At 45.3% G+C, this 278382-nt stretch overlaps 17 protein-coding genes, 1 non-coding gene and 1 pseudogene across 27 annotated transcripts in view; 9 read left to right on the forward strand and 10 right to left on the reverse strand.

The window, feature by feature from the left end:
• Positions 1–10809, reverse strand: part of jph2 (junctophilin 2) — an 11375-nt gene extending 566 nt beyond the window's left edge. Inside the window, exons 1-6 of the mRNA XM_029505782.1 lie at positions 10095–10809; positions 7593–8406; positions 2633–2751; positions 435–1357; positions 236–336; positions 1–40 (exon numbers count right to left, since the gene is read on the reverse strand). The exon at positions 1–40 is cut by the window's left edge and continues 566 nt beyond it. Coding sequence (XP_029361642.1) covers positions 256–336; positions 435–1357; positions 2633–2751; positions 7593–8406; positions 10095–10473 — 2316 coding nt within the window. The 5' untranslated portion in view covers positions 10474–10809 and the 3' untranslated portion in view covers positions 1–40; positions 236–255. The remainder of the gene's footprint in view (positions 41–235; positions 337–434; positions 1358–2632; positions 2752–7592; positions 8407–10094) is intronic.
• Positions 10810–12549: 1740 nt separating this feature from the next.
• Positions 12550–15679, forward strand: LOC115045867 (ras-related protein Rab-7L1). Of its 2 annotated transcripts, XM_029505803.1 has the most exons (6): positions 12550–12738; positions 12868–13052; positions 13569–13640; positions 13714–13895; positions 14075–14196; positions 14333–15674. In XM_029505803.1, the coding sequence occupies exons 2-6, from the start codon at positions 12935–12937 to the stop codon at positions 14448–14450; spliced, it is 612 nt and encodes a 203-aa protein (XP_029361663.1). In that variant the 5' UTR covers positions 12550–12738; positions 12868–12934; the 3' UTR covers positions 14451–15674. The 2 variants fall into 2 exon arrangements, with proteins under 2 accessions (XP_029361663.1, XP_029361664.1); XM_029505804.1 differs by lacking the exon at positions 12550–12738 and having other exon boundaries at positions 12873–13052; positions 14333–15679.
• Positions 15680–17838: 2159 nt separating this feature from the next.
• Positions 17839–37538, forward strand: cry3a (cryptochrome circadian regulator 3a). Of its 4 annotated transcripts, none has more exons than XM_029505784.1 (15): positions 17839–18041; positions 22460–22623; positions 27990–28098; positions 28222–28364; positions 29083–29267; positions 30394–30482; positions 30579–30719; positions 31044–31355; positions 31433–31584; positions 34204–34406; positions 34687–34800; positions 34891–35076; positions 35805–35930; positions 36481–36605; positions 37231–37538. In XM_029505784.1, the coding sequence occupies exons 2-15, from the start codon at positions 22466–22468 to the stop codon at positions 37237–37239; spliced, it is 2052 nt and encodes a 683-aa protein (XP_029361644.1). In that variant the 5' UTR covers positions 17839–18041; positions 22460–22465; the 3' UTR covers positions 37240–37538. The 4 variants fall into 4 exon arrangements, with proteins under 4 accessions (XP_029361644.1, XP_029361643.1, XP_029361646.1 ...); XM_029505783.1 differs by lacking the exon at positions 37231–37538 and adding an exon at positions 36706–37224; XM_029505786.1 differs by lacking the exon at positions 37231–37538 and adding an exon at positions 36706–37223 and having other exon boundaries at positions 35805–35885.
• Positions 37539–45228: 7690 nt separating this feature from the next.
• LOC115045870 (interleukin-17F-like) lies at positions 45229–47411 on the forward strand. The gene is made up of 3 exons (XM_029505809.1): positions 45229–45324; positions 45711–45856; positions 46475–47411. Exons 1-3 carry the CDS (start codon positions 45304–45306, stop codon positions 46677–46679), a joined length of 372 nt encoding a protein of 123 aa, XP_029361669.1. The 5' UTR covers positions 45229–45303; the 3' UTR covers positions 46680–47411.
• Positions 47412–48095: 684 nt separating this feature from the next.
• rps21 (ribosomal protein S21) lies at positions 48096–51004 on the forward strand. Its single transcript, XM_029505810.1, has 6 exons — positions 48096–48126; positions 48598–48675; positions 49384–49447; positions 50137–50208; positions 50665–50720; positions 50941–51004. Exons 2-6 carry the CDS (start codon positions 48626–48628, stop codon positions 50948–50950), a joined length of 252 nt encoding a protein of 83 aa, XP_029361670.1. The 5' UTR covers positions 48096–48126; positions 48598–48625; the 3' UTR covers positions 50951–51004.
• A 7256-nt stretch (positions 51005–58260) lies between these two features.
• Positions 58261–111472, forward strand: lama5 (laminin, alpha 5). The gene is made up of 80 exons (XM_029505779.1): positions 58261–58662; positions 62540–62692; positions 76931–77048; positions 78478–78596; positions 79011–79181; positions 79898–79995; positions 85100–85215; positions 86436–86554; positions 86633–86723; positions 86809–86943; positions 87020–87082; positions 87156–87296; positions 87811–87948; positions 88184–88318; positions 89323–89457; positions 89705–89842; positions 89996–90048; positions 90217–90316; positions 90425–90477; positions 90574–90679; positions 90770–90869; positions 91059–91215; positions 92471–92600; positions 92713–92855; positions 93021–93124; positions 93387–93540; positions 93633–93796; positions 94235–94343; positions 94514–94611; positions 94691–94904; positions 95015–95141; positions 95229–95368; positions 95515–95630; positions 95719–95930; positions 96140–96341; positions 96939–97083; positions 97163–97303; positions 97565–97726; positions 98028–98135; positions 98220–98303; positions 98560–98790; positions 98862–98975; positions 99060–99190; positions 99469–99549; positions 99804–100018; positions 100102–100202; positions 100349–100532; positions 100639–100782; positions 100872–101023; positions 101103–101213; positions 101527–101638; positions 101872–102045; positions 102374–102570; positions 102652–102768; positions 103112–103266; positions 103348–103477; positions 103575–103677; positions 103748–103861; positions 103954–104136; positions 104419–104561; positions 104666–104845; positions 104950–105089; positions 105295–105454; positions 105542–105675; positions 105782–105947; positions 106345–106479; positions 106562–106713; positions 106799–106931; positions 107023–107166; positions 107256–107386; positions 107457–107621; positions 107814–107946; positions 108053–108207; positions 108321–108513; positions 108598–108735; positions 109807–109966; positions 110044–110174; positions 110270–110363; positions 110435–110554; positions 110934–111472. Exons 1-80 carry the CDS (start codon positions 58420–58422, stop codon positions 111080–111082), a joined length of 11040 nt encoding a protein of 3679 aa, XP_029361639.1. The 5' UTR covers positions 58261–58419; the 3' UTR covers positions 111083–111472.
• A 496-nt stretch (positions 111473–111968) lies between these two features.
• Positions 111969–118074, reverse strand: adrm1 (ADRM1 26S proteasome ubiquitin receptor). 2 transcript variants are annotated; one of them, XM_029505799.1, is made up of 10 exons: positions 117788–118074; positions 116726–116966; positions 115423–115539; positions 114699–114909; positions 114440–114521; positions 114166–114302; positions 113647–113778; positions 113329–113486; positions 112880–112982; positions 111969–112466 (listed from the first exon to the last, which is right to left on the reverse strand). In XM_029505799.1, exons 2-10 carry the CDS (start codon positions 116933–116935, stop codon positions 112378–112380), a joined length of 1239 nt encoding a protein of 412 aa, XP_029361659.1. In that variant the 5' UTR covers positions 116936–116966; positions 117788–118074; the 3' UTR covers positions 111969–112377. The 2 variants fall into 2 exon arrangements, with proteins under 2 accessions (XP_029361659.1, XP_029361660.1); XM_029505800.1 differs by lacking the exon at positions 117788–118074 and having other exon boundaries at positions 114708–114909; positions 116726–116935.
• On the forward strand, positions 117932–131361 carry LOC115045868 (dnaJ homolog subfamily C member 5-like). Of its 2 annotated transcripts, none has more exons than XM_029505807.1 (5): positions 117932–118175; positions 127634–127772; positions 128251–128464; positions 128560–128731; positions 128815–131361. In XM_029505807.1, exons 2-5 carry the CDS (start codon positions 127666–127668, stop codon positions 128910–128912), a joined length of 591 nt encoding a protein of 196 aa, XP_029361667.1. In that variant the 5' UTR covers positions 117932–118175; positions 127634–127665; the 3' UTR covers positions 128913–131361. The 2 variants fall into 2 exon arrangements, with proteins under 2 accessions (XP_029361667.1, XP_029361665.1); XM_029505805.1 differs by having other exon boundaries at positions 117932–118169.
• A 940-nt stretch (positions 131362–132301) lies between these two features.
• On the forward strand, positions 132302–142353 carry LOC115045860 (tripartite motif-containing protein 54-like; annotated as a pseudogene).
• On the reverse strand, positions 142287–175665 carry itpr3 (inositol 1,4,5-trisphosphate receptor, type 3). Its single transcript, XM_029505780.1, has 60 exons — positions 175574–175665; positions 166368–166438; positions 163740–163861; positions 163558–163644; positions 161936–162094; positions 161616–161714; positions 160931–161014; positions 160129–160275; positions 159892–159987; positions 159381–159425; positions 159012–159154; positions 158840–158939; positions 158567–158727; positions 158323–158464; positions 158074–158238; positions 157812–157984; positions 157599–157718; positions 157225–157306; positions 156798–156913; positions 156452–156703; positions 156148–156292; positions 155903–156047; positions 155422–155624; positions 155012–155132; positions 154563–154617; positions 154294–154459; positions 153685–153852; positions 152831–152905; positions 152291–152410; positions 152021–152143; positions 151736–151936; positions 151535–151650; positions 151320–151455; positions 151043–151168; positions 150833–150958; positions 150620–150740; positions 150360–150541; positions 150132–150280; positions 149941–150049; positions 149773–149866; positions 149491–149666; positions 148882–149077; positions 148554–148663; positions 147514–147714; positions 147324–147434; positions 147099–147194; positions 146918–147019; positions 146730–146832; positions 146550–146608; positions 146075–146267; positions 145842–145961; positions 145561–145736; positions 145238–145402; positions 144956–145150; positions 144763–144850; positions 144571–144689; positions 144168–144333; positions 143931–144091; positions 143698–143859; positions 142287–143606 (listed from the first exon to the last, which is right to left on the reverse strand). The coding sequence occupies exons 1-60, from the start codon at positions 175663–175665 to the stop codon at positions 143490–143492; spliced, it is 7953 nt and encodes a 2650-aa protein (XP_029361640.1). The 3' UTR covers positions 142287–143489.
• trnar-ucu (transfer RNA arginine (anticodon UCU)) lies at positions 164144–164216 on the forward strand. The gene has a single exon. It is a non-coding gene; the product is annotated as a tRNA-Arg (tRNA).
• A 5428-nt stretch (positions 175666–181093) lies between the features above and the next one.
• On the forward strand, positions 181094–185549 carry gpr37l1b (G protein-coupled receptor 37 like 1b). Its single transcript, XM_029505789.1, has 4 exons — positions 181094–182027; positions 183328–183636; positions 183999–184370; positions 185199–185549. Exons 1-4 carry the CDS (start codon positions 181389–181391, stop codon positions 185370–185372), a joined length of 1494 nt encoding a protein of 497 aa, XP_029361649.1. The 5' UTR covers positions 181094–181388; the 3' UTR covers positions 185373–185549.
• A 9464-nt stretch (positions 185550–195013) lies between these two features.
• On the reverse strand, positions 195014–200418 carry LOC115045869 (ADP-ribosylation factor-like protein 8A). The gene is made up of 7 exons (XM_029505808.1): positions 199990–200418; positions 198688–198768; positions 198239–198312; positions 197608–197701; positions 197379–197446; positions 197171–197241; positions 195014–197086 (listed from the first exon to the last, which is right to left on the reverse strand). The coding sequence occupies exons 1-7, from the start codon at positions 200110–200112 to the stop codon at positions 197034–197036; spliced, it is 564 nt and encodes a 187-aa protein (XP_029361668.1). The 5' UTR covers positions 200113–200418; the 3' UTR covers positions 195014–197033.
• Positions 200419–201709: 1291 nt separating this feature from the next.
• On the reverse strand, positions 201710–213357 carry LOC115045862 (tyrosine-protein phosphatase non-receptor type 7). Of its 4 annotated transcripts, none has more exons than XM_029505795.1 (12): positions 213246–213357; positions 209994–210071; positions 207633–207784; positions 207305–207485; positions 207130–207214; positions 206965–207044; positions 205182–205319; positions 204916–205086; positions 203579–203772; positions 202747–202860; positions 202565–202649; positions 201710–202159 (listed from the first exon to the last, which is right to left on the reverse strand). In XM_029505795.1, exons 3-12 carry the CDS (start codon positions 207737–207739, stop codon positions 202046–202048), a joined length of 1269 nt encoding a protein of 422 aa, XP_029361655.1. In that variant the 5' UTR covers positions 207740–207784; positions 209994–210071; positions 213246–213357; the 3' UTR covers positions 201710–202045. The 4 variants fall into 4 exon arrangements, with proteins under 4 accessions (XP_029361655.1, XP_029361657.1, XP_029361656.1 ...); XM_029505797.1 differs by having other exon boundaries at positions 213159–213287; XM_029505796.1 differs by lacking the exon at positions 213246–213357 and having other exon boundaries at positions 209994–210528.
• Positions 213358–216272: 2915 nt separating this feature from the next.
• Positions 216273–218667, reverse strand: LOC115045864 (uncharacterized). The gene is made up of 4 exons (XM_029505801.1): positions 218080–218667; positions 217248–217526; positions 216827–216910; positions 216273–216755 (listed from the first exon to the last, which is right to left on the reverse strand). Exons 1-4 carry the CDS (start codon positions 218542–218544, stop codon positions 216702–216704), a joined length of 882 nt encoding a protein of 293 aa, XP_029361661.1. The 5' UTR covers positions 218545–218667; the 3' UTR covers positions 216273–216701.
• A 2688-nt stretch (positions 218668–221355) lies between these two features.
• On the reverse strand, positions 221356–222961 carry LOC115046815 (uncharacterized). Its single transcript, XM_029507437.1, has 5 exons — positions 222827–222961; positions 222497–222745; positions 221900–222178; positions 221481–221564; positions 221356–221409 (listed from the first exon to the last, which is right to left on the reverse strand). The coding sequence occupies exons 1-5, from the start codon at positions 222959–222961 to the stop codon at positions 221356–221358; spliced, it is 801 nt and encodes a 266-aa protein (XP_029363297.1).
• A 6414-nt stretch (positions 222962–229375) lies between these two features.
• On the reverse strand, positions 229376–238387 carry LOC115045853 (suppressor of tumorigenicity 14 protein homolog). The gene is made up of 19 exons (XM_029505781.1): positions 238008–238387; positions 236207–236369; positions 235763–235893; positions 235590–235660; positions 235179–235369; positions 235060–235095; positions 234649–234874; positions 234297–234433; positions 234119–234216; positions 233925–234025; positions 233227–233360; positions 232992–233096; positions 232657–232764; positions 232438–232554; positions 232106–232231; positions 231836–232019; positions 231488–231759; positions 230994–231130; positions 229376–230793 (listed from the first exon to the last, which is right to left on the reverse strand). The coding sequence occupies exons 1-19, from the start codon at positions 238047–238049 to the stop codon at positions 230632–230634; spliced, it is 2541 nt and encodes an 846-aa protein (XP_029361641.1). The 5' UTR covers positions 238050–238387; the 3' UTR covers positions 229376–230631.
• A 607-nt stretch (positions 238388–238994) lies between these two features.
• On the reverse strand, positions 238995–242837 carry LOC115045866 (uncharacterized). Its single transcript, XM_029505802.1, has 3 exons — positions 242364–242837; positions 240180–240506; positions 238995–240081 (listed from the first exon to the last, which is right to left on the reverse strand). The coding sequence occupies exons 1-3, from the start codon at positions 242808–242810 to the stop codon at positions 240070–240072; spliced, it is 786 nt and encodes a 261-aa protein (XP_029361662.1). The 5' UTR covers positions 242811–242837; the 3' UTR covers positions 238995–240069.
• A 5530-nt stretch (positions 242838–248367) lies between these two features.
• On the reverse strand, positions 248368–276352 carry kcnd1 (potassium voltage-gated channel, Shal-related subfamily, member 1). The gene is made up of 8 exons (XM_029505788.1): positions 275495–276352; positions 274005–274250; positions 272780–273492; positions 254438–254600; positions 253592–253675; positions 252281–252376; positions 251263–251513; positions 248368–250778 (listed from the first exon to the last, which is right to left on the reverse strand). Exons 1-8 carry the CDS (start codon positions 275648–275650, stop codon positions 250571–250573), a joined length of 1917 nt encoding a protein of 638 aa, XP_029361648.1. The 5' UTR covers positions 275651–276352; the 3' UTR covers positions 248368–250570.
• Positions 276353–278382: the final 2030 nt, after the last annotated feature.

Below are 278382 nucleotides of genomic sequence, written 5' to 3' on the forward strand. Positions count from 1 at the left end.
AGGAGGACGGACTCCATCTCTGTCCAACGCTGCTGGTGACCTGCAGCAAACCCACAGTTTGATTTTAAATTGGACCGAATGAACCAGACTGCTGCTTCAGTGAAAATAATTTAAAAACAAATATTCCATCTGATGGAGAATCAACAACTAATGAAAACAGCACGCAGCCACAAACTATTCCGAGGGTCAGGAACCGTAAACTGGAGGTTTGGATTTTGCAGACTGATTTGTTTACCTGAGGTTGGGGAAGACGTCTCATGACAAAATGTGTACGAAGAGGATGGCCAGGCCGATGTTGAGCAGGATGACCATGCAGATCATGATGGTGTTCGGGCCCTTTAAAATAGAACAGAAATACACGTGTGGGCTGAAAACAGGGAATTCATGTTCTTCTCTTTCTATTTCTGACAGACATGATGTGTTCACCGCCCCACCTCCTGCTCCAGAGACTCGGCGGACACCAATTTATTTGGGCTCAACGCCTCGGCCTTCGGTCGGGCCTCTGCTTTGGGCTCCACCTTCGGGGCTGGTTTGGCAGCGATGACTTTGACTTCCGCTGGCTTTGGAACGGGTTTAGGTTCTAGTTTGGGTGCAGGTTTCGGGGACGGAGCCGGGCTCGGTTGCCGTTTTGGTGCTGGTTTTGTTTCTGCTTTGCTGGACGGCCTGCTCGCCTCCCTGGACTCCACCTTGGTCTCCAGGACGACAGGAACTCGTTGGTGGGCTGACGGAGCTGTTTCAGGTTTGAGCTCTGCCGGTCTGGGTTCAGGGGTGGTGGCCTTGGGCCCTTTGGAGGTCGGACGTGTTGTATCTTCACCTCGAGAGATGAGGCTCTTCCTTACGGGGGGGATGGGGACGGCGGCGGCGGTGGCAGGAGTGACATCTGGAGCTTTGGCCTCAGAGTCGTACTTCTGCAGGGGCTTGATCTCCAGATCGGACCCCTGCCCATTCTTATTGCTCTGGCGGCTGGGCGTCCGCGAGGGGCCACGGCTGCTAGGGCCCCCTCCTCCTTCGGGGTTTGTTGAGGTGGGAGCAGGGGGGGTGGTGGGCCGGCTGCTGGGCCTGCTGTTGGGTTTACTGCTGCCCTTACTGCCTCCACCTCTGTTGGGTTTGTCTTCGTTCCAGCCTCCGGGGCCAAGAAGGCTGGGGTCCTCCTTCATGATGATGCCGGGGCTGGGGGAGGGGGTGCGGCCCGGGGAGGAGCTGGGCATCAGGCTGTCCAGTTCATTCATGAAGGGGCTTTCAGGCGGGGTGGGCACCGGCTCCTCCTCGGCCAGAAGGGACTCGTGCATGACGGGGTCTGTGTTTTCGCTGCCATCCACGACTTCCTGCAGAGCTCTCTTCTTCAGATACTCCGGACCTGAATCGGACCGGGCAGAGTGTCACACATTCATCTGTAAAAATGTGTTATTTATAAAAGAAGACAATTTACAGGAGGGAACAACCACAAGAGGACATTTTACCCCACACTTTCTCTTCACTGGCTGCTTTCAAATGAATCACAATCAAAAGAGGACACAGCACTCAAACAGGTGTTTTATTTTTCCTCCTCTGCTGATCTCAGTGTACTTTTTGACTGTGGCCTTCTCACAGAAGGATCGTGGATCTGGACTCACCTGTCCGTGTTACCTGCCTGTCTGCCTGGTGTCCTGACCCCACCGGCTCTATATTTGTATCTTATTTTATTTTATTATTTAACTAAGCTCCTTTTCCTCCTTTCTTTTTTTGCACACATGCTAAGTTGTTGCTAACAGGCTAAAAACAGCAAAGAGGTGCCGCAGCTCTCTTCTGGTCACATGACAGCCCATTTTCTCATTCTGGCAGATGTAGTTTCCAAATACTTTAATTCTAATATGTTTACAAAATAATAGTATTAATTGGACATTGCTGTAGATACGAGTGACCAAAATCTGAAAAAAAACTTTGTAGAAATTGATAATCAGGTGTTATAATAGAGTACTTTAGATTCTGATAATAAATGTCACTCAGCTCCGGCATTAATCTGATTATTTTTTCCTAAATAAGATCCATAACAGATGGATGGTAAAGTTACTGTGGATTAATACACATTTGTAGCTGTGCTGTGCATTCTGGCAGCCGGACAGATTATTTCAGATTAAATCCAGATACCTGTCCACATACGTTCATGTATGTGTGAGTTCTTTAAAGCGTTTTTAATCTCATGATGATTAAAAAGAATATCAGGCTTTTCAAGACATCTTTTGAATTTAAGAAAATGACATCTCCTCCTGATGGTTTACTGTAACTGTGAGGTGGAAACGCTGACGCTCTGTCTGTGTTATTATCTCCTCAGTGGAAGAATTCGAGGCCAGGCAGCCTCTCAGGAAGCAGACTGATCGACGTCAACTCACCAGGAAACGGGACTGAACTGCAAGAGGCTCCAAAATGGCTGCCGTGCTTTTGTGTGACTGTGTCGGTGTGTGTTGGCAGACTTTTTTAGCCATTCAGCTGTGGTGAGCCTCGGCTGGAGTCTGAGTGCTTTGTAATTGTCATGAAGTAAATAAAATGAATAAATGTGCTGTTCAATTGCTGCTGTTGTGTTCTTCACTTCTAGTGGAACAAAAAATGGAAACTGAAGGGTGTTTTAGGTTAAAACAGGTTCCTGTCCACTCACCTGGCTGGTAGAAGGACGGGGAAAGCTCTTTGGCCACCAGTCTGGCGATGCTGGATTCGCTGTTGGAGGCCTGAGCTGCATTAGCGGCACCGTCTGCTTTGGCTTTGGCATGGGTCGTCCTGCAGAGGAGCACAACGCAGCATTTATTTCCCTCTCACTGTTTGTTCTCAAGAGATTTTAAGGGCCTTTGAGCAGTTTGACATTCATCAGCGTGAATGAGAGGATGGTTTGGTCTGATATCAATAAAGGCAAAGATATTTAGCTGAGCACAAACACTGAAAGCAGCAGGGCTAACATTATGAAATATTATTTAGTCCCATATATGTTTTACAGCGTGTTTTCTAAATTGTGTCTCCCACATTAAGTTACTCTTGAGTTAATATCAGTACATCATATAATGAGATTAGAATTTTCTGCTTGTGTGCCTGAAGAACAAGTCACAGAACTAAATATTGCACTCCAAACCAAAAATTCCTGTAATTTTCATCATTTCCATAATATCCACTGAATCGTAAACGAGTGCTTCAGCACTTTTACAGTCACGGTTCATCCTCAGGTGAGCATTTTACCAAAAGTCCCCCGGCCCAGAAAAAAAGTCCACCCCTCCTGGCAACAGAGGAAACATCAGTGGATGAAGTCAGAGGGGTTCATCCTGTGGGGACACTGCTGTTCGTCCCACATTAACGGCAGAGTTACTGATTGTGATTACTCTGTAGATACTTAACATACTGTAACTTTACACTGAGCCGGAAATAACCTGCCGGTCTGCCTGAAGACTCGGAGGGGACGCTGCTTCCCACTGGAACAATTAAAGACTCTGTCCACTGACTGTGGACAGGTGGAGACAGGTGGGCGGTGTCCTTTTCCAGGTACCCTGTTCTCTCCACCTCAGACAGACAGTTACACTGAAAACATCGAGCTTTTGGTTCGATATCTGAGCCAACATTCACACATTTGTCCTCTTCAGCCTGTAAATCCTGAACCATCAAACCACAACTCCGCTGTTTTGGAACCAAAACAAACTCCATGTGTGATTCTGATCCTGATTCTGATCCCGATCCTGATCCTGATCCTGATCCTAATCCTGAACCTGATCCTGATCCTGATGCTGATCCTGATTCTGATCCCGATCCTGATCCTGATCCTGGACCTGATCCTGATCCTAATCCCGAACCTGATCCTGATCCTGATGCTGATCCTGATTCTGATCCTGATCCTCGACCTGATCCTGATCCTAATCCTGAACCTGATCCTGATCCTGATGCTGATCCTGATTCTGATCCTGATCCTGATCCTGATCCTGATCCTGATCCTGATCCTGGACCTGATTCTGATTCTGATTCTGGACCTGATCCTGGACCTGATCCTGGACCTGATCCTGATCCTGGACCTGATCCTGGACCTGATCCTGGACCTGAACCTGATCCTGGACCTGATCCTGGACCTGATCCTGATCCTGGACCTGATGTATTTGGTCTTATCCAACATGGAGGGAAGCAGCAGTGAAACATCAACAGTAGCAGCTTCAGTGTCTCAGCACCATAAATGTGCAGAAACCTCAGACCTGAGGAGAGCCGATCATCACCCCCCCCCCCCCCCACCACCACACACACCCTGTACGAGGAAAACACACATTTAACCCCCCAATAACCAGACCCAGCCAGATGGTCCCAAAGAGGGCTAAGAGCTGCTCGCTGACTGGACGTGGCTCCAGATGCTAACAGTGACATCATCATCAGCTACAGTTAAACAGAAGAAATAAAACTTTGGTCCCCAAAATGTAACATCATTAACTTTAATATGAAGGATAAATAAACTGTCACCAGTTCATTATAACACAACTGAGACTGAAACGCTCATGAACTTAACTGTTGGGTTAAATCAGTAGTGGTGCACTGCAAGAAGGTTCCAGGTTTGAATCCCTCTTTCCCACAGTCCACAGCGGTCCAGGTGAACCCTGCCCCCCCGACCCAGCATGGACCAACAGTACCGATCATGAACCAGTCGGTTAATGTTACTGAAGGAGTCCTGGATGGTTTGTGACTGAGCGCCTCCTTTCACATGTGATCCATTTATAAAAAAAACATCCTCGTGTTGTGCGACACTTTTAAAACAACAAACCGTTCAGTTTAGATAGTTATCAGTTTGTCTGCTGAAGTTGTAAATCTGCAGCAGTTTGTGTTGCTCTCCGAGTCCTTCTTTGCAACCAAACATGACATTTGACACCATGACCTAAATACCCTTTACGCTTTTAAGGAGACGCTGCGTACAGTCCGAGGATTCATGAGGCATCGGCTGCAGAGAGACACTCAGCTGTGTCCTCAACACCCGCAGCCGTGACCTCACAGAACAACCACACCGTAAATCTGTGCGAAGTCTGTGCTGCTCACTTCAAACATACGACTGTTTTCTGTCAGAGATATTCTGTCATCCTGGCATGTGCTGCTGGATCTCTGTGGAGGGTCCTGTTGGACTCTGGGAGTGTGGGAGAGCGATTTAGTTTCTATAAAAAGACGACTAAATGTTTCAGCCTGAAATTATATCACTTTGCCAAAACACGCGTTCATGAAGTGCTAATTGAAATGTCGTTATTACCACGTTGGGAGGAGGTCACACAAAGAGCAGCAGAGATCATGACCTTTTCAACACAGACACACACAGCGTGAGCTGAACTTTGTTTACAAATGTTAGGACGGGCACAAAGTGCTCGTCTCAGCAGGACAGTGTGTAATCCAAGCTGCACAACTAAAGCTAGGTGTGGTGCATTTATACTCTTTATACCAGCCACACTCGCTTATGAGCTGTGTCATATTTATATCCGTGGAAACATCTGACACCGCTGCTGACGCAAGGTGGACCGAGATCTGTGATCTCTGACTGCAGCTGAAGCTTACAGTAGGTGACGAGACCAAGTCGGGAACAAGTTGTGATCTGCTGAAACTAGAAAAGAGTGAGCAGACTAAAAGTCTGGATTGGACATGTAGACAAACAGAAGAGTGAGGATAAGAAGAGTGTGTGACGAGGCAGGCGGTCTGAACGCAGGGGGAGGGGGATAATCAGCTGTTGCATTCCCCTGCGATTGTGATACAGCAGGAGTGAGCGTGTCCATATTTAGTCAGGGCTCCTCAGCGACCACTGGGCCCCCGAGTGTGCGTCATTTACACCCCGTCCCGCCACACCGGTCCTCCTCCAGACGCCTCCTGATGCCGGCTCATGAAGCAGAACAATGTCCACAGAGCGTCCGAACGCCGGCGAGCCCAAAGCTGACTGGACCTGCAGGGGCCCCGTCTGGACCCCCATTCAGTCCAGAGGTTGGACGGGTATTTTTAACCCTGCGCTTCTCTGCCAAAGGATCACAGAGGGAGGAATGAGCTGCCAGGAACAGATGTGTCACTTCTCCACCGCAAGTTAGTTTGGTTTGGTCCTCTCCTTACGATTCAGATCTGTCCCCTCAGTGAAAACACCGATACAACCATGTTCTGACACACAAGTACGAATAAAAGTCCATAAAATCCAAATTTCAAATAAAAGTTTGAAATCAGAACTGTATTTATGTGCAGCACACGAGGAAACGTGCTCTGTTGCATTCTGGTCTTCCTGCAGAGATGTATTTATGGGTTTGCACCGTAGAAGTCAAAATAAAAACTAGTTTAGTTAAAATAGAATTACCTTCCTCACTTCCCTCTAAATTTAATTCATGTAACATGAGTCCACACCAGGAAACCGGCTGTCGGCTCTGTGAACTCTCAACAGATGATCATTTATTTTCTGCTGTTAAATGTGATTCATTTTTCTGATACTGAGGCTAAAATGGGAAGGCTAACGCGAACCCAAGCCATTCAGTGAGTCCAGATTCACTGGACTGGATTCTCTGTATGTTCGGTCTGTAAAGGCCACCGAGGTGTTTGAGGACCGTCCGACATAAATGGGACATCCCGGCGCTGATGGATTTGCTGCGTTAAAGTTGATTTCCCCGACACGCTGCTTCTCCTCACGGCTCAGTATTTAGATTTGAGTGTGTTTGGAGTCTGTGGTTCATCAGCTGTAAACACTGAGCTTATTTCAGGTGCTGAGACGTCTGAGGACACAAACGGCAGCTCCTTCTATGGTCAAAGACAAACTGAAGGTGGATGAGATACTGATTGTTTGAGGACTTCATTCAGAGACTTTAATGTAAAACCTTCCACTGAAACAGATAAAATGATAATTATCAGTTTTTTTGTACGTGTTTTCCGCTATCAAACATTTTTAAGCAACTTATAAACATGTTAATAACAGAATAAAAAATGTGTAGAACTCTGATGTAGTTGGGAAACACACAGTGTGATTATTTATTCATTTATTACATGTTTGTTGTTTGCTTATAAGAGCTAACTATCCTGTTAAAGAGTGAGTTTATTTATCGATAAAGATGACATAAATTCGGAAGCTGTGAGGGACACGAACCCCCCCAACAGTTTATGATGATTGGCCTGTAATATTACACTGTGGACGCCCTGTAACGCTGATCACATCTTCACAGCGAACCCGACGGCGAATCGTTTCTGTCGAGGCCAACCTGAGAGCAGATTCAGCTCGGATCCAGAAAACCTGACAGCACATTCTGCTAGATCAGGACCTCTGCGGACAAGGCACCAAGAGATGGCAAACAAAGACACACAAAGGTCAAAGGTCACTCCTCCTCCATGTTGACCACCTGTCGGATCCAACAGGAGCCTCTATCAGTCAAACACATTTTCAGGATGTGAACTCCAGTTTCTTTAAGAAGAAACCCAACAACAGCTCGGAGGACCAGCGGCCTTATTCTTCAGACCAGAGCACGTCTCTGAAAAAGGTTCCCTGACTGAACACAGCTAAGTAACGAGCCAGGTGAGCCATCTTTGTTTGGACTGAACAAACACAATGTTAGGAAGAGGTTCAATTAGGGTCAGTGACGAAGCTCTGATGTGACTCTTCTTACCTGGAAGCGGCGATCTCGGCCTTCTGCTTGGCGATGGCTGCCGCCCTCTGAGCTCCCTCCACCGCTCTCTCCACCTTATGCTTGATCTTGGTTCCCTTCAGCTGGATCACTCTCTTCTTCATGGCCTTCACCAGCATGTTGTTCATGTACTTGCCTTCCTCTTTCCCGCCCTCGGCGAAAGTGGTGCAGCCGTAGCCGTGTCTCTGGTTGTTCAACCACTCGCCCTCATACTTCAGCCCGCTGGACCGTTCGCTTATTCCATATCCGGACCGCTTGTCGTTCTTCCACTCACCCATGTAAACCTCTGTGGTGGTGGCGTCGATGTCGGCCTCCACGGGCGGGAAATCCTCGGCTCCGGCCAGGCTCTCGTCCATGCTGATGGTGGAGTTGGTGTCGCTGGCGTTGGAGCTGAGAGCTGATTCCGTCCTCAGGAAGCTGATCTTGCTCTTCTGGCTGGCCAGCGAGGTGCTCGAGTCGGACTTCTTCAGCTTGCCCAGCAGAGAGCTCCGGGATAACAGACCTTTCTTCTTGTGCTTCACCGCGTCAGGGTCCACCTGGAGGGTGAGGGCGAAGCCACCGCGGGATGGTCCCAGCTGGCTCGGGGTGGCGACGGGCGTCTCCTCACCTGAGGCGTTGGTGGTGGTGATGATGGGGATGTCCTGGTGTAAGACGGTGCCGTTACTGTGTTCGCTGCGAAGGGAGGTCAAGGATGTACGAAGAGGGGACCGCACAACGGCGGCCATCCCATAGGGGACGCTCTGACGGACGCCATAGCCGTGCCGCATCCCGCCAGTGAACTGACCCTGGAAAGTTCCTGCAAACACCAGAAGAAGAACAGAAGAACATGTCGAATTACACAGAATTCTTTTCTATATGCAGCAGAGATGAAGCCTCGGGCTGTTTTTAGCGGCGCAGCGGCGCTCTATAGATGGCAGCATCAGTATGTCTGTCATTTGTTCCAGACTGAAATATCTCAACAACCACTGGAAGGATCGCCAGGAAATTCTCCCATACATTAGAGCTCCTCAGAGGATAAATATTACTTGACTTTGACTTTGGTGAACCCACGACGGACTCCTGAGCTCCACTGACTTCGATGAGGAACTATTTCATGTATTGGGGTGGAATTTGTTGGAGACATTCGTGGTGCTGAGAAGACTTCAATAGTTCTTTTATCCTCCATCTCCTGAAGAGAATCAGTGTTCCTGTTGAACATGAGCATGTATCTGTGGTTACGTTAGCATTTACCTCAAGTCGTTTCACACTGCCTGTCTGTCAGCTGTCTGACGAGTCAAACTTTTATTTTTTGCCTGAATGTGTTGGGTATCTTTAGTGTCATTAATGGCCTCGCTGACAAATCCACTTGGGGTTTGGCCTCGTGCTAAAATTAACATGTGTGTGGATTATAGTGCCGGCTAGACCTCTGCCCGTGAGGCCAGGAGAGCAGGGGGCTGCTGGGCTATTCTGGTGCCAACTTCCACCGGACTGGGCTTCAAGCTGATGAGTCAGGAGGGAAGCCGCCGCTTTAGAAATGTCATGTTATTTCTCCAACTTCTCAAGTTTCCTCCACAGAGTAAAACACACGAAGCCACAGGGAGATAAGATTATTATCCGATTAGCTACCGACTCTTGTTAAATGGTTGAAAATAACAAAGAATATTCCGTCCAGAATGGGATTATTTTATAGTTACGTTAGTGTTTTTTTTATTTGATGCTACTTTTATTCATTGATTCTCAGAAGGAAGTGTTTTTTTGTAAAAGTGCCATGTTTTATGGTGACAATGTGTTTAGATGCTAAAAGAATGTTAACATTAGCTTCACCTGCAGCAGCCATGACGTGATTTTCATCATGTCTGGTAACATAACATAAATTATGCTGCTTAAACCATTTTTTCATGCACAGCACTTTTTAAATAAAGCATAAAGTACTTAGAAGCTTATTTAAGTAAAAGAATATTTTTTACACACTAATATTTGAATTATTAAAGTTCATTCTGAGTTCATGAAAATGGAGCTTGAATTCCAACCTGACACAGTCAGAATATATAATTTATACTTGCTGACAATACCAGAGAAGTTCTACATGCATCAGACTGTTTGATTTATTAGATAAGACTGTCGTGACTTTATTTAAATACATATGTCAGAGTGTTGGACTCATCATTGGTGTAACGAGCTCTTTTCCCTTCAGTCTAATAGAAATACATATTTTCTGCCTTCTTTATGGATTTAACTGCCCAAAGAAGTTTAAATAAGCTTCATCTCAAACTGTGGTTCAGTAAAAATAATAATCTATATTTGGAAACAAAAGTGAGATTTTTCAGTGCAGAAACGTGACTTGAAGAGTTTGTGGCATTTTGAATCCAGCTGCTGTTTTATCACACATCCACTCGATGATCCGTTTTCAGGAGTGTTTTTCTCCACAAACAGTGAAAATGTGAATGCAGTCAGAAAAACATTCAGCTCATGCTTCATCAGTTTTCCTCTGAATGGAAGCCTCACCTCCATCAGCGTAAGTCTCTGTTCCGTATCCGTCCTGAAGCCCGTTATTCCAGGTGCCTTCGTACTTGGCACCGCTGCCGACACTGATCCGGACCCCGTAGCGGCCCTTGAAGCCGTGGGTCCACTCTCCTCTGTAAGTCCAGTGTCCTTTGGTCTCCACTCCCAGGCCGTGGCGCTTCCCCTGAGACCAGTACCCCTCGTAGGTGTTCCCGCTGGGCCAGGTGTAGACCCCCACCACCTCGAAGCCGTAGTTCCAGGATCCGGAGAACTCGCCCTGGCCTTTGGGTCCGGTGCAGATGCCATGCCCGTGGGCTTTGCCCCCCTCCCAGCCCCCGCAGTAAGCGCCTCCGTCGTCGAACTCGAAGCGGCCGCCGCTCATGACGCACCGCCGCGCAAAGACGCACCGATCCGAAGGAAGCCGCAGCTGGGCCGGACCCTCAGACCTGGACTCTGGCTGTCCTGCCGGATCTGGTCTGGAGGTCTCTCAGCGGGTCCATGAAGCTCCAGAGCGCAGCTTTATTTCTTCTGGGAGTGTGTCGGTAAGCCGGGGGGGTCTTCTCGGCTTCTTCAGGTGCCCCTCGCCCCCTGATCTGCCCCCCAGCTCAGTCTGCCGGTCCTGCTGCTGGACTCCAGCAGACCTAACAAGGCGACCAATCCACAGACAGACTTCCAAAAATACGCTCCAATCCTCAGCTGCGGGGAGTCCTGCCAGAGTCCGGACTCAGGATTCTGGTCTCTCCATCTGTCCCTTCAGACAGTGAAACGACAGTTAAAGGTTTCATGCCTTTAAATGGAATACATCTGTAATTTCTGACAGCAATATGCTGTGTTTTATTCACCAACAGTACAGATTCCCTCATTAATAGAAGTAAAATGTGTCGCAAAAGTCAGGAGCTGAATTGAAACAGATCTCATAACTCATCACTTTAAAACTTTCATTTGTTTTTATTGTGTTTCACTCCTTTTGCTCCCTCTGCTGGAAAATGTTGGGAACTGAATCACATTTCAATTTCCCTAAATTTTATTTTATGACTAAATAAAAAATAAAATATAAAAGTATATTAAGTTGCATTGATACAAAGAATAGTCCATAATAACTAAAAGGAATTTTTTCATTACATCCAAATGCTGCTCGAGTTATTTTTAACTACTCTGAGTATTTTCCTTCCAAAAGGTCACAACAGGAGTGTCAGGGGTCATGGAGATCACTGGAGGCCAAAAGGAAAGGCTGCTGATCTTTGAATGTTATCAATCAGCATCATTGACTGATGGATTGATTGATGGACTGATCAGCGGATCAGCAGTTTAAATCCAATTAATGAGCAAACACTTATTTGACCGACAGGATCTGACCTCTGACCGGGTCGTTCTTCTTCTTGTCTCCGATCAGCCTTCTGCTCGTCATCGTGTTGAACAGCTGATGTTGAAGGTGTCACGCAGACACTGACGGGAGAGAATCAGTGAGCTGACATTAAGACCATTTTACACAAACAGCACGTTAAAACGACAAACCTCCAGTGTGTCACCTTTAACAGCAGAGCCCAGGTCAGTGTGACTGAATGTGACCTTTGACAAATCACTACGTGCAACAATTTAATGCACAACCTTGTTGCTGCTTTCTGTGTTTTTGTGTTTTTATTTAGCTGTCAAAGTTTGTAATGTTTGTAATTTTGCAGTTTAGGGTTATTTGAACGATTCACTTCTCTGTAATTTTGTAAATTTCTGTTTGTTCATGGACATTAAAATTTCCGATATGTCAGAAGATGTTATTGTTTTGTTTTGTTTTTTGCATTGGCAGTAAAGATCCTGATTATTTTTTTAATCTTGACTGTGGGTGAGACGTCCCTCCCCGTCCTCGTCCTCTCCCTGCAGGAACATGGAGGACGCAGTGAGTAACTCAGCTCCAGCTCATTTACTTGTTGCTGTTTGTTTGATTAGAGCGTAATATTTTCATTGAACTCACAAATAAACGATTCTTTTCTGTTCTGAAACGTTCAGGTTTGGTCTCATCCTCGAGTTCAACTGAAAATGCCTGCAGGAAAAAAAACCCTGTTTGGATTTCTGGATAAACAGGATCTGTAATAACACTGATATCTGGAAAAGGACCAAACCAGAAATACACATGAAGCCTCAGGAAGCTGAGTCAGCAGTAACGGTGGCCTAATTGGCAAACTGGTTGGAGGCTAAGTTTGGTCAGGCTGAAGGGGGCAGATGGACAGAAGGCTGTGATGGAGGAGGAAGAATGAGCCACACTGAGTCAGTGATGCCACCTGTGGGCTTGGAACCAGACGAAACCAGATTTGGAGGTTTCATTTTGTTGATTGGAATGCTCCATCTCTGATTCCCTGAAAGTCTGAAGACGAGCAAAGGTCGGCCGAAGTCTGCAGACTGATTGACAGCTTCCTGATGCCCGGGGGCGGGGTTTCTGTGGCTGAACTATGTTTAGCTTTTGGGCAACTTCCTTTCAGAAAGCAAAACTTGTAACTGACAGGTCTGAGGTCGGCAGGCAGGAGGACACTTTGTGGACTAACTGTTGGGAGAATATGATTTTGTTCAGATTTTTCAGGAGTTTTGTCCTAGAAAGACGTGAACATGAAGATTTCGGCAGTTTGTGGTTTTAGAGATTCAAATGAAGACATTTAAGGTCAGAGCAGAGTCACAGCATCCATTAAATGAAATGTTCTCTGCACAGGAAGCGTGAGGGAAAGTAAAGTCCAGGTGTGTTCAGATTCAGCCACAGGAAGTGGTTTTTCATGCTTTCCTTGTAAATCAGGTTTCCTGACTGTGAGCTTCGACCTTTGAGCCTATTTAAGCTGTCGCAGTCCAACAAAGGAGAAACGATGGCCGAGCACCTGCTGAAAATACTCATCATTGGAGACGGGAATGTTGGGAAATCCTCTTTCGTGCATCGTTATGTCAACGGACAGTTCAACAAGATGTACAAGATGACGGTGGGAGGTACGACAGCTGAAGGAAAAATGTGGCTGTTCAGGATCCAGGTCTGGTTCTTTTCTGTGTGGCAAAGATTACGTGGTTAGACAGTGATGCTTCACAGTACATGGAATATTTAAAACACGGCTGATATTTAATGCTGAGACTGAAATCTGATCCTGTCTGAACTCTGAGTTTGGTGCTTGGCACCATATATTTAATCTGAATCTAATGTAAAATCTAACTTTACTGTCAGTCACACAGTAGCCCCGCCCTCTAACCCCTCCCCTTTCCCTCCAAATGGAGCATCGTTAAAAAAATCATGTTGTGTTGAAGACTGAAACCATAAAGCCATCAGGGAGGAGGAGGGACATTTTCCCATAGACTTCAATATAAGGGAGGAGGAGGGACATTTAACCTGGTTTATCTGTTAATGTTGTATTTGGATTTCATCATATTTGACTTCTGTTGAATTTCTCACTTCTCATATTCTCCCTCCTCACTTCCTCTCTGTTCCCAAATGAACCTCCTTGGTCGGCTCAGTGGATTTCTCCGTGAAGCTTCTTCAGTGGACGGATAAGGAGAAGGTCCGGCTGCAGCTTTGGGATGTCGCAGGTACACAACGTAAAGGAAAAAATGGAAAAGTGGATGGAGGGATGGAGGGATGAACTGTGTGTCCTCCACTCAGGCCAGGAGCGCTTCATATCCATGACCAGGATCTATTATAAAGGCGCGCTGGGCTGCGTGATGATGTTCGACGTCGGCAGCTTGTCCAGCTTCCTCAGCTGTCGCCTCTGGAAACAGGATCTGGACAACAAGGCCATGCTGCCCAACGGAGCCTCCATCCCCTGCATCCTGCTGGCCAACAAGGTTGTCCATAAAAATATATTATGATATTCGAGTGTTGAGCACATTCTGAACCGGTTTGAATCGGCTTTGACCAAGTTGAACCAGTTTGAACTTGAGTTTTCTGGTTATATTTTTTAAACTGAACTGTTTCCCGTTGTGCTGCAGTGTTAAATTTACCTGACAGATCTCTCCCTGCTCAGGCCGACCTCGCTGAGCGGGCCGTGTCCTCAGAAAACATCGACAGCTTCAGTCGAGCCAACGGCTTCGTTACCTGGATGGAGACGTCAGTCAAAGAAAACAGAAATGTTGGAGAATCCATGAGGTGGGGGGCGTTAAATAAATAATACATTTAGATCATAACCAGACAATCAGATGTCTTTCTGGGTGTTCCGATCTTTATTGGCGTAACTTCCTTCCCATCGGGGATTTACTGGTGTTGGTTGTCTGCTGTGTCTCAGGAGGCTGGTCCAGGAGATCCTGATGGTGAAGTCCAGCCTGGATTTGGACCAACCTGGACCTGAAGACACCGTTCATCCTCACCAGGACTCTGACAGCACCGCCAGGAGCTGCTGCTGAAGACAGTCACTTCTTCAAATAAACCGGACGCTGGAGAACCTGAACCCAGATTCTGTCCCCGCTGCCGTCCATCTCCAGAAGATCCCAGGACCTCATCATCATCATCATCATCGTGACAGCCATTTTGTCGGGCCGTTCTTTGCTGTGTACCTGCAGCTCTTTTGTTTTTCATATCACAGAAACAAAACGGCTTCCTGAAGAATTTCGTGACGTAACTGATGCAAAAAGAATGTTGTCTTTCACTTTGTTTTAATACTGACGTAACAGTGACCATGAAGGAGATGTGGACATCTGTTTAATCTAGCAAATTCAGTCCAATTTACACACAGAAAATGATAAAACAGAAATAAAAGAAAGACCAGAAACACTTTAAAAATTTTAAATAAACAGTCCAATCAATAAAAATTCAACTAAAATCCAGAATGTTGACTTTGTGGCCTTTTGCCAGTCTGACCGGCTGTTGAGGTCACTGTACAGTGATGATGTCATGGCGCCTGATCCTCGTGGCGGCCCTGAGTGGCCTGATCAGGTTGTGATGTGTCACATGTGGATGGGCAGGTACAGCCTCAGCGACAAACTGTGCATGGCTTCATAAAAAGAATAACATACAACAAAAGAAACCCTACAGTAGGAAATAAAATAAAGTGTACCTAAAATACAACAAAAATATAAAACAGGTGTAGTTTACATGAAGGAGGAGCGAGAATGGTGTGTGGGGGCTCGAAAGTTCAGTGTCCTGATCGCTCTTCCTCAGCCTCTGTGATCAGGAAAGGAAAAGCCTGAACTCTGATCAGCTCTGATGGAGGATGATCAGCGCGTGACGTCTGCTTCAGCTCCATCCAGCCAACGGTGCAGCGTGGGCGGCCTCCCACCAGCTCTTCTGAAACTGCGTCCTGTGTCCGGATAGCATCGTCCTCCTCAACCACGCTGTCTTCACTTCATCCACTATTCATTGATTCTTCTTACAGAGAGCACGTTTCCTCGCCAACAGAAAAACTAATTCATCAAACACTCACCAGCTCAGAGTGTTTAAAGGAGCTGAAATAAGTTTATAAAGGCAAAATAAGATATGAAATATGCAAGCTGCTGAGTGGCTGATTCCTTAAAGGAGTCCAGGCTTTTAAACATTCTGTTCAGAAAGTAGAACTGAATGTTTTAGCAATAAAAAACAACACATTCTTCAGTTTATTGAATTGCTCTGTTGATGTGTTTCTTTGGTGCCACCTGCCTGTTGGATGGACCAACAGACAACTGATTATTAAACAAACTGCACTCAAACACTAAACACAGTAGACGAATAATTCAATACGTGAATTTATAAATTTATGATATCATCTGTGCTTCAGTCTGACCTTTACTGAAGCTGATGCCTTGCAGGTGGAGGTGAAGGATCCTCAGTCATCCATGCTGACGAAAGTATTTACTGATTTTGCAGAGTTAACGTCAAAACTCAGCGAGGCCTTGAGACCAGACGTCAGCACCTCGATGGTGGAAGGGGCTCAAGGAAGGAAGGTATTCCTGCTCTCCACGTCGACTATCCGTGGAAGAACGTAAACAAGCAGACAAAGACATCACAGCCCACGCTTGATATTTTCAGTGACAGTGACTCGGAGAACGAGGAAGTCCTGCAGGAAACGCTTTATCCTTTATCTGGGTCAACCGCAGCTGTGCTCCGATGAAGGTCACGTGACTGAAGGTTCATTCTCCCAATGAAAGTGAAATTAAAAAATGAGGTCAAATTCTGGTGTGTTCATTTTCTGCAGGCCGACCGGTTTTACGGCTCTGCATCAGTTTTAATCCTGTCATTTCCTCACTGACTCATGGAGATCAAACCTTTGTTGTACAACATGAGACACGAGTGTTAAAGACAACTGTTTCCTTTCTTTGTGGGTGGAGAATAATGTGCCCCTTGTGACCGATCAATCAATCAATGTGACTGTTAGAAGATAAAGACATAGTGATAAAGATAAAACGATGAGTAGGAAAAAAAAACTGAAACAACTTACAGTTCAAAATAGAAAAGATAAAATACTGAAAGACAGAAGAGAGTAAAACCAGAAATAAGAACTGAAGACAGAGTCCTTGATTTCATTTTAATGGATAACAGAGCAGCGGAGACCAGGAGAACCAGATTTAAAGGAAAAAGAGTAAGAAGTGAAGCAGAGAAACGCTGTGACGACAGAAGTGACAATAAATAAATGAGTGAAGCCAAGAACAAATGAAGGAGGTGTTATCATCCCCTTCGCTTGGATCTTACACTTATATCACTAATCCACAGTGACTCCAACGCTCAGATAGTCAGAAAATCAGCCCTGAACAGTTTGGATTATTTATGGATTCATTAAATTGGAGCACAGATTTTTCCTGTTTCATGTGTCGGGTGGTGGAGCTTTTGTTTCGCTTTAAAAAAGCCTTGAAAAGGCAAAAATGGTGTTTGTTGTTCTCAGTAAATAAGGAGCCGCTGACATCAATCTGACAGTGTGTGTGTCGAAGTCTTTAATATTCATTAACATTCTAACATCCATCAGCAGATTACCACGTTAACAGCTACGTTGTCTGCTTGCGTGCTATTTCAAATTATGACCGATCCACGTCTGCAGGTTTTACATTATGATTTTAAAGAAAACACAGCAATAAGAAAATAAAACGGCATGTTATATACCACCCTAGGCCCCATTTTAACTTCAACTATCTTTCAGAAAAGATATGTCTTGAATGTGGCTCCACATTTATTCTTTTTTTTTGTTTATTCATTCAGTTAATTGCTGCTCATTGTGTGATACATTCCTGTCTTTTGACGTGTTTAAATAATTTAAATAAGTAAATGAAGTTCACTTGACAGAAACCGGTTTTTTGATCCAGCTCATTTGGGGGTTTTTCTCTGGAATATGGACTTCCGCATTTCCATGCCTCTCAAACGTGACTCGGCATCAGACACGTGACGGCCAGCTGACCAATGGGAGCGCGTCACCGTTCACGCTCAACAGGGGCCGCTGCTGCGTTCGTGGACTGTGGGTGAGCGGAGAACTCTGGACTTCCTTTCCCCTAAAGGTGCGTTTATGGGCTGGATTTCAGGTGGGAAATTAGAAGACAGGAACTTCTGTTAGATTCACAGACTCTGACATCAGCGACAGCTGAAAAAAAACCCACCTTAAATTTCACAGATTTTTCTAAAACAAACGGAACAGGTTTGTTAGAATGATTTATATATTTTTTTAGACAAATATGCTCTCAGACACACGGCTGTGTAGTTTTCTGTGGTTTCCTTACCAAACTGCTCCGTCTGTCGGCCTCTCTGTTGTGTCGTGCTGTGTTGTGTTGTGTTTGGTGTTTTTTCCGCTGTGCTCCTGAACGCAGCGGCTGACCGGGTGCTCTGAGGGCGGAGCATGCGCAGTGGGTGAAACTGTTATGAAACTAAGTAGTGCGGCGGCTGCAGAATCAGGTTCAGGACACCAGGACCGGGACCAGGACCAGGACCGGGACTGGGACCAGGAGCTGCAGCTCAGACCGGCTGCCCTCACAGCTCGTCCCCGGGAGGAGATGCTTCTCCCCCCGGGCCTGACTTAGACTTCTCCCCGGAGCCAGCAGCAGGTGAGGCGGCTGCAGCTTACATAAGCATCCCTCCTTTGACCCCGTTTTATATTTGGGAGCTCTCTTTGTGTTGTTCCTCAAATTCAGCTCGTTTTTATCTTCGTGGAGACGTTCACACACCAAACTGTGACACGTTTTCTTTTTCTCTGCTCTTCGTTGAAGCAGTTGAATTCTCAGCTGAGGTTCGGATCAGGCTCTGTGACCTAATTTCCATTTGGAGCCATCTCTGTGATTTGACACTTATTCAGCTGCAGATCACTGCCAACATGAACTTACAGCCAGTTAATCTGCATCTTTACATTCAATCCTGTTCCTTTTGGATCCTAATTCTCAATTATCTTCATCCTCTCTCCATCACACATCAAATGATGCTTCAGTATTATCTTTATCACTGGCTGTGAAAATTTAGATTTCTCAAATAAAAATAAATCATTGGGTCAGTTGTCAGAAGATGAAAATAGTGTTTCTATTTGTGTCCAAAGATGATAGAGGAAAGAATCTGAACTGAACGTGGAGTCACAGAAGCTTGATAATCGATCAGCAGTTTGTTCTCCTCATGTGAACTTCTCAGAAATATCTGTCCAAGAAATCACAAAGCAGGAGTTTGGCTGTCTTTTCACATTCATAAACATGGTAGCGTGAAAGTATAAACATAGAAAAAACTAAACTTCAGGTAACAGATTGAAAATGTCACAGGTATAACAAATCTCTTTGCTGTATTAAACCTGCAATTGACAAAATGTTCATGTCAAGTTTGAATAAGTTGAGTAATATGATAATATAGAATCCATTAAATTATGTCTTGCTGTAGAAGTCAGCGTAAAGTCAATTTGATGAACTTTATTCAAACCTGTTAAACTGATGTGATTAACATTTTCTTTCCACAAAGAGCTGAAGTAAAATCTACACGATGCCGTTCAGCGTAGAATAAGAACTACTCCTGAACATGTGAGAGGACTCAGCAGTTGTTCCAGTTCACTCAGTTTCTCTTCCACATGTTTTCTTTGGTTCTTAAGTTATTTTATGGCTTCAAAATTTGATAGGACAGCAGGACAGAGAGACAGGGAGAAGGACAGAAGGACAAGGAGAAGGACAGAGAGACAGGGAGAAGGACAGAGAGACAGGGAGAAGGACAGAGGGACAGGGAGAAGGACAGAGAGACAGGGAGAAGGACAGAAGGACAGGGAGAAGGACAGAGAGACAGGGAGAAGGACAGAGAGACAGGGAGAAGGACAGAGGGACAGGGAGACAGGAAGAAGGACAGAGGGACAGGGAGAAGGACAGAGGGACAGGGAGAAGGACAGAGAGACAGGGAGAAGGACAGAGAGACAGGGAGAAGGACAGAGGGACAGGGAGAAGGACAGAGAGACAGGGAGAAGGACAGAGAGACAGGGAGAAGGACAGAGGGACAGGGAGAAGGACAGAGAGACAGGGAGAAGGACAGAAGGACAGGGAGAAGGACAGAGAGACAGGGAGAAGGACAGAAGGACAGGGAGACAGGAAGAAGGACAGAGGGACAGGGAGAAGGACAGAAGGACAAGGAGACAGGGAGAAGGACAGAGAGAAGGACAGAGAGACAGGGAGAAGGACAGAGGGACAGGGAGAAGGACAGAAGGACAAGGAGACAGGGAGAAGGACAGAGAGACAGGGAGAAGGACAGAAGGACAGGGAGACAGGAAGAAGGACAGAGGGACAGGGAGAAGGACAGAGGGACAGGGAGAAGGACAGAAGGACAGGGAGAAGGACAGAGAGACAGGGAGAAGGACAGAAGGACAGGGAGACAGGAAGAAGGACAGAGGGACAGGGAGAAGGACAGAGGGACAGGGAGAAGGACAGAAGGACAGGGAGAAGGACAGAGAGACAGGGAGAAGGACAGAAGGACAGGGAGACAGGAAGAAGGACAGAGGGACAGGGAGAAGGACAGAGGGACAGGGAGAAGGACAGAAGGACAGAAGGACAAGGAGACAGGGAGAAGGACAGAGAGACAGGGAGAAGGACAGAAGGACAGGGAGAAGGACAGAGAGACAGGAAGAAGGACAGAAGGACAGGGAGACAGAGCGACAGGAAGAAGAACAGAAGGACAGAGCGACAGGAAGAAGGACAGAGAGACAGAGAGACAGGAAGAAGGACAGAAGGACAGGGAGACAGAGCGACAGGAAGGAGGACAGAAGGACATTGCGACAGGAAGAAGGACAGAGAGACAGGGAGAAGGACAGAAGGACAGAGAGACAGGAAGAAGGACAGAAGGACAGGGAGACAGAGCGACAGGAAGAAGGACAGAAGGACAGAGCGACAGGAAGAAGGACAGAGAGACAGAGAGACAGGAAGAAGGACAGAAGGACAGGGAGACAGAGCGACAGGAAGGAGGACAGAAGGACAGAGCGACAGGAAGAAGGACAGAGAGACAGGGAGAAGAACAGGGAGAATGACAGGGAGACAGGAAGAAGGACAGGGAGAAGGACAGAAGGACAGAGCGACAGGGAGAAGGACAGAAGGACAGAGAGACAGGGAGAAGGACAGGGAGAAGGACAGAAGGACAAGGAGACAGGAAGAAGGACAGAGAGACAGGGAGAAGGACAGAAGGACAGAGCGACAGGGAGAAGGACAGAAGGACAGAGAGACAGGGAGAAGGACAGGGAGAAGGACAGAAGGACAAGGAGACAGGAAGAAGGACAGAGAGACAGGGAGAAGGACAGAGGGACAGAAGGACAGGGAGAAGGACAGATCCATGGACTCCTGTTCAGAGTCTTTCCACAGTTTGACAGAAATCTGGGGATGTCAGATGGTCTTCATCAGAATGTGACGTTTCCTCCTTGGAGGTCATGTGATCTAAACAGGTGGTTGTGTTTGGAATGAGGAGCCGCACTATGAGGCTGATCTCAGTCCATCTTTGGTATTAATCTGAATAACCGTCATCATTTTTGCTCTTTCTCAAAATCAAAAACTGGAAAGTAGAAGTTTTCTGTCGCAGCTTGAACCGTCACTCATCATCTAAATGTGACACTCAGTGCAGTTTGATGGCCGTCCTTTCACTGCGGACAGAAATGGGAGATGAAATTGAGTCTCTGTTTGAATGGAGCGCGTCAGGCAACAGAAACTCACTTTGACTCTGAATCACCAACCAACCAGCCAGCCAAGTCTGAATTAGCCTGCGGACGAGCCAAAAGCCAGCTAATTAGCGCCGTCCCATCTGTTTTCCTTCCGTCAGCTGCCGGTCCTGCCGGTCAGGACACGCCGTCATTTGAAATTAAAATTAGTTTCCTCTTTGGAAGGTAACTCCCTGATCATCACCAGCCGCTCTCACTGCTCGACACACCTCGAAGAAAAATTCATCCCTCAAGTTTTGATGTGTTAAAAAAAATGATGGGTAATCAATAATGAATTAGTCTTCATTGGCTTCTATTGTAATTGTAATGAAAATTATGGCAAAAGGCCAAAAGTGTTCTCGGCCTGAACACGTTACCTGTTCTTTGTTTAGAAGATATTTTTTTCCTTTAAACTATAGAAAGACAGGAAGAAGGTGGAGAGCTGCATCATCATGTTCTTCTTATTTGCTATTTAATTTTTTAGGAATGTTTTTGGGAATAATGTCCGCTCAGTGGGAGAAGCTGCAGTAACGGGAAGGTCACGCTCTGTTTCATTATTTTTCAACATAAAACTTTTAAAGAATCAGCCATTCACGGTTCACCAAGTGCTGAGTGACGCCTGAAGGATGCAGCAAATCTAAACGGACAGAAGTCCTTTTGACTGAATCAGCCATGTTTGAACGTTTTATGGGGCTGAATGACATTAAGGCTTGTTGACCTCTGACCTTCAGCTCCCTCTCTCCTGTACCCTGTCTCTGGTTTTCCCTTCAAATTAAAATATAATAAATCATAAAGTAAAAACTTTCAGCCGTCACAGATTCTGTCATATTGTTCATCTTGTATATTTTTGTGTCTGACACAATTAATCAACTAACACTTACTTGTTGGGCCGCTGTCTATTTAAATCATTGTGATGATTTGTGATGTGATGAATGATTTCGTTCTGGAAATCTTACTAAATGAGTTGAATGAATTGAGTAATCATTCCAAAATAAAATATCTAAGACAGTTTATTTTGTGCTGCGTGATGCTGAAAGTGGACTTTTTTTGCGTTTTTCTCCATTTCATCGAATGCCAAGTCTAAAATAGTTTCTGCTGACATTAGAGAGCAGAAAAGGTGTTCCTGCCCAGATTGTTCTGTTCCTGGAGCGTCCCACGCTGTTGGCAGTTGATTCTGCTCGGACGCCTCCGTTATCTCTCCTGACATTCGGTGTCATGGCACCCGACGGTGAAAATTTGCTGACGGTGTCATGTTCAGTTAAGCTGACATTTCGCCGCTTCAGTCTGCTCCTCATAGATCCATCTGACCATCATCTTCTCCTTCTCCTTCAGAACAAGATGGCCCCAAATTCCATCCACTGGTTCCGGAAAGGCCTCCGTCTCCATGACAACCCAGCTCTACGGGAGGCGGTGCGGGGGGCGGACACTGTGCGCTGCGTCTACTTCCTGGACCCGTGGTTCGCCGGCTCCTCCAACGTCGGAGTCAGCAGGTGGAGGTGAGTGTGTCATGTGGTCAGGTCACTGAAACGAAGCCTGTGATTGGTCACAGCTGCAGGTTAGGACGATGACACGGGCGGTGATGTCACAGCCAATCAGAGTCTCTGGATCAGTCCTGTATGTTTCTGAGTTTACTGTGAGCTGATTTTTCATCATTACTGAGCAGAACTCCTGATCAGATAAAGACAGAAACGACCCAAACACAGGAGAGGAACCTTTCTGTGGAGAAGGAGGAAACATCAGAGTGAGCTTTCTCTGAAACTGATTCATATCGTGAGGAGACTTTAGGTCATTTTTAATAATGAAACATAAAAGCCTGGATGAGGCTGTGAAGGGTTAAGAAGGTCGTCTTTCCTGAGGTGAGGTTTGGTCTGTGCAGACTGGTCTAACAGTCCCGTCAGGACAGAGGACGCAAACGAGCTGAGAGATGGAGGGAATCAGAATCAGAGCTGCAGTGCTTCAACACACAACTCGATGTCAGCATTTCTCTTATTTTGAAATTCTCCTTGTATCTGAGGGTATTATATTTTGAAATGACCAGAGAAAGAGTTCCTGGTTGTCGGACTTTGGTCTTTTCCTTTCTCCAGATTTCTTCTTCTTTATGTCTTCTTTCTGGCTGCTGGTTTGGATGAACGGCTGAAATAAATGAGGCTCCACACAAGGTGTCCTGTTTTCAACCTCTGCTCACATAATCTTCGTTATAGAGGTCAGTCAGCCGGCCGACTTGGCGGCTGAATGAATGAGCTGCGGCGGGAGTTGGCCCCTTCCTTCGAAGGAGGGGATTAGAATCAGTGTTCCCAGGATAAATGGATGTAAATAGGCTCTGTGTGGGGGGGTCAGGCCAGAAAACGTGAGCTCAGGTGAGTGCTAAGTTTGTAAACCATCAGATGTTCCCGGGGGGTCCTCAAAACGGGATCAGTGGATACTGAGGTGAGCGAGTTCCAGCTGATGTGTTGGTCTGATAATGTAAACAAACTCACATCAAGACAGGAAGTACAAATCAGACACACAACTTCACAGTCCCAGTTTGCTGCTGAAGCAGAAGCACATCTTTTATTTTTGTTGGCCTCTTAACGTAAAAATAAAGATGTTGCACAAGAGTTGTGTTGACAGGAAGTTTGGTGATGCTTTTCCAGTTTAAAGGAAGAATCAACACAGTCCAGCTTCCTGAAAGATTGTTGTTTATGAATTTATTATGTTTGCTTTGCAGCAGTGAACGTTGAACTGTGAAAACAAGATGAGACACTTAAGACATAAAAGTAAATAAGAAGATGGATTAAAAGGTTACTTGGAATTTTTTCATTGAAAAAGAATTAAGGAAATGAATTGGCTTAAAATAAAATGTTGTGTAGTTATATCTCCCCTCCTTTTGAGTTTGTGCAGGTTCAGGATTTAAAACCTCTTGAGGCAATTTGAAGTGACTCAGACTTTCGTGAGGGGAAGAACATCATGACTCATTTGTATTTTATAGCTGAGTGCGCTTAAAACAAGTGTTGATTTCATGGTGTTGAAGTTGTTGGTGTGATTATTGAGTCCCCTGAGAGGAAAACTGGGCACCTTCAAATTTTTGAATGAAGCGGGCAGAAAATTGTGTGTCCTACTTATCATTGCATTGACGCACAACAAACACACACAGTGGTGTCAGAGTCAAGGCCACGAAAACCATTCCTTCATTTCTTTTTCTTCACTAAAAATAAACATCACAGATCACAAGACGGTCCGTGGAGGTCAAACAAAAATGAGGTTGCTGATCTGACACCGTGTGAGAAAATAGCTTTTTAAGATGGTTTAGAATCGCAGAAGTCGTGTCCCAAATACACAGACAGAGCAGGTGAGGCGACTCCAGCTGCACCGACATCTGCAGGTCTATCTGTGGGAGGCATCATCCAATTAACGGTCTGTCGTCCAGGCCGATCCTGGCGATGTGTAACTCTTACTCATTCATTCTCTCTGCTCAGTAAATAAAGCTCACAGGTGTCGTTGATATTGGCGTGGATCCACACGGGAGGATTTAAAATTAGCCTGGGTTTATGGGACTTGCTCTAGTTTTCACCGCCCATTAACAGATCTGGTTGCTGTTTTTTTTCCTCCAACAGCTGCTGAGTCAGGACGGACGCCGCAGTAATGATCTGTTATACAGTGTGTATAAATATTACAATCTGATTTCATATTTTCATTTATTATCATCATCTTTGTTGGCTTCACAAACAACCTTTGGGTGAAACTTGAGTCATCCTTCTTCATCACTTCTTATATACTGTGTTCTGCTTTTGGCTCTGTCTTAAATGTATGTGAAAAAATGAACGAGGTAAGTGAGACTTTTCATCTCAGGATGGCAGCGTGAGGTCCAAACGAGCGACCAGGAATGTTTTACAGTTCAAAAAGGACCTGAATGTGTTCCAGGAATATACGTGTGTCAGTAATAAGAAATGATAAATGAAAGGCTCGCTGTGTGACGCTGCAGGAAGAGCTCTGAGGAAGAAAACTTTCAAATCAATAGTTTTTCTGTCCAAAGGAAAATAGTTTGAAGATGTGGGTTAGTGTGCCGGCACATGAAACCTGGGAGCAGTTACGTGATCCTGACCCAGCTGTGTGAACAGTTTCCTGTGTGGCCCTTCGCCAGAAAGACAAATAACACAATTTACTGCTAAAAACAAAGTGACAACCATTATCACCAGCTGCTGCAGGGTTTATGAGGTCATTAAAAACAGGACGCCACCTCAAAGGTCCAGGTCCAGGGTTATGGACGGTCCAGGTCCAGGTCCAGGGTTATGGACGGTTCAGGTCCAGTTTTATGGATGGTCCAGGTCCAGGGTTATGGACGGTTCAGGTCCAGGTCCGGGGTTATGGACGGTTCAGGTCCAGTTTTATGGATGGTCCAGGTCCAGGGTTATGGACAGTTCAGGTCCAGGTCCAGTTTTATGGACGGTCCAGGTCAAGGTCCAGTTTAATGGACGGTCCAGGTCCAGGTCCAGGGTTATGGATGGTCCAGGTCCAGTTTTATGGACGGTCCAGGTCCGGGGTTATGGACGGTCCAGGTCCAGGTCCAGGGTTATGGACGGTTCAGGTCCAGGTCCGGGGTTATGGACGGTTCAGGTCCAGTTTTATGGACGGTCCAGGTCCAGGTCCAGGGTTATGGACGGTTCAGGTCCAGGTCCGGGGTTATGGACGGTTCAGGTCCAGTTTTATGGATGGTCCAGGTCCAGGGTTATGGACAGTTCAGGTCCAGGTCCAGTTTTATGGACGGTCCTGGTCTGGAGACTTAAGTTAAACTTGTTTAAAAACTGGTGTGTTTCGGAGGAGCTATTTGACATAAAGGGTGTCAAAGGACGTAAACAACAACAAGAAAACAGGAAACGGGAGATTTTACTAAAATACCTGGAAACACAACAAAACAAAAGTTGATGTCCTGACGAATGAAGTCAGATCTCAGATGGTTTTTACTGTTCCGTCAACTCATAACTGGAACTGCTGGAATGAGTTCAAACACAAACGAACTTTGTATGAAGAAGTAAAATAATACAGAAGTGAAATCATCGAAACTAGAAAAACCACTTTTCATTCAGACTCACTTCAGTTGTTGTTTTGTCGACTCTCCGACAGCGTGAGAGAGAAATAAAGAAAGAATAAGTTGTGTGTTTGTTGTGAACAGGCAGGAATGAGGTCACTGGGATAAGGAATTATGTTGTGGTGCGGTGGAGTGTGTGTGTGTGTGTGTGTGTATGCTGACAGATGTAGGGCAGAACAGTTATATAAGGAGAAATGTGCGACGAGGCAGACAAAACGCACACACACAGGGGCAGCCACATCAGGAGGATGCGGGTAACCCAGCAACACAAACACACAAACATACAGGCTCAAATGAGGAAATGTACCTCCAACACACTTAACAGCGTACACACACACACACGCACGTCCATCTGCTGCATGTGTGACCTCATGTGCACGTGCACGTGCACGTAACTGTCCCACCAGCTGATGTCACTTTAATGCTGTCTGTGCTGAGACGAGACGTCCAGACTGAGGAAACGCACAGAAGCTCTCGTCCTGCTCGTTTTGCCGTTACCATGGCGATGCGTCTCTTCTTCACGGTCCATCAGGAAGCCAAGTCTCTGTCGCTACATGTTGAGACTCTTTTGGTTTTTAAATTTCAATGACAAAGATGAAGTTACAACATTTAAAGAGGCAGATTTGGGAGTTTCTCTCTCGTTTATGAGTCATGCTTGCTTCATGGCTGCCTCCGCCTGAGATGACTCAGACCATCGATGGCGTCTGAGCCGTTGGATGTGGTGTCGGGTTCAGGTCTGTGACTGGACTCCGTCTGACAGCTAATGTGGACGCTCAGGCGTGAGACGCCACGTGCCTGAAGGGAGCGACCTTCCCGCTCAGCTCAGTCTGTGTGCGGATTGAGAGCAAACGGAGCTTTGCTGAGATCGAGCCCTCCCTTTGGGTTAACGATCAGACCGGCGGGGTCAGACGGGAGGGAACGGGCTGCTCAGTCTGTGTTCTGCTAATGATCGCATGTTGCACACAAACACACTGTCTCTGTCTCGGCAGCTGGCGCTCGACAGTTTGACCTCTGGTGACACCGTAACTCTGCTGTTTTCCTGTTGAAACTCTAAAATTCAGATTCTCTACTTGAAGAAAATAAAAACATTGACATCAGCCAGAGAACTAGAATAAATTCCCTTAAAATAACTCAGATTCTCTCAAATTAAAGCACGACTTTTTTAGAATAACTAGATTTTTGAACAATGATCTGGGTTTTTTGGTTGTGATTCAGTATTTATCTGTCTCGCAGTGTAAATGTTTCCTCCACGTAGCTGCTTTTGTTTGAAGAAGTAAAATAAGTGAACCTTTAAAAAGCAGAAAAAGGATTTTCAGGGAGCTGATTTAGGATTTATACGGTCCAAACAAAGCTGAAGTGTGACCCAGTCGGGGGTGGACATTCAAACACGTTGGCCCCCATCAGTCTTCTGTTTCTAATGGGCCTTTTTCACGTCCACGTTCGTCACGATTCATTTAAAAGACAACACTTTGGTTCTGTAGGCAGCTTCCGTGTCCACGCACTTTACAGGTAACTGATGGTGACCTCGCTGAGGGGGCGCCGCACATCGAGGGCTGTTTATTTTCTGATGTTCTTTTGACACCTGTTGATGCATTTCATTTGCAAACATGTGTGACAGTGATGGAAATCTGCTGAATGGGAGGTCGCATGCTTTCCCAAACATCCCCACACACTCAGCGGTTATTGTTCAAGCACTCTACTCCTACAGTTCCCATTCAAACCAAAAACACCACCTCTGCAACAAACGTGCAGTAAAACTGAAAGTCAGTTGTAAATATTCTGTCTGCTTGTCCACAGATTTCTCCTCCAGTGTCTGGAGGACCTGGACGCCAACCTTCGCAAGCTCAACTCTCGCCTTTTTGTCATCAGGGGCCAACCGGCCAATGTGTTCCCACGGCTCTTTAAGGTCAGAACCCCCCCCCCCCCCCCCCAAAATAATTGAAAAAATCACAATAATCAGATTAAGAAAGAGCAAAAGAGCAGTTTGATCTGAGTGGAGACCAACAGCCTGTGACTTGTTCTGTCTCAGGAGTGGAAGATCTCCAGACTGACCTTTGAGTACGACTCCGAGCCGTACGGGAAGGAAAGAGACGCCGCCATCAAGAAGCTCGCCATGGAGGCAGGAGTGGAGGTCATCGTCAAGATATCGCACACACTCTACGACCTGGACAGGTGAGCAAAACACAAACACGCACAGCAGGAAATACACAGTGCATCATGGAGGCCTACATCTTTAGTCGGTTCAGTTTACATTATTATTTGTAGAGAAAATGACAAAACAATTAATAGATGTGAAATATATGAATAAAACGAGCAGCAATAATTACAGTCATATGAAAATAAGAGTGATAAATGTGGGGAGGTGTTGTGTAAGAGTTTAACTCTGAGATTAATGAACTTTTATTCTTCTTGTATGAAAGTTCATACAACAATTGTTCTTTGGCAAACAGGAAAATTCATTTGACTACCGCAAAATGTTATTAAAAGGTGATTTAAAGAAGAGTGAATAAAAAAGGACCAATGAAACATCGGGAGGGGGATCCCGAGGCGTTCCCAGGCCAGAGTGGAGAGATCATCTCTCCCTCCTCCCAGCTGGACGTGCCCAGGAGGCGTCCTGACCAGATGCCCAAACCACCTCAGCTGCTCCTCTCAGTGCAGAGGGTTCGATGTAATCCCTGAAATGGTGTAAAGTTGACATTAGACTTTGTGAGCTGAGAGGCAGCAGCGCCATCCAGAGTCCAGAATGAGGCAGAATCAGATAGCAGTGGGAACTGATCTTTATTCCATCTATTAAAGGACGATCTTTTCACTCACAACGGGTGGAACTCAAGAATTGAGCAGATGTTTTATTCCTTAATGGTGAAAAAGTGTGACGTCTGTCCGTCTTCAGGATCATAGAGCTGAACGGTGGGCAGCCTCCTCTCACCTACAAGCGTTTCCAGACCCTGATCAGTCGGCTGGATCCTCCTGAGATGCCCGTGGAGACGCTGTCGGACACCCTGATGGGCCGCTGCGTCACCCCCATCTCTGAGGACCACGGAGACAAGTACGGGGTCCCGTCCCTGGAGGAACTGGGTGAGAAAACAAGAAGTCTGCTGAATGTGAGAAACTGCAGACCTGGACTGACTTTAGAGAAGGCAGCTGGACAGCATGTCAGCTCGGGGCCACCTGGTCTACAGGTAGACCTCCATCTGGTCTTTGAGTCTAAATCAGGTCCAGTGAAAGTCTCAGAGGTTCAGTCTGGATTCAGAAACTGAACCTTAAACCTTAAAACCTGGACCCAACGTCCAACGTTCAGCAGTTTCTTTAAACATGAGCTATATTTCTTTACCTACAACAAGAGCACCTTTAAAATTCAGATCTCGTCCTCCATTACAACATTAAACCCACGATTGCAGCACATAGTCCAGAAACAGCCCAAACTGTAAAAATAAAATGAAAAAAACTAAATTAATAACTACTTTTCTGCTGAATTCCTTTAAAATGCCGCTGATGTTTTTTGTTTTAGGATTAAGGAGAAAGTTAATAAGTCCTCCTTAATGCTCATTTCTGGATTCGTCTGTTTCTGTCTGGGTTCCTTCTTTTCCATTCACAGAAGGTTCCGGTCCATTCATACGATTAGCTGCTCTGAAGCCTTCTGCTGCTACAGTCAGACAGATATTTAAGGTGCTGACCAGATGTCTGCTTTCTCTGATCCCACATTATCTGCCGTTCATCCCCTAAATTAACCAGCGCCATACTGAGCTGCCCGTCAGTCCAGCTAAAGCTGCTGCTCAGACCTGGACCTGCCAAAACCCGACCCATTAAAGAGTCTAATCCAACAGGACGGTGAAGATACAGACTGATTAAAGATTTATCGTTTCTTAAATGATACACAATCAGCCACCATCAGGATGTTCACAGAAAGTTGCTAAAAGCTGGCTAATTATCAGCAGTTTCTGATGAAGTCAAATTCAGACTTCAAAATCAACAGTTGTGTTGATTTTCTGTCGAGATTGCTGAAGGAAAATCTTTTGGTGTTTTATTTTGAAGGGTTGTTGTCAGCTTAGCTGAGTGTAACTGTAGCCATAAAGTCAGGTTGTCTGATTTAGGGAAGACAATGAAAGGGAGTGTTATTCAGTTTGTTGAGACGTGAACAGTCACCCATTTTTAGAGGTCATATTTTTGTGTGTGACGAGGCGGTTCATGTGGATGTTTTCAGGATTTGACACTGAAGGCCTGCCGTCGGCGGTGTGGCCGGGAGGAGAAACCAAAGCTCTGACCAGGATAGAGCGCCACCTGGAGAGAAAGGTCAGTCCAGCAGTTTGAGTGTGTTTGATCATCTTCTTGAAAAAGACTTTTGATTGGAATTTGTGTAATCCTTCCTGTTTGATTCTGCGTTTTCAGGCATGGGTGGCGAATTTCGAGCGGCCCAGGATGAACGCCAACTCGCTGCTGGCGAGCCCGACAGGCCTCAGCCCCTACCTGCGCTTCGGCTGCCTCTCCTGCCGCCTTTTCTACTTCAAGCTCACCGACCTCTACCGCAAGGTCAGCGTGGGAATGTTTTTCCAAGGAGGCTCACTGTCTCCGCTCAGCTTTAAATCTTTATCAAGCCAGAAGTCTTTCCAGATTCAGCACTAAAGTCAGCGTACAGATCCAGCAGGACCTGAAGACGTGTTAATAACAGATCAACGTACTTATATAATTATGAAGCATTCATGGAATGACGGGGAGAATAATGTGAATACCGTGATTGTTATCCTGATTTTAGAAAGCTAAAACACTGTCTGCACCTTTTTGCTGACTGTTTCTTCTAGCAGTTAACATGAAAAACTTCAGATTTGTATTTCCTGTTGTGTTTGTGTGTCCCAGGTGAAGAAGAACAGCTCCCCTCCTCTCTCTCTGTATGGCCAGTTACTGTGGCGCGAGTTCTTCTACACCGCGGCGACCAACAACCCACGCTTCGACAAGATGGAGGGCAACCCCATCTGTGTCCGAATCCCCTGGGACAAGAATCCGGAGGCGCTGGCCAAGTGGGCCGAGGGCAAGACGGGCTTTCCCTGGATAGACGCCATCATGACTCAGCTGAGGCAGGAGGGCTGGATCCATCACCTGGCCAGGCACGCCGTGGCCTGCTTCCTCACCAGGGGCGACCTGTGGATCAGCTGGGAGGAAGGGATGAAGGTGAGGCCCGCGATCTCGGGGAACAACGTGAGGGCTCCAGGAGGAGCTGATGTTGGTGTCCCTCTCTGCCGCCGCAGGTCTTCGAGGAGCTGCTCCTGGATGCCGACTGGAGCGTGAACGCCGGCAGCTGGATGTGGTTGTCCTGCAGCTCGTTCTTCCAGCAGTTTTTCCACTGCTACTGCCCCGTGGGCTTCGGCCGGCGCACCGACCCCAACGGGGACTTCATCAGGTGGGTGCCTTTCCTGGCATCGCCCCATTGGTTGGTGCCAACAAATCCCCTCCCACTCTCCCCCCTCCCTCACATCTAAATGGCGCTCCAGAAACTGAGCTTCAGGAGATTTCAGGCAGCACATCACTTCAAGTCCTGATTATTTAAGTATTTTAGCCATCGGTTCAGACACACAGATAGACAGCAGCAGGATTAATTAAGCAGACAGAGATGGAGGGACACATGAAACCTCCATTTCTTTGGGTAAGTGAGCGATCAGAGGACTAACATCCTTTCCTCCTCTCCTCTTATTTTTACCCGTCAGTCCATTTTTCCTCTTCTTCAGCACTTTAGTTTTAAAATCAGGCCTGTTTTCTGTTCTGATCTTAGTGTACTTCTTTGCGTGCCTTTTTAATTGTGAATTTCTGTTTGGTGATTTGTGTTCACGAGCGTTTCTTTAGTTCATATATTTCTTGCCACCAGATGAGTTCTTGTTTTGTTGTTGTTTTTTAACTGCACAGACGTAGATGCCTTCTTTCTCTCTTTCTCTGGATGTAGCTCTGTGTTGTGGCTCATCTTTTTTCTGGGGGGGGGACTGGGGGAAAAGTTCAGCTATCCCTCTCCCCCTTGGAGATCGTTGCTGATCGCTTTTAAGATGCCCGGCCGTTCTCGGGCTTCCAGCCGGGGGGGGCCTCCTCGGATGGAACCCGGGAGCCGAGCTGAGACATCAGAGGCCGTTATGTTGTGTTCTGTCTTTTATTGCTTCCCTGTTCGGCCCCGAGGGGCGGGACTTTGCTTGCGCCCCAGCAGCACCCTCCGGGCGGGTTTGTGACTCGGTAGCGTCTCATTTCGTCAAATGGGATTCTGACCACTTGGTAGGGAAATGCGAACGCCTCGCCTGCATTCGTTGGGTAGAGGACTATGAGGCATTCCCCAGAGGGTAGTGAGGAGAGGCGTTGGGCCAGCTGCAGCTCTGCCATCACGCTGACGCACGGTTGGCGGCGGTACTCGTTACTGGCGCCGTGTCCAGACGCTGGGCAAAGCCCCTCATCCGACCCTTTGTGAAATGTTCAGTGGTGCTCTGCTCGTGTGAATGCAGCCCTGCCGCTTCAGGCGGACCTGGAGCAGAGGCGGGTCGATCCGGATCCACCAACACAGAAACACACACACTCACCTCTCCTCCCACATTGGTGCTTTAGGGACCAATAAACAACAAAATCTACACACACACACACGCACACGCACACGCACACGCACACTCACCTCTCCTCCCACATTGGTGCTTTAGGGACCAATAAACAACAAAATCTACACACACACACACACGCACGCACGCACACACACACACACACACGCACGCACACGCACACGCACGCACGCACGCACGCACGCACGCACGCACGCACACACACACACACACACACACACACACACACCTGAGATACCACCCCCTGTCCTCTATTGGGCCGCCTGCTGCTGGCAGGTTGCGTGTCTTCCTGGCAAAAGGGTTGTGGTCCCTTTTGGTGAAATGAGGGGGCCCCCTAGTGGGCCAGTCCAGACTGTGCTGCTGTGGCGGGGGGGGTATGAGCTCTTTTCTCAGTCCACCACTGTCTGATCATTGGGGGGGGGTGTATGATGGAAGACTTCTGCCATCAACCAGGACTGTAGCTTTTTTTTTTTTTTTGCAGACTGACACACAGAGGCCGAGCTGAGTTTGTTCTCTTTAATCCGGATTAGAAAACTAATAATCTGATTAGAGATCTCTGAATGGCAGAACTTTTCCACCATACACCTGCTCAGGTCAGGGGTGGGGGGTCAATACACTCTGCTTTCTAACGGCGTGTTACAGTAGACGTCTCCTAGCATCATCCACCCGATCGGCGGCAGTGTCTCTAGAGACGGTGGGGGGCGAGCTCCGTAAGCGACCGGCCCCCGCCCACAGCCCTCTCTCTCCGCCCGTCAGCGCCGCACTGTGCCGCCTCCCACAGTTCCACAGTTCCACTCGCCCCCCCCTCCTCTGTCCTGTCCGCCTCCCCTCCTCGGACTCGGTAAGGTCGGACCAAGCGCAGTAGGTAGGTTGCCTCTCTTTGTCACACGGAGCACGACAGCCCAAAGGAAAACAAAGAAACAAAGCAACAGACAAACAAAAGAAGAAGAAGTAAACTTCATCTGTTGGATCTGCTGTGTTGTGTCCTGGAGGAGGACCACACTTTGTGTGTCTGTGTGCGAACAGTAACAGGTTGTTGTTGTTGCACTGTCGCGCTAACTCAGCTCAGTGCAGAGTCTCCAAAGTTCCAGTGGCCGTACAGGCTGTGCAGTGTTGTGGTTGATTTTGTCTCAACTATTTTCCATAATACTTGTAAGCATAAAGTGCTGAAGACCAGCATGCTGTTCTCAGTTCTAAAACACACACGGGCTGGAAAAACAAAACTAACATCATGAATAATGTGAAAGACAAACCATTTCAAACTGGTACCCAGTGTAAGTCACACTTTCACATTTGTTTTTTGCAGAATGACCATTTGCATTCCTGCATCACTCCCGCCCTTCCTCCTCCCCGATTTATTCCACCTGTAACGCTGAAACCTTCCACGTGCTGATGACACAAGCTGCCGTATCTAATGTCTCCTGTGCTTGCAGACGATACTTACCTGTCCTCCGAGGTTTCCCCGCTAAGTATATCTACGACCCGTGGAACGCCCCGGAGTCCGTGCAGGCGGCCGCCAAGTGCATCATCGGCGTCCATTATCCGAAGCCCATGGTGCATCACGCGGAGGCGAGCCGACTCAACATCGAGAGGATGAAGCAGATCTACCAGCAGCTCAGCCGATACAGAGGACTGGGTGAGACATGTGCTGATCACCTGTAGCCCCGCCCCCTAATCCATCCCCTGCTTCCTGTTCTTTTTTCCTCTGAATGGGAGCATCGTTTAAAAAATGAGTTTAGTTTTCCCGTTCCCCAGCATCTTCCAGCATTTGTTTCTCCTCTGGGGGGAGACATATTTCTAAATGTTTTTACATTTTTTAAATGAAATTAAATCTGAAGGAATCAGACTCAGAAAAGATTCAGAACGACTGCACCGAGTCGTCACCTGTCCAATTTGTCTCTGACTCTGCCATCCAGGCCTGCTGGCGTCGGTGCCGTCCACCAACGGGAACGGGAACGGCGGGATGATCGCCTACTCTCCTGGAGAGCAGCAGCAGTCAGGGACCAACAACAACACCAACAACTCACACTGTAGGAACCACTTTGTCCAGATGACATCCGGAGGGTCGTCTTCTGGGACGAAGACGGTTTCATGTCTTCTTTCCCACTCTGGTTTTGCAGTGCCTGGAGTGTCCGGGAGCGCCGTCGCAACGGGTAACGGCAGCGGGAGCATCCTCCTTAACTTTGACAGCGAGGAGCAGACGGCACCGAGCAGCATCGGACAGCAGCAACAACGTCTGCAACCGCTGCCACAACAACAGCAACAACAACAACAACAACAACAACAACAACAACAACAACAACATGGTTGGTCAGCTGGCCTTCTGCTCATTTGTTCGGATTCTGGAGATGTTTTCTGTTTTGGAGATGTGTAACTTTTAGTAGATGACAAAATAACAGCAGGGATGGCTGGTGGGGAAAAATCACATAAATCTCTTCAGAGACGGCTTCAGGGTCAGTTTGAGCTGAAAGATGAATCCATTTTCATCGAAATTGCAATATTCAGTTTTCATGGAGAAAGCTCTCCAGTTAGAACATAAAAGTATTACGATCGGACGTCATAACTGGAGGACCCAACAAATTTCTTAAAAAAGAGCAAATTTAATTCATAAATCAAAAAATTGCAATTAGATATTTTCCCCAAATCACCCAGATATACAGTTGTGCTCCTACGTTTACTTACCCTGTCAGAATTTATGATTCATTTTTTTGGTCATTTCTCAGAGAATATGAACAATAACACAAACGTTTCTGTTCTCATGGTTAGTGGTTGGATGAAGCCATTTACCATTTTACTCTCTTTAAATCATAATGACAACAGAAAGTGCCCAAATGACCCTGAGTCTCCACAGTCCATACTGTGGAGACTTTGGCCTGACAACATGCGCACAAATTGGCTACTAAAGGTACGCATCCTAGAAAAGGTCAGGGGGAACGTGTCTGCAGCTAAATACACCGCTAACGTGACGTTAGCTTTACGAAGAAACCAGGATCGAATGGATTAGATTAACGACGTGTCTCTGTTTGTTCTGCAGGATACCACTCAGTGCCAGACGCCAACCAGACCATCACCAGCAGCCAGCTCTTCCACGAGTTCGCTGTGCCTCAACACCCGGGTAGCTACCAGACCGCGCCTGAGCCCAGGCCGCATCGGTCCTCAGGTCATATGGTCAGATTCTTCTTTCAGACAACAGTGTAAGGTTTTGTGTTTGACCACATGTTTCAGCTGTGCCTGCAGTCTGACGTGTGATGGACGCCAGGTCGGCTGTGACCATCCCTGGTCTCTGGTCTCTGGAGGGAATCCCTGGTGTGGGCCCTCGTCACGGTTGATGGTGTTGCTCGCCCGTTTCCTGATTTCGATGGCCTCTTTGATCCAGCGCAGGCTGTTTCAAAGAGGCCATCGAAATCAGCCGACAGCTGACCAGACGTTCTGAGGAAGACTGCAGGCACAGCCGAAACACGTTGTCTGAAAGAAGAATCTAACCACATAACTACAAATAGAATTTCTATACAGCAGCAGAATTTCTGATCTGACCCAACCGAAACGACTGTAGTTGGAACAGCCGTACAGTTATTATATCAGAGAGCGAGAGAGCTGCAGTGATTTCAGGAAGCTTATGTAACGTCACTGGGCCCAACGGAGAGGAAACAGCTGCAGTCCTAAAGGGGACAGAGCTGAATGGCATCAAACCCTCTACTCTGCCCCCTCAGGACTCCTCCTGCACACCAGAGGAAGCATCACTGGAAAGCGGGAACGCGAGTTGGACCGAGAAGGCTCGGGCGAGGAGGACCCGGCGTCCTGCTGCATGCATAAGATGCAGAAACAAAGTGCAGAGGTCAGCACACACGTTGGCGCTTCACCTCAGACAGATTCAAATCTTTCTCCACCTACTGACAGGTTTTTACAGTAACCTGGTATATTGTGCTCATTTACAGGTATCCACGTGTACCCAGTTATAATCTGTCCCGCCGGTGGCTGTTGTTGTCAGGGCTGCTTGTTGTCCAATACCAATATTAGGTTGTAGAATAGTAGTGTGACGCTGCAGAGGTTTTATTTAGAGAGGGGGAGGAGCCAGAGACAAACCCAGAGACGTCATGGCTCCCTGCTGTGTTGGAGACAAAAGGGACACTCAGAGTTTACCCTTTGTGCTCCGTAATAAATTATTAAGGGCATTATTTCAGTCGATGAGTTTTAAATCGAAACACGACATGGGACAACAAATCTACGCCTAAAACAGACAGAAGGTTCTCAGACTACGGAAATATTTTTCATCGTCATCACAGCTGTCAGAGTGACCTGTTCAAATGTCAGTCTGTCATAAAGCTGACACGCTCATAATAAAAAACACAAAGCATCGACTCTGGGATATGCAAAAACAATGGTGGCCAGAGAACGCTGGAAAGTATGAAATGGCATCAAGTAGATTCACTGTCCTCTTTCTCTTTCTGCCCCTCCTCCAGACAACCTAGAGCAGTCGGAATCCATATTAGTCACGATCCAGGCAACAAAGAGAGGAACTCCTGAAGGTGCCACGCATCCTCCAAAACAAGGGCCTGCAGACACGAGCTCATCCTCCTCTCTCTGTTTTAACGAGCAGACCACCTCACAAAAACAACCTCGGGTGCAAACATGAAGGTGAAAATGTGATTTTTGGCCCGACACGCTGTCATTTGGCTCCTATTTATGACCTCTGACCTCTCATAGTCTCGCTGACGGGTGGAACAGTTCAGTGAATTATTTGTAAAAAAAAAAAAAAAAAAAAAAAAAAGCCATAAAAATATCAAATCTACGTTTTTGGCTTAAAATCGCTGCTTTCAGTCGGTTTTCTCCTGAAGCAGCTACTGATGCCAGTTACGAACCAACTCGTCACGTCACCGAACGACCGAGCTAATTGTGCGTCTGTTTACACAAAATATTTTGTACTTTAACTGCAGCTGTGTGTGATTTTCATCCCACAGCGTTAAACCAGGAAAACACAAACGGACCAGTTCATTTTCATAACTTCTCACATAAACAAACAAAAAACAAACTGTTTATACTGACGCTGTTGTTGAGAAGAAACGTTTGTACATAGTTTTGATTTTCCCAGCGAGATGAGTCTTATTAAAATAGAAAATGAAGGATGAGTTTTAATAATCGTGTTTCTGTCATCAGCTCTGATTTGTAGCAGGAAGTCTCTTCTCCGTCAGTTTTCACCTGAATATAAAAAGTTCTTCAGGTTTCGGCGCAGTTTCACTTGATTTGTCTCGGCAGCTACACGCAGATTGTCGGTCAGTGTCAGAGAGCATCTCAGAGTTGTGTTTTTTATCGATGCGTTTAGATTGTGACGGACAGCCGAAGTCGTCCGTGAGTTCACACATTGTAGAACTTCTCTCTGGGGAGCCGCCACGTGTCGAATTTCAGGAACTGGAAGTGGAGCTTGAGCAGGATCTGCTCTGTACAGTCGTTGGAGATTTCAGTTTTTGCAGTTTCATTCCTTTGAATGAGTGAAGATGTTATTATTATTATTATTATTCACCTTCAAAAGTCACATTTTCACCTCTCTGTTTCCCTCCAAACCAAACAGACACACGTCTTCTTTGAGGTTTTCTGTTTTCTTTTGCTGCAACAACCAAAAACTGATTTCAGTCACCTCGGGAGAGGAAGCAGAGACGAGGACTCTCAGGCAGTTTGATCCCGTGTTGCATTTTCTTTTCTTTTCTTTTTTCTAAGATTTCTAATAAAACAAAAACAAAAAGAAGAAAAAGTTGCTAAGAAAACTGGAAGGAAGACACTTTCTGAAAAACAGCACGTGTGAGTGAACACAATCAGCGACTGGAGACAGCGTCCGATCCAAGCGAGCTTTCGAACTGTCAGTGAAACAAAAAGACGACATTCCAACAAAGTATTTTTACTGTACAGGAAGTTTCCCTTTGTGTAGATGATAGGCGACAGCTGGCGACATTATATCCGGCCCCCCCCACAAAACATGGAGGTGCCAGATGGTCTCTAATGACATTGATTCCTCAAATGGACACCATGATACTTCATCAAGGCGCCACACTGAACCGGAGAACAGCAACCCGCCCCAAAACACAGAGTCCATCACTTCCTGTTGGCTGGAGGCCTTTAAGTGTGAACCAGTGATGACAAACGGTTAACACAACAATTTGGAGAAGATCAGAAAACAGAGCCGTCTTCTTGATTAAAAATGAGAAATACACACACACAGGTCTGTTAGGAGCCCTAATCTGTCATCCATCACTTCACTGATGAGCTGATAATTGATTATTGATCAATAATCTGAACCTCTTCATCACTAAATGGACCCTGTGTGTCAAAATAAAAGTCAGGGTGTCGTGTGTGTATTTTCATAAATGGAAAAGTTCAAATCCAGCGGACGGGGGCCGCAGAGGTCCGTCCTGGTTCATCTGTGGCCAAACTGCCCTGGGGGGGGCTAAATTATTCTAGTCTCTGTATTCTGTGATTCTGTATCTTCTCACCAGGATTGAAACATCGATAGTTTTATCCTTTTTGTAGCTTTTGTCACAGATGAAAGTTTTTATTTTTGTTTTTCTTTTTTCGTCTCGTTTTATTTTGTTTTCCCTTTTGAGGGTGAAAACTGGCGCCATCTATCATCTCTGTAATATTGTTATTGCTCTTTCTGTCTACTTGTGTTGTGAAAGGCTTTTCTTGTGCTCGATCAAGTTCATGACAGGAAATAAAAATTGTTACAACTCAACATTTCATCATTTTTTCATTTCTTCTGACGTAATTAATTAACTTATAATTAGTTGGCTGTTAATTGAACTTGATGTCTCTACGCTGTAGCTGGAAACTGGATTTATAATAATGTTAATAATAGTGATATTTATTATTGTCAGTTTGCATGTGAGCTTTATACCGGGATGAGAAGTTCAGTTTGACTTCACATACAAAAAAATTAAAATGATGTTAGAGAAAAAATATGAGGTAGTGGAAGGAAGAAAAGGTTATTGACCAGCTGAAACCAAAATCCTCCACCTGTGACTTTATAGTGCAGGTTTTGTAAGATAAATTTTCAAGACCCGACATGTTGAGACTCAGCTTTTTGTTTTACACTAACCGCCTGCTGATCTGCTGGTTTCAGCTTCACGTCACACATTGTTGGCATCCAGCTACCAATGCTTTTGTCTAAATGTAATCTGTGCACAAATATCTGAGGTGTGGTTTATATACCTGCTCATCTTGTTTGGGGCTTTATTGGGGTCTAAATATTTATTCAGCTGTTTATTCATGCTTGGTCTCCTGGCTCGTTGCAAACTGCAAAAACAGTTTCCAACTGTAGCTCGCCGGTCTGGATTTGCATGAGACCGGTGAGTCCAGTTCCAGGTCCTGGCCCCCGTGTGCAGGAACCAGAGTCCCAGCTGACCGTGACCGGGTCGGGAAACACTCTGACATTCATGGACGTCCAGTCTGTTTGGGTCAGACCTCAGGACACAAACATCTCCAGGGCCAGTCCTGGTCATCGCTCCCCACCCCCTCCCACACAAACAGAGGTGATTAAAATGGATCAAACAAGCTGAAAACCTGTTTACTGTTCCTTTGAAGTGGTGACACCCCACTTATATATATACAACCGGCAGTATCTCCCGGTGGAGCGTAACACAAACACACCCAGCCTGCTGCAATGCAACTCTGCTTATGAGTCAACAGATGCAAATTCTGCCGAAGCATTGACTTGTGAAACCATAAGAGATGTGGGTTAAATTTAGATCAACCCTACCTCATCACCTGTTGCCCTTTCACAACACCCACCGCCATGTGAGGCAACAGCAGAATTACACCTTTACATGTGATCTGAGACCAAATTAATGATGCAACTGATCAAGTGTGAAAGGAGGGAAGCTGAAAAATAGGGAGGAAAGAGACTTTAGTTTACAGAAGCTGAGTTAGAAAGTGCACAAAAAAAACTCAGGAGCTGTGGAATGTTTCTTTCAATCCACTTTTTGAAGATCACATTTGCATTTTGTAGAACAATGACTGTTAATGCAGTTGTTTGGTTTCAACTATGACCTGAGGAAAAAAAAAACAGATCCACACATTGCGGCTTTTTCCTTTTTCATCAGAAATGCTATCTTTTTTTAAATATCTCCTCATATTCAGAGTCAGCTGAATCTTTCTGACTCAGTGAAATTTGCTCGCTATAATCAGACCAAAGAAAAGTTGAACATGGAAAGTTCCTCTGGGTAAAAGGGTGTTTCTCTATCTTATTCTCCTCCACACGGCTCCGTCAGGCTGATTTCAGTTGTGTTCCACTGCAGGTACAGAGGAAATGAGTTATCTTTTTACACATATGCTCAGTAGATGGTCCCTCAGAGTCTGACTCAGCTGCTGAGCTCTCTCAAAGTGACCCAATCATTTATTTATTTTCTTCAGCTTAAATTCACTGATAGAGGATGACTCAAGAAATGTAATTCCAGTGATACTCAATAATAATCCTCTATAAATTACTACTTTTACTTTACTTTACTTTAAATATCTCCTCATATTCAGAGTCAGCTGAATTTTTCTGACTCAGTGAAATTTGCTCGCTATAATCAGACCAAAGAAAAGTTGAACATGGAAAGTTCCTCACATGTCTTTGTGTTCTTCTGCTGATCAGAATCAATAACAGATCTGCTGTCCATCTGTGAGATGTGGTGAAGGGTGCGTCGGACGCAAACTAAAGTTGAAGTGATGTTAAAATTTCGCTGCAGAATTTTGGGCCATTTGAGGAAAAAGTATCTAAAACTAAAAATAACAGCAACCAGCATGCCAGTGGAATGTGACTATTTTGGTGTTTCTTCTTTTGAAGATGGCTCAGGCTCAGGGTAAAAGGGTGTTTCTCTATCTTATTCTCCTCCACACGGCTCCGTCAGGCTGATTTCAGTTGTGTTCCACTGCAGGTACAGAGGAAATGAGTTATCTTTTTACACATTTGCTCAGTAGATGGTCCCTCAGAGTCTGACTCAGCTGCTGAGCTCACTCAAAGTGACCCAATCATTTATTTATTTTCTTCAGCTTAAATTCACTGATAGAGGATGACTCAAGAAATGTAATTCCAGTGATACTCAATAATAATCCTCTATAAATTACTATAAATGAACTATAGATACAGATATAAACATTAATTTAAGACGGTTTGCAAAAGAGTCCACTGTGGATTTATCTAACTCATGATGGATTAAATACTTAAATCTTTTTTCTTTGAAAAGCAGCAATTGCACCAAAATAGTCATATGCAAATAAAAAACGCTGCATCATTCCATATTATATGTGCAGTTAATTCCTTACTGTAGTTGGTAAAGGTGATTAAAAACTTCACAGTGTTGGTTTACATAATGAATAATAAAACAGTCATAAATCTATTTGTTATGATCTATAGATGTCTCTCTCTATCTGCTTGTGTTTATAGATTTTATAGATCATTTCTAATAGTTTTTTAAAGCTCTCTCTTCATATTTCACTTTCACTTCAGAGGCCCGATGGTCCAGTGAAATGTGTTATGGTAACATGTTTATATTGCACAGCTCAGCTCAGATGAATCATTTTAATTATTTATGGCTCTTTATTTAAATGATTTTTCACTGTTCTCTGTGACACAAAGACCAATACAACATTTCTATCTCCAAGTGACCAAACAACAACAACACTGCGTTTTGTTTTCCATGTGTGTGGGTCTGTGAGGCGTTCCCCGAGTGTGTTCATTATTGTATACTGATAAGAGCCACAATAACACACCTGCAGGAGTGTGGGGTCATTTTCATGCTTTGTGTGCTGTGCACTTCCTCCTCCTTGGGCTTCCCCCGGCATTTGCAACCAGTTCAAATATCTCTGACCAGCTGGTATATCCTGAAAATGACATGAACGTGTGAATGATTATTCGAAACATTGTGACAAAGCAGCAACATGCCTGAGCCGGTCGCTGCAATACCTACGTGTGATGTGAGAGGAGGAGGAATGCCTGACTCATTGAACTCCAACAAAGTCTTCGATTGGCCTGTCAGACATGTCGCGATGTCCTCTGTGATGATGAGGATGTTGCATCATTAGAGAAAGTTTCCCCTTTTCTTCAGTGAGATATCAGAGGTATGGGTCGGTCCAGGCCCACAGTGAAACCCTTCTGAAATATTAAAGTTGGAGCAAACAAGACAGGACATGTAGAGCTTCCTACGTCTTCATGCTGAATTAGATCGAGTCCAGTGATACTGATTTGTGTCCTTCAACAAATTCAGTCCGTAGTTCGAACCCAACGAGGCCTCAGAAATGTTGGTTTTCGTAGAACTAAAACACATCAGCTGTGCCGAAACAACCCGCTGCTGCCGCTCGGTGTCTGAGACTGCCGGCCTGTTCAGGCTTCAGGCTCCACATCTGGACCGGCTGCTGGAGGTCTCAGTGGAGGCTATCCAGATGTGGATGAGCTGTAAATCCAGCTCAATGCCAAACAAAAGAAAGATGCTCTGCTGCTAGAAATGGTGCTTTTATTTGATAAATGGTCCGCCGTGAAGGGAGCACCGGTTCCCAGGTCCAGCTCCGAAGTGCAGTCAGAGGAAAAATACCAGCTGTCTGTCTGTCAGACTATCACTGATGACACATACAGATACTATGACAAGTTGAGAAAAAAGAGTTCACATCATTACATAAACTCCTCACCCCACATCCGACACAGCAAATGATGAAATTATATCTGACTGAAGTCATTGACCGTCAATAACAAAACTGACAGCGATGGATGAGGTCATCTGAATCCAGGACAGTCTCCACAGCTTCTGAATGCAAATCAGTAATATTAGAAAGAATCCCAAAATGTAGAAGTACATTTGTTTTTGCAAGGTCATATAAATAATAAATCAAATTCAGCAGAAAAAACTAGTGAATTCATCATTTTGTTGGTGAAATGATCTATCACCTCCTGGCTGACCTCCTGACACTTTTCAGTTTCTTTTGCTTTTCTCTAAAGCGCCTGGCGGTGACCAAAGCAGAGTGAAAAACAAAACATTTATCAGATGGTGAAAATCCCACCAAGTGGCAGATGATGATATTTTCTTTGGTAGCGACGTCCATTCCAAACGTTAATTTGGACAGAAACGCAGCAGCACAAACGTTTCATGAAGTTAATGTTGAATTACCTTCATCCATCTTCTTCCTCTGATCTGTTTCCGGGTCACGGGGGGGTTCTGGAGGGCGGAGTCACCCTGGACAGACCAACAACCGCTCAGACCTACGGACGGTTTAGCGGCACCAATGGACCCAAACAGGACGTCTGCGGAGGCCTCAGGACCTTCAGAGAGAGCCGCTGTGACACGGTGCTGTCCACACCGTTTTCCTTTCCAACCAGAATCACCTGACTTTACTTTTTCATCTGCCTGAGTGTTATAATGGTTAAGCTTTTTTTAATCTTCTATTTATCGATAATTTGTATGTTTAGATGGTGAAAGCATACTTTTTCAAAGCTGCCATGCTTGTTTATTCTTGTCTCATCATTGATTTCTTCATGGTGAGCTTTGCCTTGAGCTTCCCTCCCACAACACCCACTTCCCTGAGAGAAAGAGGGAAAGTTGTGTGATGACTTTAGCTGGGAACAACCTGTATGACACATCGTCATGCAGCAGGCGGATCCTAACAGCGTGGCGGGGGGGTCTAACATGTGGGCGGTTTGTTTAGGCTTTCCCTGCGCTCAGTTCAGAGGAAGCTGAGGTGTGGTGCAAAGACAGCGTCCCCCACCACGCCTCCACTGGACTCAACCCCTGGTTGTCTAAAACAGCTCTAACTGATGAACATGCAGCAAACATACTCTTGTTTTGTCTTTTTTTCTGGTTCTGTTTGTCTTGACTCACTCTGGCTGTTTTATCAGATAGATTTTATAGATTGGCTTTTCTATAAAAAATTAAATAGAAGTCTTGTCCTGATCTGATGTATATCTGAAGAACCTTTAAGGAGAGCATTAGAAATAAATTTGATTTGATTTGGAACCTGAAAATTAGTCAAATATTGGAAAAATATAGTTATTGCTATATATCCAACAGGCCATTAGATTAATACACATCCACATATTAAATACTGCAGTGAAGTAATTGCATGTGTGTAAAATAAAAACATTGATTTTGTGTTGAAAGTAAGAAATAATAATAAAAACAACTGCACTTTACTCATTTGAATGATTTTCTAATCTTGGTCTTTGCTATCTTCAGACTAAATCAAGCCATGACAGAAGAATGAAACAGCGAAAAAAAAGAAAAAAGAAAAAGAGAACACACGCAACAGAGAAGTCATTAACTGAGTTGAAATGGGGATGACATTGTGTTTGTTGGCAGCGGTCCCAATGTCCGCCTCCGTTTTTTTTTTTTTTCCTGTCATGTAAATGAGCTCGGTCATCACCGCTGCAACAGGATAAAAAAGGAAAGGTGGACTGAGAGAGGAGTAGAGATCAGCCAACAGCCGGCAGACAGAGAGGATAGACCCAGCAGCATCATCTCCAGCATCACCACCACCTCACTGAAGTTTCACTCATTTCCAGCAGGCTCACCATCATCATGTTCTTCTTTGCTCTCATGGTGAGTACTCAAACTCTTTCCATCTCGGCTGCAAAAACTTGATGGAGATATTTCAGATGTCTGAGGGGTAAATCTAAGAAAGGCTTTTATTGTTCATGCCTGCAGATACTTGTAGCCCAAAAAATGCTGATCTGTGAAATATGATCCTGATCAGGCTCCGACCTGAGAACTCTGTTACAGCCAGCCAAGACCTTTGAAAGAGCATATCGACTCCAAGATTCAATTTTCACTGCAAACTCTTTCAATACAACAAACAGAATTTGCAGAAAAGATTTTGATCAACAGTGAGACAGAAACTGGCAGCGACGACGAGCGATCAGGTGGATACTTGGCTGCTGTTGGTGAAAGTGACGTGTGATGTGTTCCTGTGTTTGTTGTGTTTACAGCTCCCGTTGGCCCTGGGAGCGACAACAAGCAGACCATCCATCTGTGCACCCGACTGTGAACATGTCATCACCAACACAACGAATCTGTCACTGTTCCGTCATGTGTCAGAACTGGACAACTCCTCTGTCGCTCCTTGGACCTTAAAGTGAGTTTTCAGAATACAGCCCATCTCAATCTGGGCCCGCTGGACCGGTTCCACCTTTCATACATGAGTCTTCTTTCTCGAGTTCTTGAGATTCAAAGTCTTCTGGTCCAGCTGGCCCAGATATTACTGTCTCTGAGGTTTGACCCAGAATCTTTACAGAAATCTAACAGTGTTTGAGTTTTTCAGCACTAATTTTCATGCTGACTAAATATCCACGAAGCACCCGTGCTTGATGAAACCTTCTCCAGCAGAAGGACTTAGATGGAGCTCGAGCCTCTCGGCTTCTTAGATTTAAAATAGGAGCACAATGCTCCCGAGGTGGAAGGGAGCTGGTTAGAAGTTTGAGAAAGTGCATCTCTTTTGAGTCTCTAGTCTGAGTGTTTCTCACAGACGAAGATGAGGATAAAAGAAAACCTTTGTCAGAATCAGGGGACGGATTCAGAGCTCATCTCTCTGACAGTCATCCTGTTCCACTGAGCTTCAACTCAAGCAGGCCAAGCAGGCGTTTATGAATATCTGCTCATCCAACAAAGCTTTGTAGACCAGAACTCAAACATACCAGAGTCATCAGTGTCTCTGCTGCCGTTTATTCATGGACATTTTTCTGCTTCTCTTCAGCGTCACCACAGACAACCAGCGGTTCCCCGCTTCCATCAGATCTGCTGTGTGCCGGAACTGCCTCTTGGACGGAATGGTCTCCAAGCCCATCATGCTGGAGATCTACATCTACAAGATGGTGGATCAGCGCTTGAACAGCTGGTGTCAGTGTCCACTACAGATCGCTGTCGGATGTACGTGTGTCCAAGCGAGTCTTCGCGGATGATGCGCCTGATGCGTCAGCAGAATGACTAGTTAGTTCTAATTTGTGCCTTCGGGAACTCTTAGCAACTTTCTCAGCAAAATACATTTTTAACGCTTTGGTCTATTTTTTGGTGAAGCTCTTGAAAATACCTCTATATGTATCCAAGTCATATATGCTACTCAACAGGAGTCGTGCATGCGTCTATCTTATTTATTTATTTATAGATTTTAATTAACAGTGTAGCTACAGACGGGTGACCAGTTCCACAGCACAGCTCCACGCTGCAGGCTGACCCAAAGTGCCATCCAGCCTCAGAGCTCCTTAACGCAGAGTCTCACAATATTCCAGCATGACTGCGCTGGAATCTCTCCTGCCCACCCGCCTGTATCTAAACTGGAACCTTTAAAATGGGATTAATATGATTTCTTTGTGGAAACAGCCATTTCTTTAATTGTTGACTATGTATGTCAGTGACATGAATTAACTCCAGTACATGTTTTTGTTACATGGGGAAAAAGTAAAAGATCTGATAGCTTTCTGCATTTTTGGCAGTCTCACAGATTTCAGGGTGACGTATTTTCATGGGGAGCATCCAGTTTTCAACATGCTTTTTCAGATGTGATATACAACCTGAGAATATCATGGATTAGTTACATGTATCATGTGATCTTCAATAACAGCATTGTAATACGCTCAGGATATTTGTGTTCAATACAAATGTGAAAATGATTATGCATTATGTGCATTCTAAAGTGGTTTCATGCCTGTGTTTACTATTCCTTTACTAAACTTTTAATAAACTCAGATTAAGTCAAGATTGTTTGGGCTTTTCGTAGCAATATGTTGTTTACTTGTTGGTCTGGGAGTGTTTATGTTCAGTGAAATGGCTTTGATTCACATTGCAAACACAAACACAGAGTAAAGCTTTCCTGTGTTAATGTGGAAGAGCTTGCAGCTCTGACATCAGCCATCTGGGATGAACTGCAACACTAACTATGAGTCAGTTCTTATTGCATAATTCTTAGAGATTATCTGGTTTTTGTTGGTCTACAAATTATGAAACGATCATTTATAACAGAGGCCAATAGACGATCTACTTTTATGCCCTAATAGACTTTTACAAAACAATAAATATTTTGTTTTTTTCCCATAGCGACAAAACAGAACAATTAAATATTATTAATTAACCCACTATTCAGCTAATTTGATGATAATTAGTTGTAATTATCGTATTTTATGTTTTTAAATGTGGTATATAAATAAAGTTAATATAAGTTAATAAGTTAATATGAAGACAGAAAGTATTAAATATTTAACTAACCGCTAGTTTAGCTGCAGAGTTGAAGTTCAAAAATAAAATTTTCTTCAAGTTGACCTGAAAACGGCCTTTTGGCTCGTTTTCTGTCGGACGTACGTTTACTTCCGGGTCGACGTCACTTCCTTTCCCGTCGGCCATTTGTCGAACACGGTGGGTTTCCGTCGAGCTCTTGTCTCAAAACATTTAAAATGCCCTTTTATTTCTGCTTTTAGCCACAGCTTTGTTCTGGATTGTCGGAGGTAATGTGTCCGTGCATCTGAGAGCTGTGTGTCTTCGGGGTTTACCGCAGAAAATGTGCGTTAATAGCGGACATTTGTCGGGCAGCGTGAGCAGCCACATGCGGCCGAGCTCCGGGCTACACATGCTAACAGATGCTAGCCGGCTAACAGCGTCAAGACAGATTTGGAGACTTAAAAATAATTAATATTGATGTTTTCTTGTGTTAGGTGTTTGATTTTAATGGAAACGCATAGCCATAAAAATATGTTTAATTTGTGGACTTATTTAGGTTTTAGCGGACTCGCTATCTAGCTAGCTGGTGAGCCCTAACGGTTAGCTCGTTAGCTCGTTTGCAGCAGAGCCAACGTTCTGCTCCTCCATGAGCTCTTCTGTCTCCCGCAGATTTGTTCGCCTGGACAACCTGACAAACATGCAGAACGACGCCGGTGAGTTCGTGGATCTCTACGTCCCACGAAAATGGTGAGTGTCCGCAGTAATGAGGGCTTCAGGGGCAGTTGGGGGGTTTTTATCCCGATGGAGCCGGAGGAAAGCCGCCTATCGTGTGTGCTGTGACAGTACCAATAAAACTTAGGGTTTATTCTTGAACTAAATCAAACACTTCTTTAATACTTTGTTTGGGTTTTTGCACTGTTGAATGGACAAAGATGTCACCTTCACCTTGTTGAATTTTTCTACATCAGCCAGGGAGCTCCTCATCTTCCTCATTCTTTCTGTATTACTGTAATCTGTACATGCTGCACTACCTCCAAATCAAATTAAATGTCTAATTGCTGTATTTATATTTTTGAAACTCTTTAAGATGCCAAACCGAAAGCTGCCAAAGTGTTTTCTTGTCTTTGAAGCATTGACAGTAAAGTTTTGTTCTAGTCTCACTTTGTGGCAGGCAAGTATAAATTTGCTGAAAAATATTTATTTCGATAATTCATTTTCAACTCTAAATTCCATCCAGCCATTTAATGTTCATGTAATAGTTCAGCTGCTTTCATCTGAGGTTTCTTTTCTGCTGAGAAAAACCAAAGAAACTTTCAAACAACAATTCCACTTACAAGGTCCTGGTCGTTTTTAGGGTTTTTAAAGCTGGCAGCTGCACTTGTTCCTTCAGAAGCCCAATGATGGTGTTTAACTGCCATTAGAACTGAAACACTAAGGATTGTGTGTGTGTTTCAGCTCTGCTAGCAACAGAATCATTGGAGCTAAGGACCATGCCTCCATCCAGATCAACATTGCTGAGGTAAAATCAATAATCTCTTCTGTGTTGTAATATCAGTGTGTCTGAGTCTTAATCTTCCTGCTGCTGCATGAGTCTACTTTGTGTTTTGGACTTAAAAATAAAGGGCTCAGCCTTTAATTGTAAAAATTTGGAGGCAGAGTAAACCGTGGAAACACTGAGGGGAGTTAGGCTGCGCTGATGATGGATGAGCTTCATGACCAGAGCACAGGAAAATGGGAGTTCTGTCAGAAACACACAGTTGGTTAGTGTTGATCTGTAAAGGTGGTCAGTCAGTCAGGATCAAGTACTCTTAATGCTGGAGCTGCTGTTTCTCCTTGTATGTTGTGTCCTTCCGTCACATACAGCAGCTGTTTTTGTTTTTAGGATACAAAAATGAAAGCAAACATACTTTGTGTGTAATCCATCACAATGAAAATCATGTTGTAGTTAATTTCTATGTTAAAATTGGAGATTTAATTGAAGTGTCATTCAGTCAGTGTGTAATTGATCCTGCTGCAGATATAAAATATCTCCTGCTATGTTTAGAAACCTTAAACCAGACTTTGTGACTGTAACATGCCTGAACAGAGGTTGTTGGTGTGGAATTTTATTAAAGATGCTGAACTGGCGAGGAAACCAAAGCATGAACAGAACTGATCTCAAACTGGCTGATTCCTGTGTGCCGTGGTTAACTGTCTCTTCCTCTGCAGGTTGACAAGGTGACCGGTCGTTTCAACGGTCAGTTTAAGACCTACGCCATCTGTGGCGCCATCCGCAGAATGGTAAGTCAAACGCTGAACACTGTCCTGTTCCTGCCGTTTCATGGGCGGGGTCAGTAGATCAGCTGGACTATGGGGTGTTAAAATGATTGTCTTCTGTTTGTCTTCAAATTATTAACAGAAAAGCACATCATGTAGGAGCTCTTGGAAAAATGTAAAGTTGAATAAAACCTTTTGTGAATAATTGTGTTACTTTTTGGACCGTTGGTGTTTCCATTTCAGAGCCCACCTTTATCCCCTTTGTGTGTCTCACAATAAATCAAACCTTAGTATAGAACTAAAATGATAGATTTTCATACACATTGTCGTACTCTTCCTGAACTGAGCACAAATTTAGTTTAATGTGCAAACATGCAAATGACAATAAATCAACCTTTAGCACGCGGAGTTTAGAAAGGCTAAACGTTCCTTCAAATTTAGATCAAATCTCCAGATGACATGTTGTTCTTCGTTCTCCAGGGTGAGTCTGATGATTCCATCCTCCGGCTGGCAAAGAATGACACCATCGTCGCAAAGTAAGAACCTCAAAATCCAACTACAGCTGGTTCACCTAAGTGTTTACATGAAACTAGAAATATTATCCAAAGAACAGATTTTCAACATCAGTGGTGATGAAAATGCAGTAATTAGATAAAATCTTTGAGGAAAATTCTGCTGAGATTTATTTTACTTATGAATCAGGAGCTGTTGATCTGGTTTTGGCAGCTAAAACTTTCTTCTTTTTTTTTCTGGCAGGAACTTCTGAGTGTGATTCTGGAGATTTGGGAACTTTGTAAAATAAATGTTGGCGAAAAAAAAACTTTCTGCTATTGTAGTTTTTTAAATAACTGGTGAAATTGATAGTTACATATTCAAGGAACTCTCTTTGACTCTGAGATGTGATGAAGCTCCCTGATGTGGAATAAATGCTGAACTTTTACTTAAAGTGGTTTATATTTGGGATTTGATTGGGCAGCTGCTCCACACTCAGAACACTGAACGACATTTCTGGGTGCTGATGAGAACAAGAATAACAACCACCTTCTATGAACCATTCAGTTTTGTTTTTTTTTAATTGCCTGTCAGCAGTTGATATCAAACTGGAAAATTAAATACGCAATTCAAATGTAGACACTACCAGAGTCCACGGCAACATGGATGAAAATTTGTAAAATTTTGCTTGAGAAATCCGTCAACACTGCTCATCAGCTGAGTGATAAATGTATAGAAGGAGAGTTAACTTTGACTTCTGAACAGAATTCTACCCAAAGCTGAATGTTCAAATCGGGAGTGTTCTTCCAGAACAGCTGATCTGAGTCAGTTCATTTTGAGTTGCACAACCTCGATAAAAGCCATCATCAATGGAGCCCCGATACCATGAGTCACCATGACAACAGAGAAAAAGATCGAGTTACTTCCCCGATGGAGAGGATGAGCACTACCACCGCTGCAGAATGTACTATTACCCCGACTTTACATTTAACCACGAGATCGTAGCTTACAGTTATAAATCGGAATAAAATCAGATTTTCTCTCATTTAAAATAAGAGATTAACATTTGAATTCTGCTGAGCCAACAGAAAGAAGGCAGAAGGCCCGAACCAGTGGAGCCGCCACCACCACCTCTGAGAGGCTGAGGGCATCGGGTCACCCCAGAACCCGTACTAATTCTGTCCAGATACACAGATACATGTGTAAAAGTAGAAGTACTGATTCAACTCCTTTACTATAGTAAAAGAATGTACTTTCAAAGTAAAAGTAAAAACAGAATGTCTTCCGTTAATGAATACATCCTTTGATAACTTCTTGGTACTCTCTCACTGGACTTCTTCCCCCGGTTACCTGCCCCCCCCCTGCCTGTTTTTACAATGTAAGCAGTAGAAAGTACATATTTTTGTGTATAAATGTAAGTTTCTTTTTTCTTTTTCAATGAAACTTGTGTATAAAATCTCCCCCTCCGACAGTTGTGGAAGGTGCCATCTGCCTCGATCAGCCTCTGAATCAGCAGAACACAGCAGCTGAAGTATTCAGAAACAGGAGGAACGCTGTGCTGCCACGGGGAGAGCAGCAGGGTGTTTATCATGTAAAATCATGGAATATGGATTCCTCTCTGGTTCTCACAGCTCTCCAAAGAGCTCTGCATCACTGATGATGTAAAGAAAACTGCTGTTTGCACACACACACCTCAGAATCAGAAGTACTTTCCTCCCATTGAAAAGCCTTAAAGTATAAATGATCTCAGTGAGGTGTAAGCATAGCTGTGATGGAGAATGTTACTGACATTTAATCTGGGTGGATTCTCTCGCCACGTAAAGCGTTTTGAATTAGTCGGATTGGGGATGAATGGGCAAACCCCGTGGGACAGCTTTGTTTGTGTGGGAGGAGACAGGAAGAAACGCAGGTCCGTTACCACGGTGACAGTCACCGTGGTAACAGACCTGCGTTTCAGATGCCCCTCGGTTAGTCACAACAGGCAGCTGGGTGTGTTTAGTTTGACATGGTTCAGAGATTCTGCAGAAACTCTGACTTCTTCACTGCTGTTTATAGAAACAGTAAACGAACTGACTGGAGTTACTGTGAGCCAGCAGAGGGCAGCCTGAGACAACAGAAAGTTCAATTATCAGCTTGAAACTTTTCCAGAGGTCTAATAAAAAGTTATCCAACGTGCCAGCTGTGACAGATCATTCGTGATCGGATGTGATTTTAAATCCACCAGGCCTTTATCACAGGCTCATTCACTTTAAAGCTGTCTTTATATTATTTTTACATTCTGTATATTAACGGTACATTTCTGGTAATATTTTCATTCCGTTGTGGATCAGCTGTAATAAAAACATTTCTCTGATTCTGACGTTGACTCTTCCTGCAGGTGGATTTTGCGGTTTGGGTTGCGAAGAGGAGGCCGAGGTGGAGGTCCCGCAGGTTCAGGTGACCGCCTTCGGGGCGTCTTTAACCTTCACACCACCTTAATGACCGCCGTCATCAGCTGCTGCTTGACATCTTCAGTGTCTCCATCTCCTTCTCCCGCTCTCAGCAGTTTGTGAATATGTGTTTTCTCCCTTTCACAGATGATTAAATCTGAATGTCCATCGAACACAAAACAATTTTACAGAATTTGAAAAACTGAAAATAAGAAATGCAGATTGTCATTGAGCTTTGTAATGACAGCCCGCTCCTGCAGCAGGGGTTGATGGGTAACCCCCCCCCCCCCCCCTCTCAGGTAGAATGACAGAGTCCAGTGAATGTGCAGATCGGGGCCTGTAGTTACTTCACTTCCCCTTTACAGGAAAATTACTGAGCGTTAAACGTGAGCAACCGTGAGAACAAAGTCGTTGGACAGTTTAAAAAGGTTTGGTCTTCTCTGGAGCGAAGATGAGCGGCCATTTTGAAATGTGTTGGGTATAAGCTGGGGGAGGCTGATAATAACAGAACGTTGGCTCAGATTTATGAGGAAGTCTCCAACCTGATAGATTTACAGACTTCTCAGTCGGAAGGTTTCAGCTTTCTGCTTTTGGAGCCAAACTCTGGCTGTGAATGGAAAGTTGAAGGTGTTTGTTGTACTCAGAGCTTTCCCTCCACTGCGAGTCGCAGCTTGCCAAACAATGATCTTAACATGAAGGGATGGAAGCCCCCCCGCATACCTCTGACACACATGCAGACAAAGAGAGCTGTGTCTCAGCCACGCACAGACCGATGAGGGCCTGGACCAGATCTGCTCGGTCTGCGCTGATGTTGACATGTTGTGTGATTGTTTCTTTACTGTCTGTTACATCCCAGCTCTCCGTCCTCTCAGACACACCTGGACTTCCTGTCATGGCCACGACACGTTGAAATAAAACTCAAGTGAAAAGATGAAATCCTCTCCTTTGTCACCCCCCCCACCCTCGTCCTCGTCCCTGTCTGTCCATCTCCCTCTCTCATCCTTTTGTCCGTCCTCAGGAGCGGCCCGGCTCGTCTCTTTGTGTCTTTGTCTTCTTTTAGACGCCAGCTGACTTCAAAGTCTCAGTGAAGTCCATGAAGAGAGAGAGAGAGAACGAGGTAGGCTTCAATTTAACAGGAAGAAACTTCATTGTGTTCACTGCTTTAACACACAGATACTAAATTATGAAACAAAGAAAGATTTGTGACTCATACCGCAAGATGTTTAAAAATATATAAGGTCCGTTTAATTTGGATGAAACATCATCACTTTGACTTCCTCCCAAAATCTCAGGAAGTTTAATTAAACATTAAAGTTGAACTCTGATAAAGAATAAATGTGTTTATCTTTTTCTGTTTTTGAGTGGACATCAATGCGACGTTAGACCAGGTGACCTGCAGACACCGGGAACATCAGGACCCGGTCCTGGTCCCGGTCCTGGTCCCGGTCCTGGTCCTGGTCCTGATTCTGTTTTCACACAGTGAAAGAAAAAGGAACAAAACGGAGAAAGAGGAGGAGAAGGCCACCAGGAGTGTGTGTGGTTTCAAGTGTTTTGTTGAAGGAGACAAAGAGAAGGGCATGTAGGTACCTGACACACACACACACACACACACACACACACACAGCTTATTCTGTCAACCCAAAACATCCCCTCCCTGGCCCACAGCACTTCAAACATATCCGCCCTCAGCAATGTGTGTGTGTGTATTCATCTCAGGAGTCCTATCTGATTGGGGGGGGGGGCTCCGAGGAATGCTGGGTATATGTTTGCATATAGAAGTTATGGCTGCCAGAGAGGGAAACATGAAGAGTGTGTCGTGTCGTGTCGTGTCATGTCGTGTTGTGTTGTGTTGTGTTGTTGTGTGATGACAGGTTTTGACTGTGAACAGATACAGACGGATTTAGATAAAAGAATTTGATCTGACCTTCAAAATGAGGAGGTGATTAAAACGTCTTCACTTCACTGAACCAACAAAAATCCAGTGGGTCCAGGTCCAGGCCCAGGTCCAGGTCCAGGTCCAGGTCCAGGTCCAGGTCCAGGTCCAGGTCCAGGCCCAGACCCAGACCCAGACCCAGGCCCAGGTCCAGGCCCAGGTCCAGGTCCAGTCCCAGGTCCAGGCCCAGGTCCAGGCCCAGGTCCAGGCCCAGGCCCAGGTCCAGGTCCAGGTCCAGGTCCAGGCCCAGGCCCAGGCCCAGGCCCAGGCCCAGGTCCAGGTCCAGGTCCAGGCCCAACCCAGGTCCAGGTCTAGAGCTGTTAACTGTTGGACTTTTATTTTTAGCACATTATTCTGTTACTGTGGAACAGAAACAGGAAAGAAAAGGTGAAAGAGAACGACTGACACAAACCAAACAAGGATCTGTCTTCATATTTAGGCTCAGTCTGTATAGCTGATCGCTCTGTGTGTGTGTGTGTGGTGGGGGGGGGGTTGTGCTCCTGGTTGTTCACATTAAATGCTGAAGCACGGGATGATAAACCTTCTGGTTGTAACTTTAGCTGCTTTCTCAGCTGCACTCACCTGGCAAATCACAGCATGAAGTGGGCGGGACTACCGGCGTGTTGGTTTTATCCACCCCCCCCCCCCCAACCGCCCCGAACCCCTCCCCACATTTCAAAGGTGTGTGAGGAGGGAGTTTCCGAAGCTCTGCTGCCTTTAAACTCCTGAGCCTCAACGGTGGTGACGGTCGTTTTTCTGATCCAGCCTTTAAACAGTGGAGGGGGGTCCAGTTTAAACCCCCCAGGGCAGCTCTCGTCCCTGAACTGAGCAAAAGAAAGGACAGATTCCAGTAAAATATAGGTTTAAGGTTTAAACTTCACGTTGCCTTTGAAGCAACTAAAAACAAAACACCACGTTTGGTGTTCGATAGTTTTTACTTCATTCTGCCTTTTATTTAAAAACAACAACTCTGAAACTCATCTTTTCAGTCCACTCTGTTCAAGATCAATTAAAGACGAATGCAACTTAGTTGTGTTTTAGTGTTGAAACCTAAATTTCCCTTTTACAGCTGTGACGTGTCGTCTTCCACCAACAATAAAAAGAAAATGGAAAACATGAAAAAGTTAGACTGACCCTGAAAGAACCGTCTGAAGCGTTTCCTTCAGTCACGAAGGACTCGTTTCATTATTGTTACTTCCTTTCCTCCCTTTCATTCCCACTTTTTATTTTTGTTAAATTACACAACTTCTTTGTGTGTGTGTGTTTGTGTCGGGACCAGCGGGGTGCTAAGTGGGTTCAATTGACGGAGCGGTCAGCGGTTTCCATGACAACAAGTGGCTGGTCCTTCACTTGGCCTTTGGTTTCCTCGGTAACCAGGAAGTAGATCAGCTTTTGAGAAGATTAGTGAGACAAGTCGAAGTGATTCAGCAGCAGACAGTAAAACGTCCTTCCCCATTTGGCCCTTCTCTGCTGCCGTACTTCAGTTTTCCCACTGCGTGTGAGGATTAGTCACGGAGTCTGTTTGTCGATGGACGGGGAATGAATCAGCCGTCTGCTGTGAACATGTGCTGCTTGTTTCTGTTTTGTATCATCAAGCCTGAATCTCTTTGGGTGTGTTTGAATGTCCGAAGACGTCACACACTCTCTGAAGAAATAACACAGCTGCATTTAAAATGTTGTGTAGATTAGTTCGTCCACTCAATTTTTATTTATAGTTCCGTTTCACGGCAGACATAACGATTCCCACCGTTTGGCCTCAGCGCTGAAACCAACTTTAAAAAATGAACATTCGAGACTGAGACTGTAAAACCTAAAACTGTGACGTAAACAAGCTTTCTTCTTCGCTTTGAATCAGCAGCAGCAGACAAAAACAAAAATCTGCAGAGTCACGTCTGTAAACTTTCAGCAGACCGCTGAGGAATCTTCTAGTGTGTCAGCGAATGAAGCGCTGCTGCATTAACACACCGTCTCAAGACTGCTTGAAACTGGAGGTCACTGACCCCTGAGTGAGTGTGTGTGCGGTCCACAGGTCAGAGTTCACCATGTGTCCGACAGATGACGGAGGAAGTGACAACTCAGGAAGCTGTCGGTGGACTTCCTGTCCTCTTCACCGCTTCACTGCTGGTTCTTCGTCATCGTCTTCATCAGGAAGGCGATTTCTCTCTGACATAAAAAAAACATTTCAAACTGAAAGGTCTGAAAATCACTTTGTCTCACCTGAGCAGCTGTTGTGTGTGTGTTTGTGTGTTTGTGTGGTAGGGAAACTCTTTCATCTTCTAAAGTGGATCCTGTAGCTTAATTAGATGGCGGTGCTCGAGAGTCTGTGAGAAAACACACACTCACTCACTCACAGACACACACACACACGCGCACACACACACACAGCTGCTCAGGTGTTTTCTGGAGGTGGAGCTCAAGTACAAATACACTGATTCTACCGCCTCAACACACACACACACACAATCCTAAAATTTTTATGACACAATTTTTTGGATGCTTGTTCAATATTAGACAGACACACACTGTCTGGAAATTGCACTGAAGTCGGATCATTAAGGGCTCAGAAATAATCCTGATTGGAATCTGTGCTGGATTTGGTGGAGGATCAGGGATCAGGGAAAACTCCGACCTGCAGGTGGCGTCAGGAGAAAAGTCTGGACTAAATCTGAGAAGTTCAGTCCACCCAAAACCCTCAATGACATCTTCACACAACTACAACTACACAATTTCTGCACATTTCTCTGAATCCAGCTTGCTGATGAATCTAAAGTCAAATTAAAGATTTTTTTTTTGACTCTAAAAACCACTGATGATGTTGTTTAAGTGGATTTTAGTTCAATGAGTTTTCACTCACTCTCTTTATTATATTCAGGCCTCAGTTCATCTTCTGAATGTTGTGTGTGTGTGTGTTTGTTTGTCCTGAACACTTGTCTGACTTTGTTTGGTTGTTTTTGTCATGTTGTGTGTCTGCCTGTGTGGTTTGATTAACCCTTCTGTTGTTTAGTCCATTTGAGAATGAAGAGAAAAGCAAAGAAAGAGAAATAAAAATAAAAATAAAAAGTGAAGGAAGGAGGAGCCAGGTCCAATTAATGGAGCCAATTAACGCAGGGGCTGATGGGACTGTCCCCTCCTCCAACAGGGAGGGGAGGGGGGAAGGTGCCTGGTAGAGCGACACCGACACACACACAGAGAGAGAGAGAGCTCCTCTTTCTGCAGCTCTCCCTTCGTGCCGCTCCACAAACGGATCTCCTGCAGAACTCAGATCAGCTCTGCCTCCGAACGGAGTTCAGTCCGATCCTCCAACTTTTCTGTCCGGTCCTGAGACGGGCGGAGGTCCGAGGGGGGCCACAGGTGGAGACAAACAAGAAGCAGACAGAACTGATGGCGCTGCTGCTGCTGCCGCTGCTGCTGGCCGCCTGCCGCCGCCCGGTGTCGGCCCAGGAGCTGCCGACCGGCGGGGTGAACGGATACAGCCTCCACCCGCCCTACTTCAACCTGGCCGAGGGCACCAAGATCACCGCCACGGCCACCTGCGGCGAGGACGACACCGGCAGGACCGTCCCAGACCTGTACTGCAAGCTGGTCGGAGGGCCGGTGTCCGGAGACCCGAGCCAGACCATCCAGGTGAGCCCGGGTCCGGTGTGAGGGTCTGAGGGTCTGAGGGTCTGAGTCTGAAGGTCTGAAGGTCTGAGTCTGAAGGTCTGAGGGTCTGAGGGTCTGAGTCTGAAGGTCTGAGGGTCTGAAGGTCTGAAGGTCTGAGTCTGATGGTCTGAAGGTCTGAAGGTCTGAGGGTCTGATGGTCTGAGGGTCTGAGTCTGAAGGTCTGAAGGTCTGAAGGTCTGAGGGTCTGAGGGTCTGATGGTCTGAGGGTCTGAGGGTCTGAAGGTCTGAGGGTCTGAGGGTCTGAGGGTCTGAAGGTCTGAGGGTCTGAGGGTCTGAAGGTCTGAGTCTGAAGGTCTGAAGGTCTGAAGGTCTGAAGGTCTGAGTCTGATGGTCTGAGGGTCTGAGGGTCTGAGTCTGATGGTCTGAAGGTCTGAGGGTCTGAAGGTCTGAAGGTCTGAGTCTGAGGGTCTGAAGGTCTGAAGGTCTGAGGGTCTGAGGGTCTGAAGGTCTGAGTCTGAAGGTCTGAAGGTCTGAAGGTCTGAGTCTGATGGTCTGAGTCTGAAGGTCTGAGGGTCTGAAGGTCTGAAGGTCTGAGTCTGAAGGTCTGAAGGTCTGAAGGTCTGAAGGTCTGAGTCTGAGGGTCTGAAGGTCTGAAGGTCTGAGGGTCTGAGGGTCTGAAGGTCTGAAGGTCTGAGTCTGAGGGTCTGAAGGTCTGAAGGTCTGAGGGTCTGAGGGTCTGAGTCTGAGGGTCTGAAGGTCTGAGGGTCTGAAGGTCTGAGGGTCTGAAGGTCTGAAGGTCTGAGGGTCTGAGGGTCTGAAGGTCTGAGAGTCTGAGGGTCTGAGGGTCTGAAGGTCTGAGGGTCTGAAGGTCTGAAGGTCTGAAGGTCTGAGGGTCTGAGGGTCTGACTCCATTCTAATCTTATTTCATTGTAATCCATAAATTGGAGGTTTGGTGTTTAAAACATTTCACTGCAGTAAAAAGTTTTTCTCCAGCTCAGCTTTATTTCAGTTATCTGAATGTTTTCTGGTGTGCAGGCTGGATGGGGGTGGGGGGGGGGTTAGGGTTGGGGGGGGGGGGGGGGGGGGGGGGCAGCAGTGTGCACCAAACTCCCACCGCTCTGCCAAGTCATTATTTCATGCACTGCTTCCTATGTAGGACTTGGCAACACTTAACAGAAGCCACTTGTATAAGCAGAGCGTCCGCACAGGTTCAGATGGGAAAACAACAACAGCATCGCTGGTTAACACACAGAGCCGGGGATTAATGCAGCTTACTGGGTTAGTTAACCGGGTTAGTTAACCATTAAATCAACCCTCAGGGCAACAACATTCAGGCTTATTGCCTCTCTCTCTCTCTCTCTCTCTCTCTCCCACCTGTTGCTCACATTCCTCGCGGTGACTGACCCGTGTCCGTCCAATCAGATCGGGTTTATCCGTTCCCAGTTAGCGCGAGACGACCGAGGCCAGAGCGATGCTTCCTCTGGAGACTCTGAGTGAGTCAGACCTCGTCTCACCGCAGTCCGAGGAGTTCTACTCCGAAGAGACTTCCCGGCCTTAACGCTGTGTTTTGTTGGTCGGGAGACGTCGCTGCACAATTAGATCAGGAAGTCTCCAAAATGAACCCAAGAAATGTGTTCATCAGCTCAGGGAATGGCTCATTAGAGGTTTAGCCTCCTTTTCCTGAGCTATTGTGGCTCAGTTTTTCTGTTGGGAGGTTAATCCTGTCTTGATTTGACAGTTGATGTGAGTGTTTGTGTTAATTAAAAACAGCAGGAGGAGGAAAACAGATTGGAATGTGTGTGTGTCCTTTTTTTTTTGGTTAGCGTGGACGTTTATTTGCCGTCGTCTCTTTAGAAACCCAAAAATTCCACCAGTTTATGAACTGCAGGGGTCCCCAGAGGATAAACCTTATCGCTTTACTGACTCGTAGGTCTCATCGTTTAGATTTAATCCAGACTGTTTTGCCTCAGATGTTCGAAAGGGAAGAACTTTATTCGCTGAAGTGAAGCCCACAGTTTAGTTAAAGGTTAAAGGTCACTAAAGCAACCATCTCTTTTCCGAGGGGGGGCAGGAAGAAGGAGAGAGCTGGGGTAATACAGTACAGCATGTTGTGTTAAATGCCAGGAGGTGGTAGGTTGTTGGCTCTGAAACTGAACGGTGTGAAGAGCTGCGTCCTCCTTCAGTTCACTTACTGATGTTTTATACACAGAATAAAAAAGATTTAAAAGGTCAATAAGGAGTAAAAGAGCTTGATGAATTATTCCCTCAAATGACAAATATGCGATCGGAGATTACTGAATTTCTCCCCTCAGTTAAAAAAATCCTTCAATCTGCTGCTCAGTGTTTTTTTTTAATCTGCATTTCTCAGATGAGGAAGATAAAGCTAAACTCAGATTTTCAGAGGAGTTGAATCCAAAGGGGCTGATTTGTCTGATTTGTGATTTCATGTGCACAGATAACAGAAAATCCAGCAGGTTGACTGACAGGCCTTTTTTTGGGGCTGATAGGGTCAGATAGTGAACAGTGACCTCTGACCTCAGTGATAACAGCTGTTAACCCCACCCTTTGTTCACGTTGGTGCTTGTTTAGCTAATGCTAACGCTTACACAGCCGGCGGTGGTTGGGTCAAACGCTCAGGACAAACCAACGGGGATTACCGGAGAACGAGGAGCTTTAGGAAGCCAAGAGCAGCAGACGTCCGTTCAAGTGGAACGTGGACACGGACAATTTACGAGAATGAAAGTCAGCAGGTGGAACGTCGATATAAGACACAGGCAGTCACGCCTGCTTCTGTTGACCCACTTCTCGTTTTCCAGTGTAGAAAGAACTCTGATTGTAGTGGAAATCTATGGGAAAATGATCCTACTTCTCACTTATGTTATCAGCTCAGCAAACGAGTTTTTGAAGACTTGTGTCATTTTGACCTTTGAGATTCTGGTTGATGATTGTTTTTTTCGTCACCTCAGTTTCCTCTCCAGTTCTTCATACAAAACATTTTACTGTGCTAACGGACTGTAAACTGTGTGACAACAAGCAGAAATATAATACAAGCTATTGTGCCTTTAGTCTGCAGAAACAGAAACCTGAGCCAGGTAGCTTCAGGGACAGACAGTTGGGAAATAAATCTCCTCTCATGGGTGTTTATGGCGACTGACTGTGCAGCAGTTTGGTCTTTAGGCTTCCCTCCACTCTTTAACTTAAAGGCTGACGGGTCAGATTCCACGATAACAAATGTGTGTTAATAAGTAACTTCCTGTTGCTAAAAAAACACCCTGAAATTCATCCTCCACATTCCCAACATACAGTTGGGAATGTGGAGGATGAATTAAAAGTAGAGCTCATCCTTTTTCACGTACGAAGGTTCACGCTGACCCAGAAGTATCTGAGCGGCGGCCACGATAAGAACTGCTGGAGTCCTCTGAATGACGAGGAAAGGAGCTTCAGTGCTTCCTATCTTATCTCCTGAAGCACAGAGCTCACTGCACCTTCATTAGTCATCCCACATCCTTGCTTACTGCCTTAAGATGGTTCCTGGACTCTCTCGATACAAATCCACAGTCCAAACTCTGTAAAGCCATTTTTTATTGTTATTGTTTAAAAAAAAACTGCTGATCTTGTTTTTGCGGCTCTGAATTTATAAATGAAGTTTGTTCAAATAAAATCTTTTATAAAAGTCATTCAAATCAGATTCTCTCCTTGAATTTGCTTCAAAGAAGTTTTTTGTGGACTTTGAGGAGAAATTATCAGGAAAGGAGATTATTTAGAGACAGGAAGGTGAGTCAAAGACACGTTACAGACAAGAACACGTGTCCTCAAGACGTCTTAAATTCCCATGTCTGAAGTTAATTTGACACCAGAGGAAGTTTCAGTGCCAATAAATCTGTCTCGTCCGTCACAGGGCCAGTACTGTGACATCTGCAGCCAGGGGGAGAGTGACCGTGCCCACCCCATCACCAACGCCATCGACGGGACGGAGCGATGGTGGCAGAGCCCGCCGCTGTCCCGCAGCACCGAGTACAACGAGGTCAACGTCACGCTGGACCTCGGACAGGTAGGCCTCAGACATCTTTTTCATTCTGCGGTTTCCTTCAACTTTCTGTTCATTTTTGAATTTCTAAAAGATTTATTTCCTGTTATCGCTCACCTCAACATGTTGTGTTCATGCTTCTGTGTTTGTTGTCTCTTCCTGTTGGACTGTCGTGATGTTAGCTGGTCAGACGTTAGTTTTTTTTTTTTTTTACTTTAAGAAACGTTTCATTCATCAATGCAGTTTTCTCATCAATCCAGCCAATCTGGGATGATATGATTTACAGTTTCCCTCCGTGGGACAGATATCAGTTTGCTTTCCTGGATCTGTGTAAATGAGAGTCCAGCTGCTTTGTTAAAACCATTTTAAAGGAAGATTAAAGATTCTCTTTTTTTTTTTTTTTTTTTTTTATTTGTCCCTTTGTGTTTGTGTTTCCTTGAAATACGGAATAGATTTATTCCTGATAAAAGCTGCGTGAAGCAGAATAACCAAAGAAAGGTTCCTCTCATGTGTTTGGGTCGTTTCTGTCTTTATCTGATCAGGAGTTCTGCTCAGTAATGATGAAAAATCAGCTCTTTATTCTGTCAACACAATAAACTCAGAAACATACAGGACTGATCCAGAGACTCTGATTGGCTGTGACATCACCCAGCGGAGCCAATAGGAGCGTCCGATGTAGAGACGTGACTCTTATGGTGTCTATCAAAGATGGAGGATGAGAATAGATGCTAAACACACAGAAGGACTGATCCAGATCTGAGCTAACTTAGTTTGTGTTTCTAAATGTCAGACTTGTTAAGGTTGCTCTCTCATTAGCTGTGTTTCCAGTTCTCCTGCTGAAGAAGCAGCTTGTTTGTTCTATAGATTTTCCCGTTCAGGGAGCTTCGGCCTCTTTGTGTTTTCCACTGTCGCTCTTCACCGACCTCTTCCCCGTCTGAATGTGGCTCCTTTGTGCCGAGCTCTCCTGCTCGAGTGCCTCATTCAGTGCCCGTCTTCCCTCCCTCTTCCTCTCTCAGCCGAAGCTCTCCATAGAGAGGCAGAGAGCTGTGACAGCCGCCGTGTGTGAAGCTTGTAAAAGCTTTTATCGGCCTGTTTACCTTTGGCAGTAATAAAAGAATGAATCAAGTCTTTTAGAGCTCAATATGAAAACTGTGAGAGCCGGAGTTGGTGAGTCTGTCCGTCGTCGTCACTGAGGCGCTGAATAGATGTTGGCTGGAGGACAACAATGGCCGCCTGCTGTGTTTTCTGGGATTGGGGCCTAAAAATCTTTTTTGTTTAAAAAAAAAATCGCCAGTTAATTGATGAACACTGTAACTATTGTTTCTGTATTAAATAAGATTTAATCGCTTTAACAACAAATTTAGACAGATTTTTATTTTAATATGATGAGAATAAAATGCTCTGAATAGATCATCGATTGTCTCCTCTCCTGTGGATTGATCAGCTCAGTGTGAAACTGCCAGACTTTGCTGGTGTTTGTTGTTTAAGAGCGGCCTTCCAGCTTTAACCTGCGAAGCCTCAGAAAATATTCTGGCCCACTTTCTTTGGCTCTCAGGAAAAATGTCACTGTATCTGATTTTATAACCTCTCTACAGAACGAGTCAGCGGAGAGAACGTCAACAACCATCGACACCATGACGGACAGGAACTTTGGTTTCACTTTTATTTTGTCGCTGTTGAGCTGATATTGAGAGAGAGAGAGAGCGGTAGAGAGAGGTAGACGGTCTCTGGTTACCAGGTTGTCTTGAAAGAATGTAGGTGGGCTGAGGACAGGGATTGTGTGTGTGTGTGTGTGGTGTAGACCACCGCACACACACAGACACACACACACCCTTTAACCCCTACCTCTGCCTGAATGAAAGCTAAAAAAGAGGGAGAGATTGGAATGTCAGTTAACCTGTCTCAACCCGCCGAGGGGGGAAGTCTTGTTAAATTACCCCCAGCTCCCCGATTAGACCCCCCCCACATTTCTCACATTTCTGTCCCTCTTTATGCAAAAAGAAACTTTATTTCTTCATTCAGGTAGAAAATGGCCGACAGGTTGGAGGAGAAGTGTTGGCTGTTAGCCGGATTAGCTTAGCACGAAGCACGAACTGATGGCGTTAGGCTAAAGTTAGCTGCTCTGTTTCACCGCGGCTTTTTTCTGAACTCCGACTGACAGGAATGATTCCACTGCTGTTCACCTGCTGTGGCTCAAAGCTGAGCTGCCCTCAGCTGCCCTTGAGCAAGGCATGGCAACATCTGAGTCATGATGCACCAACCACTCCTTTCTGTCTTGTTGGTGATTTCTTATCACTCTCCTCCTGATGTTTGATTTAAATAAAGAGCTGAGCATCAGTCCGACCTCCCGACCTCCTCATATCTGAACCAGATAACTCAGCTCAATATAGACCACGTCTATCTCCTCCAGCCTTCCTATCTCCTTCCTCGTCTCACCTCTCCAGGTCACATCCATCTCCTCTCCCACCGTCTTCTTGGCTCATCCTCACACTTTGTTTTCCGTCTCCCTCCTTTTCTTTGTTGGACATCTTCCCAGACTTCACCACAGCAGCTCAGCTGCTGAAAGCCAAAGAACTGGACGGAGGTTTTTCTCCAGTTTCTCTCCCGGCTCTGGCGTCAGAAGAACAGACTTACATTGTGCTAAAAGTCAAAGCTGTGGATTATCTAAAAGGAACAATGAACCTCATGCAAGTGATTGAAGGGAACTTTTCCCATTTTCCCATTTGGTTGTGTTTTGATGGATTAATGTTCACGAGTGAGATTGTTTCTGTTTTCATCGGAAGAAAAAGAGCAGCCATGATGCCTCAGTTTGAATTCAAATGAATAAACTTAAAGCCGATTGACATTCAGAAGAAGAAAATAAGAAGTCATCCATTAAAACGATTAAAAGATGAAGAAGGATAGAGACCAGTGGTCACAGGGTCAGAGTTAAATTAAAATCAGTTTTTATCAGTTTATCAGTTTAATCAGTGCGTTCATTTTGTGTGTTCACAGGAATTTTCTGGTTTCAGATGCAGAACATGTCACTTCCTTATTTTCCAGGTCCTTTTATCCATATTAGTCTGCCCTGTGTTCTTTTGTTTCTTCGTGTCTGTCACACATTCAACCGATCGCTGGAAGAACGTGAATCGTCACGATGGCTTCACACCCAGTTCAACACATTTCACTGTTGTGTATATGAGCCGAGAGTGATGTAACGTTGTGTTTCAGTGCATAGGTGTGTGTTGGCATTCCTCAGGTGTGCGATAGTGGAATGATTTTGATTGCAGGTAAAGCACACCGATAGGAGCTGAGCTAGAAAAGCAATAAATTGAGTTTGAAGGCCTGAAAAAAGCCTCCAGGCTCCGGGACGATGTTCTAAAGGTGGTCTGATTCTCAATCAGGTTTTGGTTCTGTATTAATCCAGTAAAAGTCTCAGACCTCAGAGAAATGATTGCAGTCTTGGTGATGTCAAAACAGTCTTGCAGGATTTATTTCCCTTTTTACCTGAAATCTTCTAATCAGGGGGCTCAGATAGTAGAAACCAAAATAAAGTAAAGCCTGAGTGACCTGACCCTTTAAATCACCTTTAACTTGGACTTAATCCCACGAATCTGTATTAAAGTATGAAAAGATTCACTCAGTGCTGGAAATGGAAACCTCTGGCTGCCATGCGGCCCTAATTTCCCGTGTGCGCTGAAAGATTTCCCTCCAGGACAAACACCAACAAAGAGCCGTGTACACAGACACACACAGTTGTATCCAGTGTCGAGGCAGCTCCATTGTTCGCTGTGTGTAGGAGCGAGCTCGGTGCCAACGGCTGCAGATTGAACGCTTCCTGCCATTGATGCAGGTTGAGCTGTGAAAGTGCCAGCCGGCTCCGAGCTGCAGGGCGGCGGCTCGGCCGAAAGCGAAGCTGCACAAAACACAAACCAGAAGTTCAGTTTGGTTTAATCTTAGTGCAGCTTTCTGAAGGCCGACAGTCAGCAGACTGTGTAGGTGTGTGCGCATGTTGCCTGTCAGCCTTTGTGGTCTTCCAGCAGTTGCAAAGTTGTGTAACTCCACAGAGCTTCAGGTAGAGTAATGTGTTGGACATACAGAATCAAAGAACTTGGTTCGAATCCGGATTTTATATCATGAACTGGAAGAAGCTCAAATCCTGACAAACCTTTGGATGTTAACCTTGTTAATGCTTTAACAAGAAAATCACTAAAATATGTGGACGCAACGTCAAATTTCAAATGAAATACAGTTTATTGTTTTAACGTATAATAGAACCATGACTGAGGCTCGGTCGACACTTCTGTCATATTTTATGTCTTTATGGGAAACACAAATGGCTCATCTGTAGGGGGAGCTGACCCCCCCAGGAGCAAAGGCTCATGGGATTCAGGGGGTTTATTTCATCATGTGCTTGTTTTGGCAGAATGAAGTTCCATCTTCTAAATGTGTGTGTGTGTGTGTCTCTGATTGGCCGTCATGTCTCAGGCTCTCACGTCGTTATCAGACACAGGGGCTGATGGGAAGGACTACGGTGGACATGATGGCTCAAACTGACCTCCTCAATGAAACATACAGTTTTATTTTTATTTTAAAACAAAAGAAAAAATATCGGCTGATTGATTCGACCACCAAATTAAAACAAATGAATTCTGACTTTCTGTGAATTAGTAGGAATGCTGATTGACGGACGGTTCCATCCAATCAGGTCTGCTGGTGACGGAAACAGGAGATCTGACTGCTGCTGTTTTTGTTTTGGAGTGAAGCTGAAAGCGGCACAGAGTCGTCGTTGTAGGTGTCGATTCACACTGAGATGGAAAATACTGAGCTTTGTGTCGCTTCTCTGTCGGATCCTGATCAGTGTGAATGTCCCACACTGTCAGCTATCTGCTGCGATCATCATCAGCTTATTAGGAAACTGATGTATTTCTGTCGGTGACTCAGCCTACCGCATGTTTTAGTCACATCTCCTCATAGTGGCCTCTTTTATATTTCTTTTATTTAGGTCTCTTCGTCTTTTTAGGGGTCAACAGTCGCGCTCTTTCATTCCTCTCTTAACTCCTCCCAGCTCTCATTTTCACTCCCTTCACCCCCCCGGGTCCGTCCCGCTCGCTCAGGGTTAAACGTGATTAAACCTCTGACACTTTGTCCTCACACAAACGCTGACACACAACACAGGGCACATTTTTTAGTCATTCATTATGTTTAGTGGGCAGGAAAATGAGCAGAGGGCGGGGGGGGGCAAATCTGACCTTAATAGGGCAGAAAAGAGACGCTGATGTTCTGTAAACCAGAATAAAGGAGGAATGACGGATGGATGGAGGTTCAAAATAGCTGGCTGATATTTCAGGGGTCATTTTTTCACTGCTTCTGTGTGTCGTTGTTGTTTCTGATATCAGGTTGTGTTGATGTTGGCGGGTCAACCTCTCACTTTTAGCCTGCTTCATCGTAGTTCGCTTCACGTTTTCCTGGGAAACATCCAAATGAGATGAAAGTAATGTTCATCGTCTGAAACAACACACATTTAAAGCCAAGTTCATTGAAATTTAGCAAAAAGCAAAAAGTACATTGTCTAATTTCAGTGTAGTTTATTTCTCCTGAGTGGAGTTAAACGTCTGAATTAATAAAGAGAAGTTCAAGAAAACATGAAGTTAATGAGAGTGAGGAGGAGAGAAGGACTCCAGCTGGGACAGAAACAGAAAGGAGTTTATTCATAGTCTATTTTCGATTGAAATGTCAAGTGTGTGTGTGTGTGTGTGTGTGTGTGTGTCATTATCAAAGCAGAGGAAGGAATTATAAGATGATGCCTGACTGGTTTGATTTTGGTGTGTGTGTGTCGCTCCATAGCTGTGCGTGGTGTTTGTTCCGACCTGCTGAACTGTCACAGGTCAAAGGTCGTTGTTCTTAACTTCCTGTTGCTTTGAACTGCCTGACTGCTCACACACACTCGTCTGTCATACTTTCTCTCCGTCTCCCTCCTTTCCTTCCTTCACCTGCTCACTCATCTTTTCTCCTCTCTCTCTGTTTCCTCCCGTCCTGATGATGACGACATGACAGAATAAGATGGATGGAGATGTGGAGGCGTGTGGAAACACAGATGTATTTAAAGCTTAAAGGTCGCCATGACTCTTCTGGTTAATGAAAGAAAATCAGTTAACCAGTTGTTTATCATCGTAATGATTTCATCTATTATTGTAAATAAAAAACAATCGTTATTTAATCACGGCAGACGTCTTCTCTCGATGTTAAATGAGTCAATGATAATCAGTGATGTGGATCCGGGCCGGCTCCAGTTCTGGTTCAGGGTGTCTATAACCAGGAAACATGTCGTCCATTCAGCTCCGTCTCTTTTGCTCGTCCTCACAACCTCCTTTTGAAGCAGCGGTCCCGGAGGCTTCGCATTCAGACACCTCCTCAATGGGCCCTTTATCCCCGCAGAGCGTTCGGCCCATTCACAGACGGAGGAGGACAAACATGGAGGAAACGGCTGGCTGTGAATGGCTGAAGTGTTTTCACAGGGAGACGGGACTCGATGGGAAATGAATTAATCATCCACTCATCTTCTACCTCTGATCTGTTTCCGGGTCACGGGGGGTTCTGGAGCCAATCCCAGCTCACCCTGGACAGGTCTCCAGTCCATCACAGAGACAGTCTGAACTCAAACAGGATGTCTTTGGACGGTGGGAGGAAGCCGTGCTGAAGGTATTTTCCTTCCTCCGTGTTTGTAGGATGTTTATTTTTTTCAAGGTCTTCATGAGCTGTTGACAGAATCCTCCGTCCTTTAAGACCAAACGTCCTTTGCACTAACACACCTTTAACACACTCGTCCTCGTTCCAGCTAAAATGGAGAAGGGTGGATTGTTGTTATTTTATTTTTCAGCCAATCAGAGCAAAGGAACCCAGAGTGAGTCCTGGAAATAAGGCTAATGGGTTATTTAGTTATTTCAGGGAGATGTTTTTGTCTTTGTTAGTTTGTTTTATTGTGTGTTAATGTTGAGGAGCGACGCTGTGATAGCTGCACGTTCATGTTAGCAGCGTTTGGCTAACAGGTGACGTCACGATGAAGGCTACCTGAGCAATAAGTTCAGTATCCTGGTGAGATGAGGAGCAGAAACTTCTCCATTTGTTTGAAGGTCAGCGATCCAACAGATATCAGCCATCAAGGCGAGAAAGGAGGAAATGAGCTCGGACTTGATCTGATCAAAACGAGGACGGACGTCATTTTTACAGTTCAGAAAACTGAAATATCTTTTTTTTTTTCTCTAAATCTGTTGAAACACGGCGTCTAATTCACACTTTGGACATCGAGTCGAATGTTGACGGAGCAGTATTCCCCAAAAAGCTCTGGCCAGTCCAGATCGAGGATTTGGCCTCGGATCTTCAGATCAGCGTGTCCAGCTGCAGGAGGACACTGTCTGGGTTTAGTCTGGAGACAGGAGCAGGACAGACAAACACTTTGTGTCCCGCAGAAGGACACCACCTACTTTGAGCACTTTTCTCAAAGCTCTGCCAAACCAGACTAAGAATAGCCTCGATGCTAATGTGTGGCATCAATCGCACAATGAGCTCATTTTGGTGCGACGGAGAAGCTGGACTCTCATTCTGATGCTGACTCATTTTCACACTGATCTGAACGAGAGAACCAGAACTGGACCTGTTGTGTTGTCTGGACGCATCATCAGGTGGTCGTACGGTTCATGTTCAGAAATAATGGCGTTAGCATTTAGCTCAGATTCAGTCTGAGTTCAGTCTCAGTTTTTATCGTGACATGGATCTGTGAGGGAAACAAACATAACACAAATCCATATTTACAGCACAAACTGCTGTTTTAAGCATAACTCAGTCCAGCAAAACAAACAAAAATCACTATTATTTCTCTTTTTTTAAAGATGCTCTTTAAAGTCAGAGATGTTTCACAGTTCCTCTGAAGCTTACCTGAAGTCTATTGGAAATCTTTTCCCATATTTACTTGTTTCCCAGCTCGAGAGAAAGAACGACAGACACAATAAAATGTTCAGAGAGAGAGCGAGAGAGGTTGGCCTTGTTAATGGGACAGTAAATATTGGCTTTAAGCGGGTCGACTTCGGTTTGTTTGAGTTTCTCTTCTTTTCTTAGCTGGAAAATGAAACAAAGGAGGAGGAGGAGGAAACGGAGGAAGGTCAACGAGGTAGAGTTCTGCTTTAATGTTTCATTTCTAAAGATAAAGGTCGTCTGAGTTCATCTTAATCTGTCATCAAAACACAAACTTCACATTTCGTGAATTAGCAGCGATCTCATTCATCATTATCAGCGTCGCACAACAGTACAATAAAGAGGAAGTCCAACAGTAATAAAGCTTTACCTGATAGTCACGAGGCCAACTGTGTTTAATAACCTCTTCTTTGCTTTGCTTTTACACAAAACTGATGTTCATTTGTGGTTAGCCCCGTGAACATTAGTTTGGATTTTTTATTATTTAATCAAAGAGGATAGGAAGCCGACAGGAAACCGAACATGGATGTTTTGTCCTTCTTTGATTTCTCCTTCAGTCTTTTTTGCTTTTTTTTCTGAATTTCCCTGAAGCGTGTTTTCAGGTCTTACTGTCGTGAGGCCGCAGAAACGTGAGTCACCGGAGAGAGGAGATGGGGGGCAGCAAACAGAAGGGAGTGTTTCCCATAGTTAAGTCATAAAACAGTGAATGGGAGGTGTGTGTGTGTGTGTGTGTGTGTGTGTGTGTGTGTGTGTGTGTGTGTGTGTGTGTGTGTGTGTGTGTGTGTGGGTGTGTGTGTGTGTACAGGGTTTGGCGTCACACTGAGTTTTTTAACAGTTCGGAGTTTGTGAACTGAAATGAAACAGTCAGTTGGATAAATGTCCAGATTCTGTTTGATGGAGTTGTTTGTGAGATAAAACTCACGTTGGCGGTGAACAGCTGAAGGATAAAATCCTCAAACTGACCCTGAAAGTGAAATCTGAAGAGGAAGAAGCCAAAGGACTCATTTCATCATCCTTACTCACTTCAAGACTTCCTTCCTCCCCGTTTCCCTTCACTGGTCTCTCTGTAAAAACTCTACTTTGGGCTCAGACACTTTGATAAGTTGCTGCCAGCTGTTGGCCGGGATCGAACCTGTGACACCGTGCAGCCCGTCGGCCCGTGTGCCGCCGTGTGCAGTGTCTGTTGGCAGCTGTTGATCTTCAGCACCAACATCCAGATTTTGTCTGTCTGTCTCTCTCTCTCCCTCCCTGTCTCTTTCCCCGTCTGTGTCCCCCCCCCCCCCCCCCCCCACCTCTCTCTCTCCCTGTCTGTCTGTTATATTTCTATTTGGTTTGATTTCGGGGTTAATAGACTCGACCTTTTGGTTTGTGTTGAATCTCTCTGGTCGACCTTTACTCCCCCGTTTCTTCCTCCCTTATCACCCTCCTCCTCCTCTTCATTGCTTATTATGGGATGCACTCCGGCTGTCCGTCAGAAAAAGGGAGCAGGAGGGAGGATGTAGTGAAGGTCACCGGGGAGGAGACTGTCAGAAGTTTCTGTTCGGTGTTACTTTATTAATCATCGTTTAAAAAATGAATGAATGAGAAACTGATTTACGTTCTTATTTATGAGTTTGTTTGTTTTTTTTTTCTCTGTGTTCGTTTTAGTCCCCCAACATGCAGCTCCTATGCTCCCTGCCTTGGCCTCCTTGTCTCCTTGTCTCCTTTCACCCTCCTTCCTAGCCTGTTCTGATAAGACTCCTGAGAAAAAGCCTCCGACACCGTTTCCACGACGGTCTTGGCTCTTATCTCTCCTCCTGTCTGCTCTCCTTATCGTCTGTCCGTTACCTGGTCAGGTTAGCATCGAGATTTAAATGTCAGGTTAAGAAAACCTTCATTTTGTAATTATGGAGAATCTGTGACAAAGTTTAGGTTTTCTTCTCAAAATATCAGAGATATTTCAGATCATCTTCTATGACTTAAAATGTCACAGTTATAAAGTTGCTTTTAGAAGAATTGTTGGGAAAGCTTCCACGTCCATAATCCCCATAATCCCTTGGGGGCTGTTTGAAGTTTTTTCCAGGGGGAAGTCAGTGTTTCCGACGCTCCGACATCCCTGGAATGCGGCGCTTCTTCTCTCGCCCCGACTTGTTGGAGATGGAGCTTATTTTAACGGCACTCACATCAGAGTGGAGATGGAGACAGATGAGGACAGGGTCTGTAATCTCAACATTTCTCAGGTGTTTGAGAAACACTCCAGCTCGGCGGCTGAGCGTGTGCAGGCCGGCTGCAGGTGAAGGGGGGTGGGCGGGGTCAGGGCTCCGGCCTCTGGCCGCAGAAGTCTGACTTGACTCAGGCTTATTTCTCCTTTTTCTTTGTTCACTCTTAATGTGGAAATCAAAATCGGACACAAAATGTGTGGCAATTGTTCTGCAGAGTCAGATTGTACTGAAGTCTATGGGAAAATGTCCGTCCCTCTCCCTCTTAACCTAAAATAAGATAAAGGCTTATAGATGTTACGGTGAAATCATTTTTCACGAGAATCTCACCTGCAGGAGTGAATCTGTTCCTCTGAGGTCAGCGTGGCCTTTCTCCTCGTGCACAGATTTTATATATGACGTACGACCTTCCTTCAATAATAACTGAGCAGATTCAGGCCACCGTCGTTCCATAAGATCAGATGACTCTGTGTAAATATGTCGTCTCACAGATGGACGGACGGCTCTCAAAAAGAAACGTTTTAACGGTGAAACCTGAAACTGACACAAAATGCTCTCACCAACATGTGAGACCAGTTGTGAGGATTTTTTCTTGGGAATTCTGTCCTGGAATCCAACAGGGCGAGTCGATGGAGCTTTCCAAATCCTAAGAGAGACGGGAGGGGACGGTGGGGGCTCGGATAGAAATTTAGATGAACTTTTCTATTTGTTTGGACGCTCTTTGACCTGCTGCAGAGGATTTTTAACAACGCTGACTCTTCAGTTTTCAGCCCTGAACTCACAAACGGAAGCTGCAGGTGAACAGATGACACGTTTGAAGCTTCTTGTTCCGTAAAAACGGATCGAGCTTTTGACGAGGAGGAAATGCTGCTTTTCAAAATAAAACGACACCAGCTGAAGTTTCTCTCACCGTCAGTAAAACTTCAGACGCACTGAAGGCTCAACAACAAAGGAATCATTCTGAAGTAAAAGGATTGGAGGATGGACCGAGAGGAAGATGAAGATGAAGAGGGAGAGAGAAGCATGTGGGGAGGATTAGGAAAGGGAGGAAGGAAAGAAGGAAAGGTACAAAACTGAGACACTGAGATTGACTTGGAATGTGAAGAATGACCTTCGCTCTCTGGGAGCTGTCCAAGCCTGACACACACACACACACACACACACACACACACACACACACAGCAGTTGCCATCTCTCCACACAGATACCCGGATAGACTGTACAAGGAATAAATGACCCTCTGTGTGTGTGTGTGTTTCAGTCTGGCTCCACTGGATCTTCCTGCAGAGACACATCAGACACTGACGGACTGATAGCAGGCAGATAATAAGAAGTCAGAATGGATTTAAGGTGGAACGTTTCACTGCAGCTACGACACGATATCTGTTTCATCAGAAATGTTTTCGCTCATCGGACACAGAAGAACGCTTCTCTTTCCAAAGTAGCTTCAGTCTGATTTCTTTTTTTTCTGGCCAAACTCTCCTCTCAGTCGTTCCACGTCAAGATCTGCTGCTTTTATTCGTCTTCTGTCAATTACAGACTCTGATCAGCTCTAATCTAATCTAATTAATGCTCTTTGAGGTGATGACGGACAGGTCCTTTCATGCTCCGCCCCTTTCTCCACAGCGCCACCATCGTTCCTCTGGGCCCGTCCCCCCTCCACCTCTCGACACGTTCCCTCACACATCTCTTTGTTCTGCCCGTCCACCAAAAACACACACACACCAGAACGTCTGTCCGTGCTGCGTTCAGAGGCCTGTCGGACGTCACACACTCACTTCATTTAATCATCAATCAACCAATCAGAGACGCACAAACTGACAATCAAAGCTTTAACAACACAAACGTGCTGTGTTTAGGTTTGGACACACATCATCATCACAGAGATCAGTTTGTGTTTGAGCCTGATTAGATTCTGGTCCTGATCCAGATCTTTATCGTGCCTGAGGTAGAAATTCGTTCATCAGAATCAATCACAGAAAACTGAGCAGCTCCAGTCGTTCAGTTTAAACTTTTACTGAACCAGTTTAGACTTCACATGTCCTCCCTTCCTCCCTCTGTCCTTCCCTCTGTCCCTTTGTTAATGTCCCCCGTCTTATCTCCATGGTTACCTGAGGCTCCGGGAATGTGGTGCCACCAAGGAATGTGTAGAATTATTAAACCAGCCAGGGGGCTACAAACACACACACACACACACGCACACACACACACACACACACACACACACACACACCTGCATTCCTCCAACTGCTCACGTATCCTAAATGAGGTTCCTTCAAACTTCTACACGTTTCTAATAAACCTGCATTTCCTCCTGTGGCCTTAAGCTTCCTAACCAATCCGTCCTCCCTCCTCTCCTTCTGTCCTTCCGTCCTTCCGTCCTTCTGTCCTTCTGTCCTTCTGTCCTCACCGCTCATCATAAATCATCCTGTCGTCTTCGAGGCCACAGAGTTGAGATCTGAGTCAGTTTGACCCGTTGCCATAGTAACGGCTGTTTGGCCACTACTAATCCATAAATCCCAGAAAGAGTCCGTGTGTGTGTGCAGCAGACAGAAAGTTTTGTTGTTGATTTTGTGTCTTTTTTGTGCGGCTCACATAAAGTTTTCTTGTGCATTTTGTAATGCACATGAGTGCGGCGGCAGGTTGCCATGGTGACCGGTGGCCGCTCGTGACGCTGCAGCTGATTGTCTTTATTCTTAAAGCTGATCACTGTTTGGTTCCTCAGATCTGAAGGAGGTTTGGTTGGAGTTCTCTCAGTGGACAGATCCTGATGTGTGTCCAAAAATACCGGAAGGTTCTTTTTTTTTTATCTGAAGTGAAAAAAATCCTGAAACAGCAACTCTGGAATTTTCGCAGAAATAGATGTTAAAATGATGCTGTGTTGATTTTAAAGGGCACCGACCGAGACAACCGGTCCCAAGGTCATGTGACCCGTCTGGTCACGTGACCTGTCTGTGTCTCTGATCTTCACCCTGAATCAGAGTTTTCTTTCTTCTAGTATTGTTTTGGTTCCAGGTATTTTAATTTTAATGCTAACAGAGAAAAACTGACTCCATCATCATCTTCCTTTCGTTCACACACACACATTGTTGGCATTCCACACTGATCAAGTAGTGTGTGTGTGTGTGTGTGTGTGTGTGTGTGTGTGTGGCCTGTTCTCTCAATGGCACAAACCTTCTTCTTCATATATGTTGGTGTTTTACTGAATATTTTAACATTATGAGCAGAACACATCGACTGTCAGTTCAAATTAAGATCATGAAATAATCCAAAATTCATGAACACATAAATACTGATGATGATATTTATTTACAGATCATTTTGAAAATCTAAACAGCAGCAAAACAGAATCAAATCCAAATTTTGAACAGAAAAGAATAAAAGATGAGTAACTTTGAGAAAAATAAAGAGATAATTAAGGTGGGTGATTAGTCAGTGTGGGGGCGGGGCTTAATGAGTCTGAGTGGGTCATGTGACTTCTGCTAATTGTGTTTCATTTATATTCCTACTTTTGGGATTCAGCAGTGTTTCTCTTTATATCGAAGACAGCTGAGCTCAGTGTTTCTCTCCCAGAAGAACAATCCCAGAGAGCTTTAGTTATCACAGGAATCATCTCATACTCGGCACACACACACACACACACACACACACACACACACACACACACACACACACACACACACACACACACACAGGGATTTGTATCGTGTTATGTGCGTTCAGCTTCACGGTTTCAACTGTTTGAAGACAGTTTTTGGACCCCTGAGAGCAGTTTGTGATCTGAGCTTCAGGCCGTTCAGGAAATGAAGGAAGGATGACAAGTGAGCGGAAAGAGAGATGAGGGAACATCTGCTGTTCATTAGTTCCAAAAACATCAGTGAAGTTTCAGGGGTCACCTGAATTATCTGACGGTTTCTTCTTCTCTGCTTTCTTTCCTTTACTATCCTCTTCACCTTTTCCCTTTTTTCTGCTCAGTAACTCCTTCGTTTCCTGATTCATTTCCTCTCTGATCCTTCCATTTCTGTCTCATCTTTTCTGTCCCTTTTGTTGTTGCTGCGATGTTTTCATTTCTGTGAACAATCCGCTCAGATTTTCTTCTTCTGTGTCTCTGCAGCTCTTCCACGTCGCCTACGTGCTGATAAAGTTCGCCAACTCCCCCCGGCCGGACCTCTGGGTTCTGGAGAGATCCATCAACTTCGGTCAGACCTACCAGCCCTGGCAGTACTTCGCCTGTGAGTAGAAGGATGCCTGTGTGTGTGTGTGTGTGTGTGTTCACCTTTACAGTGGATTACGTCTGATTCCTGATGTCGGGTCATCACGACCGAACCGAGTCAGATTCCATCAGCATCATTTCCCCCTTTCCCCCCGAGGGCAGCTTTGATTCTCCCTCTAATCTGAGGAATGAGGCTGCCCCCCCCCCCCCCCCCCCGAGGGCAAGCGGCTGATTGGTTGATTGGATCGTTGGTCAGGTTGGAGGCTTGGGGGGGGGGATTACATCATAGAGCAGCAGCTGATTGGCTCTGGCAGCTGTCAATCAAGATGAGCTAGAGGGGGAATTCCAGGCATGTCAGCCAACAACAGGCCGCAGCATGAAGATGAGGGGGAGGGGGTCGACTTCACCTGTGTGTGTGTGTGTGTGTGTGTGTGTGTTCCCACATAATGAGATGGCATTAATGTTGTTGAAAGCAGCTCCAGGTGTCTGCTGTCGTTTGATTGACAGCTCTAATCTCGTATCCTTAAACGTGACGTCGTTCACCTCGGCCCATTCTGCTGTTCGTCACATCGAACGCTGTGAGAAGTTGAACTCTCAGTAAAAAGAAGAGAGAGCGTTTCCGACCTCTGATTCTGTTTCCGGCCCGGCAGCTCGAACAGATTCCCTGACTCCTGAGCCTCATTGTGACGCTACGGCGCCATGAAATCTCCCCTCGCCACCTCGAACCATCGTGTGTTCTGTGTCAAGGACGAATCTGAGATAAACTGAAAAGCTCCATCTGTCTGTGTGACTGAAGCGTAACAGGAAGTAAAGCCCTGTGAGACCGTCCCTGACCTTTGACCTCAAAGCTCAGGATCTCTCCTGATACACCTTGTCACATATCATCATTTCTATTTAATAATAATACTATAATTTAATAAGAGTGTCGGCCTCAAATCAACTTTATTATCTGGGAAAAGGCGATCACAATCACAGATGTCGTAATTGTTGTTTCTTTTGGGATATTTTAGCTTCACAGACAAACTGGTTAAACATCAGTTTCTTTAGATGTCGAAACGGTTAATTAACCACACAAAGAAATATATTAATAACAAACTGGTGATTGGTCCCATTGGAATGTGGAATTGTAGTCATTATTCCACTGACACCTTTAAATACAGTTTGGACTCAGATTCAGCGGTCGGTGGATTCCAGCTGTGCTGTGTTTAAATACGACCGCTGAGTAAAACACAGACGTGGATCAGGACCAGACCAGGACTTCCTCTAATTATCACAGTGAGACGCGTCATTAAAATACCTCAGGATGGAAGTTGAACATGAAGGGATCATCACGTCTCCCAGAACACCGTTTCAACTGATTATAAGCTTTTCTCTTTTTTCACTCCCCCTTTCTCTGCTGTTCTGTCATTGGTGTGTGTGTGTGTGTGTGTGTGTGTGTGTGTTGGCAGCTTCAAAGAGGGACTGCATCGAGCGTTTTGGACAAAGAACCATCGAAAGAATCAACAACGACGACGACATCGTCTGCACCACCGAATACTCTCGAATCGTCCCGCTGGAAAATGGAGAGGTTCGTTTGATTAGTCAATTAATCCATCAATCAATCAATCAATCGACTGGAAATTTGGTCTCTTAACTGATCAAAACACAAGAACTACTAAAGAAGAATTCACTATTTAACCTCTTCAGCTTTTTTACATTTTCTAGATCGATAAATAGATTCGAACCTTCACTTCCTGTTTTTGTCTCATCTACTTTAATTGTATTGTAACATCAAACTGCTGACTATTTATATACAGTTTTCTCTACGCTTGATACTTTTCATTCTATTTCACCTTTTTGAAACGTATGAAGAAACAATCCGTCACTAAAACTAAGAGGGGAAGCAGCTTTGTCAAATCCAGATTAAATCCCGTACAGAGTCATCCTGACTGCCGACGTCGCATCATTAGCCTTTCCTGATTTAGTTGGTCACCTTCCTCAGATCGTGGTGTCTTTGGTGAACGGGCGTCCGGGGGCCATGAACTTCTCCTATTCGCCGGTGTTGAGGGATTTCACCAAGGCCACCAACATCCGGCTCCGCTTCCTGAGAACCAACACGCTGCTGGGTCACCTGATGGGCAAAGCCCTCCGAGACCCCACGGTCACCCGCCGGGTAGGATAAAGCTGAGCTCCGAAGGGACCTGAGCCCACATCTAGAGCTCCGAGAAATTTAAAAGACCAGCTTTTATATTTGAAATATTCTTCCTTAAAAACTGAAGCTCAGAACAAAGAGCACCTTTTGTTAAATATCAGCCGCTTGTGTGTTTCTGTACGTGTAACGTTTAAATTCAAATTTAAAGTACAATGCTCAAATGAGAAAAATATTAAAAACTGTTTGTTACGGCTGAAGAAATCAAAGAAAATGTCTGCTTTGTAAATGATTTTATTCCTTCCTAACCCTAAAACCTACAGAGCTGGAGCCAGGTGGTAATTAGCTTAGCTTAGCTTAGCATAAGCTTCATTATCTAACCCCCATTTTTCACTTTCCTCCCTCAGTTTGTGTCGGGAGCTTTATTTTTCTTGTTAGCGGTTTGTTTTTTACGTTTTGATATATTAGGAAGCTTCAGTCAGGTCATGTTTAGCCTAGCTTAGCATAAATCCACCTACCAGCATTTGACCAAAGAGCTACAGTGCTAATTAATGAGTGTTAGTGTTTTTAGACAGGCTAGCTCTTCCCGGTCATTATGCTAAGCTAAGCTAAGATAAGCTAACCATATTGACCCTACAGCGGTCAGAGTGACGTCTATCTGCTCCTTTAGTGATGAAAACCACAAAACGCTGCCGGCTGATAACACAAACTGATGTTGTGTCATTGTTGTGTTACCACAGTATTACTACAGTATCAAAGACATCAGTATTGGAGGACGCTGTGTGTGTAACGGACACGCCGAGGCCTGCAACGCCAAGGACCCCAACGATCCGTACAAGTAAGACGAGAAACACACTCAGACAGACACACACAGAAACACAATCAGACAGACACACACAGAAACACAATCAGACAGACGCACACAGAAACACAATCAGACAGACGCACACAGAAACACAATCAGACAGACGCACACAGAAACACAATCAGACAGACGCACACAGAAACACACTCAGACAGACACACACAGAAACACAATCAGATAGAAACACAGACAGACACACACAGAAACACACTCAGACAGACACACACAGAAACACAATCAGATAGAAACACAGACAGACACACACAGAAACACACTCAGACAGACACACACAGAAACACAATCAGATAGAAACACAATCAGACAGACACACACAGAAACACACTCAGACAGACACACACAGAAACACAATCAGACAGCACTGCCATGGTTCACAGACGTTGTTGTGATGGAATTGTGTGTGTGTGTGTGTGTGTGTGTGTGTCCAACTGGAGCAGCGACGTAGTCGTCTACAACTCTAATAAAGCTAATAAAGCTTCAGATCAAAGTTGGGGGGTTAAATTGTCGTCAGCGTCAGTAAATACAGCTGCACACCTTTGTTCCAACACACGAAGTGAAATAAGACAGAGTGAGAACCGTCTTCTGTTTGTGGAGACTCAGCGTGAGTCCATCTCGCCTCAGAAGTATCTGCTTTCCCGTCAGACTTTTATTGGTGACAACTAATAAAAACAAACAGCACGCTGCTTTCCGTTTGTCCTGATCGGCGCTCCTCCCTGCAGACTTTTAATTCAGGACTTTTAATTCTGTTCAAATCCAGCAAAACTTTTTCATTTTCCATTCTTCACCTCAGCGTGATGTGATGGAACCTAAACGGATTTGTGTTGAGTTGTCGATACATCGTTAATTATTAGGCAACACAAAAGACTTATTTAACTTCTTCCTGCACGAACAGTCGACCCGCTGAAGGTGTCGGAGGGAAACGAGCTGTGGGAAAAACTGCGATTAGCTCGGCTGGGCGGGTGGAGGAGCCGGTGACGGACAGAGGAGGCTGATGGGAAATCAGGGAATGGAAGAGAAACATCTGGAGGTGGAAACGTTTCTGATTCGGACTTTCTGCTCTTTATGTCAGTTTTACTGCTGAAACAAGAAGGGGCTCGCTTAGTGCGTGTTCATAATCTGTGTGTGTTTGAATTTCCAGATAAGTATAGGTCTCATGAAAAGGGGAAGTGGGCAGCATGTGATTAATGTAATAATATGTCTGAATGCGTGTGGCTGTAAGTTTGTGTGTCTGTGGATTGCATCGTACAGGCAGGTGTGTGTGTGTGTGTTTGTTCAGTATGTGTGTGTTGCTACAGAAACTTGAGGCTGGGGGGTATTTAGCAATAAGCCATCATTACTCACACACACACACACTCCTGTGATGTTACCTGCTGCTCATGGAGGGATTTTACGGGGGAGGAGTTCACCTCCTCCAAATCTGTTTTCAAAAAACCAAGATGGCCGACAGACTGGCCACGGAGAAGTTGGTGAAATGATTCTGAACAGCTGCTCTAAACAACGACAATGAAACACAAATAACACAAAACCTTAAATCAGCATCAACTCCCAGAAGTCTTTTCTGACGCTGATATGATGTCAGCGGTGCAGCTGCAGGCCGCAGCAGGTTTTCATCACCTGCTGGACTCCGGACCCAGTCCAGACCAGGACCGGGGGTTTTCAGCCGGCGGCTCCACATTCCTGCTCTCTGACACAAACCAGACTCTGTATCTCCAAACGCTTGATGAGGTCAGGAGGGATTTATTTGAATTCCTCACCCGGCGCTCCCATCAGTCAACCACCTGCACGCATGAAACACCACCCGCACCGCCGCAGCGACGTGACTTTCAACCTTCATACATCAGGAAAACCAGATCGATCCAGCTTCCCCTCGGTGTTTAAAAGGCCGGCATTCCCTCCAAATCACTTATTTACACCCATCTGGAACTGTTTGAATTCCACTCACAAGTTTAAAGAGTCCTTTAAAATGTTTGAAAGGACTCATCTCACCACAATGACTTTTTCCTGCAGAGGTCGATCATTGTTTTATGTGTGAAATTCCTGGATGAGTCACGAGTCTGAAGCCAGTCAGATTTATCTGAAGGTGAAGTGCTGCCGTTTTTCTTTCCGAGCCGTCTGCGCCGTTCGTGCTGCAGCTTTCAGTGAAATATTCCCGGATCACAGCTGACGGTGAACAGCTCTCAGGTCTAAATGTCAACATCTATTAACAGGCGTCCTCCCGTCCGACTCCCCGCTCCCCTCGCTGTCCCACATTTAGGAAAAGGTTCAGTGTTGTTGGGATTATAATTTAAAAATCATCAATTACATCAGCGTTTCTTTGGAGGTTGAAAATATCAATATAAATATAAATCAAAAATATCGATCAGTTGAGCAGCCAAAGTGTGACTGATGAAACTGATGCTCCTTTTCGAGTCTCAAATTGTAGATTTTTTTTTACATTTTCACAATCAGTATAAACGATGCAGGACTTAATAGGATTGGATGCCAAAGTGTGTCTGTGTTTATTAAAGCCTGCTCCTCGGCTCTGCAGCATTATTGCCATCGTGAACACACAAAAACAGAACTGATTATCCTGCCGATGCTGTAAACTGTAAAAGCTCATTTTGATCTCGTACAAAAACAACACCTGTCCAGAGTTTCAGCAGCTGTAACACAAACACAAAGTTCCTCCTGTTGTGTAGTGATTGTCCCGACACCTTCGTGAACCCCGAAGGAAAAGTCAGCTTTCTCTGAAACGCACTTCCCGCAATTCATAATCACACACGCCAACTCGGACTCCATTACGCTGGAATACATTTGCAGCAGCACCAGCTGTGCTAATGGAGGGCCCAGATATTTCTGAACTGGAGGTGATGCAGAAAACTGAAGCCAAATGTCGAGGAGAACAAACCTGACGGTGTTCTGTCTAAGTCTAAATCAGATCCAGGTTCAGAAACCAAGCCTTATAACCAGCCGACAGGACTCCTGGGACTTTGTGATGTCACAACAAAGAAGTCACCTCTCCCAAGCCCCGCCCACAATCTGACCACAGACAATGATCAAAAGGTCAGATTATTGCGCCTTAAAAAAAGCCAAACTTCATGGCGACACTGAGGTATGACCCTCATTGTCACTTAGGCAGAGAGTCTCCATTAGTTGTGTTATGTCTGTCTGTTTTAATGGAGCCTGTTGTGATGTCATCAACGTGACAGAAGATATAAGCATGTATTAGATCTCCCACAGAAGTGTGTTTTATTACCTTTATGGTTTAAATCCCTCGAATGCCACAAAAAGGGAGAGAAGCCAGACTACATGTGAAACCTGACACAAACAATTAGAGCCATTTAAATGCCTCCAACCGTGACAGTCGATTAAAAGGAGAATACACAGAAGCTCATGTCAGGGCAGGCAGATGATGTGAAAGTCTGCACGCAACTTCAGAGATATGACAAATAAACCGGTCCACATTCGTCTTCTCCAAACATTGACAGACGCAGACACAGGAAACGATGTGGAGCTGAAATTCAGCAGCTTCAGTCTAAACACTCACATCTAACTCTGCTCAGCGGTGAACACTGACGGGGCCGCTGTCTCTGACAGCAGAGCGCCAGTTAAGTAAGTTAAATGTCCAGACAGTCTGAAGGTCTGAAAGTCCAGAAGGTCCAGACGGTCTGAAGGTCCAGAAGGTCTGAAGGTCCAGAAGGTCCAGACGGTCTGAAGGTCCAGAAGGTCTGAATGCCTGAAAGTCCAGACGCTCTGAAGGTCCAGAAGGTCTGAAGGTCTGAAGGTCCTGAAGGTCTGAAGGTCTGAAGGTCCAGACGGTCTGAAGGTCCAGAAGGTCCAGACGGTCTGAAGGTCCAGAAGGTCCAGAAGGTCTGAAGGTCTGAAGGTCTGAAGGTCTGAAGGTCTGAAGGTCCAGATGGTCTGAAGGTCCAAAGGTCCAAAGGTCCAGACGGTATAAACGTAGACCTCCATGTGGTCTTTGACTCCAAATCAGGTCGAGGTTCTAGATTAAAACTGAAGGTTTGAAGGTCTTGGTCTTCAGGGAAATGTTCAGTCTGTATTCAGAAACTGAGCTTTAAAACCAGCCGTTAGGACTTCTGGGACTTTGTGATGTCACAACTGCCCCCCAAGCCCCGCCCACCCACACCCTTCCATCCAATCGTGGATTTGGTCTCTCTTCCTGGAGCTCCAGAGAGAAAAGAGATGTAAAACCGGAGTTTCTCAAAGCCACAAATATATTTTTCGTCTGATTGTGAACCCTCCAAAATAAAACTCAGTGATAAAGTGATAAAGTCGAGACCTTTGACTTTACTGTAACTGTAAGTTTGAACAACTGTTGAACAATTCTAGATTTTAAGGAAACAGAAAGCTTCGGCTGAACGGTCTTGTGGGCAGGAAGCAGCAGGTTGCTCGAACCAGGAAGTAGTGAATTCTGGGTGGAAGCGCTCCATTGAAAGTCATTTCCTGGAAAAGTTGAGCGCAGCTGAGACACACGAGGGAGCGACTGAATTAAAGTGAGGGAGTGATGTGATAACACAATCAGCCAGCTGAAACACAACAGAGAAGTCCTGCTCAGATACAAACTGCTTTAAACCTCATTTCAACAACAAATACGACCTGAGCAGCTGCTTATCTCGTCCCTCCGTTTGCAAGAAAAGAGATTTTTCTGTCTGAATGTACGCACTTGAGAATGTGGACATTCATTTGTTTTTCATGAAACCAGCTGTCAGGATTCCTGTGACTTCGTGATGTCACAACAAAGCAAAGAGTTCCAGAAAAAAACAGGTTGTTGAGTCATGTGACCTGTCAGACGGGGGCGGGGCTCGGAGGTCTGCAGGTTCACACTAATCCCGTTAAAGCTCCGGTGAATCTGTCAGCTGCTGACGAAGTGGAAGAATGTGAACTTTCCCGAAAGGTTCAAATGATGTTTTTCCCAAAACACAACCGGCTGAGATAGATACACACCACAGGCCTTTGTGTGTCTGTGTGTGTGTCTCACACTGTGAAAGTGGAAAAATCTGACTTAAATAGTTTGTTGTCTATGTTTCCTTTTTGTTGTTGTTGTCGTCGTCGTCTGCAGGCTACAGTGTGACTGTCAGCACAACACCTGCGGCGTTTCCTGTGACCAGTGTTGCCCCGGCTACAACCAGTTACCATGGAAACCAGCCACGACCTACAGCGCCAACGAGTGTGAACGTGAGTGCACAGTTAATGATGACGATTTCATATCTGGAGTCACAAAAACACAAAATGTGTCTGAACACTACTGACCATCAGTCTCCTCCCTCATATTGAAGTCTATGGGAAAATGTCCCCGCTCCTCCCTGATGAGTTTCTGGTCTGAAATACGACCTGATGATCATTTAGAGGGAAACTGAAGTATAGAACTCTCCCTCTCTTGTTTCTTTTAAACTTCAAACTTTTTTGGTGACCTGCTGGATTCACTTTTGTCTTAATATAAATTAATACACACAAAAGAAAATGTATAAACTATTATAAAAAATGCACTTTTGTTTTTCCAAATTGTGAAATCAGGTGATTCGGACCAAACAGATGGATATTCCTTATTTCTGTTTTCTGTTTCTGTCTCATTAATTCTCAGTTTAAGGTCCGAGCTGTTTACCAACGACTGATTTCTATTTCATCCAGATTATCAGATTAGAAGTTTGATGTCGGCCTGAAACGACCTGTTACTCTTTGACGGTGCTGCATTTGAGTCTGTCTGGTGAACTTGGCGTTATCAAAACGCTGGTTATATTTACATGAGAGTCGTCCGTTATCAAAGCTGCAGTTATATTTAAACAAGGACCGAGAGAAAAGGTCAACCTGATAGGAAGTGAAGCTCAGACGGAGACCTGCCTGACGGAACGGACGGAAAACATGCAAACCTTTTATTTCTTATCCTTCCTGTTCCTCCTCCTCTTCACGTTAACAGAGGAACAAACGGTTTGTAAAACATCAGATTGACGAGGATTATTTATTAAAACAGAGAAAATCAAAACGCACATTTATGTTTGCAGCGCCTGCTCCTGTTGCATGCTGGGATACGCTCCAGGACCTTGAAGTGTTTTTAATCACAGCTTCTCTCATTTCAGTCCGTTTCTGTTATAATTTGTTACAAAGAGAACATTTTGAAAGTGAACTTCAGTTTGAGGGTTTCAATGTCAGAAAGCTGCTGTTCTATCTCGGCTCAACAAGGTCAAACCAAAAGATGCTGCAGTCTTTGATCAACATTGTGGTTCGTTGTCTGCACATCTTAGCAAGTGTTGTGTTGCTGTAGAGTCACAGATGAGATGAAAAACTACACTGGGATGATTTTTGGCTCTTAAAACTACAAATATGTCTTCTGATGGAAACGGAAACAGAAGCCCAGATGTGCAGCTGCGAGTTTCACGTCTGCCTGTTTTGTGTTTCAGCCTGTAACTGTCACCGTCACTCATTTGACTGCTACTACGACCCCGAGGTCGACCAGAGGAGAGGGAGCCTCGACATCCACGGTCACCACCGCGGGGGCGGAGTCTGTCTCAACTGCCAGGTAAGAGGCACCGTCCGGTGTGACGTTGCTCCGTTCGGTTTCAGCAAAGTGACCGACGTCTCACCTTTCCCCTCCCAGCATCACACCACCGGAGTCAACTGTGAGCGCTGCATCCCCACCTACTACAGGTCCCCTGAACACCCCGTCGACTCCCCGCTCGCCTGCTCACGTGAGTCACAGTCGCCTCCATCCAACAGACGTAAAGGTGAACCGTGTGCAGAGCTGAAGTGAGCTTCCTGTCTGTCTCCCTGCAGCCTGCGACTGTCGCTCCGAGTTCACCGACGGGACGTGCGAGGATCTGACCGGACGCTGCTTCTGCAAACCCAGATACACCGGAGAGAACTGTGACGCCTGCGCCGGCGGCTTTGTCAACTTCCCCGACTGTTACCGTGAGTGACGGCAGCACAACCACCACAGAAGGAGAACGAATGAACTCATCTCTAATCAGACTTTTCTCTCCCGCAGCCGTCCCCACGTTTCCCTCCAACAACAACAACGGAGAGGCCAAACCGGCCGGAGAGATCATCAGTGAGTTCCCTCAGCAGCCGGAGTAACGGAGGAACCATCCCACCTCTCACCTCCGTGTTTGTTCTCCCCGCAGACTGTGAGTGCAGCGCAGCCGGCACGGTGGACAACTCGTGCAGACCGGACCCCCGGACTCGAACCTGCGTGTGTAAACCCGGTTTCAGGGGCGACCACTGTGACACCTGCGCTCCAGGTTTCTACGGACCCAACTGTCAGGGTGAGACGGAGAATTTACTGAAAAGAAGCTGATTTAAATATTTTTTGGACCCAAGAAGTTTAAATGACAAACAATGAAGGAATTTTTTCTATCAATGTAAATGATGCGCAGCTGTAAAACCGGATTAAGGAGTGAAGACAAAAATGATTCTGATGAAGCTCCAATGAAAATGAAAAATCACGTTATTGTCACTTTCACATTGGAAGCCATTAAAGTCAGCAGCTGCAGCTTTTCAAGTGTTGCGTGTTTAGGATTGTGAAACACTTGTTACACACACACACCCACTGAGACAAAAACACAAATACGCACAAAAGGTGCCAGAAATACCAGGAGCTTCGTTTATGTTTGCCACCCAGGAGTCACCACACACAGACACACAAAGACACACACAGACAAACTCCTGAGTAAACGCCATTCCACCAAGTGTTAGTCGGCGTAAATAGTTTTTTACTTTTACACTTTTGGTCAGCTGGCATGGTAAACTGTGTGTGTTTGTGTGTCTGTGTGTGCGCAGCCTGTCAGTGCTCGGGTCCCGGCTGTCTGGACGGGTCATGCGACTTGGTGACGGGCCACAGTGTGTGTCGAAGCGGTTTTCAGGGCCAGCAGTGTGATCAGTGTGCGCCGGGATACTTCAACTACCCGCTGTGTCAGCGTGAGTCAGCTGCTCCTCGCTCTGCGCAGACATCAACAAAAATATAGACGATTAATCCGCGATAATCTGCGTCTGACTATTATTTTAGTTTCTGTGTGTTTTCAGTCAATAATCACTGAAGTTCATTTATCTTAAATGTTTATATTTACCAGCTCAGACATATTACACAATATGTGACAGAAATGGTTATATTTGATTAATACCCCCCCTCCTGTCTGTTCCTGCCCCCCCCCAGTCTGTGGCTGCAGTTCAGTTGGTTCTCTGCCTGAAGTCTGCGATCCGTCCGGAGTCTGTCTGTGCAAACCGGAGTTTCAGGGGCCGCGATGTGAACAGTGCCGGTCTGGATTCCACTCCTACCCCAACTGTCAAGGTACACACACACACACACACACACGCACGCACGCACGCACACACACACACACACACACACACACACACACACACACGCACGCACGCACGCACGCACACACACACACACACACACACACACACACACACACACACACACACACACACGCACACGCACGCACACGCACACACACACACACACACACACACGCACACGCACACACACGCACACGCACACACACACACACACGCACGCACACGCACACACACGCACACACACACGCACACACGCACGCACGCACACGCATACGCACACACACACGCACGCACACACACACGCATGCACACACACACGCACACACACGCGCACACACACACACACACACACGCACACACACAGGCACACACACACACGCACACACGCACACACACACACGCACGCACACGCACACACACACGCACACACACACACACACACACGCACACACACACACAGTGTCAAATTAAAAGCATCTGTATTGCTGTAATGAAAACAGCTGTGATGTGCTGTTGGACACGTGTGGACTCAGATGGAAACGGTTAACTTTACACTCCTTCTGAGCTGTCGGAGCACTCTGTTAAATTTTATGACTCAGAACGGGTCTGGATCTAAACGCAGTCAAACAGCGGAACAGTCGATCTGTGAGGTTTTACATGAATATGACGATATTAATAAATGTCCTTCACCTTTTCTCAACACATTGGACCCAAAAGACAAACAAAAATCAAAAAGGGAGGTGTTTTTATGGTGAAATGGAGATAAAGTTAAATGATTTATATAGACAGTCAGGCAAAGACCGTCCGTCACATCTCTACTTTGATCGGAGCACGACTAACGCCTCCTGTGATGTCAAAGTTCAACACTGAACGTGAAAACAGTGATGGAGAGGTCGATGTTTCCAGGAGGGAAACAAACGCTCCTCCAAAAAGAGATAAATATGACACAAACTGCCCATAAAGGAATCTTCTTCCTTCTTTTGTCGTCAGTCTGCTCCTGTGATCCTCGTACCTCACTGGACTCCAGCTGCACCGCCTCAGGTCTCTGTCACTGTCGGCCCAACTTCAGCGGAGCATCATGTGACCAGTGCGCTCCTGGTTACTATGGTTACCCCAGCTGCACACGTAAGGCTCTGAAGCGTCTCTTCTTCTTTGTTAAACCATCCGGTTGTAGAATTATAACAGAACATCCAATAATCTGTTTTCTACAAGTTAACATATAAACAGACCTGAAGCCTAAAATAAAATTTTTTTCTAATCTGGCAGTTTGTGTCTCTTTACAGACAAACTGTTCTGTAGTTGAATCTTAATTAGTCCAAATGTTTTCCATCCCGTGTTTGTGAATCAGCTGTTGTGTGTTTGTGTTTTCCAGCCTGTCGCTGCTCTCCGGGCGGCTCTCATTACTCCAGCTGTGATCAGCTGACCGGACAGTGTGCGTGTCGGCCCGGCGTGGTCGGCCTGAGGTGTGACAGCTGTGCTCACGGATCCTACGGCTTCCCCAACTGCCAAGGTGATCACACACACATACGGGAAAATTAACAGCTTCAGTTACTGAGACACATCCCAACGTGTTTTATTGTCCACTGCTGTATAAAATCCATATCGAATCGAAGTGATCAGAACCTGTATCCGTCTGCTGATGATTTTTTTTTGTCATTTGAAGCTGGGTCGTGTCACCCGGCTGGCTCTGTACAGAATGCGGTGCAGCCTCCGCAGGTGAGCGTTGCAGGTTTCTTTATTTTAATGATTTTTATTCTTCAAACTCGATAAGATCATCTGACGGCAGCAGAGATGCTCAGCCTTAATACCTCTGAAATGAAAAGTGTGTTGTTGTTGTTGATGTTCACAGTACAAACTGGTTTGCTTGTTGTTTTTCTGGCTCAGGGTCAGTGTGAGTGTCGTCTCCACGTGGAGGGTCCAGCCTGCAACAGATGTAAACCTCTGTACTGGAATCTGTCTCCGGACACTCCGGAGGGATGCTCCAGTAAGACACACACACACACACACACACACACACACACACACACCTGAGGTCATGACCTATTAGATGAATGCCTCTCCTGAACGGTGATTGTGCGTCCGCCTCCTGCAGACTGTGAGTGTCATGTTGCTGGGACTCTGAGTGGCGTTGCAGAGTGTGCGCAGGTGAGCATCTTTATTCTGAGCATCGGCCCACTGTGATGACTCTCTCACTTCCTGTCCTCATCCTAACCCGAACCTTTCCCGCCTGGTGCCGGACAGGAAACGGGTCAGTGTCCCTGTAAGCCCAACGTCTGCAGCGGCACCTGCTCCACCTGTAAGGACGGCTTCTACAGCCTGCAGGAGAGCAGCTACTTCGGCTGTCAGGGTGAGTGTGTGTGGGCTGTGATGCTGCCGGCTCGTGTTTCCTGCTGCGGCGCCACCGTTCACCCTCGAGTGTGTGTGTGTGTGTGTTTAGGATGCCAGTGTGACATCGGCGGTTCGGCGGGTCAGTCCTGTGGCGAGAAGAGCGGCCGATGTCGCTGCAGACCAAACGTGGAAGGAGCGAAATGCAACCTGTGAGTTTCACAGCAGCTTCATTACAGCAACAAATGAAAATATTCAGAAACTACAACAGAATAAAAAAACTTATTTGGAGTAAAAAGCCATAAAAGAAAAATTTGGACAAAAATAACCTTTAACGCCTTTTTAAAATGAGGTTGAAGAATCCAGACCAGGAGCCGGTCCTGATGTTTCTGTGCTTTCAGACCTCGTCCGGATCATTACTTCCCAGACCTGCACCACCTGAAGTTTGAGATCGAGGAGGGGACGATGTTGGACGGACGACCCGTTCGCTTCGGCTACGACCGTCTGGAGTTCAAAGACTTCAGCTGGAGAGGTTACGCTCAGATGTCCCCCATCCAGGTAGGAACCCGGTTCGACCCCCCAGAATTTCAAATTTATTTTATTTATTTATTTATTCTAAATTTATTACATGTAATCAGTTTTTCTTCGTAATTGGCAAAAAAACGAAGATGTGTATTTTCATTTTGTGTTTGTGCTTATTTCCATGACTGTGGCCCGACTTTTATCTTCCTGCATGAATTAGAAAAGTTTGTTTGGATCTTTGGCACATTTCTCTTCAGTGGATTCACATCTCAAAGGTTAAATCCCTGCTGACGGATGTGAATCCAGAGAGGAGGGTTGGGTGGGGTGAAGGTTTTTCTGCTGGTGACGCTCTTCAGGTTTTTCCTTCTGGCTTGTTTCTCCGTCTGTGGGTGTTTCCTCTCCTCTCTCTCCTCCTGTCTGCTGCTGCCTTGCTCGGCGGTTCCTCGGCAGTCCAAGGTCTTGGTGTCGGTGTCGGTCAGCTCTCCGGACCTTTTCCATGTGGTGCTGTGTTACACCAACTGGGGGGGGTCAGATGTTCGGGGCAGGGTGTCGGTGGTAGAGGAAGACTGGAGCTCCTTCTGTGGGAACTGTAAGTGGGATTAACGACCATCATCCTAATTTTTTATTTCAGGATTAGAACCAAAGATTATCTCTACTCCATTTTTCCCTGAAGAGCAGAAACCAACAAAAGAGACAACAAAGAACAAGAACCCATTCAGAAAATAATACCGAGAGCTTCAGATGGAATAACTGCTGATTTATTCCAGAAATGTGGGTGTTTTTTTTTTTTTTTTTTGGGTTTTATCCCACGAACAAACGTTTTATTGATGAATATTAGACAGGGCAGAATATACCAACAATAAAATACTGTGAATATAACAGCAGACGCATCAATTCAAACAGAAACAAGCAAAGTTAAAACGTGAATCTGAGGACTGAGTCAACGAAACGTTGGATTTTCATTCGATTTTTAGCATCAATGGGGAAAAAATGCACTTTTAATGTGTATTTTACACAGAAAATATCACAGTTCTGCTCACATGGATCATTTAATCACCAGAAACTACCGTGAGATAAAAAACCTGCACGCCCTTTAGCTCTCCAGGACGCTGTCTTTCTGTCTCACCTGTCCCAGGTGAGTCTGGGGACGGACAGGTGTTTGTGTCGGTGGCGGCCTCTGCTCTGTCCCTCCTCTGTCCTTCGTGCGGCCACAGATCAGCTCAGAAACAAACGCTAAAGCTAATAAATAGATTCACCTCCACTTCCTGTTCCTCCCTCGCTTCGCCCTCAGACGGCCGTGAAGCTTCAGGTTTATGTGAGCGAGGTGGACGTCTATCTGACGCGCTTCATCCTCAGGTACCTAAACCCTGAAGGCGCCACCTCCAGCGGTAAAATAACAGCCTATCAGGTGAACCGCAGAGGTAGGTCTCCACCAATCGGAGCGCAGCTGAGTGTTTTGTTGTAACACCGTCTCTCTGCTTATTTTATTTCTCTGTCTGAACTCTTTCTCTCTGTTGGTTTGAATGTTTTCAGGCTCTGAACAAACCAAACAGATCGTCTTCGCCCCCAGCGTGGAGCCGACCTTCGTCAACGTCCCCCAGAATAACTTTGTGGAGCCGTTCGTCCTCAACCCGGGAACCTGGACCGTGGTGATCGAGGCCGAGGGCATCCTGCTGGTGAGACACCTTTTCATCCTTCAGGCCTGAAGAGCACACAATTATCCATCCGAGGAGGAAATCTGTGGCGTTTGTAAATTTACACGATCTCCCATGAACATCAGCAGGAGTTCATGTTTTCTGTGTTTGCTGTTCATTTCCACAATAACGCTGTTTGACCTTCAGGATTATTTGGTCCTGCTGCCCAGCGCCTACTACGAAGCTCCCATCCTGCAGATCAAGGTCACAGAGCCCTGCAGCTACAGCTCCGCCCCCGACGCCAGCCAGAAGTACGTCTCATTAAATCCATTCATAAATTAAAATGTCATGACACCAGCTACAGCTGAAGCTGCAGGCAGTTAGCTTAGCTTAGCATAATGACTGGAAACAAAGGGAAACAGCTAGCCTGTTGGAAGATCCATCTGTTATATTTGATCGTGATATTTTTTGACAAATCAAACTCAGCTGGCAGAAGAACATTCATCTCAGGCGAGCTGAAGTTTTTATTTAAAGTCAAACTCGGATCACGAAAAGGTCTCTCTGTCCCTCCAGCTGTCTCCTGTACAGATATCTGTCCCTCGACTCTTTCCCCTCCATCTCTGGAAACGACGCCAGCTGCCGCCATGACAACCATCTGCCACGCCCCTGCCCGACCGAGAGGGTCACCCCGCGCCACCCGGACATGGCGGTCTGCAGCGGCTACGATGTAAGTCATAGACATCCATCGGGGGGCCGCTCGCATCAGGGAGGTCAGGGATTGCATTCAAGTCTATGGGAAAATGTCCCTTTCTGCTGCAGATCAGCGTGGAGCTGCAGACCCGTCTGCCGTCTGCGGGCGATTACGTCCTGGTGGTGGAATATTCCTCTGAGGAGGAGCTGCCACAAACTCTGTCCGTCGCCGTCAACACGCCGGGATCACGGACGCACCGGCACAGCGTGACTCTGCTGCACTGCAAGTACAGGTACGATCCCGGACCCGGGTCAGGGGAGATAAACTTCCATTAATGCATCACGTTTAAACACGTTTAGTGATTTCCCACACTTTTATACAGATGTTTTGGATTTACACTGAAAAAGCAAACTTCAGGTAATCAGGTTGAACAGCTGGACTGACGGAGAATTTAAAACACAAAAATATAGAGTTCAAACGAGAAGCATGAAAAAAAATCTTTGTGATGAACGCAAAAATAAAAGTGATCAGACAGATTCTGTTTTCAGGATGTATGAGCAGAAATATTTTGACACTTTTTTCTACATACAAACCAAAAGAAAAACTCATTATCTCGTTAAATTAGTGGAAGAAGAGTTGATGTGGACTCAGCTGGTTCACAGTTTACTGTCACTGTCTGAGTGTGTCAACAGCTCCTAATCACTGTGTGTCTGTGTGTGTCTGTGTGTAGCTTCCTGTGTCGAGCCGTGGCCATCGACACACAGAACAGAGTGGCCGTCTTTTCCCTCCCAGCCGACGCCGAGGTTCAGCTCATCTCTGACCGAGCCAGCTTCTTCCTGGTGAGGAAGGTCAAATAGATAAGGTCACATGACGCGCTCCGGTGAAGCTCACGGTTCAGAGCTGAACGTTTCCTGACTTTGAAGGCACCACGACGTTTATCAGTTTTTGGACGTCTGTCCGATGAATCAGATCGTAGTTTCACTGACGTGTTTGTCTCTTTGTCGTGCAGCACAAAGTCCACCTGGTGCCCAAAGACCAGTTCACCACAGAGTACGTGGAGCCGAAGGTCCACTGCATCAGCACCCACGGCCAGTTCTCCCCCGACAGGTGAGACGGCGGCTGGAGATCCGAACGTGTGAAAGCTGTCCTATAGATGTCCTCATGTTGTCCTCTGCCCCCCCTGCAGCTCCTCCTGCGCCCCCTCCCGCTTCCAGACCCCGTCAGACTCTCTGGTCCTGAAGGACGGGCAGAGGTCGTCCACAGAGGAGCCCCTGCTGGCCTCTCCCGCCGCCGCCCCCCCGCTGCATTCCCACCCGAGGGACCAGTCGGCCTGGAGCGGAGGAGAGCGACCCCCCCACGCCGCCGACACCGGCGAGCACGTCAGGCTGGACTCGCTGCAGGTACGAAGGCAGCAACAGGAGGAACAGAACTGCACTTCAAGTGAACTTTCTGGTTTTGGTTGAGACGGAGCAAAGAAAACCTGGATCAGGACTGTCTTTCTTTTTCCCAGAATGCAGCAGTGTTCTCCACCCGTGTCCACAGTCTGGGCCGTTACGTCTTCATTCTGCACTACCACCAGCCCCTCCACCCCACCTACCCGGTCCAGGTCTTCATCAACGGAGGACGGATCTGGCAAGGTCAGAGTGATGCATCATGGTCCAGGAGGACCGAACGGCCGTGACTTCCTGAAAACACGTTTCATAGATCTGAATTTTCATCTTAAGGTCACGCCAACGCCTCCTTCTGTCCGCACGCGTACGGCTGCCGGAACGTCCTGGTGTCGGAGAACCAGATCATCCTGGACGTGACGGACCAGCAGGTCTTCATCATGGTGCAGATCCCAGCAGGGAAGACTCTGTGGCTGGTGAGCTTTAAGACGAGTGTCTTCTCTGCTTTAAATATTAGAATATTTTCAAAATAAAACCAGATTTCATGTCGGCTGAATCTACATGAGGTTCATTTAAATTTTGAGCCCACCTGCTCTTGCTGTCTAACGTGTTGTGTCTGCAGGACTACGTCCTGGTGGTGCCTCAGTCCAGCTACAGCTCCGGTCACCTGAGCGAGGAGCCGCTGGACAAATCGTACGACTTCATCAGCAACTGCGGCCAGAACAGTTTCCACATCAGGTACGTATCCGAGTCCAGAACGAGCCGCGGACGCCGTTCCACTCTTGATGACCTTTCCTCTGAAGTAACACCTCTCTTCCTGTCTCAGCCCGGCCACCGCCTCCAAGTTCTGCGTCAGCTCGGCCGTGTCTCTGTCGGCCTTCTTCAACAACGGGGCCCTGCCCTGCGCTTGTCACGAAGTCGGAGCCGAGAGCGACACCTGCGAGGCGTTCGGCGGTCAGTGCCGCTGCAGGCCCAACGTGATTGGCCGAGACTGCTCCATGTGTGCCACAGGCTACTGGGGATTCCCCAACTGCAGACGTGAGTCCGTCACACCTCTGTTCCAGTTCCTTTCTGACTTTTATTCTCTCCTCCTCCTGCTCTCATTCTCTCAACCTAACCGGTCGTGGCAGGACCCCCCCAGGCTGGGACCTGTTTTTCCTGCTCATGGGGGATCTGTTGGTCTGGACCTGCTCTGTAACTTTGTTATGATTTGATTGCTGTGTAACTGTGACCGTCCTCGTCTGCAGCCTGTAACTGCGGTTCGAGGCTGTGCGAGCCGGTGACCGGCGACTGTATCTGCCCTCCGAGGACTCTGCAGCCGGAGTGCACACAGTGCGAGCCGCAGACGTTTGGCTGCCACCCGGTGGTCGGCTGCGAGGTCTGCAACTGCTCCCGGCCCGGCATCGTCTCCACCGATGTGAGCTGCGACACACTCAGCGGACAGTGCAGGTGAGCAGCTGGAGGAGTCATTCATCATCTTCAGCACTCAGCACACGTGTAGAACACGTCCGTAAATACTGTTTAGATAACAAAGGTCAGACTTGATGTGTGACGTTGCTTCAAATAAAAGAAGATGAAGGAGAATGAAAACAGCCAGATCGAAAATCGTCTCACTGGCTCCTTTAAAGTTCCATATTCTAACTTCTCTGTTTTATTTTGAAGGGCTGACATTTTAGTGATTATTTGAACATCAGGCTGATGAACTGGAAGGTTTTGTTGTGACATCAAAGTTCAGGAAGTCCTCACAGCCTGATATATATGCAAAATAAACGTTAATCACAATCAAGCACAAATGTACACAGACACGCAAAGGCACGCACACAGGAATGTGTCTGCTTTGTGTTAACAAGACGAGGATGTAAAGGCGAAAGCATTTTTCTGCCTGAAGGCTTTCAGATCTGAGCAGCTGGCATCAACACACACATTTCATCTGATTGTAGATGTGGGCAGTAGATTTTAGTTCAGAGGTCAAAGGTTGTGACAGATTTGTATTTGTCGGTTTTCAGACTTGTTGTTTACTTGTGATTCTCGTGTTTGTTGTTCCAGATGTAAGAACAACGTCGTCGGCCGTCAGTGTGACCGCTGCGCTCCTGGTTTCTATGGTTACCCCAACTGCAGGCTGTGCGACTGCAATGAGGCGGGAACTGAAGAGGAAGTGTGTGACTCGTTCACGGGACAGTGTCTCTGCAAGGTGTGACGACACACACACACACACACACACACACAGTGAGTTCAGACTGACATGCTGATATCTGTCTGTGTGTCTGCAGGAGAACGTTCAGGGTTCTCGCTGCGATCAGTGCAGAGTCGGTACGTTCCACTTGGACCCGACCAATCCGAAGGGCTGCACCAGCTGCTTCTGCTTCGGCGCCACCGACCGCTGTCGCAGCTCGGACAAGAGACGCACTGAGGTGACGGACACGGCTCCAGCTGTGTGTTCTCCCACATCTGGAGGATAAACACTTTGACGCTCTCCTGCAGCAACAATTACGTTCTTAACAGTCAGATGAGGCCATCACATACACATTTTAAACACAACTCTGACGAATATGAACCTTCACCCAGACAGAAGAAGCTGGGTTTCATTTGAACTGGGATTTGTTCCCGGCTTTTCTTCATGTCAGTCATGTGACTCAGTGTTTTATTGGTGTCATTCCTCTGTCCGGTGGCAGATCATGGACATGGAGGGCTGGGTGCTGCTGGGAGCAGACAGGCAGGAAGTGCCGGTGGCGGTCTACCCGGGTCAGGACCTGGTGGAGGCGGATCTCAGCGACGTTCCTGACGTGTACCAGGATCTTCACTGGCACGCCCCGAGGACTTACCTGGGAGATAAGGTGAAGGCTGGAGCTCAGGCTGTGTAAAGAAAGAGACAACACAAAGTAGCACAAAGACACAACAACACACACAAGCTTGCATAAGTCTGTCAAGTGTCGCCCTCATCTCTGATCTGGAGGCTCAGACGGCGGTTTGGATACAGATCAGTGTTTTGTCTCAGCATCCGTCTGAGCCCACGCTTCAATTTAAATCCTCCGATCTGCCAGAACCTGCAGACACACAGCTGGTTTATCTGTTCCCGGATCAAACACGCTGAGTCAGATTAAAGGTTTTAATATTTAACATCCGTCGGTCCTCCAGGTGTCGTCCTACGGAGGTTACCTGAGGTACCGGCTCCACACGCAGACCATGAGAGGAGACGTGTTGACTCTGCCTGCAGAAGCTTCCAGACCGGACATCATCCTCAAGGTACACACACAGGGCAGTTTCCCATTCACTTCAACATGCCTGCATGAACAGACTGATCTCTGACGTCTCTCTGTGGCGGTTTAGGGGAACCAGATGACGCTGGTCTTCATGGAGAGAGAGTACACCTCACCTGAGGAGCCTCACCTGGGAATCGTCCACATGGTGGAGGTAAAGTCCTGACTCACCCAGACCGCCGTCCACATGCCACAGTTTGAATATGAGCGTAGATCAGAATAAACTCACTTTCACCACGCGGGACCTTAGAAATGTCTGTTCACCTTCAGGTTTATTTACACATTTATCCTCATTAGGTTTTATTTGTTTACGGCTCAACAACAAGCGATGAAGCTGATCCAAATAACAAACAAAGAAATAAGTAAATCAAAACAAGAAGTGAAGTCGATCTTCCTCTTCCTCCTCTCAGGGAAGTTTCCGTCACGCTCAGACGGGGAACTCTGTGTCTCGTGAAGAACTGATGATGGTCCTGGTCGGTCTGGAGTCCCTACAGATCCGGGCGCTCCACTCCCAGTCGGCCCACTCCGTGTCGCTGCGTGGCGCCGTCCTGGAGGGCGCCGAGAGCCTTCCCACCGGTCGCCATGCCAACAACGTGGAGATCTGCATGTGTCCCGCCAACTACCTGGGAGACTCGTGTCAGGTGAGGAGCCGTTTCTTTTGTCGTCTTTGGGAAACTGTGAAACAAAATGAATTTATGCTCCCTTCCTGCAGAAATGTGCTCCTGGTTACTACAGAGACACCATCGGCCTGTTTCTGGGGAAGTGTGTCCCCTGTAACTGTAACGGACACTCGGACCGCTGTCAGGACGGGTCGGGGATCTGCCTGGTGAGGATCGATGATCTGGCTTCTGTTTCTGTTCATTTTGTCATCTTCACGGGTCGGTCTCTGTCTGTCTGTCTGCTCCGTCAGAACTGTCAGCACAACACCGCCGGCGACCACTGCGAGAAGTGTCAGGGTGGTTTCCTTGGCAACAACAGCCTGGACGGACAGGCGGTGTCCTGCTCCAGCTGTCCCTGTCCTCTGAGAGTCCCCTCCAACAAGTCAGTGTCTGTCTCTTCCTCTCATCAGGATCTACCAATATCTGATCAGCACTTCACTCAATTAATCAATCAACCAAAAAAATCACACACACACACACACTTCCACAGGTGCACAACAACGACAACACTAAAATGAAAATTCTATTAGAGGACGATAAGATAAAAATAACCAAAAAATTCAAGGGAAATTTAATAAAAAAAAATAAAAAATTCTATTAAACTTCAGATTAAAAGATGAAGATGTCAGTTGTGTTTGTGCGTTTGTTGTGTGTCTGCAGCTTTGCTGAAGGTTGTGTGCAGAAGAACGAGAGGATGCAGTGTCTGTGTATGCCGGGATACGCTGGACCGCACTGCGAGAGGTAAAACACCCAAATACTGTGAGACAGAAACTGAAATATTTCACAGTTTTTGCAAATAAACTTCTTCACGATACTTCACGAAATTTTTCTGTAGATGCAAAATGTTTTTCATCACATCGTTTTCATACCGTTCAGACCAGCCGACATCAAGAGTGTTACGATGTTCGTTCTGTCGCTAATTAATATGAATAATATTTATTTATATGACCTCTTTCATTGAGATTTAATTGAATTTACGTCGTCGTCTTGTGCAGATGCGCCCCCGGTTTCTACGGCAACCCCATGGTGCTGGGCAGCAGGTGTCAGCCGTGCCACTGCCATGGCAACACGGACCCCAACATGCTGTTCACCGACTGTCACCCGCTGACCGGCGAGTGTCTGAGCTGCATGCACGACACAGCCGGACCCCGCTGCGACGTCTGCGCCCCCGGTTACCACGGCGACGCCATCCACGCCAAAAACTGCACAAGTGAGTTCTAGCCGTCATGTGGAGTTCAACCAGAGGGGGGGTTCAGGCTGCTGATGACACCTGTGTGTGTGTTTCCGTCTCAGGATGTGACTGTTCCCAGTGTGGTACTGAGTCATGTGACCCACAAACCGGACGGTGTCGCTGCAAGCCGGGAGTGAGCGGACCGAGATGCGACCGCTGTGAGGTCGGAGGAAATGTTTCTGTTTTTAATGAAGAGTTTGAGGGAAAGTGCAAAAATAAAAATGATGATGACAGAATTAGAGATCCAGGAAGTCCATCTGTCTCCTGTTTGTGTCTCCGCCTGAAGCTTTTTGTCCGTTTGTCCTTCAGGACGGCTCCTTCGGCTTCGACTCGTGCTCGGGCTGCCGCCGCTGTGACTGCGAGGCGTCGGCGGCGCTCGTCCAGCCGTGTGACCCTCAGAGCGGTCAGTGCGCCTGCCAGCCCGGCGTCAACGGGCCCAACTGCAGACAGTGTGCCCCCGGGTTCTGGGACTACGGGCCGGACGGCTGCAAGAGTAAGTGAACGCAACACCGGTGGAGACACATTCAGTGACTGACAAAGCTGCACAAAGAACTAAAATCAACACACCTGTTGTGCTGTCCGTTTCCCTCCCCCCTCAGAGTGTCAGTGCCGGGGGGGTCGCTGCGACCCGCGGACCGGAGAGTGTCGCTGTCCTGACGGGATGACGGGGAAACAGTGTGACGTCTGCACACACAAACACAGCGTGGCGGTGGAGAACCAGCACGGCGGTTTGCACTGTGAAGGTAAGTAACACAAACAGACACACGTGTGTGTTGTTTCCCAACAGTTGCTGTGCTGCAGGAGGGAAATAAAGTGTTTGTGGTGTGTGCAGTGTGCGACAGCTGTGTCATCGTCCTGTTGGAGGATCTGGACAAGATGAATGCCGACTTCCTGTCAGCGGCCAATCAGCTGAGCAGCCTGAACGCCAGCTCCATGGCCTGGGCTCAGCTCGACAACCTCAACAAGTCCATGGAGGAAGTGGCTGTGAGTGAGACACACGCACACAGACACACACAGGCGCACAGACACACACACTCATGAACTCATTTTCCCATGACTCCAGCGTGCCATAGAAAACTACAACAGCTCCCTGGATGAGAGCCGGAGTCGGGCCGACATGTTGGATGCTGAGATCACAAACATCAACGACGACATCGATGAGCTGCAGGACAAGGTGTGGACACACACAGACACACACAGGAATAAACACATGAATCATCTGTAGTTTCTGTGTAAATAAAGAATTCACTGAATTAAAGTTTATCTTCATGTGTCTGTTAAACTTCCTTCAAGTATTTTGTGTTTTGATTGTCTGATTTTAGGACAAACAATATTTCCTCCATAAAAACTTAAAATTCTCGGAGGAAAGACAAGAAAATGTCCCAAAAGAGTTCATCACAGACACATTCACTGTAACGGCACAATCAGGAATCTTTGTGTATTGTTTGTTTGTGTTGTGTTGTATTGAATGTTGTGGTTGTTGTCAGGCGGCAGCAATGACAAACAGGGTGGGCACTCTGTGGGACAGAACCACCAACACACACCAGAGAGCGAAGGATCTGTTCACGGTCATCAACAACCTGTCGGCAGATATCCGCAGTACGCACACACAAACACAAACCAGCACAATACAGCACAACGCTCCAGATCATAAAAGAAATTATAAATGACTTCTCCAAATGTTTTCTAATTCTAAAAAAGTGTAGATCAGATAAATATGAAGGTGGCGTAAATAAACGGTGAAAAGATCCAAAAACAAAATCTCTCCCATTTTCACAGCCGGTGTCTTTCAGACGAACTGATTAAATTGTGACGCTCCTGTTTTCCCTCAGACGTCCTGCTGATGGCGAACAGGTCGGCGCTGAACGACACGGAGGCGGAGCAAGATGACGAGGAGAGGGAGAGGAAGCTGCGGGAGGTTCAGGCCATGCTCAGGGAGATGAGACACCGGAGCTTCGTGGGAGCGAAGAAACTGGCCGACAAGGAGAAGACGGAGGCTGAGAAACGTAAAATCTGTTCAGCTTCTTTGTGTCACACACTTTAGTCGAGCCAACAGTAGTTCATTTACACGGAGATCAGATCCAGGATCAGGTCTCCAGGTCTTTAGAGTCCCACAGTTTTGTTGGAACTGAAGGAAACGCCCGGTAAATAGAGATTTCATGAGCTGTGATTTTTAATCTGTTGGAACATTTTTATTATTTTGACTGAGCAGCATTTTTTGTGTCCAAAGTGTTTGTTGTATATTTTCCATTTGTCAGCTTTGCTGTATAATTCATTGAAACATTAGCAGCCTCGTCCTTCAAACCCGACTCTGTTGTCTCTTCCTCCTCTTAGTGCTCGATCGCATCACCAAGGAGCTGGTGAGCCGTCAGGGGGAGAACCAGGACGCGGTCCAGGCCATCAGAGACCGCCTGTCCCGCTTGCACTCGGAGATGATGGACCTGCGAGACGCCCTGAACGAAGCCGTCAACGCCACAGCGAGGGCGGCCGAGATCAACAACATCAACGAGAAAGTTCTGGAGGACGTCCAGGTGAGCGAGGAGCCGTCATGATGAGGTAGGAGGAAGGAGAAGGAGGTGATGTTGACCACACACTGACTCTGCCCCCCCCAGAGGAAGATGGAGGACCTGCTGTCCAAACAGAAGGAAGTGATGGAGCAGTTAAACATGGCTGAAGATGACGTGGCCCAAGTCAGCGACCTTCAGTCTATGCTGCCCGACGCCATCGAGGTGAGACATCGAGGATGTCGATGAGGAAGATGGGTCTCATTCAGATCCAGATCCTCAGAGACCACATGGGATCAGGTCTCAAACGATGGTCCTCATCAGCTGAGGAGGTCGGTTCAAAGTTCAGGTGCCAAAAGAGTGCTAACCACTGGGCCACCGGGCCGCCCCGTCCTGAACCGCAGGAGTAAATAAAACGGCTAACATCTGCCAAATAAAACCAACAAAGTCGCCTTAAAATCGAATTCTTCATTTATTTCTCTTGTTGTTGGTGATTTAAAACTTATTTCATGGACTGATGCTGCTGCAGTGTAAAACGTCCCTCTCATCTCAAACGTGTGATCGACAGGAGTATGAGCGGCTGGCGGCCCAGCTGGACGGCGCCAGGACGCCGTTGGCAAAGAAAGTGCAGAACTCGGCTCAGGTGGAGTCCAAGATCCCGCTGGTGGAGGCGGCGGAGCGGCATGCTGAGCTGCTGAACCAGTTAGCCATGAACCTGTCCAGGTACTGAGCCGCCGCTGAACGCCGCCGTGACAACGCTCGTCTGGTCAGTGACGTCAGACTGTTGTTCTTGTTTGTCGGCAGTTTGGTCGCAGAAACGAAGAAGGATGGGATTGTGGATGTGACACAAGCCTACAACAACATAATCAACAGTATCAAAGAGGCAGAGGAGGCCGCCAAGATGGCTGACAAGGCCGCCAACGCCGCTGTGGAGGTTCAGCCTTTATTCTGAAACCTGTTTGAGCTCACGCATAAACTCAAGTAAAGCTGCTGGTAGATTATTGGTTGTTGTATTTGTGTTGTGCGTTTAGAACGTTAAGGACCAGAACCTGGGCCAGATCGCACAGTCCCTGAGGAACCACAGCGTGGAGCTGATGGATGAAGTCGAAAAGCTCAGCGACGAACTCAACGATGGTAACCGTTGTGACATCATCGTGCTCCGATGAAGTGCTTTTTGTGTTGAACGTGTTTTTCTGCCACACAGACCTGAAGCCGCAGCTGGAGGACGCTCAGCAAAGACTGCAAGACGCCAAAACCAAAAAGGTCCAAGTGATGAAAGACCTGGAGGCGATTCAGAACAACCTCAACGCCACCACAAGTACGCAACACACACACACACACAAACGACAGTGTGTTGGTTAAATTGACTGAACTCAATGATGTTCATCCGTTTTCCTGCTCGACATACAGACGTGAGCCAGGACATTGACGAGGCGAAGCGAGCGGCGGGTTTGGCGAACACCACGGCCACACAGGTCAACGACGCCCTGCGCCCCATCAAGGAGCAGCTGGACCAATGGAAGGAGACGTACGGAGACGCCAACGTCACCAACGACGACATCAACAAGGCGCTGATGGAGGCCAACAAGACCGGTAGGAACCGCCATTGTAGCTCCGCCTCCTCCTCTAAATATAGTTCTGGTTTCAATAACCAGGAAGGCCAGCGGACAAATTAGACTGATTCACTCAGGCAGCTTTAAAGCCAAATATTCTTTCCCACCAGCTTTTATTAGCTTTTTAGTCTCAGTTTAAAATATTTACTAAAAATACTGTTAATGAACTGAACTGTTGATTCTGTTCGTTAATTATCGCAGATGTAATCAGCAGGTGGCGCTCTTCTGATCTTTAAACGTTCAACGTCTGTCTCCTCTGCAGTACACGAGCTGGGCAGCACCATCCCGACGCTGCTCACCAAGTTGGATAAGCTTCAGAATCACTCCATCCAGATGCCGAACATCTCCGAGAACATCGACCGCATCCGGCAGCTCATCCAGCAGGCGCGCAACGCCGCCAGCAAGGTGACGAAACGGGAAGGAAAGGAAAGAGGAAAACACACAAAAGGGGTCAACATCAATCCTCTCACGCTTCCTCTCCTGCCTCTTCCACCTCTGTTCTGGTCCAGGTGAGCGTCCCGGTGAAGTTTAACGGGGCGTCCGGTGTCCAGGTCCGCACGCCGTCCAACCTGGCCGACCTCGCCGCCTACACCTCCCTGAAGCTCTACATCACTCTGCCGGAGACGGCGAGGTCGAGACGTCAAGGCAACGCTGCCCAGCAGTTCGTCTTCTACCTCGGCAACAAGGATGTAAGCGTCCCCACATCACCATGGCGACACAGAGGCCCGGCTCAGGCTTGTTCTGACCTGTGTGTACTTTTGTAGTCCCTCACTGTGTCTGTGTGTGTTTGCAGTCCAGTAAGGACTTCCTGGGAATGACGCTGGACGGGAAGCGGCTGCGCTGGTACTTTAAAGTCGGAGGAGATACGGCTGAGGTGGAGATGCCAGAAGACGTCAAGAGTAACGGAAACTTCAACAGTGTTGTGCTGGAGAGGTACAACACGCACACACACATACACACACAATAATATAAAATAAAACAAATAAGAGTGGAAATGCTGCAGACTGTCAATATTCTGCTTTTTTTTCTTTCCATTTGTGTTTTATTGTAAAATTGTCAAATGTTGCTTTAAATGCTTCTGTGAGATCTTTGTGCGTCCATGCGTGTCCTCAGCTGGTTGTGTGTCTGTCTGCTGCAGGATCCTGCAGTACGGTCACATGTCCATGTCCTCTGAGGCCTCCGAGGGCGACCAGAGAGTCACCAAAGCCCACGTGGAGGCCGGAGGAGATCAGGGCCTGCTCAACCTGCTGACCGAGGACACCGTCTTCTTCGTAGGCGGATACCCCAGCAGCTTCAAGGTGGGCGTGGCCTGTGATGGCGTCTGTTGTCAGATGTGTTGGTGTGAACGAAGGTCGTCTCATGTTCGTGTCCTTCTGCCCTTTCAGCCTCCGGCCCAGCTCGCCCTGCCCAACTTTAAGGGCTGCATCGAGCTGGACACGCTGAACGAGGAGGTGCTCAGTCTGTACAACTTCGAGAACATCTTCCATCTGAACACCACGGAGGAGAAACCATGCGGCAGGTCGGCGCCTTTTCTTTCCCTCCGTCACAACAGGAGGAATATTTTCCTCATCCGTTTCCCTTTTCTCCCCCTTTTCTGCTGTGTGACTCCTGTGGAATAAAAACAGGTCCAAGCCGGTGCTGACTCAGGCCTGGGTGAACGACGCGGCGTACTTCGACGGGACCGGCTACGCCGAGATCACGTTTACCGACAAAGCACCTAACATGCAGCGCTTTGAACAGGAAGTGAAACTGATCTCCCACAAAGGAATCCTGCTGCTGCTGCAAAACCAGGTGAGCGCTCACTCCCTCATCCTGTCACAACACTGACTGACCATCATTCACTCGTTCATTTGTTTGCCTGCTTGCTTTTTCATTTAGGTTTTTCCAGCATTTATTCAGAATCACTTTTCATCGCTTAACTCATCATTCTGGAATCAGTCATAAGAATAATTTAGCCCGATAAATGTTTCATTCATTCATTAGATAACCAAATAAATGAATGAATGAATGAATCTCACCTTAAGTTGCACCTAGTTTCTTTTTATAAATATAGATATTGTTCATCATTTGATTCTATTATGGACTGCTGTCCAACCTTCAGATAAATGAATCAGAGTCAAACCTTCAGTCTAATCCGGCCAAAGAAGCAGGAAATGCTCAGACTTTTTTCTCTGTGTCCTCCAATCAGAACCAGTTCCTGTGTCTGGCGGTGCTGAACGGCCGACTGAAGGTTTTCTACGACTTTGGTGATAATCTGGTGGAGCTGGAGCCCAAAGAGCCGATGTCCGACTTCCTGAAGATCAGCGACGCCAACTCCAAAGCCGTAAGTGTGCCGTGCCCGTCTGCGGCCGCTCCTTCCTGACGGTTTTCTCTTCGTTCTGACTCTTCATTTGTCAACTACACAGCTGGAGATTATCATCCTGCGTACCGTCCCGAACCGCATCGTGGTGAGAAACAACCGCGTCAGTCTTTACACCCACATGTTCACCGACTCCATCCCCCCCTTCAGCGGCAGCTACTTCCTGGGTGGAGTCCCGCAGGACAAGATGCCCGAGAAGTCGGTTCAGTTTTTTGAATTATTATTTTTTATGTACCTCTGTAACTCCTGAGATAATCCTCGTTCTGATGGCGTCTCTCCTCAGGCTGAAGTCCCGGTTTCACGCTCAGGGCTCCCTGAAGGGCTGTTTCCGTAACATCAAGGCGGAGAACTCCCACATCGACCTGAAGAGGATGAAGAGCTCCGGCGTCAGCTTCAGCTGCGACAGCGACCTGCTGGTAGGATCATCTCTCTTCACTGTTCCAGTTTCAGTTTTATGAGTAAAGACAAACTGACACGTTGATACCTGAGTGCTGTGTGTTCGTGCAGGTGGTTCGTGAGGGTTACTTCTCTGGTCAGAGTTATCTAGATCTGGGTCTGACAAACATCCCCAGTCTGAGGGACAACTTCTACGCCAGCTTCAGCTTCAGGACCAACCAGAAGGAGGGACTGATGTTCTACCACCACGATCGGGTCGGATAGGAGCTTCAGATTCCTTCACAGCGCTTCCTTCTGTTCTGCTTTGGTTTGCCTCCTAACTCGCTCTCGTTGTCCGTGCACAGGAAGGAGTGTGTCAGGTGTTTTTGCACGACGGCCACGTGGTGGTGAGAGCCGGCAACAGCGAGATCAGGACGCAGAAGACGTACAACGACGACAACAGCCACTACGTCTCCATCTACAGCAACAACAACGGGTAACTGACACCATCCAATAAAAGCATGTTGTAGACAACCTCACCTGACCCCCCCACCCCACCCCCGCAGGCTGCGTCTGTACATGGATGACGTGCTGGAGAAAGCCAAGGAGGGCATCCGGTTGGACAGCCGTACACGTGGGACGTCTTCGCCGGGCAACACGTTCCTGGGAGGGACACCCGACCAAACACTCAGTAACCTCACCGGATGTATCAGCAACGTTTTCATCAAGAGGTGAGACGGGGGGGTAAATCTCCTAAAAGGAGCCATGTAACATGCAGCTAAATATAACAAACTGAGGTCAACCAGGTTGTTTTTATATTTAGTAAAAGTTTTAAAAAGGCGTGGAAGAAATGTCACCCATCTGGACAGGAAGTGGTTTGGAGCTGGAAGACACTGATGTGTAAATGTCTGTCTCCTTGTCAGGGAAACGAGTCCTCAGATGGTTTTCAATCTGCTAAAAGCGAAAGAAAACGTCAACGTGCCGATGGACTGTCCCGCCGCCAAAAAGCCCCAGCAGATCGTCGCTGTGCAGCCGAAACAAAGCAACAAACCGAAGGTAGACAACACAAAGACACACACACACACACACACACACACACAATCAAACAAACAGCTGAAGTCACCGGGGCCTCGTGATGGACAGCACACTCTCGTCCTCTCAGGGGAAGCACAAGAAGCCGTCGGGGTCACGCAGCCGCAACACCAGGGAATCGTGTCAGGGCGAGCTGTCGGACCAGGAGGCTGGAGCGACACACTTCAGTGGCTCCGCCCACAGCTACCAGAGATACGACTCTCTTCCCAGCTCGCTCAGCTCCACGTGAGTAACCATTTTTACCGCCACTCTCAGTTGTTCAGTCTCAGGGGACGGTGGAGACCAAAATGGAGCACGAACAGGGAATAAATAAAGACAGAACTGCTCTCTGCCCGCAGGCCTCACATCTCCATGTCGGTGAGGATCAACTCCTCTGACGGTTTGGTGCTTCGTGCGGCTGGCGGGCACCGCAGCGGCACCGTGATGTCACTGAGCGTGTCCGACGGTCACCTGCTGCTCCTGCTGGACGGAGGAAAGAGGAAGGTCAGCCTGCGCAGCCGCAAGAAGTACAACGACGAGCAGTGGCACACGGTGAGATGGCGGCCTGCGAGGATCTGGTTCTGGTTCGCTCCAGATCTGGTTCAGCTCATTTCATTTCCTTTTCTGTCACTGAAGGCGTTCATAAAGCGCGAAGGGGACAAGCTGAATCTGATCGTGGACGGGATCAACACTCAGTCTAAAAGGATCCCTGCAGGGGACAGGACTCGACTCGCCGGACCCTTATATGTTGGCGGGGCCCCACCCTCGCTCATGGTAACACAACCAGGCTTCATGTTATACACACAAAGTTTCCATCCAGCTTCAAAGTTTATTCTGATCATCTGTATTTTTTGCACTTTAAGCCGCACTTAAAATCCATACATTTTCTCAAAAATCAGCAGTGCGCCTTAAGTATGAATTCTTGTTGTGCTTACTGACCTCAAACCAATTTTATGTGCGACTTTGGGAAGTGACGAAGTCGCTCCACTTGATGGATTGTCGGAGCATTCTGAGCCGACACAGGGACGTTGTGTTAACGTTGGTCGTTGGTTGGATATAAGCTGAACGTCAGACGTTAGGTAACCATCCAACATTTAGTCAGTGTTATCTTACTGTAGTTAGACGTCAAGCCAACGTTAGGTTTTTAACGTAAACCCGATTTTCAAATCCACGTCATAATCCAATTATAATCCAATGTTGGGAGACAACGTTGTTCCACCGTCACACTAACTTCAGGTGTTTGCTGTCTCTGGCAGCGTTAAACCAATCAGAGAACAGAACGCAGTACGCTGAGCTCCACCGCTTTTTGTGACGCTAGTACGTACTGTGCTTCGCTTTCTGCTTTATCATGCGCCTTATGTATGAAAATATACCCGTTCACTGATATGGCGCCTTATAATCCGCAAAATACGGTACTGTCCGAGAATGAGAAGCTAAAATAGAGCGGTCGGTTGTTTTGCTGTTCCAGTTAAGAAACCTAAAGAGTTTCACTTTATTAAACACAGTGTGACACTTTTTTGGATTATAACGAATCCACCACTTTGACCGAACGCCCTCTTTGGCCGGGACATGTCCACTTTTCACGCCCTGTCTGGGCGCGTTTTATAAATTCATGAAAATGTCCAGGTTTCCGTTTTTCACTGGATAATTGAGCATTTGAGTAAACTAAATTTTAGGATCTCGAGGCTGGGCAGAGTGTCCTCTTTTTGGAAATCAAAGCGGCAGCGTCCACGTTCAGTTTAATCGTGTTCTGTGAAATTCAGTCAGAATGTTGGTCTCGTATTTTATACTGATGCCACCAAACCAAGGCGCAGCCTTCATGAAGTGTGATGTCATGAACTGTAGGCCCCGGGCGTCGGCGGCTTCGTCGGCTGCGTCAGAGACCTGATACTGAACGAGGCCCCCGCAGGAAGCCCCTCCTACAGCCAGGGGGCGGTGCCCTGCTTCCAGAACGCCCTGCAGCCTGGAGCCTACTTCCCCGGACGGGGAGGCCACCTGGCCATCGGTACGTACCGCCGTCTCTGTTGGTCGGTGTACATTCTTTACGTTCCTGCCATGTGCTGACGGACTCCATCCCTGCAGACGAGTCCTTGGTTCTGGGTCGGGATCTGGAGATCCAGCTGGAGCTTCGACCCGTCTCAGACTCTGGGCTGCTGTTGCATGCTGGGATGTCACCTGACCACCACCTGAGTTTGGTCCTCAAGCAAGGAGAGGTGACTTTCAAAATGAAAGAGTTTCATGAGGATGGTGGAGTTTTGTCTCTATTAAGCTTCAACCAGTCCTGATTGATGTGTGTCTGTGTGTGTAGGTGACCGTCTCAGTCAACAGTGGTAAAGGTGAATTCTCCACATCCTTCACTCCTGAGGAACCTTTGTGTAACGGACGTTGGCACACAATCACAGGTGAGTTCACGTCCACAGGTGCTGAGAATGTGTGCGTTTGTGTTGTTGTAACATCTGTTGTGTGTCTCCAGTGGTGAAGAAGAACAACGTCCTGCAGCTCCACGTGGACGCAGCCAGCGAACACACCGTCGGCCCCAAACAGAGCCGCTCTGCAGGGGCCAAGGAGACCCTTTACCTGGGAGGGGCACCTGGTGAGCACACAGACACACAAAAACACACACCTGTGTCGGCCACAATCAGCAATCCCACCTGTTGAGTTGATGAAGCTGACAAAGTTTTTTGATGAGTTTTGATTTATAAACTAAATTACATCTTTCCTCATTTCATGTACATTTAATATTTCAGTTTATTTTAAAAACTCAAAACTTTTTTCCCCCAAAGTTTGACATTTTTGTCAAAAAAGTCCAACTTTATTCTGATCGAATATTCTTTTTGAATACAATTGTTTTCTTTGACATTGCAGCTGTTGATTGTATTGATAAAATATTGATAAAATAAGTTTAACTTAACGAGCTAAAGAAATTTCCGAACACATAGATTTGGTGTTGAAAGTTCTTCACCTTCCCCCAGATGGCGTCACAGTTCCCGCTCTTCCTGCCGGACTGCCATCGTTCCACGGCTGCGTCCGCCGGGCGACAATCAACCACCGGCCCGTCATGTTGTCCAAGCCGCTCGCCGTTGGCGGCGCAGTGGGGACGCAGGGCTGCCCACACATGTAAACCCAGCACGCCAAGTCTTATCCTCACATTCCCCAACTACAAATTACTGGTGGTGGGCGTCCTGTTACTGTAGCTAATTTAAAATATATATTAATATTTATTGTCTATTTTCAGAAAAATGTATATTTTATATTTTCCTGTTTGTCAGCCGGTTGTTTCGTTGTGCTACAGGGTGCTGCAGCAGTGACAACTGTCTGCACGCAGAGCTGCACTGATACAAAATATCATCTCCAATCACAAATCCATTAGAAAATGTGTAGTATATTGTAAATAAAGGCAGCGTGGCCTGAAATTCTTGCTTTTCTTTTTCATGGTGATGATTAAAAAAAAACTAAACTAAATTATAACTGATCTTTCTGCAGTCTGCTCCAGTTCAGGAACAGATGTGTACTGTGCATCTACAGCAGAACGTCAGCGATTCCTACCGAGTCGTACACTGTGAACACGGTCATGTATGAGTGACGTCCTCTGGCAGTGCGGGCGGGAAATGTTTCCAACAACACGGACCAGGACTGAGCGTTTGGAAAAGTCTGCCTTTACTTTTAAAAATGCCAAATTTAGAGTTTAACCCCCAAAAATAACAGAGGAGTCTAGCTACACACAGCCTTTGTGTTATTGAACACCAATTTGGTTTAACAGTGTTCATGCTTGTTACGACTGATTGACCTGAATCAGGGTCCCTTCAGGCTCACTTCCTGTCAGTGTTACAGTGGCAGCGTTTCCCGTCGTCCCGCCGTTAATGTAAACCTTAATGTGTGTGAAGTTTGTGTGTTATAACATTTTTTGAAAAATCTCTCACAGACAGAATAAGCTGTCCTGCCCCCTCACTCGCCCCCCCCATGTGCTGTAAATGCATTTCTAAGTAAAACATTTTTTTCATACAAACCATCTTCAGAGTATTTATTTTTTTATTCATTCTGTTTATTAAAAGAAGCCTGGACGTACCAGCATCAGTCCAAATGAGTCTGTGCTGTGGCAGAAATACAGAAAGAAAACAAGATCAAACTTTAAGGCTTTGTCCCAACACAATAAAACGTCCTCTGTCCTTTCAGAGTAAAACTAATGTTCAACCGAACAAAACGGCTGCTGATCAGTTAGGTCGAACAGTTCACATGTGATCAAAGTGGGAAAACTGACCTAACTTGTGTCTTTACAGCTTCATCCTGAGTAGGTGCAGAGTGTTGCCTTTGGTGCAGGAAAGTTTAAGACAACATGGGAGAGAAAGGGAGGTAAAGAAAAAGTACAGAAATAGAAAGAAGGAATCAGAGTTCACTGTTGGCTCGGCAGAACGAGCTCTAGTCCAGACTCATGTCCTCGTCGTCGTCCTTCTTGTCTTTGGAGTCTCCCTTGGTGCCCTGCATGGCTCGGGCAAACGCCTCAACATCTGGCAGCAAGAAAAGATAAGGAAATTATGGCAATGTGGAGAAAAGTAGAATAACAATTTAACAGGAGCCACTGTTAAATTAACATTTTATGAGTTTAAAGGTTCTTTTTTTTAAGTTCATAAATGTTGGTGTTATAATTTCCTGCAGCTCAAAGTTACTTATGAAACCTGAAGATTTTCAATAGATTTTAAAAACATGAAATGACATGAAAAGATTTTTTAGCACCTTGAAAAGTGACAGAAGATGAAGTGATCGTTGAAGCTTTAAGGTTAATGCTACAGACATCCTCGGGTACTTCCACACTACAAATTTTTAGTGTGGTACTTAAATGAGGAATGAAAAACTTTGTGCTTTTACGTGACAGCTGCAGAAAAAAAGTCCTGTAGCTTGAGTTTTTCGTTTTGTCTCTTACCTCCTCTGTTGGCGGCGTCCACAGCCTCCGCTGGCAGACCAAACTGGCTCATGAGGGGGCCGAGCTGCCCGGAGGCCAAGGCACTGCTGAACATACTCATCGACTGAAGGACAGAGGAAGCACAGTCACTGGGGATTATTCATCCCTGTCTGATGAAATGAACCGCTGTGCCACGTTACAGTTAACAAAAGAAAACATTATGAGATGACTGGCAACAAACTGTCTCCCCTTCCGCTCCACCATCACCTGAGTAGCTAGAATCAGAAGTGCCGAGCCAATCAGAAGCTGCTGGTCACATCAGATTTAGCTCATCAGACACCAGGTGAAGGCCAAAGGTCTTTAATAACAAATTAACCTTTTGTTTTATATGTCATCACTGTGATTGATTGTGTCAGTTGAAAGACAAAATTTCCAAAGTCTTGCCTGAGAGCCTGGTGGTGTTAACTAACCTGCTGGAACTGAGGAGAGTTGAGTGTGTTCTGAATCTCCTCGGTGCTCTGCAGTAAACTCTCTCCGCTGGGGAGGAAGGGGAGGAGCCTCTGCTGGACCTCAGCATTAGTCAGGATGGGAGCCATCATCTCCGGGGTGCAAACACTCGCCAGGTCCACTAAAAGAAGAAGAACAAGAGCACATCCTTTTGGTTTCTTTCATTTTCTTTGGAACATACTGATCTTCATAACGTTGTGTATAAATGATGCTGTTAAAAGTCCGGCAAATCTGCCAGAACAGGATTTACTGCATTTGCTCATCAACTGACTTCCCCTCACCTCCTGATCCCTGAGCAGCCGCTGCGGGGACGTTCATGGTGGCAAGGATGCTCTGAAGGTCACTTAGCTGGATGGGCTGGTGGGGGGCGGGGCTTCCAACAGAGGCTGGGACCAAGGGAGTCTGAGCTGAGGCTAACAACCCAGACATATCAGAAAGCTTTCAGTTACGAAGCAGGTCAATTTTGACCCACCCCAAGAATTCCCTCATCTTAAGTGTCTATACCAAACTTTGAACCTCAGATCTATTGGGAATGAATAAATAGACAGACATTAATGAATGCAGGCTTAAACTTTGAAATATGTTCCAGAGAACAGGGAGAGTATTTTTATAGGTTTTGCTGAATTCGTTTTTGGAAGCAAACATCTATTCCACAAAGAATGATTTTTAGGGTATTTGGTGTTCAAATGTTTGATCACATGCACGTTAAGTCTGTTTCAGATGTTCAGTTGGAGATAATATGAAGGACAGAAAACACAGACAGCCTGAACTACAGAAGATCATTACAATGATCTGTGTACCTGGTGTGGAGGGAGCAACTCCAGTAGGGGACACAGCTGAGGCAGCGGGAGTCACAGGGGTGGTGGGGGCCTGAGTGGAGCTGAGTCTGGGGCCTCCACCTGATGAAGGAGTGGCTGCTGCAGATGGGCTACGAGAGCTGGGGAAGAGGAGGCAAGACTGAGTTAAGGGAAGGATAAGAGTCTCACCTCAGTTCATCATCATGCACGATCTGCTGGACCACAGACAAGCCTTTGAAGAGCAGGACGCTGATGTTTTTCTCATGTTCAGTCTCACCTGGATGAGGAGCTGCTTGTAGCTGGCCCTCCACTGCCCAACAAGTTGGCAAGACCTGGTCCCGCTAGAGCTCCCAAGCCACCTTGGAGAAACGCAAACAAATCAAAAAGCGCCCAAACATTTATTTATTTGAGCTTAGACTAATTACATGTTTCAACCCAATTGTTTCTTTTTTAAATTTTTCAGAGTCACTGCCTGGAAAAGCTGCTGCTTCTCTTTGTAATCATCTCAAAGTCTCTGCCGTAGTTCATGTGCTTACCCAGTCCACCCAGGCCTGTTGGTCCAATCAGCTGCATCAGCTGATTGTGGCTCATATTTCCCAGCAGGTTTTGCAGACCGCCTTCTCCTCCAAGCGCAGAGAGCTCATGGCCACTGCCGCCTCCGCTGCCTGGTGCTCCAGGAATGGGGGGGCTGTTCAGATACTCATTCACTTTGCGACAGTACTCCTCATCCTTGTCCGTCTTAGGCTCCTGGTGGAAACAGGGCAGACAAGAAATTAGAGCTGAAATCTCTACAGACCAAATTATTGTGTGTGGTGACACACATAAGACTGGACAATAGTAATTGCAGACAACATAATGCTGTGGCCTGTGTCTCAGTTATGTTTACACTAGTATCAGAAAGACATCTGATAATACCTAAAATACCAGATCTGCTTTCAGATAGCACTTGAGTCTATATACTCAGGATGTGTGTTAATGCCATCATCACACCCCTTCTCTGGTCAGGAACAGGATGGAAGGATGAACTATTAGCTGTGTAGTTGCCTCATAAATACGCTGATTACAGACTTGGACACCCTGTCATCACAACTCTAATAGTCTCTTATTTGTATGTCTTTGCCTCCTGCCTCAAATTTCCACTCAGTTTCTCTGTATTGAACAGCCATCTGTCTGCACTCAAATGGACACAGATGTCCTCCTTTCACACAGTCTCCGTTTCTCCTCCTATGGGGAAGAAGATGAGGAGTGCCTTCCTCTCACCTGCATCCAGAAGAACAGTCTCTTAGAGCCAGCCTTGAACTTCAGCACATAAACACGCCCAGTGGTGCACTGGTTCACCCTCTTGAATTCACAGTCATCAGGAAAGATGATAAGGTCCTGGGACAGAAAAAGACACAGAGAGAGAGAGAGAGAGAGAGAGAGAGAGAGAGAGAGAGGAGAGAGAGAGAGAGAGAGAGAGAGAGAGAGAGAGAGAGAGAGAGAGAGAGAGAGAGAGAGAGAGAGAGAGAGAGAGAGAGAGAGAGAGAGAGAGAGAGAGAGAGAGGAACAACCATGAGATTGGTCTGACGCAACAAATCATCATCAAATGCATCTCTTAGTCACCTTGCTTACTCTGTGGAAAGCCAGATACATCAGGATTCAGTGTGTCAGCATAATATAGCATAATATTTGCTTCTATGTGCAAATACAGTCTACAGAAAAATGCAAAATTACAAACTGAGGTTCTTTTCCCCCAACAGGAGTGCTCCCACTGCCCTCACTGTATTTGTGGCATCTATGGAATGTACAGCATTTCTGAATGTCTACAAGTCTGGACAACGTGTGTCATGCTAAACTTCAACAACATGTGACCAGAGCAGCTGTCAAATTCTTTGCTGATGATTAATTTTGAGTTTTAATGATGTTGACCTATTGTTTGGCTGATTTAAGACTTATTTGTTGGTTAAAGGGATTAATGTGCGCATATATAATACTGGTCAGGCATGGACCTTAAATCAAACATCAAAATGCACCATGGTCAGGTCAGTTGTTTACACCTAATACTATCACAGAGCCATTAGAGTCTATGTGTACTGTTTGAATTAACAGGCTGCACTTTCGAAGACACAGTGAAACTACTGTACAGAAAAGTTGAAAGATAATAATTTGTACAATTATTTCAAACTGTCTACACTGCATTGATCGCCCAGCAGAGGGTACAGATTAAATTTTCTGAAAAATACATAATCCCATCAAATTGTTGCCATATATGTTTATAGATAATTAATTAATCTTTACACAAAGGCTTAAAAAGAAATACACACGCATATCAGTTTAGTTCAACAGATTTGCTAGGATGCACTACAAGAAATGGGGATGCTATGGTCCATGGTCAGCATTTGAAATTTGCTTTGCTAGAATGGCCTTGCTGTATTCACCAATACTACTGTTCCAGATTTGGAAGATTTTCTGAAGGTGGAGGGGTTGTACGAATTTCCTCAAATATGACATTTGGTTTCCTAAAAGTCACAAAGAAAAAGTAAAATTAAAAGTAAAAGGGGATATTAGTTTAAAGTCTACTCACATCTTCAACACTCCCAGTTGTCCTGTCCTTCCAGCAGAAGTGAATCAGCGAGTCGTCAGACTGCTGGATATACACCATGCCCTTGCGTTTGTCCGGTGTCACAACGTTCCCCTTCAGGGACATTTTACCAGCACGAAACTCCACCAGGTACTTGCTAGAGCTTCCCCTGGAGCCACTCACCAAGCTCGGAAAGAGAGCCCCAGACGACATCTTTAGATAGCTATGAAAACCAGGCTGAAAGCTGTAAGAAAGAGGAGAGGTTGTCAGATTTACAAGATTGTGCATTCACTTTACTTTTGTATGATCATAGTGAGTGACCAACCAACTATGGAATGTTGGAATGTTTCTGCCCAATAATTTACTAAATTTTTCCTTTAAACTGTGACCCATAGGCTGGTCTATAATGTATAACATGTTTAGTTTCCACCCACTGGTTTGTTGGTACAATAAAGTGACCTTCACACTTGTCACAACGACAATCACCTGAAAAACCGAACGGAATTCCCCTTTATCGAGCTTGTTCACCCTTTTCTTGTGATTTTTTGCGTCAAAGCACCATCATTATAATCAAAATTAAGAATTGAGCTATTCACTAAACTGAAATTAACTTTTCAACCCAGTTCAGACAAACCAAAATATGAAGGAGGATTTCACCCAGAACTGAGAGTTCGTTACTACAGTGTCAGTTTTAACAGCTGGCTGGTGAGTTTTACTTTTAATCATCTGGGCAAATAAACATTTTGCTGACTTAGCACGTCCGGCATGTTACTGACAAAGTTATACTTCTCCCCTGTTCAAAGGTTTCACAGTTGTGAAGTTGTTTATTTGCCTTAAAAATACTTTTCAAAGCTAACAGAAGTAGCCGTTAGCCTGCTAACCGCACTTTGTCGAGGCTAACGTTAGCCCATGACTAGGCTAAACTGACAAGGTAACGAGGCTGAAGTCTAACAATTTATCAATCTGACGTCAATTAAGATGCATAAAACACCAGTTTAATTCGTCTATAAATCAACTTTGAGGAGTTGCATGAGAACCTTTAACTAAAAAACAGTAGTTACGCACCTGAAGTTGTGCTAGCGGGATTAATTTTTTTTTTTTTTCCTTCTTCTTCTTCTGCTTCTTCTTTGCGTCGCTCGCTAGTCACGTAACTGACTTCCTGTTATGTGCCATGAGCGCGCATGCTTTCAGCGGGAGCGCACGAGAGTGGGAGGGGTTTCCGCGCGCCCGCCGATCCCGGATTGACAGCCAGTTCCTCCCCGGTGTAGCCGTTAGCCCCGAGCCGGCTGTCTGAAGGCTTTAACGGACAGGAAAGCGAAACCGGACCGAGATGCGACTGCTTTGACAACCGAGTCAAGTTTAAGAAGCGGGAGAAATCGAAAAAGGAGAAGGAGGTGGAGCAGGAGCAGGAGGAGGAGGAGCCAGCACCGCCCGGGCTAGATTAAAGGTAAGAAACGCGCACCGTTAGCCAGCGCGCTAGCATTAGCCAGCTAATGCTGCCCTTGGATTAGTTAGCGAGCTAACTACTAGCTGGCTTATTCAAACCCGTCCGTGCTGGTCTGCATGGATGCCGTGTGTGTTTGTGTATTTGTGTATTTGTGTATTTGTGTGTGTCTCTGTGTGTGTTCCTGTGTGTGCTCCTTTGATGCGGCGCCTGGAGATTATCCGCTTTAACTGCGGTTTGATTCCCGAGCCGACCGGTATTTTCTAGTTTCAGTCCCAGTCACGAATTGAGAACCATCTGTGAGGGAAGGTGGACTCCGGATCCAGAGCCCGGACTCCCCAGACCACCTCCTCCTCCCGGGGGAGTCGTACTGAGTATTGTCCGTTGAAACGGGACAGGCTTCACTCAGGTTTGAGTTAAAACAGCGAGAAGAGGCCACAGGACTAATCTGGATTTGAGGCCAAGCAGCCAAATCGAGGGGTCGACTTGTTGGTAGATAATTGGAAATGTGGAAGGAACAGGTGCAATTCTGCCCTTCTGCAGGTTGATCGATAACGTGTCCCGAACAGGAGGGCTCTTCAAGGGACAACAGCCAAGTGCTCTGAATTATCTCCACTGTATTGTTCTTGAGGGGGTCAGTGTCTATTATTGGTTTGTGTACGAGATGATCTGAAATAGCTGGAGTGGAACTGCTATCTTGTTTCTGTCCCCATGTCATGTGTATATGGAGAGAGAGCTGGGGGTAGAAGATGTTATAAACTTACACAATGAAAACTTTAATTATACACTCATGGCTTGGGGCTGTAACTGCAGCTGTAATTTATTTAATGCCTTACATTATGAATCATGTTGAGTACCAGTTGTGTCCCTCCCTTCCTCTGAAACCAGAGCATTTGTCCAGTCAGTTCAAGCCATCGTGTTTTTATCACTGTTAAGGATACCAAGGTGCTTCGTTGTGATCCATTTTTGCAGATTTTCTTTTGCCATCATAGTGGTCTTGCTTCTATGCCCTGTACCTGCGTAGTATTGGCTTGTGTTTATAGTAAGTATTGAAACATTACACACACAATTTATGTGTAATCTGTTTGTGAGGATTTCCCCTGAGAGTATGCCACAGAATTTAACCCTCAACAACTAGCAGGAGAATAAAAGCAAACTCTTAAAGTCTGACTGGAGTCAACATCAACAAAGAGTTGAAACCGTGCAGTAATTTCCAACTGGAAAGCACTGTCTATTTTAAGACAGTAGTATTTAAGATAAGCTCTCAGTCTTTGAAGATACATTTCTGCTGTTAGTAAAGAAGAATAATCTATTTGCATCAGCAGTGTTACTGGTGCATCACATTACATCATCTCGTTTGCATTATCATTCTAGATTGATGCTATCAGGGACAGTCACATACAGGAAAATATTTTATCTTCAGTGATTTCAGAGCCATGATCTGTTCTTTAACTGCAATATGATTTCACTCAAAGTGGTTAAATGATGCATAAATGGTATAAATTTCCTTCAAACACTCGTATGAGTCATTTTCATTCTACTGGATTTGGAGGAAATGTTTTACCAAATCATATTATTCTTCTGAGTCAGATCGGCAGCGCGAGAGTTGAGGGCAAGGCGTGATTGGTGGATGATGTCATCATTGTGAGCGCTGGTACGAGTGGTCATCAGTGACTCATATGAAGGCCAGTCACATCAAATCAGGTTACACCTAGATAACAGAGCAGTAGTAGGTCAGAGAGGGAGATTATCACCGGAGCACCACTGCAGTTACACTGAAAGGTGGATGTGATTCAGTTCACTGGTAAGAACAAAGGCTGCAACTGATGCTTGTTCTCCTTTGTGATCGTTATGACTGATTATTTTATTTGATTACTTGATTATTGGCTTAGTCTGTAAATATTCTCTGTAAAAGATGCCCAGATCCTTTTAACGTCATTCTTGTCCAATATTTCATTTGAAACAACTCTTCTCTGTTTATAATTTAGACTTTTAAATTCAGACTACTATGTCTATTTGTTGTTTGTATTTGGAGTTGGTGGGTTCGGTTCCTGAGCCTTGAGCCTCCGGGTACCTCCTCCCACTGTCTAAAGGCATCACGTTTGGGTTCACTGGTGACTCTAAACTGTCCGTAGGTCTGAATGGTTGTTGGTCTTTGTCTGTCTGTGATGCACTGGAGATCTGTCCAGGGTGACCCTGCCCTCGCCCAATGTGAGCTGGGATTGGCTCCAGCACCCCCCGTGACCCGGAAACAGATCAGAGATAGAAGATGAACGCATGAATGTTTGTCTATTCTTAACCTCTGTAGCCTCATGTAACTGTGGTGCAGTGTAACACTTTCCTGTCGCACTGTCTTTACTGTGGCCCCTGAAAACCTAAAATTATCCCCCAGCTGGGACTCCTGCTTTGGCCCACTGGTGTCTGGTATTGATATTTGTGCCTTAACACAGAAATCAGTCCATTATAGTCCATTTCTGAAATTTTAATCAAAAAGTTTTTGATACCTGCAGGACCTGATGCCAGTCCAGTACTTTGTAGTGTAGTGATTCATTCTAATTGTCTTTTAAAAAATGCTTTTAAACCTTTTTTAAAGGTGGATTAGTTACATTTTCTAAAGCAAGTCATTCTGCAGGCTCACTCTGCTGGGTGAACATTTCATCCATGTTGCACTTCCAAATAAAGGACATCTCAGCAGGAACGTCCATCAGCTGTCTTCAGGCAAAAGGGTTGTCATGACCTCACCAATTGAGGCGGGGCCAAAAGTGCAGCATTGAGCGCTGTTTGTCATGCGTGAAAGAAATTAAATGAACATTTAGTGTTGGTTCATCTGGAGAGCATTTTCTCAATTATTGTATCTAACAATCACTCTGACTGGTATTATTTCCCACAATCCCCCCAGCAGTCAGACTCATTGGTCTGGACAACACCAACCTTTAAATGTAACATTTCCATCATAACGACAGTCTGTCCTCAGGCAGTCAGGATGTGTACACAGCTGCCTTGGTGTCATCATTTCTGCTACAATAACACAAAGTCACATGTTGAAAACACTACCAGTCACACTTCCTTAATTATTTAGCAGTTGTTTGGAGAAAACAAGAACAAAAACTAGGACCACTGGGACTTTTGTCCTAATTATTTTGGAGACTTGGTGAGCTACACAGTTAATCGATTGAAGAAATCCCATTGTCAACATTTATCTGACCATTACAATCCTTTCTGTTAACCACATTGGTTTGAATTATACAGAGTCCATTAAAGTACATTAATCTTTCTAGTTGTGCATGTAAAACATCAGAGTTATTGTCTTGCAGTACAGTAAAGTTTAGCTAAAGTGGCTGTTTATCTTTGCAGGTGTGTTTCTTGCATTAGAACTGCTGCTTCATGCTGCTGACATCCACATGAGCCTAACTAAGCTAATCTTGCCATTTGACATACAGACACACAATAGAGGGATCCCAGTTTGTCTTACTGTAACACAATGCTAAATATACCCATGTAATCTGTATGTCCTCATTAAAAACAGATCGCATCTGCTGATGGAAAAGCACAGTTGACTTTTGTTTCACTGCCGATTGCCCCAGATCACGAGCCTTGTCATGAGAGTGTCGTCTGAACAAGCCCTGTGATCCCAAGTCACACGAAGCTGTCAAATATTCACCTTCACTGTCCTCCTCTGCAGCTTCACACTTTTCTATTTCTCTTTTCATTTTATTCTGTCAATCCATCTGTCTCCCACAACACTGCCACACACATCTCCCTTCCTCCCTCCACACGGACTCCCCAGAGATCATTATTTCATTATAATCAATTATAAACTTCTGAACTGAAAGAAAAAACACAACCAGAGAAGCTATGATGGGAGTGACACAGTAAGACCTTATTGTATCTAAATTAGAATAAAAGTCTGTTTTTGGGAGTGCAGGCTTCACAGCTTCACCTGAGCAGATGTTAAAACCTGCATCCTGTCTTCTCTCTCAGCTGTTTTTAATTTGTTTAATGAATCTAATGCTGTTTTAAATTGATCCCCTGCTAGATGGTGGATGATATTTGTTTTTGTTGCCTCCATTTTAAAACCTTTATCTGTCTGATACTGTATATGGATACCTTTAACAATCGAAGAAAAGAAAAGAACTAAAACAGGTCAACACTTTACTGTTAATAAATGAAACCGGTGGTGATGAATGTTCTGTCTGTGAGGGTTTCCCAGGCAGTGATAGTTTCCTCCTGCACTGCAGCCGTGCATGCGTGAGTGTCCATTGATAAAGCTGATGCTTGAATGCTGACGGCTGATCGGACATCAGCTAATGAATTGGATTGGCCTTTTTGCATCACAGCAGCCCTGTGCCAAGGCGCAGAGACAAATGGGGAATCAGGTTGTGGAGAGGCGTGTGGTCTGACCTGGTCATGGCATCATATGAACTAATAAGGAAACCTGACTTGCAGTTTCACTTTGAAGATGTTTTACTACTGAATCCAAAAGACTCCATCAACAGATTAACTACCAGGCAGCAGTTGCTGAAAAGCATTTATGTATTTGTCTGAGAAATCTGTGCTGAATTATCCAGTAACAATAACACCTTGCTATTATGAGGGATGTTTTCAGTTAGTCCTTTGTTGCTACAGATTAGAGACTCCTACCATCAGGTCTCATATATAATTGTCTTTTCTGCTTCATGATTAGGCACATAACCGTAATTGTCCTGTTTAGCTGGAATTTTCTGCTATTTCTTCACAGTTTTCTTGACCTTTGCTCTGGCATGGGAGGATGAAGTCCCCTCCCGTTTTTTTTTTTTTTTGAACATCATCCTGTAAATTTCAGGTTGGCTCAGGTGTTTTTCCAACCAGCAGCACAACCATCAGTGAACACACCACATATACTGGATCACACAAAAGAAGATAAAATAGTTTCTTCAGCCTGCGCAGAGTCAACAGTGAATGACAGAATAGGAAAACACATCAGTCTCCTGTCGTGTGTGTGTGTGTGTGTGTAACTTGATCTCAATGAATGGATGTGGAGGTTCTCTCTGTCCCAGTTAGTAATTGGTGACTGACTGTCTGTTTGTCTCTGTGCTGGAGGTAGATTTGTGTTTTACTGGACCTCAAATGAGCTGTAGTGATGGATGGACGGACAGATCGATAGTACGGCTGTCCCTTCACCACAGCCGTCCAGCCGTCATCAGCCTCTTGACTCTGCGCACGTCGTGAAAGTGAACGACAACAATTCGCCTCATGTGAAAATGTGAAATGTTTTGGTCATAGTTAGGAATGATGAGGAATAGTGATTAATGCACTGCTGTGATTAATCAGATTGAAATTTTTATCATTTGACAGCCCAAATGTCAGACATTGTGCCAAAAGTCCATAAAAGTCTACATAAGTCAACCAGATTAGAAACAATGGAAGCTAAAGCCCCTTTTCCACTGGTCAAAATAAGCATTTATCATCAGGTAAAAAAAAACAAAACAAAACAACAACACAAAAAAACAAAACTGGTATATCTGCTTATTTTTGTGGAATAGAAAATCAACACTTTTTAGAAGCTGACACAGAGAGTGCTGAAGTTGAAAAAGGATCACATTTTGTATAATTATTTATTCATCATTTCAATTATCGTGTGTCTTTTATCTGCGTTTCCAGCTCTTTAATATGAATAATGATTGTGATCATTAATCAGCTGACAAAAAGTAAATGAAACACACGATTTTGCTCATTTATGAAAGTTGTATTGTTGCATGCAGAGATAAGTTGAGGTAAGATTTAGAGACTAATATCTGAGCATTGAGGAAGGAGATAATTTGTAAAAGCACATCATTTGATATTGAATGGTCTCTGTGTGAACACTCTATAAACATGAAATGGAGGTGGAGGAGAGATGATGATGGTGTGATGAGGAAGTGTGAGGGAGAGGAAGACAAGTCAGTGGGGGAGATGATGATGAGAAGTTTTCATGCCATGACATAAATGTTAAATTTGAACGTCTGGAGTAAAATCGACTGACAAAAGATTGAATTTTGAACCAGCTTAGCTGTGAAGGTAGAAATGCATCATTTAAACTCCATTCCTGTGTGTGTGTGTGTGTGTGTGTGTGTGTGTGTGTGTGTGTGTGTGTGTGTGTGTGTGTGTGTGTGTGTGTGTGTGTGTGTGTGTGTGTGTGTGTGTGTGTGTGTGTGTGTGTGTGTGTGTGTGTGTGTGTGTGTCAGTCGGGTTAATGACCAATGTCTTCCCCATGAAGCAGCACTGACAGCAAACAGCGTTACAGAGCAGATGAGTGGGAAAGCTGCTCTGGAACATTACACACATTATTGTCACTACATCTACACACACCTACTGGCTGGCTTGAAAAAATCTTACTAAAAGCAGAGTTCATCCAAAGCTCCCCATGGTCCTCACACCATATCACACCTACTCTGTGTCGGCCTTGGCAATTATTCAAATTTAATTTTTCCGTTTTTCCGTCCCAAACACTCATCACAGTTCTCCTTTACAACCAGTTTTATGAAGATGACACAGTACTCCCCCAAAACACTAAAACAGCCAGTTTGTTGAACCTGCCCTAGAAAAACACAGGTTTTACACACACACACACACACACACACACACTTGTATCCCTCCAGGAATGGGATTTAGTTGTGATCGGCTATGTAGTTGTTGTCTTGTGTGTGCTGTAGTATGAGTGGTCATTACATTCAGTCTTTAATAAGGTATGATAACATACTCAAACACATTTCTTCAAGCTGGTTGACAAATTGTATAATCAGATGGATCAAGTTTTGAGAAGATGGTTTCAATAACACTCTGTCTCATTTTCTGAGAATGACACATTTGCTCACACATACATTTATGTGTTTGCTTTTACTCAGGTATGTGTGTGTGTGTGTGTGTGTGTGAGGGTCATTGACAGTGTAGCTGTAGTGTGGAAATGAGCATTACAATTATTAACAGCTGTGTCGTTGCTCAGTGTTTTTTTTTTTTTTTTTGTGTGTCCGTAGGGGGTAAAAGAATGTTTAAAATGGTTGTGCTCATAGAGTTTCATGTATCTGTTTTCACACAGTTGCATGTCAAACGGATGCCACTGGACTCACCGCAGTTGCCGCAGTTTCTTCAAACCCCCCATGACTCTGAGATATAAAAACATTGACAAGTCATCTTATAGTTATCAGTGGAAGATTTGGACAGTCTCACAGGAAGTGTTGTATCAACAGTTTGTTCAGGCAGAGCTGGACCATCTCCACCAAAAGATCCTTTCATTTCTCTTCTTTTTGGTTTATTTTTTGGCAGTGTACTGTTATTATATGATCTCTTGCTGTTTGTGAGTAGCAATGCATCTCTTTAAACTGACAACAGGATCCTCTGAGCTATTTTTTCACTCTTAAAAACTGCAGAAGCGTCTGCTGACATTCTGTCTCAGTAAAGGGAAGTGAGTCTGTCGCACATCCATCCTATCACTCTCTAATCTCAATTCACGTCAACGAAAGTTTTCCAGTAAAAGCTGCAGCGTCCTCGGGAGACAATTCAGATTCGATATAATCAGATGCAGTTCTGACCCTCCACTTCTCTGTTTTAAGGTAACTGGTTTATCTCAGTTCAATGTTTTTTACTTTGAAGTCTGTAAGAAATTTAGTTTCATCTAAAATCTGCAGGCTGTTGTTTGACCTGAAATGATTTTTAATTTGCAGTGTTTTGTTTTGTTTTTGAACTGCATAACAAGACTTTTAAAACTTTGTTCTTCATGAAAGTAAAAGGCAAAGTGGGAGGGGATTTCCTGTCCAAATTTTTCCAAATAAAAGCTCACAATAGCTTCAAATAAAGCAGTTTATTTTTTAACAGCACAATAATACTGTCAGAGCTTGTAAAAATAAATGCTTAAATTTGGATCCAAACTTGTTGAACAGGAAGAGTTATCACTGTGTTTGGGTTCAGCTGTACTTTTTATCTGCACAACACAAACACAAACCAGGATGGTAAATGATGACATGATTTGTTGCATCTTGCTGTTTTCCAAATGTTTTTATATTTTATTTCTTCTTAGAGGCTTTTATTGTGCCATTTCCTGTGCTCACATCTAAATATTTGCTGTGGCCCCTTTTATGTGGCTGTTCCGATCGGACACATGGTGCTTTTGATTAAAAAGCGTGTAGCTCCAGACGGAGGAGGTCTGATTTGTTTACAGTGAACTGAAAGACTTGTTCAGTAAATTAAATTGAAAAAAGTGTACCAGAATGATAAACACCCAAACAAACAAGTGGCACTGTTGTATGATAATAATGAATATATACCATTTTTGGCATAAACACAACCATCTGTTTTAATTATTCAGTCATTTAATTTGTTATATATGCGTAGACCCTATATGTAAATACACACACACACAGACACAAAGTGTGTGTGAATGTGTTTATTCTCTCGCCATTTGAATCTGACTTTCAGTTCATTCAGCACACACACTAGAACGCTCTCTCCGTTGATAATCCCTCGAGTACGGATGAATCGCCCTCATTGGCTAATCCCAGTCAGATGGGAGGTTTATTTGAGCTGTGACTGGTTAATCCCAGGCACAGTGGTGGGTGGGACCCAGTGAAGTGTTAAATCAACATGGTGTCAGCCGCGTCGTCGCTGAGGAGTTTCAGGGTTTCCATGGTGATAGCAGCCATCTGGTGCCTTATAGGTCTTTGGAGAGAGTAATGGCCGACATCGGTGATAAGAACTTTTGTTTTCATTTAAAAGTTTTATAATATTTGTATTTATTTTGGGTGCAACATGCTTAAAAATTGTGATCCAGTGTTTTGTTTTTGTGTGTGTGTGTTTGTTCAAGATTATCCCTTTTATTTAATTGGACACACACCAAGAAAAGATCCTTGTGGTGTTGAAGGGGGAGCCGGACTAATAAACACATGACCTTCTAGTTCATGGATAAAGTTCTCTGATGGACTGTCTAATTATCAGAATGTCAGATGACATGTCTGATGAAGGTCTGTGGTGTGACGGCGGCGTGCAGCTTATTTCTCTGTTAATTTAAGTCTTTCAGTCTGGTTCAGTGTCTGAGGCTGAATTGGCTTACTGTGGTCTCTAAGCCTGCTAACCCCTGTACACCTGCTGTCTTGCTGAGTTACTCCAGGCAGGGTTAGTTAACAGCTCAGGGTCAAAGGTCAGGAGGTGGATTTCCTGCAGGATTCGGACAACTCGACTGTGTTCCCTAAAAGCAGCTGATCCACAGAATAACAGGGCGTCCAATCAGCTCACTTCCTTCCTGAGGTTGGTTTGCTTACTGTTGTGGAGTGTGTGTGATCTGGTTCAATTAGCTTATCGTGATGCTGCTCTCCTTAAACCAAGAGGCCTCACAGGAATTGTTTTTTCTTTTTGTTTTGTTGGTAGAGAACGTTCAAGAGGGGAAGTGGTTTTAATTTGAGCATCTGGCTCATCTGCTCATTTGTCCTCTTTGTGTTGTTTCTCTTTCTACCTGACAGGTGAGAGAGAGAGAGACAGAAAGAGCGAGGCCATGGAGCAGCAGAGACAGAGGGCTCTGTCCACATCAGGAGAATCGCTGTACGCCGTTCTGGGGGTTGACAAGAACGCCACAACAGAGGACATCAAGAAATGTTACAGGTATGATCCAGCACAGGAGGGAAGGACGGAGGGCATCTTTGGTACTGGGTAATCATGTTGGACTCCACCAGAGGGCGTCAGAGGCCCTCTAACTCACTAAAAACACACTGAATGTTTCCTGATTTTGTGTAAATTAGAATAACCAAAGAAAAGTTCCTCTCATGCGTTTGGGTCCTTTCTGTCTTTATCTGATCAGGAGTTCTGCTCATTAATGATGAAAAATCAGCTCCAGATATCTCTTTATTCTGTCAACACAATAAACTCAGAAACATACAGGACTGATACAGACAAACAATTCATAATGAAATGATGCAATTATAAAATTAAAAAAAATTTAAGATTCAACCTCCTTGTTAAATTTCTTCTCAGCTCAGTTCCTGTGTTCAGTGTCACGTTCGATTTAACAGTGAAGCCTAATCTTAACAACATCTTGCACGTAAACACATCTTTATTCCTGCTACCTGTTTCCTTCCCACAGGAAACTGGCTTTGAAGTTTCATCCGGACAAGAACCCGGACAACCCAGAGGCGGCAGAGAAGTTTAAGGAAATCAACAATGCCCACTCCATCCTGGTGGACGCCACAAAGAAGAACATCTACGACAAGTACGGCTCTCTGGGGCTGTATGTGGCCGAGCAGTTCGGAGAGGAGAACGTCAACACCTACTTTGTTCTGTCCAGCTGGTGGGCGAAGGTAGGCTGGCCTGAACGGACAGGAAGTCAGATCAGATTGTGATCACGTGTCTCCTCCATGTCTTTCTCAATGTCTTCTCTTCTCTCCGCCCTCAGGCCTTGTTTGTTTTCTGCTGCCTGGCCACAGGCTGTTATTTCTGCTGTTGTCTGTGTTGCTGCTGTAACTGTTGCTGTGGGAAATGTAAACCTCGGCCGCCCATGGACCAGGAGCCCGAGTTCTACGTGTCTCCCGAGGACCTGGAGGCCCAGATGAACGCTGATGAGAGAGGTGAGGGCCGAGGGCTCGTTGGTAACGACCTCATAGAGCGTGACCGGCTCTGCATACCTTTAACATGTGTGTTTTCTCCTCAGATGGCAGCGAACCCATCGTGATGCAGCCATCTTCAGCCACAGAAACCACCCAGCTCACCTCCGATGCCCACCACAGCTACAGGACCGACGCATACTAAACACACACACACACACACACACACACACACACACACACCTGACAGGTAACTACAGCTACAGTATCAGCCAATGACAAACTCACAGCTCCTCTACAATCGCAGCACTGATGTACACTCACAGACACACTTTGTTAGTTCACCTGCAGCAGTCATGAATTCAAACACACACACTTAGATAACTCTAACAGTTTTAGTGTTTACTCTCCAGCTGAGCCCAAATTTTCCTACTACAGACCCAATCAGAGGTGGAGAGGAGAGGAGGAGGACGATAAAGATGAATAGAATTACACACCTGAGTGAACCTACCTATGCACACAGCGCTCATGTTGGTTATCAGGAGCGTGAACTCAGGTGGACCTGTCAATGGATGAAGTCGCTGCGGTTTGTTCTGTATCAGGTGCGTTGAAGCCGTAAACAGTCCATTCCTGCTTTTTCCACATCAGTTTCATCACCTCGAGGAAGTTAACACACGTCTACCATCTTTATTTCTAACATGAAATAAATACAATAAATGGTGGAATCACAACAGTAAAATTTGTAGATTGTAATAGAAATAAAACCACAAGGAAAATTTAAAGGATGATAAAACCAAACTCCGACACTTTTGAGTCGTTAGACTTATTGGCAGACGCTCCCTCTGTGCTGCAGCAGGAAGTAGGTCAGTGATCCGGCGTGGTCGGGTGTTTGTGTGTCCTCAGTACAACCCGTCAGTGTGAGGAGGGCGGGGGCGGGGCAGCGGCTGGCATCCATTTCCCACTCCCCTCCCTCTTTAATGGGACTGAGAATGTTGGATGGCAGTGATTCGAAGCCTGGTTTCAGTCCGTCGGTTCTTAATGTCTCAGATTCTCTGGGGATCGAACCTGAGCCGCCTCTCTGATGTGTGACGTCAACAAATGCCTGAAAGTGGACAGATTAAACGTCCCGTAGAGTGCAGGGACGAGGATTGAGATCATTTCATCACAAAGTAATTACTTCACAGCAGTGATTAGTCACATTACTCCATATTCCCACGACTCCAGTGTGGATTTACTGGACTCCTCCTCCTCCTCCTCCTCCTCTCTCTCGACTGATGCTAACGCTGAACCCAGAGCCACAGAGTCCAGTGTTATTAGTTCGACATCAGCAGAGCATTATCACATTAGTGACCTTCTGCTGTCACACACAGATTGATTGAGCCCCATTTTTATTTGTTTCTAGTTTTCACTTTGTTTTGTGAGGCAGTGAAAAGATTGTACATGTTGTGTGAGTTTAGATTTCAATGTGTTTCTTTGAGTTGGTCGGAAATGTTTTTCTTTTTCTTTTTTCTGTTCGTCTCGGTAGATTTCGCTTTTCATTGTTTCTGTTTTTTCTTATTTATGTTAATGAAGGGAGATTTCCAGATCCAAAGTCTTACTTGTTCGTGTGGCAGCAGTTTAGTAGATTATAAAATTCCTGGAGCAAATGGAAAGTAGTTCACTGAGTAGTTTGGGTTCGACTTCCCAAATTAACTTTTAATTTTTTGTAGCTCTAGATTATTTCACACAGGCATCACTCTGCTACTGTAGAAAACAGGAACATTGTGGTTGTTTTTTGTCAATTGTTTAATTTTTTAAAGAAAGAAAACAAGAAAAAAAAACTTAGACCTTCATCTAAAACCAAACAGACTAATGAACTGTCTTTATTTTTTTTATTGCCCAATCAAACACACTCATTATGTATTTATACATATCATGAGAAAGTGCAATAAGAGCTGAATAAGTCTCTTCCTCTAATCAAAAACTTCCTGTTAATATTTTAAGGTCTGGAGGTAAAAATCAGTTTTAGACCGCAAAAAAATCTAATCATGAAACATCTTCACCATCAAATTCGACTAATTCAGCACGTTGAAGACTGTTTGATTTTTATTCCATGTTTTAATTTTTTTTATTTAAAGTTTGTCCTCCAGTTTTAAATTTCTGTCTCTTTGAGAGTGTTTTAATGAAACCTGCAGATGCTGTCAGCCAAATTTATCATCTTCTGATTGGTTTTTGATCCTCATGTCATGTGATCGCTGACCAATGGACTGTCGTTGTTAAATTGAGTTTTTTCTTCTTTTCCTCTATTGAGTGAACGCAGCAAGAAGTCAAAAACCTTCCATCATTAGACCCAAAAGAAGGACGTTAATAATCAGATGACCGTGATAATATTAAAGCATTATTTTATTTATTTTATTTTTCTTATCTTTTTAATAATTAACAACTAGCCATTATGTCGAGGGGATGTATAGAATTTTAGATGTGAGCTGTTTTGATGATGACATGACAAAATGGCTGACCTGCTGCAGATATACGCAGCAGCGCAGTCAGTAGAGACGTAGCGCTTTTCTGTTTTTAGCATGGACTCAAATTTCTGTCTGTTCGGCAGACGTTTGGGTAAATTAAGTATCTGATGTACTGTTGTAAAATAAATGTTTCTGATGCTTCAGAGCCTTTGTTCTCTCATCGTGGCTTTCTTTGTGTGAACGTGATTGTGTAGCTCGGATTAGTCAGATGAAGGAAGTGCAGCCAGAATCACAAAATGTTGAGTGACTGTTGACTGGCTGGATCAGACAGAAGGTGCTTCATGGTCTAATTTATTCTTCTTCTCTCATATAAACAGCGTTCACGTCAGCAGGAACTGGCCTCTGGACTCGGGTGGTTTTGCTCCCGACTAAAACGGACTGAGCTTCAGCAAACAGGGGAAGTGAAATCTCTAATTTCCCTCCCTGACTTTATAACCCTGGAGCAGGACTCTGGTTCCAAAGTCTCAAACCTGCATTCTGTTTAAGAAACATCAGGGAGGGACTGTGGCTGTGAAATGAAGCTAGATTGTATTGAAGTCTATGGGAAAAAGTTCCTGCTCTCATTGGATTTATACAAAACCAACACATAACACAATAACAAAGTAAGTGTGTGTGTGTCTGCTGTGTAACAGTAGAAGAGCACAGCCTGGCATGGTCTTAATTCGGCCACATACCAACAACTGCCCCATATAGTGTGTGTGTGTGTGTGTGTGTGTGTGTGTGGGGATCATCTGAAACCTGACACACACACGTGTCCTCTCTCTCTCTCTCTCCTTCTCTCTCTCTCCCTCTCTCTCTCCCTCTCTCTCCCTCTCTCTCCCCCTCTCTCCCTCTCTCTCTCTCTCTCCTTCTCTCTCTCTCCCTCTCTCTCCCCCTCTCTCCCTCTCCCCCCCCCTCTCTCTCCCTTCTCCTTCTCCCTCTCCTCTCTCTCTCCTTCTCTCTCTCTCTCTCTCTCTCTCTCTCTCTCTCTCCTTCTCTCTCTCTCTCGCTCTCTCTCTCTCTCTCTCTCTCTCTCTCTCTCCTTCTCTCTCTCTCTCTCTCCGAGTCACACACACTCACTCCTCTGTGGTTGGCAAAGTGCGGACAAGCCTTCACTCCTTTTGCAGAAAAAGAGGAATAAATTGATGGTCGGACGAACGAGTGTTGAAAACAGACAGGAGAGAGAGAAAGAGCGGCGTCCTGTCCGGACTGAATTTAGCATTCGGGGTCACAGGAGCCGAAGAGACGAGCTCTGATTGGACAACACAACGTGCTGGTATTTCTCTGACTTTAGAGCTAAATCTTCTTTTCTTCCTGATGTCGCTGTGACCTTTGACCTTTCGGCTCCTGAATGTTTCCTTTGTTTTTGTTTTTTGTTTTTTTTCTCACTAACACTTTTGGATTTAGTTGAAAGTTTCTGTCGGGATCTTTTCCTTAACTGAGTCATCGTTACAGTCGATTCAATCAAACTGGAACTCACTGAAGTTCATCTTAAAGAGCCTGTAAAGAGTAAATTACATTTAACACATTTAATATTTTTGTAATCGAAACTGGACAAAGTGGACTAATTTCCAGAGGTCCTGCAGGATCTGGACTGTGCTGACAGTCGGACTTCAGACTGTCAGATCGAGGAGAGAAAACTAAGAGACAGAAGACTTTTGACAACAACAGCCAGCAGATGCAGCGAAAGGTGAGTTTTATCTTTATTTTTCTTTTGTCTCTATTCAGATTTTTTTTTGTGCACTTGCTGAAGTAAAATTAGTCATCAGGGACTCAGATTTATGCAGCTCAGGGTCAAAGGTGAGTGACCAGCTGTGGATCTGCAGGAGGAGGTGAAGCTCGGCGGGGCGGCCATGTCTCTGCAGGCCGACCTGAGCTGCCTGCAGGCCGGCGGGCCGGAGGAGCGGGAGGCGGCCATGACGGCTCTGGAGAAACAGCTGATGTGTCCGATCTGCCTGGAGCTGTTCAACAAGCCCGTGGTGATCCTGCCCTGCCAGCACAACCTGTGCAGGAAGTGTGCCAACGAGCTGTACCAGGTCGCACACACACACACACACATGGACCACAGGGACACACACTTTTATAACAGAGTGTGTGTGTGTGTGTGCAGTGGATTATCAGGGTCTAAAATGGGATGTGTGGATGTTTAACTGGTTTGCTCAAGTGCATGAAAATCACCTGTCTGACCTACATCTGCTGGTATTGTTCAGTGTGTGTGTGTGTACTGGACTTTCCACTGCACCAGATTTATATTCACAAGTTAGAAATTACTTTGAACATTAAAATTATCCACGTAAAAGCAAATGAATCCAAATACAAAGATACACAAGTGGAAATAAATCCTTAAAAAATGTCTAAATCTACTTTGCAGGTGAAATAGTTCCTCCGTCTTTATAAAGGATGTTGTGTTGGAAAAGCCCAACAGTATGAATTCTAAAATATAATAATATAGCACAATGATAAATGAAAATGCATTTGCATTTGTTTTGGGTGATTTTACATGAAGTACAACAACAAAAACAAATTTATCAATCAAGGTCTAAGAAATTATATTTAAAAAACAGCTTTACAAATGTTTTTTTGTTTATTATTATTAGTTCATAATCATATTGTGAACCAGGTCTCCCTGATCCCTCAGTCCTCAGAGACCCGGTCCTGATCCCTCAGTCCTCAGCCGGTCCGGTCCTGATCCCTCAGTCCTCAGAGACCCGGTCCGGTCCTGATCCCTCAGTCCTCAGCCGGTCCGGTCCTGATCCCTCAGTCCTCAGAGACCCGGTCCTGATCCCTCAGTCCTCAGCCGGTCCGGTCCTGATCCCTCAGTCCTCAGAGACCCGGTCCTGATCCCTCAGTCCTCAGCCGGTCCGGTCCTGATCCCTCAGTCCTCAGAGACCCGGTCCTGATCCCTCAGTCCTCAGCCGGTCCGGTCCTGATCCCTCAGTCCTCAGAGACCCGGTCCGGTCCTGATCCCTCAGTCCTCAGCCGGTCCGGTCCTGATCCCTCAGTCCTCAACCGGTCCGGTCCTGATCCCTCTGTACTCAGAGATCCGGTCCTGATACCTCAGTCATCAGAGACCCGGTCCGGTCCTGATCCCTCTGTACTCAGAGATCCGGTCCTGATACCTCAGTCATCAGAGACCCGGTCCGGTCCTGATCCCTCAGTCCTCAGAGACCCGGTCCGGTCCTGATCCCTCAGTCGAGCTCAGCAGCAGCTGAGGCTGATTAAAGTGTCTATTTCAGGCCGATTTGCCCTCTGACCTCTTGTCCCTCCCTCTGCTCGTCCGTCCTCTGTCTCTGTCTGTCTCTCTGTCGATCCTCTCACCTGTTTCACCTTCAGCACAGTTTCCTTCTGTATCTCCTGTCAATGATGATGTCTCATTTCTTTTTTTTTTCTCTCGGTTATTTAAAATGACTTAAATGAACCAAGTCTGTTCAGATCTGGATCAGTCCGACTCTCTGACCCTTTCTGTGTGTTTATCCGTCCATTTTCATCCTCCATCTTTGATACTGACGTCCAGAGTCACGTCTCTACATCAGACGCTCCTATTGGCTCTGCTGGGTGATGTCACAGCCAATCAGAGTCTGTGGATCAGTCCTGTATGTTTCTGAGTTTGTTGTGTTGACAGAATAAAGATCTGATTTTTCATCATTACTGAGCAGAACTCCTGATCAGATAAAGACAGAAACGACCCAAACACATGAGAGGAATTTTTCTTTGGTCATTCTGCTTCACACAGTTTTTATCAGGAAAAGAACTTAGTCCAGGTTTGAGATCAGGATCCGGACCAGAACAGATATTAATGTAACTTTCTGCTGGGACACTCAACGGGGACATCTTGTGATATTTTTACTTCATGTAGAGACGTGTGTGTCAGGGGGTTTTTGGTCCAATCCAGTGCTGCACTGATTTCATCAGGGAAACATTGGAAGATTTTATCCACCTGACTCTGATGATGATGATGAATTTCCCAGCATGCAGCTGGTGTTTGTTGACAGGCAGACAGATGAACAGCTGATCTGACTATGTGTGTGTGTGTGTGTGCAGCCCTCCCTGTTCCAGGCTCGGACCACCATGATGGTGAACAGCGGCCGTTTCCGCTGTCCATCCTGCAGACACGAGGTGGTGCTGGATCGCCACGGCGTCTACGGCCTCCAACGGAACCTGCTGGTGGAGAACATCATCGACGTATACAAACAGGAAGTCAGCAACAACACCGCCCCCAGGTGAACAGAGGCCGCTGAAATAGATCCAATCACAGACTGACAGCTTTTTTAAAGGTCTCCCATCTCTCCCCAGCCCCCCTCCCCCCTCCTCCCCCTTCCTCCCAGCCGACCTGCTCAGACCACGATGGAGAGAAGATGAACATCTACTGCCTCACCTGTCGTGTTCCCACCTGCTCGCGTCTGCAAAGTGTTCGGGGCCCATCAGTCCTGTCAGGTGCTCCTCTGAACGACGTCTACAAGCAGCAGAAGGTAAAACCTTTGTAAACCATGGACCTTTGACCTTTAGAACTGATGCTGGCTTGTTTCCTCTCAGGGACGAGCTGAGCGGAGGAGTCCGTTCTCTGGTGGCGTTCAGAGATAAAATCCAGTCTGTGATAGACGAGCTGGAGGAAACCTGCAGACATGTAGAGGTGTGTTTGTGTTACCGTGGCAACGTCCTCAGGGGCAGCCTGAAGTTTCGGTAGCGATAAGCTTACATGTTTCTATGTGAACAAATGTCAGCTTCCTGTTCGTCGTCTCTGCAGGAGAACTGTAAGGCTCAGAAACAAAGTGTGAGCGACAAGTTCAACCGAATGTTCTCAATCCTGGACGAGAGACACAAGGTTGGACTTTTGGACCTCCATTTATATTCCATAAAGTACACAGTGTCTTCAGTGTCCTGTCGTGAAACCTGATGATAGATTAACTGATCAGATCTGCAGTATATAGAAGAAGTAACACTCCTTGAACACCATCATCACTGTATCATGACCTCGCAGGCGATGACGCAGCAGATCACCGCCGAGCAGGAAGAGAAGACAGGCCACGCCCAGGCGTTGGCGAGTTGCTATGGAGACAGCGTGGAGGCCAACACCAAGCTACTGGAGACAGCGGCGAGCAGCATGGAAGAGCCGGACATGGCTGCTTTCATTCAGGTGAGTGTGATCGGACACCCGGGTCGAACCGAGAAATCAGACTTAAGTTTCCTCCAAAACAGGTTTGTTCAGCGAGAATAAAGTTTTAATAGTGAAGTCAAATGTCAGCCATTCAGTTTGCAGCCTTAGTCAGAACAACAGAGAAGCTAATGCATCATGGGAAGTGTTCTGTGTGTTTTGTTTTCAATAACACACAAAAGTTCAAACTAAGTCTCTGAGCTTCTCCTTCTTTCTTCTTCCTGCAGCATTCCAGAGAGCTGATCACAAAGTGAGTATCCGGCTTTTGTGTCATGTGATCAGGAGATTCTCCGGATTTTTCCTCATTGTTTATTAAAATCAGCTGTCTGTCTTTATTTCCTCACTCCCTCCTCCTCCCCGTCTCTCTTCCTGTTGTCTCGTCCTCAGAGTCGTCATGGCAACCAGCTCCTGTCCGGCCGAGACGCTCAGACCGGGATACGAGAACCTGAGGAGCTACAGGTTTAACTTCGGCCGACAGGAGAGGGCTCTGAGGAGCATCGACTTCAGCAGAGGTGACAACTCCAGTTCGTATCTGGAGGAAACACAAAGTGGACACAACTACAAAGAAAAAGCATCCAGCTGGCCTCCAGGAGCTCAGAGTGAAACTACCTGCCAGCAGCAGGAACACGATCTCCTCGGGGGGGTTTTGGACTTCAGCTCCAAAAATAGTTTGATGGTCTCAGAGGAGGAGCGTCTCCTTTAGCGTTCTATCGATCAGCACCAGTGACTTTCATGGTTTTAAAGAGCTGCTTGGATTAAATATTCCTGTTATTGTATTTCAATATTTTACTTTGTTTCATCTGATCATTTTGTACATGATACGTGTTGTTTGATGTTTTTGTATCAAAATGCAGCAGTCTCAGTTTCCATCTTCGAGTCGTCCAGGCAGCATGATGTTCATTCTTTAGAGACAAAGAAAACTAAAACATGAGCTGTAATCAGATTTGGTATCAGCAGGTTTTGTCGTCTCTCCTCAGTTGTGGAGGATGTTCCTGAACCAGAAGAGCCCAGAGCAGCAAAGCCCCATCAGAATCCGGACTCTGTCGTAGAACCGGCCCTGACGCCACCCGCAGTGGAACCGGTCCAGACAGCAGCCCTGATCCCAGACCTGCAGCCAGAGTCCGCCGAGGTAGAGCCGGAGGGTGAAGGATCAGACCGGACCAAGTACAAGGAGGAGGAGGAGGAGGAGGGGGGATGTCCCGACCCGGTGAAGGAGGCAAACGACTGTGAGCATCAGGAGGGGATGAGCACACAACAGGTAGAGTAACACACCTGCACAACAACAACACACAAGTTTGACGTCAAAGGCCAAGACTCGGTTCTGCGGTCGGAGGCCTGCCTGAGGCTCCGTGGCCTCAGTAATAACACTGAAAACCTACGGTGGCCCAGAGAGCTCGACACACTGACGCTTTGGTGCTCTGTATGTAAAGTGCCTCGATGTAACTTGATGATTTGGCGCCGTACAAATAAATCTGATTTGATTTGATTTGGAAAACGCAAGAAACAGACAAAAACACAAACAGAATCTGTTATCGTACAAGTAGAAAAAAAAACACATCTGCAAAAAGTCAAGAGAGTCAGTTCAACATGAAACATTAACTTTATTGAATATTTTTTCTTTGTAGTGGATGCACAACAACACTCATCTAGGGTGACACAAAAATGTGACAAACTGTTAAATGTGTGAAAATGATCTTCAGGTTGATGAACTCAGCAGATTCGATGATAAACTGACGAACACGTTCAGTTTAGATGAGTTTTTTTTTTATGAAGACACGTTTCTCAGATGAGATGCAGAAAAACTAATTTAAATATTTATTCCACCTGATGAGCCTTCACATTCACAATAATCACTGATTTCATGTTTTCATTGGACACATGAACGAGGCCGGTAACATTTCTGAAAGCAGACGAACCATCTGATCTCCTTCATGTCTTGCCGTCCACATGTCAGCGTCAGGGGGGCGGGGCTGAGAGCAAGCCAGGTGATTGGACAGAGACAGAGCGAGAACACCAAGCTCAAGGCAGTGAAGAGGAAGAAGTCCAGATGAAGGACGGAGCTGATGCCTCGTTTTACCACGGATGGTGTAAACCAGGCTCAACACAACCAGCTGGGCATTTCCTATCCACAGCTGAGTCTGATGATCCAAAAAGTCAGGATATAAAGAGTCAGGATCCAAAAAGTCAGGATCCACAGAGTCAGGATCCGCAGAGTCAGGATCCAAAAAGTCAGGATATGAAGAGTCAGGATATAAACAGTCAGGATATAAAGAGTCAGGATCCGCAGAGTCAGGAGTCCAAAAAGTCCAGGATATAAAGAGTCAGGATCCAAAAAGTCAGGATCCACAGAGTCAGGATCCACAGGAGGTCAGGATAAAGAGTCAGGAACTGCAGAGTCAGGATCCAAAAAGTCAGGATATAAACATCAGGATCCACAGAGTCAGGATCCAAAGAGTCAGGATATAAGAGTCAGGATCCGCAGAGTCAGGATCCAAAGAGTCAGGATCCAAAGAGTCAGGATATAAGAGTCAGGAACTGCAGAGTCAGGATCCAAAAAGTCAGGATAAAGAGTCAGGATCCAAAAAGTCAGGATCCACAGAGTCAGGATCCACAGAGTCAGGATAAAAAGTCAGGACTGCAGAGTCAGGATCCAAAAAGTCAGGATAAACATCAGGATCCACAGAGTCAGGATCCAAAGAGTCAGGATCCGCAGAGTCAGGATCCAAAGAGTCAGGATATAAAGAGTCAGGATATAAAGAGTCAGGATCCAAAGAGTCAGGATATAAAGAGTCAGGATCCACAGAGTCAGGATCCACAGAGTCAGGATCCAAAGAGTCAGGATATAAAGAGTCAGGATCCACAGAGTCAGGATCCACAGAGTCAGGATCCACAGGTCAGGATCTACCAAGTCAGGATAAACACTCAGGATCCACAGGTTCAGGATCTACCAAGTCAGGATCCAAAAAGCAGGATCTACAGAGTCAGGATATAAAGAGTCAGGATCCACACTCGAGACCCCAAACACCGATCCAAGAACTGGACTCGTCCCTCCACCTGCAGCCAGAACTCCTCCCACTCTCCACTCAGCTTCATGCGGCGCCTTATTTCCCCCTCAGCCAACCATGTGAGAGGCTGGAGGAGGAAAAGGAGGAGGAGCAGGACATGCAGGACTGGGTCTGTCCTGTCAGGGCCTTCAGATCAAAGCTTCACTGTGGTTGAAGATGGCGGCGCAGCGAGCAGCTGAAGGAAAAGGAAGAAGGAAACGTCAGCGAGGAAAGAAGGAATGATTCCTTTGGGATAGAGGAGAAGGTGAGCTACGAGGGAGGGCCCAGATACGGGAGGCGATGGTGTGGAGCGGCTGGAGAACCTGACGGAGGGAAAACAGGAGGCGAGCGAAGAGCCTGAAGACTTTGACCGCCAAAACGGAAACGAGTGAGAATGAAAGCGAGGAGAGAGTAACTTCCTGTTTCTCCGTCCAGGTCAGTGCCGTCCGGTTTTGACCTTCAACATCATCATCATCTTCATCGCGACCGGGAGCTGCTGCCTGTTCACACCACCTGCTGATGTGGCCACGCCTCCGCGCTGTCTTCTTCTTCTCTTGTGCTCAGTGTTCTCTCTCTTGTTTGCAGAGTCACATTTTCACAGCAGCTTCAGCTCCTGCAGAACGTCGATCGAGAGGAGAAGGAAAAAAAAACCGTGTGTCTGAAAAATAAAAATTGGCCTACAAAAAGAAGTCAGACCTTTTCTGTCCATCAGATCTTCTCCTCCGTTTCTCTCATCTGTCGCTTAGTGAAGAGAGCACAAACGCAAATAAAACACAAATCATACATCAGCAGGGCCCTTTAAAGGGCAAAAAACTCACACCACCCACATTAGATCTTTCCAGTGACCCCGAATTTTTTATTTTAATTTTTGATTTTGATGTCGGAAACTTTAAAAACCCTGAAAGGAAAATAATTTTTCCACTGGAAGTGTAAAGGGCTGAAACAGGATGTAAACAACAGGAAGCACTTGAAAACTCAGCCCAGCCCTCAAAGGCTGATGGGAGCTGTAGTCGACTCTGTGAGGAAAAAGAGGGAGAAGATCTGGAATCACAAATTTATCATTTAACAGACTCCCTGAGTTCCATCTGATCACTTCCTTCCTGCTTTCCCCCAAAACTCTTCAGACTTCAGTCTCTTTGTTGCAGCATCATCTCTCCATCTCCTCACATCATCACTCCATCCTTTCCTTCATCCCGTCCTGTTGTCCGCCGTCGCCTTCATCTCTCTCTCTCATCCCTCCATCTTCAGGCTTGTCACTCGCTCTTCTACCTCTTGGCCTTCCTGGTCATCCTGCAGAGAGTCTGGGTTTATATCAGCTGCTTCATTTGCACATAACATCAGCAGGAGACACGTCCATCCTCACTGCTGCACCGCTCAGGTACACAGCAGGCTGAGCAGGGCTCAACACAGTAACACAAACACTAACATGAATGTGACACGGATTCACGGCTGTGGCTTCCCTCAGAATAATAATAATAATCATTTCTGCTTCATGCTAAAAAAAAGAAATCCTGATGTGGCGTTACGGTCGTTTACTGACACAAACACAACTACCACCTAAAAACCTGAACAGATTCTCACTTATTTCTGGTTCTTTTGTGTGTCTTGTTGTTTACTCTGTCTGTTTATTTTATATCTCATTGTAGTCATTTTTAACATTTTGTGTTTGCTTTGTTTTCTCCTTGTTGTGGTCATTTTTTCATCTCTGTTGTTTTGTTTGTTTTGTTGTCCTTTTGTGGTTGTGGTTATTCTTTATGGTCATTTTTGTGCCGGTGTTTAGTTGTTTGTTCTTGTGTGTTGTTACTTTTAATACTTCTGGGGTCTGATGAACTCCTGCTGATTAGAGCGGTTTCGAACTACACAGACGCTTTAATTCAACGTTTCGATCATTCCATAGAAAACTAACGCTGTCCCTTTTTGCTCCAGATGGAGACTGAGACTACCAGTCCTCCCCCCTGTTCCTCCCTCCCCCCCCCCCCTCCCCCTCCCACCTCTGCCCTCAGCAAGGCTCCTGTCGGCCCAGTTTCTGCTTCTCCTGGCCGAACCCGCTTCACCAAGAAGAAGTGAGGGGAAGGAGAGGAAAGCCTGGAGACGACGTTCTGCTGAAGAGATGAACAAAGAGAAATCATTCTGATGAGCTCACGGATGAAACTCAGAACCTCCAGAATCACAGAGCAGATTTATCCTCTCTGACTTGTTTAAATATTCAACAGATTAAAACAAAACAGGAACTGTTGTCTGTCTGGAGGCGACGATATTCTTGTCTTAAAAACCGACTGACTGTAGAAGAAAAGGACGGATTCAGATATAGGCTGCACAGTAGCAGTAGTAATTTACAGCAGTGTGTGTAGGTAAATATCACACGTGCATTTTAGCAGTCTTTTAAACAGCGGACCATCTTTGGAGTGAAATATGGTTTAAAAACATTCAAGAACAGAAATAAGAGCTCGTTGTGGCTGATGATTTCTCAGAGATCAGAGAGAGAAACGGCAGGAGCAGAACAGTTTGAGGCTTCGTGCTTTCATAACGTTTATTTTTCTCCTCAGACTGCAGGAGTTTGAAGAGTTAAAGCACCTTTTTCTTTTGTGTTCTTTATATGTTTTTGTGTATCTGTGATAGTTTTTGGTTTTATTGGTGCTTTATTTATTTATGATTTTTTTTTTTTAATTTAGATGATTTTGGTTGCACGTGTGCGGTGTGTGTGTGTGTGCGCATGTGTGCGTGTGCGTGTGTGTCTTTGGATGTTTTGCTGCTTCAGTTTGTACTAACCTGTTTAAATGTAATTGCTTTCACACCTTCCTGCTCTGACAACTTCACTCCGATCCAACTTTGTTATTCTGTTTTGTTTCTCTTTTGTGTTGACTCTGCATTTTTCAGTTTTTTGGGGGATTGACCTTTTGATTGACAGCTGCCTCCTCTGACTCCGCCCCCTCTTATCCTCACCTGCTTGAAATAAAGGTGAACTGTTTTCACTCTTTATTGATCTCTTTGATTTGTTTGTTCATCACTGATTTTTAATTTTTTACAGAATAATATTCAATTAAGTTCAATTGTTAAAACGAATTAAGTGAGAAAACACAGACTTTGTTCTTCATTGGGAACGTTTATTTTTCCAGCGTGCTGTCTTCATCACACTGACCACCACCCCTCCTCCTCCTCCTCACTCACTCCGTTCCTTCGTGCACAAAGTTCAATTTTATTGTCGGTTCACAAACTTGAGTCACTTATAATCCAACAACTTTAACCGAGTTAGATTGAGTGTTAAAAAAAATAAACAGTGTTCTCTCTATGAAACAAACACATTAAACCTAAATAATTATAATTATTATTATAATAATGTAGATGGCTTAAAATGTACATTTATCAAAGATTTGCATTAAAAAGCACAACACACTTTACATTCAAACAAAGATGTTACTGAAATGGTTTATTCTATCACGAGTGAAGAAATATTTCCTGTTTCTTTAAGACAGAATTCGTTTGCATCCTCCAAGCAGGAAGCTGATCTGTTGATTTGACTTTCTATTTTTTTCAGCGATATCTTTTCGTATTTGTGTAGAAAAACTGGCACTTTGTTGCTTGTTTTTAACAATAAATTACTGTAGTTAATATAATATTATAATTTAGAGTATTTGTGAGTTGTGGTGATTCGTTTGGTTGTTTCTTCGTGGAAAACTTCAAACTCACTGAGTTTTTGCAGCTGCATCAGAAATCTTCATTTCACTTTTGGCTCCAGCTTGAATATTTACAGAAATGATTCATATAAAACGATGAACAGGTTCATAATTTATCTGAAAAATGAAGAAAATAATGTGCAGACTAACAGCAGGAAGAATGTTCCTCACTCAACTCTTATTAGAAGGAAGTCAACTAACCTGAAACTCAACAATCTGCTGCTACTGTAAATTTAGTAAAAGACATTAGCTGGCACAAAAAGCGAGTCACAATTCAGCTACACTAAATCTTTGTCATTGTCAACATGTTTGTGGTTGTGTGGCTTTAGTGCGAAACATCAGTTTTACAGTATGTTGTGTAGCTGAACTCTAGTGTTTTGCTCCATCAGTCCACCTGGGCCGTCCACAGATGTGTGTCAGCGTCCGTCTCTACGGTTTGTAGATCTGGTGGTTTCCTCCGGCGGCGCTGGGCGGCATCACAGCGCTGGCTCCCGCCTGAACGTCCACGAAGCCCATCCTCTGCCTCCTCTTCCTCTGCTCCGTCATCTACAGGACGTTCCGTCAGCTCAGTCCAACAAGCTCAGCTCCACAAACTGTGTGTGTGTGTGTGTGTGTGTGTGTGTGTGTGTGTGTGTACCTGCTCTTTCAGCTCGGTCAGCTGCGTCGTCAGAGTCATCACCACCTTCATCGTCGCCGCCAGTTTGTCCTGCAACATCCTCATCTCGTTCTGCTCCCCGTCGCCGTCGGTTACCACCAGAGACATCGCCTGCATCCGTGGAAACCAGTCCAGGTTGTTGTTCTGAAACAGGAAGGAGATCCCGTTAGCCTGTTTTGGGTCTGTGTTCAGGCCTGCTCTCGATCAGGTCTCACCTTGATCATGTGAGCGACGTAGCTCTCCGGTCCGGTGTAGTCCGTCTTGTTCTTCTCGCGCACCAGAACGATGAAGTACAGGTAGTTCCAGATGTTGTGCTCCAGTTTAATGTGCTCCTCAAATGACACCGTCTTGTTGTCAAACTTATCCCTCTCCAGACCTGAAACCACGAACAGAAGCGGCTTTTACAGATCCCAAACACACAGCTTCAGCGCTCAGAGTGTGTGTCTGCCTACCGCAGATGAAGCAGGTCGTCTTCAGGATCTCCTCTTTCTTCTGTTTTTCGCTCCTCAGGTCGGCGAACGTGTCGATGATGACGCCGAAGATCAGGTTGAGAACGATGATGATGACGATAAAGTAGAACAGCAGGTCGTACACAACCCGGGCCGGAAACAACGGCTCCTACACACAGACACACACACATCTTGTTGAAGTTGGAATTTAGAACGTTAGAGGCTTTGGAGCTGATTTTTCATCACCACTGAGCAGAACTCCTGATCAGATAAAGACAGAAACGACCCAAACACATGAGAGGAAGGAAACATTCAGAGTGAGTTTGTAGTTTTTTCCTGTTTTTCTGAGTTTCTCAGAAGTTTCAGTATCATTTCTTTAGATTGATAATGGCTGCCGGTTCCTCACGTTCTTTGATGGTTTGCGGAGAACGTCTCCGACTCCTCCCCCGTTCCTCAGTCCGTGATTCAACACGGTCACGATACACATCAGCAGAGTGTCGCACGCTCGCTCCGTGCTCGGCTCCTCTGAAAAACACACACACACAGATGTTGTCAGTCTTAAGGCTGCATCACTCGTGGTAACCATGACGACTCTCACCTTCCTCCTCGGCGACAGCGCTGGTCTCCATGGTGCAGCTGACTCCGTCTGCAGAGCAGGACTTGAGGAAATCCTGAGAAGCTTCATTCTGAGGAGCTGAACAACATCAACAACAGTAACACACACTGAGGCACTGACAGACACACACCAGTACAGACCCCACTGGATCAGGACCAGGTGGACCAGTCCTGACAGTACCTGCGGCGATCTGCAGCAGCGGGTCCACCTCCATGATGAAGTCCTCCTTCAGGCAGAGGAAGCCGACGATGGAGAAGAGGTAGACGAGGATGAGAGCGAGCAGCGCCGTCAGCAGGATGGAGCGCCCGTTACGAGTCACGCTCTTTATCACGTTGAACAGCGTCTCCTCTCGGTAGATCAGGTCGAACAGCTGAGCGACACAAAAACACAGACGAGGACTTCAGCAGAGAACAGCTGGACGGCAGTCTGTGTGTGTCTGCGTTTGTGCGTCAGTCACCAGGATGCTGTAGAAGAGCTCGTGGACGAACAGACCCAGCGTGGACGTCAGGACGTAGGCCAGGTGGTACAGGAACTCCACGTCCATCACCATGGCCTTGTAGCCCATAATGAAGGTCCCGTTGTTCCCCACAAAACTCACCACAAACACCACCTTATTGATGAGCTGCCGGGGGAGACAGCAGCTCTTCAACGCTTTCCATTTATTATTGTAAACATATTTTATATCAATCATCCATATTTAAGATTCAGAGACAGCATCCATGTCTGAGATTGTTTTGTGATTTAAAGATCAGAACGGCCTCATCAGTGTGCGTCTCTTACGTTGAGCGTTCCGAGCACGATGAGCGTGTTGCCGATGCCGAAGTGGTAGATGGAGCGGAGGATCAGAGCCAGCGTCAGCGGCTGGAGGCCGTACCGCTGAGAGAACAGCCCCAGAACTGAGAGACCGGTCAGGATCCAGAACAGCATCAGCAGCAGAGAGTCGTCTATCGCTCCGGCTGGGGGAGGAAAGGGGGGAGGAAGGAGGGCGAGGGAGAGACGAGTAATGGTGTCTGCAGCTGCACTGACAGCATGCACAATGGTTGTGGTGTTGTTTTGTGTACCTTGTCCTGAGTCGTACGGGTAGAAGAAGGCGATGATGAGGTTGATGAAGACGGCGAGGTTGAAGGAGATGGTTCCCCACAGAGTCATCCTCCTGGAGAACCAATACAACACCGGCATACCTGGAGGGGGAGGAGCTTAATTTAACCTGCACTTAGATCAGCTGATGGCGTTTTCTTAGTCGTCATGGAGACAAAAAAGACCAAAAATTGTGTGTGTGTGCGTGCGTTCTCACTCCTCAGCTTCTTCTGCCACTCCATCTCTCCGTGCAAGAAGGAGGTTTGTTCAAAGAAGTGCGTGACCTTTGACCCCTGCTCGTCCTGCTCGGTGGTGTTGAAGACCCTAAACTTCGACTCCTCTGTCAGGAACTCACAGATGGGATGAACAGGAAACACAATCTGCTCCATGCTGCGGTCCTCACGCACAATCTGAGAGAGCCAGCGACAACGTCAACAAATCTTAAAGGTCCAAACGGTCTGCAGGCAGACCGCCACGTGGCGGCTGACTCTAAATCAGGTCCAGCTTCTATATTAAGATCAAAGAGAGATGTCACAACAAAGCAGTCAGGCCCCGCCCACCTGGACCCTCTCCGGTGTTTATCTGAGCTCTGCTAAATTATTATTAAAGCAGCCAATCAGAAGAGAGGACCTGATCCTCTGTCACTTCCTGTCTGGGTTGCCCCTCCCCCTCTGTTGTCAGCTGACCATCACCTCTATCTGTGACGTCAGCTGGTCGTAGTACTCCAGCGGATCCTGCTCCACCACAGCAGCTGGAGCTGAGGACTTCAACATCTGGGACAGAGGACGGTTGTTCAGGTTCAGCTGCAGACGCACAAACATCTCCGTTAGACGCTGCGGTGTCGTCTTCATCATCATCATCATCATCCTCACTGTCACTGATGATATTTACCATGGAGGAGATTCCCTCCTCGCCTTCTTTACTCTTCTTTGGTGGTTTCAGGAGGTTCTGCAAGCCTTTGTTGTGTCGGGCCAACTGACAACAGACATGGATCATCATCATCTTCATCCTCCTCCTCCTCACCACCACCACCACCATCATCATCATCATCTTCACTCACCTGCTGACCCAGGATGTAGATGTTGTGTCCCACTTCACGCGGAGAAACCTCTGAATCTGTACACTCACTCTCCTGATGATAGGCCTTCTTTATCACCTCCACCTGCACACACAACACGGCGATGACAATGTGGAGGAGACATAGAGAGGAAGGACGGATGAAGGATGGAAGATGCTCTGACCAGCTCTCGTGGTCGGAGGTTGAACAGGATCCTCTCTGCGTTCTCGCTGTCGTGGCGACTCTCCATCAGAGCCAGCAGCAGCTTGGAGGCGTTGTCCTGGCATGAAGAAGAAGAAGAAGAAGAAGAGCATGAAGAAGAGCAAGTGAACATGAGGACACGTATCGTTTGGCTCCACCCCTTGTTGGTGACCTCTGACCTCTGACCTATGCGTGGCAGTGAACGCACCTTCAGCTGCAGCACCATCTCCATCTGATAATGACACAGTGGGCTGATGTCGTTCAGGATCAGAGCGGTGATGATGTCGATACCGTTGGACTCGTGGGTCACTATGCACGTCTGGATCACACAAACAGACACACACATTAATGATGAAGCTCCCCCACCCCCCCGGTGGTGTTCCCCTGCGGCTGATCACCTGGTTCTCCTGGCAGGGGCCCTGGCAGTACTCTGTGAGCGTCTCCAGCGTCTGGATGATGAGGTGGACGTTGGATTCGTTGATGTAGAGGCCCAGCAGGCCCAGACCGCCGGTGGTGCTTCCACACATGATGTCCAGGAACTGAAGGGTCTCACACACCAGGTTGTAGTTGGTCTTATTGTTCTGGCATCGCAGGAAGTTCTGGACAGAAGAAGGACCCGTGTCAACCATCACCTACACCCTCACACTGAATCTGGGAACACATGCTACACGCTAAGAGCCGGGCAGATGGATACACATCACAAAACAGTTCCTGCACACCCAAAAAAAAAAACCGTGTATGAGCTAATCAGACGTGCTGGTAGGGAGCTAGGCTAGCAGTTTCCCTCTGCTTCCAGTATTTATGCTAAGCTAAGCTAACAGCCTGACTCCAGATAAGTAAATGAAACATAGACACTGAGACTCCAGGTCCTGGTTGTGTGTTAGTTAGTTATGTTAAACTAACCTGCAGGTCCTGGTTGTGTGTTAGTTATGTTAAACTAACCTGCAGGTCCTGGTTGTGTGTTAGTTAGTTATGTTAAATTAACCTGAAGGTCCTGTTTGTGTGTTAGTTATGTTAAACTAACCTGCAGGTCCTGGTTGTGTGTTAGTTAGTTATGTTAAACTAACCTGAAGGTCCTGGTTGTGTGTTAGTTAGTTATGTTAAACTAACCTGCAGGTCCTGGTTGTGTGTTAGTTATGTTAAACTAACCTGCAGGTCCTGGTTGTGTGTTAGTTAGTTATGTTAAACTAACCTGCAGGTCCTGGTTGTGTGTTAGTTATGTTAAACTAACCTGCAGGTCCTGGTTGTGTGTTAGTTAGTTATGTTAAACTAACCTGAAGGTCCTGGTTGTGTGTTAGTTAGTTATGTTAAACTAACCTGCAGGTCCTGGTTGTGTGTTAGTTATGTTAAACTAACCTGCAGGTCCTGGTTGTGTGTTAGTTATCTTAAACTAACCTGCAGGTCCTGGTTGTGTGTTAGTTAGTTATGTTAAACTAACCTGCAGGTCCTGGTTGTGGTTCTCACACAGCAGCTGGAGGAACCTCAGAATCGGCTTCATGATGATGACAGCTGGTCCCATCTCTGTCTCCACCTCCCTCTGCTCCACCGCTGGCGGGGTCGGCAGGGCGGCGGTGCCCGCCACGGGGGCAATAGACTGACCCTGAACCAGCAACGGGTGACCTCCTGAACCAGGAAGCACTATCGCAGCAGTGTCCCCTTCAGAATAAAAGAGTTCCAGCCTTAAATGGTCAGCTTGGTCTTCACATTTTAAAGGGACAGTTAAAGACTTTAAAGGGAAATCACGTAGTTTATAAAAGCATGTAGACAAAGAGCGGGCAGAAAGCGAAGCTCCGAGGTCTCACCGCGCTCCAGCTCCTTCTCGTTGGCTTTGTGCGTCATCTCGCCAACATTAACAGAAACTGTAGCTTTGATGTCGGTCTGGGCTTCTTTCATCCGGTCGTGAAGAACCTTGAAGAACTTCTCTGACTTGTTGTCGCCCATCATCAGTTTGTAGAATGAGTTCTGTGGGGAGACATGTCGGGTCAACATCCAGTATATTTTATCTTCTCTTTGAATGTTTTTGGTTTTTTGGAACATTTGTGGATTGAATTTATTATAAAATAGTAAAAATACATACAAAATATGACAAAATTGAACAAAACAAAAAGAGAAGAACTGAGGATGAGACAAGAAGTGATTATGTTTATTCATTATTTCATTTCATATTTTAAACTGTCGTTAAAAATCTAAATCTAAATGTATTTTTATCAACTTGTAGTTTTAAGAGGTGGTCAGATATTTCCTTTTTATCATCCGTCTCTATCTTTGTATTATTCTTGTTCATCATTCGTTGATGACTTCTTCAGCCAGTTTTTCTTCATATGTCAGGACTTTTGTGTTGCATTATCAGAGAAATGTGTGTGTGTGTGTCGGACCTGGATCTCGGTGTTCCCGCCCTCCAGCAGGCAGATGGCCAGTTGGATGCTCTCCTGGAAGATCTTGTCGCTCTTGGTGCTCATCACCAGATCTGTGAACAGCTTCGTTCCTCCTTCCCGATCCAGTCGACACTGAACCGCCACCACCGCCGCCCAGTCCCGCTCCTGCTCCACGCCTGCAACAAACGCACAAACGCTGCTGTAAGCCTGACTGATTGGAGTTTCTTCATTAGATAAACACGCTGAGTCTTCTTCTACTGGTCAGATTGTGTCACTGTTCACCTGCAGCTCCGAGCTCGGCCAAGTCGTTCTTCTGGTTGTTCTTCCGGTTCGGAAACAGGTAGTTCTGCAGTAAAACTTTCCTCAGGGAGATTCCCTGAAACGACAGGAAGCGGCGTTGACATGGAGTCGCCGTCAGACAGAAACTTGATCAGTCAGTCCTGGACTGACCTTGTCATCAAAGTCCAGAGTCCTGATCAACATCTCCTGCAGCGTCCTCAGAACTTGGATACACAACTTTTCTTCTGAAGACATCAGAGCTTTTGTGTGTTGGATCAGCCTGTACACACAAACACGCACAGACATATTTCCCATCAGCCCCCCTGTCAGTGAGTCTCTGGACTCTGAGGATCTGGACCTACTTGGAGATGAACCCTCCGGACTCGCAGCGCTGCCGGGCGTCGGTTCCCTCCAGAAACAGCAGCTCAGGTTGATGGAGGACGTCGACCAGCACCGACAGCTCGGCGTTCACCAGCGGCTTCAGACGCTCCTCCAGTGTGTTGATGATGTCCTGAACACACACACAGATCGGTTGGACTGAGTCCAGATTCTTCTGATGGAGCCGCTTTGACTCGAGACAATCGACGAACCTGCAGTTTCTCGATGATGTTCTTGTAGTCCCAGGGGTTGCTGGACACGATGGGCCTGGAGGACCTGGTGGAGGACTTGTAGTTCGGGTTGGACCGGGACAGAGAGTTCAGAGCAGAACTGGACAACACGGAGCTGATCTGAGCCTCCAGGTCCAGAGGAAGACTGATGGAACGGGTCTTGGCTAAACAGAGAGACGAAGAATCACTGATGCATCTGTGCAGGTGATGTCATTGCTGTGGGCGGAGCCAGAGTGCGATACCTGTCATAGCGAGGATCCTGATGCAGGTCTCCACCTGTCCTCTGTGCTGCTGCTGCAGCCAGGGACAGTCCAGCAGTCTGACAGAAGACTGAAGCAGCTGAGTGACGATGGTGTGATGAGTCTGACGGAGAGAGAGGGCGAAACAAAGGGATGATGGGAAAATGTGACAGTTTGTGGCCTCATGGTGGCGGCTGAGCTCATTGTCTCTCTGACCTGCAGGGACGTGCTGTTCTCAGAGAACGGCGAGCTGAAGAAGGCGTTGATGGTGTCGAAGACCACGTTGATGATGTATTTCTCCAGGATGGGATCAGAGAGACGGTGGTCCCGTTTATTACAAACCTGCAGACGAGAAAACATCAGGATCATCGTCACCGTCGTCATCAGACAGTTGGACAGGAAGTCAGGCAGAGAATCGGACAGTACCCGAGCCATGTCCACTGTAAAGTCCTCGAACAGCTTCCAGATGTGGTTGGACGTGTAGATTTCCTTCATCTCCACCTCAGTGTCCACGTAGCAGTGATTCACAAAGTTCACATAGGCAATCTTCACCTGGAGACAGAGACGGACACTTTCAGCAAAGACAAGTCGAGTTTTTCAGGAGCTGCAGGCGAAGACAGATGGACACGGACGGCCTGCGTGTCCTGTCCCTGAACAGCTCACTCAAGTGCTTCCTGTCGGCTGGAGTTGATTAACTCATCACCTCGGTGATGCAGTCCTCGTGCGTCACCACTCGGACCACGTCCTCCAGCGGCAGCAGCGACGTACATTTGATCTCCGTGTAAACGTTCTTCCCCTCTGCGCAGGCGGCCAGCAGCTCCACCAGAGAGATGTGATACCTGCAGGGAGGAGGAGATCAGCATGCGCAACCCTGGAAACCCGTCCCACGATGCACAGCAGAACTGTTGCCATGGTTACCTGAGCGGGCTGCTTTCGCCGACCCCCTCCCTGCTCTCCGCCATCAGCTCCAGCATGACGTTGAAGGAGGTTTTGTCGTTGTAGAAGACGACCACATCCTCGCCGGCGTTCGTTAGCTAACGGAGAGAAATGACATCACCTCACCACCAAAAACAGAAAAGTGAAACATGACATCTTCCTCCTCCTCCTCCTCCTCCTCACCTCGGTCATGATCATGTCCTGACACTTCTTCACGTACTTCCCCTCGGCCTTGATGATGGTGTGGAGGAAGTTGAGGTACTGGACGTGGCGGCCGTGCGTGGCCAGGCAGTGGATGAAGTGCTGCAGGACGCTCTCTGAGATCTCGGTGCACAGCTGGTAGTTGTTGCTGAAGATGTACTGCACCGTCTCGGCCTCCAGCAGCTGCACGGAGGAGGAAACATCTCAGTGTCAGAACATACAGACGCTCCAAAAGGACCACACTGGACGGTTCTAAAAAGTTGGTACCCCGGGGTTCAGGAAGAGGTTGAGGTTTTTGTGCAGCAGAGCCTGGTTCTCCTGGTTCCCCATACAGAACTTCTGCAGGAACAGGTGAGTGTACCTGATGATCTCCTGCATCTTCACGTCGTTCTGCAGTCCAGAGAGAGAGAAGGAGAACTATTTAAACTGGTTTGATCAGGACTGTCCGGATATCTTTGAGTACCTGAAGCGTTAATCCACAAATCAACTGACAGGCCTCCATTAAGGTGCTTTTATTTTGGTGGGAAACAGTCCTACCTGGTCGTATGACACCTGCAGCAGGTCCAGCATCACTTTGTGAGCTCCCATGTTCTTCAACAGTCTCTGCTGCTTCTTCCAAACTCCACTGCTGCACATTTTATTCAACCTCTCCAGGATCTGAAGATTGGAGCAGACAGGCAGAGCGACCAGGTGCAGAGTTACCCAAAAATCAGTTTCAAAAGAAACCGCAAAAGAAACTACCGACTTTTGAGTTTTTATGATTTACTGAAAACTCATTCAAAAGATCCACATGATCCTGGAGCTGCAGACCGGCACCAGGACAGAAAATGAGCGTTTACATATTCAGAAGTAATAACTGATTTAAGTGAAGCTGTGAAGCTGTCTGTTTCTGTACTGGACAATCTGGATGGAGTTCAAGAAACTAAAACCTTTTTTTATTTACACTTCTGGTGCTGTTGTCCGAAGTGGCTGGTGGGAAACGCCAGGTGACAGGTGAGCTCACCAACAACACCACCACAACAGAGACAGAACCCCCCAAAAAAACAAACAAAACTCAAGATGGACGAATGTTCTCACCTCCTTGACCCTCTGGTAGTTTTCGTTGCCTTTCTCCAGCTTCTCCTTCTTGGGCATTGCTTCCTCTGACGGCCCCTACAGGACACAGTTCTCTCTGGTTATGGTGTTAATTATACACACTTGCCTAGCTGTGCAATGCCAACTTAGATAAAATAAGTCAACCGTTGTTAGCTGGTTAGCAAAATAAATCAATTCCCACATAGAAAATACTAAATTGAACAATGCCTCACACACAGTCAGCCTCTACAGGTTAGTTACTTCTCAGGTTGCAGCTCATTATGCAGCAGAAGTGTGTATTAGCTGTTTGACAACAAAAATGCACATTTTGTGCGTTCACTTTGCAGCAGACAACAAACAATGAAGACAGAATGACATAATGAAGCAAAAGTCCCAAAAGTCCAAACCCAGGACCGAGTAGGTGCACCTTAGTCAGCTCTGACACCAGCAAGCCCCACGCCAAGTACAGCACGTTAAAAACCAGCAGCATTTTAATAGTCCTTGTGCTGGTTTACACAGTGACTTTGTGTTATTTTGTTAGTGTGTTCACACAATTAGTTGTCTGATACATATCACACTGAAAAAATGTGACGAGATGTGACGGCAGTTTTTGGTTGTAACACTAAAGCTTTACGCTGACGATACTGCACTTTTCGTCAGCCCCTTGTTTTTCTTTCTTCATTAAGTTGTGAATGTTTTTCAAAACACCTTTTAGTGTGTGTGTAATTTGAGTAATGTTTGTTGTGCTTGTAGTCTCAGGAACGTCAGTGTTATAATGTTAGAAGATGTTGGCTCCTGAAACTGATTTTTCTGATCTTCGTGAAGTAGAACAAGAAGCTCATGTTTTTGATCCTTACCTCTCCTTTCTCCTTCTTGTCTTTCTTCTCCTTCTTCCCGTCACCTCCTCCTGAGCTCTTCTTCTCCACCCATAGTTCAGATTTCTCCACCAGCGTCCGGAGGCGATCCAGATCAGACTTGATCAGCTTGTAGTTCTCCACATCCTGAGCTGAGATCAGCAGCTGGACCTTCGGACGGACAGAATGTAGTCTGGTTAACGGTAGTTCAGCCAGTGAGTTTCTAAGTTGATTGAAAACAACAACGGAGTTAAAGGACTTGAACCCTGGACCCTCAGATTAAAAGTCTTATGCTCTACCGACTGAGCTACTCAGTGTTCACCCCCCCTCTGTGGGTGAAAACATCATGTCTGGATGTCTCCCGCTTAAAAATCCTGGAACACAACCAGTAAATGTGTCCCAGGGGCCGTCAGCACTTTACATTTTATTTAGAGATTTAAGATCTCTTCCCCAACAGTCCAACGCTCCACCCATGTGACCCCGATGGCTCACAGGTTTGGTTCACAACTCTAACGACTCTGTACTCTTGCTGGCTTGCTGAAATGCATTTTGGAAAGTGTATCCCATTGGTCTTCTTGTCAGTGACGACAAGCCTGTATGTTGTGTGTCTACCTGTTTGAAGGTCTGCAGCACTTCCTGTCTCTGGCTGAAGTGTCTGAAGAGCAGCTGCAGTGCTCCAGATACCAGAGGAGGGTAGTCGTGCATGGTGAGGTGGATTAACACTCGTAGGAACATACGACCGCCTTCGTCATCCACCTCCAGGATGCTGTTCCCCTTTCTGGACACAAACACACACAAACCAAAGGATGCTTAACAGCATTTTAGGTTTTTATAAACAAAACACGCACGCATGCACCTGAAATACATGCAGAAGAACGTACCCGACTCCAAACATGGCCTCCGCCTGCTCACCGATGTGCTGCAGGTTGATGGTGGCTGATGACAAACAGAGAGGTTCATGAGCCACAGCAGGACTGAAGATGTTGAAGTGAATCTATTTATACACACTTTGGCAGTAAACAAAGACAAAAAGAAAGACAAAAACCGACCTAAAGTGTAAGAACACACTAATTTTAAACTTTTTCTGTGTTCTACCTGCTGTTTCCATGTCGGCTGAAATTTCTGGAAGCATTGGGGGAAATTAACAACAAAAAACATTGTCGATTGGAATTTAGTGGATCACAGCTGCCTCTTTCAAGTCCTGATAACAATTAAATCTGTAACTTTATGCAGAACATCGTACCATTTCATCACCAAATGTTATTTATCGAAAAAAACAGAGTTCCTAAACTGGAAAATGTAAACTGAAGAAAAACAGTTGTCTACGTACCTGCGTACTCCATGTTGGTGGTGGCGTCAGCATCAGCCATTGGATAAACTTCTACAAACTCCTTCTTGAAGACAGACAGCAGGAAGGAGAGTCGATAGTCCAGACGAACATTCAGAATGAACTGTTAACAGAAAGTTTGACGCTGAACTGAAGGAAGTGAACGGGTGTTAATGCTAATGCTAGCTATGTAGCATTAGCAAAATTTTACGAATGGCTCAACAATACAGACAGACAGACTCTTAGAAAATAAACTTTTAGTTAGCAGAAGTCCATCAGCTGGCTCTTTCATTCAGCTTAGTTCAACATCATCACTAACTATGACTACAAAAAAAAACACCTCCATGGTTGTACAGCTGTACCTAATAAAGTGGTCACTGTGGATTTTTAAAAATCTGATTTTCATGAGTTACTTGTAAGATCTCCAGGATCTTCAGCTTGGTGTCCATCACTGTCAGGTCCATCTTGTCAAGGCTGTCCTTATTCCCTCTGGCTCCGTCAAGTACCAGCCCCGCCCCTCTGGCACCTGAACCTCCAAATATGGACTGCTTCCTGTTGAGGACCATGGTGGACATCATCTGACCCATCCCATGTATGGAGCGCTTCACATTCTTCCCTTCAGACAAACAGATGGACACAAGAGGCAGAAAATAAATCATCCAAATGTAACAAAGGTCTTTTTCTAAAATACTGCGTTTCCTGTTCAGAGTTCATTAGTTTAAAGTACTTGGTCTGTTCAATGCCTGTCACGTCTCATGGAGGCTTAAAAAAACAGCACAGATTCTGGACAAAAGGTCAAAAGAAATACTTGACTCTGTTAAAGTGTATTCTTTGTTCCCTCCTAAAAGAGAAAGCACGCCCGTATAATTCAAACCAGAAACCAGAGCAGAGTACCTGATCCGTCATCGTGGAATAAGAGCCCGGCGTGTCCAGGATTGGGCCGACAGTCAATGATGCCCAGCAGCGTTCTAGTGAGTCTGAGCAGCTCAAAGAAACTGTAGAAACCAAAGTAGATGAGGTGTCGGGCCAAGCTCACGACCTGGAGAGAGGAGAGACAGCAAAGCGGATCAGAGATACGCCGAAGGACGGAGGAAGACGTCAACGGAGAGAGAAAGGAAAATAACACAACAAGCACACACTTCATATGTGAGTTTGTTTTTCTCCTCGTTCTGGAACGGCAGCTCGTCATTCAGGACGTTGTTGAGATACTCCTCCATGAACACCATGGTGTTGGAGAAACGGTTCTTCTTGTTGTCTCTGCTGTCGTCCATGTTGGAGTCATAACTAAGGACGAAAAGAATCCCAACAGAACGAATGAAAAGCTCTTCTTTATGTAATTAAGCTTTCAGCAAAGGAACCACCCAATTTAGGACTTGTGGTTAGTACCATGACTTCGGAGATGACCCAGGAAGACCTTACAAGGTAAAGGAAGGTGCTACCTACTCTTTGATGGTGATGGAGGTGGGGATCTCGGTCCAGAGACGGGCAAATTTGACGGGGGTCACCAGCTCCTGAGGGTCCCGGTCCACGTGGGCGTGGAGCATGAGGCGGCAGAAGGAGGCCCGGAGGTCAAAGGGCAGAGTCTCGTCCATCATGCACAGGAAGATGAGCTCCACGTCCAGCTGCTTTGAAATCTCATCTATGGCCAGATACTGACGATCCAAACACATCCGGGCAAAGAGCTTCAGCTGGTACCTGAGAAGGTCCACAGAGGAGACACGTCCGTCATTCACTCATACCGAATGTTTCATACATCTGTGCACAGTATAAATCCAAAAGGAGAGGAGACCTGTAGTAGGTGAGGACATTCTCATCATGAGCGTTTCCCTGCCTCGCCTCCTGAGCCAGCTGTCTGATGCTCTTCTCCTGCTTCTCGTTGGTCTTGTCTGTCCAAACCAGCCACACCTACAGAGACAGGAAACCAGCAGGATGAGACTTTGGTCCGTTCTACTGAAGTGAAAAAAGGACGTGGTTATCACGAAGACTCCCAAACAACGTTCTCCTTCTTAGCTACAGTTGCTCCTAGAAATCAAATATTCAGAAAAGAAGCTGTCGTAAAGAGAAATATTCAGACCAGATGGTCACCCATTAAATGGAAACACGCTGCTACACATTTTCATCAACTGGTGTCTTTGTAAACTTGGAAAGAGATTTACATCCTGAATTTGAAACAAGCCACCAAAGATTTGGCTGAATAAATATGCAGGCAGACCAACCTCGTCCTCGTCTCCGTAGTCGTCCATCCCCATGTATTCTCCCGGAACACCATCAGGGGACGTCTCTTTTGGGACTCGACGCCTGAAGACAAAGAAACAGGAAGAGAAGAGAAACCACCTTGAGCACCTTGAGCGTACCGTCATGTTTTGGTAAACTTTATGTGAATATTTTTTATATTTTATATTAACACAACACCTGCACTGATGTTATCGATGAAATAAAGAAATCTGATAATCAACCACAAGACTGAGACACGTTTCGCTTTTTGATGGGAACATTTTACAGCAGATACATGTAGTAGTTCTTCGTTTGATTTGTTTTTAAGATGATAAAAGGTCATGGTTAAAATAGAGGGGACGTTGAAGGTCCTCACTCTGTCTTGATGAGGATGTCCTGGTTTTTCGGTTCCAGCACACATTTACAGATGAGCTCCTGAGTGACGGGGATGGCCACGTTGTTGGACACACACAGGTCGGACAAGTAGTCCAGAAACCTGCACAAACACACACATTTATCCGGGTTTGGAAAGTTGAACAGCTAAACACCAGCGTACTAACCCCCCCTCCCTTTTCTTCTTCGTCTGTACCTTGGCTCACGGTTCTTGCGGACCAGGCTGACGAAGGTTTCTACCTCCGTCTTGGTGATGTGCTTCTCCAGGAGTTTGCGGTTGTTGTGCAGTAAGGCGGTGATGGTGTCCTCGGCCAGGATGTCATAACCGATCTGACTCTGCATCACACCAAATTGCTTTGCTATGTGCTCCTGGAAGGGGGGAGGAGGAGGATGAGACTCTGTGACATGATCAGCTGCTTCACCACGGCCATCTTGGCATTACAGCTGATCAACCTCACCTGGTTCTTCCGGTAGTCCTCCTGGGAGTGTCGGAGGACTCTGTAGCACAGTCTGAGCATGTACTGGTAGGGAGCGTTCTTCTGGTCGGCCAGCTCCTCCAGACGCAGCAGAGGCCCCTCCCCTCCCCCGCGGTCCGTAAAGGGACCCTTAATGATGCCAAAGATCTGAACACAGAATCACAGATGTTTTCTGCCTTCGTCATCGTGGTTTCTTTCTAGATATAAATCCAAATGATGTCTGGGTCAAACCTGCTTGAGGATGTTCTGTTCCCTCATCAGTTTCTGTCTCTCCCGGTTGGCTTTGGTCATGGTCACATCCAAGACCGGCTGCCCGCTGTTAATGACGTCCGCCACGAAGAACACCACGTCCTCCAGCAGCTTGATGGTGAACCTGAGAAACATTTGCTGATATGAACATCTCCTTGGCGTCCTGCCTCCGTCTCACGTCCAAAGTCATTCATTCAGCGAAGGAAACTCACACAGAGCGTCATACCTGCGGTCGTTGGGGCTGATGAAGCCCTGGTTGAACTGGTCCACCACGGTGCTCAACATGGCGCTGGCGTCGTTGGCGAAGTCCAGATCTCTGATCTCCATCACGGGAACTGAGACGATGGCGAAGGCCTCTTTGTCCTCTTTAGTGGGACATGTTCCTAACTGCAGAAGGAGGAGACACGGAGGTTCATGAACACTTCACGCAGGAATCACCATCAGTCTGTCACCACAGTTTGAAGTGGAAAGTGTATGGCGCCGTAACTTCCGAACTCACCATAAGTCGGATCGGTCTCTCCTCATCGATGTCGATGGGCACGTTGGTGCTTTGGATCCAGGTGTTGGTGCACAAGTGTCTCAGTCGGACATACGAGTTCCTGCAACACAAGCGGCCATGTTTGACTGTCTGATCTGTTTCAGAAACTTTTTTTTTTGTTAGCAGTTCCTACCGCGGCACGAAGGAGTCGGTCTTCTGCAGCGTCGTCGGGTCCAACTCAAACAGCGAGGCGATGTCGTTCCCATGAGGCACCGCTACCAGCTTGTATTTGATCCTCTCACCGTGGGAGCGCTTGTTGCTACGACTACCATCCATCTACAGAGAGGTCAGAGGTCATGATGAGGCCGCAATAAAAATACTAATGTTTTCCCCAAAGGGAAATATTTCTATTTCTATGTGGCATTTTTGTCGTTGAAATAATAAAGTAATAAACTAATGGAACTTCTGGCTTTTCTTTTTTACTCAGTCTCTGAAGAAATCAATGCTTCATTTTCAAAATAAAACTTGGACACAGCTGTTGACTGTCAACAGTTGGACTCACAGAGGAGGAGAGGTCTGCGTTGTCTCCTTTATATCCTGGATTCTCCTACAACAACAGATACAAAGACTTCAGGAATCCATCATCCATCTTCTATGTCTGAATAAATCTAAATTAAAGAGCTCAGAGGTCAGTCCAATCAATAATCTATGAAATGATACAAATCTCACTACAGAACTACAGATTTGTATTTCTGTCAGATCAGAACTAAGTGGCCATTTTTAGGCATTAATCTAAACTAAAGTAACTAAAAGAATGATTTCATTGATAACCACTTTGATAATCAGTGGATTGTTGATCCACAGCTGCTCAAATCTGTGAATGTTTGCTGGTTTTTCTTCAACTGAAATGAAAATAAACTGTAATCTTTGTTTAATGGACAAAACTGGACATTTAAAAGTATCAAATCACAAACGATTGATTACTGAATCCATCTACCCATCATTCATTCATTCACTCATTCCATTCATCCATCCATCATGTCATGTCTTCCCATTGTAGTCGCCATGGTTACCTCAGCAGCCAAGTAGTTGCCGGTTGCCAGGTGTTTGAAGCGATAGAGGCTGTTCCAGTGTCCCGCCCCCCCACGACACGGGTCATGATGGACGACCTGATGGACCAATCAGCACACGAGCAGTGAGCGTTATCCCACAATGCATCATGGAAAGAAGAGTCTGACCCATCAGTATATCCCTTCATTCGTTGGAAAAATGTTTGTTTGTCACTTTGTTTGTGTTTGTGTGTTGTTTACCTCGACCTCCCACAGAGCGTTGGAGCTGGTTGCTGACGTCGCCGACTGTCTCAACGTGGTTCGCAGGAAAACATGGAGTTTGCTCTTGTACTCGTCACACGTCAGAAACTTTTCCTGCTCAGCGTGAAACAAACGCACAACGTCCCCCTGAGAGAGCGAGTTGGGGGGGGGAGATAGAAAGGGAGGGGGGGAGAGATGGTACAGAAGAATTCAAGCTTCGCCCTGATTATGACCTCATCTCATCAACATCTGAGGGCCACGAGCATCAAAACTTCAGTACAGAACTCTGTTTTCTTTAAAAAAAAAAACATTTTTGGGGTTCAGACAGGAAACAGAAAAGCAAACTAAAGTGACCTTTTTTTAACCTGAGAAAACATCAAAGTTAAAAACGCTGAATGAATGTTTATTTTTGTCAGGAACAAAATTGTTTCTGTGGAGCAGCACAGACGACATTCAGAATAAATGCATTCACTTCTCAATTTCTCAGAAAACTGAAGTCTGCAAACTAAATATTGTGGAGAAAGTGTTTCTGATGTGTTCAGTAATTATTTGACTTGAATAAAAAATGGAGCTGCATTCAAAATTAAAGTCAAATGATGGTGAAGATTTATGATAGAATTTAAAATGTTTCCAAAGCTGAGTAAACTCTCCTGATATCTCATCACGTCCTGTGAGGTCGAGGAATAAAAGGAAAACACAAAAAATACATATTTTCCAATAAAATGAAGAGAGTTTTGTTTTTGCAGAGGACTTCCTGAGCTCCCAGCCTTCAGCAGACAGAACAGAGATGTGGTGGACTCACTCCTTTGAGGACTTCCTCTCTGTGGTCGCTGAACATCATGAACAGGTTGATCTTCCAGCTGGTGTTGCAGTTCACTGAGTTCACCTGCAGGAGGAGGAAGACGTTCACGTCGAGCTGAAGGTGAAAGCTCCACAAACATATACACAACTCTTAATAGAGAACAAATAATCCTGAAATGTGGTATTTTTCAATAGTGCTCGGTGTGTTGACAGAATAAAGAGCAGATTTTTCATCATTAATGAGCAGAACTCCTGATCAGATAAAGACAGAAAGGACCCAAACACATGAGAGGAACTTTTCTTTGGTTATTCTGCTTCACAGACATTTGATGAGCTACTTTCCCCTTTTACAGTCTCTACTGAGTGACACGTATAATCAGCTGATTCTGAACATGATGAAATGAAAAAACAACCTTACATCATTGTGATAAATGAACTGAAACTGAGGAAAACACAACGGAAACGGTCACACCTGAGAGCTGATTATTTTGGATGTTTATGCTTCTGTTGGCTAAAGAGAGATAATTACTTCATTCACACAGCCACTCCTCAATAAACCAGGACAGTGCTCATACCACAGAATATCTAAGGACTGTTAGTGTCTGTTTATTGAATGAATGTCACCTATTTCTCCTTCACTTTCCTGCTGTGGGACGGTGGAGTTTGACAGACGAGTGATAACTGACCTCCTTGCAGCCTGGATGGTCGCTCAGTTCGTAGTTGGAGGCATGCAGCGGCTGACCGGCGTTCACCGGGTTCAGGATCACTTTGTCTCCAACAACCACCTGCAACAGTCACTGAAGTCAGCGTGATTTTCACGTTATGATATGAAGATTTACGTTGCTGTGGTGAGAATCAGCTGAAGAATACGACTCATTTATTGTAATTGTTACTAACCCTTTTTGGGTGAAGACAAATTCAGATTCTGCTGTTATGATGTATAAAGCAGCTGGTACTATTTCATTTGAGTGTGTTTCCTGTGATTTGTGGCGGGCGGTGTGTTTACGTTGTCTCCGTTGGCGCGGAGCTTCCAGAAGGGCTGGATGAAGAGCCAGGAGCCTTCGTTCCCGGTCCCGTCCAGAGTGACCCGCATGGCGTTCTTCTCCAGCAGCGCCGGCAGACGCTTGTTCACTGTCAGGTATTTATTACTCTTCATGTGGAGCAGCTGGAGACAGGAATCAAACATTTATATAAACCAGGTGGACTGCAGACACATTTAAATCCACCAAAGAGTAAAAGTAAAACAACGTCATGATCATAAAATAATATGGAGATGATGAGATAGAAATAAAACTAAAAAGTCTCATCTTATAACAACAGCCAGACACAATTAAAATCACTTAAATGAAAATGTATGAATTCTGTTTTCGCATTTAAGAATCAATCTGAACTCTAGTTCCTTTTGTGTGTGTGTGTGTGTGTGTGTGTGTGTGTGTGTGTGTGTAAAGGAGTGGATGACCCACATAATCCTCTCCACACCTTCCATACACACACTTTACTCATGCAGGAATCTTTATCTCACAATCTGACTCAAAAGGGACACACCTTACCTGTGTGTGTGTGTGTGTGTGTGTGTGTGTAACAGTCATCCATATATCACCACAGTCAAAAGGACATGTTACCACCATTAAAGGAGGGAGGGGTCACCTGGTTGTCATGGCAACTGATATTACTCAAAACAGCCAGGTGAGCGACTGAAGGGATTCAGATGATGATCTGGTGTTTAAAATCACCAACTTCACATTCACAGTAATGATAATGTTTATCATTGAGCTCTTCCTTTGCTTGTTTGAAAATGTGAAGAAAGGAAATACACAAACGGACACAATCAGAATGAACCTTTCCTGGTTGTGTGTTCAACATGTTCCCTGAAGTAGGGGAGTATTAACCTGCATGTACGTTTATGAAGTGAGAGTTTTTAGTGAAAGGACAAACTCCATCAGATAAACTTCACCTGAAGAAGTAGAGCATCAGACTTTTAATCTGAAGGTCCAGGGTTCAAGTCCATACTGTACACTGTAGACCACATCGCAGAGGAGCTAAAAGACGACTTCTTCTATTCTTAGTATTCTGGTTCACACGAAGCAAATGGACTTCCTGTTTCATGTGACAGCCTCCGACAGCCTGGTTTTTATCGCATTGGTGGGCTGTCACCTTTGAGGTGGTCTGAGAGTCGTTAACCGAACCTGCCATCATGTGACTCATCGGGGTCACATGGGTGGAGGTGTGAATGGGGGCTGGACTGCAGACTGTGTGACGGGTGGATGACAGTTGGAGTTGTGAGCTCCCACCACCTCTGCTCAGGGATGGCCATTCCAGTTGTTGACGGGCTTTGACTTCATCTAAAAAGTTAATTTCTTGTGAGCTGGCTCTCTCCAGGCGACCTCTGACCCTCCGTAGGGTCAGAAAAGTAGCAACCCTCAAATACTGGTTCTTGGTCTTCGCTGATGGTTGGTGGATAGAATGAAGGCTCTTTAACAGACGAACAGTTTACCTCACATGCCAACGTGATATCAAAGATACAAGAACATCGGTTGAACTGATCATTCAGTCGACTCGACTTCCTGATCTGTCTCCTTGTTCACAAAACAACACGAGGCCAGTGAGACGCAGCAGCAGGTCCTTTACCTGGATGACTGTCCCGTATTTCACAACGTCTCCATGGACTTTCTTGTTTTCTGTCTCGTTCTGCTTCTGCTCCAGGTTGGACGCATGCTGCACACACACAAACACACAGAACGTGGGTGATGTAGCGTAGCACAAACACTGGAAGTGTCTTTGTCATCATCTTTTTAGTGTGTAAAGTTTACCTGCAGTTTCTGCAGCAGAACCACGTCAGCGATCTTGTCCTTCTCATGTTTGGCTTGTTTGGCCTTCCAGAACTGTTTCTGGGCCGAGTACCGGCTCATAGGACACACCTTGAACAGACAATCTGAGCGAAGACAAAGGCAACAAAAAAGGAATACACAAAAGGTGAGAAATTACTGTCATGACATAATCATAGTCTTTTATTCTGCTTTGCTCTCTAGTCACATGATGTTGTGTTGTGACTGACAGGTGTGATCGACTCAATGTTTTGGTTTCAGAAACATTTACAGGTTATTAATCCTCTTGAGCGGTTTGATTTCCATCCAAAAAGCACAGCTACGCTGACAACGCCCACGTGTGGCTGTCAACCTGCTCGACAACCAGCCGACTCAGGCCTGGTTAAGAAGCCTGAGTAGTTCAGTCAGTAGAGCATCAGACTTCTAATCTGAGAGTCCAGCGTTCAAGTCCCTGTTCAGGCGGTGCACTTTCTCCAAAGCAGGTATTCCAGTCTGGCATAAAACGTCAGTCAGTAGATGTTTGCTTGATTATACAGAGTGGCCTGACTTCGATCTTTGGAGCAAAGTTTGGTCAATCTTTCTTTCACACAACGTCTGAAACATCCAGAGTCCTACAGGCTTCCCTGCTGTGTATTCAGCCAACAAGTCTGCAATGCAAACACGGAGACAGTTAAAGTGTTTCTACCGTATCAGCAGCCATGAATTATGAGCTGTTTGACTTTAGCTCAGTTGGTAGAGTGTCAGACTTTTAATGTGAGGGTCCAGAGTTCACGTTATAAACTCTTAAGTTAAACGAGTATGTCATGTTTGAGATGTATTTAGTTGTGCTCCATCACACTCGTCACATCGTGTCCAACAATCCACACACTCAGGCCTTTCATAGGGTTAGCATGCAAAAGGTTTGTGAGGGGCCACCGAGCTGTCTGAGGAAGCTGCAGACCTGCTGTGAGGGGAACAAGGTCGCCAAGCCGCCTTTATCCTTCCCAGATACCAATGATGAGTCTGCGCACAACACAGTAGGTAGCACGAGGCTAACTGGGCGGCACAGGAAGTAACCTCCATCCAGCCTCTGGATCAATATTCTGAGCAGCTGGTGGAAAAATCAAACATGAAAAGACTTCCAGGTCTTTAGCAGGTTGTCGTGTTGTCACCTTTGAGTCGTTACCCAGCCCAGCCATCATGTGAGCCATCGGGGTCAGAAAAGTACCAACCAACAGTTTACGTCACATCAAAGATACCAGAAGAACATCGGTTGAGGTCTGCTGTTGGTCGTGAACTGATCAATATTCTGAGCAGCTGGTGGAAAAATCAAACGGATTCATCCAAACTGTGCGGCGTCAGGCGGCTCATTAGCTTTTATTGTTATTCTTTAACTGCAACAACAAACATTACACAACAGAATCAGAGAGAATGTGAGCAGTCAATACTGACTGTCCTGCACACTTTTAATGTGTGTGTCTGTGTGGTTGTAGGCAAACACAACAGGTTTAGGCATCTTGACTTAAGAAAATGAAGCTTTAACATGTGCACACAACAAGACACACTGACACACAAAGACCAAAGACCTCAAACCAGGAGCACAGACACACACATCACACATAAACAGACACACAAAAAAAAAACAGAAAAAGTCAACTTCAACTATCTATTTGAATTATTTTCAGTCGCACACAAACAATAACAAACACAACAGGCTGACCTTTGTGCGTTTGAAGTTGTGAAGAACAGAAATTTGATTTTTGAAACATTAAAGAAGACCAACGGACAAACTCTCTGCACATCACTTCCTGTCCCCGCTATAATAAAAGCCTGATGCCTCTGGTTTCCTGTCTCCACCAACAGGTGGGCCCTGGTCTGGATCCAGATCAGTCCAGTTCAAAACACACACACACATCTCTAACAGCTAGCAGCAACCAACCCAACATGAGGCAAGACACCAAAGAACTTAAACTTTCGACTGCACACCAGAGACCAGAGACCTCGGACTCAGATCACTGATTGTATTTTTGCTCTGTACTCTAATCCCCCCATTCTGGTCTATTTCTCTCTAAATGGAGTGTCATTTCAAAAATGAACATCATGTTGTTGAAGACTTTAAACCATAAAAAGAATCTGTTGGGTATTTTCAGCTTTGAAAACTTTGAGGTGTCAGTTTGTCACTTTGTTTGATCTAAAAACTAGTTCAACTGTCCCCGAGCTAACACACAGCAGATGGTAGTGTGCGTGTGGAACACCACCAGGCGTCTCTAACGGCTCAAACTGGACTCCCATCACACACGCAGTATTTATATTTCATGCACTGGAGGTTTTCAAGGCTCCACTCGGTTCTTCCTACATACACATGACCCGAGACCTGGTTTGGGTGTTCAACACACTCCAACACACTCAGACTAGAAAGAGACCGCATCAGGAAAATAAACCACATCGTTCATGACATAATTAGAAAAAAATTTAAATATATGATGATGATAATAACTATTTAACTTCCAACAGGACGATCCAGTCCTGAACCAGGAGCCCTGCAGGTTTCGGGTGTTTAACGGTCTAATGAAGCGTTAGAAACACTGACATAGAACCACAAACTCACCAACACAGACACACACTCGGTCCTACCTCTGAACTTCTTTGGAGGATTCTCCAAATCTCCAGCAGCAGGTTCAACCACACAGCGGTCATCGACCAACCTGCAGACACAGACAATCATTTATCATCATCAGTTCAATGAGCCTGGTCCTGAAACTCCAGTTTATGTTTTCATGGAAGACTTTGTGCAGAAGTAAACAGTAAAAACCTTTAAAGGTACATACAACCCAATATAAATGTTTCAGACAGTAAATATAACAGAGGAAGAGGAAAAATAAGGCTCACATTAAAATAAAGTTTTTAGGGATCAGTTCAGAGTGAAAACTGGAAGGTGATCAGCTGGTCTGACCCTGAACTGGGACACAGCTCTGGACTCGCCTCACTTTTAGATTAAAAAGAAGAAAATCGTCTTTCTGTCTTCGCCAACAACTTCGGCCAGCTCAGTGATCTAAATATAAGTCTTCAGGGGAACCCGGATCGGTCCTGGACCTCTGTGATGTTTCGGGCTCATTCCAGTGAGCCAGTTTGAGATGGTTATTTATAAAAATGGACTTCATTCTGTCGTTCTGTCCTTGGCAGGCAGTAAAGATGTGAGGAGATGTGAGGACCAGCTCTGCGTTTCTACCTTTTCAGATTAATTTGTGATGTGCAAACTTATCAACCCGATCTGGACTCAACGACGTGTTAACAGAGCGACTCATGCTTTGGTTTGGTGTGAAGCGTCCAGACCTGCAGACGCCGCCATGCTGTGGTCAGACTGACCACGACTCGAGGCGTGAAGCGGCGCTCAGTTTTAATTTCAAGAGAGAGACTCAGCCTCCTGTTTTAGTCCCGGTCCTCGGACCAGGACTCCGTGGAGACCAGAACTAGAGAACAGTTAGCTCAGTTAGCACCAGCTGTGCTAACGCTAACAGGCCCTCAGTCAGACCCAGACTGTTCAGACCAAGCAAGTAAAAGTTTGTTACGGTCTCACGTGAAACATGATGCTCCATTGAGAGGGAAACTTCCATGTGGTCTTTCTTTTTCAATAATTCTGACTATTTAAGGTCGGAGCACGACTCTGTCTGTGTGGTCATTAAAGTTAATCTGTTTGACCAGCAATGTTTAGGAAACAGAAGAAACAGAAAGGGCCTCAAGTGCAAAACACACACACGTTAATCCCTCTTTTCATGCAGTGAGCAGACAAAGTGCAGTCAGAAGGATTACCTGTTCTTTCAAACACACATTAACCATATTAACTGAACATTCAGCAGGAGGCCAGGTGTGCGTGTGTGTGTGTGTCTGTGACACATACTGACAGACATTTTGTGGACTTCTGTTCCTTACAGGGACAAAATCAGATCTCATTAAGGTCAATTGTTAATTTTAAGGTGAAGTTTAATTGCCAGGAAATCAATGAAAGTCTATGTGATGTCAACAACGTGTCTCCACGTCTGATATCACAGAAGAGTCTTGTTCTGTCTGATCCACCGATTCACGTGCAAAACATCATTTAAATCTGTTTTGACAACATCCTTTTTGCATAATTGCAGTGTTTGTGCACTGATTTGCATCCTGGTTCAGTCAGACTCACACAGGCCGAAGACAAACCAGAACCCACAATGTCCAAACAAAGTGTGTGTGTAGAGTGACTGCGGGAAGCTGCAGCTCCCATTTAATAGATAATCATCTGCCAAACAAGCTTTTATGACCCCGTCCACAGAAGTCGTCAAATCGATGAACGAAAGGCAAACAGAGGACGGACACAGGACAGAGACGGGTGATTGGTTGGGAAGTCGGACAGCTGTCTCGACAGCTCAGAATGCCGTTCAAAATAAACCTCCAGACTTCTGAGCTGCTCTGTGCTTTCTTTAAAAAATGACTCAGTTCCTTCTTCTCTTTTCTTTCAGTGCCTCATGGATACGACCTTTCAGAACTGCTATCCAAATAAAAGCAATTACAATGTTAACTATTATACCTGCTATTAGCACAGCCATATTGACACTGTCGGGGAATAGCAGTGTAAATATTCCTGCACTTCCTTAAGCATCCAACCGTATCCGATCTCCGCCTGTTTAATCAAACAAAATGAATGTAGATAAAGAAAACTAAAGCTGAGCCTCGATGACTCACGTTTTGTTTGGACGTGTTAGTGCGTCTCAGAAGGTTTGAGCCTTTAATCCAGTCTGTGTTTTACAGCTACAGTTATTATTTTCAAAATGTCCAACTTCACTTTCAAAACACATCTTTAAACAAAAACACCGTCCCGTTTTTTTGAAGGCTCGTTTCTCACGGCTGCAGACGAATGTCTGGAAGGGAGGGGACGTGTGGACGTTTTCTACACTGCTTTATTTTTCCATCCTGTTTTTTTCTTCCCATTTTCTGTCTCTCTTTTCAACCTCCATCATACGACTACAGCCAATCAGGTCTATTGTCTACCTGCCAGGTGTGTCTTTCAGGACGCACACAGGTATGTTGACTCAGCGTCAACATCTGTTTCAGAGCTGATGTTGAAACTGTTGCTCCATCTTCAGAATCTCGTTGCTCCCTTCCCGTCTCTTCCCTCCCTCACCCGTCTGACACAGTACAGATTTTAATGCGTGCAGCTTTTTTTTAAATTCTTATTTATATGCCTTTATTTTGTTGAATAAGTGGCAGAGAGGTAACAGGAAACAGGAAAGTGAACTGCTGGCTGGTTGAACCAATCAACCACCTGTGCTGCCAAATATCTGCAGACTTTTGTCCGTCTCATCTGGCTGACACTTCAATTCACAAATTAAAGTTTCTATTGTTTCATTCACGGAGGCAGCAGATTGAAGATGATGATCAGATTCAAACTGAAGGTCTGAGTGGAGAAGGAGCCTCACTGACTTCGCAGGAAGTCAGGAAGTTTTTTTACTTTCATGTCTACAAAAGGAATAATGGGAAGAATCCGGCAGCAGAATTTGACTGTAGGGAAACCAGCACATCCTCACTCTCTAATCTTTATTCAAATACGTCTCCGCCTCAGCTTTCAGCAAATGAAAACTGACAGCTGAGGTCCAGATCCCGGAGGTGTTGGACTGGGCTCAGGTCAGACCAGGAGGATTCTGAACATCCGAGTCCAGCAGACTGTTTCTTTACAGAAACAGGAAAGCCACAAACACAACGTTGCTGCAATGTTTAGGTGTGTGTGCAGCCACTGTTCGTTCTGTTTGAATAATTGGGTGGAGAACAGTCTCTTCCTGCTGGTTTAACAGGCCTCCGCTGATATCTAAGATGTGATGATAAAATGATGCTGTAGATCTTTTAAAGCCACATTAAGGCGTTTCTATGTTTGTGTGCTCCACTGAAGACAATGCTGGAGCTGAAAGTCACGGGTCAAATGTCTGGCTGCTTCCAAGGTATTCATGGAAAGTTGAGTGGAAGGGAAAAGTGTGGACAAGCAGCAGGAACGACTGCAGCCTGGAGAAGAAAACCCAGGAGACCAGTCCTGGTACCAAGTCCTGAACCGACGACTCTGGCCCGGACTGAGGACCGCCGTTTATTGGTCCAAAGTGTCTTTACAGATTCATCTGTAAGTCCAGGTCCAGGTCTAGAGTCTGGAGGAAGAGGTGGAGGCCCTGAGTCCGAGCTGCTTCAGGTCCAAAGTGAACTTTCTTCAGTTCCAAACAGGAAGTTTGAAAACAGCAGCAGCTAAAAAAAAAAACAAAAACGACAGCCAATGCCACGGATTAGCATCTGTTAGCATGTGACGCTAACGTGGCCAAAAGTGATGACCTACAGTTCCTATTGTGACTCAGATCAGTGAAAGTCAACAAGCTAAAGGTCACCGAGGGCAGCAAAGGTCAAGATGCACACACACACACACACACACACACAGAGGGATTCATACACACAAACGTCCAGGAAACCCACACAGACAAACACACATTCACAATGGAAATCTCTCTTGGACATACTTCGTACCACTTCCTTTTCCTGCCATACAAGCGGTTACCACTGTGAGTGTGTGTGTTTGTGTTTGTGTGTGCGTGTGTGTTAAAGGCTGTATCCTTGACAGCACAGCTCCGTTTCTATTCTTATTCACTGAACGTTAAATAGTTTGAGAAACTTTTTGCTGGAAACTTAAACTGAAACTGCAGCGAGGAAAGTCACTGTTTCTGCTGAAAAGAGTTCACAGATGAGTCAGAAAACAGTCGGCTATAAAATATTCATCATTTCATCTGATATTTCCCCACAGACATCCGTTTGAGGTCATTTTAAAGTGTCATCATTAGTTTACACCAAAAGCCGACTTTATTTACACAGAAACATCCAGAAATTCTCCAAAGCACATTCAACTGTTTGACCTCAAACGTTTTTATTTAACGTGACATTAACGGAGGATGTGTTTGTGTTCTGTTCAGATTTTAAAGCGCTTCAGAATATCTGGAGTGATTAGCATCTGTTAGCATGTGATGCTAAGGTGGCTAAAAGTTTCTGCAGTGACTCAGATCAGTGAGACACACACACACACACACACACACACACACACACTCACGCACACAGAGGGATTGATACATCACACACTTAATGAACCAATCCCATTCCATGTTGGGAAAGGGGGCGGGGCTAAATAAACCTGAAACCTGTTCCATACAGAGAGGCAAAGTTAGCAATTTAGCACGATTGTACGTCTTCAGCCCGCCAGGGACCGCCTCCTGACCCCGACCCTTCGCTCCCGTCGTCAGGACAACGGCCACTGGATGTCACCTAGCAACAAAACCTGAGGTCATAATAACTTGTTGCACAGGTGACCTGTGGATTCACCTCTGAGACACAGATACACACAGACATACAAACAGACACACAAACAGACACACACAGAGATACACACAGACATACAAACAGACACAAACAGACATACAAACAGACACAAACAGACACACACAGACACACACAGACATACAAACAGACACACAAACAGACACACACAGATACACACAGACATACAAACAGACACAAACAGACATACAAACAGACACAAACAGATACACACAGACATACAAACAGACACACAAACAGACACACACAGATACACACAGACATACAAACAGACACAAACAGATACACACAGACATACAAACAGACACACAAACAGACACACACAGATACACACAGACATACAAACAGACACAAACAGATACACACAGACATACAAACAGACACACAAACAGACACACACAGATACACACAGACATACAAACAGACACAAACAGACATAAACAGACACAACAATACACACAGCCATCACCAACAGACACACACAGACACACACAGGACCTACAAACAGACACAAACAGACAGACCTCAAACAAAATAACAGACACACACACAGACACACAGACATACAAACAGACACACACAGACACACACAGATACACACAGACATACAAACAGACACACACAGATACACACAGACATACAAACAGACACACACAGACACACACAGATACACACAGACATACAAACAGACACAAACAGATACACACAGACATACAAACAGACACACACAGACACACACAGATACACACAGACATACAAACAGACACAAACAGATACACACAGACATACAGACACAAACAGATACACACAGACATACAGACACAAACAGATACACACAGACATACAAACAGACATACAAATAGACACACAGACACACACAGACATACAAACAGACAGACAAACAGATACACACACACATAAAAAGAGACACACACACAGATACACACAGACAGACAAACAGATACACACACACACAGACACACACCATCCTGTCTGAAGGTGTTGCAGATCAGGTCAGAGTTGTGTTACAGACTGTACACAATCTAGACCATGAATTTCACATGGTGGTTTTGGGGGGAGTGTAATGGAAACTTTACCACACTGTAACACACACACACACACACACACACACACACACAAACACACACACACACAAAGTTTCAGTACAGGACCCGACTTGTTCTGTGGAGACTAAACCAGCAGCAGGCCGACACCTGTTGGCTGCACTTTTAGCTGATTGAACTAGTTTTTCTTCACGGCCCCTCAGGCTCCAAAGGTCTGAGCTGATAAGATCCTGAGGGCCAACCTGAGGGCCAACCTGAGGCTCAACCTGAGGCCCAACCAGAGGCCCAACCTGAGGCCCAACCTGAGGGCCAACCTGAGGGCCAACCTGAGGGCCAACCTGAGGCTCAACCTGAGGCCCAACCAGAGGCCCAACCTGAGGCCCAACCTGAGGGCCAACCTGAGGCCCAACCTGAGGCCCAACCTGAGGCCCAACCTGAGGCCCAACCTGAGGGCCAAACTGAGGCTCAACCTGAGGCTCAACCTGAGGGCCAAACTGAGGGCCAACCTGAGGGCCAAACTGAGGGCCAAACTGAGGGCCAAACTGAGGCTCAACCTGAGGCTCAACCTGAGGGCCAAACTGAGGGCCAACCTGAGGGCCAAACTGAGGCCCAACCTGAGGGCCAACCTGAGGGCCAACCTGAGGGCCAAACTGAGGGCCAACCTGAGGCTCAACCTGAGGGCCAAACTGAGGGCCAACCTGAGGGCCAAACTGAGGCCCAACCTGAGGGCCAACCTGAGGGCCAACCTGAGGGCCAAACTGAGGGCCAAACTGAGGCTCAACCTGAGGGCCAACCTGAGGGCCAACCTGAGGCCCAACCTGAGGGCCAACCTGAGGGCCAAACTGAGGGCCAACCTGAGGCTCAACCTGAGGGCCAACCTGAGGGCCAACCTGAGGCCCAACCTGAGGGCCAACCTGAGGGCCAAACTGAGGCCCAACCTGAGGGCCAAACTGAGGCTCAACCTGAGGCCCAACCTGAGGCCCAACCTGAGGGCCAAACTGAGGCCCAACCTGAGGGCCAAACTGAGGCTCAACCTGAGGCCCAACCTGAGGCCCAACCTGAGGGCCAAACTGAGGCCCAACCTGAGGGCCAACCTGAGGGCCAACCTGAGGGCCAAACTGAGGGCCAAACTGAGGCTCAACCTGAGGGCCAACCTGAGGGCCAACCTGAGGCCCAACCTGAGGGCCAACCTGAGGGCCAAACTGAGGGCCAACCTGAGGCTCAACCTGAGGGCCAACCTGAGGGCCAACCTGAGGCCCAACCTGAGGGCCAACCTGAGGGCCAAACTGAGGCCCAACCTGAGGGCCAACCTGAGGCCCAACCTGAGGCCCAACCTGAGGGCCAAACTGAGGGCCAAACTGAGGCCCAACCTGAGGCTCAACCTGAGGCCCAACCTGAGGCCCAACCTGAGGCCCAACCTGAGGGCCAACCTGAGGCTCAACCTGAGGGCCAAACTGAGGGCCAAACTGAGGCCCAACCTGAGGGCCAACCTGAGGCCCAACCTGAGGGCCAAACTGAGGCCCAACCTGAGGCCCAACCTGAGGGCCAAACTGAGGCTCAACCTGAGGGCCAAACTGAGGGCCAACCTGAGGGCCAAACTGAGGCCCAACCTGAGGCCCAACCTGAGGCTCAACCTGAGGCCCAACCTGAGGGCCAAACTGAGGCTCAATCTGAGGCCCAACCTGAGGGCCAAACTGAGGGCCAACCTGAGGGCCAACCTGAGGGCCAAACTGAGGCCCAACCTGAGGGCCAACCTGAGTCCCAACCTGAGGGCCAAACTGAGGGCCAACCTGAGGCCCAACCTGAGGCCCAACCTGAGGGCCAAACTGAGGCCCAACCTGAGGCCAACCTGAGGCCCAACCTGAGGGCCAAACTGAGAGCTCAACCTGAGGGCTCAACCTGAGGGCCAACCTGAGGCCCAACCTGAGGGCCAAACTGAGGCCCAACCTGAGGGCCAAACTGAGGCCCAACCTGAGGGCCAAGCTGAGGCCCAACCTGAGGCCAACCTGAGGCCCAACCTGAGGGCCAAACTGAGGCCAACCTGAGGCCCAACCTGAGGCCCAACCTGAGGGCCAAACTGAGGCCCAACCTGAGGCCAACCTGAGGCTCAACCTGAGGGCCAAACTGAGGCCCAAACTGAGGCCCAACCTGAGGGCCAACCTGAGGCCCAACCTGAGGGCCAAACTGAGGCCCAAACTGAGGCCCAACCTGAGGGGATAAACTGAACTGTGCTGACTGTGGTGGGGTTCTGCAGCGCTCGGTGGTCTTACAGCGGGCTGTTGTATCTGTGGTGCAGCTTCAGGGAGTCACGACCAGCCTGTTTACTGGTCGCACACAGAAAACCCACAGTGTGTATCTGTGTGTGTCTGTGACACTGATGTTTGTACAGCTTGGCACCTTTAAGGGGTTTCTCATACAGAAACTAAGATTGAGGCTGGTGGCTCAAAACCCCTTAAGTTAAGACCTTAAATCTGGGTTAAGGGTTTCTTACAGTTACAAATGTTGCATTTATGAGTTTCTTACACTTAAGGAATCCCTTAAGGTTGGTTAAATGTTTCTGAGGACCAGCTGCTGAGTTCAGGAGTCCTTAAAAGAAATCTCCTGAATGTTTCCTTAAATTTATTACTTCCGGTTTTCTCCTTATGTTGGCCTTACACTTAAGGAATCCCTTAAATTAAGGAAGAAACTAAAAACTCCTAAACTTCACTGATCTAAAGGACTTTTCCCTTAACTAAGGAGCAGCTAAACCTTAAAGTTCTGCTTCACTAAAAAACTGGTCCTGAAGTTTCAGCTTTCGGCTCGTTACTGTAGCACCAGGACCAGGACCTGGACCTGGACCTGGACCAGAACATGGACCAGGACTTGGACCTGGACCTGGACCTGGACCAGGATCTGGACCTGGACCTGGACCTGGACATGGACATGGACCAGGACTTGGACCTGGACCTGGACCAGGATCAGGACATGGATCTGGACCTGGACCAGGACATGGACCAGGATCAGGACATGGACCTGCACATGGACCAGGACTCTGTTGGTCTCTTTATCAGACCTGAACCTGGTTTCTGAACCAGAATCTACAGGTTCTGGTTTCCTCTGAAACTTTGTTTAAGGCTGAAGACCACACCAGTTTATAAGATCGGTGTCAAGTCGGCGGTTCATCTGGAGGGTCACAGGTTCGATTCCCTGCTCCACCTAACTGAAGCTGACTGTGGCAGCTGCTGATACAAATAAACTGGTTGAGACAGAAAGTCTTTTAATTTCAGAGGAGCTGAATTATCTACAGTGCCTCAGTGATGAGGGACACATGAGGGACTCATGAGGGACACATGAGGGACACATGTGTCTCAGGTTAGCGCCGTGCAGGTGTCCCACCGGCAGACTCACCCCAGGGTGCTGATGAAGCCATTGACGGATCCCTCGGCGTACAGAGACACGATATCCCCGATGTGGAGGAAGCTGGAGGCGGAGTCCGACATCCTGCACCGGGTCCGGGATCCTGCCGAGACCCGGGTCCGAGTCCCGGAGCCACAACCCTCCGAGAGGAAAGCCTAAAGTTCCTACACAGCCGCTGCCGGGTTCTGCATCTGCACAGATCCACCGGGTCCGAGTCCGGGTCTGGGTCCGGGTCCGAGTCTGGGTCTGGCTCCGGGTCCGAGTCCGGGTCTGGGTCCGAGTCCGGATTAAAACCGGCCAGAAACAGCCTATTGGTCCGGACAGACTGAGAGAGAAAGTGTGTGTGTGTGTGTGTGTGTGTGTGTGTGTGAAGTGTGTTTGGAGGTGTGGAGCTGCTCTGATCCCGCCTCCTGTCTGTCAGTGTGTACGGGGGCGTGCGCGTGCGCGCTCACAACGAAGACTCCGGCATGCAAAACCAGGAAGTGAGCTGAAGTGTTGATAAGACTGACAGCTTCAACACACACACACAGACACACAAAGGCGGCAAGCTGAACTGACACTCGTGCCCGTGGAGCACGTGCATGAGACCCCCCCCAACCAAAACAAGTTGACTGACAGAAGTGAATGAATGAAAAGTGTCCGTCAGCTGTCAATCACTTTATCAAAAACTTTATTAACTCCACTTAATAATGACAATAACTGTATCTTATTGATAAACTGGATTGGGGGGGTGAGGGCGGAGACTGAAGCGTTGCTGTGACATCACAAAGTTCCAGAAGTCCTGACGGCTGGTACAGACTGTCATCTTGAACCTGGACCACATGGAGGTCTGCCTTTAGACCGGACCTTCAAAACCAGATGTTCAGAAGAGGAAGTCAGGCCTGGACCTCCACGTTACGTCTTTAAACAGAGACACCTGAACGTCTCACCTGGGTGGGGTCAGTCTTTGACCTCAGAAATCCCTCCACCGTACAGAGATTCTAAAATGTTCCGAGGCGGACAAACCTTTTCTCGCTCTGAGTTGTGTACGTGGTGAGTTTTCGTGTTTTGAATTAAAAAGCCAGTGTCTCCGACGTTGTCACAGTTCTGCAGGTGTCAAAGACGACATGAGGAAGTTTGTGGTTTTCTTTTGTAGAAGCCACGACTCGGGCGAGCATGAGCTGCAGGCTGAGACGGCTTCACAGGGACTTCACATTTCACTGTCACTCATATTCCTGTTTCACACCGGCTCATCACAGGGAATAAAAAACCATATAATTTTAATATTCTGACACTTTCTGAGCTTTTAGTTGAGGATTCTTCTGAACTTTGACCTCAGAAAAGTTTTACATAAAGAACGATCACATTGTGATGCCTTTACTTCGGAGATCAGAGGTCTGCTGGTGTGTGGAGTCATGCTGACTGGACTTCCTGTTTTAGCTGTTAGCGCAGCAGCTATTTCTAAGACCAGTTGTGGTTTGTGACTCACTGAACTCTGTGATCTGGGTCCTCCTCTTTCTCATTCTTCATCTTCTTGTGGTCACTGTAAAGGACACACACAAACACACACAGGGCGGAGGTGGCAGCAGCAGAAAGTTCTGGTCAGCAACCGCTGGACTCGACCATCATCTGCTGGTGGTTTTTGCTTGATGAACTCTGACCTCTGAGGGATTATTTACCAGATATTATGGGAGGAGGAGGTGGAGCATCATCTAAAACATGAACATCATGTTGGATTTCGGACTGAGACCATAAACTCATCAGGCAAACGTTTACTGAGGAGGAGGGACATTTTCCCATAGACTTCAACTCAGTGGAGAAGACCAGGTTGTTGTAATGGGGACAAAGGTCGGCGGCTTCAGTGTGCTGATGTTCAGTATTAGTAGTCTCCTCACTCCACATGCACGGTCCCTTCACACACTTATGTGTGTGTGTGTCGGTTTGTCAGGTGATGGTGGGCGGTCCGAGAGTCTGTGGTCTCCATGGCGATGGACAACACGAGCCAACAACGTGTTGGTTCTCTGGGGAGGCGTAAAACTTCCGCCGCCTTTCTGTGTGTGTTCTTCATGTCTGCTTCTGTCTGTCTCCATCAGACAGTGACCCAGTTCCTGTGGCTGGGGCCCCCTCCAGGAACAAGATCCCCAGACCCCCCAGGGGCCCCAGCAGGCCCCCAGGGGCCCCAAGGCCAACAGCATATCTAAATGATTCCACAGCCCTAAATGACAAATTTGTAATGATGAAGTTCATAATCAGGGGGCCACTCCACTGCTTATAAATTGTATTTTAGTCTTCTTTATTGATTTATTAGCTCAGTAAACATTTTCCTGATGAGTCTACGGCCAACAACAACAACAACAACAACAACAACAACAACAACAACAACAACAACAACCGCCTCCAGCTGCTTCTCTGCTGATTTAAACATTTCCTACTTGTCTTGTTTTAAACCCAGATAATTCACAGAAAAGTTAAATCCTGAAGGCAGAACGTGACACAGTTGTGTCACCTCCTGACGTGATCTGGGCTGATGAGCTGGACTCGACTCGACGGTCTGATTTAGCCGTCTAAACGTGGAGAAGACCTAAAAACAAGACTTTCCATCTGAACCTGAAACCAAGCCACAAATTTCTCTGGAGGTTCGAGACCTGACGAGGTCAGTGAGGAGGAACGAAGCGAGGCGGGAGGGCAAACAAAAATTGGTTCAACATTAAAGGACACGATCAAACAGCAGCTGCGGCTGTCGACCAATCAGAACCTGTTGTTGGTCTAGTTGTGTGTCAAACCTGATCTTCAGAGGTGGTAGCTTCATGCTAAGCTATGCTAATAGGAGTCAAGTGCAGAGCTGCGTTCAGGGTCACTAGTTTACAGGTTTGTTTCCGTCCCTGTTAGAGCTTCAGTAAAGCTTGAGCGGTGTGTGGATTGTGTACGATTGTGTGTTAAATCCCCAACAGTCCCATCAGGTTGTGTGTTCTGGTTGTTGATCTCTGAGGGAGAAGTGTGATGTTTGCTCCAAACCAAACATGACTGTCGGCTCCACAGATTCAGATCGGATTTCGGAAGAATTCACGGTCTGCTGCTTTTTCAGCAACATTTTCCACCAACTTTCTCGCCCATATAAGGTGTGTGTGTGTGTGTGTGTGTGTGTGTGTGTGTGTGTGTGTGTGTGTGTGTGTGTGTGTGTGTGTGCGTGTCCCTTGACCTGTGCTGCCCTCCGTGTCTTTCCACTGCAGAGACTGACAGCCTTATATAGACCTGGAGGAGCAGAGCGGACCCACTGGACTTACCTGGTCGAACATCGGTAACCAGTCTGGAGTTATTTTGGGACTTTTGAAGTCCCCGATAAGCTTTTATTTTTCGGGGGGGGCGTGTGTGACCGGGATATATGTCCGCCATGTCCGCTCACACCGGATGATCCTGGGCTGATCCTGATTCGAGCTAAACACATTAAATCTCAGCGTTTAGGTGGATTAAATTAGGAGTTCGTGTGACTCCTCCTCAGATCCGTCCAGGTGGTTCAGTGTAGGCAGACAGTCTTTCAGACTGAGTCAGCGTCGCTGACGGAGCGTTCAGATCCTTCAGATGGAAAGCTGCGTGTCCCGACAGGCCGGCAGCTGAGTCAGCAGGTTTTCAGTCCGGCTGAAGTCAAACTGAACACAGAAAGGGAGGCGAAGCATTTATGACATTAAAGTTATTACAGTTAATCTCCCAGAGACTCTGAAGAGAAGCCAACGCAGGGAGAAGATAATGGCCATCAGGGGGCGACAGAGAAAGAAGTCAGATGGTCTTGAAGTCTATGGGAAAATGTCCCTCCTTCTCTCTTGATTTATTAGATCTAACTCAGTCAGGATGGAGCCCAGATCAGGTTCGATCCACCTTCTCCTCCAAATCTGGTTTCTGCTGAGATGGCTGACGGTGAGTTGTAGGACTCTGGGAGTGTGTGTGTGTGTGTGGCAGGACCACTGTGCCACACACACACACTCCCAGTGAAGCATGTTTTTTGTTTCTGTGTTTTCGTAAGTGATCTGTTTGTTCTTGCTCTCTTGTAGGTGATTTGTCCTTCTGGGCCACCGTAGGAACTCAAATGAGTCTGTAGCGATTGAGCTCCTCGATCAATAATGCATTATTATTTAGATGACATCAAATTTAACATTGACAATATCAGTCCAGAGATGTGACACCTCACCTCAAGGCCCTGGTGCATCATGGGAGAACATCCGATGATCTGTCGAACACACAGAGTTGTGAGTCAGTTGTTTGCACACACTGATGTTGTGACCTTCGTCAATCCTGCAGATTAGGGTTTTTTTTTTTGTGTTGAAATAAAATTCTATTAGCTGTGCTCTCTTGGCCTTGACCTTTGACCTTTGAGTTGGTAGTTAAAGTGGGAGGGGCTGAGCTGGTGAACCAGTTTGACTAACAAAGAACAACATCTCCCTCTAGTGGCGGAAAGAGGAAACAGGTTCAGCTCAGTGCACTAACTTTATTAAACACTAACACTAAACATTTTATGAAATATTCATTTGACTTATCACTTTATTAATATCTCTAATCTGTCACTGCATCTCTTTCCTGCAGAGCTTTGATTTAAAGCTTGTTTGATAAAAATGTTTTGTCGCTTCCAGGATCAGTTGGCTTCAGGCTGAATCTCTTCAGTGCAGTTTGACTTTATCTGTCTGATGCATGATGGGAAATGGAGTAATGTGGTCCATATTTAAGAAACTATTGGAGATCTTTTAAAGAAACACTGAATGTGTGAGCTGTAGAACTCCACTGCTGGCCAAATGTGGATTCATCCGCGGTTGAAAGTAGTCCCCGACAAACAAACGTTTGTCCCAGTTTGTTCATCCATGAAGACTCCAGCTCACAACGTCCAGGACAGAAAGGATTTGCTGACGTCTTGGTCCAGCTCCCTCAGCTCAGCTTCAGAGGTCTGGAGGAGTCCAGACACAGTGTTCGATAAGTGGTCATAATGTTGTGGCTCTAGAGTGGCTGAGAGACGTGCTGATAAAAAACTGATCCTTTGACACTTTCATTCTTTAAGTCAGTCACTGAGATCACAGTTCAAGCTGCCAAATCTGTTCTCACGCTGCAAAAATGTTCTCACACTGCTTCACACAAACACACACACACTCAGAAAGGCAGCATCATCAGTATTCAAGTCAAGTTTTCTCAGTGGACTCAGCTGCTTCAGTTCCCAGTAAAACCACCACCAGGGGGCAGCAGACCTGTGTGTGTGTGTGTGTGTGTGTGTGTGAGAGAGAGAACCAAAAACAGCAAAAGAAAGTATGCATGCATGATGGTGCAGACAAATGTGTGTGTGCCAGCCTTGTTTGTATACTTGTGTTTGTGGGTCTGTCAGTGTGTGTGTGTCCTGACAAAGGCTCCATGCAGCCTCACTGAGGGCTGAGACCTCCACAGCTCCAGGACTCCCAGTCTCTCTGCTGCCGGCAGCCCAGACGCAGCAGCTCTGATCGGACATCATCTCCTCGTCGTCCTCCTGGAGCTCCAGACTGATGGATTACTGACGGACAGGAAAAATCAAGTTGAGGTTTGAAGAGGGAACGTTTGGATGGATCTGAGTTTAAAGAGAAAAGTCTGAGCTTCATCCTCTCTGGACTACAAATCTCTATTTAAACACACGACGACAACAAGACTCGATCAAACCTTTTCTGGAATTGTTGACTTAAACGATTAAAATTGTGTGTTCAGCTTTTTCTGGGATTTTGGAACAAATTCAGCATCTTTTCTGGATTTATATCGGAGTGCAGCAGGAAGTCTTTCTCGGCACAGAAACCTGAACATTTGTGGTTTGAACCTGAGAGGAATCATGAGTCCGTCTGTCGCTCTGCTGTTGTTTCTGCCGCTGCTGTTCACAGATGCAAAGAGCGTGGCCAAACCTGATGAGGCCTCCTCTCACCTTTGGACCGCCGAGCAGCCAATGGGTCAGGACGACGCCTACGCCCCTGAGATGCTGGACCTGGACGTGAATGAGCCTCAGCCTCGTTTGGCCCGTGGTGCTGAGGAGGAGGAGCAACAGTCCACCTTCAGCCACTCCTTCGAAAACGATTCAGTGACGCTGCCTCAGGCCACCGAGTTCAACAATATGACCGGGGCGGCGGCAGCTGGCGACCATGATGATCTCTATGGCAACACATCCAATCATACCCACGTCAGCCCGGGACTCTTCAACCCGTTCTACCCGCTGGTGGAGAGCTCGTACGTGGCCTACGCCATCCTGTTCCTGGCTGGCCTGGTGCTGGCGGTGGGCGTGGTGGGAAACATGGCCGTGATGTGCATCGTCTGGAACAACTACTACATGAGGTCCGCCTGGAACTACCTGCTCGCCAGCATGGCATTCTGGGACTTCTTGGTCCTGGTGCTCTGCCTCCCTGTGGTGGTCTTAAACCAGCTCTCCCATAGGCGGATTCTGGGTGACATCACCTGCCGCATGGTGCCTTATATGGAGGTGGGTGGGGCTTAAGTTCAGGTGGACAGGAGTCATAAATATTGATTGAATTTTTTCTTTTTCAGTGGTTTGTGCCACCTCGTGACGCGTTCGGGGTCAAGGTTAACACTTTCACTCACTGCGAACAAATCTGGTTTCTGATATGATGGCTCGCAGGTTTAAATACTTGAGGGTGCTTATGTGACCTGAAGGTGGCACTATCCTCTGTCTGGAGGAAAGGTCAGGAGGTCATCAAGAGCCCATTCAGGTTTGCAGAGTCTCTGAAGACCTTTATGTGAGAGCACGGGTACAATATTAACAATATTTGCACCACGAAAACCAAAAATATTCAGGACTTTGGGATCCAGAGCAGGATCAGGATCAGGAAAACCTCCGACTAACACAGGTATATCTGGATCAGAACACATTAATAGATAGTCCAGACCGCTTCTGGAAGACTTCCTGCTGTTAATGTCTGCACAGACCGCCCTTCAGAATAAAAGCTACAGATGAGCGTTTACATTTAAAATACAACTCAAACAGAATAATCACTTCCGATAAAACAGTCAGTGCACGTCATTTAAAAGTTCCTGCTGATTTTTCCTTTAACTGACTCGAACTGTCCAGTTACCATGACGACCTGTTACCAAGTCCACAGGAATGTGCTGCTGCTTCTTTCGTTTTTTGACAGCAACAAATTTGGGGTGAAAATGTTTTTGTACAATCAGTAACCCCGTCGGTGGCAGCCGTACTGCAGGTCAAGTCAACACTGACGAGGATAAACTTTCCTTTCAGAGGCAGAACCAGAACCAGGACTGAGGTGGTCCTGAGCTCTGAGATCAGCTGATGTCAGGCATACGTGGACTTGGTGTCCTGTCTTTGTACTAAATTCTGGTCCTGAACAAATCCAGGTGGCAGTTAACGGAGGGGGATTTGGGTTTTAGTTTGTTCAAGTTGCAGAGAAAGTTACTCAATCTGAATAAACTCCTGCTGACGATTTCTTTGGCCTGAGCGCCTTCATCTGAAACTCGTCTGAAACTCGACACCAACGAAGCGGCTTCATCGTTTTCCACTGAAAGGGCTTGTTTGTTTTTTTGTCTGTTCTGTACGATCAAATACAAGCAGCTTTAAACACGTTTAATAAAACAAGCGACGACGACAGACTCAGACGATGTTTAAGAAGATGCCTGAAATCATAAAGCAACTTTTTAGACTGACTCCCAACATCCAGTGTTTCTGATGCATATCTGGTAATAACCCATAAATCTACCGTGGGCCCAAACAAGCGCTCTGATGAAATCTTCACCCCTCCTCTCCACAGGTCGTGTCCATGGGCATCACCTCCTTCACCCTGTGTGTTCTGGGAATCGACCGTTTCCACGCCGCCACCTCCTCGTCCCAGACGAAGGCTCGCCGTGTGGAGCGCTGCCGCTCGGTGCTGCTGCGGCTGCTGCTGGTCTGGCTCGCCGCTCTGCTGCTGTCCAGCCCCGAGATCTTCCTGTGGCAGCTGAGCCAGGCCGTGTCCCCGTCCACCGGCCGGCTGGTGGACTCCTGCACCATCAGCCCGTCCTCCCCCCTCACCCTCTACCTGCCCGACTCCCTCCACTCCCTCCTGCTCAGGTATCACCAGGTGAGTCTCTGCGCGGGCCCTCTAACGGCCTTCAGCTCTGAAGATCTGAGAAAGAGGCCTGTGACGGTTTTGAGGATTTAACTTGTGACCTTCAGTCTGCTTGTAGCTCAACATCTGACGGTTTGTTACGAACGAATGATCCCGAACAAGCTTATCAGACTTATTCAGCCCTCAGTGGACTTCAGCAGCAACCTGTTATGGTGTTAGAGTGTTTCATCTCAGCCTCAATTTACTTGAAGTGTAGATGAGGTTTCCTAAAATGTCTGTCATGAGTGAGATTTCTTTAAACTCATCAGCGTGACAGACACAACAGAAACCTTTCTGAGGTCCCGGTCCACATCACTTTTTCTCGTCTGTTTCAGGGGCGGATGTGGTGGTGCTTCGGATGCTACTTCTGCCTCCCCGTCCTCTTCACCGTCCTCTGCCAGCTGGCCACCCGCAACGTCAACAGCGACTACAGCTCTGCCCAGAAGCAGCGTAACCACGACGACCGCTCCGCCAACCAGAAGCTCCAGCAGCACCAGGAGGTGGAGCGGCAGCTGAACTGCACGCTGTTAGCGTTGGCCGTGGTGTACGGCATCTGCGCTCTGCCCGAACACGTCTGCAACATCACGCTGGCCTACACGCACATCACCATCTCTGAGGACACGGCTGCCATGCTGGCTCTGTTGCATCACTTCCTGTTGTTCTTCAAGTCGTCAGTGACACCGGTGCTGCTGCTCTGCCTCTGTAAGGTAGGTCCACGAAGAGGTCCACGAAGAGGACCGATAAAAGGTGACCGAACTCATCAGGGAGCAGTGAAAGTGTTCACACACTGAGCTGCTGCTCTTTACTGAAGACCTGGCTTTGGTCCAGACGTGGTTCTGGTACAGGTTCAGACCTGGCTCTGGTCCAGATGTGGTTCAGGCTCAGACCTGGCTCTGGCTCACACCTGGCTCTGGCTCAGATCTGGTTCAGGCTCAGACGTGGTTCTGGTTCAGGCTCAGACCTGGCTCTGGTCCAGACGTGGTTCTGGTTCAGGCTCAGACCTGGTTCAGGCTCAGACCTGGCTCTGGTCCAGATGTGGTTCTGGCTCAGACCTGGCTCTGGTCCAGACGTGGTTCTGGTTCAGGCTCAGACCTGGTTCAGGCTCACACCTGGCTCTGGTCCAGATGTGGTTCTGGTTCAGGCTCAGACCTGGCTCTGGTCCAGACGTGGTACAGGTTCAGACCTGGCTCTGGTCCAGACGTGGTTCTGGTTCAGGCTCAGACCTGGTTCAGGCTCACACCCGGCTCTGGTCCAGACGTGGTTCTGGTACAGGTTCAGACCTGGCTCTGGTCCAGACGTGGTACAGGTTCAGACCTGGCTCTGGTCCAGACGTGGTTCTGGTTCAGGCTCAGACCTGGTTCAGGCTCACACCCGGCTCTGGTCCAGACGTGGTTCTGGTACAGGTTCAGACCTGGCTCTGGTCCAGATGTGGTTCTGGCTCAGACCTGGCTCTGGTCCAGACGTGGTTCTGGTTCTGGCTCTGGCTCTGGTGTTATTGAGTCCTGAGGCCGTGTTGCTGTGTTTCTGTGTTTCAGGCTATCGGTCAGGCCTTCATGGACTGCTGCTGCTGCTGCTGTCAGGAGTGTCAGCCAAACACGACTCAGGGCTCGCCAGGCTCCGCCCAGGTCAAGCTGAAGGCGGCCAATGAGACATCCATCTTGTTCGACAAGGCTAAAGACACGTCTGCCATCTTGTCCATCTCCAGCTAGAGCCATAAGTCATCATTTCTGTCTGTTATTATTTCATGTTCCGTCTTCTCTGTCTGGTTTTTTCTTTCTCTTCTCTTGCTCTTCCAGAACACAACAATCACGTCTTTGTCTCTTTGTGTCCTCTCGTTCAGTTTGTATGATATTCCTCTATGGACACCGCCCCCCCCGATCCCCCCGACCCCCCCTCCAGCTCCCTCTCTGCAGGAAATGAGATTTAATCTGTAGCGACGTTAGAGAAGTTGCTGTACTTGCACAAATGGCTGCTGTAAAAGCAGGAGCCTGTTTCTGGACTCTCCCAGCGGACTCTTCCCTCCAGCTTCCTGCCGTGACGGTCGACCACGATGGAAAAACAACAGGAGACTCTGGCTACACTCGGGTGACGGGAAGCGGACGTTTGAATGTGTTTTGTTGAGATGCAGCAGTTGATGTTGGTGCTGCTGGATTCAGGGGTGGACTTTATTTAGAGCTGGGAATCGAATCCAGGAAACAAATCAAATAACTGAACGGTGTTTCCAAACAAAACTGCAATTAGTCTGAATTTATTAAATTGGGCATTGTTTAAAAGTGAACACAAACACTGTCAAATCTGAATTATATTTGCTTTATTGGCATGAATGTTGAAGTCACACTGACGCTGAAGCTGTTGGACGCGTCCTCCGCGCTGCCCGGTCCAAATTGAATGTCTCCTGGAGACAAAGGAGTTAAACCTCAGTGTGTGAAGTTACGCAGTCCAGTAGCTGCAGACCTCAGAATAAAATACCGTTGACACCCAGCAGCTGCGGTGTGACTCCGTCCCATCTGCCTCTAAAGCAACTTTGGCTTCGAGAAACGTTCCCAGAAGTGTCAGAACTGGATCCCTCTGTGATCCCAGACAGGAATGTGAGGACTGCAGGATGCTGTTTTTAGGAATTCTCTCTTTGGATCTCTGGTTCTTTTTGAAGACGAAGGCGGTGGTGATGTGAGCGGGGCAGAGCATTTGAACAGGACTCGAACCACCTCCCTGATGAGGTGGTCACTTTGTACAGGAAATTAAGCTGTGTAGGAAGTCCAGTATTAATTTGTCTTTCACCGTCAAACTCAAAACAACTAGAACAAACGAAGAAACAGAAGATGTGAATGTAGGATGTTTTATTTTTAGATGTTTGACTAATTCCACCTTTGTACGAAGGGTAGTCTTTTTTTTATGTCACATGGACTTCTATGCTTTTGCGATGTTCAGCGTCACGGTGATACATTTACGGTCGACTGGGCCTTCGGTGGCTCCTCAGATCTGGAACACAGCTGGTACAGACAGTTTTACACTTGGAGCTGCTGTAACGCAGAAACTGTGCAGATGTAACGTGTGTCGGGATCTGCAGCTGCGAGCTCTCAACAAAACCGAGAGGTGTTTCGTACACATGCGAACAAATCTTTAACACCAGATCATCCAGATGATCTGAGCTGATCTAATCCGGTTCAAAGTTCACAGAGCAAAAGCAAAGGTGAACCACGTAAGGAGTGGCCCCGCAAGTTCAGCATGACAGGTTGAAGTGTGAACAATAACAGGTTCAGTAAAGTTCGGTAAACTGGCGGCACAGATATCATCAGTACAAAAGAAACGACGGGGCATCGTGGTTCTCACATAGCAGAAAATAATTCTTTCCATGTTAGCTTCAACTAACAGACATTTTATCGCTAATTTTAACGCAAAATGGAAATGACATGAAGGAAGCATCAGTGCCTGGACCTGCTGAGACGTTGTGTCCCGATTCAGGCATGTCCACGAAGGGAGCTGCTGTAGATCAGGAAGATGGTTCCTGCTAAAAGTCCACAACACGCTCGTTTGGTTTGAGCGCCACCAAGAGTTTACAAAGCAGCTGCTGGTGGACGTCCTTCGAATCGGGACACACTTCAGTGACTGTAGTTGAAACTTTTGTAATAAAGCAGATGTGGACCTGTAATGCGCAGCAGGTGGTGATGGTGTCGTCGAGTCCAGACCTCCACGTGCACTTTGGTCCTCTCTCCTCAGTAACCGGACGACAAACAGAAGTCACACTAACAGCTCAGGCCGCCGCTGCTGTGTTTGAGTTTACTGTAAATGTGAACAAAGTTGACATTAAGAACCTGGTTACACTGTTGTGATGTGTTAATAAAGGGACAGTCCACACAAAACGAACTGAGTGTTGTGTCTCTGCAGGTTGTTTTTGTGTTGAGGAAGCCATTAGCCAACCGATCAGATGTAGAGTTGGTAATTTATAAATAAATATGTCATTTAAATTCAGTCGTCTGGAAAACTTAATCAAACTGCGTGTGGAGTTGAACCTGTTTTCTATCTCATGACCATCAGGGGGCGACTTCACTGCAATACATTTAGAGGAAAATGGTCCATAAAGCAGGGGATGGATTAGGACCTGGTTACCATGGAAACGGTGACCTGACACCCGGTAAATGAGATAGAAGCAATTCTAATGACATAATTATTAATAAAAACCTCTGTTCAGTATCACTGAAGAAAACTGAAGTCTGAAGGAGCCTAAAACCTTTTTGACTGGATTTCTATGCAGACGACTCACATTTATTTAATGAGAATCAAGTGAACTCTCCTGCTGTGTCCATCTGGGAGGAGACCTCAGGACGGATCCAGAACCGGCTGGAGGGATTACAGATTCCCAGGAGGAACTGAGAAGTGCAGAAGTCTCTGCTTCCCTGACGGCCGGAGAACTAGTTAGTTATGAGAGAGACCCGATCAAAGTTCTGTCTTCATGGAGATCTTGGCCAGTTAGCGTTGAAGAACACGAGAAAACATGAAGAATCATGGAGGAGTTCACAAAGTGAAGCTTTGTGTGATTGGTCAGCATGGAAGTTTTACAGGAGTCTGTTTCCTCCTGCTGCTTGAAGCCGGAACATTTTACAGGAGCTGCATCATCGAAAGGGGAGTTTAATGCAGCAGATAAACTGAACTGACCGAAGAAGGAAACAGCTTTCAATCTGTGATTCATGAGTTTCACTCCAACGTGGATCTGAGGAGACCAGCAGGGACCAGGAGCTGCTGCGCTGCATATCAATGACCTCACTACTGTCCCGTCGCCACGGGAGACCAGCCCAAATTCATGTGTGAGAAAGAACACACACACTCTGTTAATTTAGATACTCTCAAACTCTTTTCTGATCAATGAGCGTCTTTCCTCCTCGTCTCTCCCTGGTTGCCCCGACAACCCAAGAGAGGGATTTACAAATTTAAAGACTGTCTGTCTCTCTGTCTGTCTGCCTGTCTTCCCGACAGACAGAGAGAGAGAGAGAGAGAGACGGACAGAAAGAGAGAGAGAGAGAGACGGACAGAAAGAGAGAGAAAGAGAGAGAGAGAGACGGACAGAAAGAGAGAGAGAGCGAGAGAGAGAGAGACAGAAAGAGAGAGAGAGAGAGAGAGCGACAGAGAGAGAGACAGAAAGAGAGAGAGACGGACAGAAAGAGAGAAAGAGCGAGAGAGAGAGAGACAATAAGAGAGAGAGAGAGAGAGAGCGACAGAGAGAGAGACAGAAAGAGAGAGAGACGGACAGAAAGAGAGAAAGAGCGAGAGAGAGAGAGACAGAAAGAGAGAGAGACGGACAGAAAGAGAGAAAGAGCGAGAGAGAGAGAGACGGACAGAAAGAGAGAGACAGAGAGAGAGAGAGACGGACAGAAAGAGAGAGACAGAGAGAGAGAGAGACGGACAGAAAGAGAGAGACAGAGAGAGAGAGAGAGACGGACAGTCAGAGAGACAGAAGGTCAGAAGGAACAGGAAGGAGTCAAACTCATTTCTATCTTTCCATCTTGTGATGGATGAAGGTCCATCGTCTTCTTCCCTGCTCCATGAAACTGACCCAGACAGGACAACAGCTAGGCATTGTGGGATTGTTGGCTGAGCGTTCCTGTGAAGGGACGGGAACTTTTAAAATGTGCAGACTAGGTTCAGTAGTTCGTGGCCTAAGTTTTCTCCATCCTGATTTCCTCCTGAGCCTACTGCGGAGTCATGTGACCTGAGTCTGATTGCTGATTGGAGCTTCTGGTTCCTCAGTCCGCTGCTTCTCCACACTTTTCAGCCATGACCCGGATCGCCCCCCGGGCCAATTATGCTTCCTGTTCTGAGCCGGACTCAGAGCCACCTGCTAATGAAAGCACATCAATGATCATTTAACCAAACTCTGGATGAGATGGGACATTTTCAGATGTGATTCCATACATCAGGTCTGAGGTGAAGTTAGATTTGTTCAAAGTGAAGTGGGGAGCTGGAGGAACAGAGTGATGTTGTTCTCATTAGTAGTGATGAGAGTTCGCCGCGCTGATACAAACTACTGAACAGACCGCCTCTGTTCACTAATGAAGCCCCACACACACACGACTAGACCTTCATTGGTCATGGGACAATGTCTCTGGGACAGACTGGATGGGAACCAAGTGCAGGCTGCGATTACGTAACAACAGGAAGGTCACAGGTTCGAGTCCCACGCCTGTCTTTAAGGTTCCACACAAAGACGTCCACTTCTCACTGGATTCTGTCTCTCTGGGAGTTTGGGATGTGTGTTTCCAAGAGCGTCTCTGAGCCTGAGAAGTGAGGCCCAAGCTGAAGAGCCGAAACTGAGATTTTTCTACTGACCATTGGGAGACGCCTGTGTTGAGGTCTATGGGAAAATGTCCCTCCTCCTCCCTGATGAGTTTATGGTCTCTGTCTGAAATACAACATGATGTTCATTTAGAGGGAAAGGGGAGGGGTTAGGGGGCGGGGCTACTGTGTGACTGACAGACTGAACCACCCAATCAGGATAAAGTACAGAGCCGGTCAGATCCACCAAATGTGGTCATCTCATATTACTCTCCTGAAATTGAAATTTCTGCCCGGCTCACCATCAAACCAACTCACTGTCCCAACAACACACCAGACAACGCTCAGACTCATCTCAGTCCACGTCTTCCAGCTGATGCTCATCTACAGTTTTGTTTAAATAGAACGAAGACACAAGTCTGGACTGACCTGACCTGCAGAGTTCCGCAGCATCCTGTCGTTGATTTCTTTGTGACTGTTTGTGAAACTCTCACTGAGCGTGTGAATTCACTGATATGAAGCACTGCTTGTCTGTAAGTGTGCGTGTTTGTGTGTGTGTGTGTGTAACTCGGCCTTTTCATCAGAAGGGTGAAGCTGAGTGAATGAAGAGCAACAAGTGTGTATTTGTGAGTGTGTGTGTCTCCAAGCACAAGCTCAATGAACACAAACTAATCTGACCTGAATGTCTCTCACTCACACACACACAGAATGAAAACCAGAAACACAATGTTGGTTTTGTTCTGTGGGAAAACTGATGAGGGAAGGACTGAGGAGGAGGAGAGGGGGGTGCTGTTGTCATGACAACGAGCACGGGGTCCTGATGGAGAGCTAGGTTGAGTCTCATTGGGAACACACACACACACACAGTGGTGGGACCACCTTGAACTGCAGACAGGAAACACTGAGGCCTGCTTCTTTGTTGACTGCTATAAAAGTAGTTCTGTGTGTGCGCACACGAGCACACACACACACACAACTTGTTGACGAGCAGCACAGAGAGAAAGGGGGCGAGAGGAGGCGGCTGTGATGGAGGAAGAGTGAGGATGATGAAGTTGCGATCACGTCATGACCTTCTTGCTGCTATTTCTGTGCAGCCAATTTTGAGACAAGCTCCTTCAAAATAAAGGCCTGAGCCACGAGAGAGAAGCCACACAATGTCCATACATCACTCATATGGTTCATCCTCCGGGGAATCTGATCACAGAGGAACAGACACACCAGAGATCACACCGGGGGAGCCGAAGAAACCTATGAAACATCTTGGCTACATCAGAAGGGAACGGACGCAGAGGAAGGAGGCCGTAGGTGCTAAATTCATCCACTCAGGTGAGCCGACAACAGATATCTTTGACCTGATCGACACCGAGCAGAAGCTTTGGACTCAAATTACAAGGGATGCATATAAAATAACTAGTTTGGAGGAGAAGGTTGATCTGACTGGCTCTGTACTTTATCCTCATTGGGTGGTCCAGTCTGTCAGTCACACGGTAGCCCCGCCCCCCTTACACTTCCCCTTCCCCACCAAATGGAGCATCATTTAAAAAAATGAACATCATGTTGACCATAAAGTCATCAGGGAGGAGGGGGGACATTTTCCCATAGATGGCCATTCTTGTGTCTGTCCACCTTCAGAGCCTTCAGCCATGATCTGATGATGATGGTCATAAAGCAGCTGAACTGCTGAGCTCAGCAGGAAACAAATGAGTCTGAATCTGATCCAACACACACCGAGCTGAGCCGCGACTACTCGTTACAACAGAGACACGCAACACACAAACAGTGTTAAAGGGATGACAGCGAGTCAGCTAAAGAAGTCTGTGCTGCCCCCTGCTGCTTCAGCAGAGACGCTGCAGATCTGAACTGCAGCACCACACTGGCCGAGAATACTGATCTCTGATTGGCTGACAGGAATAAACGATTGACTGCAACACACAAGAGCCAATCAGCTGTAAAAAAAAAACAAAACAAAAAACTCTACTCAGACTCAGAAAACAAGAAATGACTAAAAATACTGAATGTTTCCTTATTTTCCTGAAGCAGAAGAACCAAAGAAAAGCTGAACACATTCTGATGTAGAGGCGTGACCTTTGATGTCACCATCAAAGATGGAGGATGAGAACCGACAGATCTCCGTCAAAGTCGGACTGATCCAGATCGAATCACAAAATAAAAAGCGTCTCTTGTTGTTTCTTCATAGTATTTTTATTAGTATCATACACAAGCATGTTTCTATTAAAACACATATCAACTGAATCCAATGATAACGTACAAACAGGTTCAAACTGACAGGCCATCGTCACCGTGTTCATCCCGCATGTACAAACCAGGATCAGGACCAAAACCAGAACCACTGAGTGTCGGATGAATTTGGGTAAAGATGTAAATTAAAAAGTTGCTGCTGTTAAAGCTCAACACTGTAGAAGAAGAAAAAAAAAACATCAGCAAGTTTTTGATTCAGCCATTTTTTAAGGTCTCATTTTAAAATAATTTACTACAAATTTAAAGTTTAAATATCAATTTAATGTCCAAACTCGCATCATTGTGGCGCCACTTGGCGGACTAATTTCGAAGGCTCCTTCGTTTGTGGCCTTTGTTTACTTAGCGACAAAGGATCCATCAGGCACAGACACAACCTATCCCAAGATGCAATGTGCATTAACAGCTCAGACAGCTGACGATACAACTGTGAAACAACACTCATGGACCAGGAAGGTTTGGCTTTTGCGACCTTTCCGGGCAGCTAAATTGGGACAGAGTTTACATTTGCAGAGATTGGAGACTCCACGAAAACGCCTGAAAGCCCCAAGTAAGTGGACCTTGAGTTGAGACGGTTGTGTCAAACCGAGCTTGAGAACCGGCTGAATCTTTTTAAAAACCAAAGTCAAATCAATGAGATTATCGTTTATCAATGCACATTTCACATTCAGACTGCTGGTACGGATGGTCAGTGAAACTAAAGGTCAAAGGTCAGCATTGGTTGTCATTGTACCCAATATACTGCTGATTCTGCTGTAAATTTCCAGTTTGTGTCTTTTAAAGACGACTGAAGCACACAGGACAAACTGAACTCCTGTCGTCACATCGTTCAGTTTCAGTTCGTACATGCAGGATCACAAGTTACCAGATTTTTTTTCCCATTTAAACATTTAAAAAAAAAAAAAAGGGGGGGGGGGGGGGTCAAACTTTACAAAACAATGACCGTAGTCCAGTGTATTCACACCATCCCCGTCCAAACACAGTTAGAGCACAATATCAATACTTCTGCTTTATTGCACCGCTTCAAGTACATATCCCTTTGAGCACTTCCACTTCTCTGTATGTTAATACGAAGAATGATCCACTGGATTAAGGCTATTTCATTATAAAGTTGCACCAAAATAACGAGTCACTTCATCAGGTCCCACAGATATACAATCCCTGCCCTCGGCATGCAAACATAAGAGACCGGAGTCTACAAGACCAGACCTGCAGGAGGATTTCAAGGTCCCTGTCTGGCCCGAGAAACAAGGAGAGAAAATACGGACACCACCGAGAGGTGAGACAGAAACGTTCTGTTTTGTAAACCGGGTGCTCGTCCGGTCACAGAAGAAAAGTGCTCGAAGACAGATTTCACTCATCAAGTCTCAGACCTCTTCGTTTTTCAGCTGACATGTCCGGACAAGATTTCAGCACGCTGGAAAATAGTTTGTTTCAAAGATACTGTACTTGTTTTTTAGGTCTAGACCAACAATTTGAAACATGCCATTCCCTAAAACCATTCTCTGCTGGGTTTTATCAAACTAAGACAAAATGGACCTTTGAAATCCCCTTCACAATCCGATCTGTCTGATGGCATCAATAACTAATAACTGTGCTGGCTGATCAGCAGATCAATAAATTTCAAGTGGTCCAGAACAACAACAACAACTACTACTACTACTACTACTACTACTCTTGGCCAGTTCAGGAAACAGCAAAACCTGAAACCTGAAGGGGCCGGAGGCCGAAGGAGATTCAGTTCTAACCTGTTAGAGTTTAATAAGACAAAGTGACGGGATACAACCGGCTGGCACGAGTTGTGCTTTTTGTTGGCATTTTATCTGGAAAGTTCTGAGCTCCTTAAGATAGACGGTCCTGGGAGTTAATAAAAAGTAAGCACACAAGCCAACAACTGTTTACTCTCCCTGATTACAGGCGTCAGGACTCTAAAGGCCGGTCCCATGTTTGGAGAGCTAACTGGTAGTTCAGCTTCTTAAAGTTGGGAATTTCATCTCAGTAGTTTTCTGGGAGTTCAAAGCTGCATGATTAAGATTTCAAAAGGTTTAGGAATTGTTGTTTGATTGATCTCAGTAAACTTTAGCTCGGTCAAACTCAGGTTCTTCTTAAAAAAAAAAAAAAAAAGCAGAAACATTTGGGATCATTTGGATCATTCTTGGATAAATCTGGACTTTGGACGCAGACTGTTAGAGAAGCCCGACGGCGTAAAGCAGGTGAGTTTGTGCTCACAGAACTAATCTCCCAATTAAACTCCTGACAGTTTGACCACTTCGTCAAAACAACCTCAGAACAACACACAGGCCACATTTCCCACTTCCTGTTTGTTCTGCTGCCTGATTGGCTGCTGTCAGGACCAGGATGTGTCAGAACGTGAGCTCAAGCTTTAAAAAGCCAGAGCAGATGAATGAATATAAATATGAAGAGAAGAGCACAAAGATGTAAACTTAAAGCCAAAAGTGATCTCTGTACAAAACCATGTGCTAACGTACTGAGTCTCAGAAATCCGTTTCCTCGGAAAACTCTAAAGTGGAGATTTATCATTTGAATTGCTCAAATTGCATAAATTAAATTTGACCACTTTCAAATTCAAACTTACTCCAAAAAAAAAAAAAAAAAAAAAAAAAGCAATTTTCTGTGAAAGTATCATAAGACAATAATGAAACTAATGTGAAAGATATTGTCACTGAAGCAGCATAAACTTAATTTAATTACTTGCATGTTAATTATGTTTGTTTTGTTTTTCCTTCTTTATTTTTTTTATTAAAATAACATAACTAATTTGAAAATAACCTCAAAAAAAAAAAAAAAAGGTATTTACATAGAAGTATGATTGGAAATTCGGGTTTTACTGAAATGCAAATTTAAATTTTTACCTTTCACAACAAGTTTTCCTGCTAATTTCATTTTCTTAATCCTCAATACAGTAGGATTATTTTCAAATGATCACAAATTTGAGTTCAGTCATACATTGTACTTAAAATGCTGAATTAACAAATCTTTAATTCAGCACTGACAGCCACTAACGTCCGTATTATTTAACAGGAAGTGTTGTTTGGGTTTAAAAACACTCTTGCTGTCACACCCTGAAATTTCATGAAAGAGAAAAATAAATGGATGAAAACATAAAATAAAATCAATACAAATAAAATTAAATGCATGTTGAACAACTCACGTATAACTAGTTATATGATGTGATCATGTGACACCCCTGGTCCAATCAGCAGACACCTCAGAGCCGAAAACACTGAACTGTGACTTATGAAGTCAACAAACAGCAATAAAAAAAATGACGATATAAAACAAATGAGAAATAAAAAGCTTATTACAATAAAACAATGTTTCTCCTTCTCTGGGTTAAAGTACCACTTCCTTAAATCTGGACAGACCAAGTTATGTCACAATAAGAAGATTATTAACATTATTCTCATTATTAATATCTTACAAAACCAAAATCAACAGTGCAATAAAAAGGTTTTTATCCCTCGCTCAGCAGGAGAGAGAGAAAGAGAGAGGGAGAGCAGAGTGGGGTCAGAGGAGAGAGAGAGAAGGTAACATCCAAAATAAGAAAAGGAAGGAAGGAGAGAGAGAGAGTAAAGAGGAGGACAAGCAGTTTACAACAGACGAGGAGGAGGAGGGGCTTCTCAGGATTATATAAATGTGAAATAATGGATGGCGAGATGATGGAGGTAGAGCGGGAGAAATGGGAGGGATGAAAACCAACAGGGCAGAGGGGGGAGGAAACGACAATGTAAGGAGGATCATGGGAAAATCTGAGGGAGAAAAAAAACAGATCCACAAACCAGGCTCCGGCCAACCTGATGGGTCACAATGATGAAATATGGCTCAGCGTGTCCCCACGCTGACAGTTTAAAGTGAGTGATAAAAGTCAACATGGCCGTCAGGTGGCTGCTCGGGCCACAGCGGAGGCTGCTGTGTGGATCTGTTCAGATGCACTGACACCGCTCGATGGCGCTGAGTGTTAGCGGTTTTGGCTTTTACCCGTCTAGGTCCGTCTCTGAGATCATCTGCTGTCAACCGAGCACATAACTGGGATTTAGTTTGTGCTGCTCAGTGTTGAAGAATTTCATTTTTTTAAGACCAACGCATGGACTAAATAAATTCCTCCGGCGTAGAAGCTGTGAATGACCAGCAGAAAAACGTACGCCAGCCCTCAGTTCCCTGATACGACCTCGGGTCACGTCCTGCTAATGGAGCTTCTGCTGTTCGCTGTGAATTCTCCGTGGAAAAAGCTTGTGGGCTGGTGCAGAGGAGACTGAACTGAAACAGAAGCGGCATTAATGCTTCCCTGGAATCTGGAGCTCAACACTGTGACGGTCGTGGAGCTTCAGAGGTTTCTCCCACTTTGTTCTTGATGCTGAAACAGCAGCTGTGGTCCAAACACATCTGCAGGATGTGGGGGCACCAGATTTTCATCAGACACACAGTCCGTACAGCACAACCGCTATAAATCTATGAGCTCTGCTCTGACACCCACACCACAACCTTCACAGTCCTGGATTCATTCCAGAGAGGCAACAGGAAATTCTTCAACCCTGACGTGAGCTGATGGTGGACTCAGACCATCAGGAGGTTTTACTTTGGTTTCTCACATGTCTACAGTTTGATACTTCACTCAATAAACACCCAGAGATACCAATGCACCGTGATGTGATGGGGGAAGGAGTGGGGGGTGGGGGGGGGGGTGGGGTGGGTTATTAATGCTTTTATACGTATGAAGGAGACAGAGAGAGGGGAGGTGTAGTTTTTGGAGGTGGGGGGGGGGGTCAAAGAGAAGATGTGTTAGGGTGGGTGGGTGTGGCCTGTTCAGTCAGGGGGCGTGTCTTTTCTCAGGAACTCCTCTTAGTCCTGGAGTGTTGGATCAACCATTGGAGAGTGATGTCTGCAGAGAGAGAGGTGACGTCAGTACAGAGAGAGAGAGAGAGAGAGAGAGAGAGAGGATATCAGGGAGGTGTGTGTGTCGTACCGATGTTGTCTTTCTCCTTGCAGGAGATGGAGTAGCAGCAGATCTCTCTGTCCTGGATGGCCGACAGGTTCCTGAGTAAAAACACAAACATATCAGTTCCTCACTGAAGCAACACAACGATGACCTTTAACACTAGGCGGCAGCAGCAGCATCAAGTTAACGGAGCTGAATCTCTGCTGCAGATTCAGTTGTTCAGGAAATAACTTACATCCTCTCTATGAGCTCCTTCTCGTCCAGAGCTCCTGGTAGGTCCCTCTTATTGCCCAGAACCAAAACCTGAAGACACACAGACAGAAAACACATCACCGTGCTGCTGAAGATCACATGGTTCAGTCAGTCCATCCTGACTCAGGCTGGTCATGCAGGTTGGGGTTCAGTCGGGGTTTATTGCTGGACTTGACTATGGTAGATGTGGTTTGATCTGGACTGGTTCTTACAGGGATCCCCTGCAGCTGCGGTTTGTCCAGCAGGTTGTGGAGTTCGTTCTTGGAGGCTTCGATCTTCTCTGGGTCTGCTGCATCCACCATGTAACTAAAACAGGAAGAGACAAACGAGCATTAAACTTTAAGCCATCAACGTTACATCGATTATTAAAACTGTCCTGGGCTGATGTTTTGCGTTTTTGTTTTGAAATCGACTGTTCCATCATTTTAAACGTGTCTTGTCTTCTACTGTTTTTGGTTGAAACTCGTCTTTTCTTCGACTGAAGCTGACGTCAGTATTCATCTCTCTCTCGTGGTTTGTGCAGCAAAACAACTTTTCTCTTCGTTAGATAATTCTGACCCGTTTGTCCTGCAGCCTTCCTGCCCCATCGCACCAGGACAACTTGGCTGACACGACACAGCTACACGACACAGGACCTGAGGACACTTCTCATTTTTAAAGCCGAGGATTTGGTTTAGATAAAGATTCAAACGGAATCATCCAGATTTATTTATTAAAGTCTGCTGCAGAATGTGTCAGTCTGAGGAGAAGGATCAGGGTCAATGAAGGAAACTTCCGTGACTGTCCTTCGTGTCTCTCACTCTATTAACTCTGTCTCTCGGGGTCATGGAAACCAGAACTCACACAATGGCGCTGACTCCTCGACAGTAACGCTCCCACATGCTCCTGAAACGAGGCTGACCGCCGATATCCCACAACTGCAGGCACACACACAGAGAGAGAGAGAGAGAGAGAGAGAGAGAGAGAGAGAGAGAGAGAGAGAGAGAGAGAGAGAGAGAGACTGTCACTGTTGTTACACTCCATTAATGAATAAATGTGTATTTGTTTATTTTACTTTAAAGCATCATGAGAGATGGTTAGCAGTAGTAGTAGTAAATATGTTAATTTATACCCCTTTTTCCTTTATTTGTCTTTCATTTACATTATTTGTTAATTTTATTAATTCACGTAGAAATTTAGACATAAAAAAAAAAACAAAACAGGTTTTTAAGGAAACTCAGAAAAGCCTTGACATTAAAATATTTAACTCTTAAAGAAAAACACTTAGGTCAAGCAGGTACTGAACTACCAACCTTGATGGTGACGTTGCCCTTAGTGATCTTCCTCATGTTGAATCCGACTGTAGGAATCATGTCTTCACTGAACTGCCCGGACTGAAACACAAACACACACACAATATTTATTAAAGGTGTGTGTGGATTGTCACATGACACTGCTCAGAGCTCAGATATCTTCATCTGGCTCCTCACGCCCTGCTGCAGGGGTTCCCAAAGTGAGGTCGATGAGGGGGAGTCACTGGGGATCCTCACCAAGAAGAAAATTTATTATTTTTCATTATATTTCCATTTATGACCGACGCAATGTCGGGATGTGGGATTATAAAAAGCTCCTGCACCAAAGAATCTCATCAGACCATGCGGTCTAATTTCAACGAGGCCCAGAGGATGAATTTAAGGATCTGGGTGAGTCCACCTGCTGCCTCCATGTTTCCATTCATCATCTTTCACCTTCAGTTCTCCAATAAAGAGACATTAAATGACCCTCTGGAGCTTTTACACCAGATTCACTTACACATTTAAACTGAAGAGCCAAACTTTGGCTGAGACACTCAAACATCTCAGACATTTAAGGCACCCCTCTCAATCATGAAAGGTTTATTTCAGGGTAGCTAACCTTGAACACATCCTAAATTGCTTTTACTATCCCCATTTTTTAAAGAAAAAATACATTTCGTGTATGAAGGTTTAAAAAAAAAAGGCTTTTATTGTAGCATTTTAAAAACACACAAACTCTGATAAATCTCTGCGCTTGAAGGTGAATCTGTGTTAGTGGGTCACCCAAATAGTTTAATATCTGCAGGGGCAGCAGAAGGAGGGGGGGTAATCAGCTGATGATGACCCACAGGGAGTGACTGTGACCGGGGAGGGAAGGTCACTGAGGGGAGGGATCGGGGTCCTCTCGGGCTGGATTTGGACTTTATCAGATATATTTCTGCTGAGCGTGGCACCGGGGACAGGCGGCCTTCAGAGCAGATTAAAACATCTCCTCTGCCGGCGGAGGGTCGGACCATCCAGCGGTGCAGATGTGGAGGCTGAGCGGATTTAAATGACCCCGTTCCGCCCAGACAGAGGCGCCTGTTCCCGGTCATAAAAACAAACCTGGACTCGGTCTGTACGGCCCGGCAGGGAAGTCAGTGAATATTGTTAGGATGAAGGATCAGATCAGATCACCCTGACCAGGTGACCATGTTGCTGGAATCCAGCATCGACAGCTAGCTGACCTCACCACCGCAGGATAACAATGGACGGAGCCAGATGCTAGCTGTCAGCTGACGTTAGCGCACCCGTTGGCGGGGAGAGCATCCCCGGACTTACCGCTATCACGTTGACGAAGGTGGTTTTCCCGGAGTACTGCAGCCCCACCAGGGTCAGCTCCATCTCCTCCTTCCAGAAAAGCGCCTTGAACCAGTCCAACAGCTTGTTAATTAGCGCTATCATCTTTTATCGCCTGACAGCTAATGCTAATGCTAATGCTAACTGCCGCTCCTGCTGCTGCTGTTACGGCTAGGTGGCTAATGCTAGCGAGCTCGCTGGCTAACGCCCCGGCGAACCCTCTTACTGAGACGCTGACAGCCGCTGAAGGGAGCCCGGACGGCGGCGGGACAGGCGGACGACACCGGCCGACTGTGTACGGACCCAGGAGGAGGTTTAATAAGTCGGTTTTTCGGGCTCCGGTCCCCGCTCGGTGTTTTCCGTGATGTTTGCTAGCGACGCCTTTTCCCTCACAACCAAGATTTATGGACCGTCACCACATCCGGCCCAGCCCTTCAAAATAAACCTCCAACGAACTGTCACTTCCTGAAACGTTCGGGAAAATAAAAGCTTAAGCGGAAGTGGATATAATGACGTGTGATAAAAACAAAGATGGCCGCCGGCTGACGTCTCCTCCTGCTGCTCACGGTGGAGTTCGTGTCAGCGTTTATTTGTTGTTGTGCAATATTTTGTGTTGTTTTCCTGTTTGTTATTTAATTCATTGTCCTGCACTTGATGTCAATCTGAATTTACGGTCCTCGTTGAGAGTCTGTATCTTCAACTGTTCAATAAAGATTAACAACAACAACAACAACAACAACAAGCTCATGTCAGCTGACTGCTGCTTCCGGTTTGGGTGGGGTCGGTATGTGAGGCAGCACACAGAGAGACTGTCCCCTGCTGTTAGCATTACAGCCTGACAGTGTCAGTGTTGTTACTGCTGTTAATGCAGTTTTCTCTTGATGTGACATTTCGACGAGCTCTCACTGAAACTTGGACATCAGGTTGTGTTTTGTTGATCATGAATCATTTTTCAGGCAGCCCCAAATGGACCAAGAGGTCCGGAAAGTGAAGCCGGCACTGAAAGGCCTTCACTCTTTCAGAGTCACATTGGTTTCTTGTTTCTTTGTGTTTTTCCAATGCAGTCTCCACATAAACCAGAAACAGCACTTCAGCTTAAGGTGCTCATGATTAAATAAAGACATAAAAAAACCCATAAAGCAGGGGATGCATCAGGAGGCAGGGCTACCATATGATTGACAGACTGAACCAACCAATCAGGAGTGGGTCAGCTCCACCTTCTACTCCAAATACGATTTCTTCAGAAAACCAGAAGCGACTGAACATTTCTGGGTTACAAAAAGACACTAAACAACCAGAGAGAGACCAAGCAACAAGGAGACAAAAGGTTACACCGAAGAGACACAAACAATGACAAATCACGCAGAGATTAAATACTTAGTGACTTCAAAAACACACAAAACATGAAGGCGCTGAACAAACACAAAGACACACGATAATTGCCACAAATGTTTGTAAAGGGAAGCAGGAAAGTGATATTTGTTAGAAGCTGTTAGTGATACAAACATGATAAACAACAAAATAAAACAAGAGGCGAGCCACATGAGACTCAAACCTGGATTTTAGGTTTTAGAATCATCTTAATGCCAACAAGCGTTTCACACAGCAACACCAAAATCTGAAGGGTTCAGTTTTTGGTTAAATCCTCTTTAAAAAATTAAATTTAAAAATCTTAAAAAAAAAAAAAAACACCTGGACTGTGTCAAAGAATACAACTTTTTCTTTATTTGATTTCAGCTGATGTTCGTGTTGGAAGGACATTACTTGGTTCTTTTGGTTCAAGCAGTTCTGTTTTCTGAGTCTATCAGTCCAGGACCAGCATGGTGGTCTTGATTCTTCAGGTTCTCTTCATGTCCACTCTGTTATAGATTTGGGACAAACTGTGTGATTCTGACACATCTAACCTTGATGGTTCCAAGCCTCTCCTCCCAAAACCAATCCCGGATCTTTAGGGTCTGTTGCTGGTGTCACTTAGGTTTTGCGGGTTTTGTTCTGGTCCTGTTTGCTCTGAGGAGTCCTGGGTTTCTGCAGCTGTGTATCAGTTCCTCTGGTTCTGCGTGTTTACCAGCTGGAGGTTTTGCAGCTGTATGCTCACGTGGTCCTCTGGATTGTGCTGGTTCTGTTGCAGTGTGTTAGTCTGGTTCTGGTTTTGCTGAAGGGAAAACATGCCACTTCTGTCAGTTTAAGTGAAACACAAACAGTGGAACAAAGACACAACAGGTCCTCATAAACCACAAACCACTGCTGCCCAAGGTGACCCACCTTTATGGTTAACCTACTGAAACTGGTTACAGTAAACAAAAAAACCTGGACCAAAGCTGAGAAGCATTAAATCAGGACTGTACTCAGATTCTGGGTTGTTGGCGGCTGTGATTCATTCACAATCTCCAGGGTTTAAAGGATCTGCTGGTCCAGATACAAAAGCTCAGCTTCAGAGGTCTAGAGGAGTCCAGGCCTCCAGGGTCAGGGCTGTTTTTGTATCTTAAGAGAACCTGCATAATATTCTGCAGGTCAGGGTTATACCTAATGACCCAAATGCCCCCTGGGAGTCTGGTACCTGGTTTTGATGTAGCTGTCTGCTGTACTGGGCCAGAGTGGAGTACAGGAACTGGTACTGCTCGATGGTCTGGATCATACCCCCCCTGCACAGGAGGTTGACGAGACCACAGATTAGAGACACAGCAGGAAGAAAAAGGTTCAAACAGACAGATGAAGAAATGATTTTTGATTTTCAGCCACCTGTCGAGTCGGAGCTGACAAACCGTCTCCAGGATGTCAACCTGATTCGTCTCTCTGAGCTGCTGACAGCCGATGCTGCTGGCTATGAAACAACCTGTCCGACCTATACCTGCACTGAGGAGAGGAGGGGGAGGAGTTATTATCATTGGTAAAAGTGGACCGGTGTTATAAAAAATGTCTGTTGGTTTTGTTTTAGATTTGGTTCTTTAAAGGGCCATCATTTATCTAAAAAATCCAAATTCTAATGAGGTTCATATTTAATATTAAAAGTCAATATTTTATTTTCAAGGTTAAAGCTTTTTATTAATATAGATCCTAGACCTGCTACACAGTCAAAGACTGAGGGTCAAACTCAGCGTTGGTCGGCAGTTCATGTAATACCAGCCAGCACGCTCAAACAGGAAGAGGCTTTGATGACACCGCAGCTGGTTTGACTGATCAGTGACCCAGATCAAGGTCTGTTAATAATGTGAGACACTCACTCAAACCAGGAGGTTTTACTGCCCACGTTATTCATGAGAGCCAGAGTGAAGAAAGCAGTTTGGATTTTAGGGGAATAAACAGTCATTCTGTGATATTTTTATACGTCTACGATGCCAGAATAAGATGCATTACCTATATTTATTTACTCATCATGTTTTTATTTTTACCCTGTAAGATTCGCTGTCATTTCATGTGCATTGTTTGTTTTATTTTTCAGTGTACATATTTTTACACACCTCTGTGGTTCCTGTGTGGTAAATAAACTTCTACTGTAGAATTTAGTTACAATTTGAACAAAAATTAAAATGTTTGACAATCCTTTCTTTGAGACATTTGAGGAGGAACCAACCTGCAGTGGACGATGATTGGTCCGGGGCCGGAGTCACAGTCTGTGATTGGCTGAGGGCTGGTCGGTAGGAGGGACTTTCTGTACGTCTCCACCTCCTCCACCAGCCTTAGCAGAGGAGCGGTGCATTGTGGGATATGGTGATCAGGCCAAGAGGTGAACCAGTAGTGGCGGACAGGTCGACGTTCCGAACACAGCTGTACACACACAGACACACACACACATACACAGTGTGATGAAAAGGCTGTGGACAGCAGAGCTTTTCTCATGCTGTATGTGACAGTTAACGTGTGACTCCAGGATCATTAATCAGTGTCCTGGGCTCCGTCTCAGTTCCAGTTCACCAGACTGTTTACACATCAAACCTGTCTGGACCCCAGACTGACTTGGACTCTCGGTTTGAAAAGAGAAGTAAGTGCTGAAGAGCTTTCAATTTGCATTCCATATGTAGGGTCACAGGGTCGTGGGTTTGATCCCCGGCTCTTCCTCCACAGGTTGAACTGTCCTTCAGAAAGACGCTGAATAGTGTCCTGAGTAAAGCTCCACGTCAGGAGAGTTTGGTTTGGCTCTGTCCTGAATCAGAGAAGAAATGGTGGTTCATCACGGAGGGCTGAAGATTTTGCTGAACAGATATTTCCAGGTGTCTCTGCAGCACCACAGACAGGATGGTGACTCATTTAACCTTCAGGGAGCTCCATTTTATGATTTCAATAATAATTCGACTGATTCTTCAGCTTGAATTCAAACGCATCCATCATTAGACTTTGCTGACACAGATCTAACTGTGCCGATTGAAGAAAAACAAGGGCTGCTATCGTGAAACCAAAATGATTTTTATCACAGCATAGGATGTGGTTTGAGAAGCAGATAAACGAGCTGCAGCACAAAATAAACCTGTTTTCTCTTCACCAACTCACTTTGCCACAAACTCTTGATTTTACAGAGAAAGCTGTGGGCTCTTGGTGACAGCATGATGAGGAGACAAAGACACAAAGTGGCTGAAGTATCGGTGCCTCCTGATGCAGGCAGGATCAGCTGGTTGTAGCTCATGGACAAAGCTGAGAATAAAGGCTCACTCCTGATGGGCCACAAGTCCTTTCCTGCCCAGCGTTCATCAACATTCACAGTCAGGTGGATCCAAATCTACAGCAGCATCCACACCAGGACCACCTGACCTGGACGTGTCTGGACAGAAGCTCAGGAAAGTCCTCACCAGATGACCCAACTAACCTCAACCGGCTCCTTCTGATGTGAAGGAGCAGCAGCAGGCATCAGAATTCAGACCCCCCCACAGAGGAAACATTAAGACCAGGACCTGAAGCTGAGATGGTTTACTGCACCTGGATCTCCATGTCCGTGACCGTGAACCCGTCTTTCTCTCGGCTGTCTCTCGCTCTGAGGAGGAATCTGCCGAATCGACTCGTCTCTCTATCCTCTTCGTCTTCGTCCTCCTCTTCCTCCCTCACCGTCATCGTCCGGTCTGTCAGCTGAGGCCAGTACGGCTCACATTTCTGGACCAAACAGAGTGAGGTTAATCGGATAGGTCAAGTCCTGTACGCCAGGAAAATTAAGATCTGTCCAAAGGGGAGGAGTCAAGTGTCCTCACCTCGTTGTTCTCCTTTAGCCTGGTAACCATGACGATGATGCTGCTCCTCTCCTGCCACACCATGTCCCAGAAGTCGCCCACAGTGTGCACCATCGGCCCTTGGGTGGCGATGTAGGCCCTCGGGGTTCCTTTGTAGCCCTGAAAACACAGAGAGGTGAACTTTAGTTTAATTCATGTTTGTCAAACTGAGCGAACAAACAAACTCAACTCGTGTAAATTCAAAAACACCCTGATTTCATCTATCAGCAGCCTGTTAATTAAACTCAAACTCTGATGGACAAAATTGCCAAAATCACTGACGAGGAAGTCAGCTAAAGAGAATTAACACACAAGATCTGTTTGCTGCCTTACTTTTCTAATTTTGCATTCCCTGTTTTTGTTGTTGACCGAGCCAATAAAGACATCATTGAAAAAATAAATAAATCTACAACACTCCTGAAGGTGCAGCCCTGTCGGTTTTGGGGATGTTTGGTGGGCAGGTGGTTTGATTTTTATTTTAGCTGTTCAGTCTTTGATCTAAACAGTTCAGGAAAGTCTGTTTTGGGTCACAGTTGACTGCAGTTACAGAGATAATTAAAATGCACACAATTTTTTTTACCATGATTGTGTGTGATACAGTTTAATGTCGTAAAGGTGTTAAGAAAACTTACAAAAATTACAGATATTCTCTTGTAGTTTATTTTATCATTTGGCTGATAAAAAAATAAACTACAACTGAGCATCCTCAGCAGGTTGACAAGAAAAACCTTTACACACGTAAATAAATCTACGTGTGTTTGTCGCTTCTTATTGCGTTGCATGAACTGCGTTTTTACACAGCAGATCTTGGCTTTATAAACCCTGCTACACATTAACACACACATGGCTGTTTGTTGCGTGCGCTGATGTATGCGTGGGCTGGGGAGAGGAGGGGGGGTAGAGAGAGGGTTAGTTTGGGACGTGTCACTTCCTCCCTCACTTCCTGAGGTTTTCCTGGTTGTCAAACTCCCACGCTGACAAACCGATGGCTCATGTCTTGAGTTTCTGTTTGTTTAGTTGTCCAACACACACACACACACACACTTGAGAAGACGCCCACGCTGAGCGACGGCACTGTCACACTCTATCAGGTTTTTGTGCTCTTTAATAAAACAACAAAGGAAACACATTTTCTTCACTGTCACTGAACTTGTTTAGTCGGGGCCTGAAGAATCAAATGAAACAGCTCAACTGAAGCAGATGATGACACCTGCAGCTGTCTGTGTGTGAGCTATCGTGGCATTAATTAAAAATCACTTTGACTGGTCTGTATGACTAGAATAGCGCTGTTCAAGAGCAGTTCATTCAGTGAAGTTAATCCTCTATAACCCTCTTAGACCCACTTTAAGGTTCTTCTGTTTTTTCATGCCATCAGCACAACCTCAGCTGTTTCTATCTGTGATTCCATAAAGACTGTTTTCGGTAATCAGGGATCGCAGCTCAAAAAACAAGAAGTAAAAACACACTCTGAATGTTTCCTTATTTTCCAGATATATACTAAGTAAAGCAGAATAACTAAAGAAAAGTTCCTCCCGTGTGTTTGGGTTGGGTTCTCTCTTCATCTGATCAGCAGTTCTGCTCAGTAATGATGAAAAATCAGCTCCAAATATCGGATTATTCTGTCAACACAATAAACTCAGAAACATTCAGGACTGATCCGGAGACTCTGACAGCTCGGCCTCTGAAGGAGACACTCTGACAGAACAGAGCTCAATGTGCAGAGATCCAATATGGCTGACTCTGTAGAATAACGTCATAGTCTCACCCTCATGTAGTTGGCGTTGATGTAGCGGTCTGGCCCCGCCTCTTCCTTTGGGCTCTTCAGGATCACCCGACTTTCAGGGTCTAAACAACAAACAAAAACAACGATTAACAAAGACTGCAAACAGCATGGACTGAGTTTCCACTTTGGGACGGGTGAGCCACTGACTGGGCAGGATGGTTTTATATCTGTCTTTCATCGTGTGTCCTGGGACGTCCAGCTCTGCAGCGCTCACATAGTTCAGAGGTATCTTCTGCGGAGGAGACAGGCACGACCCAGACGTTAAAACAAACACACCTCATCTGCTGGACTGTGTTTTTGGGACAGAGTTATCAAAGCCTACCTGATACTCCACATTCAGTGTGTCCAGGTCCAAAGCCGCCTGCTGCAGCAGTGTGTGTGTGAGCGAGCGGGTGGAGGTGTGAAGCTGCTGGAGCCACACCTCCTTGGGGGTGGAGACAGAGCAGACGGGCTCCACCCCCAGACTGTTCATGTCCAATAGCAGTGACAGGTTTGAGCCACGCCTGCAAAAACAGCAGAGTGCATCTATGATCTATGAGAGGTTTTCCTTTAAAAAAAAAGTTTAGAAACCAGGATTGAAGTGTCAAAACATCAGAGGAAGACATTTTATCGAAAAAGAAATGAGTGTCTGGACTGGAGAAGATACACACCTCTCCTGCAGGCGGACTGAGGCTTTGCGAGGGGGCGTGGTCATGGGTGGCGGCGTGGTTGGGTCCTCAGCAGGAGGGGAGGCTGAGCTCACTGCTGACATACTCATAGTGTCTTTGAGTTTGGCTCAGCTGTTCATCAGAACATCATCGGGCTGCAGAGGAGAGAAAGACAACTGATGAACAAACAGACAGCAGGAGGAAACAGCGTGATCTGTGATATGTGATGAAAATGCTTTATTTCAAAAAGAATGAACTCAAAAGTATGAAAACTACTAAGTGTCTCTGAGATGTAATTGATAAATTCAGGTGGCGTCGACCCTCCTCGTTTGTGAGCTGTTTGTCTGAAGCCTCCAGTTTGTAATTTGTCTGTTAGTCTGCCTTTGCATTTTCAAGTTGAACAGACTTAAATAAACCACTTTTCTTTACATGACCACAACCCTTTCCAGACCTGCCCGTTTCTAATTGGCTGATCCGGACCATATTACCGTCCGTAGAGCCGGTGAAAAGTAACATCTGGTTAAGCTGAAGGATGAAACTCCACATCAGTGATCACTGTGTGAAGCACATAGTCTCTGTTACTGAAGAAATAAACACGATTCCAAATCACCCCGAATATTAGAACTCCACACACATATCAACAATATTCAATCAACCAACTACTTGTTTCACAGAAGCCGTCGTCAACTCTGCAACTCCACGCAGCTTTTACACCTCAGGTTTGGTTTCAAGTCATGCTTCCTGTGTGTTTATGGCTCAGTAGAGTTTTCCAAAAAAACAAAAACACCTGTCATACTCACCGTCCCGTCCTCTCTCAAGTCTCTGCCGTCTGACGTTTCAGTAAACCGTCAGTTCTGCTCTTACCAGAGGTGTTTTGTCACTCAGAGGCTCCCGTACAAAAGAAGGTACTCACAGATTCCACGTGCTGCTTGTGGAAAGACTTTCGATTCAGTTTTATTGTTGTTGCTCCAGGCATCAACGAAGGAAGTTTAACGTGACGAGAGTTAATTATTGATGCGACATAAAGACGCAGCAGCTGTCTTACAAGCACAACATAAGTCATCCCAAAAACCAACCTGCACCAACTCTGATTAAGAGATTCATAGAAATGATGGATATCAGTAAGTTCTGTGTGTGCGTGTCTGTGAGTGTTTGTGCGTGGGTGTGTATATGTTTCCACATCAGTTCGGAACTGAAACGTTTCACTGTGTCTCCATCGGAAGAGAGTTTCCTCATATGAGGAAGTCAGCACACCCACAATGACTCAAAGCACAACATATTGCAACACACAAACTGATGGATTTCAATAATTTTTCTTGATTGATGACTTTAAGGAGCTGATGTCTCTGACCGACAACAACTGAAACCAGAAGTGATTGTCGCGACAGAAGACGTCAGATGATGTCGGTTTGTGCTGTTCCAGTGCTCTGCTGAAGTTCTCAGTAAGATGTGAAGCCCACCACACGGACCAGCAGGCTTAATAAAAGAAGTCTGGACTCTGTCCTGGTTTCAAAGAGTGGACCGGACTGTTTTCCTACATGATGCTGTAGGAATTCTGGGAGTTTGGACCATCCAGCCGACACGCGCTACCAAGTGAATGGCAGAATGTACCATCCAATCATTATGCAGCAGAGAGCTCAGCCCTCCCTCCTCTTTAGCTCCACCTTCTTCTGATTAAAAAAAACAAACAAAAACAAACCCAAAAAAACAACAACAGCAGAAAAACCCCAAGATGACCGATGTTCAAATTACAAACTGGAGGCTTCAGCTCAGAAACCAAAGCGTGTCGGCATTTGGTCCACCGAGATGTCTTAACCGGACAGGTTTTGTTGCTAAGCGACACCAAATGGTTCATAGTGATGATGATGGTGATGGAAGTGGTGTCAAAAAGGTGGTGACATGGTTTATACTACAAAAACGACAAAATGCGAACGTCATGGTTTGTGTTGTTTCAATTATCTGTAACTTCCTTGTTGTTACTGCAACCACAACAACGGATATCATCTAATGTTGAGGAAGTACCAAATCACCATCTTTTCCTGAAAATGACCAAGACATAGTTGTTATTACAGTAACCATGGTGACGGAAGTTGAAGTTGGAGCTTTGTTCTGTCTATCAATTTTCATTTTGGCTCTAATTAACGCTGCAGCCACTGGGAGAGCTGAAGAGCCTCCGTTTCATATAACAGCTAAAAAAAAGTCAAATAATATTTTAAATTATGATAAACACGCCAGTTTTGCTAATATCGCTGCATTACTTCCTGGCAAGCTGAGACAAACGGGAGCAGTTACAGAAGCTTTTCAACGGATCACACCAGAAGAATAAAGTGATGACAGCCGTCAGTGTGTGTTGATCAGGCTTACCAGGTATCTGACAGCTGCTCTGTCTTTGTGTAATTCAGGCCAATAAGGTTTGAGTCCTGCTGACTTCCTCCATCTCACCTACAACAACAAAAACAACACAGCTAAGATCCCGACACACACAACCCAACTAATCACTGACGAACTAATTAGTCAGTGAGGGAGTTTTCTGCGTCTTCCTCTGCCTCTTACAGTGAAATCAGTGAGTTACTGAAAGGGCAAGAAGAAACAAGTGAGGAGGGAGAAACGAGAGGGAGAGAAAGTGATAGCGAAGGAGAAAACACCAGGATATGAAGTGAAGGAGAGAGAAGCAGCAGCAGGAATAGACACGTCCTGTTTTTCTGGCCGTTACTACTCAGATTCAAAGTGTTCAGGTAGAGAGAGAGAGAGAAAGTGAGTCAGAGAAGGAATTAAAAAAAAGATCGAGATAACGAAAGAGAGAAAGATGCTCCAGGCGTTGATTATTAACAAACCAGGAACAGCTGCTCATGAATCATTCATATGAAATCATACAACACACACACATGGAGAGCAGCAGCGGAACAACAACACCCATTTATACAGCATAACAAAATAACAAACACTAATATAAACCCCCCCACCACCCCGACAGTTGGGGCGATTTACCACAGAGGAAGTGTGAAGAAAAGAAATCAACCTTTTCTATGAGCCAACTGTGACTCAACCTCCCACCTCCACAGTGTTTTGCTCTTCAGTCCACGACGGAAAATTCTGCCCTTTTGAACTTTGAACCAGAAACTGAAGAGTTTTTAGAAAAGTGACCGGTAGCGTCCCCAAAGGGTGCCGATGCCGCTCAAACTCCCTCCACAGCAAACGTCCAGCTGTAGCTTAGCAACAGCAGCTAAGCGTGTTTAAGTGCAGTTGGATGCTGAGCTGCTAACGTTAGCATGCCGGGCTAATTACCCAGGATAACCACAAACAGAACTGTGACAGTCACTGAGCTATTTTGTGGTTGTTTTGTGTCTTTTCGGTGGTTTGTATAATTCTCAGTCTTTCTAAAATTTATATTTTAAACAGCTCTGACTCCAACATCTTTTATTTTTAAGGTTAGCTCTGCCTTTCCATTTGTCAGATGTAACCTCAGAAAAATGTCAGTTAGTGTCACTTTTTCATTCTCAAAGACTTTCTCATGTAAAAGTGAAGCAGATTTTTAGGAAAATGTAAACAATGAAGCTTAATTTAAGTTGTGCTGTACAAAATGTGCAACAGTTAGCTAGAAAGATGCAATTGATGTCATATTTTTGTTATAAGACAATAAGATGAAGGCTAACTTGCTGTTTTGTAGATTGTAAAATATTCTACAATCAAATATCCATTTGAATAGAGATAAATCATATAGAGCAGGACCAAACTCCAGACTTATTTAAAGGGACTCAACAGATCCCTCCATGAGCAAACACTTCCTTTAAGAAGAAGAAACCTTCAATGCTGCTGCTTTATTTTCATGTCTTGAATACAGATAATTAACAAGTGAGGAGGACTCTTTACTGCTGACCTCACTTGGCTATCAGTTTTCAATAGATTTCAACAGATTTTGCAGCTTCATGCAGCTGCAGATGCTGTTGATCATCAGACTGTTGGATTTATGAATTTTTGAGCTCACTATGTGAGATATACATCGTAAACAATCTGACTGTGGACTGTGCGATCTCATTGTGGATGGCTTCCCTCAGTTGTTATGTAGCTCAATCACCTGCTGCCCCATCACTGAAGGCTACATGAGCAAGCCCTGACTCCGTCAATGTGGTAATTTATGAATATGTTCGGTCACCAAAACTGCCGAAACCGCCACTGTTCATAACTTTGAGAAGTGTATGTGTGCAACAATCAGCATGCAGAGGTCTTCTTATATGCTGAAACTAAAAGACATAACAGGAAATGGTAGAAATGAATTAAGCGGTGAGCAGAAGGTCACTGCATAAAATAGGAAGTGATTTCAGACACAGGGATATATTTCTGCTGCGCCAAAACACATTTTGATGCACGATGACGACGTCAGTGAAACTGTTTAATATTGTCATCAAGTCAGGTTACAATTCAGGAGCAACCATCTCATTACATTTTATTTTAGTCTATCTGTGTTAAAGTTCAATTAAGAAATAATTGCAATGAGTTTGATCGCTGAATGTTGTTACTAACTACAGCAGTATCTTTTTTATTTGTTGTTGACTTTAATGTGTTCATATTCTTCAGGCCTCTCCACTCAGGAACGACCTGATTAAGGGAATGAAGTAGGACCAGTCACTTCAAACTAATTTTTTAGATTTGCAGTCATCTTTTCATCGTAGCTCCATTGTGAGTTTTTTATTTTTTTGCACTTCACCAGCTGACTTATCAAATGATCTTTCTTCTAAATTATATTGAAGAACAGTAACTTTGTAGTTTTGTCCATCAAAGCTCTTTGTGAACGGTTTGAAAGATAAAGCATAAATAAAGGCTTTATTTTAATTATTCTAAAATTATTTTAAATATACTTCATTAAAATTATTCCAAAACGACCCCGTTTTTTCCTCATAATTAACAAAGCAAAGCTTCCTGGGAAATTGCGATAAGACACATAATTTAAGTATGAACTTTGAGTTTTTCTCCAAATGGATGAGCAACATGAGCAACAAGTCCAAAGAGGAAGAGGTTTTTCACTCTTCCCGCTTCAGATGTTATGTTGAATGCTAACACCAATTATTTGTATTGGGGCCAATTTGAACTCTTCTACCTTCAAAGGTGAATGGATGGACCTGCCTCCGTCATCCATTTGAGAAACAAATAGGAATTATTTCTATTTTTTCAAAAGAGTTTCTTACATTGATTTGTTTTAATACTGAGGCATAGTATCATAACTCATTAACAAGGAGCACTGGTGGAGGAATCCCAGTAATGAGCAAGTTTTCCTTGAAGAGTTTCTTGTTCTAACCTGCAGAAAACTGATTAATATCTTATTTGATAATTTATACAAAAAAACATGAAAGTAGTTGAAATCAGCACACGGATTGCACAGAACAATAACATATATCAATAATCTCGATACACCAGGATTACCCACTTTATTAAAGAATCTATTTCCTGCTCCTTTGGTTATCATTATTATTATTATTAATAATAATAAAACAGACATTTCTCTTCTTTATAATAAGCATAGACAATTCTCACGCTGCACTTCTGTTTTCATCCATTGCTCCCTTTCGAAGTTTGTGAAGTCAGGTTGTCGTCAAAGTTGTCATCACTCGTCTTCCTCACCTCTCTTTGTTTTGTGTGTCATTCCCTCAATCTTCCCTCTTGTCTTTTCCGTCGTCGTCTCCCTCCTTCCCCTCGTCTTTTTGGTCCTCGTCCTTCTTCTCTTCTACCTCTTCTCTCATCTGTAGCTGCTGTTTCCTGTCGTTGTCTTTACTTCTACCTTCTCCCCCACTTCCTTTTCTGCACCCACCCACTCTCTCATTATCACACAAACATACACTCAACACTCTCACAAGCACACTTTCTATTTGCCTCATTCAAGGCTATGGGTCCCCTTCAGACTGCACGCCACGGGCTTCCACAATGTGTATCTGTGTATTTGTAGTTGTATGTCAGTGTTCTGTGTGTATGTGTGTGTTTCGCAGTGGTGCTGTATCAACTGATTTTCCATGTCTTTTTCTCTGCAGCGGTCAGATGAGCAGCAGCAGGATTCAGTCCTACTGGGACTCAGTCAGGTCGGCTAACCCGCTAGCATTATTAGGAGTCGCCATAGAAATGAAGAGATGAGAACAGACATCATTGTTCACTCTGTATGAAGATGAACAAATAATCTGACTGTGATTGTTCCAAAGCGGTGAGATGCCTGTTGTGCTACACTAACAGACCGACTGAATTCAGGCCTGAATTCAGGCCTGATGGCGCTCCACGTTGTTCTTCCTGTGGCGTTGTGCCGATCTCCCCAGAAACTACAAGGTTAAGATGTAATATTTTTTGCACCAACTTCATATTCAACATGGCATGTCTGACTTTGGCTGTTTTCATTGTGGGGAGGGGGTTGTCATCTCAAGTCTAGCTTTATGCTAGCATTGGTTGCTAACCAGTGCTTCTTCTAGCTGTCTGTAGCTCTATGATGCTAGCTGCAGAGAGCATAGCATAGCATTATTTAATGTACTGTACTTGAGGGCATCAGCTACAGGACTTGATGTAATAAGGTGCATTTTTAAAGCAATTGTTAGCATTAGCATTTGTTTGCATAGAAATCACATATAATTTTAACTACAGCACATGTGCCTCAACTAAAATGACTAGCTTATTATCATTAACCAAGAATCAATTTATTAGCATTCAAAAGAGTGTTAACTGTACCAGTAGCTGTGTCCCGATCCGGGTACAGCAGGATGTCTGTTCTTCACAGCTGGCTTTTGATTTTTGGTTTACCTGCAACAGTCCAGACAGGACAGTCATTGTCTACACAGGATGTATTCAGATACAGCACTGAGGAGAAAATATACTTACCACCTTCTTTAATAAAATCCGTGTATGAGTCCTCTCTCCTGATTGGCTGCTGGCAGCGTTGTTCGTGGGCCACAATATCTCAGTAATGCTTCGAGTTAAAATCTTCAAAATTGGTAGAAATTTTTCATCTGGACACAAGAATGAAATGATGGCACTAACATGTCCAGTATGTGGCCACTGAGGGCCACTGAGCCTGGGAGCTGCGTTCAGGGTCAGTGGTCAGGTTGGTTGGGTCTGACGAAGAGCGGTTCTTAAAAATGGAGCACCTTGTCCGGAGGACGGACGAAGTCTCTGGCGCTCCGGCCTTGAGGAAGGAGGTCAGCTCAAAAAGTACATGGATCTACCACTCTGTGGATCCACCTCTCCCTCCAGCGTTGATGGCTCCCAAAGACTGAAAACGTGCATGTTGTTGAGTAAAAGAAGTGATTCTTTTATCCCTGCTGCAATCTCTCTGCTTCATTTGTCACGCTCTATATCTCTGTTCCATTTTGCTTTTATGAGAGCCTTCTGTCGCTCTAGACTCCCCGCCTTACTCACCATCATTTACCTGTAGGATATTCTGTATGTTGTGCGATAAGCTGCAGCGTTTTTAGTGCGTGGTTTTGTCTGTAAACCAAATTTCCCTGATGAACACTAACAGGCAGAATGACTGAATGAATTAGACCAGGGAGTCTGACTGAGCTGCAGCAGACTTGATTGGCTTCCTGTGAAGTTTATTTATCATTATAGTTTCTATGGCAATTCAGCACCAGGACGGAAAACAATTCACTGTAGACTCACTACTGAAACACTTTAATTCATCCGCTAACGACAGAAGGAGCATTTATACTGTCAGCTGTGCGATAATGGGAAATGGAGGACGAAGGAGGAGAAACGTAGAAAAGAAGAGTGGCAGTCAGAGATAAGAAGGTAGAAAGAGAGACCAGTGAAAGAAAGAAAAATCGAAGACGGAGACACAATAAGTAAGACTGAAGAGGAGACAGAGAATGAAACGGGGCAGAAACAGTGATGTCTCAAATCCTGGTCCTGGACCAGAGTCCGACTTTTAGTTTTTTTATTTTACCTGTTTGTAAAGGAACTAGCGTACAGATACATCAGTTATTTATGGCCTCGTGTCTGTACATGTTTAAGCTTCAGGCTCAGATGATTATCTAATTCAGACTGTTCTGATTGAATGATGAAGTTTGAGGAGTGAAGGAGCCTCACAGGAGAGTTTGGGGGGGCGCTGCTGTCTCTGAAAAGCAGTTCCCTTTTTGATGCTCGCTCCACAACATCATTAACAAACCACAAAATGAGATGTTTTTGTGTTGATGCCAGATGTCAACAGGTGTTATAGATTGTTGGCTTGGAGACTCGTTGTCTTGGGGGGATGTTGGTGAACTGTCACGAAATGAGCGAATCTTTTAATCACATGATGTTTCGGCAAAACAAACAAGCTTGGAGAAATGGATTTTGCGATTTTTAACTTTTGAACCTGCCTTAGGAAGATGAGATTACTGAAATGTTCAGGAGGAGAAAGATGGGCAAAAACAAAACAAACCTAAACTGTCAGTATGAATATAAAAGTGAGCTACATTTTATAAGTGGGTTAGGGTTTCGTGTAGTTCACAGATTTGTCCACTGGGTGTCACCTGATTTTGTGCTCTCACTTATCTCCTACCTCCGATCTGTTTCCGGGTCACGGGGGGTTCTGGAGCCAATCCCAGCTCACCCTGGACAGACCAACAACCACTCAGACCTACGGACAGTTTAGAGTCACCAACGAACCCAAACACGATGTCTTTGGAGACTGCGCACAGAAAGGCCTGATTTTGTGCTTTATTATCAATTTCCCTCATAAAGTTACAGCTACAGTTTGATAACTGGTTGATCATGCCATCGACAGAACCTTTTGCCAACTCTAAATGAAAAATATTTTTAGAATATTAACAGTTTTGCACATTAATTGTGACCTTTACATTTCTGGATTAAATGTAATTAAACAAATTTTGCTGTTCACACTGGTACTAAAAAGAGAACATCTGGTCTTAATTACATTTGTAAATATTTCAGATTTAGTTTTCAACAGAATCATCATCCTTTGATGTAAATGTGAGTAAAGAGACGGCTGTTTTTGATGCATTCAGGTGACCAGATGTTAAATTTCAAATCTCAGCTGAAGTTGTTTCATTTGTTGTGGAATACTGCTGATGAAGGAGACGATGGACGAAGAAATAACCATCATCATAGGTCTTCTTCTTCCACCTGTTCATCATCGTCCGCATATTGTAGCCGTGTCTGGGGAAAAGAAAAATGGTAATTATTTGATAAAATGTTTGAAATATGTCAGATCTTTTGGAATTACATACCTGAAGTTGTTCTGCTTCTAGAGTCAGGGTGTTGATTGAAGTGACTCGAGCCTTTTGAGAGTTTGTTGAGGTAAAATTGTGACTCTGTCAAAGAAAAAAGTAGTCCAGCTATTAAAACCATAGAAGGAACAACTGAAGGAGACAAAAAGGTTTCAGTCAGAAGATGAAGGTTGGAGGAAACACTGATGCCACAGCGACCTCTACTGGCCTCTCTGGAGATTATAAATCCAACAAACTGTGGAGAAGCATTTTTTGTGGATTGACTCAGATGTCTGTTGTTCTTGTTGAGGCATTTTATACGTAATTTCTGAGATTTCCATGTTCCAGATGGACTTTCACAGTCTGAGTTAATCCATAAATCCTTTCATCATGACAGTCAGAAACAAAGACACTCTTGACAAACAGGTGATGATTCTTTTACCTTTGGTTCTATCGGCTCAATGAGGTCTTCGACAACATCCAGACATTTCTCCCACTCCCCCTGACTGATGTAGTCATTAACTATCTTGGATAAGACTCTTTTTTGTCCCTCTTTCATAGCCTCAGACACAACGTCTTCCCCGACCTCCAAGATCAGCTCGTGGACCAGGATTCGTCTCATGCAACATGGCAAAAGGCAGACATCTGCGAGAATTGTCCAGGTCGACAGTAGCAAGGCGCCAATGAAAGTGATTGCGAAGAGTAAAGCGATGCCGTACATCTGGAAAATAGGCGTTAAGGTTTTCACACTTACACATTACATCTCTGAGTCATGTCATTTCCTGTATAGTCCAGAAATTCTAGCTTCACTGAGGCTTCCTGTTGCAGTTAATTAGAAAAGTATATAATTTTTGATGCTAAAACCAACAAGTCCTCAATGGCCTCTAACATGAGCCTACTGACTAATTTGGGTTCATGCTAAATAAAAATAAGAGATGCTCTTTTGACTTCAGGCTAATTGGTGTCACTAGCCTGCCCCCCACCTTTGGCCAATGTCAGCTGGGATTAGCTGCCGCCCTTGATGGCCCTGGAGGGTTTTAATGATTTCTCTAACAGAATGATTTTGTCTGTATCCAGTGTTTGATAGTTAATAGGGTGCTAATAACTGGTGGCATTAAATTCCACTCCCAAACTTGTTGGAACACTAAATAAAACATGCTCAACCCTTCTGCATAGTGTATGTACACACTCATAGTAAACAAAGAAATCTAGTACTGACTAAGTACTGACTAAAACTATCCATCCTCTACAGCCTACAGAAGAGAAACTCTTACCCTGGAATTTGATTTCATCTCTGCGATCGTCACGACACCTTTGTCGCCAAACGTGATGTTAGTCTTGATTTGGCATTGTAAAGCCGCCACCTGTCTTGGATTGTAATTGCAGCAGCAGACGTACCACTCTGCATCGATCAGCACGGACGTGGCCCACAACAGACCAACACAAACAGCTTTGACTGTGCGACGGAGTAAAGTGCAACCAAAATGACACGAGCCCTTGGACATTGTGTAACTCCACGCTCTCTGAAAGGGCAAGTCCGTCGAGAGCATCAAGATGGTGATGATCAGACACGGCAAAACCATGTATACACGACAGTAACCTACTTGTGGTGTACAACTGCATGGAAACCCGTTCTCAAATACATGATATGAAAAAACCAGGACACTCAGAACGATGGCATTGGCGTTGTCTTTGACCTGACCGAGGAGTTTCTCCAGCGGCAAAGCCAGGGCCTGCATCTTTGGAGGAAGATTTCACCCGCTGTGCCCGGCAGCAAACAGCCTCTGAAAGACGTATAAAAGTGAAACCACACTTTTTTTTTGCATGACTGAGGCAAAGTAGCACAGTAAATTAGTTTTGGTTCTCGTCTCTCTTCTCTCATCTGTAGCTGCTGTTTCCTGTCGTTGTCTTTCCTTCTACCTTCTCCGCCACTTCCTTTTCTGCACCCACCCATTCTCTCATTATCACACAAAAATTCACAACATTCTCACAAGCACCCTTTCTATTTGCCTCATCCAAGATTATGGGTTTCCACATTGTGTATTTGTGCGTTTGTTGTTGTATTTCAGTGTTTTGTTTGTGTTTTACAGTGGGATTGTGTAAAATGGCTGTGAGCACCTGTTTTGCCACACTAACAAACTGACTGAGATGCTGACCAGGTGGCAGACAAAGGCAGAGGCGTAGGCATGCTACCCTTTGCTCTGGGAGTCTAGTTCTCTTGAGCGTCTTCCTCTGGAGGATTTTAGGCATGTCCACCTGGGCTGAGTCCTCGGGGTAGATTCAGGAATTGATGGCAGGACTATATATCCTATCTGGACTAAAACAGTTGTGTCAGAGAGAGGAATGAATGGAATTCCCTGGAATGGCCCGATGCCATTGCAGCACGGCAGCATAGTGCTTAGCACTGTTGGGTTCATTGGTGACTCTAAATTGTCCATAGGTCTGAGTGTGATTGTGAGTGGTTGGTAGTCTCTGTGATGGACTGGAGACCTGTCCAGGGTGACCCTGCCCCTTGCCCAGAGTGAGCTGGGATTGGCTCCAGAACCCCCCGTGACCCAGAAACAGATCAGAGATAGAAGATGGATGAATGAATAACCCGATTCCAGGTAGGATGAAAAAAGATGGATGGACTGCTATTTGTGTTAATATCTGTCAAGTTGACTTAATTGAATCCTTTACATTTTAAAGGGACCTTTAAACTTCCTCTCCCTCCAGCGTTGATGGCTCCCAAAGACTGAAAACGTGCATGTTGTTGAGTAAAAGAAGCGATTCTTTTATCCCTGCTGCAATCTCGCTGTTCCATTTTGCTTTTATGAGAGCCTTCTGTCGCTCTAGACTCCCCGCCTTACTCACCATCATTTACCTGTAGGATATTCTGTATGTTGTGCGATAAGCTGCAGCGTTTTTAGTGCGTGGTTTTGTCTGTAAACCAAATTTCCCTGATGAACACTAACAGGCAGAATGACTGAATGAATTAGACCAGGGAGTCTGACTGAGCTGCAGCAGACTTGATTGGCTTCCTGTGAAGTTTATTTATCATTATAGTTTCTATGGCAATTCAGCACCAGGACGGAAAACAATTCACTGTAGACTCACTACTGAAACACTTTAATTCATCCGCTAACGACAGAAGGAGCATTTATACTGTCAGCTGTGCGATAATGGGAAATGGAGGGCGAAGGAGGAGAAACGTAGAAAAGAAGAGTGAGTGGTTGATGGCAGTCAGAGATAAGAAGGTAGAAAGAGAGACCAGTGAAAGAAAGAAAAATCGAAGACGGAGACACAATAAGTAAGACTGAAGAGGAGACAGAGAATGAAACGGGGCAGAAACAGTGATGTCTCAAATCCTGGTCCTGGACCAGAGTCCAACTTTTAGTTTTTTTATTTTACCTGTTTGTAAAGGAACTAGCGTACAGATACATCAGTTATTTATGGCCTCGTGTCTGTACATGTTTAAGCTTCAGGCTCAGATGATTATCTAATTCAGACTGTTCTGGTTGAATGATGAAGTTTGAGGAGTGAAGGAACCTCACAGGAGAGTTTGGGGGGGCGCTGCTGTCTCTGAAAAGCAGTTCCCTTTTTGATGCTCGCTCCACAACATCATTAACAAACCACAAAATGAGATGTTTTTGTGTTGATGCCAGATGTCAACGGGTGTTATAGATTGTTGGCTTGGAGACTCGTTGTCTTGGGGGGATGTTGGTGAACTGTCACGAAATGAGCGAATCTTTTAATCACATGATGTTTCGGCAAAACAAACAAGCTTGGAGAAATGGATTTTGCGATTTTTAACTTTTGAACCTGCCTTAGGAAGATGAGATTACTGAAATGTTCAGGAGGAGAAAGATGGGCAAAAACAAAACAAACCTAAACTGTCAGTATGAATATAAAAGTGAGCTACATTTTATAAGTGGGTTAGGGTTTCGTGTAGTTCACAGATTTGTCCACTGGGTGTCACCTGATTTTGTGCTCTCACTTATCTCCTACCTCCGATCTGTTTCCGGGTCACGGGGGGTTCTGGAGCCAATCCCAGCTCATCCTGGACAGACCAACAACCACTCAGACCTACGGACAGTTTAGAGTCACCAACGAACCCAAACATGATGTCTTTGGAGACTGCGCACAGAAAGGCCTGATTTTGTGCTTTATTATCAATTTCCCTCATAAAGTTACAGCTACAGTTTGATAACTGGTTGATCATGCCATCGACAGAACTTTTGGCCATCTCTAAATGAAAAATATTTTTAGAATATTAACAGTTTTGCACATTAATTGTGACCTTTACATTTCTGGATTAAATGTAATTAAACAAATTTTGCTGTTCACACTGGTACTAAAAAGAGAACATCTGGTCTTAATTACATTTGTAGATATTTCAGATTTAGTTTTCAACAGAATCATCATCCTTTGATGTAAATGTGAGTAAAGTGACGGCTGTTTTTGATGCATTCAGGTGACCAGATGTTAAATTTCAAATCTCAGCTGAAGTTGTTTCATTTGTTGTGGAATACTGCTGATTAAGGAGACGATGGACGAAGAAATAACCATCATCATAGGTCTTCTTCTTCCACCTGTTCATCATCGTCCGCATATTGTAGCTGTGTCTGGGGAAAAGAAAAATGGTAATTATTTGATAAAATGTTTGAAATATGTCAGATCTTTTGTAATTACATACCTGAAGTTCTTCACTTTCTAGAGTCAGGGTGTCGATTGAAGTGACTCGAGCCTTTTGAGAGTTTGTTGAGGTTAAATTGTGACTCTGTCAAAGAAAAAAGTAGTCCAGCTATTAAAACCATAGAAGGAACAACTGAAGGAGACAAAAAGGTTTCAGTCAGAAGATGAAGGTTGGAGGAAACACTGATGCCACAGCGACCTCTACTGGCCTCTCTGGAGATTATAAATCCAACAAACTGGAGAAGCATTTTTTGTGGATTGACTCAGATGTCTGTTGTTCTTGTTGAGGCATTTTATACGTAATTTCTGAGATTTCCATGTTCCAGATGGACTTTCACAGTCTGAGTTAATCCATAAATCCTTTCATCATGACAGTCAGAAACAAAGACACTCTTGACAAACAGGTGATGATTCTTTTACCTTTGGTTCTATCGGCTCAATGAGGTCTTCGACAACATCCAGACATTTCTCCCACTCCCCCTGACTGATGTAGTCATTAACTATCTTGGATAAGACTCTTTTTTGTCCCTCTTTCATAGCCTCAGACACAACGTCTTCCCCGACCTCCAAGATCAGCTCGTGGACCAGGATTCGTCTCATGCAACATGGCAAAAGGCAGACATCTGCGAGAATTGTCCAGGTCGACAGTAGCAAGGCGCCAATGAAAGTGATTGCGAAGAGTAAAGCGATGCCGTACATCTGGAAAATAGGCGTTAAGGTTTTCACACTTACACATTACATCTCTGTTGAGTGATGATGTCATATCTGAATAGGGTGCTAATAACTGGTGGCATTAAATTCCACTCCCAAACTTGTTGGAACACTAAATAAAACATGCTCAACCCTTCTGCATAGTGTATGTACACACTCATAGTAAACAAAGAAATCTTTACTGAGAGATTACACTGGGGGTCCGAAATAGCAGGAGGGTGCTGGACAGGAAGTGACTCATGACTTTAGGATAAGTACTGACTAAAACTATCCATCCTCTACAGCATACAGAAGAGAAACTCTTACCCTGGAATTTGATTTCATCTCTGCGATCGTCACGACACCTTTGTCGCCAAACAAATCATTAGTCTTGATTTGGCATTGTAAAGCCGCCACCTGTCTTGGATTGTAATTGCAGCAGCAGACGTACCACTCTGCATCGATCAGCACGGACGTGGCCCACAACAGACCAACACAAACAGCTTTGACTGTGCGACGGAGTAAAGTGCAACCAAAATGACACGAGCCCTTGGACGTTGTGTAACTCCACGCTCTCTGAAAGGGCAAGTCCGTCGAGAGCATCAAGATGGTGATGATCAGACACGGCAAAACCATGTATACACGACAGTAACCTACTTGCGGTGTACAACTGCATGGAAACTCGTTCTCAAATACATGATATGAAAAAACCAGGACACTCAGAACGATGGCATTGGCGTTGTCTTTGACCTGACCGAGGAGTTTCTCCAGCGGCAAAGCCAGGGCCTGCATCTTTGGAGGAAGATTTCACCTGCTGTCGCCGGCAGCAAACAGCCTCTGAAAGACGTATCAAAGTGAAACCACACTCCTGTTTTTTTTTTTTCCTTGACTATTATCACTGAGGCCGAGAAGCACATTAAGGAAATGGAAAGTACATTAGGCACAATCCGCTGCAACTGCTGTGGTTGGAGTGATTCTACAGCTGATATCAGGTATCAAAACTAAGTTATTTGGAATAAGTGTAATAACTAAACCCAAAAGATTGACCAGGAATAAACTTGTGCCACAAATGATCTCAAACTTTGATAAACAATGAAGAGTTAAAGACTGAAAAAAGCTGAGGGGAAAAAAAAAATCTACTTACCTCCCAGGAAACATTTTGGCAAAACCCTTCAAAAGAATAGAATTAGAGTAAAATAGAATAATGAGATGAATCTTCAGGCTAATTTACAGCTAAAAAGCCCTATGGAAGTGTTGGTCCAGTTACTCAGTCCAACACTTTGTGTCAGAATAAAATATTTCATCAAAGCTGCTGTTTGTCTGATTTAAACAGTGGTAACGAAGCATTCAACAAGACTCATTCATCCAGTTTTCAATCATCCAAAACTCAGCTGTGTTGTGCTGACAACTCCAGTGCAAACATATTTCAACTCAGTCTCTTTTTTTTTTTTTTTTTTTTTAAATGGCATTGCATTACAAAGAGATTTATCTAGTCTAAGAGCTTTAAAAAAAAAAAACAAAAAAAAAAAAAACTACCCCCTGCCCTCATGCCATTGACGTTACTGTGAACAACCACAAATCATCCTGTTTGATTATTATTTTCAAGAACTAAATGATTGGCCTCAATGAATAAAAAAAAAGAACTGATGTTGCATATAGACAGAAAAAAAAAAAGTTTATTTGTTTACTGCAGTTAAAATACAATTTTGTGATTACAAGACAATTATATGTTATATACATGAATGTTTTATTAATTCAGTACTTGATTATCTAAGCCCATTTATTTGAATTCTGATTAAAGTAAAAGTAAAAAATTTATATAATTTGAGATAATTGATTTTGTAGTTATTTTGTATAGTAGAGGGTTAATTAATAGAAAAACTAAACATAAAAACATTTCTTCTATTTCCTGTAAGGCAAAAGCTGAATCATTACTATTTAATGTATTTAATGTCTGGTGGCGATGACCTGAGCAACTTCTTGTCTGTAATCATTGTTTTTTGTGGAGGATTATCAGATGGTTTTTTTCAAGATCTGAAAATTAAGAAGAGAAAATGTGCTGTAGTTCAAGTCTCTGAAATCTTGTGATGAATTTTCTTCAGTGGATTTTTTGCACAAGGAACATTTGTGTTAAGTGACCGGTGTTGATTCTTTCCCAGCCGTCATGTAGCTTGTGTCCCTCGCTCTCACTCAGAATTGGTTGGTTGAACAGACGCTTTGACCAGTTCTTCAGCAACATCAAAACACTCCTCCCATTGGCCACCACAGATCTTGTTTTCCATTTCCTGTGACAACTTTTCTTTTGCAAATTTCCTCAAAGTGTCTTTGAGCACATTCTTCTCTTCTTCAAGAATCAGTGTGTAGTAAAATAGTTTTCTTTCACAACTGGATGGTTTCCTCCATTCAAATGATGTCAACAGGGCTGGCACAAAAATTATACCAAAGAGCAAAAAGGTGCCAATAACCTGAAACAAAAGAAAAGAAAAAAATAAATAAACAAAACATTGTACTGTCATTTCATAGAGGGAAGAAGAGAAATACTCACCCTGGATTCATTTTTCAGCTCAGCGATGATTACTCTGTCCTCATCAGTCAGACTTCCCATGTTTTTGCAGGCTAACTGTGCTTGTTGTTGAGAGTGATCGTTCAGACAACAAACGTACCAGTCTCCATCAATTAAAACACAGACGACCCACAGCAAACCGATGAAAGTGGCTTTGATAATGTGACGGAAGGAAGACCTCAAAAAACTGCAGGTGTGAAGCTGACCATGACTTCCAAAGACACATGAGAATAGGTGCCTGCAGACTCTCTGAAATGACCTGTCTGTCCAGAGAATAAAGACAAACACTAGACTAACAGGCAGAATTAGGTACAATTTGCAGTCAAAGCCTTGTGGTTTGCAAGTGCATTCAAATTCTCTGCCAAGCAAAATAAAAATTGCAACAACTCCAAAGTAGGTGCAGAATTTCCTGCAGAAAAAATGTGCTCCTTCTCGCTCCATCTCTGAAGTGCTGTTGGCATCATCTGACAACCTAAATCAGCATAAACCCTGAAAGCATGCACACACACGAAACCACATTTCCTGTTTTTATTCCTTTATCTAAGACGTCTGCTGTGTGATCTGTATAAAAAAAAAACTATCCATAGCTTAAGTACAACATATACCCTTATTTACTGGATGCCCATTAACAGAAATCATAATTATGACGATAGATTTAAGCTCCACGAAAGCAAATTAAATGAGCTGTTTGATGGTTAACTTATTCTAAAGGTCTCTCCCCAGTGCCATCCCATGTTCCCTTATCTTCATGAGTTCCATACCACAGTGTGAAAGTTCATCTCCAAGAACGTCCTGCAGCATCATGTTCCTGTTTTGGTTTTACAGACTAAACATTGTAATCTGCCAAAATCATGCTCAGCCCGTCTTCTTGCTAAGGGAGCTAACATCAGCTAGCTGTTTATACTTAAGTCTGATTTTAGCCCCTGGGAAGCTGATGTTAGCTCTTTATCAATAATGCATTAATTTGAGTATATCTGGAGCTTAGTTGCACTATATACACACTGTGATATATACCTGAATCAATTTACCAGTAAAATAATGTTGGTTAGCCGGTTATATTTAAATTAGCTTATGAGCAACTGGGAGCTAACGTTAGCTAGCCATTTTTACTTCAGTCCGTTTTAAGCTACCAGTAAAACAGCATTAGCTTACACGCCATCTAACAGCTAGCTAACGTCTGCTAGCCATTATCAATAATTTTTTTTATACATAAATGAAAGCTAACGTTAGCCGTTTACAGGGGAACGGCTAGTTAACGTTAGTTAGCCGTTTATATTTCCACTAGTATTTTTAACCTCACAGGAAGCTAACGTTAGCCAGTCGTGTATACTTCAGGCATTTTCTTAGTTACCAGTAACAGTAACGTTAGCCGTTTACACGCTAACGGCATGCTAATGTTAGCTAGCCAGTTATATTCCAGTAAATTTTAAAGTACCGGGAAGCTAACGTTAGCCGTTTAAACGCCATCGATTAGCTAACGCCTGCTAACTCTTTCAAAGAATTCTTTACCAACACAGAAGGCAACCTTACCCGTTTTCAAGCTGATTAGAGGCTAGCTTTATTATATTTTAATTTTTCTTACTTATCAGGAAGTTAAAGTTAGCCAATCGTGTGCATTTCAATTCTTTTCTTACCTACCGAGGAGCTAACGTTAGCTAGCGGTGTATACTTAAGTCTGTTTTTAAGCCTCCGGTAAGCTAACATTAGCCGTTTACAGGCCAACTAAAGGCTAGCGGGGGTTAGCAGGTAGTTTTTCTCACTTACCGGGAAGAAAGCGTTAACCGGCCGTTCATCCAGCGCTGTGGTGGACCTGTAGGAGCACAGCTGGGTCTTTAACCGACCCAACATCCCCACAGACGGCGGCTACACCGGCACCGACCAGGAGGGCCAGACATCCGGAGAGAGAAACCACCGAGCCTGGCATGGAGCATCTCAGTGTTTGGGCCCAAAATTGAATCCATAATATTTCATTTAAACCGGCAGGGGAAATTTAGAATTCATTTACTTCTCACACTCAGTTTCAAGACATTTCTTATATATTCAATGATCAACGTCTAAGAATTAAGGTAGTTCAGGCTGGAATGGCTGTTTTAGTTAATGAGCTAAATTACTGATAAAGAAGGCAGGATTGGTGAAACTAGAGAACTAAATTAATGATATTAACCTCATTAAGACAGACTGTGGCGTCAGTTTCCTGTTTACTTACACAGAACTCAGTCTTGTTGGTAATTATCATCTGACTTACAGCTGCCCTGTGTTTAAAGCGTTTCGTGCTCCAGGCCAGAGAGAAGACTTCTTCTTCCTCTCATCACTCTTTCTTCCTCTTAACAGCGACCACAACTGCATGCCTTAGCAGAAAAACCATCACGCTTTAGGATGTGGAGCTCCATTTAGAGCAGCTGGAGGAAACAGAGTGACCCCAGAACTCTGAGGGCCAAAGAAGAGTTTAAGTAAAAACAACAATGTGAAGCCAATCTAAGGACATTGTGCATTTGGGTTTAAATGTCTTTAGAAGTACCTTCCCACTACAGGGTGATAGAATCCAGCAGATCAGACTCCCAAACGCAGGTAAACGGGGGGAAGGGCATTCAGGATGGTTTCAGGGTTAGGGTTAGGCAGGTGTGTGATCTTTTGTTTGGTGGCATCACTGCATGGAAGACCTCAGAGACGGTAAGAAAGCTTTACTTTAGTCACGTTGACAGAGAAAACTAACTTATATTTCAATGATTAAAAGGTTAAAATGGTAATGCTTATGTTTATTGTGCATTTGAAATGAAATATAACGTGAAGATAGCGCTGCTGGTCTGAGGTCCGACATGTTGGGAGAATCATCCCTTTCATTGTTCAAATTCATAAAACCAGTCGTTGAAATTTAATCTTTCAGATAGATTTGACATAAATACAGAAAGTGAACATAAGTATTAAGTTGTGTAATATATTTTTTTGATTAAGTAGTTAAAATGTGTTTAATGTATTAAAATTTAAATGGGAGTAATTTAAAACTGTTTAAACTAGTGATGTTGCAAGATTAATTTGTAATGAGTCAATATTTATTTTACAAAATATTTAAATAGGTAAATGTATAAATTTGATTAGTAAATTCTTTAAATTAAGTTAAATTTGTGTGCTTTACAGAGACATGGCTGCACCAGGGAATCCCTGATGACAAAGTTTCCATTGAGGGCTACCTGACTGTCCGGGCCAACAGGGACGGCACCGGGACCGGTAAGTGGAAAGGAGGGGGGCTTGCCCTTCTTGTGAATAACCGGTGGTGAAATCTTTGGACTCCCCCGTGAGCTTTCCCATGTTTTAATGATGACTGTTTACACCCCCCCCTCCTCCTCTGCAAACCCAACCTCGGCGTGTGACGTCATCCACTCTGCCATAGCCCGGTTACAGACTGAACACCCAAGTGCATTCATCTTGGGTGACGTCAACCATGACACCATTGACAAAATACTGGCCAATTTCATTCAGTATGTGAGCTGTCCCACCAGAGATGACAGGACCCTGGACTTGCTCTATGCTAATGTGAAGGACGCATACAGCTCCTCTCTCCTGCCACCTCTGGGAAGTTCAGATTACAACCTGGTGCACCTCAGCCCCTGTTATGTCCATCTGGTGAAAAACCAGCCTGAGACCACGAGGCCAGTGAGGAGATGGTCAGAGGAGGCTTATGAGACACTGCAGGGATGTTTTAAGACCACAGACTGTCAGGCACTCTGTGAGCCGAATGGAGAGGACATCGATGAGCTCACAGTGCGTATCACAGAGTATGTAAACTTCTGTGAAGACGCCATCGTCCTGAGACTGTTCATTGTTACCCAAACAACAAGCCCTGCGTAACAAAGGACATCAAAGCCATCCGGAACCAGAAGAAGAGGACCTTTAGAGATGGAAATAGGAAAGAGCTGAGAATACAGAGGCAGTTGAGCGTCAGGATCAGAGAGGCTAAGGAGCTGTGCAGGACGAAGCTGTCGAGGCTTCAGCTGAACAACACCAGAGAGGTCTGGTCACAGGTTTCAGGTCAGCTGGCAACGTGGACAGGGCCAACCAACTCAACCTGTTTTTCAACAGATTTGACACTGTGGCCCCTGCCCCCATCAACATCACTGCAGGCTGCCCACTCCCCCCCCCCCCCCCCCCCCCGTCAGTCACCTCTACAGTGAACATCACAGCTGACTACGTGAGGCCTGTGCCACCCAGCTCTGTGGAGTACTCCATGTCTTCTGCATGAGCCTGAGTCTGCAGAGGCTCTCTGTGCTGTGGAAGACGTCCTGCCTCGTTCCTGTGGCACCAAGGACTACAGACTGATGGTGCTGAGGCCCTGGAGAGACTCATCTTGGAGCAGCTCCGGCCCCTGGTCAAACAACACTTGGATCCTCTACAGTGCAACTTGGGAGTTGAGGATGCCATGATCTTCCTGCTCAACCATGTCTTTACCCCCCCCATCCATCAATAACTACATCCATGTGCAATATTATTCTATATTCAAATGTTGGTAAACTGATTTCTTTATCACTTTTGTAGATATAGGAACAAATGTACATTTGTTTACTTTGTGTTTCGTGTGTTTTACTTTTCTCATAAACTGTTATTACATAAATATTTATTTGCTTCAAAAACAGACAGGTTGAATGCCATTAGAAACAGTTTTTCTTTCTGTATTTGTATGAATGTATAAATTGGCTGGCTGAGGAAATTTGTATGACATTCATTTGGGCATTTCTCTGCCCCATTAACACCTTCACAATCCTGCAGCTCATGCAGATTATTACCAGGACAAAAGCAAAGACAGAAATCCAAAGCCCATGCAAGTAAAAAGGCTGTACAAATAAATACAATCGGCAGAAACATGAATAAAAAAAATAAGAATACTTGCAAACAGCTCCATTAAGGTAAATTTCTAATCTAATAAAAAAAATCTAATCTAACCACTAATACGTTTTTTTTTTCCATTCATTTTCTTTCTTTGCTAAAAACTGATTTGAAATATCAGTGCCCTCCAGTTTTGTAGTGCAAAGCAACAGGGAGCATCATTTACAAATTATACAGAAATATTCATTTCTAAATTTATGATGATGCATACAGATCTATTGGAACAACTATCACAATTTATGAATTTAATAATAAAGACTAAAATCTCTATAGATCAAAAGTAATTATGCAGTAAGATAAAAAGCAACCAAAACCAAAAGTAGCTTTGATTAAAAAAAATATATTCAACTTTTTTACTAACAGGAATTTTTGATTAAAAAAGAGAAACCTACAATGACATTTTAAACTCATAATTTCAGTATATAAATGTTACAGTTATAATGAATTCTATTAAATCTGAGCAAGTTCACAACTTCAATGTAAATTACAATGACATCGATGCTGATTTAACACGCTGAGGTCCTGAGATGAACTTCATATTTTCAGGGTGTGTGACAGTTTATTGTTTTAATGTCACCCACACCAGCTCTGTTGTGAAATGTGTAACTGTACAAACAACCACAGTCGTGTCCTTTGAGTTTGAGATAAATAAGGAGAACGTGTAGTTGGTGAAGTTAGAGTGCTTGAAGTTCTCTTTTGCCCTGAAAGAAAAGTTTCATTTGAAAATAAAATGGAAACATAAGGTGTACTCCTATACAAACTAATTCATAGCAAGATATCTACCTCAGAAATTCTGAGTCTCCCCTGAAGTTCATTATACAGAAAGATTTAGGGCTCATCGGCTTCACTTTTCAGAGCCACAATCTTCATCCACTTTTATAGTCTGTGGGTCACATGTGAGTTCGATGTATTGAGCTTCCCCGGAGAAGTGGAGAGCAGCTGAGGTTATTCCGGCTTGAAAACAGAATCCATAGTCATAACTATCCAGAGAGTAATACTTGTCATCCAGAGGGCCGTGGTGCTACACGCCGCAGTTCTCCTTTATCCAGTTGCGATATTTGGTGACGCGGGTGTAGATGCCAGGTTTGTTCCTCAGTCCGCAGCCGTCGCCCCAGCTCACAACGCCAGCCAGGAAGGCCTGCCCACTGGCACTGGTGATGGACAAAGGACCACCGGAGTCACCCTGAGGAGGTCAGAGAGGAGTTCAAATAAAGGACACTGATTGGCTTCAGGCACACAAAGACATGTTGTTTTGGTTTATGTATCGTTCATCCAGACACCTTCATCGTGTCACATTTTCTAAGCATTTAAATTATTTTCCTCTCATCAATCTGCACTCAGAAAAATACGCTGACACAGTAACATTTTTTTTGCAGACATCACCTGGCATGCATCCACGCCTCCTTGGAGGATACCGGCGCACAGCATCCCGTCTGTGATGTCCTCACTCATCAGACCGTTACACACCGTGCTGTTGATGATCCGAACCTCCGCCTTCTGCAGGACGGTCGCGGCCATACCTGATGAAGAAGCATTCTGTTTCAGTAGGTCTCAACATCAAAGTCAGTCACCTCTGATCGACCGACAGCTTTTTGAGCAGTCCAATAAAGTATTCAGTCCAAGGTCTGAGACCTTTGATACTTCCTCTGTTTTAATGGAGAACCTAGACCTGACACGGAAGTGTATTCTGTCAGGAACCTACCTTTAGACTATATGGACCTTTAAACCGCCAAACTAATCATTTGTTAAAAGTATTCCATGAGTTTTGGTCAATCAAACAGGGTGGGCGTGGCGGTTTCTTCTTCTTGATAAATGAATATTGATGCAGCCAACCAAGCAAAGAAAGAACCACACAACTTTGATTGACATCAGCTCACCTCCCTCTCTGGTGGCGCCCCAGCCGGTGATCCACGCCTCTTGGCCTGCTGGGACGTCATAGGTGGGGGAGGGCAGGCAGATGGGCCAGATGTACTGGTTGAGGGTGATTTCGCCATCCAGCTCCATCAGGGCAATGTCATTGTTGAAGGTATAATCGTTATAGTCTGGGTGGGCAATGATCCGCTTAATGTTCTTCCTCACCGTCCACTCATTAGTCTGACTCTGGATGTGCAGACCCAACAAGGCCTCCCATTGGTCCGCTTGTGAGTACCTGCATAAACAGAGGTCAGAGGTCAGAGCGCTGGAAGGAATCCAGGAATATGTACCAGACTGTGTTTGGCTCCTACTTGTTGTCTTTGGTGTCTTGGACGCAGTGAGCAGCGGTCACCAGCCAGCTGGAACTCAACACCGACGCTCCACACACGTGACCTGTGCCTTTAATGTGGAGGCTGACCTGCCAGGGCCACTCGCCCTTTCTCGACTCCTGACCGCCCACGATACGAGAGCTCCGGTACGGCCTCGCCCCGCACTCTGCAGATACACACCAACAAGTTATTGCACACACAGATCCTACACACGGACTTGGAACGACAATGGTTTGAGGACACGGGACGTACTGCAGTCGGCCTCATCGGAGCCGTCATCACAGTCCTCCTCGCCGTCACACTCCGGGTTCAGTTTACTGATGCAGTGTCCGTTCTTGCAGTGGAAGGTGAATTCTGAACACTGATTCAGCACCAGAGCTGAGTGACAGGAGACACAACGGTATCAGAACTGGCACTGAACATGGATCCAACTGAGTGAACAGCAACAGACTCACAACTCACACCAACGGTTTTTGGTGGCGGAAGCTCTGAAATTTTATGTCCTCTGAACGTCACTGTATATTTATTTAAACAGTGAGCCCTTTTCTTGATGTATCAGTGTGAGAAACCATTTTTTCTCTTACATTTTTCACATTTAGACTCATCAGATCCATCACCACATTCGTCCTTTCCGTTACACTCCAACTTTCCAGAGATACAGCGTCCGTTTCTGCAGGAAAACTTTCCTGGTTCACACTTTGCTACGATGGAAGAGAGACATCAAAGGAGTTTTAGAGTTTACATACAGCTGTCTGTGTGCAGGTTTTCGCTGCACACAGACTATCATTCATAGTTGGACCTACTGCAGTTTTCTTCATCCGTGTTGTCTCCACAGTCGTCCAACCCATTGCATCGCCAGAATTTTGGTTTACAGCGTCCATTTCTACATTTCATCTGAGATGCATTGCACGCTGGGCAGAAACACAAAGAAGAAAACATGTAGTTTGACTTCCTTCCTCTGTCTGTGTTTCTCAGCCTTCATCATCTTGTGTCATTCTTTAAAAGTATCGGCCCACGTCTGTTGGGTCGGATATATGACCTTCACATTATGATCACAGAAAAATAACTGGGAATAAGAGTTAAATGAAATAAGATTATTTTGTTCCACAGATGTTTTCCGCTGTAAGTTTAGACTCACTGCAGTTGTCTTCGTCGCTGCTGTCGCCACAGTCGTTCCAGCCATCGCACTGCAGAGTCTTGTTGATGCAGAGGTTGTTGGTGCACTGGAACCGTCCTGGACAAGCTGATGGACCACAGGAAACAATCACACAATGAACACAAAACGCTGTGCAGGAAGCGAATCAATCCAAAGAATCAAGACACATCAGTAGCTGAAGTGGAAAGTTTCGGGGTTTCTTTTTTTTTTTCCTTACGGTTGGTTGGGATGAAGGCTTCATACTCAGCGCTGAAACCCTGGTCGACGTAGGACAAGTCGGATTTAAAATTGATTGTCATCTTGTTGCTTTGTCTGATGATCACTGTGCTTTTTAAATTCCTGCCGCACAATCTGCAACAAAAACAGACAGGGAGGTTACACATTCAGCTAATGCCGGCAGCTGCTGTTATTGACAAGTGGCCAGACCTCAAGTCTACACTCATGAAAGCAAGAATGTAAAATCTGATCTTTACTTCTGGGAACATTGTTTTTCACAAGAAGACAAGTCACAAGTCCCAAATTCATTCACAGATTCAGAGACTAAACTTCCTGCCGCTCCTAAAATAACGTCTTTCTTCAGGTTAGTTGAGTTTGGACTTTTGACGAGACCTTAATTTTGTTGGTCTTGATGATCTGAACTTTGAACTTTTAAGCCAAGCTAATTCTGCACCAACAATTAATTGACGTCATGTCCAGATCATACAGAAGCCCACAAATCAATCACTTCTTCCCCGTCTGGTCTTCAACTGTCTTAACATATCACAATTTCAGAGAAATGGTATCCAAGTTACAGTCTCAAATATTAGCCACCAGGCCATTTTCTACTTCGATGGACAAGATTGACCGTAGAAAAAAAAGAGAAGCATTCAGAGAAGGTACCGAAACAAAAGGGTGAGGAAAAACAGAACCACTAACCTTTCATTGTTGACCTCAACATAATCATTGGGACAGTCAGCACTTTCATTTCCAATGAAAAACCTGTTGAACTGAACCTTCACAAAGTTTTCCTGCGGGACCTTAAAAAGAGAAAACAGGGAACATGAGTGTGCATTAGCAAGGACTGCAGCCTGGTGACAGTCGTTCTCCTCAGGACCATAACATGGATGTACCTCGATGTTCCAGACACACGAGGTCTTTGGTGGGTAGTTGGAGGGGAAGAAAGGCGTGGACAGGGTGCCCTTGTTCTCTGTCAGCGTTCCTCCACACTCTGCAGACAGGCACATTCAGAGGTCAGGGGTCAAAGGATAGGACCAGTTTACCATCACATAAGGCAGATAAATGTGGCACCTTGTTCAGTCAGAGGGATCTGGGCGTAGTTGACTCTGAAGCCGGGGAACTCCTTCTCCTCGCTGGTGACCAGAGTCAACAACATGACGTTTCCTGAGGACAGGAAGGTGAGGGACTTATGAGGATACCCACACTGTCTGAGGAGACAACACACAAACACAGTTAGTCCCCACGTCCACCTGGAAGGAACTGACACTGAAGTTTCTTAAAGTGCTGCTGAGACAAGAAGTTACTATTCAATTAAAATCTTGATTTCTCTGAGATCCAGAGATAAGGAAGTGTATTCTGTCAGGAACCAACCACAGCAGCTGCTTTGCTCACCTGAATAAGGGTAAATTTAAACTTGTCTCACTCTGTCAGAGCTCGGTGCTCAATTGGAACTAGGGAGTCATAGATTTTGATGAAGTCCTGCTGGCAGTCGTCCTCCAGGATCAGAGTGTGGAAGTCCAGCTGGACTCGGTGGCGGGGGTCAGCCCGAAGCCTCCACTGCAGGTAGACATTCGGTGGGTACGTAGAGTCTGGAAACCCGGGAGAGTCAAAGGTTCCCGCTTTGTTGACGTGGATGGTGAAGGACTTCACTGAAAAAAATAAAAGTCTGGCTATAAAAGATGAATCCTTCGAAAACCAACTTTCTGAATCTGACGCAGAGCTTTTCTCAGAAAACGCAGCATGCTGATAGATGGGCAGTATCGATGTAGACCCCGTGGCGTCTACCTTTAGACTGTATGGCTCTTTAAGAAAAGCTTCAATTAAGAGTTCTTACCTAATAAAGAGGCTCTGGTCATGCGTGGATCGATAGCTGTGGAGATAAAGGGAAAGGAAATTCAGCACTTTCATACTTTAACAGTATCTGAGGATGACGTGCTGTCGGAGTGTCCAAACCTCGTGAGATGACGCTGTTGACATTCAGGGGATCTTCGGGTCTCAGCAAAAGTCGCCCCCGGCCCTGATGACCTCCTGACGGCGGCTCCAGAGACTCCATGGCTTTGTCCAGCGAAGGCTGCTGAAGGGTGGGGACGTCGAAGTCTGACTCGTAATAGGCCATGATGCTGTCGCTGCCGTCTTCACCCTCACTACGAAATGAGAAACAAAACCCGATCAGTCTGTCAGATCCGCCTCTGTGGCTTCAGAAGGGGGTTGGCCTTGCTTAGCATAAAGGCTGGCCATAGAACATAGACCTGATTTATAATCAAAGACTGCACGGACGTCTACGTTTAGACGGTACGTGACCTTTAACATCTATCTTTAGGCCATATTGGACCTGGACCAGTTTCGTGTGTCACATGACTCTACCTGAAAGCCTGGACTGTGGAGCCTTTAAAGTACTTCGACAGCACAGAGTTTTTGGAGTAGATCAGGTTCAGCTGAAAGAGACAAACATCATCATTAGTCTCATTTCAAATCCAGAACAAAGATTACAGTGTGTGGAGAACTCCCATGATGCTTTGGGGCTGTGTGAATCTCACCTGCTGCCTGACTAGAGAGGCCAGGTTAGTGAACTCGGGACTGTTGGGGTCCTCGTGTGCCGACAGGAAGCGCTGGTGACTGATCCCCATCGAGCCGATGTAAACTCTCCGCACCTTGACGTTACTACGTACTGAGTGGACGAGCAAGAGAGAGGGGAAGTCAGTTGTGAACTCCCTGATCACACAAACATCACGTACCCTCAGAGAAGAAGCTGCTCGTAACTGAAGAACCTGTTTGAGGAGTATCAGCTGATCTGACATCACTTGTCTGTCCAAAGGTAAATAAACAGACAAAACGAACAAACAAAAAAACGGCCAACCATGTAGAGCCAAACCAACTGGACCCACGTAACTTCCTGTTTCCTGTAAAACTTTACGTTATATAAGTGAAGCTACGATACGACAACAATGGCTGTGCGAATGAAAGTTGTTGAAAGGACTCACAGTGAAAGTGCCACACCAGCAGTCCGGTCAGCAGAGCCAGAGAGCCCGCCGCAAGAACCAGACCGAGTCCGATCCACATCTTCTTCCTGCGGCCCGGTTTCTTCTCCAGGTGTTTGGAGTCAGAGGCTGGCAGGAACTGGAGCACGGTGTCCCAGTCAGGGTCCTGCTGACAGACAGACACACAGCGGGGGGAGGAGTTCGGGTTCACCTCTGACCTTTGTGTGTTTATAAACCTGGACTCTGGGTCTGTGAAGTGAATCCACAGCTGACGAGGAAACTCAAGTCTATCAGGGACAACTGCACTGGTTATAAAATCTGTAATCCGTTGGAGTCTATGGGAAAATGTCCCTCCTCCTCCTCAGTAAACGTTTTCCTGATGAGTTCATGGTCTCAGTCTCTAGTTTACAGTCTTCAACACAACATAATGCTCCATTTAGAGGGAAAGGGGAGGGGTTAGGGGCGGGGCTTTGGTGTGACTGACAGAGCGAGCTTCAGAGTGAGCGGAGCGGCACGAACAATCGCACAGCTGTGAGTCAAAAACATGAATGTTATTTTCTGATCGTTTCAGCTCAATTAGGCCACACCCACAGAGGAGAGAAAGCCCCGTCACTGGCTGAAGATGACATGGCCACCGCACACAAAGGCCGACGCCCAGAAACTGATGGACACTCACAGATACAAACTGTTTGTGTACAGTTTCTTTTCATTGCCTTCAACTAAATAAAATAAAACAATGTGGAAAAGCATGTTGATGTTTGAGTTATCTAACCAGTTTGTCTGCAACAGGAGTGTTTCAGGTCACACACACAGTGAGAATGGAAAGGGTGTTTCTGAAAAGGAATGCTGCCTCACTTCTGTAACTCGACATGTCAGCATGTTGCGTCCTGCTCAGTCCTGATTCAGTGTTTGACACCCTGATACTTTCTGAGAGGTCCAAACTGTCACAGTCTCTAAAGAACCATCTGATGTGAAGTTTTTTTTTTTTTTTTTACCTCATCTGAGTCTATATGTGACTCAGTTCAGACTCTGTTCTCTCTGGAATCGGGGAGAGAAGCTCAGAATACAAGAAAAAACTAAAACCACACTGTGAATGTTTCCTTCTTTTCCTGATAAAAACTGTGTGAAGCAGAACGACCAAAGAAAAGTTCCTCTCATGTGTTTGGGTCCTTTCTGTCTTTATCTGATCAGGAGTTCTGCTCATTAATGATGAAAAATCAGCTCCAAATATCTGATTGTCTTTATTCTGTCAACACAATAAACTCAGAAACATACAGGACTGATCCAGAGACTCTCTGATTGGCTGTGACATCACTCACCTGAGCCAATAGGAGCGTCTGACGTAGAGACATGACTCTGGACGTCAGTATCAAAGATGGAGGATGAGAACGGACGGATAAACACACAGAAGGAGTCAGAGAGTCGAACTGATTATTGGCTGAGAAGAAACTGAATTAACTTAGATACACAACTTATTGATGATTATTGTCATCTGTTTCTTAACGAGTAAAGAGAAAATAAAAATGCTGTCAGTTAGGACACAAATAAAGTTGATCACATCGATCTAAATAATTAGGTTGGTGGGTTAAAATCAGATTTGCAGATGTTCCTTTTTATAAAGTGATAATAAAGTGTTTCCACGAATGAATGAACTGCCTGATGGTTTCCTGTTTGTTTACTTTGTGAAACAGCCAAACCTCCGTCTGTCTGTCTGTCTGGGACGTTTTCATAATAATAATAAAACCTTTTGGTTTCTTTTCTGGAAACCTTTAGACCCTGTGACGTCACAAGGTCCTGGACTCACCTGTGTCGGATGGAACTTCTCTCCCGAGTCCAGCAAATCCATGACCGGTCCCAGTTTTTGTGTTCCTTTAGTTCGTTAGTGGGTTTGTTAAAATCCGTCCTTTGTTGTCTGTTTTTTTTTTTTTACCGGGGAGCCGTGACTTCAGGTGACATGGCGACAGGTGAGCCGCTGCAGGTGTCTCCTCCCGACAGGCCGAAGAAAAGCTTTAGTTTGACTTCAGTGTTAGTTCTCTGTCAGTATCCGGGTCCGGGTCCGGGTTCAGGTTCAGGTTCGGGCTGAGGTCCGGGTCCAGGTCCGGGTTGGAGAGAGGAAATACGGTTCTGACGGAGAGCAGGAAACCGGAGACTCACTCTGCCGACCGGAGTCAGAGTGACGGAAGCTGATTGGTCGCTGCAGGTACACCGGAGACACCTGAGCCACCGGCCTCCCGTCATGCTTTGCGCGGAAGGCATCTGTGCCTGGTCCCAATGGACTCAGAGGAAAGAACCGGAACTCAGTGAAATATTTGATCTTCCAAACAAAGTGAGCTGAAATGAAATGTTTGTGGATTGTATCAATAATGGGAAATAAACAGTAAACTTAAATCGATACTGACACTTAAATTATGTTATTTACTTCATTTGTTTTTAAATATTGAAATTTAAAAGAATTCAAAACCAAAATGTGAAATATTTGAAGATAGAAATAGCTTTAATTTTATAATGCAATAGTTTATCACTCTTTTCCACATTGTTCTCGGCCTTTTGACTCCCTGTCCCCGACCACGTCTTCAGCCTCTGGGTCTCTGAATCCTGCTCCTGAGGATACTTTACCTCCTTCTGCCCTCCGCTGACTTCAAGGCAGCATCTGAACTCCTCCAGAGACTTTCTGCTCCTGCTTATCCTCCATCTGTCTGTTTATCTGCTGCTAAAAAAGGTCATCAGCAGCTTTCCTTTTCTCAAAACAGAGAAATGGAACAAGATGCGTGCCAACATAATTACATTTTTATTCATAAAGAAGAAATAAAAGGTAAAAGTTAACAACAAAGTTTATTCAGCAGTAATATTACTACTTTTTTATTTCTATAAAGAAATGTATTTTGAAATTTGGGAAACACCTACAAAAGCATTCTACAGCCAATATGCACATTACAGAAAAGAGCAATGAGGACAATCCATAACACACTTTTTATAAAATCACAAATGTTGAAATTTTTGGATCTTGTTAAATTCAAAACAGCGCAAATAATGTACAAAGCAAGGAATAATCTGTGACCAAATAATATACGGGCAATGTTTACAGAAAGGGAGGGAGGATATAACTTAAACAAAAGGTTTACTAACTGTCTTCCTTCAGACTCGGCCGGTTGGGCCAAGCACACTGGAAACCTAAAATTACTGAAAGTATCTGTAAATCTACTGGCATTTCATTGTTTTATTGGAAAACAGGGAAAAATCTGTAAAAAATACAGAACATTTCCCTGTAATTTTACTTTTTCTGCAGCTGTCCATCACTGATTGTGCTGAATTTGTTAGAAACAAAACAGAGACATGGAACGAGCTGTGTGGACTCTCCAGTGTGCTTTACAGTTTTATATGTCAGTAATGGTTAAGCATGGTACGTTATATTACATATAAAAGCATCATGTTGTTTACTTATGTGTTTGAAATAAAATGTAAAAATTCAATGTTAATAAGTTTATTCAGCAGCAATATTGCTCTTATTTCTATAAAGAAATTTTAAATGTACATTTTTCTGTTAGAATTAAACAAAGAAAAGGCTTATAATTATATCACTTTTAAAAATTTATAATGTCTTAAATGATTTGTTGTAATTATATAACCTTCTCTAAATACATGTCGGACATCAGTAAAGGTGTTTAAAACATGAAAAAGTTTACTAGATTGAAAGTTGTATGAAACAGTCTGTCATCAACCGAAGTATCAGACAGTTAAAACTTTGACCTCAAGGTGGCGCCAGATGACAATTCTGTCAACGGAGACTTCTGAGTCATTTTCCTCAGAACCGTAAATGTGAACCTCAGGATGGCACCAGAAGAAAAGTTAGAGGCTTCCTGAAGTCATTAGGGTTCAACCTGTGGGGACATTGAACGTCCATCAATGTGAATCACTAAGAAATCAGAAATCAATCAGAAGGAGATGAGTTTGAGGAACTAATAAAAGATTATCTTACCTTTCTTTTGTCAATGAGTGGATTATCTGCCTCAGTAGCTTGACCCACATCAACTACATCAGCTGTTTCATTAATTACCTCTTCAGTAACACCGACACATTTGGCCCATTTTTTATCTTTCAGATAGACGTCGAGTTTTTCATTCAGCATCTTGTCTGCAGCTTCTCTCAGTCTCTTCGTCACAGTTTCTTGTCCTTGTTCCAAAATGATCTTATCAAAGTGAACTTTTTTGTTGAAACGATCAGCAGCAGAGTACCATCTCCACGGTACTGATGAGATGAGGGTCGCCAGTAAGGTGATGGAGAGAAGAGAAGACAGACCGATGATCTGAAAGACGGAATCAAAGAGCTGAGAGTTACAATTTCAAATGATGCTGGTGTGTCACAAAATTGGACCCCCCTCGCCCAGACACCCAGTCAGGGTTGATCAGGTCTGACTTTATTTTGGGAATTATGGAGTCCCACAGGGCTCGGTACTTGGACCAGTCCTTTTCACTTTATATCTGCTTCCTTTAGGCAACATCATCAGAAAACACAGCATCAACTTTCACTGTTATGCAGACGACACTCAGCTGCACTTATCAGTGAAGCCAAGTGAAGTCAGTCCAAGAGTCAGACTGCAAACATGTCCAGAGATGAGGACTAGAGTTTGCGACTCGTACTCGTGTTTTAGGACTCGTGAACAATCATTAAGTTTCCTTTTTCTGCCGTATTAACATTGAGGAAGCTTTGAAATGTCTGACGAGCTTAATGTCACTTCCTCGTTCTTGTCACGGTAATAACTTTATTAGGCAACGGGTGCACGCCTCATGCACTCGTACCTCAGATGGTGGTAACTATGGCGACCGGCACACCACCTAACATTACACTTTGTGAATATGTTTGGTTACAATAACTTCAAAAAAGACTGCAGTCTGTCGGACCAAAATTAAGGACGCTGGATCAACTTCAGATTTTATCAGGCACCTGAAACTCACCCAGATCGGTAAGCGACGTTAAGTCACATTAGCGCATATGGACGGTTAGCAAACATGTTTTGGCTTACAGGTTTATTGTTGACCACGTAACGTTAACGTTACAGATTTATCAGGTTACCATTACACTGAATGATAGATGATAGACTTGAGGTGTGACCAAGTCTCACTCCAGAAAGACTTGGACTTGGAAAAAAAGATCTCTGGACATGTCTTGAAGACTTGAAGTCTGGATGATTCATTATTTTTTACTTCTAAATTCTGACAAAACTGAAGTTATTGTACTTGGCCCAAAGCACCTCAGAGAAACCCTATTTGATCATCTAATCCAGAGCTGTCAAACTCAAGTTCACAGTGGGCCAAAATTAAAAACTGGGACCAAGTCGCGGGCCAAACTCAATATTTATTAAATAATTGACTGCATCTGTGCATCTCTTCCCTTCTCTCCAGATATGTAATGTTGAACCTTTTCATATGGAAACAACTTTAGTTTTGCTTAAACATTGAAACCAAAGCTTAATATTATTAACACATGAGAAATTAAATTTGAAATAAAACACATATCAGTCGTATGTTTCTTATTATGTCTCTCTCCATTTGTAGCCTTTCAAGTTCCTATTTAATGTAAATGTTTAACTGGCCAAAAACAAAACAACCAAAAATAAGAATAATTTCCTTCAATGAAAATTCAACTATTAACAGTCAATGCATGGAGGAGAAAAAGTGCATCAAGACAACATTCATTCAAGCTCAGTTTGCTCTGATTTACTCTGATATTGGTTCGATAGCTGACATCTCACCTTAGATGTAAGTGCCTCGATGTGTGGGTCAGGCTCTGAGCTGAGGAAATCAGCTAACCCTAACCCACACAGAGAATGGGTGCTAATGATTGTCAACAGAAACGGAGGGGGCACCACAAAGCATTCTGGGATTTGTAGTATTAGCAGTGTATGCGCTATATACTGCCGGGCCAGCTCTAATACATATTTGGAATGATCTCGTGAGCCACATTTGGCCCGCGGGCCTGAGTTTGACACCCATGATCTAATCAGCCTGGATGGCATCACTTTGTCTTCCAGCTCCACTGTCAGAAACTTTGGAGTAACCTTTGACCAGGACATGTCCTTTGTCCCTCACTCCTGTATAATGAAACCACAACACAGTCCCACGAACAGCAGACTTACAGCAGATGGAAGAAGAAGATTTCTTACCCTTGACTCATTTTTCAGCTTGAGGATGAGAACTCTTTCATCATCGGTGAGTTGGCTTTGGCAGGCTAACTTTGACTGTTTATCACCGAAGCAGCAAGCGTACCAGTCTCCATCGATCAGTACGGAAACACACCACAGCAGACCGATCAGAACTGCCTTCATCACGTGACAACACACAACACAACACGTCCCTTTGTGACAGTTTGCCAGCTTCAGTCTGCAGATGACTGAAAAGACTTTGTCCAACAAGAGCGTTATGAGAAAAAAGATGCACGCCGGGGTGATCATGTACATCCAGCAGTCTGCGCCCTGATTCTCACAGGTGCACTCCAGGTCGTGTTTAAGAATGATGTGGTGGCAAAAAATCGAAATCATCACAACAAAAACACTGGCCTTTTGCCTCAATTGAGTAAGAAATCCATTTAACACACTTTTCATGCTTTCCATGTTTGATGGAAGGTTTACTGCCGGCTGCTGTTGGTATCAGAAAGCACACTGAAACAAAACAGGAAACAAAACTTCCTGTTACACCATCTGCTGGAATTTGGTTATATTGTTGTCTGAACATGATTTACAACTAAATTTTCACTGGTCATAGCTGGAACTGTTGAAAGAACAAACATATCCTCCCCTTTCATGAATGATATTGAAGCAAACTCTGTCTTTTTACAGTAAATGGAGTCGCCACCTGACAAACATGAAAACATTCAGCTTTGGCGTCACTTTTCAACTCAGGAGTCAAATTAAAAACAGTCTGTCATCAACCGAAGTATCAGACAGTTAAAACTTTGACCTCAAGGTGGCGCCAGATGACAATTCTGTCAACGGAGACTTCTGAGTCATTTTCCTCAGAACCGTAAATGTGAACCTCAGGATGGCACCAGAAGAAAAGTTAGAGGCTTCCTGAAGTCATAAGGGTTCAACCTGTGGGGACAGTGAACGTCCATCAATGTGAATCACTAAGAAATCAGAAATCAATCAGAAGGAGATGAATTTGAGGAACTAATAAAAGATTATCTTACCATTTCTGTGTCAAGGAGCAGAACTTAAACTTCATCCGCTGCATGATCTATAATCCCGATTAAGAAATGACAAAATATTTAAGGCTTTCCATGTTCGGTAGCTGTAACAGCACCCACAAACAGACTGGCTGAGTCTTCCCTGGACAACTTTCTGTAACATTAACGTAGTCGTGGAGGAAACAGAGCCAGAAGCAGGTAAACAGTCAGTCCAGGATGGTATACCAGCAGATGTGTCGTCAAAGGAGGGAAGCCAACTGGACAAAAACCTCAATCCAGAGCAGAATGAGAAGGCGGGAACAGTCTGGTAACTGCTGGGGTTTTTATTCTGGTTCAAAGAGTGACTGATGAGCAAAACTGGCAGCTGGCATTACAACAAATCCTGTCTTTGGACAGTGGAAGACTCCACAGAGAAAGGCCCCAGGCCTGGGAATCAAACCCACAACCTTCTTGTTGTGGGGCAACAGCTCTTACCATTATGGTGCCGTACTACTGTTAGGAAAGTTTAAAATGTAATAAAAAGAACTGAAAATATCCCACAAATCAAAAACAAACCAGCATTATTAAACAGGAGGAATAAGGAAGGAAGACATTGAAAACTGGTGACACGTTCACGTTCATGAGTTTAAAGTCTGGATGGAATTTTAATTCTGAATTTGTCTTCCAGGGGAAATCTCATTAATTACCTCTTCAGCAACACCGATACATTTGACCCATTGTTTATTATTCAGATAGACGTCGAGTTTTTCATTCAGCATCTTGTCTGCAGCTTCTCTCAGTCTCTTCGTCACAGTTTCTTGTCCTTGTTCCAAAATGATCTTATCGAAGTGAACTTTTTTGTTGAAACGATCAGCAGCAGAGTACCATCTCCACGGTACTGATGAGATGAGGGTCGCCAGTAAGGTGATGGAGAGAAGAGAAGACAGACCGATGATCTGAAAGACGGAATCAAAGAGCTCAACGGTCAATAATAATTAGCATTAGGTAAAATGTTATTTACTTAGATGTTCACTCTGAAAGTTACAATTTCAAATGACGTTGGTGTGTCACAACATTAGACCCCCCCTCGCCCAGACACCCAGTCAGGGTTGATCAGGCCCAACTTCTGTCGAGGTGGAGTTCCCCAACCATCTTTTCTCACCATCCAAAACCATCTCAGGCCTCCAGCTGCCTCCGTCATGTTCCTGATGGCTCTTTTTCCCACTCTGGTCACGCCTTTGTAGACGGACTGATGCGTAAAACCTCTGCTGGGCGTGAACTCCTTCCAGCTCTGCTAAGATCAGATCCACTGTTGGAGAGGTTAACCAGAAACTTTGCGTCTATGCTGAAGATTATTTTGAAGATCAGTCAGGAGGTGACGCTGAACTGGTCAGTTTTCTTCTTCCTTTCTTTTGTTTTTGTTTTTAGGAGGTCCAGCTGCCTGTCGCGGTCGCTGTAGGTGGTGTGGATGTGACAGTGGAGCTGCTCCCAAGAGAAAACCAAACCCTGCTACATTTCTGCTCTGATGCTTGCTGGACGAAACCAGATGGATTTGTGAAGGAAGATGCTCTCTCTCTCGGGAGTCTTAGTTCCCTCAGCTGTCCTTCCTCAGGATTGTTCAGAGCTCAGCTGAGGGCAGTCAGCTCCTGGCAACTTCAGGTTTAGGCAACTGAAACACTTCGTCTCAGGAAAAGGAATATCAGGGATAAAACGTTTTGCAGAAACGCTCAGCTCAGATGGAGGTTTGTAATTTAAATGAAAAACGTCAGAGCGACATTTCTTCGTTTATTTAAGAAATTATTATCTGTCCCACTCCTGTATAATGAAACCACAACACAGTCCCACGAACAGCAGACTTACAGCAGATGGAAGAAGAAGATTTCTTACCCTTGACTCATTTTTCAGCTTGAGGATGAGAACTCTTTCATCATCGGTGAGTTGGCTTTGGCAGGCTAACTTTGACTGTTTATCACCGAAGCAGCAAGCGTACCAGGCTCCATCGATCAGTACGGAAACACACCACAGCAGACCGATTACAACTGCCTTCATCACGTGACAACACACAACACACAACGTCCCTTTTCGACGGTGTGCCAGCTTCAGTTTCCGAATGACCGAAAAGACTTTGTCCAACAAGAGCGTTACGATGAAGAGTAAACACGCCGGGGTGATCATGTACATCCAGCAGTCTGCGCCCTGATTCTCACAGGTGCACTCCAGGTCGTGTTTAAGAATGACGTGGTGGCAAAAAATCGAAATGGCCGCAACTAAAACACTGGCCTTGCGCTTTAATCGTTTAAAAAGTTCATTCATAATGCTTTTAAAGCTTTCCATGTTTGACGGCAGGTTTGACACCGGCTGCTGTTGGTATCAGAAAGCACACTGAGACAAAACAGGAAACCAAACTTCCTTTTGAGAAAAATCTTGTGCAATCTGCTGGACGTTGGTTCGATTGTTACGTCTGAACCTGAGTGGCAACAAAAGTTTTCACTGGTCATATTTGGTGCACAATCATTTCCTCTGAACAGTTCCTCAGAAAAACCAGATAACAGAGACCTCAGACCAACTTCATCCGTGGTGAAATGGTCAGTGTTTAGAATCATTTTGTTTCTTAGTTGGTGAAGAACACAGTTAAACATGAAACCACGTTAGCATGGCGCAGCAGCGTTAGCATTCAGAGCAAAGGGCTGCGGTGCATTCAGCATTTTCCAAATCTGCTAACATTCTCAGATATTTGCCATCCAGTTTGGTGCCTCAGCGTGCTAATCATGACACAGCGCTGCGTCTTCACATTTTGCAGATATGTTGACTCGGACGTACAAACATTTCATCACAAATATCCAGCAAAAACAAAAAACCATAAATGTGCACCTTCTGAAAAAGGCCAGACGAAAGTCAAAGTGGTTTCCGTTGTCTTTATTAGTGGAATGGAATATACACCTCTGTGCTTTAATGCTGTTTTCTCCTTCACTCGTTCAATCCCACTCTCTGAGACTGAACGTCGCTGTCGTTCAGGCTCCTGGACGAGCAGCCGTTGGACTCAGGTGCTGGTTATCTCTCAGTTTGTTTGTTTTGCCAACAGATGGGAATCAAACCTGTGACGTTTGTGTGTCAGGACAGCCGCTCTCCTGTTGTGTAACCACCACTTCAGCTCAACAGCTGCTTGTCCAGTGAAACTGCCGTTTAACTAAACTTTTAACTGTTTCACTTCACAAATTCATCAAACCAAATGAACATGATTTTTTTTTTTTACTTTGTCTCGATCAGTGCTTTCCAATCTGCGGCTCGCGGTCCCAAAACGGACCGAAATGACACAAAATGATCAACAAGTCAAAAATAAAAACAAAAACATGTTTTGGTTTTCTGCTGTCAGTATTTTCCTCTAAAAACAATTTAAAAAATACCAAAAGGTCAACTTATTGGTCCGACGACAGGTGGAAGCTGATTCAAGGGGTCAAAGGTCAACAGATTCTGGAACCGACAGATTCACTGTAGAAAAACAAACAGCAGCTGTTGCAGTAAAAACCAACATATAATGTCATTTCGAACTTGATTTCCAGTTGCTAACTTCAGTAAAGTAGACGAGCGATGGTTCCCAGCCGTTACCCACAATCCCCTGCATAAGCAGAATCTTAATGAACTTAATGAACTTAATGATTAACGAGATCAATTACAGCAGTTCAACAAGAAATCAAACTAATTCAAGTTAAATGGAGTAAAGTGAGTTTATGGAGGACCAAAGGGGACATAAATTTATCATTTCACACAAATTTGCTTACGTGTTTAAAATTCCTAATTAGTAAATGGAAGGAATTCATTAAATCATTTTCAGTCTTGAAATTTATCCTTTTAAGTCAGCGATGGGTCGCATCTGAGAATGAAATAACTTCCAGCCAAAAGCTGAGACCAATCTCAATATTAGTGTTAATGTAATAATCCTAATCAAAGACTACTGACGAGCTTTCAACACCGATGAAAACAGAACTGAGAAAAAATGCAAAAATATGTCGCAGGAGCTGTCAGACAGCTTAAATTAGATTTAGATAACCCAAAAGGAAAATAAGTCACTTACAAGGTTATTAAACATAAAACATTTTCATTTGGAGGAAATTTATCACCCTATTTCCTGTCATTTTAAAAGTGACATTTTTAATCAATTAATAACAATCTGGCACTTTGAAATACATCCAAATGACGGAGTGTGAATGAGCTTGAAATGTAAATGAGCCTTGAGTTTGGCCAATTATATATAAAAAAAATCACAAATTGTAGAAATTTGTAATCTCAATTAATTTAATGAAATAATAGTCACACAAGTAATTGGTTTAATGTGACTAATTAGCTGAAGGGCTGATTTAGTGTTGATTTAAAAAAAAATAAAAATTTGACACCTGCTGAATATTTTTCTAACAATAAATAAATAAATAGTTTTTTGTTAAATAATGAAGCTGTGGGAGTCGAGGTCTCGGGAACCAGAGCTGCACAACAGAGCGAAAACAACAACAACAACAACAACAACAGAAGTATTTTATGGAACGAGTTTAAATGAGAGAAAAACATGCAGGTGGTGAACTGACGGCACGTTCAGTCTCCGCTCAGTCGTCTCTCCTCAAACTGCCAGAGAAAACAGATAAAATACCTATAACGGTATCCATGCATATTTGTGACTGCTCATCATACAAACACACACACACACATTCATACAAACACCTGATGATTCTCACACACACACACACACTTTGCATTCTGGCGAGGAACATGCCTGAATGATCAATAATTCTTTAATATCTTCTGTTTTATTTCTTCTCAGTAATCTAACGTACACGTCTCGGTGGTGCAAACACTCGTCTTGAAAAGTTTTGGGACGGGGGAGGATGAGGAAAACAAACCAACGGCTGATAGGAGAGAACAAAAGAAGAGTCGTCATGCAAAAGAACGGATGATGAGATCTTTTTCCCCATTGTGTTGTTTTTTTTCATTTTTTCTGATATGTCGATAAGTTCCTATGATCAGTAGTGCTACTTCTACTGTACGAGGCTCATGCACGGAGAAGGCCGTCAGATACCCGACGACTTTCATCTCTATCTTTTTTTGTGTTTTTGTCTTTTTTTTTTGGTGGGTTTGGGGATTCGATTGGAAGATGCAGGTGAAAGTTTATGATACAAAATATGTTACAGTATGGACGTCTCATCTTCTGTCCGTGTGTCACGCACTCACACTCGCCTCTGATTGGTCGGGGAAACGCTTCACCAAAACACTCAGTTCCGCTTCGGTCACGTGTAGCTGATGCCGTAACTCTGGTCGTAAATTTCAGCACCGAAATAAAACGGCAGAGAAGATAGAATGTTAATAGTGATCACAGTGCAGCTGGATAGTTAGTGAACTATCAGCTGAAGTGAAAGTCAGAACTTTCAGGCCTTTAAAAGGTTTTGGCAGACCTGAACTCAGATAATTTTCTGTTTAGATGTTTATCGTGCCGATGTACATTTATATATCTTCATTAATTATAATCACCATTTCCTACTATAGGAAATATGGGACAGTCAACAGCTTCATGTTTTTGGACCTGATGGGCAGTTATTTGTTTCCACAGCCAGCGATCACACTCACTGAAGGTGTAATAGGAAATAAACCCAAAGAACAAGTTTCTGTTTTTCCAGAAAATCATATGAAAGATTTAAAGACGGTCGTGGAAAAAAAGGGCCAAACAGGAAGTTTGGTGGTCCTGCGAAGAGTTTTCCAGGTTTAAAGAAGCTTTTTCATTGGCGGGACTGAAGCTGCAAAGGTCGCCTGAAATTTTGGCAGGAAAAATAAAAGAGCTTTGCGTTTTTGCTTGCATAACGTCCCTGTATCTGTTTAAATATGATATTTAACCACCAGAGTGCGCGTCATCAGGGTCAGCGTGATGCTAATGCTAACAAGATTTTGGTGTCACATTTCCCCTCCACCTCTGAATCTATTGCAGAATAGCAAATTCATTTCTTAGTTGAGTTTACATTTTTGTTCCCTGCAATAATTTTTAAACACGCACGTTATTATTGTTATTATTATTCTGTTCATTTGTTGATGCTATTTTTCCTGCTTTTTGTAATGTTGCATATTTTGAAAAGTAAAAGGCTTCCGTTCCCAGTCTGGGGGGGTCGGGGGTCACACTTCTGAGCTACAGACCAGTTCACGTCCAGGTCAGGATCCCTAATTCAACCCTTCCCTCCTCTCGGCCTCGGTCCGTTTAGCGCAGTGTTCCTTTTGGGGTCGTTTTCAGCTCAGTGTAGTTGTGTGAACAGTATTCAGGCTCAGCATAGATCAGTTAAACCCAGTTCAGTTTGGTTCATGTGTCAGAGTCACATGTTGCAGCAGCGTCTGGATGAGTTTTGCCTTGTTTCAACCGGATTCTGATAGAAGCTGACGAGTTCTTTCCTTTCTGTCCGAAAAACATGACCTGAAGCTGATTTACAGCCGCTGAAGTCATCATTCGTACAGACTCCCCGACTCCAGCTGATGTCGAAGATCTGCCAACGCATTGGCGGAACTGCAATAGAGGTCCAACACCAACTGGGGAACAGCTTCCCTCCAACATCCAGCCTGGAGCTGTTTAAAAAAACCAACTTAAAACCAATTGTTGTTGTAGCTGTGGCCTCTGAAGCCACCGGCGGTTGATTGGTTGTTCATCTCCATCTTTGTGTGATCGCATTAAGCCACCTGAGTCAGGCTGATCCTCCGTTGGTCCCTCAGGTTTCTCAGCTTGTCCTTTGGAAACAGACAGTCCGTGCCTGGTTTAACCTGAAACATAAAACTAACTTCTGCCCAACTCGGTCTGACAGTCCAACATGCTTCTCATTAGTCACTCAGGATGAACCCTTCTCAGGGTTTGTGCAATGAGGCCCAAAAGTCAAAATTGTGCGGGAGTCAAGTGCTTCTTGGGGTCTAAAATACATTTAGGGATGATGGGGGTGATGCTTTAAATGGAGGAAGGTCTCAGGAGAAGTCCTGGATGTCCCGGCACTGAAGAAACTGTTTGTTCACCACAAACTGGTGAGAGAAAGTGAGAACAACTGGCTTCAGTCTAAGAGGACTTCACCTCCAAGATCTCAGCTAGAAGCCCCCCGGTTCAGGATCAGAGGGTCAAAGGGATTCTTCAGGTTCAGCGGGAGGGTGCCCGGTGGGGCAGCAGGGTTGGGTGCGGGCTGGTTGGGTGGGGTACGGGTCAGGTTATAAGGAGGAGATCTTGACGGTTTCGTGGGTGTAGGCCGTGGCGCGGGTGTTGCGCAGGATGCCTGGGATGGGGGCGGGCGACGGGGGCAGGCTCTCATCAGGCGTGTTGGCAGGCGGCGTGGGGATGCTGATGATGGCGGCGGTGAAATCCTGCTCACCGCAGTTCAGCTTCAGGTCGTCTGACTGGGCATTCAGACTGGAACGACTGAGGAGGGGCACAAAGAGGTCAAGATTAGATCGAAGCACCAGAACGACGGCAGGCCGTGAGTTCATCTGTAAGAGATCAGGAAAATGTTCAAATCAATTCTGAGACGTTGGAGGGAAGTGAAGATCACGTGATCTCACGACATTACACTCGTCCAGTTTGGAGAAAGACTGAGAGACATCCGGGAATCATTAACAATTTTTTAGTCTTCAGTCTGTTTCTGTGTCCCGTTTTTACGGAAATAGATCCAGAAGATATCAGACATTATTAAAACAAAGATGGCTGAAATCTTTATATTTTCACAGATTTGAATCGTTGAAACAATGAAATAAATCACAGTGCTGCGCAGGTTTCTGTTCAGTGGACGCTGAAGGAGAAGGAGGAGAGAACCGGCCTCTATCTGGAGGTGTCGGATAATTCATGTGGAGGAGCCTCACAGTGTGTGTCTGTGCCTACAGTTGTGTATCAGAGAGTGTGTGTTTACGTTTGTGGGGGTATGGAGGTGGTTTTGACGTGCAGGGTGTCCAGCTCCTGAACGCTGCCTCTGCTGACCGACACTGTGGAGTTGGCGAGGCGCATGGCGGCTCTCCTACGGGCCCGGCGGGGGCAGCAGCCCGTGGAGTTGTTCTGCCCCCCCTGCTGGCTCGACAGGGAGGTGCTGCGACTGGTCCTGAAGCCGACGGACTCCGTCATGCAGAGCTCGCTGTAGGTCATCTCGTCCGTGAACTCGTGATTCTGGAAACGAGATTCTTACTTAATCACACAATCACCTGGAAAAACTGCCATTAAAGGTCCATCCGGTCCAAAGGTAGACCTCCAGGTGGGCTCTGAATCTGAACCAGCTGCAGTCTGGATTCAGAAACTGGAACTTTGTGATGTCACATCAAAGCAGTCAAGCTCCGCCCACCTGGACCCACCATCTGGTTTCTCTGACACCTGAAGATCACTCAGAAACCAGTCAGCCAACCAGAAGAGAAGGATCAGATGCTCTCTTCTGATTGGCTGACTAACCTCCAGATGAAGATTTAAAAGTACACTGATCCATTTTCTCACGGACACTAACCCTTCAAAATAAAATATTGGACAAGTTAAAAAGTGGACATTGAATATAAAATACGGACCTTTAAATGTCTCCGGTCCGTCAAGTTGGCGTCACAGTTTCTGAAGTGTTGGCAACTTTAATTTGATGGATGAATGCACAGTAAATGCATCAGTCCTGTGCAGTGACCCCCCCCCCCCCCCCCCCCACCTCAGGCAGATTAATGACTTGTTAAAATTCCCATATTGATATAAATATCAGCTGCTGGCAGCCAGGAACGTTTGAGACAGGAAGCCGTTTATTTTCAGTCCGTTTGTGCAAAGAAAAAAAAGTTGACAGTATTTTTAAACTTGCGTTAAAACTGTTAGAATATTTTTAACACCCCTCAAGTGTGTGTGTTGTTGTGTTGGCATGTTGTGCGTGTACAGTGTATATGATGCGACAGGAGGGGGCGGGGCCTCACCGTGGTTTTCTCCAGGCAGTGCAGCAGATGATGGTGTTGATGCTCAAACGCTGATTTGTTCTTCACACACAGAGCTGTGCTGTCACTGTCCCGGTCCTGAACGCACACACAACACACACACACAATAAAAACACAACTATTAGTTTCACACATTCATTAAAATGAAAGTTAATCAATTTTCTGTCACGCTGTTCACTGTAACAGGATTGATTGGCTACAGAAGCAGCTGACAGCTTGAATGAGACTCTCTGATTGGCTGTGACATCATCCAGCAGAGCCAATAGGAGCGTCCGATGTGGAGACGTGACTCCAGATGTCACTATCAAAGATGGAGGATGAGAATGGACGGACAAACACGCAGAAGGAAAGCTGCAGAGCTCCAGTTACTGACCAGCAGGGGGAGAATTCATGTTGTGTTGAAGTCTATGGGAAAATGTCCCTCCTCGTCCTCTCTCATCTTTCTTCTGGACCAACTCTCTGAACTTCCATCTCAGCTCACACAAACACTCATTCTCTCCCATTACTCCCCCCTCACCCCCCCACCCCGTCCTCATTATGCCCTCTATAAATCCACCAGTCAACCCTTTTTCTTGCTCCGTGCTGAAGAGGGATTAAGACACAACGATATCTGTGTGTGTGTGTGTGTGTGTGTGTGTGTGTGTGTCTCTTCTACCTGAAGCTTAAACTGCTCACTGATAAAACATTTAAACTCAGAAACCCAAAACATGAAAATTCTGAGACGGGATGAAGAAAAAAGTTCCTCAGATCTTCGAGTGAGTTTGTTCTCACACTTTATTCGACAGGTCTGAGACCCTGAACCTGAACGTAGTCCAAACTCCCGTCTCCCCCTCTGTCTCCCCCCGTCTCTCTCTCTCTCCCCCGTCTCTCTCTGTCTCCCTGTCTCTCTCTGTCTCCCTGTCTCTCTCTGTCTCCCTGTCTCTCTCTGTCTCCCCGTCTCTCTCTGTCTCCCCCCCGTCTCTCTCCGTCTCTCTCCGTCTCCCCCTGTCTCTCTTTCTCTCCCCCTGTCTCTCTCTCTCTCCCCCTGTCTCTCTTTCTCTCCCCCTGTCTCTCTCTCTCTCCCCCTGTCTCTCTTTCTCTCCCCCTGTCTCTCTCTCTCTCCCCCTGTCTCTCTCCGTCTCCCCCTGTCTCTCTCCGTCTCCCCCTCTGTCTCTGATCTCTCTGGATTACTGTCTGAGTTAACTGGACTGCAATCCACTCTTCCTGCTTCATACTGAGAAACTATTGACTGTGTGTGTGTGTGTGTGTGTGTGTGTGTGTGTGTGTTTATAGATGTGTGTGTGTCTGTCTCACCCCTATTGCTCTGTCTTCTTTGTACTGGAGGAAGGCGTTGGCTGTTCCTTTCTTTGCCATGCGGATCCGAGCCAAGCGCACTTTCTGTCCGACGGAAACACACAGGAAAACAGCGCTGTCAGCACATCACACACACACACACACACACACCCAACCACAGTTGCAGTGTAAAGGTGCCTTCAATATATCTCGGTAAGAACGGGGCAAACATCAGCAGCTCCGCCTCACAGACTTTTAACGTTGTATATAAACGTGAAGATCCAGATCATGTTTAATATGAGAGAGGAAGAAGCTGTTATTTCCACGGGGAGCGAGCTTATTCCGGCAGTATCATCTTATATCTACACACGGAGGAGCTAATATCAGCATTACTGGAAAGACCTGAATAAATAAAAAAACAGACAGCATACATAACTTCGTAATAACTTTTTGTCTCATCATGAAGCTAAAATTACTTCCTGATGAAGAAAGGCTGAAAATCTCCAGGTAACTGAAGCAAAATAACTTCAACTTTACTGACGGGCCCGGGGAAGCTAAGCATCCCGACCCGAATGAAAATCAATAGCATGGTTTGAGTCAGACTGCAGTACCTTTACAGGTGAGCAGAACTGTCTGGTTCAGCTCTAAATAATCTTGTAAATAGTAAATATTAACTGAACGAGCCCAAACTTTCCCGACTTTAGGCTCAAATATGATAAAAATGAAGCAACACTGTTCTTTCTCTCTGTATTCACACCAGCTGTAATGAAAAGGTGACTAACGGTGGGACTCGAACCCTCAACCCTGTGATATTTAAGCTGCCATATTCTACTTCCTGCTTCCTGAGGTCACATGACGTGGTCGGACCTGCTGCGCTCTCATCTTGTCGGCTCTCTGGTTCTGGTGGTAGATCCGGCTGAAGTTGGAGACGATGACGGGGACGGGCAGGGCGATGACCAGGACGCCGCTGAGGGAGCAGATGGAGCCGAAGATCTTCCCGGCGATGGTGTTGGGGACCATGTCGCCATAGCTACGGAAAAGAGACGGCAGTCACATGACCAAAAACTCATTTGAACAGGAGGGAACAGAAACACCTGAACTGTAACTGAAATTTAACAGGATCTGCATCTTTTTGATTCCTTGCAGGAGTGCATGCTGGGAAATGATGGATGGATGTGAATTTTTAAAAGCTGTACAAGATCTCAGTGTCTCCCAGCCACAGGGCTACACACACACAGACACACACACACAGGTTGCTGGATGTTGCCTCATGTGGCCTTCACCTTTCATTGTACAGAGCCATAAATCACCACGAGTGAGACGAGAAGAGGAGGAGATTAAGGAGCGGGCAGGCGTCCAGGTCGCTCTGCGAGGAGAAAACACTTCACAGCTGCACCGCCACACATTTCACTGCACAAAGCACCGAACAACGCAGCATCCACACAAAGCCAACTTCCTGTCTGCGGCGGCTCTGACGCGCTTTTAAAGTCCGTCTTAAATTTCACCACTTTTTTTTTCTTTCTTTCAAAAAATACTTCATTTCAGATTTTCAGTAGAACTGGATCACAGCCGGGAACCAAGTGTGCCGATTTAGGTCCTCCTTCAGAACCCGACAGGAGAGGCGAAGAGATTCACTGAAATCTAAGTCAGTGAGGTGAAATGCATCGTGGGAAATTTGAGCGATACGGTGGCCCGGATGAAAACAACTGGACAACAACGTGTGGCCCGCGGGCCGTGGCGTGGACACCACGACAGAGATGTTGCACCAACCACAACACAGGAGCACAAACCTAAGAGGCTCTTCCCACGTCCTTCAAATGAAACTCTTTATGCTCACATATGCAGATGAGCTCAGGCTGAAGTCAATCAGATCTGCAGGTAATGAGCTCGCCGTACCTTCTGCGGTGGATTATGTCTCAGTCCTTCAGAAAATCAGGCCACGACCCCGTCTGCTCTGTTAATGCTGCTATCTGTCAGCTCATTCGCTTTCCTTTAAAGAACAAACTTTGAAGGCGATTTCAAAGCTGAGCTGCGTCTCCTCCCTTTTGTACTGACTCTCATTCCACTCGTTCTGTTGTCTTTCATCTTCCACGAGTAAAAGGTTCATTTCTCAGACTTCCTACTTTGAAAGACACTCATTTGACTGATAATGTCTGTGGTTTCCTCCATCGTCTCACCTGTCCTGAACACTGTCTGGGAGGCTCCGACAGCAGCAGGACACAGATCGGACCAGACCGTGTTCTGACATCTCGTTTTGCTGTAGAGTCAGACAGACTGTTCTGAACGTAAAGTTAACAGGAACACACTATTTATTTTGGCAGCTGAAGCTTGTGTCTTAAGCTTTGTGTAAGCTTTGTGTCTTTAAACAATTTCATAGTTAAGGTAAGTTTCTGAATCTGATAAATTTATTACATCACTGGTTATAGTTTGTCTGAGACTGAATCAGATCTAAATGTCTGCAGGACGGACACACACTTCAGATGTTTAACTCAACATCTGTCTGATCAGCCGGCAGTTTGTGGCGCTGGTTTTTTATCGAGCTGAAGTTTTGTAGCCTCCAGGGAGAGAAAAACAAGGCTCTGATTTCATTCCACCTTTATCTGATCATCAGTGCTGCTCATTCTTTTGATCAGTTATAATGAAAAATCAGCTGTGAAGTCTCTCAACCTCCATTTCTGCACCTGCAACGAACCGAATTTCCCCGGAGGATTAATAAAGAAGATCTGATTCTGACCGTAATAACGATCTAAATATCTTATTGTCCACGTCTCTATAAATCTCATTCATGAGTTAATCCACTGAGGTGAAGTCAGTTTCACACAGACTTCAGTTATTAATGACTTGAATGAATAAAAACCAACAAATAAATGAAGCTGCATGATCATCACACTTCTAATTCACATAAAGTGGCCTCTTAACACCAATAGACAACACAATCCTGTCGGTGTTCGTACTTTTGTATTTGCAACGGCCTGTTTTCACTTCCTGTATTCACTGCAGTATTTTCCTATTGTGTTGTGTTGTGTGTGTGTGTGTGTGTGTGTGTGTGTGTGTCAGTCTAATTGATCCTGTAATAGCTCAGCTCCCCTCAGACCACACAGCGTAACCTACATCTGACAGAACCGCTGAGAGCTGACACCGGGACCAGATCTGGACTGGTCGTTCCGCTCTGAACCGTCAGGTGGCGTCCTGCAGTCAGCTGACCGCAGACAGAGCTGCTGGGAGTTTCCCAGAGCGACCGTCAACGCTAAGTGCTTCAGAGAAAAGCACATTAGCAGAGAAAAGCCATAAAGATTGATTCAGTTCTGTCCGGAGTCAGAGGAGAGGACGGATATCTGTTTCATCTCCGAGCAGGGACCGGTCCAGGCCTGTTAGCCTAGCTTAGCACAATGACTGGGAGCAGAGGGAAAGTCCTAGCCTCAGATTTCATTATGAAAATGAAATATTACTGCCTGATACCACATAAACTGAAGGAACCAGATTAACCAGCTCGCCTGTAATCTGATTTATCTGCTTTTGCTCAGGTTTATTTTTATTGTTATTAGTAGTAATATATAACATCGAAGTATTTTTCCAGATTAGCTTCAGTTGAGCTGAAATTAGCTAAAAACAGAAACAATCAGAAGAAATCATGTTCAACAGGTGCCAATAAACATGTGCTGATTGACCGCATGGCCACGCCCCTCACACTGATTGGCCAGTGGACCTGAACTCTGACACACAGGATGAATGTGGTGGAAAAATTAAAAGGTTCAAACCAAATTGATCTGCACCTCTGCAGATTTTATCTGAATGTTAAAATCTGTGTTGATTGATGGGAAGTGGGCGTGGCCGAATCATCAATAACTGCCTGGAATGACTTCTCCCGCCACAGTGTGCGTCCTGTTGACTACAACAACAACAACATGACGGACTTTCAGCTGACTTCTCTGCTGAGCTGAGCCAAAATAAATCTGTGAATTTCAACATTCAGCTGGAACGAACTTTAAAACACTGAATTGTTGTTTATCTCTTTGTGTTAATTGAAACAGTGAAAGCTTCATGTGGTCGAGTTCAGCAACTGAGTTAAAGACACCATGTGTCCATTTATATCCCTGGACATCCATTAACCCCGGACACAATTAGCTTTTAACAATTTCAACACGCACGCACACACACAGGCAGCCACAAAGCGTCCTGCTGCTGTTTGTGTTTTCTTTATTATCAGGGAGCTGCTGTAAATCTGCAGTTAGGCATTACACGGACTGCACCTTTAATGAACTGTAAATTAACTACGATGCTCCTGCTGATTTGTGTGTCTGTCTGTCTGTGTGTGTGTGTTTGGGTGTTGTGATGAGGTTAACTTGTTTTACTTCATGAACCAGATGGAACAAGCTACAGTTGTCACACTTTGTCTCACTGAAGTCTGTAAATTCACCACAATGTGGATCAATCCGCCGCTGAAAATAGTCCCCAACAACATGAACAGCGTCCTGCTGCTGGAGAAAAATGGCAGAGAGGAAACAGCATCGACTTTACAAATGTTTTCTCTCCATGTTTGTGGAAAAAGACGGCTCTTCCCAACATCCCCTGCAGGCGTTTACACAAACATAAAGCGAGCTGCATGTTGAAGCTATGGACAAAACCCCATCACACACACACACACACACACACACGTGTTGGTTTATATTTAACTCATTCAGACAAAAAAAATAAGACATTATTGATTTCACATATTCACTGACCTGAAGAATATTACAACACAAATGCACACACACAGACACACACAGCAGTGTTATCTACAGTCAGTCGGGTGTTTATCTCTCAGACGGAGTAAACACAACATGAGTTCTCTCTGATTAGATCTGATTTAACCTCGTTTCATTTTATTTTATTTAATCCGATTGAGCGACTGGACTGTCCCATCTTAAAGTGCCCTGTCCTCCTTTTCCTGGGCGCTGGACCATTTGTGGTCCAAGATATCCCAAGATTCATTGCACGACATTAATGAAAACAGCATTCTAGAAAAAAAAAACCACCAACAGACATCCGGAGGAGCGGCCTGTTAAATGTCAGCATCGACACACCCGGACGTCACCCATCAGATTATCAAACCGCTTTAAAGCCTCCTGTCTGGTGAGCGGTGGATCCTGATTGGTCACGCATTAGCCCCACCCACTAACCCCATCATGTTGTATTTCAGACTGAGACCATAAACTCATCAGGACATTTTCCCATAGACTTCAACACTGCCACAGCAAATGGCAGCTGTAGACCAGACTGACTACGAAGGACCAGTTCCATGTGGGGGGTCAGTGAGGTGTGACCCTTCTTCAGGAAAGTGTGTTCTGAGGTAACTGTTGATCCGACACACACACACACACACACACACCTGCAGAGTTATTCTGCAAAATGCTGCAGAGAAATGATTACACCAGCTGAGGCTGTGTGTGTGTGTGTGTGTGTGTGTGTCTGTGTGCGTCTCTGGAGCAGCTAATAGTAAATAATGGATGGCAGCATTAGCGGGCTTGTAGCTGGTTAGCAGGGGGAGTGAGGGAGGAGAAAGTTTAGATTATTTCTCTTCCACGCTCTTACATTTCCTTTATTTCCTTCCTCTCTCGTGTCCTTTGTCTCCTCAATCACCCCCCCCCACCCCCCCCCTGTTCTCTGGGGTCATTATCTGCAGCTGTCAGAGCCAAGTCTGCATCCTGCAGCAGGAGAGGAGGAGGAGAACACATGGAGAGGATGTTTGACACGAAGCCAGCGGACAACAAAGGAGGAAGGAAGGAAGGAGGCTGGGGAAGGACAGATGAGAGGAAAGAGGAGAAGGAGAGAGGGATGTACAGAGGTCGGGGGGGCTGGATTAAAGCTCTCAGGTAAGTAGACCTGGAGTCACAGACAAACTGAGGTCGAGGGTCAAACCTAAGTTCTGCCAAAGTCACAGATTCACTCATTTGTCAACATTTTGTGCGTCTGCACCACAACACCATCTGACACTTTGTGTTTGCACTGAAACCGTCAGCGCTCACAAACTGAGGCTGAAGTGGAAATGAGGCTAAAGGTGAAAAGCAGCTCACTGCAGTCCGAAGTTTAATTTAAAATATGTCTTTTGATGTAAAACATGGAGCTTTAAATATGAAATATGGACCTATAAAATTAAATCAAATAAAATATGGACTTCTAATATGAAATATGACCTTTAATATAAAATATGCAGCCATAAAGTGAAATATGAAACTCGACCCTTTAGATAGTTCAGACCTTCCCTCCCTGCATGGAGTTCATTCAGACATAAAAGTTGTAGCGGGGAAGATTTTATGTGCTCGATCGTTGTGAGATAAATGTTGGTGACACCGCTGACGGATGAGCAGAGAGCCTCGGGGACGCCGCCGCGTTTCCCTCCTTTGTCGAGGAAAAGCGGGCGAATCTAGCTTTTTGTCATCTCATCTGCAGACTGAACTGATCGCTGCCGCCCGGCCTCTGAGCAAGGCATCTGGCCCCGCCCACCACGCAGTGATAAATAAAGGTTTTACAAAAGGGGAAAGTCTCGGGAGGCCCGGGTCAGCCCGGTTATTCTGGGCCGCTCTCTCAGTGCCTTAAATATTTGATGATCGGGATTATGTCATCCACGACGGGCCGAGGGAGGAAAACGAAGATGGAGACAGAAGCAGACACAAGTGAGAGGAAACAACAGACAGACTGACTTCATCGGCTGCTTCCTGATTGGAGGAGATAGAATCCATTAGTGCCACATCAGCCAATCGAACACACAGACCGATCCTTATCTCCCACCTGCGACGGGGGGAGCCAGCCAATCACAATCTGATGGAGGGACAGACAGCCAATGGTAATTAGTTTAGAGCGAGGAACAGGAAGGACAACTGAAGTGCAGATCAGAGAAGAACTACACAAACACCAATACACAACGAACGAATCAGCGACAAGCTGCCACACTGACACACACTCAGTGAGACGGTGGTGGCTGCCCCTTTTTTACGAGAGGCATTTATGAACGTCTGGAAATCTTATGGAGAGCTAACAATCTTGCTGTGAGGCGTTTACAGGCATATGGAAATTGTAAAGTGTTCTGTTCATGTGAGGCATTCAGGGACATCCACTGAGCGATCAGCACGAGAGGCATCTGGAAACAGCTGTTTAAAAGCAGGATCTCCGATTCAGAGCGCCTTCTATTCAACTTAATGAGTTGCAGCAGAGTGATGCGTTCACTGACCAGCTGGGAAACAGAGGAAGAATCAGATCGTTCCCCCAGAATCAGCGCAATAATAATAATAATGCTAATGTTTCCTTCTGCTTCCAGTCTTTATGCTAAGCTAAGCTAAGGTACAAAGAAAGGGTGCATGAGGGGAAATGTAGTCCTCCTCCTCTCCCTGGACGGGGGATGTTCTTCACAAGGACATCGGTATCGACCGCACGGTTCTATCATCGGCACAGTTTGTTTTTCCTCTTCGAAAACGTCTATTCTGGGCAGGCTGCTAAAAGCCTCCCTGCTCTCCTCTTCTTTCCCTTCTCCTCTTCCTCGTCTTTCTTCGTCTTGCTCTCCTCTCACCTTCTCCGCCTCTCCTCCCTTCCCTTTATTCTGCTCCTCTCCTCCTGCAGTTTAATACACCTCCATGTTTAATGGATGGAAGGGGTGATGAAAGTTGCAGGAGGAGGGATGGTTGTTCCGTGTTTTCTCCTCCTCTGGTGAAAGAGATCGGACTCTTTTGAGCAAACTAAAATCCGACCTCACTTTCTGCTCCATGTATTCCTCCCTGTTTCTGCCTTTTATCCCTTGTTTTTTATTTTATTTTATTCCTCCTCTCCAGTCTGGTCTTTCTGATTTCTGACAGGTGCCTGTGCTTTAAAGGTCACTACAGATCAAACTGTCACGTGACCAGACAGCGTCCACATGCAGACAGGAAGCTGCTGTCACTAAACTGACTGACACGTCTTTATAAATAAATCTGAAGGGGTGAAATGACAAACGTGTAAACAGAGAAAGTGTAAAATTCTCTTCATCTGAGTGTTTAGTGAAGGAAAAGTTTTTGTTGCTGGAAAATCTGAAGGCATCAGAGATTGTGTGTATGCAGATCTGTATGATAGAACTTCTGTCAATATGAAATGAATACATAAATATAAATGTGACGTAAATACATTTCTATTTAATGTATAAATCCATAAAAAATGCACATTTAATTTATTCATTAGTTTAATCGCTCTTCTTATTTCTTGCTAAATTCAAATGAGGGTGTTTGGTTATAGTTCAGTCTGGAAATAAATAAATGTGGAATTAAAAAGTAATAAATAATTTTATGTTTATCTTCCTTTAAAGTGTTTTATGTAAAATGAAGTGGAACGATGCCAAAACCAGAGGCCTCGTTTACAGATTTGGAAGACTTTAATAAAAGAAGAAGCAGAATGAGACACATGAGTCTATTTGCAGCTTCAGAGCAGGTTCAGTTCTTATTTAAAACTCCAGACGGTTTCAAACGCTCAGACTTTCAGGACGCCGTGACGTCACGTTAAAAATACTCACAAACAGATCGATGTTCATCCTGTTTGTAAAGGGTCTCTGAGGTGAAGCCTCATCAGGACCGGTCCCAGATAAGACCCTGTGTCCGTCTGATCCAGGTTTACACTGGACCTGGATCCAGTTAACCGCTCTGTTCCAACGAAGTCGTCTACATCAAGCTGCTCGCTGACATTTAGTGTATCGGTACAACTTGAGGGATAAATGGAAACTTCAGCCAGGAGAAAGAAGGCAGAGTGAGCTCTCGCCTTGAATCCGTCTCTCCCATGATGATCATCCAGGAAACTTTGGTGTTCTCGTGGATTCAGATGGCAGAACAGCTGCAAAAACAACCCGCATCATCCCGTACGCTGATGACACCGCACTAATCCTTCATCACTTCGATGAAGACGAGTCAGCACGCCAAGGGTGTCAGAAAGCTGTAAATAACAGCCAGCGTTTGTGAATAAAATTTGAGAGACGATAATGGACTGGAGGAAGCCCTGACCCTGGTGCTTGTCAGCAAATCGAGCTGCCAAAAACACTCAATAACACGCAGCATTATCTGGGTACAAAAGGAAAGCCGGACTCAGGCTCATCGCCGTGACACAGCAGGACTTCAGAGTGACTTTGAATTGATTCTTCTGATCCACAGAATCAAACTGGGGGTATAAATATAAACCCACAATCAATCTGACGTGAGCAGGAAGCTGTGCAGAGCTAAAATTAGAGAGAGAGAGGCTCAGAATAAAACTCTCATTCCCAAAATAACACCAACACACCACGCTGAAAACGTGTGTCGGGTCCAACTGTACATTAGACACAGAAAATGGAGCGCTGATAAAAGGCAGCTCGAAGCTTTTTGATTTATGAAAAGCTCTGAACAAACACACACTGATGCCACATTCAAACACTTGAAACGTCTCTTGAAATGTCAGCGACAAATCTTCAAGAAGCAGAAAAGCTGTTTGCTGATAACCAGCACAAATGTCAGCAGCTGAAAATGGGATAATATTCCAGATCGCTCCTGACGTCACACTCTCATGTTCTTTTGCCTTCTCAGGCACTTTTGCAGCATTTAAAGATGAGCTGATTAAAGCTTCCAGAAAAATACATTTTCAATAGACATTTCTGGTAAATCTAATTAGAAGATGGAAAATGGCATTTACAAGAACTTTTTAATGACGTAAACATCTCAAAAGGGAATGACTGAAGGGACAATAACAACAACTTCAGCCTCCACAAAGCAAGTTGTGTTAGCACAGACCAGGTCGAGGACCAAGACCTTCAGGGTCGCTGGGAGTCCAGATGGAGAAAAGGAAGTGATGTTACAGTGAAGCAGCCGGCCAACGTGGACCCACCATTTGGTTTCTGCTGTATTTCTATTGGATCACTCAGTAAACAGTCCTCTCTTCTGATTGGCCAACTGTCCTGATATAAAACTACAGGAGATGGATTTTGGTTCTCATGTTATTATGGAACTAAACGCTTCAAAGTTAAATCCTGGAGGTGTTGTATTAATGTGAAAAGCATGCTTCTTTGTTGCTTACATTTTGTTTAATGCAACAATTTCAAAAATACAGTAATGTGAATAAATGTTGTGTAACACATGAGAAAGATTGGTGGAGGTAATTATGACGTTAAGATAAAAAAATCCATCCTGTTTTTTTGTTTTCGTTTTATCTTTTGAATGATCAGAACGATCCAAATCGTTCTGTGGTTTGCTCCTCTTTGTCTTCACTCTTCGTCCTCTTTTCTATTTCTGGCTACAAGGAGTTAAACCCCACATTAATGTTTAACAAGCACGCACCCACACCGCTGATATACCATTACTGTCTCTCTGGTTTATCATGTGTATGAAACCGGTTTCCGCTGGTGAGATATCTGATCCATCAGCCACATTTAGTCACGTTTACAGGCTCATGTATTGAAACTGATCTCTGACAGTGAAGCTGTTTTACAGAGAAAACGTCTGAGCTCGTCTTTTAAAAAGCTCCATGCTTCCCTTTAGACACAAAAAACTCAGCTCGCCGTCCATCAGCTCGAACTCGACCTTCCTCTAAAGTAAAGTAACGCTCTGATACTGTAATAATGTTATTACAGAATTATATAATATTATTATTGCTGCTATTTCAGCAGCAGCGGACTGTATATTAGTTGAATGTTTACAGCATCGTGATGAGAAGCTTCAGGCTGCAGTGGACGTCCTTCACATTAAAAGACTACACAATTCGTCCTCTACAGAACCACAAAGTGACAACAACACAACAACCCCCCCCACAGAAGCTGGCGTCATGTAAAACACATAACAAATAAAAGATTGAACTAAACGTCTCATTCTGCTTCTTATTGTTCTGAACGCACAATATAACTTTTAATAGTGGAGTATTTGTTGGTGCTGTGTGTCCAAGGTGCTAATGTTAGCATCAATAACTGCGCAACCGATAACCGGTCGTTTCAAGTCTTCTTCAACGTGATGTTCAGAACGCAGGTGAAGTCACAGCGGACCTTCTGATTGGTCCATTGTGATGTCATCCGCTCAGCTCCAGATGTGCAAAAAACTGATGCTGCGATTTGGGGCGGAGCCTCCCAGTCATGATGTCAGATCCAAACCTAAGATTGACACACTTCACAATAAAAGACTGAAATCTGAAGAAAAGCTGCTGGAAAAGTTTGCAACGCACAAGTGGACAAACAACACACACACACACACACACATAGACAAACACACACTGTTTATTGTGTTTATTGTGGCCTCGGGGAGCGCTACACTAATGCAGTGGAGAATAAAATCAGCTCTCTCTCCTGTCTTTCCACTGTACGTCTGCCTCGCTCTCCCTTCATTCTGTGCCTTGTTCTTCGTCCGCCCTCTCGTTTTCTCCTGTATTTACATCTCCCACGCTGCCTCCTTTTGTAACGACCCCCCCAAGCCTCCCCCCTGCCTCCCCCCTCCATTTCTCTTTGTTATTAACTCGTCTATTTGTCGCTGGGAGGAAGCTCACGTTGTTTCAGAGCTTCTCTAATGTGCTTTATTTGTTCATTTTGCATAAACCACATTTTCTGTGTTTATTTTTACTTCACACACACACACACACACACACACAGAAACTATCCATCTGTGTGTATGTTTAAATATCACATGATGTGTTTTAAATGTTTCAGGAAGTCTCACGCAAAGGAGAGGAGGAGAGAGGAGGTAAGGAAGGGCAGGAGGAGAGGAGGTGCTAAAAAGAGGAGAAAGAGGAAAGAGATGTTCAGTTAAAGACAAGAGAAGGAGAAGATGTGAGGGGGAAGGAAAGGAGGAGAGAAAAATGCAAAAGAGGAGCAGAAGAGAGGAGACACAAAGAGGGAAAGACAAAGATGGGAGGGAAAAGAAGGAAAATGAGTAGAGGAGAGGAAGGAAGGAGAAGAGATGAGTGTGCATGAGAAAGGACGAGGAAGGAAACGAGAGAGAGAAGAGACAGGAGGAGGAGGAGGAGGATGAGAATGGACGGATGAAGAAGATGTGAGGAGGAGGATGGTGCACTCAGACACTGAGAGGAAATAATTGATGAGGGGAAAAGTTCTCTCCTCCTTCACTCTGACTCTCACTCTTTTTTTTATCTGTTTATCTGAGGCTCGTTCGGCCAGACGGAGCAGCTGCAGCAATTAGGGTCAGGAGAGAGAGAGAGAGGAGGGAGGGCGGGAGGAAAGGAGGAAGGAAGGATCGATCCATCTATCCGTCGCTCCCTCCAGATGTGAGCAGAGGTTAAAGATGGATGTGTAACCATGGCGACGATGGTTTAACAAAGCTGGAGTTTATTTATGAACCAAACCTTCACACCAAGAATAAAGTGACGATGTGGGGGGGGGGGTTCAGGTGAAGAGGGGGAGGGAAAACTAAACGATGGAGGGAGGAGACGGTCCCTGCAGAGCGTCCAATCATCAGGAAAACTGGGACACACTCACACACACAGGGGAGGCACTGTTTTCATACTTTTACATCACAGAGAATCCTGCTCTCTGATTGGCTGTCAGCTCTTAACACCTGAATCATGTGATGTGAACAGCAGTGTCGACTGATGCTCAGATCACCATGACAACCATTCCCCTTGGTCCTTAATAAGTTGTTACTACCTTTGTTATCAGTTAATCAGTGAATCATTTATTTGTGTTTTTTTAAATCAGTGACGACGTCCACAGCTGTGATCGGTGTGAAAAAGGATTTAGCTCCAGATGTTCTGCAGCTGCTCCTGACAGTCAGAGAGATAATAAAAAAAAATGGCTGCAAGCGAAGGATTTTACACAACCTGCCAACACAACAACTCAACAACAGAAAGTCTGGATCTTTGGCTTCACCCAGAGGGAATAAACTACTTTAAAATGGTGCATCTCACCTCTGCCCCACTTTCTTCATATCACACTAAACTGCTTAAACTCCCTCCATCCTCTCTTCCTGTCTTTATTTCTGCTCTGACATTTCCCCCCTTCAGCTTCAGTCTCTAAATCAGCTTAATGTGAAATCTGCGCCGCTCTGAGGTCCTGACGCCACGTGACCCGACAGTGCGGAGGACACAGAGGGATGATGGGAGGTCGAGGCGTGAGACTTTTCTGAAATCTGATCAGAGAATCGTCAAGCTCCTGGAAGTTCTGAGCTGTGGTTGGACTTTGGCCCAAACATCTGGAACCACCAACGAGCTGATGTGACCAGACAGCAGCTGAGATGTCACAAACCGCTGAAGTTTGGAATTTGTTTGCCACCCATCTTGTTTTTAGAAACCATTATTCAAAAAAAAGAACATCATGTTGTGTTGAAGACTTGAGACTAGAGACTGAGACCATAAAGTCATCAGGGAAGAGGAGGGACATTTTCCCATAGAAATCAGCACAATCCAGGTGCAGGGACCTGGCAGACCTCATCCTAAAACTGTTCAGAATCACGAATAAAATGAATAAAATGAAGGAAACATGGGTGCGTCTCGGAGTGCAGGAGGGGAAGTTTTATATTACATGGAAGAAGCTGAATGATCCTTTATCATCTCCGGTCTCCGTTCATCCTGACGTACAGATCCCCGAGGCCCTGAGGAGAATCTGAAACCAGGTCCTGCAGAAACCAGGAGCGGAAGATTAATAGACGCCGAGTCACGACGACATCAGTATTTCTGTCGAGTTATTAACGCCTCAGAAGGTGATAAACTTCCAAACACAGCTGGTCCTGATGGTTCTTCCTTCCCTCATTAGACTGCAGAAGCCAACAGCGATCTAACTTTCTAACAGTCTGATCCGCCGTGTGTGAAACTGACTCTCTGACTGGAGCTCTGCTGCGTTCCCTCTGCGTGTTCATCATCCATCTTTGATGACACCATAAGAATCACATCTCTCTGTCGGACGCTCCTGTTGGCTCCGGTGGGTGATGTCACAGCGTCTCTGGATCAGTCCTGTATGTTTCTGAGTTTATTGTGTTGACAGAATAAAGACAATCAGATATTTGGAGCTGAATTTTCATCATTACTGAGCAGAACTGCTGATCAGATAAAAACAGAAACGACCCAAACACACGAGAGGAACTTTCTGTGTTGAGTTCTTGTTTTCTGTTACAGAGAACAGTCTTTATTTGGTCACATATTAATAACTGCAGTCGAGCTGATTCTGAATCTGACTTGGTGACATTTTTATAAATTAAAGCTTTATAAGGAAAAACATAGAGGGATGGAAAAAAACAGCTTTATGTGACTCTAAGAAGGTAAAAAAAAAAACACTTCCACGGAGCTGAACCTGAGCCACAACAGACAGGACAGACAGGAGACCTGTCTGAGGTTTAATAAAGCAGGTGGAATAAAGTCATGGCAGCAAAAACAAACACACAGCCGGTGGAACCCAGGAGGTCTGAGTTCGATATTAAAATATTTCAGGATTTAATCACAGTCGGAGCAGCGCTGCCCTTTAATCCTGCCGTCCACACGAAACTCTTCAGGAGCTGATCGAACTGATCGAACTGATCACAACCACAGACACTGAAATACCATCACAACCAGCAACAAGAAACACACACAGACACACACATGCTTGTTACAGACCATCTGTCTCAATATCTGACACATGAAATTGTATTTTAATCTGATTATAAACATCCACCCACCACCGAAATTGTAAAAAAAAAAAAAAAAAAAAAAAACCAAAACCACATACACATATGTAACCATGGGAACAGATTTTTAGGTGTGTGTGTGTGTGTGTGTGTGTGTGTGTCGGGGGATTTGTGGTGAAACAAGGATTTCCTAATCACACTGCAACAAGATAAATTACTTTCATGCTGCACTGAAGGACGCTGTGAATGGTGTGTGTGTGTGTGTGTGTGTGTTTGTGTGTATGTGCTACTGTACGTAGATGTGTGCTTGTTCGTGTGTGTGTGTGTTCCTGTGTGTGTGTGTATGTCTCAGGGGTAAAAGTAAAGAATCAAATCCTTAATTACAGTTTGCAATAAAATCCTGGTTGTGCTCGTTGAAGGGCAGAGGGAAAGTGTGTGTGTGTGTGCCAGTGTGTGTCCGTCCTTTGGCTTTGACTTCAGATATGTTGTGTTGAGTTTTTGTCTCGCTGCTGTCTAACATACAATGCTTGGTTTTCTCTGAGGAGTTTTCGATGGCTGTTTTGTTGTGAGTCCCTGACGGAGACCCTTCAGATGGAACTCTGGAGCACTTCGTATGAAACGTGAGTCCTTAAAGTAAAACGTGGACCTTTAAATCAGGCAGCTGTGTCGCAAAGCTAAGCTAAAATTAAACGAATGATGAAGCCGACGAGCTTCAAGTCGTCTCTGAATAGTTTCTCAGTGATGATGTTTTCGTGCACAGAGATGGAGTTACCTCCTTCCTGCTGAATGGATCGTTTTTCCTTGTTCTGTCTCCAAATTAGCATAACGCCTCAATTAGCATTCACTGCTAATTGGTAGAACCTGATAATTACCATATTACATAATAACTGGGCTGTGGTAAATGTCACGGTCTCATATTATGCAAGTGTGACCTGTTATAAAACACAAACACACACGGTATGTTTGGACTCACATTCCCATCAAGCCTAGGGAGCAGCAAGAACTAACCGTGAGAAGGTCAAAGGTCGGCACAGGATCTGACAGCTCACGCACAACAACAACAACTAATCATCATCACTCACAGACTCAAACCCAGATCCAACACAAATCTGGATTCTGCACTGCCACCACCACCAGGACCCGATCAGTCAGCGAGTATTGATCGGTTTCACACTGTGGCTCTCGCTCTGTCACACAGAGGTCACACACATCGGCCAAACCCCAACCTGCTGATCACATGACCCGGAGGCCACACCCCCACACAGTATTGATATCTCCAGTTTATTAATCCTGAGAAAGTGAGCCATCCGTCGGGACTTCTGGGACTTTGTGATGTCACAAAAAACACCCACAACGTCTCCTGATGAAGCAGGACTTACTGAGCTGCTCTTCCATCTGAACTGCCCCCTGACTGCATTTACGTCCTGAAGAAGACCCTGAGACGGTCGAAGACGCTTCAAATGAACATTCACTTTCACGGTTGTCGTGTTAAAGGCGTCATGGCCGCCGGCTGCAGGAGGCACGAAGTCAAGACTCATTAATCGTCGGTTTAATGAGCGAGTTTCTGCTGAAGGAATCAAACCGTTGAATACTTCTTCTTCTTCTTCATTAAGCGGCAGCACCTCGTTCCTTTCATCCTTACAGCTCAACATTTGTTGTGTTAATCACCCGCAAATGTTCGTGAGCTGTAGTTCTTTAAAGAGAAATCATTTCCCTGCTTTTTCTGTAATATATGGACACGTCCAGTAATTACCAGCAGCTCTCTCTGAGTCCTCCTCTGATTAAATTCCCCTTTATCGCTTCGAGCTAATCAATATGGACGATGTTATTTTCTTCTCTCGTCTTCTGCTCTTTATTTAATCTGGTTTTAGACAGCAGAGCCTTTACAGTACCTTCTGGCTTTTACTTTGAAAGGGGGACAGGCGTCATCTCCATCTCCATCAAGACAATAGCTGTCAATCAAAGAGAAGCACACCCCTGGGCAGCTGTCAATCAGAAAGAGACAGGCTCCCTATTGAGGACCAAAGGAGGACCAGAGGAAGAGTCTCCAGACAGGAAGTGGAGGAGAAGCATCAAACCATCTGAGTCTGTGTGACGGCGGAGCGTTCACATAGATCCTGCTTCCTGCCTCCTTATAAATAATGTTGACGCTAAAGTGCTCTGTCAGACCGGACTGAGCCGCTCTCAGTCCTCCTGTCCTCTGCAGAACTGGAGACAGAGACCAGACCATGAGATTGTAAAAGCCTGTTGTTGTTGTTTGTTCCTGAAAAATGACAGAAGGATCGTTGTTGTTACTGAAGACTACACTGAGCGCACAAATATTCCAGAATCCATTTCACGTCTTTTAAAGAAAATAAAATGGCAGGAAAAAAATGGCTGACTCTTTTTGAGTGGTCCAATTTAAATATAGCAGGTTTCAAATAACCACTCAGAGAATCCACTTCCTGTTTGGGGTGGATGGTGAATCCAGGAGGGCGGGGCTTTGTTGTGACATCACAGCATTTCAGCATTCCTCATTTAAAGGCTCAGTTTCTGCACCCAAAAACTAGGCTAACTGAAGTTAGCTAAGCTAGTTTTATCTTTTCTGCCTTATATGTCATTAAGAAAAAGTTGAGATAAGAAAATGAAAAGGGAGACGAATCTGACTTCTTTTAACAACACAAAGTCCAGCTTGACTTTTGTATACAGAAAATATTTATAATCAAAGTACACATGAAGGTCTACCTTTAAACCTTCAGACCTGACGGACCTTTAAACCTTCAGACTTTAAACTGTAAATCCGCCTTTACTGCAGCTCAGCTCCTTCAGGCCATAACACATGTTTGTTTTACTCATCAGGAGATAAAGGCTGCTTCTGGCCCCCGGTTTGTTTTTTTTATCTGTGTTTTTATGTAACTACTTTTAATATTTTCAGCTGCATTTCTTGTCTGTAATTATCTTGTTTATTGCGTTTGAGCCAGCGCTGAAGAGTCCTCATCATATTCTGGTTCATCTATTTTGTGTCCGCTCTCTGCTTTCCTGCTGTCCATTTAGAGGAATATCCATGAGAGATAATTTTAGCTCATCAATAGACAAATGGAAGATTTCCCCGGTGACGTGAACTATTAATCGTTGGGTTGAGGGGTGTCTGTTATCGGAGCACCTGGAGAAGGATGAGGATTATCTGGAGCCCGGACACAAACCATCTGTGTGTTTTCCCGACAGCAACTTCGGAAAAGGCTGCAGCAGATTACATTTCCGCCTCGCATATATTGCTCCTGGAGAAGCTGCAATAGGTTTATGATTTCACTTCCAGTCTATTTGCACTGTGATAAAACACAGGAGCAAAGCAATAAAAGCAGTGTGATGAAAAACAACGATAACCAAACTGAACAAAGAGAAACAAATGAGCAGAGCAGGGAGGAGGAGGAGACAGGGAGAACAAATGGAGGAAGAGATGAACGGAGAGGAAATTTGTTTTATTCTGAAAATTTCAGAAAATCGATTAATGCTCTTAGAGCCACATTACGGCTTTTCTGTTTTTTTTTTTTATCCCTTTTTGTTTTTCCTTTTTTTGTGTTGCAAAAATGAATTTGAAATATTCAGAATCAGATATACCTCATCTGAGTCTGTGTGTGACTCAGTTCAGGAAGAGAAGCTCAGAAATCAGGAACTCACTAAAAACACTCTGAATGTTTCCTTCTTCTCCACAGAAAAGTTCCTCTCATGTGTTTGAGTCGTTTCTGTCTTTATCTGATCAGGAGTTCTGCTCAGTAATGATGAAAAATCAGCTCTTTATTCTGTCAACACAACAAACTCAGAAACATACAGGACTGATCCAGAGACTCTGATTGGCTGTGACATCACCCAGCAGAGCCAATAAGAGCACCTGATGTGGAGACGTGACTCTGGACGTCAGTATCAAAGATGGAGGTCAGAGAGTCGGACTGATCCAGATCTGATCAGTTTCAGATTGGACAGATCAGAAGTGAAGAGGTGGTTTGGGCCTTCAGAATAAAAGCCTTCTGTCTCCAGCAGCTAAATCATCAATTAATTATCATCAGAAACAAAATCAACCATCAGCAACAAACAGAAAATCACACTGAGGAGACCTGCATCATCATCCTGCTGACCGCTAGTTAGCATTAGCATTATCATGACCAGAGACTTATAGCCGCTAATGTGACAAAATGACCTTTGACCTCTGCAGCAGCCTCACAGTTTATCGCAGTTATTCACTTCATTCACACGTTCTCCCTCCATTCACACACAGGTCGGAGAACGGTGTGTGTTCAGAGCAGTATGTTGGTTCTCTCAGAGCTTATGGCTGATTCCTGACTCACTCTCTATTTCTGATGTTTCCAAAGGCTCTTTGAACAACAGATAATGGATCAGAGCATCATCCTCACACACACACGGCAGCAGTGAGTGAGTGTGGGTGGCAGCAGGGTGAAGATACACCACCGTGCTGGAAAAGCATCATGTGGGAGGCAAACACACACACACACACACACACAGTTGGTTCTTCTCGCTTCATCTCCTCTCATGATGGAAACAGACATCAAAACTCTCACATCCGTGTCCTGACTCTCCGCGGTTGCTGTGAGAAATAACAAATCTGTTTAATCTCAGACATCACAGCGGTCCGACAGACGCCGACCGTGTGTGGACTCACCCCAGCGTTGTCATGGTGACAATGGTGTACCAGAAGGAGGCCGGGATGGAGGTGAAGGTGGAACCCTTGGTGCCCTTCTCGGCGTAGAACATGACGGTGGCGAAGATGATGATGGCCATGGTGAGGGAGAAGAGCAGGAAGCCGAGCTCGGAGGCGCAGCTCTTCAGCGTGTAGCCCAAAATCCTCAAACCCTGCGAATGGCGTGAGAACTTGAAGATCCGGAAGACGCGGAAGACCCGGAGGGTGACGAAGGCGCCGCTCACGTCCTCGTTCTCAGGCATCACCAGGCCGATGTAGTAGGGCATAATGGCCACCACGTCGATCACCGACATCACCGAGCGCATGAACTTGCAGCGGCTGGGCGCGGCGAACAGACGCATCAGGTACTCGAAGGTGAAGATGAGCACACAAGCCGTGTCCATGCAGAAGAAGGCCAGCTGGTACTTCTCCCCGCACGGCAGGTCCTTGACGCTGCCTTTGGGGGGCCGGCAGGGGACCGTCTCGACCACGTTGGCGATGACAGAGACGGCGATGAAGAAGCCGGTAACGTAGTAGAATACCAGCGCCATGGTGGAGGTGTGAGGGTTTTCGAAGGCTCGCCACAGACGCTCCCTTGGCGTGCTGTGTGGAGGGAGGGGGGCGTCCATTGCCTCGTTGGCCTCCGTGTCCTCCGCCAGACGCTCCTGGTTCTCCTTTTTCCTGTCTCGGTATTCCTTCAAGAAGAAAACATCATGTTAGTGTCCTGAGACGGCTGAGACGCCATCAGACGTTTTGTGTGTCCTGGAACCTCCTCGCTCTTCCTGCCAGACTCACCAACAGCCAATGAGTGTAACTCTGTGCCAACTTTAACAGCCAAATATATTAAATAAAGAAGAATATAATAATATAAGAAACCTACCTCTGTCCCTCCACTTCTGCTGTTAATTCTTTAGTTCTAGCTACCATTGTAATTATTAATCAACGCTACAAACCAAAAGCACCAATTCAGAATATCCTCAACAGTTTTTGGGTATTTTTAAATTTTATTAGATAGTTTCGAAATTTAGTTTAGAGAGACAGGAAAGAAGGAACGAGGGGCCGTATTACTCCGTCATGGAGTCTAGTTCAGGACTTTTTGTTTGTGTGACTATCTAATGATGACATCACTCATCTCAGCAGGATAAATGATAAACATTAAAGAAGTTAATGCCGCTGAACGTAGAGACCTTCAGACGGAGCTGTTTACCTCCATGCAACAGTCCCCAATGATTTCAGGCACGATGCCGTAGAAGGCCAGCTCCTCATCGAAGGCCTGGATGCACTCCTGTCTCGGGTAGTGGAGCTTCCCGGTGCGGTAAAAGTTCAGGATGTGTCGGAACATTTCGGGGTCCCTGTCGAAGAAGTACTCCTGCGTGTCCTCGTTGTAGAAGAACTCCTTCTCCGAGGAGCCCAGCAGCGTGTCGGGGTAACGATCCAGAGTGTTCTTCCACGTCTGGACGTGTGGAACAGGAGAACCAGGGTCAGCATCCACCACAGAAGAAGACTACTGAGTATAAAAGGATCGCTGATGTGTTGGTCAGAAATTACTGAGAAAAACTTTTGGTACCACATTAAAAACACAAACACAGCTGCACCCTAAGGATTATGGGATATCGATGATGTTATCCTGTTGATGCTAACAGGCACACTCAGCCTGTTTTATTCCAAATGTCACTGTTTTCATTCGACAGTTAAAGCATGATTGTATGTTTTAGCCTTCAAAGGACCTTCATCCTGCTGAGTCTGGTTTCTAAAATCCAGGACAGGAACTTGTCCCGGTGCAGCAGAAAGCCACCAAATCTATTTCTGCTCTGCAGCCATTTTATTATTATTGCTGCTCAGATGCACATCAGTGCTCTGATTAGACCGGCAGTGTTTACAACCTGCTGCTGCTGGAGCTTTATGAAGGTCTGGATCTGATGGAGCTTTAAATCTCCACACAGACGAGATCATTTGATCAGAGCTGGAAACCTCTGCACAGGAAAAACGTTCAGGCCGAGTCCAAATGATAAGTGAATTATTACTCTCATCGTATCCCATAATGCATCAGGAGAAAACCGATGGAAGGAGAAGAAACCTGGACTCATGATGAGAATCCAGCAGGCTCTAAATTCATGCAGAATGGATGAGTACAGATGAAATCATTAGCAGATCTCAGATCTGGAGGAAAAGGAAGTCCTCCACTTCAAAGAGCGTCGGTGGGGGGTCGCTTCAGATGTACACATTAAGAACGTTTCACCCCGAGAAACAACGTTCTTCGGCACCTTCTGAGCAGCCAGGCTCTGATTGGCCGGGAGGTTTTTGGCCAATCACAGGTTACTGTGGAGGGTTCTTGCCAGAGACTGGATTCTGGACCTGGACCAACTGTGGGACTGAAGCTGTTTCCTGAGAAACATGAGCTGGCTCCGCCCTGTTTGTTGTTACCATGACGACGGAGGGCCATTAATGATGCAGTAAGTAACATTGATGTCATCCTTCCCTAAACCAACAAACACTCAGCTTCACCCTATTTTAAGGTGGCTTTGGACTATTTAAGGTGGATTAATTAGCTACATAAATTTTTATCTGAGGTCAGTAACAGCTGCTCCGACAGGCTGACACAACAAGCGACCCACTGAAGTTAAAGGTCGTGGATCTCCGGACAGCAGGCCGGGGAGGATGGTGGAAGGTTTGGAGCATGCTCAGTAGGACACCCACCTGAAACCTGACCCCGCTGACGTTGACATACAGGATCTCATCCGATCGGGACGAGTTGTCCACCGGCGGTTTGGGCATCGTCTTCTTGGCCAGTGGCAGCCAGCCCACTGCTGCCGCCCGCGCAAATGGCAGCCACGTCGCCACGCCAGCCGCCATCTTGCATCAGAGCAACCCACTTGCAGAGAGTCAAGTTCTGTCCTCTGGGGAGGGGTGGAGCTCGTGGATCCCAGACAAGTGCCTCAACTGAAAATCAAGCTCTCTGGGCGGCGAGAGAGGAGGCAGGCGGACATTTTGAAATGTTCGGGGGGAAGGAGGAGGGAGGGGTCAGAAGACAGTTAGGTGTCAAGCCATGAAAGGGACGCCTGGAAAGAGCGGGAAAACATCTGAGAGGTAAGTATCCCGATGAGTTTGGGGATAAAAGTTTCCTGTTGCTTCCCAAAATAAAAGCTGGAAACAGTTTTTGAATATTTCTCTGATTCGGCTGCCGTCGTCTGGTACGCCTACAGAACACGGCCTTCCCGCTCAAAACAAAGAATCTTGACAGAGTAACATCTGGAAAGCGATGACAAAACTATTTCCTGTGGCGCCTCAGGTTTTAGACAGAGAAATGTTAAAGCTTCTGGCCTCCACCTCTCTCTCTCTGAGTCTAGCTCTCTCACCCTCTCCCCTCTGAAGACAGATTTGTTGCAGCACCGCAGCCTTTCAAATTCTTATTAAATTGTGATGATGGTCGCTGAAGTTGCCAGATCGACAGAATCGCTGGCCTCCCTCTAAGTGTTTCTGTGCTGTGGAGATTATGGATCTGCAGCCTCTTCCACTCTCTCTTTCTGCTTTTGCTTGCTGTTTTCTCTTCTTCAATTTTCCTTTCTCTCTCTCTCTCTCTCTCTCTCTCTCCTGTTGAGGTCGCGGGGCTTTAACAGTGGAGGAGAGACTTTGTTTTGAAGAGTGAAGAAGGAGGCGTCAGACGGTTCTTACTCCGTGTCCATGTTTGGTCGGCCTGTCACAAAACACACAAACAGAAAAGAGACAGAGAGTGAGAGGCGAAACAGGAGGGGAGGAGAGGGGGGAGGTTTGGGGAGGAGAGGAGGAGAGGACAGGTAGCAATGAGAGAAGGGGAGAGGAAAGGGGACGGCAGAAGGACAGAAAGGAGATAAATGGAGACAAGAAAGAAGAGAAATAATGAAGGAAAGAAGAAGTGACAGGAAGGAGAGAGGAGACAAGAGAAGAGAGGAGGAGCTGATCGAAGCCCTAATGGATCAGTCGGTCTTTAAACTCCCTGTAACAGCCGGATCAGCTGATCGCTGTGCGCTGCGACTGTCAGGGACTATTTTCTGAGGCTGGTGCAGCAGGTGAGAACTTGTTACATTACTGCTGGTATTTATATTATTGTCATTGTGTAATTCCATAAATTGTCTTTACCTGAAAAAGCTAAACAAAGAAGACGAGGAAGTGAATCTATATCTGACACGTTGACTACTTCCTGTTTCAGATTTCGATCAGATTTATTGGTTTCTAATTCATCTCTCAATAAATAATGGGAGCTCCTTCTGGGGTTTTATTAATATCTGACTGTTTGTGTGTGCATGTGTTTAAGGTGAAGACATAAAGCTGCAGGTTATTAAAGATGTTTTTTATGATGATGTGTTTGGTGCCGTCCGTCTCCCGCTTTATTTGTCCCTCTGCGTTTTCCATTCAATAAAGCCGCTACAATAAAGTTTCCCGTGGGTCTGCTCTTCGTCAGACGAAAACTTGTTGTCGTGGGTTTATTGCATAAAGTCCTCAGTGGGAGCAATAAAACTTTTTAACTTGGATTTGGTTTGAAACACAGAGTTCATCTGCAGATGAATCTGCGGCTCTGTCAAAGTTTAGTTCAGTTTCTAGTGAAGTTTCAGCCAAAGCTGAAGGATGAAATCTGCTTTCATCCGCTCGACCTCAGCTAATTATATCTGTGGCTCAGATCAAACAGGCATTTTTTCCATAAACACTGAAGATGAGCCATCCCAAAGTTTAGCAAACTAAAATGAACTAAAGCAGAAGTGAAACAGTCACATTCAACAACTGCACAAACACAAGCCAAGTATATGGGACACACACACACACACACACACACACACACACACACACCATCTTTACCTGTCCTCCCTCAGTAAAATCTCCAGTGTGTGTGTTTTGATGAATTATGGATGAAACTTTCAGCCTGACTGCTTCAGCTCAGCTGCTGTGCCTCATTTACCACAACGCACATTCAGTACAACCCACCACAACTCACCACAAAACTCACACACACACGCACGCACACACTTAAACAACATGTGCAACATGCAAACAAGTGCACGCAGTCTCCCCCCGCCCGGTGTTGGTCCTGCAGTTTTCTCTCTGTGGAGCTCTCCATTATTTCAAAAGGAAAACTTTTCCATTAAGACACAAGATCTCACACAAACACACACACACAGACACACACACACGCTGTCACTTTACTGGTCATTGATTGGTCGACCTCATTGTGGTAAAAAGGTCACTGAACTTCACGTGAGAAGGAACTTCGACAGGTCATCGATTATTGGAGAAAGTTATTTCTGCGACTGGATCTCAGACCTTCTTCTTCTTCTTCTTCTTCTTCTTCTTCTCCTTCTTCTCCTTCTTCTTCTTCTTCTTCTTCTTCTTCTTCTTCTCCTTCTTCTCCTTCTTCTTCTCCTTCTTCTTCTTCCTTCTTCTTCTTCTCCTTCTTCTTCTTCTTCTTCTTCTTCTTCTTCTTCTTCTTCTTCTTCTTCTTCTTCTTCTTCTTCTTCTTCTCCTTCTTCTTCTTCTTCTTCTTCTTCTCCTTCTTCTTCTCCTTCTTCTTCTTCTTCTTCTTCTTCTTCTTCTTCTCCTTCTTCTCCTTCTTCTTC

The sequence above is a fragment of the Echeneis naucrates genome, chromosome 7 (genome assembly GCF_900963305.1).
Source record: "Echeneis naucrates chromosome 7, fEcheNa1.1, whole genome shotgun sequence".
In the NCBI taxonomy this organism is placed as follows: domain Eukaryota; kingdom Metazoa; phylum Chordata; class Actinopteri; order Carangiformes; family Echeneidae; genus Echeneis; species Echeneis naucrates.

Bases quoted from the DNA above. Each gene is read 5' to 3' on its own strand.
- LOC115046815 (XM_029507437.1), bottom strand. From the start codon at position 222,961: ATGCAGGCCCTGGCTTTGCCGCTGGAGAAACTCCTCGGTCAGGTCAAA. The intron at 222,746-222,826 runs GTAGGTTACTGT...TTGCCCTTTCAG, and splicing joins CATGCAGTTGTACACCGCAA to AGAGCGTGGAGTTACACAAC. The intron at 221,565-221,899 runs GTAAAAGAATCA...TTTCTTTGACAG, and splicing joins TTGAGCCGATAGAACCAAAG to AGTCACAATTTAACCTCAAC.
- LOC115045853 (XM_029505781.1), bottom strand. From the start codon at position 238,049: ATGGATTTGCTGGACTCGGGAGAGAAGTTCCATCCGACACAG. The intron at 235,370-235,589 runs GTAGAGTCATGT...CTCATTTCGTAG, and splicing joins TCCACAGTCCAGGCTTTCAG to TGAGGGTGAAGACGGCAGCG. The intron at 233,097-233,226 runs GTAAGGAAAAAA...GTGGTCCATCAG, and splicing joins AGCCTTCATCCCAACCAACC to CTTGTCCAGGACGGTTCCAG.
- LOC115045870 (XM_029505809.1), top strand. From the start codon at position 45,304: ATGTTCTTCTTTGCTCTCATG. The intron at 45,325-45,710 runs GTGAGTACTCAA...TTGTGTTTACAG, and splicing joins TGTTCTTCTTTGCTCTCATG to CTCCCGTTGGCCCTGGGAGC. The intron at 45,857-46,474 runs GTGAGTTTTCAG...GCTTCTCTTCAG, and splicing joins GTCGCTCCTTGGACCTTAAA to CGTCACCACAGACAACCAGC.
- LOC115045866 (XM_029505802.1), bottom strand. From the start codon at position 242,810: ATGGAAAGCATGAAAAGTGTGTTAAATGGATTTCTTACTCAATTGAGG. The intron at 240,507-242,363 runs GTAAGAAATCTT...TCCGTCTTTCAG, and splicing joins AGCTGAAAAATGAGTCAAGG to ATCATCGGTCTGTCTTCTCT.
- itpr3 (XM_029505780.1), bottom strand. From the start codon at position 175,665: ATGTCGGACTCCGCCTCCAGCTTCCTCCACATCGGGGATATCGTGTCT. The intron at 160,276-160,930 runs GTGAGTCCACCA...TCGCTCTCTCAG, and splicing joins GAGAGGAAGTCCTCAAAGGA to GGGGACGTTGTGCGTTTGTT. The intron at 149,867-149,940 runs GTCAGTCCAGGA...CTGTCGTTTCAG, and splicing joins CTCTGGACTTTGATGACAAG to GGAATCTCCCTGAGGAAAGT.
- cry3a (XM_029505783.1), top strand. From the start codon at position 22,466: ATGGCCCCAAATTCCATCCACTGGTTCCGGAAAGGCCTCCGTCTCCAT. The intron at 28,365-29,082 runs GTGAGCAAAACA...GTCCGTCTTCAG, and splicing joins ACACTCTACGACCTGGACAG to GATCATAGAGCTGAACGGTG. The intron at 29,268-30,393 runs GTGAGAAAACAA...GGATGTTTTCAG, and splicing joins CCCGTCCCTGGAGGAACTGG to GATTTGACACTGAAGGCCTG.
- LOC115045864 (XM_029505801.1), bottom strand. From the start codon at position 218,544: ATGCAGGCCCTGGCTTTGCCGCTGGAGAAACTCCTCGGTCAGGTCAAA. The intron at 217,527-218,079 runs GTAAGAGTTTCT...CCTATTTTCCAG, and splicing joins AGATGAAATCAAATTCCAGG to ATGTACGGCATCGCTTTACT. The intron at 216,756-216,826 runs GTATGTAATTCC...TCTTTTCCCCAG, and splicing joins TAGAAGCAGAACAACTTCAG to ACACGGCTACAATATGCGGA.
- LOC115045867 (XM_029505803.1), top strand. From the start codon at position 12,935: ATGGCCGAGCACCTGCTGAAAATACTCATCATTGGAGACGGGAATGTT. The intron at 13,896-14,074 runs GTTGTCCATAAA...CTCCCTGCTCAG, and splicing joins GCATCCTGCTGGCCAACAAG to GCCGACCTCGCTGAGCGGGC. The intron at 14,197-14,332 runs GTGGGGGGCGTT...GCTGTGTCTCAG, and splicing joins AATGTTGGAGAATCCATGAG to GAGGCTGGTCCAGGAGATCC.
- LOC115045869 (XM_029505808.1), bottom strand. From the start codon at position 200,112: ATGATAGCGCTAATTAACAAGCTGTTGGACTGGTTCAAGGCGCTTTTC. The intron at 198,769-199,989 runs GTAAGTCCGGGG...TTTGTGTTTCAG, and splicing joins CCTTCGTCAACGTGATAGCG to TCCGGGCAGTTCAGTGAAGA. The intron at 197,702-198,238 runs GTGAGTTCTGGT...TTCCTGTTTTAG, and splicing joins CGAGGAGTCAGCGCCATTGT to TTACATGGTGGATGCAGCAG.
- adrm1 (XM_029505799.1), bottom strand. From the start codon at position 116,935: ATGTCGTCTGGGGCTCTCTTTCCGAGCTTGGTGAGTGGCTCCAGGGGA. The intron at 115,540-116,725 runs GTGAGTAGACTT...TTTCTGTCCCAG, and splicing joins CAACTGGGAGTGTTGAAGAT to GACCTTATCATCTTTCCTGA. The intron at 112,983-113,328 runs GTTAGTTAACAC...TCTGTCCTTCAG, and splicing joins ACTCTCCTCAGTTCCAGCAG to TCGATGAGTATGTTCAGCAG.
- lama5 (XM_029505779.1), top strand. From the start codon at position 58,420: ATGGCGCTGCTGCTGCTGCCGCTGCTGCTGGCCGCCTGCCGCCGCCCG. The intron at 93,541-93,632 runs GTAAGTCATAGA...TTTCTGCTGCAG, and splicing joins CGGTCTGCAGCGGCTACGAT to ATCAGCGTGGAGCTGCAGAC. The intron at 95,631-95,718 runs GTACGTATCCGA...TTCCTGTCTCAG, and splicing joins CAGAACAGTTTCCACATCAG to CCCGGCCACCGCCTCCAAGT.
- kcnd1 (XM_029505788.1), bottom strand. From the start codon at position 275,650: ATGGCGGCTGGCGTGGCGACGTGGCTGCCATTTGCGCGGGCGGCAGCA. The intron at 274,251-275,494 runs GTGGGTGTCCTA...CCACACGTCCAG, and splicing joins TCAGCGGGGTCAGGTTTCAG to ACGTGGAAGAACACTCTGGA. The intron at 252,377-253,591 runs GTGAGACAGACA...GTGTGCGTTCAG, and splicing joins AAGAAGACAGAGCAATAGGG to GACCGGGACAGTGACAGCAC.
- rps21 (XM_029505810.1), top strand. From the start codon at position 48,626: ATGCAGAACGACGCCGGTGAGTTCGTGGATCTCTACGTCCCACGAAAA. The intron at 48,676-49,383 runs GTGAGTGTCCGC...TGTGTGTTTCAG, and splicing joins CTCTACGTCCCACGAAAATG to CTCTGCTAGCAACAGAATCA. The intron at 50,209-50,664 runs GTAAGTCAAACG...TTCGTTCTCCAG, and splicing joins GTGGCGCCATCCGCAGAATG to GGTGAGTCTGATGATTCCAT.
- LOC115045868 (XM_029505807.1), top strand. From the start codon at position 127,666: ATGGAGCAGCAGAGACAGAGGGCTCTGTCCACATCAGGAGAATCGCTG. The intron at 127,773-128,250 runs GTATGATCCAGC...TCCTTCCCACAG, and splicing joins GACATCAAGAAATGTTACAG to GAAACTGGCTTTGAAGTTTC. The intron at 128,732-128,814 runs GTGAGGGCCGAG...TTTTCTCCTCAG, and splicing joins GATGAACGCTGATGAGAGAG to ATGGCAGCGAACCCATCGTG.
- LOC115045862 (XM_029505795.1), bottom strand. From the start codon at position 207,739: ATGAGTATGTCAGCAGTGAGCTCAGCCTCCCCTCCTGCTGAGGACCCA. The intron at 202,861-203,578 runs GTTGGTTCCTCC...TCCTCTCCTCAG, and splicing joins CCAATCATCGTCCACTGCAG to TGCAGGTATAGGTCGGACAG. The intron at 202,160-202,564 runs GTACCAGACTCC...TTTTCCCTTCAG, and splicing joins GACAGCTACATCAAAACCAG to CAAAACCAGAACCAGACTAA.
- gpr37l1b (XM_029505789.1), top strand. From the start codon at position 181,389: ATGAGTCCGTCTGTCGCTCTGCTGTTGTTTCTGCCGCTGCTGTTCACA. The intron at 182,028-183,327 runs GTGGGTGGGGCT...TCCTCTCCACAG, and splicing joins GCATGGTGCCTTATATGGAG to GTCGTGTCCATGGGCATCAC. The intron at 184,371-185,198 runs GTAGGTCCACGA...TCTGTGTTTCAG, and splicing joins TGCTGCTCTGCCTCTGTAAG to GCTATCGGTCAGGCCTTCAT.